General features: G+C 43.6%; 9 protein-coding genes and 3 long non-coding RNA genes across 27 annotated transcripts; 4 read left to right on the top strand and 8 right to left on the bottom strand.

The window, feature by feature from the left end:
- Positions 1-9,738: 9,738 nt before the first annotated feature.
- LOC141928195 (uncharacterized) lies at positions 9,739-28,096 on the bottom strand. The gene is made up of 3 exons (XR_012624688.1): positions 27,988-28,096; positions 16,149-16,357; positions 9,739-9,807 (listed from the first exon to the last, which is right to left on the bottom strand). It is a non-coding gene; the product is annotated as an uncharacterized LOC141928195 (long non-coding RNA).
- FAM3D (FAM3 metabolism regulating signaling molecule D) lies at positions 23,715-28,209 on the top strand. The gene is made up of 9 exons (XM_074835984.1): positions 23,715-23,727; positions 24,488-24,595; positions 24,915-24,935; positions 25,589-25,712; positions 25,972-26,030; positions 26,402-26,452; positions 27,555-27,639; positions 27,783-27,909; positions 28,120-28,209. Exons 1-9 carry the CDS (start codon positions 23,715-23,717, stop codon positions 28,207-28,209), a joined length of 678 nt encoding a protein of 225 aa, XP_074692085.1.
- A 17,172-nt stretch (positions 28,210-45,381) lies between these two features.
- On the top strand, positions 45,382-62,707 carry FAM107A (family with sequence similarity 107 member A). The gene is made up of 4 exons (XM_074835849.1): positions 45,382-45,572; positions 54,080-54,254; positions 58,005-58,161; positions 59,334-62,707. Exons 1-4 carry the CDS (start codon positions 45,509-45,511, stop codon positions 59,439-59,441), a joined length of 504 nt encoding a protein of 167 aa, XP_074691950.1. The 5' UTR covers positions 45,382-45,508; the 3' UTR covers positions 59,442-62,707.
- A 1,527-nt stretch (positions 62,708-64,234) lies between these two features.
- ACOX2 (acyl-CoA oxidase 2) lies at positions 64,235-82,961 on the top strand. Of its 3 annotated transcripts, XM_074836107.1 has the most exons (15): positions 64,248-64,354; positions 65,155-65,443; positions 66,606-66,768; positions 69,127-69,278; positions 69,773-69,880; positions 70,621-70,740; positions 71,204-71,319; positions 71,730-71,902; positions 73,015-73,177; positions 73,851-74,041; positions 75,187-75,348; positions 76,333-76,438; positions 79,235-79,452; positions 81,168-81,300; positions 82,246-82,961. In XM_074836107.1, exons 2-15 carry the CDS (start codon positions 65,284-65,286, stop codon positions 82,306-82,308), a joined length of 2,028 nt encoding a protein of 675 aa, XP_074692208.1. In that variant the 5' UTR covers positions 64,248-64,354; positions 65,155-65,283; the 3' UTR covers positions 82,309-82,961. The 3 variants fall into 3 exon arrangements, with proteins under 3 accessions (XP_074692207.1, XP_074692209.1, XP_074692208.1); XM_074836106.1 differs by having other exon boundaries at positions 64,235-65,443; XM_074836108.1 differs by lacking the exons at positions 66,606-66,768; positions 69,127-69,278; positions 69,773-69,880 and having other exon boundaries at positions 64,238-65,443.
- Positions 71,625-71,997, bottom strand: LOC141928234 (uncharacterized). The gene is made up of 2 exons (XR_012624703.1): positions 71,833-71,997; positions 71,625-71,746 (listed from the first exon to the last, which is right to left on the bottom strand). It is a non-coding gene; the product is annotated as an uncharacterized LOC141928234 (long non-coding RNA).
- A 1,052-nt stretch (positions 82,962-84,013) lies between the features above and the next one.
- Positions 84,014-92,320, bottom strand: KCTD6 (potassium channel tetramerization domain containing 6). 2 transcript variants are annotated; one of them, XM_074835784.1, is made up of 3 exons: positions 91,933-92,320; positions 86,645-86,753; positions 84,014-85,415 (listed from the first exon to the last, which is right to left on the bottom strand). In XM_074835784.1, the coding sequence occupies exons 2-3, from the start codon at positions 86,669-86,671 to the stop codon at positions 84,729-84,731; spliced, it is 714 nt and encodes a 237-aa protein (XP_074691885.1). In that variant the 5' UTR covers positions 86,672-86,753; positions 91,933-92,320; the 3' UTR covers positions 84,014-84,728. The 2 variants fall into 2 exon arrangements, with proteins under 2 accessions (XP_074691885.1, XP_074691886.1); XM_074835785.1 differs by lacking the exon at positions 91,933-92,320 and having other exon boundaries at positions 86,645-91,445.
- A 107-nt stretch (positions 92,321-92,427) lies between these two features.
- PDHB (pyruvate dehydrogenase E1 subunit beta) lies at positions 92,428-97,598 on the top strand. Its single transcript, XM_074835783.1, has 9 exons — positions 92,428-92,614; positions 92,803-92,910; positions 92,981-93,043; positions 93,128-93,163; positions 93,262-93,547; positions 94,255-94,365; positions 95,010-95,101; positions 95,599-95,740; positions 96,116-97,598. The coding sequence occupies exons 1-9, from the start codon at positions 92,483-92,485 to the stop codon at positions 96,259-96,261; spliced, it is 1,116 nt and encodes a 371-aa protein (XP_074691884.1). The 5' UTR covers positions 92,428-92,482; the 3' UTR covers positions 96,262-97,598.
- On the bottom strand, positions 93,413-95,727 carry LOC141928113 (uncharacterized). Its single transcript, XR_012624665.1, has 3 exons — positions 95,616-95,727; positions 95,395-95,441; positions 93,413-93,613 (listed from the first exon to the last, which is right to left on the bottom strand). It is a non-coding gene; the product is annotated as an uncharacterized LOC141928113 (long non-coding RNA).
- PXK (PX domain containing serine/threonine kinase like) lies at positions 97,404-134,499 on the bottom strand. Of its 13 annotated transcripts, none has more exons than XR_012624663.1 (20): positions 134,269-134,499; positions 123,716-123,766; positions 122,995-123,042; positions 118,181-118,367; positions 116,118-116,195; positions 115,875-115,948; positions 114,901-114,975; positions 113,544-113,648; positions 113,270-113,371; positions 112,496-112,657; positions 111,097-111,214; positions 110,567-110,645; positions 108,319-108,367; positions 107,466-107,543; positions 106,963-107,049; positions 106,273-106,342; positions 105,249-105,311; positions 101,882-101,916; positions 101,528-101,610; positions 98,326-98,491 (listed from the first exon to the last, which is right to left on the bottom strand). XR_012624663.1 is itself a non-coding variant. In XM_074835778.1 (19 exons), the coding sequence occupies exons 1-18, from the start codon at positions 134,368-134,370 to the stop codon at positions 101,900-101,902; spliced, it is 1,545 nt and encodes a 514-aa protein (XP_074691879.1). In that variant the 5' UTR covers positions 134,371-134,499; the 3' UTR covers positions 98,245-98,491; positions 101,882-101,899. The 13 variants fall into 13 exon arrangements, 11 of the variants coding, with proteins under 11 accessions (XP_074691872.1, XP_074691873.1, XP_074691874.1 ...); XR_012624664.1 differs by having other exon boundaries at positions 105,249-105,308; XM_074835778.1 differs by lacking the exon at positions 101,528-101,610 and having other exon boundaries at positions 98,245-98,491.
- Positions 134,500-136,728: 2,229 nt separating this feature from the next.
- On the bottom strand, positions 136,729-137,279 carry HTD2 (hydroxyacyl-thioester dehydratase type 2). The gene has a single exon (XM_074835786.1). The coding sequence runs from the start codon at positions 137,277-137,279 to the stop codon at positions 136,764-136,766; it is 516 nt and encodes a 171-aa protein (XP_074691887.1). The 3' UTR covers positions 136,729-136,763.
- Positions 137,142-139,801, bottom strand: RPP14 (ribonuclease P/MRP subunit p14). Its single transcript, XM_074835787.1, has 5 exons — positions 139,644-139,801; positions 139,467-139,551; positions 138,652-138,728; positions 138,006-138,084; positions 137,142-137,379 (listed from the first exon to the last, which is right to left on the bottom strand). The coding sequence occupies exons 1-5, from the start codon at positions 139,727-139,729 to the stop codon at positions 137,323-137,325; spliced, it is 384 nt and encodes a 127-aa protein (XP_074691888.1). The 5' UTR covers positions 139,730-139,801; the 3' UTR covers positions 137,142-137,322.
- A 2,049-nt stretch (positions 139,802-141,850) lies between these two features.
- On the bottom strand, positions 141,851-210,298 carry PRKAR2A (protein kinase cAMP-dependent type II regulatory subunit alpha). The gene is made up of 11 exons (XM_074835808.1): positions 209,884-210,298; positions 184,843-184,878; positions 166,754-166,806; positions 165,086-165,169; positions 161,420-161,526; positions 155,901-156,054; positions 152,649-152,750; positions 150,761-150,835; positions 147,651-147,716; positions 146,825-146,963; positions 141,851-146,277 (listed from the first exon to the last, which is right to left on the bottom strand). The coding sequence occupies exons 1-11, from the start codon at positions 210,134-210,136 to the stop codon at positions 146,144-146,146; spliced, it is 1,203 nt and encodes a 400-aa protein (XP_074691909.1). The 5' UTR covers positions 210,137-210,298; the 3' UTR covers positions 141,851-146,143.
- Positions 210,299-234,408: the final 24,110 nt, after the last annotated feature.

Genomic DNA, 234,408 nt, shown 5'->3' with positions numbered 1-234,408 from the left:
GGTACGTCCTGCTTTTCAAAATCAGCAGTTTGGGATCCTTGCCCTTTATGTTCTAGTTAGCAGCTTTATGTCTTCAACATCGGTGGGGATTGATTGCTGTAATGCTGTGAACAACACCTGTGAGTTGAGTGGCACAAAAGGCTTATACAAGGACTGTAAGTTTTGCTCACAATGTTTTTCTTAATCATCATCCTGTGAACCTAGAACTAAAGCACTGCTGGCACGCAGCATGCTTTTTGTTTAGCCAATTTGTCAAAGCCAGCATTTATGGCAAGTGATGAAGAACACAGAGATTTCCTCCTAGCAGTCACGTGCAATGTTTTAGTCCATGAGAATCACATAGTTCTCACTAGAGCCCGCTTTCCAGTGGGTAAAAAGACCTGTGTCGGGGCATAAAATTTCAGGTTAATGAAACTGCAGGGATTTATTTCTACAGACCCAGCATCAGTTACGATTTTGGGGAACAGAAATTTTGAAATGTAGTAAATTTTAAGAAGGTTTCATTAATGTTGCTTGGATGTGCGTTGAAAATAGAGGAATTGGAATTAGCTTGGTAGAGCTGCTGGCGTCAGCAGTTCACAAGTCAATCAGTTGGTCTCTCAGGCCTTTCTATGTTCTTTACATATGTGAAGTGTGACAGACTGCTTTGTTTCCAGTTGTTAACACTGTCAACACAGCTTTCAGGTAGTTCAGGAGGAAGAAGAAATCTTTAAAACACTTCTTAGCCACAGCCCAGAGCAACGTGTTTCTCTGTCGTTGGAATGATTCTCCGTTTCTCTCATTCTTTTTGCCTTAGGTCTGTCTACTGAGGTTTTCTCCAAAGCCCAACCAAATAACCAGGTTTCAGCCTTTAGATCTCTGTGGGCTGCAGCAGCATTGAGCTGCAGCTCACAGACAACCTGGTACATGTGAGCACCAGCATGGACTCCTCCAAGCAGCTGCTAGGACTTTGTAATCTTTGATCTTGCAGTACTGTCACTTGTACCCAAGAGATGTCTGTATGTGTGAGCCTCATTATGCCAAACAAAGAACACACTCTGTCCTAAGGAGCTTACAGTAGGACATCAATATTGATTTTTTCCCCTCTGCTGCCATGGTTACTAGGTGAGAAAGCATGAAAAGTCATGCTTTATTATTCACATATCCTTCAGCCATAAAGCATTCTGTTGAGGGGCACATCCTCTAAACTTTGGGTCAAATGGCAAGCTTGTGCAGGCTGAAAAATTCTTGACAATAATTTTCCTTAATGCATTTCATATTCAAGTTATTTTTCCATGGTATTTCTTTATTTTAGAAAAGGGCTTATTTTTTTAAGCAGTGGGCTACATGTAAAATGCAAAGACAATCCAGTCTGTCTTTTCTATGTGGTATTGCTGATAATCACCACTTTTCTCATGGTTACTATAGTAACTTGGCATCCTTATCTGCCACCTTTTTTGGCACCTTGAAAAAAACTATTTAAATTCAGTTCCCTGATAAACTGAAAGCTTGGCTTCATGATACCCATGGGAGTATGTAAGTGTAACAACAATACTTGTCATTTTTTCTTATTCAGTGTTTAACTTGCTTGTTAGCAGCTGTACAGGCAGTTCTAACTGTGATGTTTGGGGATCCTGCTGCAGGCGTTAAAACCAGCACAAATGCAAACGCCTGGATGAAACCCCAGAAAAAAACGTGAGCTCCCAAGGGGTCACGTGCAGCAGGCCGTGATGGGAAGACCTGACCAGGGTTTTGCTCTTATCATGCCACTCTAAAAGCAGTTCTGTTTCCAAGCTTGGCAGTTTTCAAGAGGAAAAATATTCTGTGGACATTTAACTACATGGTAAGAATTATTATGAAGGTTCCTGTGGTAAATCAGTGGTGAATCAACAGATTTGTGATGCTTTTAATCCCTTTCCAAGTGTGTGCCATCCGGTCTGCATGGCAGATGAGACTGGACTCAGGCTGGGGATGCTGGAGAGCTGGGAGATGTTTCTGGAGGTGAGTTCAAGGCCAATGCGAACACCAGGTGTCCCAGCTGAGCACCGCTCCCCAGCAGTTCCACCTCTTTTTTTGCTCTAAGGGCACCAGGATGGTGCTTGTGATAAAGGTTGTTTTTCTAGTTCTGTCAAAATGTGGCCCAGATACGTCCCTCTGCTCACGTAGGGCCTGTGTGGGTGTCCTTAAACCTCTCTGCACAGATGTACCCTCATCACTGGAAGAGAAAAGGAGATGTCGACACCTGAACAGCTGGTGCTAGCTCCCGGCCATCGGGCACAACGGTCCGGCGTGTCTGCAGAGGGGCTGAACATTTTGCTGAAGCCAGAGCATTTGGTGATCCAGCCCTGCAGCTGTGGCCTCTTCAGAAAATCTCAAGGATTTTTCTTTGTTATTATGTTCTTTTGCCAGGGGTTTTGAAGAGCAGACAGGTCTGAAAGATATGCGGTTGCAAGACAACAGAGGAAAAAATGCTATCAAGAGACATTAAATAAAAGGCAATTTTACTTTTGCAGTGTGACTGGAGTGCTTCTGGGGACTGACAGCATGTCCTCGTCCCACTCCTCACAGACATCCCCTAGCCACTGCCAGAGAAGAGATACAGGCTATGCTGACAGCAGGTCCTCTGCGCTGACCAGGTACAGCCACAGTAAAATATAAAAAACTTATAAAGAAAACCAGCTAGGCTCCTAGTACAACTGTTACTACACCGGTAGTGCTAGTGTACCTCAAATGATGTTTACATTACACTGCTTAGGGTTTTTATCTATTAAAAAGTTTGTTATTGGATGATTGTGCATTTTATCTGCGTGGGAGACCAAAAAACCTTCGGTCACGGAAATTACAAACGTTGTTTTAGAGCACTGCATATTTATTAGGCCATCTGCTACTGCAGGGCTCAAGGCAAAAATCTTCATACAGGCAATCTATTCACAGCTACTGTTTTACCACCTGATGTGCAAAATATCAAAGCTCTGGATGCATTTATTATTGTGCTGAGTAATTTTCTAATGAATTCATAAAGCTCAGGAAATGTCCCATGCAAGAGTTTCCTTTACCTTAAGCTGCTGTTTTCTCACTGGGGCTTGAAAGGGGCCTCCGAGGAGGAATCCCATCATGTCAATAGGTCTGTTGTGCGAACACGCGACGGGGTGGCACTACATTTTGTCATTCCAACCTCGGCAAGATGGATTCTGGCTGGAGGGTCTGGCAGATACCTGTATGGCATTTCCCATGTATCCATTTGAAGCCCAAATTAAAATAGCTGCTGTTTTCCCAAGAAAAAAAAAAAAAAAAAGCAGATAGCTTTTCAGAAACAGACAGTTCCAAAGTAGCATTAATGCCTGGACAAGCTGCATGACGTTCACAAGAATACCTGAAGATGATCCAGCTTTTGGCTTTCCTTGTTGTCCTTTCTAGTAACCGGAGAGCCTCCCCGGTGTGTGCACATCCACAGTCCCGGTGCAGCCCACAGCCTGGGCACCGCTGCAGTCCTTAGTGGCCCGAGCATCTTTACCCAAACATATCCCCAAGCCTTCTGGGACCAAGCCAGGACCAGACCAATGGCTACAATAAAAGTCTGAGGTAAGTGCCTTGTGTTCAGAGACATGCAGGTCACAGCATAACAGCGAGAGAGGTTTGGCACTGCTTGCCCCCTCAGAAACACAGCACTACTTTTCCAGGTACCATCCAGCCATTTGTTCCATCCCATCTCAGAGTTTTCAGCCCTACTCTCCTACTTGCAACTGGGAGCAGGGAGACCCATCCTGTGCCTGGCCCGCATCCTGCAGCCCAGGGCCTCTCCACCCTACACTGTCAGAGTCCAACGGCACTTAATGTCACCAGGGCCAAACTGCTACTGCCACTTACACTTTTGCAATTAATTTGCAATACTCAGTGGTGAATGATGGAGGGTGACGCGAGAGGGCAGGTTCCTGCTCTGAGGTGTTAGTGTGGTAACATACTGCCATGCCATCTGTGTGCACACAGGTCCCCGCGCAGGGATGTCCATCCCCGGCGCACCGTGCTGCTGGGCCTGGGCAGAGGAAAACAGAGGTGTACAGGGGCCATGTGGAGAGCCTGGACACCCATTTGGGGTTCCTGCCATCTTCAGTGAGTTGCTGGTCGCCTGCAGTGTCACGTAGTTCCCCCCATGCATCAAGGGTCCTGGAATACCCAGCCCCAGAGCTGCCTTCTGTGGGGTGATACCGAAGGGGCCAGAGCTAAACATTTGCCCTGCTGTGAGGCTCCCAGACACGAGCCCAGGGCACTGTGTCCTGAGAAGCAATGACAGATGCTGTTCAGAAGGACGTGTTTCATAAGAGAGTCCTTACAGCAACAGATCCTTCCCCTGCTCTGTGCACACTTACAGCAAGGCTGGGACTCTACACTCAAGCCTGTGCAAATGATCAAGAATACTCCACCCCTGCACTGAAACAGCTTTGTCCTTCCCGTGGGTGTCTGCTGCAGCAGCGGAGCTGGAGGTGAGGGCCTGGCAGCTATTATGCCATTGATACATCACTTTACAGTGCCCTGATCTCTTGCAGTGCATTAAACCTTGTTTATTACAATCTATAAATCCTCACATGCCAATAGAAGGAAATGTCTGATTGGTCCATAAGGTGCTCAAAGGACACATCTTTTACTGACATCTTCTGTTAACTTCCAGCTTGTGAGCAAAGCCAACACACGCCAGGTGCTGAGACACCCGAGAGGAGCATGTCGGCTCGCATCGATCCATCACTCCATCTCCTGCTGCGACTTCCCCTCCAGAGCCACCTGCAAGCTACACGCACACAAACAGAAGGTATTTATCCCTTCCTCCAAGTGAAACATGGGGTTTGATATTACTTTGTGCACTGATCATGTTCAATGTAATCACGGCAACGCTTTGCCACTGTTACAAGTTAATGACACAATGGGAAAGATGATTATAGTCTAAATTATAGCTGAAGTTGTAACGCTGAACCCCAAGCACAGTGCTCGCGGTGCTGAGCCACAGCAGTCTTGCCATTGCTTGTGGCCAGGAAGCCACGCTCAGCCCCGGCAAGGCTGGTGGCCCAGGGGAGCTGCTGGCTCGGCCTCGCTCCCTGGGACATGCTGTCCTCCTCCTCGGGCTCTGCTGGCCCAGACCTGTGGTTCCCCCCCGCCAGCCATAACCCTGCTCAAGTGATAACCACCAGTGGCAGGAGTAATGGATACATCTGGTCATGTGGATTTGGGGGAGACAGCAAACATCACAATAGCCAAGGGCTAATATGAGCAATGCACCCACCAAACCACAGGGTTGGTCAGCGTCTGACTCAAGCCAAATTTGGAAGAAACTAATACCAGTAGTCAGTACAGAAATATGGCTATAAGTCAGTTATCTTACCCCATAAATAATGGACAGCCCAGGGCCCATTGAGCTTTCCTGCGTGGCAGTGGGATGCACACCAGGATTTTCACTTGAGGGACGCCTCTCAAGGTTACTCCCCAAGGTTGAGAGAATCCTTATCGAGTCAGATGCTTGGTAAGTAAGTTGGGAATAAGCACACTGAAACCTTGAAATCTTAACTAAGTGATATAAAGGATTGATGGTGCACATATAATCCTTTAGAGGTAAACCATTGACCAAGTCTGGGACTAAGTCTGGATCCAGCTGCACATAAACTCCCCTCTGAGAAGGAGTTTAGAATCCAGGGGGGTCCTTTCTGAACCTCGTGACTCAACAGGAGGGTCTCCCTGATAGTTTTGTCTAACTCTGTCTTCTGTGCAGTAAATAATCAAGTGTACCTTGCCGTCCAATCTTCTTAAACCACTGTCACATTTATTATCAAACTTTGTTAAATCACTGGTTTATATCAATAAACATATTGCTACTTCTCTCTCACGAGTGAAGTGCATCACTCCATCTGCACCATCCATGCACACCCCAGAAAGCCTCGGCCATGGGTGTTTGCAGGTTCCTGCACAAATGGCTCCGGTGCATCCAGAGCCACCCAGTGAAGTAAGAATAACAGTGCTAACTTAAGAATTGCTTTCCCTTGCCAGTCCTCTGATACCTCCAGCTCTGCAGTCCTCTCAGCTGTAAACTCAGTGCCATGAGATTAAAATGTACAACTATGTGACACCTTATAAACCACATAAATATGAACTGGCAAGGCCCCTTAACAATGAATGATTTTGCACAATATCTTCAGGCACTAATTCAATCTCAGGGCTCTCTTTCCATTGCAGTGGGTATGCACTGCCATTAGGAAACCTTGACTGAATTATAACCTTTTGTTCTTCTAAGGCATCTTTTTTTCTATCTGCAACAAGGTTTTATTTTGACCCAATCATGAGCATAAAAAGCATAAGAGATACAAATGCACTTAGTGATAGATTTGTTTTCTTTGGGAAAATGTGCTACATTGTGATGCTGGGAAAACAGCTATTAATTTGGGGGTTGTTTCAAAGCTAATGGGTAATTATTATTCTGTGGAATATTTTTTTCCAATGAAAAGTTTTGTTCGCTGAATGGTCCCTTTCTATTTGCAGCGCTGATGTTTCTCTTCCCCTGCATTAACATGTTGCCATTCAGAACGAATGGCTGTGCTTTTGGCTTGGAATTTTTCTTCCACATTTTTGACAATTGTTTTTTATGTCTTGTATAAATCACTGTAACACATGATAAAGTCAAGCACATTCAAAGCCTGTGAATAGTTAAGTTACTGTTTCTCCTTTGTGCAATAGTCCGTAACCATATTTTAAAGCAGTCACAGTCTTTTATCAAGCACATGTATTGGCATATTTTTGTAACTGGATTACTGAGCATACTCTAAGAACTCTTAGGCAGCTCTCACAGACTATCATGTAAATCCTTCTTAATTCACGGTTTATTGACCACAGTGGTTCTGGATGAGCATCTGATGCCAATTCCCTCCCATAGGCAGCATGCCACCTGCTACCATGTCACCATGGAATTTTCCAAAGTTCCTCTTGAAAAACCAATCTGTGTGTTGCAGACCATCACCACTTCCGTAGGAAAACCAAGCCAGAGAGGTCATGCTGTTTGTAGTGGGCTGATGAATGGAATAGCCCACAGCCAAGCAGACAGAAGCCCCTTAGTCCTACTGGCACCCCACAAGCTCGTGGGAAAAGCCTTGGTCTTGTGTGGGACAAGGGAGCAGGAGCACCCCACCCCCATGAGCAGGAGGGTCAGGTCCTGGGGAGACTGGAGGTGACACTCAGCATTCAGGGACATTTGTGGCTATAGCCATCCTGATGGCACCCATGTCTGCAAACCTCCTGGGTTCCCAAATCAGCATATAGCAACACCCTGGACACCATTTGTTCAGTGCAATCTGCAGTCAGTGTGGGTGGAAGGGGTTTATTTTGTTCATTTTATGGGCTGATTTATGGCTCGTTTACTTGGATGCCTCACCCACATTGCTAATGTTGTAATTAAACCTTGTTAAAGTCTTCACCCCCCCCTCAGGCAGGTGGTGGAACATTTTTTTCCCCCCTGAACAATGATTACTGTATAGGGGGAAGAAACTGTGTGGTGAGGAAGGGTGTCAGGCAGGCTTGGTTATAATAAATACATATTTAGCAGGCAGAGGATGTTTAGTGCTAAATCAAATTGTGTATTAAAAGTGGAAGTTGCTGAGATTGGTGTTTACCTGTGAAACCAAAATTGCTTCGTGAAGAAAATAATTATAGACATGGGCTCTCTAAAAAAACAGTTGTGAGTCTTTATTAAATAGTTAAAATCAAGATGCTGCTGTGAAGCACAGCATCAGCACATCAGGCGTGGGTCGGCTTGGAGGATCTCTGGGGCAGAAGCACACCGGTGGGCTGTGTGTGTACAGACCCCACAGAGCTCTACCTCACATTCTTCTGAGGTATTGCGATGCCTTCCAAGTTTAAGGTCTTCCAGGAGATAACAAACTGCATCAAGTCATATTCAGTCAGGCGAAACAGGGCACAAAGGAGGAATCTTATTACTGGAAAAGGTTGATGAGTTCAAGGAATTAGTGGAGAAAAATTAATATTATTTTAATAATACTTTATTACCTGTAAAGAGGCACCAAACACCCTAACGAGCGAGTACAGAAGCACAATGCTCACCCATGGCTGCAGCGCCTCTTTGGCAGAAGCTCTTCCCCTTATTTTAAAGCAGCTTCAGTTCAACTTAACTGGGTGCTGGATTTGCTCAGGGACGTCCCTTCCAAGGCAGACCCAGCAGTTACTGCCAGGAGAGAGTATCTACAAATCAGTGTCTCTATAGATACTTACAGAGCTAGGTGTGTGTGCGTGCCGGTGGGCCAGGCCAAGAGCCCGGGATGCTATGGGGGAGCTGCTTGGCAGCCCATGAAGCACCAGAGAGGAGGTGTTGGTGGCCGGGTGATGGCACTGATGACCCCACAGCAGCAGAAAGCCCCACTATGCCATGCAAAGGCATATTCAAGGCTCTCACAGGGCCAGGGAGCTACTCGCCATTGCCTAAACCTCCTGAAGTCCTGTGGACACAGAGCCAGGAGCAGGATGGCCCTTTCCTGTAATTCCTGTAACTCTCCTCCAGCACCACATTATGAGACAACTCTTCCAGGACTGGTCTCCTTGTACTCAAACTTTATGGCTGAGGCATAGTGGAAGTTCACCAACAACTGCTTGGATGTGGACTTTCTTTAGTCAACCCTGTCCAAAAGCAGAATCTTTCATGAAATAGCTGGTGTACCTCCTGGAAGAGTGGTTTAGAGCCAGGAGAGTCACTCAAAGGACAAAGATGTTGATAAGCCCCGGGGAAATGATTTGGTCTGAACCTGGCCCGCTGTGTGTTGATGTACCCGTGCAGTCACAGCCGGCAGCATCAGAGCAAACAGCGCTGCTCCTCGACTCATCATTAATGTGCTGGGACATCAGTTATTCACTGTCAGCTTGGCAGTGTCTTAAAAGTTATGTTATTTGGGAAAGAATTGTTGAGGTGTTAAAAACAGCAGCTCACCACAGTGCATGCACTGTAAGGGGCTCAGATTTCATGAGCTGAAAAAATAAGAGTGTCTTTAATCCAGATTAGCACTTTCACCTCCTGAGGATGACAGAGCTGTGGTGAGGGACCTCTGGCAGCCCGAAGGCCTTGACTCTGGCCCAGCAGGGACAGTTTGCCTCAGGATCTGCACAACTCCTGCATGCAGATCCTGGATGGATATTCAGTTACTGTGAGAGGTGGGAAGGGGAAAAAAAAAGCTGGATTTTTCTTGTGGAGCTGCATGAAAAAAATTTTTTTAGAGTTTTTCAGGCAATTAGCCAGCGGTACCAGATGGCACATGGAATCATTCCTAAAAATGAACTGGTCGTGGTGCTGCCCTACATAGAAGTTAATGGATATTAAAGCCACACAGTTTTCAAAGAAAAGCAGACAGAAGTGCAGGCAGTTTGCAACCTGCTTGGCGCAGTTATACATTGTGTGTGTGTGTGTATGTTCACTCATTAAGGAGAGCCATTAGCTTTGGCACCAGTTCTCTAGAGTCAAACACAGGAGACCAGCTGTAAGGAGAGCCCAGCAGTGAGCTTTTGGATGCTCTAAAAGTGCCATTTATTGATGGGAGAATAGCATCTTGCACTGCCTCAGTCATAAGGGAATTTCTTTAACATGTGTTACACAATGAGGGAATTTCTTTAACATGTGTTACGCAAGTGCCCCCATGTTTGGCCAATCTGGCCTGAAAACCTCTGGAGGAATTTGCACCTTTGCAAATTTTACCATTTCCTTTAGTAGAATCAGCCATTTCCTCTGGGATCAAACTGCTGCTGTGATGACTTTGAACTGCATTTCTGATGAACATTCTCTTGTGTGCAGCAAACCTATTGGGAAAACATAAACTATTGAAAGATAGAAGGCAGAAGAAAGACTTTTGACCTCCTAAGAACTGTTGGTGCATTTTCACTGTAAGGGATGCTGGGGCCATGGCTCCAGCACGGGGCTTCGTGCTCTCTCAGGCACCTCCTTTGGAAAGTGAGGAAGGCAACTCCAGCCTCTCACTCATCAAATCCCTCAGTGTACTTGTCTTAACCATGAGTAAAGGCTAAATAAACACATCTAAACAACTGAAAAGCACGTCAACACCCAACTTCAAAATAAAATGCAGTGAAGTGTGAAATTATACCTTTTATTCCATAAATCTCCAGCAACGGGCACAGTTCTATAACTTGTATTACGCTTTAATACTGGCAGAATTTAACACACCATGCAAACTCCATAAAGTAATTACATTTCATCTCAACAAAGAAACAAAATTCCAGCTCATTCAACCTACTCCATCTGAGGAAGGATTATAGACAATTTAGTGCATGTCGATTTTTCCTGGTGATAAATCCAAAGCAGTTCACCAATGAAATGGTAATGTGAGTTCCCAAGGCAGCTGATTTACAGGGAAAAATAGAGATGTTATTTGGTGTCCTTCAAGGCAGTGTCACCCTGCCTTCTGAAACCTCCTGATGCTTCTTAAAAGAAGCTTAAAAATTTAAAACTTACCTTGAACAGGCCATTTTGGCACTTGGCAATTGCCCCTGTGCAAGTTGGTTATGTGCTTCGCACCAGATTCCCAATCAGCTTTTAAAGAGTTATTTAATTTTGCAAGAAATTAGGTTATATGAGTGATGATGATGATAGAAAGCCATCAGAAGACACTTGCAGGTCCACATCTTGCAACACAGGCCACCAAGCCCCAGGGGTTCAGGTACTCCAGACCCATGGGTCAGGCTAGAAATATTTGTCATCAGAGCATGTGTGGGCTGCCCTCCTGCCAAACCAAGAGTATGTCTGTACACAACAAACCACAATTAATTTAACTAATTTATCTATTAACTGCCCTCAAAGCCTCCAAACTTTAATGAGACCACTGTGATTAAATGCAATTAAAACCCTTAAAGCAAGTTAAAAATGACTGCAGGCACTCTCATTTCTAAAGCCTGGCACAATGCTACAGACACATTCAGGAACAGGTAACTGAGAGGGATGGCAAAAGACATTTCTCCCTACCAGGCATAAAGCAACACAGCACCAAAGACTTTCTACCATCCCTGGCTCAGCCTCTGCAACAGGACAAGACCTTGGAAAGGAGACAGGACACAGCAGCCTCCTGAGGGATGGGGATGAGAGGCTTAAAAAGGGGAGAGGAATACGATTGCCTGCCATGGTCTGTGTTGGTGCATCAGCTCAAAACACAATCACACCCCTCAGCAGCACTGACAGCGATGGAGCTTGGTGATGGGACAGACATGAGGGAAACTTGCAAGTCCACAGGTTTTTTCCGTTATTCTTTTCAAACCACTGGGCATCAGTTTGCTTCTCCTATCATGTTTATTATTTGCATCTCAGCCCTAGCCTTGCTTCTTTGCTTCTGACCCAAGCAGACTCTACAATAAATGTTGCATAGTGATGGGAAACATGCTGTGGAAAAGCCATTGCAGCTTCCCAGAGCCTGGTGCTGTTGTGTGAAATTCAGGGCAGACAATGCAGAAATAACTTGCACAAGTGTTTCCATGCTTTTTCAGCTGATATGTTCACTCCAAGAAACAGAAGACTTGAAGTGGTGCACACAGCTGTATTGCCATAGTTGAGTCTTGTGCATGGAGAGGCAGGAGGGAAACCATCACGACTGCCAAGACAGAGAGAGCAGCACTGCGCAGTAGCAGCAGAGAGGATTAAATGATGCTAAGCATCACCTGAACACAGAGTGGGCTTGGTGGAAGACATAAAATTTGAATAGAAACTTTTGTATCAAAAAGTTCACAACCTTTTTAGAAGACTATGACCAGTGGAAGACCAAAATGAGGCAAAAACCTGCAAGGTGAGGGCTAGTCAAGTTGCACAGAGCAAAGAATTTGATAATATTATGATCGATTATGATGAAATAGGAAGACAAAACTAGAAAGGGCTCTGAGAATCCAGGAAATGTCATTGGGGCAGGGGGCAGCAAGGAGGTGAGCAGCAAGCAAGAAAAAAATCTGGTTTCTATATATAAACCCAAGCCAGGTCCTTCATTCCAACTCTGGTCATTTCTTTTGCCCTTTAGACTTTTCAAAAAGCTGACACTATGCTGTAACTTTAACAGCTCCAAATCATTCCTCCTAATGGCACCTGTATTCAGATTTATATTCTGTAGTGAGTTGGAGTAAAAGGAGAGTTGCAATAGGCACCCTGCGGCACACCGGCCACCGCAGGTCAGTGTGTGTACGGCACCGAGAAAAAACTCAGCAGGTGCAGAAGAGTTCCCCGAGTTATTTCCTATTCTCTGTCTGGCAATAAAGACACAGTTGCACCGGGTGGTAACTCTTAGCAGATGGTGACTTTTTAAAGTTGATTGCTGTACAAATGATACTTTCTGAGTTTGTTCCCTTTAATTCAGATTCTCGGTACTGTGTTCAAATGTCAGAGCGCATCATATTCCTATCTTTTATTTCCTTTGTGAGCAGAAATCTTCTTTAAGAAGTCCAGGAATTACAGCTTGGGAGAAAAGATAGGCTGTCTCAATAAAAGTGATCTACTTTACAAATGTTACAGAATACGATAAAAACAGTAGATGCAAAAAGCACCAATGATTTTGTTCTCAGTGGAGAGTTTTAATTTCTACTGCATTTTTTAAAGAGACATTTTGTCTGCACTGTAATGGTTTACTGGACTGGGGAGGTCCAGGAGCAGCCCAAAGGCAGGATTTCCTCTGCTGCAAGCACAGGAAGGTTGGGGGAGTGGGAGTGGAAGATATCTAATTAATCAGCTACTACTGAAGGCAAATAAAAATAACAGGACAGCTGAATAAGTACCTTATTTACTCCCCAGCTGCCTTGCAGCCCCAAGCCAGGGTAGTCGTGTGCCAGACCCCCACATCATGCGGGGTTTTGGGGGCTGCACATGACCTGGACTGGCAGCCACAGGCTTTAAGGCTGCGCTTTACCATAAATCAGATTCAGAGAGACCAGAGGCAATGCACTTTGGCACCAGCCACAAACCCAAGGCCTGTGCAGCAGCTCCTGAAGGCAAGAGGGCTGTTATATTGCTCCAAGCTACCTACCACCTACGGCCAGTGGGTTTACCTGCTTGTGCACACTTCTTTACTCATCTGAGCAAGGTGGCGATTCACCACAGTCCCAAAGAGCTGTACTTGTACCTGGACACAGCAACTAGAAGGCTTTTCTGGTTTTCTGCAAGGCATGTGTACATGTTGTCTTTTTAATAGTGTACAGCTGGAAAGCAGCTCCCCCACCTAACCAGGGGTGGTGTTCAAACCAGCATGGGCTGCTTACACAAAACTCACAAGGATGCAGTGCTCTCCCCCAAAGAGGAGTCCCTGCGAGGGCAATGGGTTGGCTCTGAGGGCTTCACTCCACATCATCCACCAAATCAGAAAAGATACATCTGCCAATAACTGCAATATATTTTACGGCAATTTGCTGCCGCCGCTGCCAGCACCAGGTGCCAGCAGCACCCACATAACCCCATCCCATACGTCAGACCTGGCCTTCATGAGCTTCTCCTGGGGGAGGAGTAAAGGAGCAAATGACCCCCCCTCGTCAAAGTCCCCTCTGAGAGCCGATCAGTGTGCTGGGGCACTCCACGTCTCCCCAGTGAGAGACCATGCGGGGCCGGGAGAGCAAACACGGGCCCAGACAGTGCCTGGCCCCCCGGAACCCTCCTGCGGACTCGCATGCTCGATGTCACTGCGTTTCTCACTGCTGTTCCCCACATGAGGCAGCCCGTAATGGCTCACTCTGCCTAATTACAGCAAATAGCAGGCAGTTTTGGAGCATTCAGATGATGCATCCCCATAGTCCTGCTCTGCCGTAACTGATAAGCAAATCTGGCCAGCCTGGTGCACAGGATTACTGTCTGCTCCTTCAAATACTGCTTTTCAATGACACAGACGTATCAGAACTGGCTGTAAATAAACTCACCCCACCAACCCAGCACCAAGGACCGTCACCTCCTGCCAACACATGAGTACTCTGGAAAAAATGGAGGTGAGAAATAGATGAAGCACCTGTGTGATTTGTACTACTGCGAACCCCTCACCACCACAGGACAGCCCTTGTGTCCCCAGCTTGCGGAAGCTGTACCAAAATCAGTGCCATCATGGCAAACCGGGGAGATTCAACGGGCTTTGGTGCAGCCACTAACTTGCCCTCTGCACTTCACCTCCCCTCAGAGTCGTGTGTTTTAGCCCATTTATTTATTTCACCTCATTGGCAAAAAAGGAAAGACATCCCCTGGCCAGAAGGAAATGTCCCAATTAAAAAGCAAACGATGCAGTAAACCAGCAGAGCATTCTTGAGAGCAGTGGTAAAAACGGCCACCTCTTGTCCTCAATTTATGCTGCTCCCATCACCCCAGGCATTATATTTGTGCTGACAAGGATCAGTTTAACCCCTGCCTGCAATCTAATAAAAAGATGGCGTGGTGGAGGCATGCATAATCCTTCTTCAGTGTCCTAGGAATGGGTGCAATAAAAAACTTCTGCTGCTGCTGATGGGTGGCTGCAGCCACTGCCTGGAATAAATAACTCCCTGCCCAATGCCAGCAGCGGGAAGTGCTTTGGACCAGAGGCTTCTCAGACCCTCATCCCTTTGCACTGCCACAACCCAGGGTGGGCAAATCATGTCAAAATGGATAAAAATGCCAGAATTGCCGTGTGGGTCAGACCAAAGCGTCTGCAATAACTCAGGAGCCTGTGACCTGTGGCGGGGAGCCAGCACACCCGTCCACTCCTCCTCCTCCTCCTCTCCCACAGCCGCAGGACATGCAGCCTAACACCCCAGAGCATCTGTGAGCACAGTGCGTGGCTGGTGGTGGTCACCCACCACCCCTCAGTATTTACTAGGGGCAAAGCAAAAGGGAAAGTCCCAAAGGCTCTGCCATCAGTAAATGACAGGATCTTTCCCCTTCTCATCATTAATTGACCGAATCACTGCTGCAGAGCTGGCATTATGCTCTGCTACGCTTTGTAATGAAATCACTGCCTGTGCGTAAGAAACAAATTTAATGATATGATATTAATAGGGTTAGAAATTTCCCATGCAAATATTAATAATTTATATCTACATTCATTTTTTTTAATACTGCTTGTAGTCTCTAACAAGAAAATACTGAGGTCTACCAGCCCCTCATAGATCTTGTCTGGGGAGGACACCGTCGTTACTGGGCTGGAGACAGAGGCCCCCAGCATGATTTCACAGGAGGCACAAATTAGCATTTGGAAATCAAGTCCTGGCCTGCGACCATGTTTCAAAAAAGAGGCAATGCTTAAAACAGAAGCCCTGCTTGCAACCAACTGGCAACAGGTGATGGACGGCGAGCTTTGGTGCTGCCCAGGCCCCTTCCCATGGGCATCCCTGCAACACCCGCAGCAGGAGCCAGGGCTGCTAATTGCCTCTGCAACGAGCCTGGGTGAAATGAGCTGTGGCCCAGGGGTTACAGATCACACCAGGCACTGATCTGTGCTTTGAGGTAGCTGGCAGCAAAAGGAGCGACCTTTGGGAGGTAGAACCAGAGGGATTTGGGGACTGGGGGGGAGCATTTTGTTGTAGAAGTAAGGAGAGATTTGCTGATGGTTGGACTTGGTGATCCCAAGGGTCTTTTCCAACCTGAATGATTCTGTGATTCTGTGTTAAATGTCCTCTTTTTCATCAGTAAAAAAGTATCTTAAAAGAAGGGCAGTGACTGGAGACCCTAGGGATTGAAAGAGATGGTAATTCCCTCGGACAGGCCTAATTGCTGCAACTCAGAATGCTAAAAATGTGAAATTAGGAATAATCAATGGCTGTTTATGATCTGTGAATTCAGCTAATACGGAGTAATTACACTCCACTAATTCCTGGTATTTGTCATCCTTTGGTTGCAGAGGAGTCCTGCAAAACAATAAAAACAGATTGGCTGCGCTGGGCCCACAGACTGGGGGCTTAGCACTGCACGAGCTAATTTCTCTTTTAATGGTAAAAGTGGTTATGATTTCCCTTCTTTCTTTTTCTCTCCTAGCAGCAAAGCCAGCATCAGTGGGCTGTGCTGCCAGGGCTGCAGCGGGCGTCGCGGATGCGCTACACAACAGCACCCCCAATAGCCAGCACCGCCGTGCTGCTGGGGGAGCCCCACCAGCACACCGAACCCCCCTTGCCAACCAAACACCACCCTTCTCGTGAAACTGCTTTTTCACCTTTTTGTCCAATAGCGTTGTATCAGTCCTCCTATCAACGTTTGTCCTCACGCGTTTCTTCTTCCAGCCCATCTGGCACAGGGTAACCCCGCCGGTGCTTCACACGGGCTGTGCTCGGTCACCAGGACGCTGGTGAAACCTACGGGATGTGTCATCAGTTTGCTGGCATGATTCACTCTTCGATCAATGAAATACTGCTGTTTATTAACCTGTGCAAAAGTGAGAGAGGAGAGGTGAGTACCGGAGCAGAGTGGGTGAATAATCCCCTGTGGCAGCGCAGGTGGGAAGGTGTGGACTGTGGGAGCAAGCCCTGCCGTCATCCACCTCATCCACCCCTCACATGTGGCCTGTAGGAAATGCAGGTGGTGTTTAAAACTAGATAAACAGGGAGGTAAAAGACTCTTTCCTTGTAAAGGTGCTACATTTAACATCTGCGGCACATGGCTTAGCCCGGCAGGAGCAATTTGAAACAGCCACAGCACTTTTCAGGACAAAGTTTGTGAAGTGGCTGTGGCCAAACCTTTCCTAAGAGAATCTGTCATGAATTTATCCCAGCAAGCACCTCCCCGCAAAGCAGCGTGTCCCTGTAGGCACTGCAGAGCCCTGTGAAGGGATCTTCAGGGAGTAGCCTCCCCCCTGGTGCTGAGCTCTCATAGGAGACAGCCCCTCAGAGGGACAGTCCTGCAGCCACTGAGATTTTTTGGCAGGAGCCATCAGCCCCCCAGTGCTCCCCACCACCCGCTGATGTCTCACATGGGGCCCATGCAGCCAGCGCTGGCACAAGGAGGGAGGAGGAGGAGGAGGAAGAGGAGGAGGAGAGCAGTTCCTCGTCCGCCAGCTCGCTCCTGCTGATCCTACCATGGTGTTCATCACAGTGCAGCGATTTTGCACCATAGATTATTCATTCCCCAGCCTGGCAGCTTTTTGATATCACATCTTTTTTTTTTTTTAGTTTCTCTTTGTCTGTATCATGCAGAAACCTCCCGGGGGGAGCCTGTAGATGAGCCTGATGTAATTCCATAGCACTGCACCAGTTAATTGTTTGCTGAATCGAGACCAAGCTGATGCCCTGTTCCCAGCACTTGATGTATTCACTAACATTATCTGTGATCTAAAAGCACCTCTCTGCTGTGTGCCACAGGGGATGGGCAAAACCTGGGCTACCACAGGACGTGGGGACAGGACTCGAGGGCTGCCCATGCCAGCACCAGTGTTTAGGCTGTGCTGCAGCCATGTCCCATGAGAAAAGCACACAGCTCCTCACCCTCTGTGTTTTCAGGAAAACATCTTGGTGACCAGCTGGTGAAATGTGCAGTTGCACAGAACAGAAACTGTTCACACAAGGTTTCCTTGTCAGGATGACGAGGCCCCTGGCCCCGCTGATGTTTTTTGCTCTTTTCTTCTGCAAGCGGCAGCAGCGTCTCCATCTCCACAGAGGACCTGGGGGGCCTCAGGTCCCTTGAAGCAGGAGGAGAAATTCATCTCGAAACAGGCCTCCCCCAGAGCGCTACAAGCCCTGTGCCTGGGCCAGCTCCTGCACGGGCGGGAAGCGGGGGACGGAGCAGAGCAGCGTGCTACAGCACGCCGGGACTTGGGGCGCTTCGTTATTGAGCTGAGCCAGTTATTGCCAGCAGCTAAACAAACTAATAGGAAGGATATTTCCCTGGAGAGGGAGGAGATTTCTGATTTAGACTGCGCTGTTTAAGCCCAGACGCTCACTGCAGCTAAAATTTCCTTCCGAGGGCAATAATTATCCCGATGCAAAGCCCAGGCCTGTATTTGCTTTTCTGCTCCCTGTCTGGAAGGTTTTGGTGTAGAGGCTTCTATTTCCTCTGGTGCACAGCCCAGCACCTGGGCTGCATCCTGCACCCCTTGCCCAGCACCAGGAACCAGAGCCAGGGGAAAGAGACAAAAAGCTCAGGGCATAGTTTTATGCAGAGAGCACCCTCGGGTATTAAACTAATTACCAGGGAGCAGCATTGGTCCTGCAGGGGCTCTGCTCCAGCCCACTGCAAGCTGCAGTCCCAAAGGCAGCACTGCTGCTGCCAGCCCAGCATCTCCTCCACTGGCTCCCGGATGAAAATTGCTTTAAAAGCTCCAAGAGAAGCCGTTTGCTTCGCATAAGTGATGGGAATGGAAAAGAAAAACGAAAAAGGAATGGGAACACTTTTGTTCTTGGCTGCCAGGTAAATGAGGTTCAGCTTTGGAAAATATATAGGGCCTCTAATGCTAACTGCAGTGCTGGAGTCTCCAAGGAGTGATTTCTTCCTTCAGAAACATAATAATAACAATAAATGATTAAAAAGAAGGCAGCCTAAATCTATATCTACAGTTAACTCAGGACTCCTTCGGAGTTCAGGACGGTTGCTGGATAAATAAATGCTATTTGAAAAGGGAACCTCCAGCCTCCTGCAAACAAGAGGCAAAAAAGCAGCACGCAGGGCCAGCCCACACACATGCAACACCGCTGGGGGGAAATCCCAACGGATAGGGTTATCCTGGATTTGTCCCACATGGGGAATGCCTGTCCTGGCTTCATGCCCACCCACTCCCATCACTGTACCCCCCACCAGCCATGCTGCCCATCAAACACAATGCACTGGCTTAGTGCAAGTGCATAGTCAGGCTGGTGTCCACCCTGGGAGAGGTTTTCCTCTTCTGATATGGCAAAAAACAAATGCCAAAGTGGAGAAAACCTCCAAATGAACCACAAGAGCTGGTGGCCACAGGAATGACTTTTTTTCCCCTCCTTCAGGATAGCTGCTCCCCAGCCACTGCGCCCCGTGGGGCTGCACACCGGGGTGCCCAGCCCTGTGCGGGGCAGTGAGATAAGGCTCAGGGAAGTGCTGTGAGTCACAGAGGGCTGGGCCAGGCTGGGCAGCTGCACCATCACGCTGCCGAGCACATGGTGCCCCAGCTCCCCGGGATGCCCCAGCACCGATGCAGCCTACGGAGAGGGACACTGAGCAGTATGTAGGCTTGTCCCATCCCTGACCATGGGAATGAGGCTTCTGAAATAATGTCTTTCTGCAGCACTTTTCTCTTGACTTCTTGGTAGGTTAGATGGCTGCCAGGGAAGGTTTTAGTTGTTCCTCCTTCTTGTAGCGTGGAGGTGAAGGGGAAACCCCACATGCTGGCATCATTCCTCGAGGTGCAGCTGTGCTGGTTTCATAGACAGCCTTAATGAACTACCTGTGTTAATGGCAAGGGTTAAATCCATGTTTCCACCCATTATGGGATATGTGGTGGAGTCAGCTGTATGATGTGTTGTCCAAGTCAAACCCCTTTATCCATCATGTCTTTGGATGAATTTGCAGGGTGTTCACTATGCAATGCTCCAGCGCACAACCCGGACACCTCCCAGGTGCCGACTGGGAGTCCTCGGGGTGCTGGCACCCAGGGCCTTGCTAGCTGCCAAAAACACATTTCAGATCCTCCCATAGGTGCAATTACCAAAAACCAGAGCCCTTCACCACAGCTGCCCAGTGAGTGCTGCATAGCCCACACTTACCCCTGCGCTTTCGGTCCCAAGAAGTGCCTCTTCCCAGCAAACAGCTTGCTGTCAGCCCTGAGCACCAACATTTGTGTCCCTCCTTTTGCCCTGGGGTTTTGGCACAGGCCACTTCAGTACAACCTGCAATCCACAGCACTGGGATCCCCGCCAAGCTGCCAGCCACCATTCCTGTGCTGGAGGGGATGCAATCGCTCCCCTCCATCTCTCATCGCTGCCACAGGTCTTGATTCACTGCTTGGGGAAACCTCACCGGAGAGGCGAGCTCATAGCGATTTAGCTTTGTGCTCAGTGACACATGCAGAGAACCGGAAAGCAGCTGTCAATGACAAAAGAACAAGAGGCAGAATCGGTAGCAGCCACGGATGGGTGATGCTCCTCTGGCAACAGCAGGCAGTGGGAGCAGGATGGGGCCATGCCTGCCCCGTAACAGGCAGCGATGCACCCACACCGGGCACCAAAATCAGCCTGTGCACTTTTCACCGGCCCCACAGCCCCGCTTCCCCAAGCAGCACCTCCAGTTCTGCTCCCAGATGGGGCTCAGCCACCGTGGCTGGCCCCAGCCCTGCCCACCACCATTGTGCATCCTGTTTGGCTTCTGTTTCAGGATCAGGGCCTCACCCTGGTTAGCTATTGACTTGTGCTGGGGGCAGTTTCCCTGCAAGATGCCCTCTCCAGCCATTTGACACATGCAGCAGCTGGCCAAGCATTTTTATGCGCTGAGGAATTTATAAGCCCTCTGGCAAACAGTGCTCTCCCATTGAGTAACTCAGCAAAGCTCCTTTTGAGACTAAAAATGTCATTGTAGCATTCTTCATTCTCCTGTGGTGGGACCAGCCCTGGACACACCGTGGACGTGTGCCCACCAGACACCAGCCCCTCTTCTGCACCCCTGTGTTCAGTTTTTCAGGAAAACCCTGACTTTTGGAGGGGTGACTCGCTGGGTGTGGGCACGTGTGACATCTGGCAGCCACCCTCTTTGGAGCTGCATCCCTGCCCTGCACCAAAATAATGCCTCATTCATGGTCAGAGACCTGCTGGGAGAGAGAGGGACATGTGGGGCTTAAAAGCAGAAAAAAAAAAAAAAAAAACCAAGCCAAAAGCAACAAAGGCAGAAGCTTCTGGGGAAGAAAAGTGAAGTTTTCCTGCAGCACTGGGAGGAAACAGGAACATTCACCCGCTGCATCCTAGAAAACCTCCCTGTGAGGGCAGGGATCTGCCTGGGTTTCTTCTTGGCAGCAATAACTCAGTACTGCCAAGCAGCAGTTCAGTCTTGAGCAGGCTCGGGGTGGAGCCTTTGCCTTGCAACACCACAGAGCTCTTTAGCAATATTTGTCTGAGAACTTCTTTGTTCCTGGAATGGTTTTTAAAGCAAATAGTTTCAGGTTTATTAGACAAATAACTCTGTTTATCACTCACTATAGTTCCTTCCTTTCTCTCTCTCTCGCAAGTCTCTCTGGCAGATGCCAGAGCACAGTCATCATTTTTTCCACCACAGTCTTAGCAAAAAAAAAAAATTAAAAAAAAAAATCTGAACAATTAAAAAATAATATAATAGAAATCCCAGGACAGGGCTACCCTCTTGTAATGTAATCTGGGTCCAGGAATTTCACCATCCAGGGACTTTGGCCAATAAATTTTACCTGGGATTAAGGTGAAGATAAATAGCCCGAATAAATAAATTACTTCCCTAAAGTGCTAGTTGGTTTATTTTTCCATTTCTCTTTCTCTGCAATAAAATCAATACATGCATAGAAAAAACCACAAATTTGGCAAACTGTGCAACAGGCCCTAGTGAAGCCGGTGTCCCCCACAGCAACAGGGACCAAATGGGGACTGTTTTGCAAACCCAGTGGAGTTTTACTCCACTCACTATGTCCAAGTCACAGCCCAGCTCCAAATCCTCACCAGCGCCACCCTCTCCTCACAGCATTGAGGGAGGGAACTCTACATGCTCCAAAAGCAAACCAATACCAATTTTGAAGATTTTGTGACTTGCTAAGGGGGATTTTAAGGACTGCTCTTCTGCCCCCATCACACCCATCACCAGGTCAGGCTCTGCGCTGGGGAGCCAGGCATGGGAGAGGCTCCCTGCATTTAAAAAGCAGAACTTCATGCTGAAAGGAGCAAAACAGCCTGGTGCTGTCCCCCCAGATCCAGCCACAGTCAGCATTTGTCCTCCAAAACCTTTAAACTGTCCATTTTCAGGTCTGTGGCTCTTCTACCAGCTCAGTGAAAATGGGCTTGTCAGGCCAGCTCCAATATGAGTTTAAAACCCATTTCAGGGATACCGTGTCGAGGGCTGGGAGCAGCTGGCATGAGGAAGGGCTGCAGATGTCAGGGATGCCTGTGCCCCCCCTCCTGCAGGGACAGATTCCTGCTCAGGGCCACCTTCCTCTGGGAGGAACAGCTGCAGGGAGAAGTGAGATGCTGCTGGGAAGAAAGTGTGCTTAGCTGATACGCTATCAAAAACACACTGCCGTGATATGCAAGAGTACACAAACACCTTTCAAGGCTTTCTTTAAAATGCAGATAAGCCATGAGGCCACTCTCCCATAGAAAGGAAAGCCGCTAGCTCCCTGTCCAAGTGGCTTCGGCAGCTCCTCCTTGCCGCAGCCACACGCAGACATGGGCACAGCGGAGAGGTCTCGTGGGGAGCGGTGCCAGGCTCAGACAGCTGAGGTGTCACTGCGGGACTGCCACCCTGGCCCCCTGCAAACTTCCTCTGGGGTGCCAGGCAAAGCAGGAAAGCAACAGCTTTCCTCCTGCAATGCAGGTTGTTCTCCTCTTCGTTTTTAAGACTGCCTAAAAGCCCTGTACAGGGAGCGATGCTGCAACCTACCCAAGGGTCAGGGGAAGCATCTCACCAAGGCTCTGAGGGGGGAAGCCGGGTGCATCCCACCCAGGGGCCAAGGGAGGATGCTGCACCATGGCCACAGTTAATTACATGGCCACAGACAATTTCCCTGAACCCAAGCCCTGAGAGGGAACCCAGAGCGGGGCTGGGTAGGAGGCAAAGCTCTTCTCTCCTTCCTCATGACGTAACAGCCTGAAATCAACTTTCAGCCCAGCCCTGCTACAACCTGTTGCTCCTTATTTACCCTTCAAACAGGAAAAGCAACTCTCAGCATAGCTCTTTTACAAATTTTTCTATGCCAAGCCTCACTAACGGGCTGCTTTAGTTAACATCAGGCTCTTTAACTCTGAGCACACGTCTCACAGGTGACAATCTGCCTTAGGACTCCGGAGTGGCTTCCAGGACAGACGTTCACCAGGCTGCAGCCCCGAATTTTTAAGGTAGGAGTGGGTCCCCAGCCCCTGGGAGCCCAGTGCATGGGGTGGCAGGTGCCCATCCCATCGCTTGGGGTGGCAACAGGAAAGAGGGGGGCAGATGGACTTGCTCGGGTAGGAAATAGTTCATGCTCCAAATTACCACCACTCCCCATTCACATGGCTGAAGATGCTGTAGGATCTGGGCAAGTGGAAAATATTTCTGTTCTTAAGTCAGGTGTCCCCAAATCTGGCCACTCCACCCCACTCAGTGGTGCTGCCCTTCTTCCCTTCCCTTTCTAGTTGTAAGGAGGACAAGCTTGTTCCCACAGATAATATTTGAAACCTGCCTTGCTCCATCCCAGAAGGAAATGCAGCAAAGCCATGATTGAAAATATGCTCCTTGAGAACATTGCTATCAGCAGAATAGAAAAGCTGAGAAAAGGACATGAAACAGGAGTGCACAGGGCAGCAGAGAGTCACAGTGAAGAGTTCAGGGGCTTAAAACCAAAGCAAGCTCAATCCATGCAGCCTGCTCCAATGTACAGGAGCCAGCACTTCATCAGCAGGGTGGGACCGAGCACATGTGCCCGATAGGAATTTATACAACTTTAGTGACCTCTTAGTTATTGCAAATATGTCTAAACATAGCAATTATTTTTTCATCTAATATCTGCCTGACTTTGGTGGGCTACTGGTATGCTTTATGGTATTTTCTTCTTTTTCCTCAGGGTGACCTGTGACCGTTGGCCACCCCCTCAGTTGCGCTCTCTCTCCCCACCACCATGCGGGTGACAAGTAAGGAGGGAGACAGATATTTACTTTTCTCTGTCCATTTTTCTACAGTTCTTTATGCCTCCTTCTCATTTACATAACCCCTTCCCAAGCCCATCTACACTGACCTTCCCCTGCCAGGGACATGGAAAAGGGCGTTTGTATAAGTATCAGTTTTTTAAAAGATTTGTGTAGATTTCAGCTTGTTGTATTTTTCCCAATGAAACCCTCTGTGCCTGGGAAGAGATGGCTATTGAGACATTCCTGGTTCCATAAGAGCCATTCTGCCACAATATAAGTATATTTTTCTACTCTCTTTCCATGCAGGACTGGAACGTTTTGCTCCGATGAGTGCTGCTTTAAAGCCAAATGCCAATCACATTTGTATTAGCAGCTGCTCAGCTGTAGCTAGTGACTAATTGGGGATAGCAGCCTTCCCAGCACTGGGAATGTAAGAAATATTTGGATTTACATAGCTTTCTGACTAATTATCAGATTTACTTTAATGCAGAGAGAAATATGAATAGTGCCTCCCAGTAGAAGAGTAATGCCTATCTGAGCAGTGCCACATGCTCCAGAGATATTAATTAAGAGATCAGAGTCCTTTTAGAGGATGAAGGAAGGAGCGTTAGCTGCCTTCCCACACCACACAAGCACTGGCTGTCACCCTGTGCCTGGTAACCTGGGGACACACGGACCAAGTCCCTAAGAAGCCAGAGGGATGCTCCGGTCCCCAACCCATGCTGCTGCTGCTCTCACCTGGCTCCTCTCCCATCCCTGGCAGGCGTGATCCGGTACGTGGCACTGCTCATCACGCTGCTGGGCACATGGTTCATCGTGCAGATGTACTTCGATCAGAACTGGAAAGACATCAGCCTGCGAAGCTGGCTTGGTGAGGCACCAGTGGGTCTCCAGCCGGGTCCGGAGGGAGGGTGCAGGCAGCCCTGTTGTGAGTCAGACCCCAGAGCTGCATATAGTTGCCATGAACATTTGCACTTGGAGTCCCTGGCCAAGGCTGTAGCCACCAGCTCTGACCATCAGGGCAAGGAGGGGACAACACGGTGGGAAGCTGCACTGGGGCAGGTGACTCCAGGGGTGATTGCAGCCACAGGGAGCAGTTTTGGGGAGCTGATGTCTGAAGGGTTGCTTCTGGCTTGGGGAAGAGCCAGCAGCTCTCCAGAGTGTCTAACCCTCTTGCTTGGTACCCACAGGTGCCACGGACAAGCTCAGCAGTGAGTACTGCTCTCGACTTCATCTTCATCACACAACACCACTCCAGGGCTGAGGGTGATGGTGGAAGCGCGATAACTGCCCTGAAGCTGCCCTTTCCCAAGGCAAAAATCCCAGCCTCCCAAACACAGGGGATTTTAGTTATTGCACAGAGCAGCAGTGCCTTTGGCAGGCTCTGCATGCACATAAACCTTCACATCATCCCCCTGCCCCAACAGAAACACCCCAGGGCCAGAGGCTACAGCAGGAAGCAGGTCATGGCCCAGTCCAGGCAGCGTGGCACAGATCCCTGCCCTGGACAAGAATGGGGAAGCTCTGGGCAGAAAAGCCCTGAGGGGCTGGCCTTGAACGAGCACCAGCTCTGAATGCTCCCCAGCACACCCCCCTCTGCAACCCCCATGGCATCAGCTGTGCCATCCTGCTGCTCACACCCAGAGCAGCACCCGGCACCCTGGCCAGCAGCACCATAAAGCTCAAACAAGAAGCTGGTCCCACCCCAGGACAAGCCTCCTTTGTGCTAGAAGCTGGTCCAGGTGCTGCCTCCTTGGTGGGCCACTGTGCCCCAGTGCCAGCCCTGCTCAACCCCTCGGGGACATGGCCACTGTCCCCCCACGGGGCCAACACCATGCCTTGCAGCTCCGCTCCTCCCTCACAGGCAAGCAGCTGCCCCGGCACAAGTGTGGGAACCAGAAGAGCTGCCCCCAGAACTATTTTGCCTTCAGGATCATCAGCGGCGCCGCAAACGTGGTGGGACCCTCCATCTGCTTCAACGACATGGTGTAAGCAGCACACAGTGGAGACAAAGCAGCCATGGCTGGCCTGGGCTTGAATACGGAGAGTTTGGCCTCTGCTAAGCACATCAATGGCCATCTCAGTGCATTTGTGGTTAAAAAAAAAAAAATCAGAAGTAATTTTCTTTGTTACCACTTCTGTGGATATTTTGCTGCCTGCAACCACTTTGCTCCATCATAGTTTTACTAGCACCAGCATCTCCAGGGCATCCCTGCACTTACTGGTGCTCTCTGCTTTCCTTTCCAGCATCATGAGTAGCGTGAAAAACAACGTTGGCAGAGGCCTGAACATCGCACTGGTGAATGGTGAGTCAGGCAGGCACTAACCCCCCCCTTTCCCCACAGCCAGGGTCCCTTCCTGCCCCAGGAGGGAACAGGCCACCGGGGACCCCATCCCAGGCACCGTGGCTGAGCCAAAAGCACATCAGCCTGGTGCTGCATGGGGTGGACAGCCACAGTTATGGTTGCAAGCACTGCCTGGGAAATGGGAACAAACCCATCTCTGTCGTGCACGATGGCTCCACGAACTCCACCAAGCACCACAGTTACCATCGCAGCAAATATGACACACCAAGGGAAGAATTTTGAAGCAGGAACCCCAAGCTGGTGGCCAGGCAAAGCCTAGAGCCACCCCAGTGCAAACTCACTGTGCTCTGTTTTGAATTTGAACCTTTCAGGAACAAGCGGGCAGCTCCTGAAAGCTGACACATTCGACATGTACTCTGGAGGTAAGCACGGTCATTTCGCTGCTTGGCGGCTCCCACCAGTGCTGATGGCTATTTAGGCTGCTCCTCTATCTTGCAAGAGAGGCTACTTTCTGAGATAGAGCTAGCGATACTAATCCTGAGATTTTGCAACTTTCAACTCAGTTTTTGAATGCTGGTGGTAGCTGAGCAGCAGTTTGTTTCCCTGCCTTTCGCAGGAGGATACATACTCAGGGCATGGCAGTCGAGATGTGGCCCCCAGCCCCAGCAAGGCTGTTGGAGCAGAGTCTGGTGGCAGCAAAGACCATGACCCTGCTCCTGCCAGCTTCAAACAATCTTCCTAACAGCAAGATGCCCTGAGCCAGGGCAGCACCCACTCGCAGCCCATCTGGCACTGACTTGCAGGATGCTGTAAATCCCACCACTGTGGCAAAGCTGTTACCAAACGTCTCCAGAGTTTTGGCAGGACTCCTCAAAAATCACATGCTAAAACCACCCCTACAGCGCTTTTGATTTACCCTTTGTTGTTTGAGCCTTCCCCAGGGATCAATCACCCTTTCTGCTTTTTGGTTTTGCAACCTATTCTTGGTAGCTCTGGACTTTTAAGGAGAAACACCAATATCACAAGATTTCTGGCTGAGTTTGCAAGCGAGACGCGTGGTGGAAGAGGCGCTGGGAAGGAGAAGGCAGTCAGCCTCTGTGCCACTAGATGGGGCGTTAGATTCGAGCATCCCAAGATGCGGGATGAGGAATAATTCCCACAATACAGCCGAAGGCATGATCCCAGGGCAGGCAGCTCTGCGGCCAAGCGGGTTCATTTCTTGTGTTGGGAAGTAAATTCACGTAACTAGATTTCACAGTTTAGCGAGCAAAGTTTAGGAGCAAATTCCTCCCTGTAGCTGTACCGGCAGGAGGAAAGCACGAGCCCTGGGCTCTGCAGGAGGGAATACAAGATGAAAAATGCAGCATCTGGGAGCCTGTCCTTTCCCAAGACCATGACACCAAATCCTGGCTAGCACCAGCACAGTCAGGACATTTCCCACTGGCCCAGAGAAGGTTCCACCAGCTACCATGCAGCAGTCCCTGCTAAATCCCTTTTTCTTTCCTTAATGCTCTTCTCTTCCAGACATTAACAAACTGGATACCTTCCTCCAAGAGATCCAGCGCGGCACGATTGTGCTGACGGCCAGCTACGATGATGCTGCCACAAAGTGAGTCTGGCCCTGGGAGCAACACCTGGCTCCCCCAAACCCCACATTTGGGGGGAGCTGGAGGTGCTTATGCCAGCAGCAGAGAGGGGACAGTAGGGGACACCCACCTGGCACCACACTAACACCTTCTTACCCTCTTTCAGGATGAACGACAAAGTACGGGCACATTTCGTGGAGCTGGGCAGCAGCCACGTGAGCAAGCTGGGCTTCCGGGACAACTGGGTCTTCTTAGGAGCAAAAGGGCTGAAGAACAAGAGCCCCTTTGAAGAGGTACGTGGCCGTTCCCTGCCACCAGCTCTGGAGGCTCCCATCCTCTTCGTTGCACCTCCTGAGCTACATCTCACTCACCTGTCTGCAGAAGACGTGGACCAGTAGTGTTATCCCCCACGTCGAGCCAAGCTGCAATTTTGCCACGTTGCAAACTTGCACTGTGCCGCCAACGTCCTCATTCATTTTCTCTCTCTCCTTTTTTCCCTGCAGCACATCAAAAATGATATGAAGACAAATAAATACGATGGCTGGCCTGAGCTGCTGGAGATGGAGGGCTGTGCCCCCAGGAAGATGGATTAACATCAAGCCCCAGCCTGTCACGGAGGCAAGACCAGTCTCACAAGGATACCAGCCCCATCACACTGACCCCAGCCCCCCCACCGCCCTGTCACACAGCCCAGCAGCAGCTGCCTGCTCCCAGGGACCAGCTGTTTCATAGCAGAGACTGTGCAGGGCTTGGAGAAGAGCTGTACAAGTGCCTGCAGAGCCTGAGCAAATGCCCAGCCAGGTTTCAGCTGAGCTGTCCTCATCCATGGGTCAATCTGGGGTATTTTATTTTTCTGTCTTTAAACCAAAAACTTTGTAGAAGGTTCTTCAGATTTCTTACATAAGATATCTAATTACAAACCTCTACCATTCTCACTTCCGTTTTCAAGCATAATCCATGCTTTTCCCTGCAGGCACAGCATGCCATGTCCTCTGCCACCACCAGCTCACCATCACCCATCCCTTGGCACTGCGGATGGGTGCTCCCCCTCCCCACATGGCACAGGGCAAAGCCATCCCTCCGGATGCTCAGGCCTTGGTGGCTTCCCCCTGGAGCTCCCACCAACCTCCCCGCTGGCCCCTACAGCCACAGTAAGGCCAGAAGGCCACAGGGGTGACTTGCAGCAATGTAGGTTAATATTGGCAGACCAAAGGATTAAACATTTCCCGTACCCGGTTGCATTTCTCCTGGGTTAAATCCAAGCTAAATTCTCTGTGGCACGTCCCTATCAAAGGTTAGAGTAACACCAGGGATGTGCCAACCCAACTTTACCCTCAAGGAAGGAGAGATGGATGTGCAAGTTTCTCAGGCAGCTGAAGTTGTGCAGCATAACCAATAGGTGGGAGCCTTTTACCAGGAGAGCTGGAGCCAGCATCAGTCTGGAGAGACAACACACACAGACTGGCACCCCTCTGCAGGCACCCACACACCCACTTTGCTCTGGGAGCTGTACCCCGACCCAGGGCCGGCTGACACCTCCAGGAGAGGAGATCCCTGCCCAAAGGCAGGCTGGCAAAGCCCCGCAGACCTCCTCCCAGAGTGGTTCCCATGCTGCTGCCCAACACCGAGGAGGTCCTGGGGGAGCATCTGCCCCCTATTCGTGTCCAGATGCAATCACCCAAGCACCATCTGTACCCAAAACCTCCCTGAGCACAAGCACTGTTGAGATCAGATAAGCTGCGTGGGTGATGGCACAGACTTATCCATCATCATGGACAGGGACAAATTTGCATCATATACAGACTTTAATTTCCTATGATTGTATCTGGGTTTTCCCCATTCTTTAAAGCAGACCAGCAGTTTTGCAGAACATGAGGGAGGAGCATTTCTGCTGGAGCACTTGGAGGTGTGCGGGGTTAACAGGCTATCCTGCACAGCCTTTTCTGCCTCTGACAGCAGGGTTTGCCCCAGCACAGCTTCTGACAGGCAGTTCCCATCATATCTGAGCCCTCAGGTCACCCCAGGGGACCAGAAGGGAGGCACATTGGCAGGATGAGACCAAGGCCAGGAAGAGACACAGCCTGTCTTGCACTGGCAGCCTTAGGGCTGAAACCCTGGATCCAAAAGCCAGCACCACCATCCAAAACCAGCGAGGCAACCAGTTTTCACTAAACAAGGAAAGACCTTGAAATAAATTGTGTAACACCTATAAGAACTTCCAAGGGCAAAACTGAAATAAAACCCCAAAATTGCCGTCACAGAGGAATCCCCCAATAGCTGTAGTATCCCATCTTATCCTCCTGCATTCTTAACGTGCACCTGATCATACCAAGGAAAGCCTCCGCCACAAATCGATCCCTAAATCTGCTGCAACAGCAGCAGTTAATCCCAAGCACTGAATCATCCCTACCCGTGGCAGCAGTGAGAAATAACACAACGCAACAGACACAACAGCCCTCACATCACACAGCCCTGCCGCACTGCCAGCATAAATATGCCAACTATTTTAAGCCCCCTCAAAGGATCTAGATTCACTCATAAGCCAAACTGAAAACAGCCTAAGAGCTGTAGAGGCTGCTGCATGGGGTAAACCAGCACACAGCATCAGCTACAGCCCAGGAAACAGCCAGCCCCTTTCAGCCACAGGAAACTCTTCCTATCCCTTTGCAATGCACATTAGAAATCTGGTTTAAAGCCAAAAGAAAGGAAATTTATGTTTTGGCACACTACCTACAGTTAAAACTAGCTCTGAATCCATCAGAGAACAGTTACTAAGGTACATCACTATTTTCAATGAATAGGGAGAGCTAAAAGTGCAGCTCCTGTGCAGGAACCTAATCAGCAGCCAGTGGTTTGAAGAGCCATTCCTGCCAAAGTCACTGTGTTCCGATAAATAACTTGGAGTTTTTCTGGAAGTCCAGAATCCAGGAGGCAGGGGTATAAATATGGCTGCAGGAGTCAAATTTAACTTGCTCATTTTTTTTAAAAGACCTGAAAAATGTGGTGGGTGAAGGGACAGCAATCCCCAAATGAGGTTTTTTTATTGCCTTGGCATTTTGAAAGCTGTATTACTGCAGAGACAGGCACCTACCTGGCTGGTTTAAACCATGCCACATCCCCCAGACATTCAGCAAACACAAGCCCACACCTGCCCAGCCTCCCAGGACACCACTTCTGGCCTCACCTGGGGGCACGGTGGGCTCCAGAGCTGCAGCAGCAGACAGGCAGCCTGGGGCATTTGCAGGAGCAAAGTTTGCAAAATCAAGTGCTGCAACAGGAGCCAAGAGCCGGGATGCAGACGGGTAGCAGAGAAATAATCCTTCTTTATTTTAAGGGTACAGATTTATGTCAGCAAAGCACCAAAGGAGCAGCTAGGAAGAATGCTACAGGCAAGGACCGACGGGTGCCGGGGCCCCGCAGCTGGGCGAATCTGCGTCCTGTGACATCTTGCCCTGTCAAGTGCAATTACTGTAATCTTCCACAGCCTCTCAAAATACGGATCCCAGCTTAGAAACCGGGCATCCGCAGCATGAAAGCTGCCTTTGTGCCTGGGCAGAGCCTGGGCGCAAGCCAGCCGTTAGGTGCATGAAGAAAATGAGTTCTCCACGTGCTGGGAGAAGGGAGGAAAAACAAGCTTTCCCGCCCGACCCCACTGCAGACAGGCTGGATTTCACCCACATCTCCCTGCAGCAGCTGCCAAGGGCCCAGGAACTGCACGACCACACATCCCCCCAGGAGTAAGGGGGCCGGTGACCACAGAGAACCAGCTGGTCCCACACCCCGGGTGAGCAGAGAACAGCCAACACGTCGGACCATGGGGGCAGCTCACGGGAAAAAGGTAACGGGACAGTTTTATTCAGGGCTGCTGAAGCGGTGGCGGGATGATGGAGGAAGCACCATCTGCTCACGTGGTGCTTGTTTTGCCCCACACACACTAAGGCAGCTGATGGCAGAAGGGATTAGAGGGAAGGGACCTGCTCCCGGGAGGGTGCAGGTGTCACTCATCAGGGCCAGATTAAGTAATTCCACCTGATGGGCTCAGCATCAGGGCCTGCCACGGCCTTCAGGACAGCAAGGAGGGGATGAAAGCATTGCATTAGGACAGGCAAAGTTTGCTTTCTGGGGAGAAACATCAGGCTTGCTCTGAGCACAGCCCACAGGCTGTGGGCTGTCTCCTACAGAAGCTGTGCAGAGCAAGCTCCAGTATTTCTTGGCCTGTGAATTGCTGCCAGCTTCCTCCCAGGACAGGGAGGAGCCGTGCCAGGTCCCACAGCACCCATGCACATCTCCCTCTTCTCCAAATCCCCCGGAGAGCACCATCAAACAAGGACTTTACAGAAAATGGGACTTTACAGAGTCAAAGCCATGTGGAGGCAGCTAGAGATGGTTGGGCTGAGGATGCTGTTAGATGTCATTTTGTTTTCATATCTGATGACATCAGTGCCTAGAGACGCATCATCGCTATTCAGTAGTGATGCCCTGATCCAGTATTAGACTTCTGTAGCTTGTCTCCCAGCTCTAAAAGAAATGTATTCATGCACCACACTAGGTCAGTAACTTCTATTGCAATGGAGACAGAGCAACCCTTTGCCCCAGGAGGGACCCTGCATGCTCAGCTGAGCATGGTTTGTGCCTTCAGATGCGTGGGCACATCCAAACCAGGTGCCTTTCAGAAGTTTGCAAACCTGCTGGGTTTTCTTCCAAAACCAGAGCTAGACACTGTTGCAGGGGAAACATGCATAAAAGCAACCCACTGGCCGGTGTTACCAACACCCAGAAGGAAAATCAGAGCTGATGTGGGACTAGTAAACATTTATCTATTTTCCTGGACCTCAGAGAAGTGCCAGGTACAGGAGGTGCTGCTCCCAGCCAGCCCCCTGCTTCTCCAACACCCATCTGAGGTGCCGATGCCGTGGTGGCTCCGGCACACAGGGGAGTCACGGTCATTCCCAGGGTTCAGGGCTACGACAGCACGCTCAGGAGGAGCCGTGCTGTGCCCACAGCTAATCCCCCGACCTTTGCTCGCCTGGCAGTGACCTTCAGGCCTCAGCACATTCGTACGGGCATTACTGAAAGCAGGGAAATAAGCTAGTTAGGTCAGGCTTGGCTCAGTGCCACCCAGTTCAGCCCTGCTGCATTCAAAGCCATCTACACCAGCCTCCCGACCCCCAGACCGGACAGCTTTTGGACAGCTTTCCCCATTGCTCCCTCTTCCGAAACACCACGATCCCACCGCAGCTTGGCACTGAATGGCCTGGCTTTGGAACGCTCCTCGGAGCTCAGGCTCTCCCATCACGCCAGCTTGCTGGCAGCCCCAAAAAGCTCTGAGACAGTTTTACTTTCACAGGCACCAAAAGGTCAGAGATTCCACTCCTGCTTCAGCCTCCCAAATGTTGTCCAGGTTGACAAAAGCCCGTGCCACCACATGGCTGGCACCAAGCAGTGATGTCTGTGGCAGATCCTGGGTCAGTGCTTTACCCTTAGGCTGAAGTTGATGGGGGATGGAGATGAGACAGCTCCTTCTGCTGCGTTTCCAGGGTGGGCATGAACAGTGGGCTCCAGCCAGGTTGGGTCCAGGTGGCAGACAGGAAACCTCTCCTTTCCCCACAGCTCAGGGACCTGCCAGGCACGACCTCTCCACCAGCTACAGCCCAGAAAGGACCCGCCTGGAGCAGGAGGGAGGCTCAGCACCCCTCGCCAGCACTGCCTGCATTAGCAGTCTCAGCTACACCCCTTTTAAGTTTAGACCAGAGCAGCACTCCAGGGGGATTACAGTAGTGGATTGTGGAGTGCAAGGCAATCCCGGGCTCCACAACAAAAGGGACCAGAAAGGCTGCCAGCAGGGCTTCAAGGACATTTCTACTTTCAAAGGCTGCAGCTGCTCCCAAAAAACCTGTTCTGGTATCACCACTGTCCCGTGAGTCCAAGCTGACAGCAGGGCTCCAGCAAGACACAGTCCTGTGCCGGGGTGCCCTTCGCTTCAAGGCAAGGACTTTGGCAGGGGTCAGTTCAGGGGTGCTGCTGAGCTGGTGCCAATTTCCCAACTGGTTCCTCTGCTCTGCAGAGCACCAGCCCCTCTGGGTGCAGGAATGCAGCTAACATCCCTCTAATCACAGCAAACCACCTTCAAATAACTCTGCAAGCACAGCCTCCCCAGCAGCAGCTCCTCAGAGTGCCCAGGCAGATGCTCCCAGACCCCCAGGCAGCAGACAGGGTTGTTTCCAGGCTCCTGCACCTCTCTGCTGGTTTTCTTCCTGGTTTCTCAGGGCACGGTTTGCATAGCAGCTGTTTCCCCAGGGAAAGTTTTCTGTCCCCAAATTCCCAAGAGTGTCAGTTTACACTAATGTCAGATGAGCTGAGATTAGCCTCGATGCTGAGCGGGGAGCTTTGCTCTGCGGCTGGTTTAAAACAACAAGAGGCAGCATGCCAGTGCCAGGGAGAGAGGCTCTAACTTGTTCAGGAAAACCACAGTACCTGGCTGCCCATACTGAAAACTGGGGCTTTGAGAGCATCCTTTAAAACTCCTCCATCTGAGTGTTGCAGAAGGACAGGACCACAATTTCTGGGAGCTGCTGGTGGGATTTCCCCACGAACACATCCCACCCCACAGGTAAGGGTATCCCCACAGTCTGGCCAGAGAAGTGCTTTCACCTGTGTCCCAGCTCACACAGGATATACCCTCTGGTCATTCATCCACCCTCCTCTTCAGGGCAAAAGGGAGGTGGCCCAGGACACACACCATGTCCTCCAGCCACCCCAGCACAGCTGACCCAGAGCAGACCCCATTTCAGACCAACTTTGGCTTCTACCAAGCCGCTCCACTAACACACTTAACTTCATGAAGAGCAGTTTTCTCACTAGAGATCACACATGTTATTCACACAATAAGGGAGGCAAAGGCTACAAAAACCAACACTTCAGCCCCAGAATAAAAAGCAAGTCCTAAAAAAATTCCTCTGCAAAAGGAGTGGGAGGAAGAATAATTCTTTTACTCTGCCCCTCATTAGCAGGAGAAGGCTCTCAAACAGGTAAGTGCCACTGCCCTTCCAGCAGCTCTGCTGTAGGTAATAGAGGGGTCGTGTTCCTACTAAGCCTCTGTGTAGAAGTCAGTCATCTTGCCTGTCAGAAGAATGGTCTGTCTTTAAAAAGGCATCTCTCTGCTGCTGTCACAGAGCAGGGAGAGAATAAGAGATAAAAGTTGTGATTTTCAGGGTTTTCCACCCACCCTGAAGGAGGCAGGAAGCAGCGAGCTGTATTTTCCCAGCATCGCTTAATGCTGGGCAAGGGACTCCCTTCTCCAGACCCCCCACATAGGTGAACACCCAAAAGCAGACATCCCTCCCTGGGGCTAACCCTGACAGTTGAGCTCTGCACACACATATCCTGCTTGGCATCCCCCCAGCGCCAGGTCCACACATGCAGGGCAACCCCAGCTACAGCAGCACCCACTGTGCTCAGCACTGTCACTTTTCTTGACTAGCACCAACTGCAAAAACCATGATCCAACAGGGAGCAGAGCTCCAAAATGTCACAATAACATTTCAGCAAAATTTTTAAAAGCCTATGTTATTAAATGAAATATCTAGATTGACCAAAAAGCTGGTTTGCACCGTTCAAGAGCTTTGAAACTCTTACCCCAACTATAAAAACCCTGGGCCCTTGTTTTGGAAAGCACAGGAGCGAGTAAGGCAAACAAGAGGAGCTGTGTCTCAGGCTGGCAGAGCAGAGGTTTATAATGAGAAAGAAAAGGGCTGTTTCATGCCGGTGCAGCAGAGCACAGGGAAGAAACTGCCACAAAGGGGCCAGCACGGTGGCTGTCCTGGTACAGGGACACAGATCACACAAGGCCAAAGGAGGCAGCCCCAGCTCCTTCCCTTCCCTCCAACTACCAGCAAAAGCAGCATCTGCAATTGAAACTGCTTCAAAAAACAAGATGAGGAACAAGGCTCAAATCACTCCCAGAGGGGATGGAAGAGCTCAACCACAGAAAGACAAAGATCATGAAACACAGCAGCTTGTGACACCCAGAGAGGCGCCATGAGAGGGGACATTACAGGGACAGAGCCCTCCAAGGCAGGGGGATGGGACACTGCTGCCCCATCGTGCTCGCCACACTGGCAAGCACAGCGGAATTTTCCTAGCTCTCTCTGACAGCCATTTCAGAAGGCCGGTAGCTGGTGTCCGTGCCAGCTCTTTCAAAGCATCCCTGTGCCCGGGCAGCACGAGAGCCCTGCCTGCCTGCTCTGCCACTGGGACAGCAGCTGTCCCACCTCGCTGGCCAGGGCTGCTGCTCCGCTTTCAGCAAGAGGGGCTGCGGGTGCCAAGGCCCATGAGCAGAACAAGTCCCACCGACAGTCATTGAATGCCACCAGTTGTCTGGTGGCACTGGCCCCAGGAGCAAATCCAAAAATCAGATGGCTACTGGGAACTACAGGATTTCAGTGGAGTAGTGCACTGCTGAGGGAGAAGGGTTTGCCGTGTGCTGCCTGCAACTAAGCCTTGGTTCAGAGGAACAAGAGCTGATGACTTTGCACATCAGAAAAATCCTCAAGAGACTGGGGAGATCATTGATGAAAAGTCCATTTCCGGTCAAAAATAACATATACCCTGAAAGTAACAGCTCAGGCTCACGAGACAGCAAACACTTATAAGTCCGCTCATCTGCTGACACAGCACAGCCTAGCATGGAAAGCAGGACCAGGGCTGGTCCCAAAATCTCCTCAGAAGCCCTCTCAGGTGACTTTATCCTGCCTCTTCTTGCCTTCCTTTTCTTCAACCCTTTAAAGACCCACAGGTGGTGACATCTGGGGACTCTGATTAAGCAGAGACTCCAGGCTTTTGTAGCTTTCAAAGAAAGTAAAATAAAATGCTGCAGCATCCCAGCCCTCAGAAGCCAAACTCATCACAGTGGGTTGCTCTGGCTCCTTGAAAGAGATCACAGCTTTATTTCTTACCTCTTCATCCCAAGTACAGAGACAGCACAGACACACCAGCTCTAACACCAACATAACCCACTCCCCACCCCCAGAAAGACTAACATTTTGGTCCTGACAGGGTTTTATATGGGCTCAGTGCAGGCAGGAAACTAATTGGACACAGCTGCCCCAGTTTAAGGCTCTGACTTCCCCCACCTGTACTGTTGCTTCTGCAGCTGTGCAGGATCAGCAGTCCATGTTCTGCATCCTTCATCACGGTGCAAGAACAGCTGCCATGATATCCAGACCGACTCTTTAGACAGCTGAATTTGCCCTGAAATAGGGGTGCACACACAAGTGCAGGACATGCAGCTCCTTGACCAGTAAGGCAACTGATCACATCTCACCAGTCCATGCATGAGAAGCTGCGATCCATGGTTGAAGGTGCTGGGCAGGACACAGAGGAGTGTGTTGCCAGCCCCTCCAGAGGAAGGGCAGATGCTGGCTGGCACTGGCCAATGCTGCCTGCAGCATCGGGGCTGCAAGGGAGCCATGGAAGAGGGCTCAGGCTGAAGGGAGGTGCACAATACACTCGTGGGGAGACCAGGAAGATCACTGCATGGGAAATGCAGCAGCTGCCATGTCTGGGATGGCTCAGCAGTCCTCAAATAAAAATGGATTAAAGCAATTAAAGGCTTCACTGCTTCGCTGCTTTGCTCTGCTCCTGGGGGGCTTGTTCAAGTGGTGCCTGCTGCCTCCTCATGAACCCTGCAATAACAGGGATGCTTCATCTCTTCCTCTGCTTCCTCCTCTACTTGCAGCCCGCGGTGGCAGGCAGCCTGGCAGCTGGCATCCCATCCCAGATAACAGCCAAACCCCCTCTCTTTTGGCCCCTTCCCTTTGGGGTCCCCCCGCTGGCACATGCTGCCCACAGGGAACAGGCCACCCCGCTCTGCCTTGCCAGCCTGCTACCAGCAGTGCCTGGGGCTGCTGGGGCATTTCTGCCAGTATTTTTCACAAAAACCCATTTTTCCAAGCTAAGGACCAATTCTAGTGATCCTGGCCAGGTGAAGAGCACAACAAGGTGGTGTCAGAAGAGCAGATTTCTGATGCCAGCTATCCTTGGCCCCTAACATATAGTCCCTAGTTATGAAATGGAGTAATGATGCCACTGCAGCCTGAGGACTCTAGGACAGCATGGCACGGTGCCAGAAATAAATATTGTTCCTATTATTCATGTGGCATAAGCCTCTGTTTTTGCAAAATGCCATTCTTCAAGGCACTTTAGAGTGTCTTAATGGTCCCTCTGCAGCATGACAGCAATTCGCTCCAAAACTGCTGGAGCCCTTTTGTGCCAGTGACTGATGCTTTTCTCATGCAGTCAGCAGCATCCCCAGAAATAGCAGAGCAGTCTTTCACATCACCAGTGGTATCACAACTCCAGCACAGGGCAAAAAAATAAGCTCCTGAGACAGGTTAAATAATGGTTTATCCATAGCAACAGCTTAATTGCTGCTAACAATATTGAGGTGAGCAATGTAGGTATTGCCAACAGATAGAAGGGCGAGAATTTGGCTTTGTCCTGCCATGCAGCGGCATTATGTGCCCCACACGTTGCAAAGGACCAGATTAAAAAGCACTGAACTGCAGGCGAGGATTTCCTTAGGACCAAGGGAGAACAGCAGGTCCATCAGCACCCTGCCGATGGATAGATGCACTGCTCCAATTTGTGCTGGGGAGCTGCCGAGACCCTCCTCATGCCCTTCGCAGCGGGATGTCGGGCTTTGTAGTCAACCTGAATGCTGACAAATGAGCCTTGTGCACTGGCTGCAGCAGGGCTGAACCCTGTCACTGATTGCTCTCATTAATCTGCAGGAAATTTTCGGCTGAGGTCTGGTGCGTCACACTCCATCCCCCCAGCCATGGGGCCCCGTGCAGTCAGGGAGCAGCATTTGCTCAGCTTCAGTGGGGAGTTCAGCAGGGTCCCTGCCCCGGGGTTGGCAGCTCCAGCAAGCTCCCCTTCCCATGCTGCTGCTTCCCTGCTTCAGCTTTTTTTGCACTTTTTTCTGGTCAGTCTGTGAAATCAGACTTGATTTGCCAGCTTTCATGGCTGCAGGAGGGCTGTACTTGCCTTCAGGGGCCAGCCCCACCACAAGGATTTGGGAGGACAAAGACAGGCAGAGGTCAGCACAGCACTCATCTGTGTCAAATTGTGTTTTCTTTATGAATAAAATAACACCAAGTGCTATTTGAAGCATTTGCAATTTTCCACTCAACTAGGCAGCAAAGTGGCCACCTGGCTGGTGCTCCCTAAGAGCCGCACGGGAGCTGCAGTAACGTGAGCCTGGCTTCGCATCCAGAACGAGAGCTCAGCCTCCTTCTGCAAGCCTAAATTTACAAATTGCTGTTGTCAAAAAATCCCCCAGGCTCATGAGAGTGGCCACAAGCATCCACCCCCAGCTCCACTTTAGCCCAAGAAATGCTGCAGACTTGTAGAGGTCAAAAGACCGGTAATGAAACATTACACCAATAACTTGATATTTCTTAGAGTCCTTTGCAATATGATAGTGAAATCAGCTATGGTTGTGGCCAGGGACCAGGAGTAATATAAGCTCACAGCTTCACTTGAAAAACCTGCTCACCCCTGGGCAGGTGTGTGTGGAGGGCTGGACAAGGGCGGCAGAGCAGCGGGTAGCCTGGCACAGGGAGCGACGGGGCTGGGCGCTGGGCTGGAGCAAGCCCTGGATGCATGGTGGTTCAGGGACCCTGCTGAGACCCCTTCCCATGACAAGGGCAGTGCCACGGCAGCAGATTACATAGCTGCTGGCTCAGGAGCGCCGGGATGTGCCTAGACATCGACTCCTGGGTGCCTGCCAGTCCCAATTGCAAAACCTGCCAAAATAACACTGTCCCATAATGAGCTGGGAGCAGAGGAATGTGCACGGTCAAGCTCCCTGAGGGGGAGTAACTCTCCCAAACCCAGCATTGCTCTGCCCCTGCAAGAGACAGGAACTCAAGTTTCTCACAACAGCCTGATAGCAGCTATATCATGACCTCCATCGGGAAGTCAGAGCCCTGTCTGCCAGCTCCGGAGGGAGTGGGTGTTATACTGCCTTTCCTAGCCCTCAAGAAATTTTAGAAATTCACCCAAACTGCAGCCTATCCTCTGGCCAAGGCCAGCAGGCAGTTAACAGCAATATTAGGCATTGGGGCATGCTGCTGATTTGCTCTGGTTTTCTCCTTAACAAGAAAATGGTATCATCTCGGCAAACATGTGCACCAGCTTGCTGAATCAAATAAGCCTCAACGCCTCACATGGCAAGACTTTGCAGCAAAACAATCGAGCTGACAGATTTTTGTGCATTGACATCACAGATGGGAAAAAGTCTTACTAATCCTCAAAAGTTTCTTCCAGTGGGTGATTTCACTGAGGTCTCTGGAATCAGTCCCAGCTGCTGTAAATGAGCACAGATAGACCAGAATTCAGCAATAACACAAGAGATTTGGGCAACAGCTTAGACAGTATCTCAGCATCCGGAAGCATGTAAGAGACATTTCATACAGAACACCTGGAGCAGCAAGAGGGTATTCGGGGCTAATTGAAAGCAGTAGTAGAGTACAATTTGGCTAACCTCTAAATCACGTGGTTTGTGGCTTCATCACACACAGAAATGCTGGCTTTGATCTGCCAACCACCAATGCCTTGTTCCAGGTCATGACAACTTCTTTCAAAGCCCATGGGTTAAGGACTAAGACTATTTTAATCAATGGATGCGTTCATTCATTGAACACCGATGTCAGCAGCTGCTACAGCACCTTATGGACAAAGTACCCTTCTCTGAGCCCATCTTCTCCCAAATAGGTTGGGGAACTTCCAACCCTGCTAATGGTACCTCCCTCCCAAAACCAGGTTTGCAGGAGATTCACATCAGTTCTCAGCCTGGGTGGCATTTTGCCCACTAATACCTCTTTATCACCATGATCTGATTACAGCAATTTCTTGCCTAATTTATGAGCTCAGACTTTGGCTGTAGTGCAATATAGAGGCTATGATACTGCACCTTAATGGCACCTGTATTGATGTGAACCTGTCTGAAGCCATCCTCCTCACCCTTTCCGTGGCTCACGCTCTGACCACGCTGACGGCTCATTTCCTAATCGTTTTCATCAAAGCACAAACACGGTCCAAAATTACCAGCTATCAATTTTGCTGCAAGTAAATATTAGAGCACCCACGTGTAGCACGAGTAACCCTGATGAATGGTTTATACAGGGAGGCTGGCTTTAAGCTGCAGTAGGAGCACAGCACACCCCAAGAGGGGAGTCATGGAGGAGGATGCCTGCTTAGAGCTGGTGGTTCAAAGCAGCCTACACCTGCAAAACTGCCTCCAGATATGTGCTGCAGGAGCACTTTGCTGAGCATCAGAGTCAGGGCCAGAAGGGTCATGCTGGGATATAATAATGCCCAGGATGTTTGGGAGTAACATAGAACAGTAAAAGTACAATGTGAGACTACTTACTATTTATACTTTATGTTGCTTTGTTGCGTTTAACCCCACTTAATAGCCAGGCTAATTCCAGCTAAATTGGTAGGTGTCCTCACTGACATGGTCCAAGCAGGCTGGGGATCCCAGACAAGAGCTGGCCTGCAGGTTCCTGCTCCCAGTGTCTCCAAGATCCTCCTTTTCTTGCTGGAGAAATTCCTTGGCTGGGGCCACTGCAGGCTGGTTGCTGCTGCCGCTGATGGAAGCACCAGGCAGGCTAGGGGCAGCTCCTCCTTCATCTGCCTGGCACACTGGCATCTGTCCTGCTCACCTGCAGAGGGGCATAGTGTTACCGTCCGATGCCAGATTCTATTACTACTTCTTACCCCTGGCAAGAGGCAGTTGCACTGCACACAGAAGTGATTTTCACAGGGAAACAGGAGGTTTTGGGAAATAGCAGGCATTTTCCGCCCATTTACTGTAATACACCCTCCCCATCTGAGCCCTCACTGTGACAAATGAAGCCCTCTGACTCCTATAGTAGCCATCCCTCTGCCCAGCTGGGTCAGGGACAGCGTCCCGTCCCCTGCTTCTCCCATGGGGAACAGGCAAAATTCTCTATCACCTGGGCAATCATTAACTCCCAGCTGTGAGCTGGGGAGGTGCAAGAAGCCGCCCTGCTCTGCAAACACACTAATGGCTCGAGTGGAGATTAGCAGGAGTGCATTTCCAGCCACCCCGTGCCACAGAGGTGACGGGGTATCGGGGACCAGGCAGAGCTCTGACCAGCCTACACTTCCCCTGCCCTTGGCTTTGCCACTGCCAAGGTCACTGCCAAGGTCACTGCCACAGTGCAACCAGCATGACTTCTGTCAGGTGCTGGAGGCTGGGGCACACGGAGCAGAGGTCCGGGCTGCTCAGCTGGTCCCCGCCATCGCAGGCAGCACCTCAGCCAATGTCTAGCATTAACCCAGCGGAGGAAATGTTTAACCAGCCTCCAAGACCTCCCTGCAGCGGGAGGTGAAAAGCTGTCTGCCTTCAAGTCCCAGCCCCGGGTGACTTCAGCAGGGCCAGAATTTTGTCTGCAGATCGGGAGCCTGGGCACGACTGGCAGCGATGCTGCACTCCCAAGCCCGTGCTGAAAGTGGAGATTTAATAAAGATACAGGCAGGCATGGCCAGGCAGAGCTGTCTGCTCTGTAATTCACAGCTTGCATCGAGGCTCCTCAGCGCTGTGGCCAGGCAGACAGCAAGCCCATCTCGGCAGCACTGTTATCTCACTGTCATTGCATAAACGTCGGCTGGATGCATTACACAACTGTGGAAAAGCCAGTATCTGTGTTGAGTACTCACTTGACATGTCTGGAGTTTTTTAATACACAGGAGACGTGTCCACACAAGAAAGCTCCTGGTGCCGCAGCAATTGGCTAGAGAAATGACAGCCAGCAGCCAACATCACTAGCAAAGTAACTCAGCAGCTAAAAGTCCATCTAACGTACAGCCCCAGTAATGAGGACCCGGCTGTGGGCTCCCCCAGAGCCATCCTCCTCTTCACAGCATTCATTAATTAACCATACAGCCACCCATCAGTGACACTCCGCGTGCACAGCGTTATTTTCTCTTTACGTGCATGTTGAATGAAAAAAACACATCACTTTATCAGCAGGGCAAAGTCCAGTTCCCAAGAAATGAGCCTTCTGTGGCCACATATGAAGAAGGGCTGTGCCAAAACTGTGCCAGAACCGTGCCAGAGTTGCCCAGCTCTTCTACCAGCTCCGGGCACTGGGACCCCCCTGAGCTCACTCCTCGGGGGGTGACACCTCCAAACAAAACCCCCCGCAGCACTCACAGCAACATGGAACCTTGCAAGGCACAGAAGCCACAATGAGCGATGCTGGGGTGAGCTCCCCGTGTCACCTTCTCCTGGGACATGGAGCCACTTCTTAAGAAACACGGGGGCAGTTGGTGAATGACGCAACCCCATGTCTGCAGGAGCAACTCCAGATAAATATCACCCAGCAATCAACCACCTTCACACAACCTTCAGGGAGCTACAGGGGGAATACAAAGGCTTTTTGTTAATCCCAAAGACTCAGGAGCACAGGGTGAGATTGCTTACTAATTTAGATAGCAAGGAGAATTGTTGTGCAAGGAGCTTCTAGAAAAACAGCTTTGCCATGAAAAGTCTTTCGGTTCAGGACAGTAGGTCCTAAGCACCTCACAAACCCAGTTCCCTGCAGAGAGGAGCCCAGATGTGCAGCTGGTCAGGCACTAGGTTGTATCACTCAGAAACATGTCCAGAAAATTTAGCTTGCCTTTTTCCAAATTGTTTTACTCAGTCAAAAGCAGGTGTTGATGGATCACAGCCCTTTTCCAGTCCCGCATCTGACAGCCATAACCACACTTATACAGGAGCGCAAAGAGGGTTTAAATTGATGCTTTTTTCCCCCCCTTTGACACATCTCCAATAAACTCACAGACCCAAAGCCCAAAAACAGGTGTTGAGCTTTAGCCTACTCAAAGGCAACCCAAGCGGAGTAATACAGATGTCCATCCATTTCGTTTTTCAGTTCGAAATTGAGACAAACTTTTTTTGGAGTGTGCAATGAGCAGCCAGGCTACAGGGCGATGGGCAATGTGAGGGGAATCTACACAGCCACAAAAAGCTCATGGGGCACACGTGGGCTGTGAGGCAGGTTGCAGTTTGATCAGACAAACTGCACAACCTCCTCGCTTAAAACCCTCTCCTCTACCACAGTCTTGTTCTAGGAGCAAAAGCTCTGTAGGATCTTCAAAATCCTGCCCGTGCCTAACCCACGGCTGGTCGGGTCAGGCTGACCATGCTCACGCCAGCACATGTACACCACACGCAAGGGAATGCAGACCAGCCTGCCTCCTATCTCCTGCTTCTGATGCTTCATGTCAATTAGATTTAACAGCTCCTGGTCAGGAGGTTAATAATAATAATTATTTCTAAGTTTCTAGTAGCAAATGACCGGCATCTCCTGTAACAGAGAAATACCTGTACAGTCCTTTCCCATTTCTCTCTTGTCTTTTCTTCCAGAAAGAATATTCCCTTCAGTCCAAGTGTCCAAATGGAAGCAGGAACCCTGGGAGTGGTGGCTCGGGTGAGTGTCAGCAGCCGGCGCTGCCCCATGGAGGGCTTTGCGAGGCGAGCTGGGGGCACTGCTGAGCCCTTGGCTGGAAAACACAACTGGGGTGGGAGAAAATGCTGGGATGTGGAGAGGAGCAAAATGCGGAGACGTGAAAATAAGTGATTAAGCACCCCCATGCCCATGGCAGCCTGGCCTCTTTCTCCAGTCCTTCACGGGGCTGGGAGCATCAGGCCAGGATAGTGTGTGCACCCATGGGTGTCACGGCGTGTGACTGTGGCTGGGCACCACAGCAGTGCTCCCCAGCTTCCCCTATACCCTTCCTCTTGGTGGAAATGGTTTCACCCCATCGCTGCCCACCTCCTGGGACCAAAACATTGGGCATCTGCAGGCGGGCACGAGGCAACCTGGGCAGAGCTGGACTGCAGCAGCCATCTAAGAGCCAGAAGGAGCTGCTGGGGTGGTTTAAATCCTTTTCCTCTCCCACCTTTGCAGTTTCTGGTTTCCCAGGCCATGGCAATTCAGGGATGGCCAACACGGCACCTCCAGCCACAGTGAGGATGGGGACGAGGTGCCCAATCCGGGCAGGTGCTGCATCTCAGCAAAATGAGACCCGGGGCAGCAGGGGCCCAGGCCAGCCATGTAGCAGCATCCCACAGCCCTGATGCCATGAGGCTGCCCGTGGCTCCCATGCAGGGGCTGCTTCTCTCTCCCATGGGGTGCAGCAGCTGCTCCCCCTGGGCCGTGCAGCAGTTGGTAGATGACGGGGTGTTGCAACACGCCAAGGAATAATCACGATAACTCGAGCGGTTGCCCTGGTGCCGGGCTTGGCTGTTGCAGTGGTTGCTAAAGAGAGTGGGCGTGCGGCTTCCTCTGGGGCGATCTGATTTCTCCAGGAGCGTGGCTGAGGCACACTTAGGAGAAATCGTCCTCTGTGGAGCAGGGACACAACCTCTCCACTGGCAGCAGCGGCTGTGCTGAGCAGGCTGCTCGGGCGCCTGGGCACACACGGAGCTGTTTGCTTTAGGGGGGGGAAATACGATTAGCTTGTTCATCCGTCCTGGGAAAACATCATCCAGCAACGAGCAGCAAAGAGAGCAAGTTTTCAGGGTGGCAGAGAGACCTTTGGGACTGGCACTGAGGAGCGGGCAAGGCCACCGGCTGCTACTAGCCAAGCTCCAGCCCTCGGTGGGGTCCCCGTGGGGTGGCAAGAGCAGCGGGGAGGGAGCACCAGTGCAGCAGCCACCTCCACGTGACCCTCCATCCCTGCTCCCACCGGAGAGACCTGGCAGGAGCCCGGCAGCTTCGTCGGACCTGGCCAAAAGTCACGCAGGCACGAGCATAGCCGGGCAGAAGCAGCAGCCTCAGCCCCCGCAGCCCCATGTCGTGGGGTGCGGGGCAGCACCTGCCCCCTGGGCTCCCCAGGGCCACGCTGCGGAAATCAGGTAAGCCCAGGGCCCCCTGAGCCGCTCCGGGGGGTCCCCGCTTCTCTGCCAGCTTCCCCCTGCAGGGACGCGCTGCTGAGCCCCCGTGGGATCAGTCTGCACTGCATACATGTTTATGCACAGGTGACTTCAGACCCTGTTTTAAATTTTCTTAGAGATATCATGTTACTTTAATACTTCAGTAGCTGGTTGAGATGCTGCCCTTCTGCTTCTGCTTTTCAAAACAGACCCGTATCCCACAAGAAATTCTCCAAGCAAACCCACACTGCGATTCAAACCTTCTTCTTGGAGAGGCATTGGGTCGGACAGGGGGCACTTGCTAATACAATCCCTGCAAATCAACAGGGGAGGATTTTTTTCTCTGTGTTGAACAAAATACCTTTGATCTACCTTAAAACATCAATTAATGATTGATAGGCATCTCTATCATAGGCAGGCAAATGCACAGAGCAAATATTTGATGTGATATTAAAAGTAAGTTTGTGATTGAGAAATGCTGCTAAGCATCTGTCACTGCTTAACAAAACTAAACAAGCTGCTCCACATGCCACTTGCAAAAGGCACGGGGCTGACGTCCCTTGGTGATTGCTAACAGAGTGGGATTCCAGCCTTGTTATCTTTGCTTATCACAGCCCAAGGTAATTAAATGAAATGATTAACCAGCACACCCAATCCTGCCTGCCTGCAGGCAGAGGGGATCTTGCTGCTGCCTGACTGTACAAGCATTTCCAGCGTTAGCCAACACAAAACAGGGGACCAGTAACTTCTACACACCAGACAGCTCAGCCAGCTCCAAACCTGCCGGGATTTCTCTCTTCCAAATACATGTGCATGAGTGCAAAGCCCAGCAGGTGACCGTGGTGACACTCGGGGTCCTTTACACTTGAGGTGATCGCAGCTGGTGGGGTGTGAGCAGCCCGAGCTGAGCCAGTGCCTGCTCTGTGCCCCCCCTTACGCAGCTGCAGCGCTGGTGTAAATGGGGGACCCCAGCCCCGCAGACTGCAGTGCTGGCATGGCACTCAGCAAGGGTGGGCAGGACTGGGGGCACTGGCTGGACTGGGGAGACTAGCTATACTGGTGGGAGAATACTGCCTGTACTGGTGGGGAGCAATGGCTGTACTGGTGAGAAGCACAGGCTGTACTAGTGGGGGAACACTGGCTATACTGGTGCGCAGCACTGGCTGTACTGGTGGGGAGTCCCATCCCCAACATGTACTCAGCAGAGAGGCAGAGGCGGGAACAGGGGTGACATGTGGCAGCAGTGCTGGGAGCTGCAGGGCCGTGTCCCCCTGCCCTGTTTTACAGTTCCATTAGGGTTTTATTTCCTTTCCAACCCCGCAACCTCATGGGGTTTATTCCTGAACATCAGGGCTGAGCAAAGGTGAGAGGACCCAGGGCATGCACGCCTGCTCCCCTGAGGCAGCCACATCGAGTTACATTCACCTTATTGCATTATAAATACCAGAATTAGCCTTGCTTAATTATTTAAAACTATAGATTAAAAGCAGACAAAGGCTCTTTGCCTCCTTTCCAGAGCACGCGTATCATTTATCGGTGATACGGTCACCTGGTGACAAGCAAGGGGGAGCATGCCAGGTCCCTCAGTATGCTCCGGAGCTGCCAGCACAGCAGGAACCAGAGGAGAGGAAAATCACAGTGAGGATGGGAACTGGTACCATCTCATCCAGGGAGGGTAACAATTAGCATCTGCCAATCTTTGGGCTTGTATTATTATTATTGTTGTTGTTGTTGTTGTTGTTGTTGTAATTACTGTTACTACTACTATTATCATCATCAATATTAACATCATCATTATTAAAAACATCATCATCATCCATCACCAGGGCAGTAAGCCACAGCAGTCGTTGAACTAATGTGAAGGAACGACAGGTATTTTGTTCTGAACAGCGACCTGGGATTAGTCGGGGCGTTAAGGTGCATTTTTGTGGGCTCAGCCACAGGGACTCACCAGCCAAAGAGCTTCCAGGCACCGTGAGCCTCCCCGCCGGGTAGCACCCACATCGCCCCACTAAAGTTGGCACCTGGGGGCCTCGCTCTGCCCTGAACCTACCAACCATGCAGAAAGCGGCTTTGGAAAGCAAGTGCCCAGCTTTGAGGTCAAAGCATTTGTCCTCCCAGCAGCAAATCCTCCGCAACCCAGTTGCACACCCAAAAGCTGCTCTCACTGCACAAAGTTTTGGGGCTAATGGAGACCGACATGCAATTGTTTCCCTGCCCCACGATGCCAACCCCAGCTATTCTGTGCTTCTAAAATACAATTAATTAATGTTAGGAAAATCACGCAAAGTAGCAAATGCCATCAACTCAAGAATCCAAAGTGAAAGACAAACTTTCAGCTTCTTTCTTTGTAGGACTTACCATACAGCATGACCTTTTCTGCCACTGCACTCTCATGGGTAAAGCTGTAGGGCCAAACTCCAGCTCCACTTCAGACAGTGGAAATGCATTGACTGAAAGTTCATGCTCTAAAATGAAAAAATAATGTTAGCTTCTGGTTAACAGGTAGAATTGTACGTGTACCAGTGCTTAAAAGAAACCAAGGCTAGTTTAAAGATTCCATGCACATGCACGTGTAAACCCTTGCAGGGTGGGGTGTGAGGACAGGCTCGCCCCTCTCAGCCTTCCCAAGGAGGAGGGGTGTGAGGGATGGTGCCCTCAACCTGGGGAAAGGAGGGCTCCTGGGGAGCAGATGCCATCAGGAGCCATAGCCCAGAAAAGAGAAAGTTCCCCCCATAACTGCGGTTAAATGTGTCAGAAACTCACGTTATTTCCCTGGCTCAGGTTACTTGTGTAAATAGCTTTAAACTGGCTCTGCTGACCCATATTAAGTGTGTTGGTTTTGCAGTCACCTTACTTGTGGGATGTGTATGACCAGCTTCTTTCAGCAGCCCTTCGTTAATCTGCTGGTTCTTTAAAAAAGACACATTAATGAATAAATCCCAGGCATCCAGAAAACCAGAGGTTCTTGTCTGTAGCCACAGTTTTTAGTGCTCATTTCTACCCAGGAAAAAGTCCCTTGGGTCAGTAGTGTCACAAACCCAGATCTAGGTCTCTGACCTGGGGCGACCTGAGGTTTTTGCCCAGTCTCATCCTTTCTACCAAGTAACAGGGTTTCATAGATTTACAAATAGCAATTTCATCTGGGCTTTGATCCCATTCCCATAATAATGCCTTCTGCCTATTTTTACATGGATGGCATTTCACAGAGGCCCACTCTCTACCCAGAAAGGGATGTCCATACAATATTATTAACAAGAGCAGTTTGGTCATCTTCTGCCCCTATTGACCAACCTCTTCTGAGATGCTCTAGTTGGAAAATCAGTTCTCAAATGACACAGACAGCAGAAATAAAAGACGGCAAACTATGTTTGCTTTATAGATTTCGGCTAAAGGTAACACTGACCTGTACTGCAGAAGACACCATCAACAGCTTTGCAAGTTAAGGATGCTGAGAAGCAAGAGGGCAGCACTGCATGGGGCAGGGCACGCTGCGGAGCAGGGCTGCCTATGGTGCTGAAGGAATTGAAACTCGGTTTGCAGGTGGCATGGAAAAGGGCCATGAGATGCACAGGGGAAGGGCAAGAGGGTCACAGAGGGGCAGGACATCGAGGAGAGTTTGGCAAAACAAAAGTCATGGAGGAGGAGGCATTTCACATGAAAACCCGCAAAAAGCAGTTGGTGTCCTGCTGCACCCTCCCTTCTCCCACACAGCTGCAAGTTGAGAGGTGCTGGGGAGGAGTCCAGACCTCCACCCTACAGCTTTCTAAACCCAACAGCTATGGATTAATTTTCTTTTTAGTTTCTTTTGGTTTTCCCCTTGTGAAGAACGGCTGGAGCCATGCACGCAGCCATAAGCAGAGCTGGACCCCTCAGGTTACCTGCCCTTTCCAGGGCCATTAATCCCCTTAACATTCCTGGGGATTATTTCCATCCCGACAGGACGGTGCAGCAGGCTGCCAGCAGCAGCGCAGGGAGCAGCACACACACGTGGTCCCGACACAGAGGGGCTCACAGGGCAACCCACCACGGAGAGACAAGTCGCTTAATCTTAAATAAATACTCTGTGAAGGGCATCTCCTCCGAGTGAAGGAAACCAAAACGCAGCGGCAGCAAAGGGGAGTGTAGATCAGCTCCGGCCGCAGCCAAGCCCCCGTGTCTGATGCCTGTCCCTGGGCATGAGCCAGCCCTCCTCCTCCTCTCCAGGAGCCCACTAAAACCTTTCTCCTTCCTCTGGGCTGCACAAAAGCCACTCAGCACCCCAAGTGGCACACTGTGTTCTACGCTCCTATTTAATGTATTATTTGCAACATTCAGGTTTTCAAATGCATTTAATACTGCATCAAAACTGCCTGATATCCTGTTCCCCAAAAGACTGGGGCTAAGCATAATCAGAAGTGGAAACAATTTGCCCAAGGATTGCAGACTGAGGATTTTATCGCAAGTCTCCCGGGAATTGGGGGATTTATAAGCATTTCCAGGTGGTCTGAGCAGGAATTTGGGCTTTGCTTTAGGTCAGAACAGACCAAAATATTAAAATGTTTTCTCCTCCAGCCAGTGCCACACCCTGGGGCAGGAGGGTGGTTGGTCTCTGGGCCATCTCCAAGATGCTGAATATTCCCTGTGAGGTCTCCTAGAAAACTAATCAAGACTGGGAGCTCTTTTCACAGCTACAGTTGGGAGAGGAGATAATGCCACGCATGAAGTCCAAGTATCTGCCAGTGGCCGTGGCCCTGGCCTCGTCATCCAGGCAGTCTTGCTTTTTACTTACAGAAAAGTTGCTTGGAAATGTACATTTCCTAGAAAGCCTCAGGCTTCTAGAAATGACGAAAGGGAAAATATTTAAAAGCAAGCAAAAGACTGAGTATGTCAAAGCAAACACAGCTACTTTTTATAAGCAGCACTCCAAAGCAGATCTATTTAAAAGGTCATGCTGTCTTTCTGAGTACAGCAGAGGGTATTAAAATGCACATGTATTTTTTTGTTTATATCTTGCCAAGAACAATATAAAAATGTCTAACACCTTCTGCTGATTTATGATGGTGGCCAAGGAGGTGCCAGAGCAGAGCCTTGTTCATTGATCTACGGCTGAATCATGCAAAAACAGACATCCTGCTGTAAATCCACTGCAGAGACCTGGCTTGATTTATACCTCCAGCACTATAAATAATGACAAAAAGCAGCCTGATAGCAGTCTGTCTCCCCTTACATGGACATGAATTACATTAGGTCTTGAAGATGATAGATCTACTCCACAAGAAACATTTTGCACTGGGTCCCTATCTGCCAACCTGCAGGAGAAAGGATGCCCCGTCCTTACTCCCAGCATAACCCCAAGCTGTGTTTCAGGAGCACCAATATTTTTATATTCTCATTTTTCTTTTTCTGCTCAATGCAGATGAAGGCATTCCTTGAATTGTTTCAGATTGAAGTCTTCTGAAGGTTTAAAGTGCTATTTTTGTAAGTGAGGTTCAAGGCTCCTTCCAGTCCTGGCCAGGGACAAGCTTGGGGCTTTGACTTTGTCCCCCAGGCAGGCAGCAGCACTGACACCCACTGGAAGCCAAACCCTCGAGGTCAGTGTCTGCACACCCCCAGGCACAGCTGGCACAGTGAAAACCAAGCTCAGAGCTACCTGCTGTGTCCTGGCCCCCACAGTATTGTTCAAGCAAACTGCACTCATTGTGAGGACTTTTGCATGCTGATTTAACAGCCGCCTGGCCAGAAATGCTTCCAGTTGGTTTCAGTTCCTCCCACTCCTTCCTTCCCAGTATTTTCTTCATTTCTACTAATTTCAGGGAAAAGTTCCCCATCTGCCTCCAGTAAATAAGTTGATAAATTGCTGCTTCTTTGTAAGCCGCAGCCATGCAACGTTAGATTGCTGCAGTCTGGAAATAACTACATTAGCCAAGCCAAAACCTTCAGGCTCGCCACGGTGCTCCCCCAAAATACTGCAGAAGCAGAGGGTCCCCCAAGGCAGGGAGGGGCCCTTCCCTGATCATCCTGGGTGTCTGGGGGTCGGAAACACCACAAGACCAAGCTGAAGGGCTGGATGACACCTTGCAATAGCGTTGTACGCTGCTGGGCGTTAGCCCTATGTGGATGTGGGGACAGCCTACCCTGAGCGAATCTCCCAAGATCTGAGTCTTGGAGATAGGGAAGAAGGGACTCCCACCCACTCCTGAGTTGCAAAAGAAAGCCCATACATCATGGAGGCATGGGGAAAACAGTACTTTATAAGTAACAGTGCTGCACCAGTGCCCCAAGAGCTAGTACAGCTTAGCGGCAGGGCCTGAGAACTACTTGATATAGAAAAAAAATACCAAAGTCACTAGAGTTACAGCCTTTTACAGCATCCAGGTTGATCCTTCAGGCTTGGTTGGTCATGTAATCCTTCCACGCTCGCTGCCCGCTGCATTATCCCCTAACTGAGCACAACAGGTGGATTTAAGGTGGACAAATTCAAAATTGACAGCCCCAGCCCTTCTCCTGCTGTGCAGCAGGATTTGATACCCAGCACACAAGCAAGCACGGGCATCTCTGTCACTGGAGACAGCTCTGGTCTAAACGATGGCACACGAACAGTGGGAAAAGGGCAACAGGATGACAGAGTGACACTGACACTAGTCTGTTAGTAGAGCTGCCCAAAACCAGTGTTTCCATTAAAAACACCTGCCATTTTATTAAAGTTACTCCATGGAGAGACTTTTTGTTTGAAGAATGAAGACATTGCTTTGCCATTTGAAATGGGAGCTCATCCATTTCATTCATGCCAAAACAAACCTTTGCTTTTGTACCTTCCTTCCTTGTCTTTTGTCTGCCGCTTCTCCTGTGAAAAAAAGACCGGAGAGGAAGTAGAAGAAAAAAAACAAAGCAATTTTACCCCAGTCAAAACGTTTTCTCATTGTTCAAAAGCTGGCTTTCACCTAACAAAAATTAGCCATAAATTGTGCTGCCTTAAACCTTGACTGTTCTTCAGTCTCTGGAAGGCAACGCTAAGCCCCCAGTTTCAGCCTGCGGTGTTGGCCCCGCAGGGGTTTGAGTCAGCCTGGCACTTGCCATCAAACATCAAACCACACCACCTTCCCTTCTGCCAGCAGTGATGTATGATCCTAGAGGAAAATAATTTCATACAAGAAATCACCGGTTTCAGCTTCCAAGCGCCCTTTAAATACGTACCAAACTATTCACCCCAATTACACTCATGTAATGGGCTCTGATTTGTTTCTCTTTGTTCCCAAAGCAGTAGGGCACTGGCCACATTAACATTCAATAAAAAGTTGTTTGATATTGAATCATTTCTTCAGCAGTATTATTCCTTACACAATTCTGTTTGATTGCAATCCACTTCACATTTGATAAGTACTTACTGACTAAGAAAGAATGACCTAGCCTGCTTTCTCTTGCCTTTTTTTATTGATTTCTCTTTTAAAAGGGTTTTATTCCTTTTATACATGAGATTGCAATAAGAGCAAGAGGCAACATTACTGAACAACTGTTTTCCTTGCTGCTCTACCAACCCATATAGCTTCACACTAGGCCCCCAAAAATACTGTAATAATGAGACACTTACAGACATGGAGCTGCCTACACCCTTTTCCTGGGACTTTTTATTCTTACTGGTAACCTTCCAAATTGTTCAAATGAATAGCCAGGAATAAATTGCTCTTTCTGAGTCCCTGATTAGACCGTACACTGAATAATTGTAGGCAGCCCCACTGTGCTCTGCATTTAAAGACACAGCCCACCACATGCAGTTTGTCTTATAACTTGTGCTTTGCACTCACTTTGTGTAGGGTTTTTTGTAAAGAAGAAACGTAGAGCACTTGGAAAATACCAACAGTGAACGTGCCCTGTGGTTTGCCTGAAATCCAAGCTGCCATCGCTTCCAAAACAGTGGGTTCTTGTTCTTACATCCAGAACATACAAATTATCACAGTACAATTACATACTGCATGGGCGAATGATGCTTTTCTTGGCATTGGGCTCGATCCTGATTATTAGGCCTGCAGGATATCAGCAAAATCTTTCCTTGACAAGAGGCTTCAGATACAGCAGCACTTCCTTGGACCCCTCAAACCCCACAGCATCCCCCTGTGCTAAGGGACTGACAGCCTCAGCCAGGATGACCAAAGCAGCAGCTCAGCATAGTCCACATCCATGGCTGTTTCTAGTTTTAGTTAGACCTATCTTGCATTAATTAATCCTTGGCACTAAATGCTGCAGCCACTGAAGCAAGCGGCTGACAAGTAGTTTAAGTCATCTAATTAATATGTGTCTTATCAAAAAAAAAAGTGAATATTTTTTACAACATCTAAAAAGCCCACACCAGCACATGGAGGCACGTGCAGACAGACACTGACACGGGTGCTGAGCAGCTGGGCAGGCACCATCTCTTCTCCTCTGTCTTGCCCAGGGGAGGAGAGCTCCAGCACGTTCCCACAACACAGCAGGGTAAGACTTCTCATGCAAACACCTCTCTTTTCTTCCAGCGTCGATGTACACTGAAATACAGCGGGAGCAACCAGACAGTGGGAATATCCTGAATCAGCCAGACTACATAGATGGAAACCCAGACCTCATAAAACCTAAAAAGCTCCTAAATCCTGTAAAAGCCTCGAAGAGCCACCAAGAGCTGCACAGAGAGCTGCTGATGAACCACAAAAGGTAAGAGGAGGTTGCAGCCTGCCACTGGAGTGGTCTGAGAGGTGCTGAGCTGTCAGAGCTCAGCAGCCAAGGCTCAAACACTAGCGAGAGCCTGCAAGTTGGAAGGGCACAATAAATCCCTTCACTTGCAAACAAACACAGTGTAAAACTTGCTGTAGCCCTTTCCTCTTTTCTCTGATGTGACAGTTTCTTTTAAAACAAAAGCAGAACGCAAAGCCCCCTGCTCTGCCACCCTGAAGCATCAGCTAGCACTTCTTGGAGCTGCTTGATATTCCCACCCACCTCAAGCCACAGGCACCGGAAGATGAGAAGCATCCCTACAGCCCCTTTCTTGGTGTCCCACACATATTTTCTTCCTGGTCCTTGTTTTTGTATATCTCCATCACTGACTTGCCAAGTCCCCAGCAATGTACAGCATTCCTGTGTGCTTTAAGGTCAACCCAGAGGCAGGAAGAGGTGCAGGCTGGATGGAGCCATTGAAAGCTGGGAGAGCACCAGAGTGAGATCATCTGTACAAGGAGAAGGATAAACACTCTCCCTAAAAATCAAACAGATAAAGATAGTCTAGAATTCACATTCCTGACGTCCTACCCCATCACCCCAATTTAACTCTTTGGGGGTACAGATGCAACATCAGGAAAATTACACCAGTGCCTGGGAACCTATAACCACATCATTCCTTTGCGGCAACTGTCTGAACGTCAGCGCAATAAAAGCATACTCAGTTCAGAGGCTTTTTAGCACAGCAAGAAATCTGCTGGCTTTATATTGACATTTTCTGAACACCCTGAAATATTCTGACACGATAGCACTTTGGCCGTCTAATTAAAAGGAGCACAGCCTCTGTTCAAAAGGACTACAGTCATCACAAGAACCAGACACATATATTAATTCAGCAAACAATCAAGCCTGCCAGCAGGGTGCATTAATCAATACTGGCACTGGCTAGGCTTGGGTTTGATTTGATTTTCCCAGAATCAGAAGAATTACAGGGACCATACCCAGGCCATTCTCTGGCATCAAGGCAGAGGTAACTATACCAGGCAGATATTTTTAAAACTCTCTGGCTTGAGAGTGACCATATCCTGCCTAGTCATACTGCTCAGTTTAAAGGCTTGCCACCAGCATTGGCTTTGATCTCAGAGAACATTATTCCAGCCTAGCCACGATGGAACAAAGAATCAAGAAATCCCTGCAACGGAGGTGGCAGAGCCGAATGGTGGCAGACAGGGTACAGACCCCACAGCATCAGACTGAGCTGAACATCAAACTGGCAAACAAAAAGTACATCATCACTTTGTATTCTAGTTCTATGTCTGACACCATGTTACATCCATATGTGCCATCAGATACTGGCAGGAGGCAGCTCCACTGCAGCCATCCTGCATCTCCTGACCCCTCTCCTTATAGTCCTGTATGTCTCAGGCATCAGTTTAAACCTGCTTTGGTTCTGGCCTCCCAAATATTTTTCAGCAAATATGTGAAACAAACCCTACTGCAAACAATAATCCATCATTGCTGGTTTCTTCTCACTCTCAAATCCACCAGTTTTGCTTCCTGCCACGTTACTATAGAGGGAGAGAGGGAAGAAGGGGAGAGAGAAGGATCTATGACTTGCTCCTGTTTCTGCTTTGCTGTTGGTTTTCCCCCTTAAGCAGCAGGGAGAAGCAACTCAAATCAGCAGCTTGTGCAACAAAACCCTTATCTTAGTCAACACCTCTGGATACTAACAACACAGGCTGATTAAATCAAAGAGTAGTAACAAATCCACAGGCACCATTGCAAGCTGTGTCTCCAGCAAGCCAAGGCAGGTTTGCCTTCTCTCAAGTCTTGGGAAAAGCATTTCTGCAGCATCCAAGTTCTTCTTGCCTTGAAAAACCATCATGAAAGCTTGAGGCCAACACTATAGCTACCTTCACTGATGTTGCCATGAACTTTGTCCTGTCATAAAGCAAAACAATAAATTACAATAGGAAGCATCGTTAAACTTGGCACTGGAAAGATGCAAGCACTGGTCCGCAGCCATGTTGTGACAGCACAGAGGTTTTGCTGCATCTAGAGAGCATTTCCCTCTCCTGCCTGCCAGTTCAGTTTCTCATGATGCGAGATATCACCTCAGCGCCTGCCACCTTGCCAAGAAAGCTCCGTAATTCACAGGGTTTGATGTCTCTGCTTTCAAACGACCTTAGCAGAAACCAGCCAGCCTTTGGTCAACAGAAACCTCCCACTGCTGGGAAGCAGATTGCATTAACAGTGCACACCAACCCACCGTGCCCTGGGCAAGCCCTTAGCACAGACATGGGGAGTTCCCCTCCTCACCTCAAAACAGACCTTCACCCACAGGAACACCAAACACCCCACATTTTACAATGCAACTTGTAAATACTCTCAGCCAATCGATTTAAATGAGTGTTAAACCCAGCTCATGAAAGCAGTCAGGCCCCACTCCTTCCCTGCGTGTGGCAGCTATGAGGTCTTCAACTCCTTCTCCTCAAAAATACAACTTCAGTCAACTACTTCTAGTCCTGTATTTTCTTTCAAGATTACTTACATTCCAGCTGCTATTGCAGAAGATAACCTGCATAAACCAGCCTTGACCACTTCTTAATAACCTGTTCTTCAGTGACCAAAATTCTGTGCAGGTGCAATAAAGTCTCCCCTAAATTCAGCAAATGTTTGACTTCCCAGCAGCTTCGGGTTTTGCCTCTCTCTGGGTAGGGCTCAGCAGGGCAAAGAGTCACTGCTTTTAGTGATTTAAGCCAGGAAGCTGATGGACTTTACAAAGGCAGATTCCTTTTGGCACAAAGGACATGAGTTGGTCAAACCACCATCCTGGAGGGCAGGAACCGTCCTATGACCATGCAGGAGCACATCTGGACTTGTTCCACATTCACCCATAGCCCTACACATCCATAACTACTCCCATGCTTCCAGGGGTGCAGAAGTTGGTGGAAAGGTGCCCAGGGTCAGCTGCAGGAGGTAAATCTCAGTGTCTAAATTCAGGCATGGCAATATTCAAAGTGTTAGGTTTCTGAAATTTGTTTGCAGAACTTCTTTCATCTCTTTACCACATATTTCTGCCTTGCCTGCATGTCCTTGCCATTATCCTGTGATGCCACCCCTCACAGAGCAGGGCTTGGAGCAGCCCCGCTTCATCTGAGATGCTTCGGGTGGCCGAAGGGGAGCCAGGCACTGTGCCATCGGCACTCGGGCTTCCAGGAGAAAAGGACATTTCATTTTGGCCTCTTGACCCAAACTCTCCATGTCAACAGAGGGATCGCAAGCCCTCAGCTCTGAAGCAAAGCTGGGATGCAACGGGGAGGGAAGGAACTGCCAGGACAATTATTGCAGATCAATGACTACCCCTGCTGGTGGAAAAAAAATCGTCATTATTTAAAATGCCCTCAACGCAGCTGAATCCGTCACTGACATAATTAAAACTAGCAACAGCAGGAGCCAACAGAAGGTCCCATTTCCACACCTGACCCAGAAAGCTGTGCCACCTCAATGTAATGGGATTAACAAAAACTTCCAGCACCACAAGCCCCATCACGAACAGCAAACACAGTGCCCGCCCAAGGCAGCCCAAGGCACCATCCCAGCAGTAAGGGACGGCGGGATGGGTTTGTAGACCAGGTCTCCCATGTTTCCATTTAGGACCAAAAAGAGTTTTGGCGTTGCTGGACTGGCAGTAGTTACACTCCAGGGTGTAAGTGCTCTGGCCCTGATTTATCTGCTTTTCATCCACAGAGGTTTGAGCATGGAGAGCAAGCCAGAGCTGCAGCGGGTCCTTGAGCACCGACGGCGAAACCAGCTCATCAGACAGAAGAAGGAAGAGGAAGAGGCAAAGAAATTGCAGTCTCCTTTTGAAAAAGAGCTATTAAAGAGGCACCAGAGACTGGATCAGGTAGAACTGAGTTTTCAGCCATCCCCAGGTTATCCTAAACACCCTGCAGGAGGCACAGACCACAGGGGAGATGGGTGAACTGAGGCTCAACCCGAGGTATAACATTGTTACTCCTCCGTAAAACAGAAGCCACAGTATGTCCTTCACTGCTGCCCCACGCAGCTGCAGCACCCTCATCCTCACAGTGGGACCCACCTCGTTTGCACCACCTTGCCCAGAACCATCACCACACACCACTGGCCCTGAGGCTCCTCCAGGTCCCATGTGGTGTCCTTGGGGTGTGTTTTCCAGTTGAAAGCACCCCAAATAGCACAGAGGGCTGTTCCAGCACCTACCACAGGGGTGCTCAGGACCCTGGGGTGAGGGGTGAGAGGCTGTGGAAGTGCTGGAAGGTGCAAGCCCTGCTGCAATCACACCCTGCTTTTGGGAGCAGTTCCTGGCATGTACCCTGGCCAAAAATATTTCTGGGGAAAGCAATATTCAGGAGCACAGCCATGCCCTGGGTGCTCTGCACCTGTCCTCTTACCCAAACCCATGCAAGGAGCAAGCAGACTTGTTGCCACTGAAAATAAAGCCATTCCCTGTCCTACATGCCCGTATTTGCACTGCAAATGGATGAAAGTAGTTTATTTAATTAACGGCACAATAGTTCCTTTGCAATAATATCAGCAAAGCCAGGATCACTTGAAAATCAAAGCCCAGGACTCTCAGAGAAGAACCAGGAATATGAAACAAGGTGGTTTAGGGATAGATCCATAAAGACTTTGCATGTAAAAGTGAGTCAGTACACCTTACACCCCCCCTTAGACAATAATCTAATGCTGAGAGCTTTTCCCAGGCTCACAGGCCTCTTTTGCTGGGAAGGATTCAAACCTCCTCCTCCCTCCTAGGTCTGAAGTGAAGCACTCCCCTGCTTTTCTGTTGCAGATGTTCCTCCTTGGAGAAAAAAAAAATAATAATGTTTCAATGAGACACAAAAGAGACTAAGGATAAACATGGCTCTGGTGTAATGGTTTGGAAAAAGAGAGCGCTGACATGTGCACTACACACTCATTAAACTTTGGGCAATAATAACTGGACACCCAGCAATAATGAAACCTACCACCTTAATGTAGCTAATGCACTTTTGTCCTTTAGTATGCACAGATAATGGTGACTCTTCTTTCTTACAGCTGGAGAAAGAGCAGCAGAAGCAGGAAGACCATGCACCAGAATTCATTAAAGTCAAGGAAAACCTGAGAAGAACATCGACGGTGACTGGGATCGAGAAAGCAGCATAGCTTCTGCCAAAACTCAACGGGGATCCTACCAAGGCCGACGCTAACACATACACGCTGACATCTCTGTACATGCTGGACATTCACAGCCGCGTCGTTGGGGCTACTTACGGCTATTAACACTTGCTCCAGTAGAAGGCACAAAAAATGGTATTCCCAGCCCAGGAAGGTATCACTGGGGAAAAGGTGCAGTATTCACGGAAGAAGTACTCACATGAGGAGACGCAGAGAGAAATGATGTTATTTTCCCCCCCAGATTGTGGGTGCACGATAACCTCCAGCTAACTCTTGGTTAACCCTTGAGACACTGTGACCATTTAAGCCAGGAAATGGTGGATGGATGGTGTGGGGGACTCATGCTTCTTCATGGAGGCAGGCTCACCAGGCATGGGGTGACAGAAGGGCAGCTGCAGCTCTGGAGAACCTCCTGGAAACCTGGCATGGTAACTAAAATGGACAATCTACATATTACTGAGAACAGCCCAGGTGACTGTAATGGCTTTCCCAAGGGTCAACTGGTATTGCACCAGTGTGCAAGCCAAGCCTGGCTGAGGCTGTGTGTCCCAGCAGCACACCCATACTATTAGCAAAATCAACCTCTGTGTGCCCATACCAATGCAGCACAGGCAGGTGCAACTGTTCTTCACAAGCACCTTTAAACTGCATTTCAAATCTGCTAGAAAATAGCTATTTAGGCATTTTCATGCTCAGGCAGACGTACGTTGGACTATACCATCAACGCTCCAAGTGGGAGGCAAATGCCCTCTGCAGAAAGCAAAAGCTGGGTGTTTTCAGCGTGGGTGTTCATGGAAGCGTGCAGTGAGCAGGCAGCAGATCCCTGTGCGTGTAGCAGACAGACAAACTGCTTCTTGCCTCTGGACTACTGAGCTTCAGCCCCTCACCCAGCAGCTGGACATGCGCTACCATAGGGACCCACAGAAAATATCCCGTGATTGAGAGTGGGTAAATAAAACAAATATCATACTGGTGTCAGGCCGCTGTCCTGTTAACCACCCTGCACACAGCTGGCATCTGTACGCACCAGGGGCTACAGGGCACGTAGGTACTGATGCAAACTATTTGTCCCTGCTTCTCATCCCCTTCTCCAGAGGTCAGAGCTGCCTCTTTTCAGTTGCCACCTTGCAAAGCTAAAAATCTTCTTGCTGCTGGTATAGCAGAGCTGAGATAGATGGTGCATTTGCATCAGGTGTGGCCAGAGCCTATCATATTTATGGGGCACCCATGCCATGTTCACATCTAGAGCTAAAATTGCACCTTCAGGAAGATCTCAGCTGCTTGCTTCTCACATCAGTCCTGCTACAAAGCCTAAACAGCATAACTCACCCACTGCCTTTGAACACTGGCTCTTGAATGGCAAGCCTCAATGGACCTAGTCAGCTGGGAAGGTAATACCTGGTTAAACAATGTCTGCTATCCACATCTTCAGTGGATCCATATGTAAATTAAAGGAAACTGGGCGTTTATCACATATTTATTAAAAAGTTACCAATCCATTCCCTAGTCTCCCTGGTCCAGTGGGGTGTTTTGTTTCAGAGAACTGTTGCTCAGCCTGGCAGCTTGAGTAAAACATCTGAGCCACATCACCTGTCAAGAGCAGTGATACAGGTATGGGTTCACATGGCAGATTGGACCATAAAGGCCCTTAATTCAGTTTCAGTCCTTGAGAGCCCCATCTCATGGCACTGTCTCTGCAGTAGTTTTTAAGCCCCTTGCTTATCATGCTTATTCTAAACAAGATTTTGTTTCAGAAATCCAGTGCATGTGGTCACTATGGTCAAACAAGATCTGAAAGGATCTATTATGGCCTTTCCAACAGTGAAGCTTTTTATATAGGTTATGGTTAAAACCATGAGGAAGAAGCAGCATCAGTCAGTTTTTCAGGGGGTAAAACAAGCCAAATTTCTTCAAGAAAAAAAGGTGTTGCTAAGGATGCTTGTACACAGCTGTAAAGAATGCTGTGTGATACTCCACAGATAACATCGGTTTAAATAACAAGCCAGAATTACTGTGCTGGAGTTTTGTGAAGGGTTATGGCACAGATTAAGTAACCTTGATCAAAGAGCTCAGAAAAATTCAGCAAATTAATTTGTAATTTTGCCACAGATGGGAATGCACTTCAGGAGAGGCAATCTGTTCTTCCATATGCACCAGTGAAATCAGTGTTATCAGCTCACCTGGGCTGGGACCGGGGTATTTATGCAAGTCCTTGGGTGGGAGCCATCCAGTAAGCTCTGGGTAAGCTGCACGCTCAGCTCAGCAATGAAAAGGTTGAAAAGATTTTGCTGTGGTCTTCCTGAGTAGGCAAATATTATCTGAAAAAATAAAATAAAATCAAGGTGTCTCCCTTTGATGTGTTCACCAAGCACAGAGTGGGGCTGCACACCAACAGCCTGTGATTGCTAAGGGGTGCCTGGGTCATTTTCAGTGGGTGTCCAGAAGGGAAAGGGAGGGCCTGGTCATACTCTTCTGACTCAGGCTGAGCTAATAGAGCCACAAGAAATCCTTCCAGTGGTGGTAGAGATAGCAGAAAGCCCTGACCTGGCTCCCCCCTGGGATCCCAGGGGCTCTGAGCTGCACGGAACCACCAAACCAGCCACAAGCAGCCGGCACTGGTGGCTCCTGCGGAGCCGCGACAGGCTGTAGCAGCCCCATGACACACAGTGGGGCACATGGCTCCAGCCCTCCGTGACAGCACGTGGGAAATGATGCTTTTAATGTTCAAGCGTTGGCTTAAAAATCAGTTTTCCAACACAGCTCTTCTTACCCCTGCAAACTGATAACTGCCTGCCCAGCTGGGCCCAGACCTGGAGCCTGTACAACCTTCACCAATACTCTTGTGCTTCATGGCACCCAAAAAAACATCAGTGTAGGCATCACCAGGAAGATTTTTGGGGTATCTTTGTGTCTCTTTTAAATTAATTCCTCCCTATGCCCCTAAAACACATTCCTGAATAAATGTGGTGTATACAGAAGATACAGATTATCAGAGTATTGATGAAAGACAATTTTTTGCACTGTGTGTGTTGCCTATGTGGTATATAGTCTATATTTTGTGTTTGTGTTTATACATTTACATAAAAATATGTCATGCAACTCTACTTAATTAACTCACACTATTTAATCTGGACGCTTCTGAAGAAATAAACTAAATGATAATTGTATATTTTGTTCTTTTCCACAAGGAACTGAAAAAGCTCCGAGGATACAAGCAGACAATAGCCAAATAAACTCAAAGAACATAAAAATCAGTGAAGTCTGACAGCAACTCCTTTGTTAGTGCTGTGTTAACTTACTCATCAATGAGCTTTTTTTCATCATCCCCACCCAGTGCTGCATCCATTGCTTATCCCTACACGTCATCATAATTTGCTGAAAGTTTAAGGGCACAAAAAGTGTGGAATCAGGCTTTGTGCACTGAAACTTCCCATGTTTGATTTCTAAGTGGCCACAGATGCCCACCTGCCTGGCAGGGTAAGACCCACAAAGCCAAGGAAACACGTTGCCCTTTGATTTAATTTAAAAACTCAGTTTTGAACTGAAAGGTAATCCTTGCACTAGCGAGCTCACGTCATGATTTTTAAACATTTTTAAAGTGTTTAGCAGCAACCAAAGACCAGAGATTAAATAGATAAGAAAAAGAGGATGCTTCATACATGTGGGTCACACACACGATGCTCCCGGAGAGCCAGGACTAAAACTGAATGCAGCAAAGCAAATGAAAAGGACTTCTCTGTCTCATTAGCAGTATCCTTAATGGCAGAGACACCAACTTCCCGCTCAGAACAAGGCAGAGGTGGTACTTGGATGCATTTCTCTGACTCCAGATACCTGCTGGGGTTGCCACACTGGGAGCTACACAGCTTTCCGACCCTCCACACCCTGCAGCAGTGGTGTGGGCAGTTAGCTCATCGTTAGGGATGAGGGCTCATTGACTAAACCTGTTCTTCAGGTCAGGTTTCCAAAACATCTTCCCACCTTGTTGCTGCTTATAATAATAATAATACCTCACTTGTTATCCTGCCATGGTGGGTTGTGTACTTCATTTCCTGGCACAAGCAACGCAAACATAAGCGTCTCCACTGAAGAGCGTGGCCTTTGGTGGAACACAAGACCAGAAGACTCAGGCAGGCCTTTGTAAAATGCTTTATCAACCTTTCACAGCTCCAGCCAGGGATGTTTTGATGGGCTCTGCCCCAAGACTGCTTACACTAATCACACACTTCCTTTCACACACAGATGCCAAAGGCAGTCGTTCATATTATGACAGTTCCTCACATGGAACACAGTGGGACAGACTCAAGATTGCTGGAGATGAAGGCAGCACACACCCCGTGGCAACCTCCCTCTGCCTCCCGGCATGACCCAGCCTGCGAGGCACATCCCTGGTCTCCTGGCTTGCACCCCAAACTGCAGCAAGGGCTGAGGGAAGGGCCATAACTGATCTGGGAAAACCTTGAGCAAGTCAAATCCACAGGAGAGGAGCAGCGAGAGCCCAAGGGGTGCTCTCCTCCCTTCTGAGCAGATTACAAAAAAAAAAAAAAAAATTAAAAACATTGGGAGAAGAGCAATGTGTCACTTTGGTGACAGAGCAGGAAGTGCAGCCTCCAACACACAAACAGCTTGAAGTGAAATCAGAAAAATGGCATATTTTTTTTAAACGCAGAGGCTCCAGCCCTTTCGGCACTGGGAACTGTGGGATTTTACGCCTAGCAGGAGCACAGGCCGCTGCCTGCAGAGGTCAGCTCCGGCACGCCGCCGCCGCGCACACGCAGAAACATCCACGGGACGGGTTGACCTCCGTTGGCCCTGGGGACAAAGTCCCTACAGTGGGGACGCCAGGAGCCACGGCCCAGGCAGGTAGGCAGCACGGCTCCCCGAAGGACGCGTGAGACAAGGTACGTGGGGTTTTTGCGTTTGCACGTAGCGGACGGACACACAGATTTTTCTTACGCAGCTTCACGGAAGAGGCAGCTGGCGGCTGAGCCGTCCCGGTGCTCCAGCGCCAAACCCAGTGCTGCCTGGGACGGCTGAGGTCTGGGTTACTCCAGTCTTGTGTACTTAGCACGCTGCTTTCAGGCTTTTCTCCCTCCCAGGACAATAAGACACCTTGAATTAAAGGTCTGAATATCAGAAAAGCAGGGATTAAGAACATATTAGTAAGAGTTTCCAGACTTTCAATGTCTTATAAAACAGTTCAGAAAGGCAGGCAGCCTCTTCAAGAGAAAATCTGCTTTATTTTCCACACCCCACGCTTTTTTTTTTTTTTTAATTAGTATCCTGTGACAAATCCTGCTAACACAGGAATTACAAGGTTAGGAGTTAATGTAAAGCTGAGCCCCATGGGAAGCAGGACGGAGGCAGCGCAGGCAGAGCTGCCAGCGCCTGCCAGCTCAGATCCGGCAGCCTCGGAGCAGGCACCTGTGGGCTGGGCAGCAGCGGCAGCACCCACCATCAGGGTGGGGAACAGGCCAGGGCCAGAAACTTTCTTAAGCATTAACACATAGTTGTGGGATATTGCAGCAGTAACTTCTCATAAAATATTGGGGACAGACTGGTGAAAGAAAAAGATTTTATGTTTAAAAAAGTATCATAAACCCTGCATTTTGAGCTCTTAAACATGCCCTAAATTCTCATTGTCCATGTCATTGCAATGAGGACAAGACAGTGCCTAAATATCCATGCAACCCCTGTGCAGGTACAATATCTTGGCCAACCTACTGAAACCTCTCCTCTCTGCACCCAACACCTTCATATCAACCACCCACTGAAGGGGTGCCAGTCCCCAACAAGCCCCATCCCTTCCCAGAGGAGCTCAGCTTCCAGGATGGCTCTGCCTGAGCCCAGCAAGTACTCGCAGGGCTCAGTCCTTGGCAGCGTGAATCCTGACCTCGCCAGTGAGAGGCAAACAGCCTCCTTCAGCGTGGAAAAACTCACAGTCTGGCTGGATGGCGGCGAGGAGCACACTCAGAGACGGCGGGCAGTGGGTGAGTGGGAGGCCCCTGGCTGCGGGTGGGTACAGAGCATGCCTACATCCCTGCTGTTTCTGCCTCTCCTTTGCAGCACGGTGGGTTTTGTACTCCTGGGTATTTGCTTATTGCCAGTCTCTTAAAAAAGTGGGAGCATGGAGATTGAGTCCCCTGTGACTGTAAATCAACACGACTCCTCTGCAGTCCCCTCCCGCTGTCTGAAAGCTTTTCCCCTTTCCTGCTCCCATCCCTGGTATCTCTGGCAAGACCGGTTAAACTGGAATAAAAGGTCTGAGGGTCACACAGGTGAGCATCTCTGTGCGAGGGGGATGCACTGCTGCGCAGTGATGCACGCCACGCGTGAACCACAGTCCCAGTGACCCTCCTCGGCACATCAGGCTCATCCAGGTGGTGAATTCCTTGCGTGGGTTGGCTCAGCCAGGGCTGAGCTGCTCTCACTCCTGATGGGTGTGCCATGACTGTGTGCTCAGAAGGAACAGAGAAAAAAAAAATAAATCTTTTTTTGTCTCTGTAACTACATCCATATTATACCCTTGTCAGATGAAAACAGCACAGGCCACTGGGATCACATGCTTCACAGTGCAGCTGGAGTTCAGTACAACCTTAAACGTGAATGGACTCAAGGTTTCAAGGCAAAAAGGGAGCAGCGAGAGTGTTCAGGCTGACACAGAAAGAGTGAGCCCAAGAGTTGCTCCCCAACGCTGCGAAGGGCTGGTGTCAAGCAGGACACCCAGCAGCTCCAGCCGTTAGTCACCCCTCTGGGCAAAATCCGGCTAAGCACAGCTCTTGCTGCCATCACATGTGGGAACAGCAATTAGAGACACTGGGATCCATAGCATTTTCTGCCTGAGGCACAAAGTCACCTCCAACACCCTGACCAGGACAGTGCCTTACCCAGCAGGGTCACTATTTCCATTCAACTGACGCCTCTCAGACCTGCTCGGTTCCCCTGCCCTCCTCCTTCCCCAAACCCCCTGCTCTTCAGAGTTAGGTGTGACAGCCATCAGAGCTAACACTGGCAAAATAAAAGGTGCCTGCAGTCACCCTAAAAAGTCACAACATCAGTATCCATGACCCCTGCTCCTCCCAAGCAGGGCTTGAGGCGCTGCCCACACCTCCCCAGTCCCAGGAGAACCAACTCTTCTGTGTTGCTTTGCAGTCGAAGCTATCGAACGCGACCCTGTATTTAGCAGAGAAAATCAGTATTTCCAGAGCCAGAATGAGAGGTACGAAGCAGCAGTCAGAAAAGCTGTTCACCTCCAGAAAAAGATGCACGAGATGGGATGGACTGAGAGTGGACCTGAATTTAAGTACATTTACAGGTGATTTTTATTTATTTTTGTAAATGTACAACTAATTTTTTGTTAAAAGTTTTGTATGCCAACAAGAATCGGCTTTAGCAAAGGCTGGGAGAGGCCAACAGTTGACAGATAAGGTTTTGATACAAACGTGCCACCGGTTTTTACTTTAGCAGCATGCTCGGGAAAAGGGAAAATGATGATGGACGGCAGGGAGCTTCTCAAAGAGTAGCACATGGGTACAGTGTGATAGATCACAGCAGTTCACATCCTTGATGCGATATATCCACTTCAGCAAGCTCCTTACCTGTGCTACAGCTTGCATACCACTCCTCAGTCATTTTTAAACATAGAGCCAGAATTTGAAGTGGTGCTGTTTCAATTACATTACTGACTTCCAGATAAATTAAAGATGACATTTTGTCTATCTAGAAAAAACATATTGTATTAAAAAAAAAAAACCAAAACACCACACCAAAAAACTCACAACCTTAGTTTGTAGGTAAATGGAATAAAATATTTCTCACAATTCTTTCCTTAAAAGCATTTTCTTAACACTGCATGGCATTGAGCTCCACATTTTAATTGCTTGTGGTGTGCTGTTGCCCGGCGCACACTGTCGATTTGGTGGGGTTACATACCCAGTAAGAAGGTGCAAGTTCAAAAGTGGCATTCAAAAGGGCAATGCCTGCACTTTACAAACCACCGCTGATGCTCAAAGTCACTTTCCCATATTTCATCATGTGAAAGATTATAGTTTTTTATGCTAAGCTCTTCACCACCTACAGTGAGTGGGACGGATCAAGGGGGAAATCCTCCATCAAGAGCTCTTGGACCTGAATATTATATTCCCAATAAAAAGCAGGTCTCCACTCCTCCCTCGGAAGAAAAAAATAATCCTGAAGATTTTAAAAACCTGATAAAACTCAACCATCTCTCCCACCTGGGCTTGCTTTTTATCAAGCTCCCTGACACCAAGGGCTTCGGCAGGGCCAGCCCTGTGCTAGCCCATTTTGCGGGATGAAGAGCACCGTCTGCCTCACAGGACAGCTCTCCTCTGATCAAACACCAAGTGAGCGCCAAGCTCTTACTGACAAAGTCCTGGTGCCTCCTGGTGCCAGCCACACTGAATCCCTTGCACACATTTAAAAGCCAGCTTTCCTAAACTGCAGTTAAAGTAATATTATTTCTGGATGGGCTGCCAAGGGTTCATTAAGTCTTTTCCTGTTAATCAAAGCAATTTCCCTTTTGCTTCTTTGCTCATATTTTTCCCCCCACTTTTTCAGCTTGACTGATTCTCTCTCAGGGCCAGTATAAAAGAAAGGTCGTAGTCATTTGTTAACAATAAAAGGTATCTAGAATGAGATGCTCACTAGAGCACTGCAGTAAAGCAATATGCTAACAGCCATACAAGCTACTGAGAACAGCAGAGCCACTTATTTTTACATGTGAGAGCACATGTACTTTTATCCATGAGGTGATTCAACCGTATTCTGAGGAATCCCAGGAAGGGGGACTATCTTCCTCATATTTTCTCAGGATTTCTCACACACAGAAAAAACTTAAAACCAAATGAGTTCCTGATTTGTAAAAAACAAATGAATTCCTGATTTGTACCACAAATATTACTGTACCCAAGTTCCCATACAGAGCTACTGGAATAGTGTTTTTTGGGATGTATGCAGCCCTATCAGCTGGTTATGGCAAAGGACCTGATCAGACAATAAACCAGCTGTTACAAGGATGTATTTGAATTTTGCCACAAGAAAAATAATCTCAAGTCAGGCCAAATCTCCATGCACCCCAGTATTGTTCACTGACAGTGACTGACAGCAAACACTCAGGGAATAGTACAGAAACAAACCCAACATGCCGAGAATGGGAATGGGAATGTTCAAGAAATCCAGGTCTCAGATGCCTACATATGTAATTCAGTCTAACGTGAAGTGCCAGGGTTTTGGGGTAGGGTGGTGGGGTTTTTTTAGCTCAGCCTTAAAATGTGACTTAAAAAAATCCTATGAAGTAAAATAAAGATACAAAGGGCTCACAAGCTGTCAGAGTCACAGGAGCCTTGGAGCCGGGCTGGGTATTTTGGCGCTCAGAATGTGCTACTCAGAACAGATAATTCCTCCAAGAGCAAGTGAAATAATGAGCTAACAATACTTAGGCAAACTACGTTATGAAAGAAGTAACAAAAGCAGCTTGGAAGAGCACCCTTCCTGCAATACTGTGTTGATACTGGACGTTGGGTAAGGTATGACAACACAGCAATCAAAAGGCAGCAGGTGGTACTGTCTGGTGAGCAACACAGTGTCACTGCCTCATTCATCACAGTCCTGGAACTTCATCTGTGTAAAAATACCCCTTGTGCCATCTCTGCAGGGCAGTGTCAGGAGACATCGCATTTCTCCTTCACCGCATCTTCATAAGAAGTATTTCGGTGCTGGGCTCCGACAAACAGATTGCCAAATGGATTCCTCTTGCCACCCAGCATAAGCTTATTGGAAGCTACGCCCAGACTGAACTGGGGCACGGTAAGGCTGCAAAGAAAATGCCTCCAGAGGACAAAAGGCTCTGGCCCAGAGTCTCATGGCAATTTGAGTTCAAGCTGTCCATGCTTCACTGGGGCAGGGCTGGCTGTGGGGCAAAATGTCACCTGTGTGTTAGAGGTTGATGTCCACAGTGTTCCTCTGCAAGCTGGAGATGCGCTGGCTTTTCGTTTGCCAATGTGGAAAAAATAACAGGAGCGAAGGTGAAAGCTCATGGTTAGAAAGTCGGCAGTCACCATCTGTGGAAGAAATCAGCCAGGCAGCTTGTCCAAGCTGATGGCTGTCACCATAAACCAGGCTCAAAAGATCTTTGCAGGACATGGTGTGGGGTCACTGGGAGCATCGTCCCATGAGTCTTGTGAGGAGGGTAAACCACAAAACCCTGGTGATACCTACACCAGCCTCCAGGGATCCTCTGCTTTCTCCATCCTTGCAATATACCTGGAGATATAAATTTCTTTTTTTTTTTTTTTAAAAAGGAACTTATCTTCAGGGTTTGGAAACAACAGCAGTCTTTGATATCACTACACAGGAGTTTATACTGAACACACCGAAGATTTCTGCCATGAAGTGGTGGCCTGGAGACAGTAAGTACCACACGAAATACTTTGGTTTTCCTCACTTGCCTCCTTCAGTTATTCTGTCTGCCCTGCACAAGCTCAGGGTTTGAGGGCCCAGGTGCTAGAAGAGGACTTCAGTAAGAGATGCACATACCGAGAGGCAAGTAAGAGACCAAAGGGTTTTGTACAAGTTCAAAGGCCAGAGGAGGGCCACCATCATCTATCAAAAGCTCTTGGGTGGCAGGGCTGGAGAACTTCACTCAGGGAAACTCCTGCCTCTGCAGGAATCAATCTTCTCTTCTTTGTAAATAATACTCAGGTGACCAAAACCTGCAGGGAGGTCATCAGCATAAAGGATTCAAGTTATCAGCCAGTCTCAGCATAAAGGATTCAAGTATGAAATTCATGACTCCCTTCAGGAAGGTATTTCACAGAAAATAACTGGAGTTACTCTAACAGTCACAGCACTTCCCACTCCCTCAGCACTGCATGAACTTTAACTACTTATTTTTTCTCATCTGCTGATGCAAACTGTTCATCCAAGCCTCATGGGCAGCGACAGAGGCAGAAAGATAACGCAACTTGTGAGAGGCAAGAGCAGGCTCAGAGCACAGATTTAGGCAATCCCCAGCTTCCAGGATCTGTGGATCACACCTGCGCTGACCTATATGTTAGCGAGACCTAACACACCATCAGCACTGACTGCTGGTAACTGTGGAAGTGTTTGTACTGTACCTTGTCTTAAGGGAAGGTTTTTCTTCTCGCAGTGGGAAGGTCAGCGACCCACACAGTGGTCTTTGCTCAGCTGTACATCAACGGGAAGTGCTACGGCGTGCATCCCTTCATCGTGCAGATACGCAGCCTTCGGGACCATTCGCTCTGCCCAGGTAAACGACCCCACACGTGGCAGCACTTGTGCAGGTGCTCTGCCTATTTTTTCCTTAAATGTTTTCTAAAACATTGGGCCCAGGGAGAGTTACAATTGCCAAAACCAAACTAAGACAGATGCCCAAGACATAGTTATCATTAACCCCAACCTTTTTATTTAAAGGAAGATTTAATGTATCCTCAGGCATATCCAGACCAAGCCTTTTCTTAACCAGAAGCCTGGGCTGCTCTGACCACCCCTGCATTAACAACTCAATTCTGACCCTGGTCAATACAGGTAACAGATCAAACAAACTACCACAAGGCATTCGAATGCCTGTCTCATCCCTCAGGCAAGAACACCCATGCTGGGGAAGAAGCAGAGCTGATCATGCGTTTCCTTTGAGATCTCCAGCCTGACACAAAATTGGGAGGAAAAAAGTTCAAGTGGAAGTAAGCAGGCTATGTTTTCTCTCACTGCAGGCATAACTGCAGGAGACATTGGTCCCAAAATGAATTTTGAGAATGTTGACAATGGCTACCTCATGCTGCAGAACGTGCGTGTCCCCAGAGAGAACATGCTGAACAAGTTTTGCGAGGTATGTATGGACTCACACCACAGACTCGCCCATCAGACTCTCACTGCATAGCCAGAGAGATGACGGGGACCTGCCCAAATTTAGGACAAAAACCTTCCTTTGAGGTGTCTGCTAGTCTGTGTGGTTTTATCAAGGGCAGAAGTTACCTGAATCCTAAATGAAACTTGGCGTCAGCAATTCCACATTCAGAGGTTGGGGATCACGGGGCAGGCAGAACCTATCTGAGCCAGAAGCAGTAAGAGTTTGTCTCTTCAAATGGATAAGTTTCATCCATCATACATAAAAATATTTAGTTTTGCATTCAGTGGAGGATTTCGATGGCCATTTTGTTCTATGCATAGAGATTACACAACCATCCTAGTACTGAAGTATTGAAGAAGGTGGCATCTAACATCCTCTCTCTGCTCCAGGTTCAACCAGATGGCACCTACGTAAGACAGGGATCACAGAAGATTAATTATTTCACAATGACTACAGTGCGCATTTCCCTCATTTCAGATGAAGTTATAATACCTCTAATGAAAGCTTGCACCATTGCCATCCGATACTCTGTGGTTCGCCGGCAGTCCAAGTTAAAGCCTGGGTAATGCCACACAAGTCCGCAGGGGTGGGAAGGGGACCGTACACCATGTTCCCCTGCACCAGTCTGGATTTCTACTTTTCATCTTATCTTTCAGCACATCACTGGCTTATTTCCTGGCCCAGATAGGGAATTACAAACATGCTTCCCCGTTATTTACATTAACGAGCTTCAGTCAAAGTACAAGAGAATGTTTACAGTTCTTTCCAAGATAAGTTTCAAAGTTTGAATAGCTCAGCAGTTCACACAGGCAACTTATTTTTCTTATAACTGGCCTTCCCCTGTAATCCCATAACTCAGCGGAATCCAGACAAAGCAGACAAGTTGCTGGTTCTTATTCCATAGCATCCTACTAGTGGGCACAACATTAAAACACCTTCCAACATCCACAATTCCAATATCACACTTCACAAGACTGAATGTTATTAGTCTGGTGAGAATCCCTGTAATTTTTAAACAGATCTTTTCATTTGAATGGATTTCAACAGTTCCCACTTCGATCTCCTTTCAAAAGCAAGAAGATTCTAATGAGAACGTGGTTTGGTTCAAACGCAAACCGAACACAAGAGCACAGCATGCTGAACTATTGTAATAACCAGTTCCATCATGTGAAGTCCTAAGTGTACTAACCACAGCAAAAGCGGTAAAGAGCACCCAAAAAAAAAAAAAAAAGCTCAGAAAGCTTAAAATAATTTAGACTCAAATATTTTCAGAGAAACCTATCTACACCCAGGGCCACAAAAATCCATTTTTTCAGGGTACAGTGCCACCACCTCCCCTATAACATCTAACAACTTGCTGTTCTTGAAGGCTTCATCCTCATCCTCTCCCGCAGCCCCTGTCCCCCATCCGTACAGACCGATCACCCAGAGCCTTTTCTACTCTGTTAGGCTGGTTCACCAACACAGCAGAAAAATCATTTTTTTCCTTATCGGGCTTGTTTTTCTAACAGCTTAGCAAGCTGGGCTGCTTTGCTGTCATGACATCAGCTCCGTCCTGTTCACATACTGCTTCTTGGTCATGAAAAATGCCATTCTCCATTATGCAATAGGTAAACTAACAGTAGCTATGCCCGTGTCTGCACTTTCCCTGCTTCATCAGTTGTCTTCCAACAGGGAACAAGAAGCAAAAATCCTTGACTACCAGACTCAGCAAGAGAAATTGCTGCCCCAGTTGGCAACAGCCTATGCCTTTCATTTCATCAACGACTACCTGCAGGAGCTATTCAACAGGGTGTACGGAGAGATCCGGAAGAAGAACTTCAACACGCTGCCGGAGGTGAGTTGCAGCAGGATTAGCTTGTATAGCACTTCTCATCTCTAAATATCAAAGTATTTTAGCAAATGGAACAAGCATTCCTCTCACTTCTAGATAACTGGAGAAAGAGGAAGCACTAAGAGATCAGATGGCATGTCCTAGGTCCACAACCAGTCAGCAACAGCATTTACTTTACCGCCCCAAATTTTTTGTTTTGGGAACTATTGCAGAGTGAAAAGTCCTTGAAAAGCACGTCTGTTTGATAAAAAACTCGTTCCAGGTAGCTGGTGGCACAAATTGTTATTTCACAAGTTCATCTACAAATGCACATGCAAATATTCACTTCTGAGCCAAAATTAAAAACATGACTTTTTTAGATAGAACATAAGATTTTGCAACTAGGAGCCCAAAATGAAAACACACTCTGAACAAGGGTGGCCAAAGCCACTGCTGGTTGAGAGAAACCCAAAGATGCATAAACTGACCACAGCGTGCCCAGAACGAGGGTGTGCAGCGTCCCAGGCAGGAACCAAAGGCCAAGCTCAGGGAGCTGGGTGCTACACCAGCATGCAAAGGAGGATCTGACAGGGACTGCATGCCCAGAAACTGCACAAAATTTAAAAAGTTATTCTGACGATTGCTTTAGAACACTTTGACCATTAATCCAGCTTGCCTTTTTTTTTTTTTAAAACAGCTCCATGCATTTTCTTCAGGCTTTAAAGCCATGGTTACTCAGTACAGCACTTCAGCAGTGCAGATCTGCCTCCAGGCATGTGGGGGACATGGTTACTCCTCGCTGAGTGGACTCCCTTCCTTGTATACTAGAATAATTGCCTCTTGTATTTATGAAGGGGAAAACACCATTTTGCTCCTGCAAACTGCCAGGTAACAATTCAAATCTGTTCATCTAAAAGCCTGCCCCCTCATTTATTCAACCTCTACCACTTCTTCTCCAAAACCAGTAAAACCAGCTACTCCTTTCTCACAGCACCTTCTAAAAATACAGCTCAGGATATAAACTATTCACGTCTTCTGTCTAACAGGCATGGAGGTGTGTGGGAATTGGATTATCTCTTCTATTTTTGGTTTTGGGACATATGCAGGTGCTGTTCTGCATAACCTCATTTTCCTCTTTGTCTAGTAGCGCAGCAAAGGCATCACTATACAAGTTTTGGCATTTATTTTTCAAGCAGCCAATGTAACACTATATCGGTAAAGTGAGGTTGATTGAGAAGGCAGTTGTTGGATACTGAAAGCAGATGAGTCATGCTCCAAGAACACCACTTTCCTCTGAACACGCAGACTGATGATTATCCAGAGTAGATGAAATACAGCAGAAAGAAACCACAGCTGCTTGAAGTTTTAATAACATGTGTTTTTACTAGAAGGAGAAAACCAGTACACTTCCCAGGGACAGAGTTGCTACCACATAGCTCTGTGCTTGCAAGCAGACACTTCTGCATTCATTACTGCCTCTTCTTGCAAGATCAATAGCAAGGTCAAGAGAAATGCTGTAGCCTTTTACTTCCAGACCTAGTCAGTCTAGGTCATAGCAGAGATGCCAGAAAAATAAGGGAGTGGGGAATTCTCCTCGGACACATGTTTAGCTCCAAGGGTCTCATGTTTGTTAACAATGTGACACTGTGTTGGGGATCACAGAGGGTAAGACCAAACCACCATTAAGACTCCCAGAGCATTAAGACTCAGGCTGCAAAGTTGATAATGTATCTAATCACCACGCTGCTGAGACTGCTAATGGCCACAGCAAGTTTCTTCCAAAAAATTCATCACTACAGATCACTGTAGTATTAAATATGGTAGAGAGGCAACCCCTGAGACTCAACATAATCAGGTTATTACAAATAACATGCAAAACAAAAGGTCATTACTTGAACAAGTCCATTCCAGACCACTGATGGGATGGGTCACACCTTGCTGCTCCTCACCCAAGCCCACTTTACTTTTCGCATGACCGTTTGCTACGTAGGGATCACAACCATACCCTGCTCTGACTGTTACCCTCTTCCCAGGTTCCTGATTAAGTGCTTCAGGGCAGCCAGTGCTGGCCAGACTGTTCCACCATCTGTCACCTATCTGGCTGCAGTGAAACCTGGGAAGTGTCCAGCCAAGAACAAGTTGGAGTTTCTCAGTCCCGATATTTACACTGAGGCCTATCAACACATGGCAGCCAGGTCAGTACAGAGGATGGGAAATGGGGTTTCTCTTTGACATCAGAAATGTGTTAAGAGCTCAGCTTCTTCCTTGCTTTAAAGGGAGGTAAAATAACATAAATTACACAAGAATTGACACCATCTGCTCCTGAAAGAGAAAAGGAAATCTCACACAGGATTAACAGCCACGTCAAATGTTCAATATGAAGCTTTCACATTCAGAACATCAGAAGTCTTTAAGCCACGTGCTACCTAACAACTATATTCCGTAGAGTTGATTCTATGCCGAGCTGATGGCACTATTTAAGTAAATCCCAAACCACATCACTGAGTTGCCATCCAATAAATCCCTGGGCAACTGGACCCTGTGTAATTCTGTACAGAAGATTAAAATTTCACATACTGTGAAACTGATGTTTGTTTTCAGTTAACACCACAGCAAATAGAGCCTCTCAGCTACATATTCAACTACTCAACAGAAATAAAAATGGTATCATGAGTGGTCTCAATATTACGTGCATGGTTACGGGCCATACAGGCATCATCTCCAAAAACCAGGTAAATAGACAGACAACCCTGCTGTCATTCAAATCAGTGTAAAAACAGAGCCATTCTCCTGAAAGCTTTGGTGTCAATGGGAGCAGGATTTGGATCCCTGTGTAGAAAAGTTGAAACATAATGTAACATCAATCCAATATAATCACAGCTTTAATTTGTTTTGCAAACTCTTCTTACACATGCACAACCCAAGAAAAACTCAGCAGACCCCCTGGTAAACTACCCTGGGAGCTGAGAAGGCAGAAACCCTTCAGTACTGGGGTGGTCTGGGTACTCCTCCCAGTTTGTACTTGGATTTTGCATAATCTAAGTTTGCTCATACTGAGTGTAGATAACTACAAATGTCAGCAATGCCATTTTGCTATACGATCACACACGAGTCTGAGTATGAAATGAGTGCATGTGGGCTGCCCTATTCATATACAATATGCTTTTTCAATTTTCCAGACTTGTAAGCAGCACAGCAGCTAAACTACAGGACTTGATTCAGTCTGGAGTCAAAAAGCATGACGCATGGAACCAGTGCACAGTGCAGCTGGCACAGGCTGCAAAGGTTAGCAAAATTTATCTGCTTATTTGACATTTGTCTTTATGACACGATATGCAACAGGAACGGCATGATTAGCTTAAAGTCTCGGCGCTGTTTACTGTTTTCTGTTAGCATCCAAGGGATACCACAAAGATCAGGGCACCACTGTGGTCTGCATGGTGGAAAAATTGTAGTAAGAAGCAAATCCCCATCTGAAGAATTTGCCACCTGAAAAGACCAGGTAGAAAAAGACTAGAGGGAGCAGAAACGAAAGCAAGGGGAAAAAAAAATAAAATACACTCACAGTTATACTGCCACTACTAGCAGAATCAGACCTCCCATATCCTGCAGCAAGAACCCACCATCTCCAGCTAACACTCATCTTTCTATAAGAATCCAGCGTTTCTGGCTCCCAGAAAGCCTCCTCAAAGCCACCCTTCTGAAAGCTGGTGGAGTCAACAGCAAGGGTGAAATATGTCTGGTATTTCTTACATCTACCGCTCACACAAGGCAAGATAACTGCAGGGAAAACAATGAAAAGCAGTGATAAGTGCAATGTTAATTACTACTGAAAGAAAAAAAATCAAATCGAAGTCAAATTAATAAGAGATTCAAATCCAGCTCCCAGTTCACATGGATTAGACAGGCAACCAGCATGCCTTCAGCTGAAGTAGGGCTAGGACAGCACCATTTTTTCCCCAGAACAGGGATTAAGGCAGAACTAAGCAGAAAAGAAAGCAAGAGGGGAGAAAAGCCCTAAATTTAAAAGAAAACAAAAAACAATGATACTTCAGTGTCTCCAAAAAACAAAATTCTTTTTTTGATATGCAATTCCTCTACAATTATGGTGAAGGTCTTCCTTCCTTCCTAAGCTGAGGAAAGGAAGATTTTGAAACAGATTCATGGCTTATTCAATTTTTAATGAAAAATAACTTGCTGTAATCTACTGTTTGGCCTGAGCAAACCCAAATTGAAATGGACTCAGCAAGAAGCCCCCAACAGGGAAAAAGGAAGCCTACACATACCAAACTGTGTGATACTATATTGGTGATTTCATAGTAGGGAACAGCCTCCCTGTAGTCAGTCAATTAGTTGAAGTCCTTGATGAGTCAAACTCCTTCTCAGCAACAGCCGAGAACTTTTCAAAGCCATCAGAAGTGTTGATCAGCTCATACCAGTAAGCACAGTTATAACCCTTCAAAACAAGAACTCGCTGAGTAAGGGAGCAAAGACTTGATCTCAGCAGCAGCATTTTTTGTGGTCACCTGTTTGCCGTGCATCACTCCCCATTTTCAACTACACAGACTCAGTGGAAGCAGCAAGTATGAAATGCTGTAAGCTTGAAAAAGAGCAGAAAAACTGTGTAATTGCCTCAGAAATAAAGGAGACCTCCTATAAACAGAGCGACTTTTTAAAATTACTTTCCCAGTAATTGTTTAAATGTAAGTATCTTTTTAGTGAAATAAAACTGAAGTTTATTTGAGATTACCTCTTGAAAAGGCTCTAACCAGCACTCCCCACACAAAACCCTGAACAAGCCATTCCCTCCTGCACCCACTCAAACAGGGGGCCGAGCTCTCCGGACTGAAGAGCAGGGGAGACTGTGTGTCAGAGGAGGAGCTGGAATCCTCTGAGAAGCAAGGAGGAGAACTCAAACACAGGACTAGTCAGAAATAAACTATTTCTGAAGAGCCTAACATATGCAGAGAGCTGGCTGTGGTAGTGTCAGTGGTGACTGTGCTGCTATACTCTTCAGAAAATGGGATCTGGGCCCCCAGAGTTTCTTAGATACTTCAGGGAGAGGAAGAGTCACTCAAACCCCTTGAGTTTCTCCCATAACTTTAAATCTTTGACGGCTTGCTGCCTTCTTGGGGCACTTCTGTATTTACTTCTTATTCCACACCTTCCCCCATGTGACCACACAGCAGCTCTATGAACTGACACCTGCCAGTTCTCAGCCAAGTGGATCAGACACCGGGTACAGCTTTGCTGCAGACTCCACACAGGTGATTTGCTTGAGTAGATACGCAGCTTCTCGGGCAGGTTCTGAAGTCCACACTGGCCTCTACACTGCTTGACGGTGGCAGCATGAAGAGCTGCAGTGCAGGTGTGCTGTGCCTACACCCAGAGCTGGGAGGAGAACTGGACAGCAAGGGAGCGAACCCACGCAGATACCAACACCACCAACCAGTGCAGTAATGTCAGCGTAACAACAGTCACCCCCACAAACAATTAGCCTGCTTCATTTGCTCTGGACCTCAGTTAATACTTCTGTAACTTGAGTGTTAGACACTGGTGTCTGTCCCAGAAATTATCAATTTACTTAAAACCACAAAAGCAAGAGGTAAGTTTGGTTGCTGTTCTCTGACAGATGTTTTCAGAGCTGAAGTCCTACAGACATTGAGCCCCACGTACCACAAGTCCAAGGTCTTCAACAAAAGAGTTTTCTCCTGTTGATGTATAACCAAGATTCACTTGCTAGGGGTCAACACAAGCACATTCCAATGTGTTTCCATCACACAAACTTTTGGGGGTATTCATCAGAAATATTTAGATTAAGTACTGCCATGATTTCCGAAGTGGTTTTCTAGAGTTTGCAAATACCACAGTGCTGACTGTTTACACCCCCAATTCTCTCCTCTACTGTCGCTGTAAGACATGAACGCAAAAAGGCCTGGTCAACCAGCAAACAAAGAATACAGATGGGAAAAGTGCCAGGGAAATGAAAAGGTTTTATATTCTTTGTGAGAACGTTTGAGTCACTTGGCCTACTAAAAGTGTTTTGAGGTGCATTCACTGTTGATTGCAATTATTTTCCAGGCTCACTGCCACTACATCACAGTGAAAAACTTTGCAGAAACTGTGGAAAAACTCAAGACCGAGGCTGGCATCCAGAAGATTATGAAACATCTTTGTGACCTCTTTGCACTGCACGGGATCTTCTCGAATGCAGGAGTTTTCTTGCATGACGGATACGTTTCTGGAGCTCAAATGGACATGATCACAGCATCATACCTGGACCTCCTGGCTGTCATTCGGTGAGCTGCTCTAGCATGAGAGGAGACACACAGATACTCAGTTTGTCCCTGTGATAGATATAAAATGGTGCTGCTGTACCTATAGCAACATCTCCAAAGTCAATTCACCTCACTTGGTTTTTATTTTCATTGCCTGGCAGCACTAGAAATCAACTGAAACATCTACACAGAGCTCATTTTCACAGCAAAACAGACCTAAGTGTCCAGCTCCTCTGCAATCTCTAAATTAGAGTTCTCTAACATGAAATCTTAAATAATAAATTGAGAAATCCTGAACGCTTTCTACCCTTTGCAGTAGAGCGAAAGCAGGAAGGTACATAGTCAGAGCAGCACTGGCAGGAGGCAGCCACAGCAACCGATCATACACCACAAAATCTGCTTAAGCCACAGCTAATACAGCCTACTCTGTTGCCATGGCTGAGTTGCAACCGGTACCCAAACAATCCTGCCTACAGCTAGTTCAGATGCAACTGCTCGACACCACTTATTACTAACTAGGTGAATTCTGAGATATGCTAAGGTTTAAACTTACCACAGCACTCAGGCTTTTTGACAAAAGGTTCATCTTTCACTACTCAGTGCTGTTTATGGTGCAGAGAAGCGAGTTGCTACTGTATGTAAAATTCTGCTTAAGCCACCTGAAGAGAAACAAGAATACATCGTAACCAAGAGCTGAAGAGGACTGATCCAAACAACAAGCCTTTTCAGAACTGATGGCAGAATTCAAGTTAAGCGATAAGCTTCACATAACCAAAAGCCTAACACGTGGTCATCTCCAGAATTCATTACAACTTCTCTGTGTTAGTCCATGCCTTGTTAACAGGATTCAAGAATGGAGTGGGTATTTACCTGGGTAATTAGAGTCAGCTATTTACCATTAGTAGAAAGCATACAAATCCTTCCCAGGCTGTAGCAAAACCCAGCCTTTCCCAAACCCCCAAACAGCCCTTCCCCAAAAGGAACTGGTAGATGCAAATGCCAACATTTGAGCAAACTGCACTGCATCCCCATGCCTCAGGCGTGGGGTACAGTCAGCATGACTTCTGACACCCAGGACTAGGGGAGGGTGAGGAAAAAGAAACCATCTCTGGCTTAGGAGAAGATGCTGTCATTACATACTTGTCCTTACACTGTAGCTCTCTGTTGCTGACTGCTGTCAGATTGGCCCCTGGGTACGGTTCAGGGTTGCTTTGTTCTTACAGACACAAAGAGAGTAGAAGACCTTGACACCCCATGATGAGGTAATAGAAATACTTAAGAGAAGATGAAGGTTGAAGATCAGCAAAGCACATCAACCAAGTAGCAACCTTCTTCCATTTTGTAAGACAAACACATACAGCATAAGAAAACCAAACCAAAACAAACAAACAAAAAAAAAAAAGAGAAAAAACAAAAGCAAGAACTGGCAGAGCCTGCTGAGAAAACACCTGACATGAGATTGAGTCTTAAATTAGGGACAGACCCCAGGCGATTACAAAACCCTGCAAGTACCCATTCAACAATACAGACTGCTCAGGGTGTTAGTAGAACATGCCTCTGAGGAATCAAAACAAGCAGGACTTTCCCCAGTGTAGACAAGGGGAAAAAAACTGGCACACGTGTTTTAGACTGAGGAACTTGGACAACTGACTTACAACTTTAGCTTTGACTTATTTATCTCCCTTACAAAGCAATACCTGCTTCAGTGATATGAATGTCGTTCATCTACTCCTTAGGAAGGATGCTGTTCCACTAGTGGATGCTTTTGACTTCACAGATAAGAGCCTGAACTCTGCGCTTGGCAGTTACGACGGGCAGGTTTACCAACGGCTGTACGAGTGGGCTCAGAAGTCACCAACCAACAAGCAGGTACGGATGCTGGATTACATCCAGGCAACCCTCTGCATTAGCCAGAGCACAAGGTGTTTGCTTTTCTTTTAATAAAAGCAATACAGATAAAAGTAAGTGGAATAAGAGCTTTTAATTCTTAGTATCGCACTGTGAACCTGTGATACTCCAGTTATGCCACCTATAGTCTTAGCTCAGACATTTAAACCTAATGATGAATTACAGCCCCGGAGTACTAGAGCTTGTACCAGGGAGCTGGACTGTCACGTGCCACCAATGTGGTTTGGGTATTTAAACTTCTATCACTGAGGTAACGTTGTACAAAATAAGCTAAAACAAGTCTGTTTATATAGTTTATATATTATGGAAAAACACTAGATGGCTGCAAAAGCCACTAAGCACAGGATATTTTCCCTATGCTGGTACTTTTACTAGTGCAACACTTGCTTTTTTTAATGATATGTTTAACCAGAAAGAGTATAAATGTTAAATAAGGCAATTTCATCCTTCATGGTCTTCAGCACTTTACTTTCACTTCTTAATTCATCCATATTGTGGAGTAATGTAAAATTCTGCATGATGTAAATAGCTATTGCTCTGTTTGAAAACTCATTTTGCCGTAAGTGTGATTTTTACTGTGGTAATCGGCAGCCCTTTGAAATTCTACAGCTGAACACAAAATATGCCTTCAGCAAACATTCAAGTCCAAGCATATTTTTTGAAGTTAAATAGTATGCTGTCCCATTGGGGATGAGTATTGTGTACTGGTTATGAAGGACAGCACATACTGTAGGGAAAAAGATCTTGCACATAGCTGAAATAGCTGGAGGTTTGGTTTTGGGTTGGTTTTTTTTTTAAAGTAGTCTAGATTTCTGTATTTCAGAGATCATTCTTAAGAAAAAAATTATAGCCTTTGCCTTCTTCTTAATTACCATTAATTCCCTTCCACATCCTCTTTCTGCACAGATGAGCCCAGCCTACGAGAGGTATTTGAAGCCACTTCTTCACAACACACAATCGAAATTATGAAGACCATGATCTAAGGCCACACATTTCCTCCTGTTCTTTGTACAGCACTACATTTTATGAAGCATCAGTAATGACTAATCAGAATTAATAATCAGTTGCAGCAAGTATGAAATAAGATTCTTAGCCATTTGCATTTAATCAGACAGAAGCCAAACAATGCTGAGTGGTACCCACTGCTATGAGGCAATCTAGTCAGAAATAGTCTAGGGTTCACCCTTTTCTAACTTGAAGTGTCCTGACAGCATCAAAACTACGTCATGGGCTTTCTTATTCTTTTTCAAAACCCACTATATGATGATTAAAGAAAATAAAGCACACATTATGAGCTCCCCCTCAGTGTGTTATAACTTTACAGTGCCTTCAAAAAAAAAAACAAACCAAAACCAAAAAAACTTTACTGAAAAAATCCAAGGAAGGCAAAATTATGGTCCTTCGTTTCTAAGAACAACTCGTTCTCTTAGATCAAGAAGTGTATTAGAAAGTACATCTGTTTGGACAATTAAAATAGCTCTTAACTTGCTCAGCAGTGGCTAATGAAAATTCAGACAAAGCGGATGCCAACTCCAGTCTGCAGAATTTACTTTCCCATTAATAGAGCCACTCATACTGTCTTTCCATAAATCTTGCGCTCCAATAAAGTGTATTATTTGGAATACTGCTTCTCTAATTATTATACTTCATAATTATGGAAAGGGCAGGCTGATCCAGACCGGTCATTAATTTGCCAGTAAATGAACTGTTGCAAGAACATCTTGTGATTATAATTCAATGCCAGTTAACACAGATATTTCTTACCACATGTTGCAGGAAAGAAACAACCACTTTTCCTGAGCTTCATCAGTTCAGCTTTTCTTTCCCCCCCCCTTATAGAAAGAATAAACTTCTTACTGTGTCTTATTACAAAAGTCAAAAACCCTGCAATATATGAAGAGAGGGAGACAAAATATGATGGAGAAATACACCCCTGAGACAGGCCTTTTGAGTGAGAGATGGGATGGAAAGCTCCTGCCTTCAAGAACCAGCAACTACCATAGAAATCCAGACCCCCTCTTACATCCCCAAAGAGCTGTGGTCCGCACAGCCCGGAGAGCAAAGCAGTCGTGGTAAGGAACCCTTGTGACAAGAACTTCATGGGAGAACATGACCCATTCATCAAAACAGCTATCAACTCTCTTACTCCCAACACCATTCAAGTTTTGTAACCAGAAATTCTGTTAATAACTATGATAAAGTGCCCAAAATAAGCAGAAACGGCTATACAAAATTGAGTGAAAACACAGAACTCGAGTGCCTTGACTTGAACATCATCACAAACGGCATTCTACAGTTAAAATTATATATGTAAGGCACTAGATAAATCGCTGACAAACCAGATAACCCTACTTAGCGGCTACAAGTATTTAGGCTCTGTGTTCCCTCCACTCCTAACCCTTTAGCCAGTACAAATACTTGTCGTCTTTCTGTTGGTCATAATGCAGTTTCCAAAACAGAAGCTTTTTCTATGATGAAGACAGATGAATCAACTGATTAACATAAAAAGGAACAAAGTACATCAGTAATGAAGGAGAACAGAGTGCTACCAGAGCATCTGAACTACTCTGCAGCATGGAAAAAAAAACAGGGTTTGGGTTGGTTTTCTTAGTTGGTTAGGTTGGGTTTTTTAAGCATTAGAGTTCTAGAAGACAAAAAGAAAACACAAATAGTATTCTGTGTTTCACATTTTTATTAGCTTCTTGCTGGCAGGCATTACACTTGGGAATAATATTGCACCAGGCATTAAAAATATGAATTCTACCACAGGGACATTTTGCATTTAGAATCCAATATAAATATTTCTAATTATATTTCCATGGCTACAGATAATATTTGGTTGCTTTGATTTATATGCATAGAAAGAAACAGTTGTCATAACTGTAAGAAACTGTACTTATCAAGTACTTTTAAAGGGTGGGATTTGTTGTCCTAGAATATTACAATACTGTTTATTGATTTAGAAACTATATTAGTCTACGTGATAGCAGCTTTTCCCCAACTGCATCTTAAATTCTTTTTGTTTCTTGCTCCCAGTGTCATAGCATTAGATGGATTAGAAACCGTTTAAACGGAGGTAACTTTAGCACTTTAATTTGCGTCAGAGAATTGTGTTAATGACACAAAATACCCTATCATACTAATTCTTCGGTCTCCCTCTTTCAAACAAAAAGGTGTCTTGACTGAACAGGCACATGCATGGTTTTTTTCTGAACAGGACAAAAGGACAGAGCTGCTAGAGAACAAAACTCCTCCAGCCCTTACTGATAAACAATAAATAGTCGTATAAAAAAAAGCCCACATTGTTGCTTTAGTCCAAATCCAGACTCTCTTGGGTTTACTGTCCAATTAAGTTGCTAATCGCTGAAGTGGCTCCTGCGGAGTCAGAATCAGTCATCTGTTTTCCGTGCCAGTCTACAGAAAGTCCAGTTGTGCTCCACTGTGTTTTCATTGGCACGCTCGCTCATATGATGAACTCTGGTGTTCCTGATCGTGAAGCCTTGCTTTGTGATGTACTCCATCAGATGGACTCTGAGCGACACTTCCTGGTGGTGATCGCATGGCCCAAAAGTGAAGGAAACCTGGCAGTCCCTGGTGTCCATCATATGCTTATTCCACTTGGTGAAGTGGTTTGAAATGCCTTCCAGTAACGAATGGACTTTCGTCGTGATAGTGAGCTGCGTGATGATTACAGCCACCGGGTTGGAGTACTTGGAAAGCTTCCGGGTGCTGGACAGCTCCACCACCTCCTCAAAGGTATCCACGGGATACAGCGGCTTGGGGTCATTAAGACACTGAATTAGCGGTTCAATCTGATAGAAGTCCGCTTCCTTCCGGAGTAGGTCGAACTCCTTGAAGTCCAGTGGCAAAGTGAGCTCTGAGGTCCTTAAAAAGTTAAGAACATAACGGAAAAGTGGTCCATCTCTGTCAATAAAGTAATTGCCCTGAGAGTCCCTGGCAGTGGGGAAGTCTCCCCTGAACATGGCCCCAAGCATCGAGTCAGGATATCTCGTTAGAGTTGTGAGGGATGTCGTATACATGTGTCCACCCACATTTAGCGTGACTGGATCAGTCATCTAGAAAAAGAGAAATTGCAGAGTTTATCAAGCCACCACAAGAAGATTCGATCACCTCACTGACACACAAGACAAATACTCTGAAAACTGCAGGCTCTGGAGAGAATCACGCTTCTCCCGTTCAAAGCCTTTAAGCGGTGTTTAGAACCCAACAAATCCAAGCCACCTAGCAACAAAGCACAGCTGGCAACTAGACAGGATGATACTTAACATTCAGAATGCACATTTCCAGAACGCTTTAGAAATCTTAACAACTGAGCTACTGTCACAGAAGCAAGTTTTGCATTTGGGCAACAAGTTTTTTTCCTATTCTACAGATGGGGAAATGAGAACAGAGAGATTTCCTGAAGAACAAGTTAGTCTGAATGAGGCCCATCAGTGTTCCCTACTTTCACAATCTGTCTCTCAGTCTAGAACAAAAAAAAAAAGAAAAGAAAAGAAAGAAAGAAAGAAAAATCAGCTGAACAAGTCTTAAGCCTCTTTCTCTCCCTCAAAAAAGAGGATGACAGTGCAAGTTTAAACACAGGACCAAGAGCTCACAACCAAAATAATCCACACTCTGGTTAAGAGGCAGCATCAAAACAAGCAAACAAAAAAGAACTTTCAGCTTTTAACTCTAAAAAGAAGTACTTATTAGCAAATTAGCAGGCTGCATAGAAGATGGGGGCAGAGCACAAACTGGTCTGCACCAACTTCCAGACAGCACATGAGGAAGCAAGAGAGAAAGGAACATAAATCCCATCTGGCCACCAACCCTAACAACCAGGACTGAGGCCAGCCAGAGAAAAGAGACATATGCATGGCAGCAGAATGTTTAGAGAAAGAAAAGAGGAGAAAAATAAGATGCATTTGTCTAGTTTGAGACAGGGTTTTACACAGAAAAACATTTTTCTTTATAAATAAAATGACATGGTCCTTAAAATTATACGGAGAAAGCACAAACTATTTTCAGCTTTTGTGTGTTAGGAAAATGGTAACAGTGAGCTTGAGGCGTCAGTTAAGTACTCACTGATTGTACCTAGGAAATATGAATCTGAGCTCTCCCCACAAATAGCACGCGAGGTGAAGCACTCCAGAGAATGTAAGTAAGCTGTTGTAACATGCACAGTTTTTCTTCTCACATTACTGAAGCTCTGGATCTACACAAGACAGATCTGGAAGGATTCTGACTGCAAGATCTTGAAAGCCCAGTTGTACCGCAGAGCGCACACTTACACAGGCTCACTTACCATATATCCCCAGTCTCCATTATCCATCTGTTCAGTTGCTTGAACTGTGGTATTCCAAGTTTAACAGAAGGCCGCTGAAAGGATACACGATTCACCTCCTATTATCTCCCTACAGGAAAAAGCACACACAAAAACACAAAACAAAGAACAAAACATGGCAGACCATCAGTACCTACAAGAAGAACCGAGGGGAATGCTTTCTAATCAAAGGCAGGCGCTCTGCCAGGAGAGCATTCAGCTACAAAGCCACATTAGCAGAAGAATCTACAAACGAGCTTTTCCCTCCTTCTCCCTTCATGCTACCCACAGAACTGCCTCCAGAGCACACAAGTAATCACTCCACCGGCTGCCTGACCATCCTAGCTTTGTTAAATAACAAGCAATGTGCCTCTGATACATTCACAAACAGACTACGTTTCACCTGGGAAACTGCGAGTCCTTTGAAAGACAGATGTTCTTTTCCCAATTAAAAAAAAGGTTATTTAGCCACCATTGACATCATACATGTAATCAGTTAATATCAGTCAAAATTCCCATGCTCCCATTTAAACTGCACAGAAGAATCAATCGAGCCTGAAAGTCAATGAACAGTAAGAAGAAAAAAATCTCACTGCGGAATTAATAATTCATTAGTGGACAACTGCAATTAATGGCAAGAACATTAATCTACAAAGAGTATGAATGGACTTCACAAACACATACACAGTCTCAAAAGAAATCTCTTTAGGGACAAGCCAGAGGACATCAAACATTTTCAACAACACTCCAACAAAAGCAATCTGAGAACTCGTGCGGGCCGTAACTTCCCCAAAGATGCTGAACTGCTGACTTGCATAACAAGGGGACTCTCCACAGGAGTACAACAGGGGAAATCCACAGCACGGGTTGTGCAACTCGAGGAGGGGAGGAAGTGAATGACCCCAGACACCAGTGGAGATTTCCCAAAGGTGGCCTGTCAACCATGTCAAGCGATGCACGGACAGGGAAGCTAGTCATCAGTAAGCCTTTATCCCTACCCAGAGCCTGCCTTTCTGCTAGAATTGCTGAAAATTTAGGTCAGTCCGTTTTAAGCAGGGTACAGCTTCTCAGCTTTGTTTATTTTTACATCTTAAAGACCGCACAGTTACCAAGACTCCTGTTCCCATCTTCTTTACTAGCAAACTTCAACACACAGTAACCCAGCTAAAAGCAGCACAAAGATTTAGCCGAGCCAGAGACCCACACTCCAAAACAACTGACAGATCAGTTAATTTCCAGCCAAAAAGATTACTTGCCCTTCTCATTCCTAGCAAACAAGGTTTGTCTCGTTCACCACAGACCAAGGCAGCACATCCCACCTCTTTGGGCTCTGCTACCCTGCCCAAACCCACCACCTGGGCACAACAGTGTCCAGCAGGTCAGGCCTTCAGGGGCCAGCAGCACAAGCACAGCCTCAGCTGCATCCCAGATGTATTAAAGAGTAAAAAAACCAAAATCAGTGTATGAAAATCCTGAGGTCAGACAACAGAAGACTAAGAAATACTAAGATACAGAACTAGTCATACCAGGATCTTATTTTTACAAATTAGAGACAGAGTATGCCTCAAGAAAGTATATTAAAGCACACCCACCCCCCCAACAGCAGATAAACCTGGAATGCCAGCTCTTCTGCCAACCTCTGTAATTATTTTTTTTAACTGCTCACAAATCAAGAAGTGAATTCATTCAGGTTTTATTTGGAACTGTCACTCAAGTACAGCTCATTAACTTTTATCAATAGCCCAGACCTTTTAAATTCCAGCACTCATAGGTGTTACCCTGGTCAAGTACATCACCAGTATAACATGCAGATGCATTAAAACCATAGGAGAGACTGGTACAGGTTTCTGATATTCAGGGAGAACATTCACCTGAAAGTGAAATGATGCAGCCAGCCAGAAACTTCACTAGTAATCATGATAGAAGAGATCTGCGGTCTTAATAAAATTAATTGGAATTATACATTCAGAATATTTCAAAGACAGACAGATGTCCATCAGTTATTTAAACTGGTGGACAGATACTATGTTATTTTGGTCAACATCTAAGTCCATGCTACAGATGAATCAAGACTTTCTTTATCAGGGAAAAAAACAGATAATACCGCCTGTCTGTACGAGGGCATGAATTAATCTTTGATCACAGCACTGCTACGTAATACCGGAGTGAATAATTTACGTCAGCAATTAGCTAAAACAGACCCAGACCTCAACACGTAAGTGGCATTGAGAAGTCTCACTGACCTTTGTGTAAGGACCCAGGATCACCAGGCACACACAAACCTCCCTGGCAAAGCGAGTGAGAGGCACAGCACGAAGGGCTGATACCGAGAGGCCATCCTAAAATGCCTGAGTGTGATCACAACTACCTGCTGCTCCCCTCACCAGCCTGCAAGCTCTGAACTTCTAGACAACTTCCCAGGCAAAAATTGCTGTTTGGATACAACCTGAGATAAGGCCTAGCAAACCACATCACAACAAGGGTGGGGACGTACACCCTTTCAACGATGCTTTAAATTCTTCCTGAATGAAATAACAGTGATGCATCAGTGGGGGTGGGCAGACACTCACTCCATCCATACCCCACGATGGGCAGCCTCATGCCAGCTCTTGTCCCTGTGTCACACAACAACATACTGCACCCCAGGACAGCCTCGCTAACGTGGCCACTCACATCCAGACAGCAGAGAACAGAGAACATGCAGCTGTATCCCAAGACAGCCTGTCAGTAATAACCGTAAGAAATACTCATTTAAGATGAAATTCAGCCAAACTGCTGACACCACTTAAGCCAAACATTCTCTGGTGAGAGCAGAAGTGCACTGACTGTGTCAAACCACAATCCTGCTTCTGCAAGCGGGGAGAAGACAGACAGCATCCACACGGTCGTCACAGCTGCTGCCATAGCCCAGCACCAAGCACATCCAAAACTAGAAAGGCACAACGAGAAGCGAGTACCTTTGAAGAAAAGCACTCAAGTCATCATTTTATACTTAATACACCAAACTGGATACCTGCATTTATAAAACGCTCACTCTTATTTCATATATTATGACTCAGAGGATTACTAGGCTATTTACCAGCAACACTACTGCAACAAGTAGTCCCATTAACTTCAGCAGGGCTTCTCCCAGAACAGAGCTGCTAACGTGCAACCATTTTGTAAGCTGAAATTCAGAGAAAGCAAATGAGAACCAGCTGAATGTCTGCATCTGTGAACATACACACAGAGGCTTGGGACAGACCAGGGGATGCCAGCAGCACTGCCAAGCATTTGCACTGCTGGGACTACATGCACTGCATCTGGTCAAGGCCACAAGCTACACACTGCACCTGGACAAAACCACTCCAGAAGGAGAAATACACCTAACAGTTACAGGTCAAGAGGCATCCACCACCTGATTTGCTCTAAATGTTTTTCATCTCATTTTTCCAACAAAAGAATTAAAGGATTTACTTATGGCACTGTTCTTTAATTGACAGTTTGGTATCAATATTACAACATAAGCTGTTTAACCTCCACACAAACTGTTTAACCTCAATAGCCTACCTTCGATTTCTAGGTCAACATAGAGCTGACAGGAATTCTACCAATGGCAACTTAAAAAGAGCAAAGCTAGAACTCTACTTACACAGATAAATATACTTGGTATTTCAACTTACTTGCCACTTCATGAGCTCCCTGCCTCTCACATCTAGATCTCCAAAGACGAGAAAAAGAAACTCCATCCCCCAGCATAACTATGCTGTGCATGGACCACCTCTCTATTCCCCAGCCCGTCATAACATTTGAAAGGCACATTTTTATTGTAAATCGTTATCGGTGACTCACTTGAACTGACAAAAGCTAAGCTAGCGCCAGTGATGACTGTACTCCACCAACTGTACAGCGAGTCCATCGTCTGCAGAGCAAACCCATGAGGCTCCAGCACCGTGCTACCCTAACCAAGGGAGCAAGGAGGAGGCAAGCTCTTAAAACAACCAGTTACCAAATCTTCTAGGAATTCAGAAGATCAGCTTCACTAAAGAAAGCATCCATCACCTTCTACACGTGTCAAGTTTATAATGACTAACCTAGTTCCTGATTTTCTTTAGTTGCTTTTTACTAATACTTAGTCTTCACCACAGGCAGCAGAGAAAAATGCTCAGGCCAGCCACTCAGCATTTTCACTCCTTTATGTCTAATTGCTTCACTATAAATTCCAAGCTCCTGAAGTTTCCTTCCCTCCCCTGAGGAGCTTTGTGACATCCTGGTTTAAGTCCAGGTTCCAAACTTTTATTTTAATTACTATTTGTCTGAAGAGCCCACATCACGCTATCTCACGAGAGCGAAAGGAAGACGCTTGTATGTAACCTGGTCCTGCTGGCCCTGTGCTGCTGAAGCAACCCAAGGCACCCAGGCTTTCAGCACCCATGACAATGGTTGGGTTTTACCCATTTTGCTTCTGTGAAACTAACCAGTAGTTGTCTGTGTGTGGAAATGTGTCTCCAAACAGTTTGTGTCAGAAACACTAAGCCTGCCTGCACACACCAACGGGGCTCAGCATGTGCACAGACCAAGGAGCGACAGCAAGACAGGGGCAGAAATCCTGCCCCTGCGAGCCCAGGCCAGAGAGGGGCCCAGGCCTGCAGCAGGAGCTGGGAAGTGCCGTTTTCCATCACAGAGGAGCCAGAGAGCTCATGGTGGAAGAACTCTCCCCAGGATCACAATGATTCAGCAAACATGCTGGAAATGAACCCAAACATTTTGCATCCAACATCTGCAAGTGACCCAAGAGCCCACACCCTCACCCCTACCCCAAACCAGTGTCCCAGCTCTGCCTCCTCTCCCCAGTGGGGCAGGAGGACCCACTCCCCTCTCAGTACAGAGTAGGGCCCACATATCCCTGACCCTCCCTGCCAGAGATGACCGCCAGGCACCCCGGCTCCCACCCCAGCATCCTCCCTGCTCCCTCCCCCAGCCCAACCGGGAACAAGACCCAGTCACCAGCTGTCCCATCCCCACCCTAACACCAGCGCCCCAACATCCTGCCCCGTAGCGCTCCCCCAGTACCGAAAAGGCCCCAGGGAGCCCAACACCGAGCCCTGTCCTCACCCCAACGCGGGACGCGGCCGTCCCGCCTTAGCACGCTCCCCCACAGAGGGTACAGGCACCTCGCCCCACCCGGGCCTCGGGCGCCCGGCCCCTCACTGCTCCCCCGAACCAGGGCAGACCCCGGGCGCTCAGCCCCGCATCCCCCCCGCCCCGAGGCGGCCCAGCCCGGCACTCACGGGCGCAGCTCCCGACGCGGAGGCAGAACCCAACAGGGACGACTGAGCGCGAACCCGGAGTTGAGCCGCAGGCGGGGACGGAGCGGGGGGGTGTTTCCTAAACAAGTCACGCCCCCAAGCCACACCCCCCACGGCCGGGGGAGGGGAGGGGCGGGCACCGCCCCCGTTCACCTCAGGGCCGCTAGCCGAGTGCCTGCGCTCGGCGCCCGCCTCAGCCCTGTGCCCGGCCGCGACGTCACCAAGGGGAGTGGGAGGGGCCCGGCCCGGGCAGCCCCGTCGCCAAAAGGCGAAGCCGTGGCCGCGGGCGGGGCGCTTGAACCCGAGCCATCCGCCTTCCCCTCAACGCGGGGCTGACACACGCTTGTCCCTCGGAGAACCGGCCGCTGCCGCCGCGGCGAACCGGAAGTGACGTCTAAAGGCCGCGCCGCCGCCAGTTCTCGCGAGCGCGCGGGGCGAGGCCCGCGGGCAGCGCGCGCGCGAGGGGCGGGACCTGGTCGTCAACAGCGGCGCGCGGCGCCCCGCTTCCTCCGCGCTAGAGGACACGGCCAAGATGGCGGCGGCTGCGGCGGCACTGCGGCACCTGGCACCGCTGGGCGCCCGCCTCCCGCCGCAGGGCCGCGCCGCCGGGCGGCTGCTCCAACACCGCAGGGGGATCCGCCTCTCCGCGCCCGCCGCCATACAGGTAGCGGGGCCGCCGCGGGGAGGGGTGCCCCGAAAGAGGGGTTGGGCGAAAGGGGGCTCGTCCCTCTCAGGGGACGTGTCCGGCCCCGGGGCGGGTGGGCGCTGAGGTGAGGTGACTCCCCGCGTCCCTGGCATGTGGGGAGCCCGACGGCTCTGCCCCCGTCCTGCCCAGCTGCTGGTGTCTCGCAGGTGACGGTGCGGGACGCGCTGAACCAGGCGCTGGATGAGGAGCTGGAGCGGGACGAGCGCGTCTTCCTGCTGGGCGAGGAGGTGGCTCAGTACGATGGGGCCTACAAGGTATGGGATGTCGTTACCGGGCCGGGAAGGGGCTTCAGGCGGGCCCTGACTCCTCTCTCCTGCCCTGCAGATCTCCAGGGGACTCTGGAAGAAGTATGGGGACAAGAGGGTGATCGACACCCCGATATCAGAGGTAAGGCTGCCCACTCTCCTACCCTGGCAATCCCTTCAGCAGCCGCTCCCCTGGTCCTTATCTCTTGGTATCCTTCTCTTTTAGATGGGCTTCACAGGAATCGCTGTCGGTGCTGCTATGGTTTGTAAATTTGCATTCCTTTACTTCTGATTTAAAAATATAAAATAAACTGGTTTTAGGTAAAAACATACTAATATGTATTTTAATATATTTAATAGGCGGGGTTGAGGCCGGTGTGTGAATTCATGACGTTCAACTTCTCCATGCAAGCAATCGATCAGGTTATAAACTCCGCTGCCAAGACCTGCTACATGTCTGCAGGATCAATCGCTGTTCCCATCGTCTTCCGGGGCCCCAACGGGGCCTCGGCTGGCGTCGCCGCTCAGCACTCGCAGTGCTTCGCAGCCTGGTACGGGCACTGCCCAGGACTGAAAGTGGTTAGTCCTTGGAGCTCAGAAGATGCTAAAGGTCTGCTGAAAGCATCAATCCGGGACGATAATCCAGGTGAACGCAGGCGGATCGTGGCAGTACCTAGCACTCCATCCTGAAAAGAATGTCTGTTCTCCCCTCCTGCCCCATTTAAAAAAAAAATTGTTAAACCCTTTTTACTTAAGGTTGCTTTACTGCAGCTTTAAGGTACTTACAAGGGCACAGAAGTATTCTTTTCCGAACAGTCACTTGCCTTGCTAGCAGCAGGCTACTTTTGTGCTGTTACCAGCTATGTATCTTTGGTGCTAGTTTGGTGCCAATCAGGAAACTTAGAAGCATTTACGAATCTACAGTAAATCTACAGTGTTAAAAAGGGTGAAGGTGAGTCAGGAGCAGTTCCTGCATGTATAGTATCTGCATAACTCATTTTTACAAATCATGAAATTCAGATGATAAATTCAGAATTAATTAAAAGCAGGGCAGCCTTTGTCTTAATTTTTCACAAACATGCAAAATCTAAGACCTTTCTAAAACTAGCAATTCTACTGTCATGTACCAAAAGTTTACCTGGTTTTATTTAAAATTAATTGTAGACAATTTTTTAAATAATTGAGCATTGAAGTAAAGATTGTGAGGGTTTGGCTTTTTTAACTGCTTCCACAAACATAGTCAAGTCCTTGTTGCCTGGATGGGCTTAGTACCTTGAGCTAGCGTGCTGCAGTACCGTTAATCATTCCTGTGCCTGCAGATGTACACGTTAATGCAAGTATGTTTTCTTCTAGTTGTGATGCTGGAAAATGAATTACTGTATGGTGTTCCCTTTGAAATGTCTGAACAGGCACAGTCAAAGGATTTCATTGTTCCAATTGGAAAAGCTAAAATAGAAAGGCAAGGTAAGCTGAGAGTACAGTTTGTTTCCTTATTAACTGAACTGCTTAGGGACTTTTTTTAAGTTCTTAGCTATTCGGAACACTGCTGTCATGGGGCACAGAAAAGTATTTCAAATGTTAAAATGTTATTTTTATCCAGTAGTATACTTTATTGTTCTGTTGCCCATGTAAGGAAAGATCACCTGATTCTGTACTCATCTAAAACTATACCCTTCTAAAGGATTTGTTCTGTAGTACAGAAATAGAGTAGGTGATGGCTAAAAAATTTTTTTCCTCACCTTAGTATGTAATTTTTGTCAAAAATGCAGAAAGAGGTCACTGTAGTATTTCAGCCCATTTGTTCATAATTTGAGTGAATTATATGTTAGAATGTATATAAATGTTTGAAAAGGATAATCTGAAAACTATATGAAATACCTCTTCAGTGCCCTGAATTAAAGAATAAAGTTCTTCACTTAGCACAGTCCTTCCGCTACCACTTTTCATGCTGCATATGGGCACAGAATACTCAGCATTTCAGATAAATGTAAGGAACTTAAATTTACAACAGAATCCTAACATTACCTTGAAAGGAGCCTGGTATCTAGAAAAAAGCTTTAAATCTTGAGGGGTTTTTTTTCTTTTTTTAACAATTGTTTCTCTTCTAGGAACTCATGTTACGTTAGTGTCACACTCAAGACCTGTCGGGCACTGTTTGGAAGCAGCTGCTGTACTTGCCAAAGAAGGTGTAGAGTGTGAGGTGGGTGGGGTTCATGTTGCTTTTCTCTTTCCCTGAAGTGGGGGAAAAAAAGCAGAGGGTCTTCTCAGTCTTGTTCTGCAAAACTTCAGTGTATTAACTACAAGCTTCTTACATCTGTAAATGCCTTGACAGCATGTGCATTTCATGTTTCTGCATTTCATGTTTCTACATTTGACCTCTTCATCACAAAATTAAGATAGAACTGCTAATGATTTTCAGATTGACCCAGCTGTATAGTGAGCACAATGACAGCATGTATTAGTATGGTTGTATCTCAATACAGCCAGACTCACCTATCTGGGATTTTCCAGGAGCCACCAGAAACTGTTCCGCACAGTCTCTGCCAGAATAAAAAGTTAGAAATTTTATTAACTTTGTAGTCTTGTCTTTGAAGTCAGAATAGATGAAAGTGCTAAAAGCCAAACAGTGGTAACTGACAGGCTTAGATCATAGCAAAACTCACGCAGCGCACCCCCCCCGCCCTTTTTTTTCCCTAGGTTATAAACCTGCGTACCATTCGCCCAATGGATGTTGAAACAGTGGAAGCCAGCGTTGTAAAGACAAACCATCTCGTCACCGTAGAAGGAGGTTGGCCGCAGTTTGGAGTAGGAGCTGAAATCTGTGCCAGGATCATGGAAGGTACCAAGTTTTGCAAATACGTGTTAATCTCACCCCCTAGTCTAAATCCTGACAACTTCTTGATAAAGCCAGATGAAAGCAAAGTTAGGGTTTTATATCTGAGCAGCTTGAGCCTAGCTGTCTTGCTCTAGAGATTTTCACAGGATGGATCCAGTTTGTCTCCAATTGCGACTAATTCTTATCCCAGGAACTTGACTGTGTGAGAAGCAGGATGGAGGCTTTTAGTCTAAACCATAGCACATGAAGATAAACGAGCAGGAACAGCGCTCTCTGGAATATCAGAGCTGCGGGAACAAAATTGTTTAAATAGATTCAGAAATTGAATTGAGAGAAAACCATACTGCATGGCAACCTGACAGCTGTCTTTTGTTTCAGGATCTGCCTTTAACTACTTGGATGCTCCAGCTGTGCGTGTTACCGGTGCAGATGTTCCTATGCCTTATGCAAAAATTTTAGAAGATAACTGCATACCTCAGGTGAAGGATATAATATTTGCAGTGAAGAAAGCTTTGAATGTCTAAGTTGTAAATACATGTTTTGAAGTTCTTTACAAAGTATTAATGGTGTTGGGCAAGTTGTACACATAACTTTTGTTGTATAGCTACATGAACTTTTTGTACAGTGGGGAAAGTATCGTGACCTCCCAGGATATTTATATGGGGTTACCCTCTAAGCCACATTTCATAGAAGCAACAGTGTGGTAATGCTTGTTTGTTTAACAGTACAGGTGGGAGAAATCCTATTCTAAATTCAAAGTGAGGAAAAAATCCTCCATTTCTGCTTGGCTTGTAATTACCAGGCTAGCTGTGGCAGTGGTAGTTGAGGAAAGAACTGCAGTGAGCAAGAGGAGGTCTGGAGTCTGACTTCGGAGTGCTGCAGGGCTCTCCAGGAGCTCATGGTCATAAGGCTTATTAAAGGTGAATGGTCAAACTGGAGTGAGTGGAGCCATGCTTTTCAGTTCACTGAAGTGCAACCGTCTGCACAAGGTGGCTGTGGAAGCCTGCAGTATGGGTTAACAGATGGGAACATATTTAGTTTGAAGAGCACTCTGCTCATACGGGAAAGCTTCTGCACAAGAGCTTAAATAAAGATCCTGATCCTCTTCAGTACGTAACAGGAAACACTACCTAATTTTTCTTTACTAGCTGCCACAGTGATTAAAAAAAAATACTTGCCCAGATGCTTTGCTTTTATGTTTTGGGGGTTTTTGTAAACTCATCACATGGGCTTGCTCAAACTATAGTTCTTACAGTGCAAAATAAGTTATTTTATTCAAATGCACCTAGCCTGGGTCTGAAGCAGCAGTTGTGTAGATTGTGTTTGAAGAGCTGGGAGACCGTTGCAGCAGCCTTTTGGCAGATGAGCACGTCCCAGGGTTTAGCTGAGGAGTGCTTGGGGCTTTGGTCAGCAGCTTCGGGTACAGAGTGAAAGGTGCCTGTAGGAGCCTGTGCTGTACCCTGGGTAGGGTGCCTCTCCCCTCAGCTGTTGAAGAGGGGATACTTACCACGAAAGCAGACAGAAGAGCTCGGGTCCTCTTTCAGTCAAGGGCCAGGAATACCTTTTGGGGTATTTCCTTTAGCAGAAGTGCTGTTAAGTTCTTGGGAAGTCTGGCTTGCAGGTGCAATCCTAGCTGAATATACCCACCACCATGCTGCTGAAGGAATTCCATTAACATTTTAATAAAAATGACTGAATATCACAGGTTACATGAAACTTTGTACAGACATTCTCTGCATAGTAACAAACACTGATGTACTTGAATTTAAAAAATGGATTATCTATAATCCTTTAAAGTGCAATTTGTTTAAGGTTTTAAATCAAAAAGGATGTTTCAATAAAGTTTAAACTGTAGAATTAACTTGAAGTAACTTTGCATTTAACTAAATCAAGAATAATATCCCAGTGCCCTATTAACTCCCATTTCAACTCTTTCCTGATTTAAAACACTTTTCCTTAGAGTTACAGGTAGGATGTCCATTTAAACAAGTTTAATGAGACAGCATTTTCACTCCACCAGCAAATACAGTGGGAATAAGATTTAATTCTCCAGTTCCCTCACCTGTGCAGTATGTTTTAAGGGTTGGGGGAGTTGGGTTCTCTAAAACAAAACCTGCTGATTCAATGCAGCAAGAATGAAGATGAGTTACAAGTGCATGAGAAGAGCTGAAAAACTGAGCAGACTAAAACTACGTTCCTGTAATTTGAAAAAAAAAAAAAGGGGGGTGGAATAGAGCTAGGAAAAAAATGCATTAATTCACCATGATCATGGTCATTCCTATTTTGAGATTTTTATTCAGCTATATAGAAGTTGCTGTACCCCTGAAACTGTAGCTAGAGAATAAAGTTCTTGAAACCAAGTAAAGAATGGAGTACTTATCACAGCATGGCAACGCAATTCAGGCAGGGCAGTGCTGCTACTCGAGGAAAGCTGAAACGGGGTAAATTGGCCGCTCTACGCTGGTGGATCAGTCGCCAGTCAGGAGGGTCCTGTTCCTAACAGCACAGGAGGGGGAGAGGGAATTCAATCCTGCTGTGACCAGTGGCCTCAGCTGATCCGGGGAGCGCTGTAGTCGCAGGTCTGTGTTTTCTTCAGAGTTCCTTTCTGAAAGTTTTGAATGGAGCTGAGTAAGGCTCCTCGGCTTGCACTGACGTCGGGCTGCGGGCTCGGCTGCGTTGGCACCTCTGTACTCAGAGGAGGAGCTGCTGGTGGCAGGGGCGGCGGTGGCGGTGCTGGGGGTATCGACGACGCTCCTGTTGAGTTGAGGAGAGAAGATGTAGTTTGATTATGCCAAGGAGGTCCTGCCACAGAGGACTGCAGCTGCTCAGCTGGACTTGGTCAGTCCTGCACTAGTCACGTCATTCCTTGAATGCCAGTGGAGTGTGAAGAACAGAACAGATGAAAAATGCCAAAGTGATCAAATCCCTCTATCTGCAGGTGAGTCGTGTCATCTGAGACACCTCTGATATGAAGCCTGAAGTGCCTCAGTGCTCGGGGATGCAAAACATGACTTGTGTGTGATCTTGCACTGAGGGAAATGGAGATCCCTTAACAGGACTTCCCAGCTTCAGCTTCTCTTGTTTGTCCCCAGTGAAGCAGTTTGCTCTTTGGTCATGAACAGTAACAAAGACTGGAAGCAAATCTTACTACTTGTTCTTATTTACATGACTAGCTTTATGTTCTTACAAAGGACCGCATCCCCGTAGTATTTGTGATGACTGCTTGGTCAGATTATACTCCATTTTTAAAGTACTAGCTGCAGATAGAGTTTTCCAGAAGTGTTTTACACTTCACATCACTGTCAGACTTTCTCCAAACACGTCGTAACAAATGCTTGTTTCACAGGCTGAATGAATTGCAACAATCCGCCCCTCGTGTCCCCCCCAGTCACCTTTGCACTCTGGCCCTTGCTTTCTATCCCAGTCACACCCATCTCGTGCTTCTCATCATGCCTCAGCCTCCACCTCCTGACTCCTGGGGAAGCCAGAGCCCGCAGCAGGCGCCTGCATGGAGCTGCTTCCTGGCAGCTCGAAGCCAGACCTGTGGCCCTATTTGCCCCAAGCAGCTCTCCCAGACACCCCGATCTTGTGCTGCTGCCCATTGCACCACCATTTCTACACGAGTACAATCAAAGATCCGGGCAGGAGTAAGAGTAAAGGGCTTCAGAGGTGACTGCTTGCCCTTCCACAAGACATCCACAGGAAGGTGGCATTTGCAGCGCATCACCAGCTATGTGGGGAACGATGGGCCTGTCTTGTCTCAGGTTCTGGAATAAGCAGGGGAATAGTGATGAATATCTTGGAACTATTCAACAGTGAATTTGAACTCCATCATTTAGATCATGAGTTATTCTGTAGTAAGACTAGAGAGACAAATAGCACCTATAAAGACTTGCTTCCAGTAGCCTAACCTACTAAGGAACATCAGTGACAAGAACTATGATACTAAAGGACAACAAAGCAAAACAACATGAGGCCAGCCAAGAGACTATGGTTACTGACATAGCACTGCTTGCTATGAAGTAAAGAAAATACCAAGCAGCTGAAGGACATGATGCCACACAGACTCAAGAGGTATTCAATGAAGGATAAAGCTCAGCTACAGGAAAAAAAAAAAAAAAGCAAAGTTATCTATCTGTGCTCTGTTTCTCACTAACAGTTGCTCTCAGACTAACAAGTAATAGTAAAAACATAACTGCTGTAATTAAAAAAAGCAGTTATACTAGATGGGAGCTGTAACTCAAAGCTCCCTCATTTTCTATTTGTACCAGTGTTTGAAGAGAGACTTTTCCCACACGGGAGCAAGCTCAAAATGCAGAGTATTCACACAAAGCATCCGATTTTGCCAGTGTACGTTAATACATGCTGTGAGTGTAGCCCTTCCAAATCTTCAGGAGAAATTCTCATTGGCATGAAAACCTTCTGTGACAACAAAACATGGAAGTACATATTGGACTCATCTTCACTTTCCTCCCTTCCAGAGGAAATACTCAAGTCCTAGCAGAAATATCGGAGATCAAATGAAACAATTTAACATGCCTGTTGCATGTGGATCAACTGCTCTCTCAAGTAATCAAAACATTACACAATGTTAGCACAAACTGAAATAAATTGCATATTGATGCCTTGGGGCCATCTAACTTACCCAAATTCTCTTTTACACTAGCCAAATATGTAAGCCAATTTATTATTAGAAATACTGGAAAACCATCCCCTAGGTTAGAGTCCTGTTTCTCATGCGTGTACAGACTGACAGCAAAGCAAAAACTTGACATTTTGCCAAAGGAAGAACAAGACCAAGAACAGTTCAGGTAACCACTTTTGTGGTTAAAGTGGTCAGAGCAGAACACTGCAGGACTCACATACCAACGCTATCACCAAACTGATCAGATGAACTACTGTAAGAGACCCAAGACCAGCTAATCATAAATGAAATGGCTTGAAAGAGGTGGAAGAATTGCAGAGAACAAAGACAAGATTTTTGGTTAGAATTGCAAGGTGAGGTTGAAGAGGTTATGCAAGTAGTTTTACAAAATGCAATAGGGAATGACCATGAAAACGGGGGCCAGAACTCTGTATGGAATAACAAATACAGGGGTAACACATGCAGTGAAAGAAGGTACGCGGTTTGACAGAAATGGAACAAAAAAAGCCACAAAATGCTTGGATCACTAAGTATTATTAGGCCAAGATTCCATGTGTTATCTTCAAATTTTGGCCTAGTTATTTTACAAGGGGGGTACAAAAGACAGGGAAGTAGGGGGAGAGGCCACCTTCCTTCCTGTAAAATTGTTAAATTCCTCAGGACTCGCTATTGAAATTGAGCTGCCGGCAATATACGGTTAAACTCTTGGGAGACTGATTACAGACAATGATACTCTTACACCTGAGCTCTGCCTTAAAATGTAAATACACACAGGTTTTAGAATGGTATCTGACTAGCTATGAGCATTACATATTGAATCTATTAATTAAGAGCATGATACTAAAAATCTTCAAATTTATTCATTTCAGTCAATCAAAACCAAGCTGTCCTTCCCTTCTTGACACGAGTGGTGCAAAGGAAATCTTAGTTCACATTTGTGTACTTGTATGCAGTTACATCTACAGATTAAGTGGTTCTGCCCAACAGTGTAGTATTTTCCTGTATTTACTAGAAAAAAAAATTTGCGACAAGTGCTCAGTTATCATTTGACCTTTCCAATACATATGTTGGAAGAAGTTGCCTGAAAACACACATTTTATTCATTCATGCAGTTGTAAGAATAAAACACTCAAACAGGAACTTACCAAGGGTTTTTTACAGGGACATTTTTGTTAAAAGAGTGTGTTAAAAGGAATAGGAAGTAAATCAGATGCTGTAAACTTGATGCCTGAATTGAAACAAAAACTTAATTATGAATTTAAAGTGACAGTAATTGTGCAAACAGCATTAAAAACTTGGCTGAGAATGGGATGCAAACAAAGAAAATCATTTTAGTGATAGAGTTTTTAAAGATGCTGTATTTCATTAAAATAATCCATAGGAATGTTCCGATCTTTTTCTTCTATTCCCTCCCAATACTAAGCAAGTTCAAGATTTGCATTCAACTTTCCCATAGAGAAACAGAGCATCTTTAAAGAGATAAATCAGCATTAGCTTACTTTTCCGAAAATTCACGTTCAAAATGATGCATGCTCTATTGAAGACAGCAGAGAAAGAGAGAGGACACAAGTTAATCATCTGGTTCTCACGTCAAAGTAAGAAAAACAGATACTGTTAGCTGAAAAGTTAGTACAAAAATCAATACATTCTTATTCACTGACAAGTATGAGGATAGCAGATTGACTATTTCATATTATATATACAATACTTTGATTCTGAATAACGAACCACGACTTGGCATGCTATAAGCATTGTTATACCCGATGAACAAATACAACATACATGCCTTCCGTTGCACATGCCATAATTCAAGCTTTACAGGATTAAAGTGCATTTAGAGAGCTTTAACAAGAAATCTGCAGGATGATTATCCATGGAAGACAAAATCCATTCTGTTCAAGGAACACTTCCTGTCATATTAACACCTGTATTTACACTTATGCTGCATGGGTCAGAGACACTCAAGAAAAGCACTTACTAAAGCATTCAAATTATCTTACAGAAAGGTGAAGGGCAGAAAAGATGCACCATATGGGTGTGTATGACACATATGTTGTACTGAAGGATTCAGAACAACCAGCACAGAAAGAGACAGCTAAAGTTAAGGACAACTCTCTCACTTTATTCCCACAGGGAAGCAAAAATGGCACCCTCCAAACTTTTCTCTATTGTAAGAGAGCTCACTGGTATTTTATGGGTTTATTGGATTTGGAGAAGATGCAGTGAAGTTTTAAATAACCTATACCACAGTGTTCTGCATCCTTTCTGATCCTAGCCATAGCTTATAGCCACAAAGAAAACAGATTTTCAAGGAAGTAAAGAACTGTGCAAGTGGAGAAAAAAGAATCAGACATTCAAAGGAAAATGTCAGAAACACGGGAAGTTACATTGGAATCACTTGCCACAATCTAAACAATGCATTTCAAAGATGTTATTTAGCTGAATATCTGCAACAAAACCAGCCCAAAACATTTTAGTCAATGAGAAAAGCCCGTGAGAGCCTACATTTCTAGCAGCCGCCTTTCCCCTCGAAGCAGGTCATGCATTCAATCCTACAGCTGTCATTACGAAGACAGCTGAAGCCAGCAATCATTTTATTTCTTAGTATATTTTGCATTGACTATACCAAGCACCCTGCTGCAAGCTAAGTCTCACAAGGCCTTTGTTCAGAGACAAAGCACCTCCCAACACATGAGAAACCCCCTGAACAAGCTTCCTTCCCCAGGGCATGTCAGCCTGGAGCCTGTTCCCCTTTGGTCAGTGTCTCTGGCTCTGCACATACCCACACACTGCATTGATTTGGTTGGTTACAGGCCAGGACAAGGGCAAGAGCTTCTGTTGGGGACACTTTTCCATGTCGGCCTTCGTTTTGCCATGGCGTCATATCAGCAAGATGCTTTGAGATGCCATGAGTCTAAAACAACCATGACCAAACCACAAAGACAGACTGAAAGCCTCGTTCCCCTTTTGAGAGTCATCTCACCACACTGATACCCACAAGCAATTTTAGTTTAGAGGTAAATATCCTTAGTAAGTACAAGAAAACTGGAAGAGAGATATATAAGCTGCACATGCATCACTTGTCACAAAGAAAGTCCTATCACGGGGCCAGTGAGTCCTTCATTGAGTCAGTAATAGCATACTTGCTTAGAATGCTAAAGCTACAACAATGCTGGTGAAAAAAAAATGAGGAGTGCTAGCTTTCCCTTAGAACTAATAACTGAAGTTTCTTCTATGAATTCTACTCAGAAAAGCATTCCTGAAATGGTGACACTTGCCTTTACACCTGATGAAAAGGATCAAAGCCATTGGCACTCTAAAGCACTTTCCAATCTGAATGTGGGTAGGGCCACATGCACCATGTCAAAAGGGGCTGATCACCACAAGTCACCATGAGCCCACTGGCAGCAGGATGACCAACACACTGTGACAATGTGGTCTGAACAACAGAGCCAAATTTTTAGCTCAAACTTGAGCCATTTTTAGCCATTTGAGCCATGTCTACACATAAACCTACATGACATGGCCAAAACTTTAAAAAGCTTTCAACCAAGTTTCAAGAGGTTCAAGTAAAAATGGAAGTAAAAGATAGTTTTATTGCAGGAAAAAAAAAGTTTTCTAAACATCTGTCTGTTTTGGAGGCATAAGGATTTCTTTTGCCTTTTCAGCTACTTCCTTATTAACACATACAGAACTTGAAATAAACCCTCCAGCTTAGAGTCAGTACATCCAACAGTGTAACACAGTAATTATCTTGTTTAGACTAACTGGGAGAAGTTAGTTCATAAAATATACACTTCAGCATACCCTCAACTTGACAAAGAAATGACTAATTTGAATTTCAGCATGACTGATTTGAATTACATTACACAGACTGCAGTGTCCTTTGAAAGACCATCCACAGCAAACAAATTTGATTGCATGGCCTCAGTTAACGAGTTGTGCTGCGTAGAAAGTTCCTGGGACTAGAAATCATATGGCATGAGTCATCATAACAAACGGCAATGCTATGGACTGCTTCCCTTCTAGAAATGTATTCCATTAACACCTTTTGCTGTTAATGTTTGCCAGCACTCCTCTTCTAGCCTTTCAGACTGAAGCACATCCACTATCACTCAAAATTCAGATTTGTAATCCTGTAAAAACTTTCACGAGCATTTCTATTGCCCACTCAAGCAGATTCTTCACCACTTCCTACCACCTGCCCTAAACATTAGCAAAACTGTTTGCACAGCTACACAGCAAACTGGAAGACAGAACTGGGCAAAAATAATAAAGATATTATTTTTAACTCAAATCAATCTCTAACTTGTTTCTACCAGTTCTACCAGTGTTATCAATGGGCTGTAGCAGAACTGGGGAGATTTATGCAGCTTAAGCCATTGAATTTCTCACACCCAAAGTTCCTGAAACTACATCACAGCAGTACAGGTGTAAAGAGACAATACACAGAAACAAGGGATCAACAAACAGTATTTCAGAGTCAGCTGACCATTAACATCAGAACAAATGCATACTGCAACATGAGACCCAGAAAGTGTCTGGAAAGTAGCAATGTCGGTAGGAATGGAGTAACAGAGACTTTGAAGCAAGCACTTATACTCTATGGGTAAATTATAGAATGTATATCTCAAGAAAGGTTATTAAATGAAAAAGTACAGTATTAAAAAGTTCTCTGTGGCCCTCAAAAGAGAGCACATGCCCACATTCAGGCTGACACAAGACAAAGTGTCTGTGTTCCATCCTTGAAAACCACCATCCCTTAACCATCCTTGGGAATAACACCCACAGTTGAGGGGCGGGGAGGGGGGAATGAAAAAAAACCACAAAGAAGATGACAAACACTGTAATGACTCTTGAACTTACCTGCTGTAGAGGGCGGAGTGGGGGATGATGGAGATGTTAATGGGGAACTCGCCCCAGAGCCTGCTAAATAAAACAACAGTCTAGTAACTAAAGCTGTGACATTAAAATTCAACACAGTCAGACAAGACAGATTGTTGGAAAGAGGCCAACTTTATTGACTGAAGATCCAATCCTGCTTCCACTGAAATCTTGGGAAAGATTCCCATTCATGGGAACAGTGTCACTCAGACCCGATCTGAACAGAGAGGCTTTACAGTACACAGTACCAGAGGAGGTCCAAACACATAAGAAGCTCACTCAACAGTATTCCTCAATGGGAAACACTTCTTTTCTGTTGCTTAGGCTGTTGGATTTCAGCGTCCAAATTCTGTTCTCCTTAAGAGTTGTGCCACTGCATGGATGGCACCCCATTTCTCCTTCTAAGAGATGATTTTCAATCAGTTGCTGTACTCCACAAGTTACTCTGATATCTGACTCTTCCACAATAGGCTGCTTTTGGACACATTTTAGCCAAGCAAGTCAACTCTGAAATTGTTCGGTAGTACCGACCATTCCTTTTAACTAACTAAAGACCTGAAAAGGCTCTGTTGTTTTAGAATTTGGTTTTGAAGCTGCAATTGAACAGATAATTTTCTCATTCATCTTAACACCTTACTATGGAATACAGATCACCACTGAGTTTCTCCCTAAAGGCTGCATTATTAAATGGCCCAAATAATGGATGTTGTTATTATTCTGCTCAAATACCAAACAGAATGAAGAGACTGATGTTTTTGAGGAATGGGGCACAGAAGACAGGACACATTGCTTTAAATTAGGCAGCTGAAAAATCTACCACTGACAATATTTTTAAGCCCTTGATTTATCTGTTATTGAATACCCATAGCAGTGGTACTAGGCTTTGGTAATCCAATATTAATGTGTAAACTGATGGTGACCCTGGATCTTTTAAGCCAGAAAACAACAGCAACAACAAAAACATTGACATAGCTGTGTAGAAGCAAGCTCTTCTCACTGTAGTTACCTGAGTTATTTGAGTTGCTGTATTTTGCTGAGTGTTCTTCCCCACTTTCATAGGCAGAGCGCTTTGACTTCTTTAAAATGGAACAAAAGAAACAGAAGATGGAAGGCGATTATTCATTCCCATGATAAGGATTGAACTGACACACAGATTTGTAACAGCCATCCACTGTATCACACAAGGTTTATCAACGCCCAACATCCCTCTCCCCACACCCAACACGTGCTTGCTGTGATGACAACAGCAGCAAGGCTGTTCTGCGCTCAAATATTTCCAGGCAAGCAACCAGAGCAACTCCAGCACCCTCTGACCACAAGGGAAAGGCAGAAAACTGACCCACCAAAAAGGTAGAGAAACGCAGAAGTGTGCTGCAGGAGCAGACCAAAAAAAGTTCTAATCCCCTCACTGGGCAGCAGGAAGCAGCACAGGTTGTCATCTGTGTGTGAGGTGTTAACTAGGACTGTTTTCATACAGCAACCTCAAACAGGTTAAACCATACACAAATCAGCTACCATTCTAACCTTAAACTTCTCAAAATATCTATTCCTTAGCTACAGAAGTAAAAACAATGAGGAAATAGTACAGAAAAACACAGGACAGAATAGAGCAGCGTACCTGAGCTTGTGCATGCTAAACATTCAGAAAAGATAGAGGTCTTTTTCTGTGTGAGAAACCCATTTAAAGATTGCTTACTTTTCGTGCTAAGATCTTCCTTTTCTTTTTTTCTTCTTCAGAGCCATGATGAGATTGAGCTCTTGTCAGCCTTCTGTGCTGGTGAATCTTCAAAATTAAGGGAAAACCAGAAAAAGAGCACATTAAGATCTTAAATATTCTCAAACAAGGCATATGTTTGGGGTGCAAGAAAACACACTATAGTCACTTCGCATATTTAGTTTTTTCATTTTTAGTTTTTATCTTTACTGTTGCTGGTAGAGGATGGAGCCTCATGCTGCAGTTAAAATGATCCTTTAACTTAGGAGCCACTGCCTATGAAGCTGCCTCACTTAGAACAGTGAAATGCCACACAACAGCTGCTCTGCACCTCCTCATACTGCATTTTTGTGAAAGCAAATCTGTTGATGAAAGCCTTTATTACTCAAAATCTCTTTTGAGTAAAAACTCCCTTTCCCCATGTGAAAGCAATAAGATGAAATGGAACGTCTGTAGGAAATACAGTAAAGAAATGCAGACATTACCAATTTCTGTTCTTCTGTTAATCGCTTTTCCGTGCATTCCTTGGAGGTTTTCAATGCCTCTTTTAGCTTTGTAGGAATCTAACACAGAACGGGGGGGAGAAATCATAGCACAAAATGTGATAAAGGAAAACACAACTTCACCACTCAAAACTCACCGTTCATCTGTTCACGTTGCTCATCTAAAACCCCAATTTCTGACACTATTCCCTTAGTGAAGGAGAAAAGAAGACTCTAGATGCATGTTTGCCACTCCAAACCTAGCTACAGATCTAACAGCAGGGACAAAGAAACACCAAATAATGGAAGGGATACCCTAATGGCAGGGACAGCTAACTGGTTTGATTCTCCAGTCACATCCCCAAACTGCCCTGTGCCTTGTGACAACACAAGACACACAGCACATGCCCTCCAGAAGTGCTCTGGGGAGCTCCCCAATGGGAGCAGATGTGGCTCCCCAGAAATCCCAGCACTGCAGCACTGGAGCTGGCAACAATGTGCTGATGGTCTCACCCAGCAAAATGAGTTTCCACAGGTCTTAGCAACTCATTTGCTTTCACTGTAAGGGACCCACATTACTTAGCAGCCTCTGCTCAGATAAAGCACCATCATTAGTCACACAAATGAGCTCCAGGACAGGAACTGCACTTGAACACTCATGGGTCACACCATGCCCCCCCTTCTAAGGGGTGATATAACATTCTTGGGTACAGTTCAGTAAAGGAATTCAAATACTGATGACAATCACCATAAAGCCAAATAAAGCCAGGTCTTCTCTACTCTATCTGTCAATCATGTGTAGCTACCCACAGACTGGCACTTCTACAAACATCAGCAAATCGATGTTCAACTCTACCTTAAACTGTGGTTTCTCGGAGTTTGTTAGCAGGACGTCACTGAATAATCTGTGAGCAGATGAAAAAAAGAAAAAAAAATATTATTCCCAAGAGATAGAACCACAGTGAGAATACTACTTTTCCTTCTCTGTTCTCCTCCCTCAGCCACTGTTTGGGTTTTTTCCACAGGTTTTTAGGTACTGCTTTTTATTTTCCAAGCACTGCTGTAAAATGAGCAGCACCCAACCCTCAGAATGTAGCCACTACTGATGGCAGAGTAAGCAAGACTGTGTGAAGTATTTTGAAAGCTGATAGAACAGGTACAATTATCAAAGGGATTGAAGGTTCCCCCAAAACAGAACGCCTTTTCCTTAAAAGTATATGGATTCTTTAATGACAAAAGATTACCAGGGACTTTATTTTAAATTTCACCTAAACAAAATCATTGCTCTTTTTAAGAAAACTCTCTTAGCACGAGTATTGTTTTAGCACTAACAAGAACCGTATAAAAGATCAATGAGTGAACTTAACATTTGAAGATATCTGGGTTCTTGTCTGTACTTTGGCAAAGGCAACTAAAGAAAGTACTCTAATATTTTTGCTCTCCCCTCTATAGTATCAGCAGCAACAGCATAAATGATGAATCCTTTTCCATCCAAAACAAAGACACTAGAGGGCAATGGTAGTCTGAAAATAAACTGGTTAGTCCATTTCAAGATACTTTGTTCTGGAGAACATACTAGAAAACTGTCCCAAAAGAGATCTCAAGCCTGGCTCTGAGATAAATATTTCAGAAGTCTTTTGCTGCTGTTCACTACAGAAAATTATCACAGACCTGTACTAGAGAAAACAAATTCACATCTAGAATCAAGTCTATAAGAAGAACATTCCATGAAAAAAAATCAGAAATAAAGCAAATTTTAAAAGACTTGTAAAAAAACCCATGAAGGTTCATCCTTGTTTACAGAGAATTTTTCTGAACCTTTCTGATTACATGTCCTTGCAAAATTAAGCAAACTCATAGTTTATATGGGTATAATAAATAAAAAAGGTTAATAAATATTTACATTACATTAATTGCTTTAAATTACATTAATTACATTGCACATCTACATAGAACACATTCATGAAGAGTATTGGTATGAAGGGAATGTAGTGTAACATCCTACATATCAGACAGAGTAGGGCACGGATTGTTCAACATGTTTTAAGACCGGTATATTCCTGTATTCACAGAGTTTTATAGTATTTCTTCCCTGCTTACATTCTTCTCTCTACCTCCCACCTCCTTTAAGAGCAGAGGAAAGGAAGAGTAGAAGGAATTGAAGGCTGACACAAGCCTGCAGTGACTCTTCCAAACCAGGAAATACAAATCTTGGAGTGTGCTCTAAGTGTACTGCAATCTGTATACTGTGAGATCAGACCCAGATTTAGGTATGGGCAATCTGTCATTTATGAGGCTGTGAATCTGGCGCCTCGTGTTAAGAAAAAATAAAAGAACCCCCCACCAGGAACTGTGGTTCTACACTCAGCATGCTGGTGACATGTCGCAGCAGTGACAGCAGACAATTTCCCTGGTAATATTGTCTCCTAATGGCAGGCAGGATGGCACTGCAGACAGGTATGATCTCCAGCTCAGTCATGCACTGACATTGCTCCCTTTCTGCATCCTAGTCTTGCCCCATGCCTGCCCTTACCACTTCACTGCATCACTGGGAGGACAGCCTGTAAGAAAATTCATTCTGTCTATGCTTCAGAGAATCCCTAAGCCAGCCCTGCAAGAAACCAGCCAGAACTTCTACACAACATTTCATACCCAGACTCAGTCTAAGTGTCACTGCTGAGCAGAGCAAGAGATCTACTTTGCTACTCATAAGCAAACTTTTAGCAAAATCTACTGAAGTAGGTCTAAAGGAGACAGGCAAAAAAGACTCCTTATTCTAAATGCTTTAAAACAATCTGTATATTACCTTAATCATGCTTGCGCTACTTTAATAGCTGGATCAATTTAAACCATAGCACCATGCTAAATAAAATGCATGCAATAACAGCTTCAACACACCATGAGACAAAGAAATGTTAAATGACCATCTATTATATTCACAAGGGGTAAGTTCTATAAAGCCTATCAATTTTAAAGCTTCATTTGGGATACACTATACATCCCTTAGAATAAGAAGCAAATCTTTCCAAAAAGGAACAAGAGCAAAAACGTTCTTCCTCCTAATATAATTAAAAACATCGCTATGAATATAAAACAAGACTTACGGCATCTGTAAGAGCCGTGAAACAGTTGGCATGCCATTCTTCATAGCTTCACAGGTCAGAATGGATTCCAACACAGACACTACCAAAGAAAGAATAAGAATGAACACATTTTTGCACGGCGGGATAGCAAATGATTTAGAATGAACGTCTGGCACTGCTGTGTGATGTTCCCCTAAGTATTGCATCAACTAAGCAGTCATGAAGCTCTGTGGCATGTGGTTTTTATTATAATGTTATATTACACATACAAACTTTTCAAGAATGTTAGACATGAGGCGAGGGAATCCAGGCATCTCATTACTTACTACACACTGCTTTATCACTCAGTTAATAATTAAAACAAAAGTTTTACTTATATGCTACATATACTTCAGGAAGAACACATTTTCTGTTTTTACAAATTACTAACTAATTCTTTCCAGTCACAGGCTGCAAAGATCTTAGGCTGCTATTTCACAGCACTTCAGTTTAGGTAAAAAGTAAGAGTACCCAGGAAGCTGAGACTGGTATTTTTTCATTTGCATACTAACCAACAAACACTGATGGTGCAGGAGGGAAACTGTCTACTGGAATCGTATCTGGGGGTCTTCCGTACGTCATTTCATACAGTAAGTGTCCAAAGCAATGTACATCAACACCTTCTAAAGTCTGTGGAGGAACAAAAAAATAAAAACACAGCTTGCTAGAACTAATCGCTTTTTCACAACTGGTTTGAAAACACAATAACCCGTTAAAAATGGACTTGCATTTGAAGATAGAAAAGAAAAACCATAAAGACAGTTCCTAACCACAATCACTTCCCCACACAACTTTAGCTCAAAGGAAATCTTCATGCCTCAAGCTAAAGAAGCTACTGCTGTCTTTCTGTATGTGTTGATACAAATGGGATAGCAGTATAGTCATAAAAACACGTAAAGTAGTAAACTTTTTCCGTACAGAGTTTAGAGCGCCATACATTGATACAAATCACAACCAAGCACATTTTCCTAGCTAAGTCAAACAGCAAAGAATGAGATTCATAATATGCCCAACTGTCACTTTGCAGAGAGGTAGATAAAAAGCAAAAATGCATACCAAAAAACTTAGGACTCTCACTCCTCCTTAGGTTTGTACAAGCTGTATATACATGCTAAGCTCCCAGACAGCATATTTACAAGATTTTTGAATCATATTTAAACAGAAATGGCTCCTCATATTGGAAGAGGCTTAGAGCTTTGATGGCACTAAGAGAGCTGGACTAACCATGAACTTTGGAGTTTCTTTGACAACACAGTAGAACTCGTTTAGCAAGGTTGGTAAGCAGCTGTCTCGTGATGCTGTATGGAATTTATAACAATGAGTAACTTAAAGGCAGGACAAGATGCTGGCTAGAAGACTCTATTGCTGCAACAGGGCAAGTTTTGTTTTCATATTTTTGTAAGAAGATAATATTTTGCTTTGCAAGCCTTCAGTTAAGAGACACCCTTCAAACAAATAAAAACCAGTTTTTAATAGCTAGACATCTGCAAGCATCTAACCAATTTCCACACTGTCCTCCAAAGACAAGGCTAATTACTAGTCCCACCTAAGCTGCACTCATTGTACAGACATACAAGTGAAAAAGTGTGGTAGACAATATGCACATTCCTATGAAATACAAGACCAGGGTGGAAAAAGATCTTAAAACCAACTGCAGTTTGCCTAAACACTCACCTGCAGTCCCCTTCTACCTGCTTACCTTTGGCCTCAGCCTCACTCCAGTGTGCTGCAACAAAACTTCTTTGCAGCCAGACAGTGATTTGGAGGAAGCAGAAAAGGGATTGGATGGAGAAAAGTATTAAAGAAAAGGGGTTCAGAGAGGTTTTTTTCATTCTAGTCAGTCCTCCACAAACAGAAGTTGAGGATAAAGGAATGCATAAGAGTCAGTTGAATTAATTGTCTGAGTCTTACATTAATTTTCCGAAACTGTGAAAAGTATGATCGATAAAATGATGGAAGTCCCAACAAGGAATTTTCTAGATCCAGTAACTTGCAGGTGTCCCCATCCAACATCACATTGGCAGAGTGAAGATGGCCATAAGGAAATCCTTTCTCATGCAAGAATTTTAATACCTGAAAAAAATCCAATACAGAAGCACTGTCACAAGATGCTCTGATGATCTCAAGATCTTAAATGCTCCAATACCAAAGCAGATACATAATGAGGCCCCTATTTGGATTGCTTGCTCAACTTGATCTTCTACCTACATCATCTTTGGCTGACTATTCATTTCCATTTCATGGGTAACATTTCTCGCAAAACAAACATTTGATGCTGATCCCCAAAGCAGGCTTACAGACACCTCCCAAAGAGATCTTGAAACTAAAATTCAAAATTCTACTCAATATTATAGTTTGAATAAAAATTTTAAAAAAACACATTAATGACAATGAATTACTTCTTTCCCTTTTTCCATGAGGAAAAAACTCCATTATTGCCTCTCTCCCACTTAAGCTCCACACGTACCAACTGCCTTTTTTTTTTTTTGGTCAGAAATGGACTTACACATACATATCTACATTCAACTCCCAGCAGTTAATCTCAATTTACATTTAGCTTTGAAGTCTGCTGTTGAAATAAAGCTTGTATGTTCAAAAGTTTGTCTACTTTTTCTAGTTAAACCAGTTGGCAACCAAAAAAGAGATCATAAAGGCTGGTAAATAAAGCAAAAAAAAAAATACTACCTCTAATATTTGTCTTCCATATGTTTTTATTTGCTGAAGTTCAAGACCTTGAATTTTTTTAGGATTGCAATACTTCTTCAGGAATGGATCTTTTGGCTTTGCCTTCAAAAGAAACATACATATCAAGTATCATGCCCAGAAAAGCTAGTAATTGTCTTAGTTTGTTTAGCAATAGATGGTAAACAGTTTTATAAAAGACATACTATGGTCAATCCAGCAAGCGTTCTACCATTTGACTTTGGGGGGGGGGGGGTGGGGGGGGTGGAGATCTTACCTTATAAATAAGGTCTTTTAGTGTCCCTTTTTCACTGAATGGTCTAATAACCAGCGCTGAAGATTCATTGGCAGTGGCAAAAGTGATTTTGTAAATATAGGGATGCTGCCAAAAGAAGAAACTGTAGGTAAGTGTTAGATGACAGATTCTGTAATTCAGTTTTGCTTGATTCACAAGTAAGAAAAGCTCTGCCTGAATTATATATTTAAGGTAATAAATTGGATTCTGTCAGTGACATTTGCTCAAGTTATTCAGTCTTAACCAGGAGTAAACGCAAAGAAAACTTCACAAGGACATTGTTCAATTTCCACATAAATTTAAAAAAAAAGGAAAAAAAAATCACTATTTTTAACAAAACAGATTGGCCGTTTAGACAAATGAAGAATCCAGCACCATTAGCACTTATACATGAGCAGCTTTACTGCAGGTTTAAGTCATGCTAAACCAATAAATTCATTCACGGTTTTATACAACTATGTCACATAAGGAAACTTGGCATTAATAGCTGTCATAACACTTTTATGTCTTCAGAAATTATTATAACAACTTCCTGCAACTTTGTGAAACCAAATGAGACAGCACAGCTGGAAGTAAATTACACATGCGACACATATACTAATTGAAATAGCTAGTTAAGAAAAGACCCCTTGTTCATGTCTTATTTTAATCCATCAGTTTCAATCAGGTTTGGGGGTTGAGAAGCCTAGTTTTCAGCCTCTTCTGTTGTGCATATCTGCTGGGTTCCAGGACTGCACAGAGGTTTACCAGTTTAAATACCATCCTTTTCAGCCAGTCTCCCACATGCTTAACGTCCTTAAAGAGAAACTCCTTTTGGAGTTTTTCAGACAGAGATGCCTATTGGATTTATAATGTGACATTGCACAGAGCTTTAAAATTGTACAGCCTCCACTGTACTTCTACTAAAATGCTCCTGTCTTAAGTTCAAAGAACTGAAAGAATAACAACACTCATTCCACTGCCTTATCCACTACTGCCTGAGACAATCCCCAGCCCACGGGTTAGCAATTACACCTAGACAGCACTATCCTAACAGCCTGGACGTGTTGAGGAGCTGAAATAAAAGCTCGTGATCTCATAGTACTGCACAAGAAGAAAAAAATACAATTAACCACAACGCTGAATCTCCTGCAATAATTCTGCAGGATTATTATTTGTGCTGAGAACATGTTACTTCATATTGTGTGGGAAACGTAATTAAAAGGCTCGCACATCTTTAAATGAAAGCAACTCTAAAATTACAAACTATGTCTACCAGGCTACATGTGCTTTTGCAAGGTCAGTCCTTGACAAGCACTTTTGTGCTGGCACAATTTAAAAGTCTTCAAGTAATACTCACAGAACAGGAAGAAAGAAGTTTCACAGCATACTGTAAGTCTTTGTCAGACAAGTATTTATCAGGGCCAAGATCAGCCTGAAAATAAATAGGAAAAGAATGGCATCATAATAGATGTTGCATTCCATAAGGAAAACGTGATCTATATTCTGCTCTCACAATTTAAGACAGCTGCTTGAAGATATATTTGAAGAGCAAGCAAGGAAATTCCACATACAGAATGAAACTTGAAGAGGCTGAATAAGGCCACAGCTTTACAATACAAAGCGTCTGACCATAAGTAAGTATTATTGCCTCCTTCCTCCCCCATATCTGACGTGCATTACCACCACTGAATGAACTCTGCCAACCCCAAACTGGGGTCTGTGTGCATTGTGAACTGATAAGGCTTAAACCTCCACCTTCTTCCTCTCCAGCAAAAAAAAACTTCCCTCCGACTGCAGGCTTTAGCGATATCCGCTCTCCAGTGAAGTCTCACAAACAGCTATGCTCATATAATTAAGAGGCCAGCATGTTTCAGCACAGGAGCATAAGCAAGTGTCTAGTAACAACAAACTGTTTGGTGTCAATACATGTCTACCTTAAAGGAGCAATTCATGCCTCTCTCACCTATTAGTTTGCCAGTACAACTGAGGAACCAAGGAAGAAAACCCACCACTTCAAAAAGGATCACCTTACTATTTTCAGCAAGAAAATTTATACTATGGTAAATAGCTGCATCATTACAACTACAGAAACCTGAGGGGCAGGAATGGGAATAAATTACCAGGCACAGAAACTTGCAAACTGGATTTGCCACCAGAGGAAAGAAACACAAGAAGTTCCCACACCACACATCCACCTAAGGACTTCCAAGGCTCATTCAAAGCCTGAGCTCCTAAGTCTATCTCACTGTCACTCACGTATGGTAGTCAATATAAATGAAATAAGCCAGGTTCATTAAGAAAGACTTGAGTATGAAATGAAAGCATATATACCCAGCTTAACATTAGCCGTTCCTTTGGTTGATTCTTAATCTTCATTAAGAAATATTTCTTACGTATACGCCAACCTACAAAAAGAAGAGTCATCAGCAGCTTTAATTAAACACTACTAAATCACAAAGCTTACAGGCAGGACAAGGTCTGTAAGCAAAGATACTACGGCAATCTTAGGACAACTTGTATAGCTGGAAAAAAAAAAAAATCAGACAAGTCTTCACACATACGTGCTCTTCTTACCTATATCTTTTAATGGTTCCACCACTTCCCACTTTGGTTCTGATCGGAAGAACATTGAAACATGCTGTAAGGCAATTTCTGGAAAGAAAAAGGAGAAGAAGAAGAAGAAAGAGAGAAAAAAAAAAAAAGATAACATTTTTTTAAGATACTATATAATGTTATTATCCACATATTAGGTAAGGTTCAATGCCAGAAGAAAGCCTGCAGGAATTCAGACTGAAAGTCAGCAAAATCACTTTGAAAGGAAATCAGATAAAAAACACAGTTAAAGGCCATTTGCATTTTTAACCTGATAACTCAAATCCAGAGAGAAAACAAAGCAAGCACTGCCTTTGGAAAACTTAGCTTACCAGTCTGCATTCTATCTGTACTAGATCTACATTTCCAAGTCTAAATCCAAGGCTCACAGCTAAGATTTCCCACACTAGGTGTACATTACATTAGATCAGTAAATGTTTCTGCTGTACCTGTAAAAGAGCTTTTACATCTCTTTAACGTGCATCTACATCACTATTACTACATGTAAACTATGTAAACTAATCAGTTCTGTCTCACTATGTGTTATTCTGCCCTTTTCTGTGCAGGCAAAGGTATTTTGTTATATATCCACACATTTCACAGGGCGGGGGGCAGACACCCTTCTGGTTACTGAGTTCTCCCAGAGCTGGGAACACAACCAGTTTATTCATGAAGGAATCTGAGGGGAAATCTCAGTGAGAAGCCGTGACAGCAGGGGGAAAAAGGGAATCATGCCAACAAGGAGTTTTCTCTAACATGGCTTATCTTGGCATAGAAACACAGCAAAAAGGTATGGATATGCTGATCTTTCTGCACTGCATCTTCTCTCTCTAAAAATACGCTAGGAAAAAGAGAGAGAACAGCGCAGTAAATATCAGCTCACTGCTCCAGTAGCTAAGAAATGACAAACGGATGGTGTCTCCAAAGACCATAGGCAATGACTTGATTGCAACTAACTTCCCAGCAACTTGCTGAAAAAAACTTGATGAAAGAGCTCAGAGCTAACACAGAAGTCACAGTGTCTCCTAGAGGATTTAAATTGCTTTCTCAGCATTAGCCAGACAAACTGTATCCTTAAAGAGTTACTAATAATTTACAACTCCTCCACAGCTTATCATAAACATCCGGGAAATGTTCTTTGCACTTTGAAGCTGAAGACACAAGAACGTTACATAAAGGGGGAGCAAAAAGACAAGTGAAAAGGAAGCAGTAAGTTCCTGCTTCAGTAGGCTCTGCTTTTATGAAAACAAGCTTTGCATTTTGCAAGAGTCAGTATGCCCACAGACTAAATCTGTGGAGTGGGTTTCACCACTAACAGGAAGTTTTTTTCAGTCTATAAGACAAATATTTAACAATTTCCAATGGCTGAAGTCAGACAAATTCAAAGGAACACTTAATAACGAAGAGAACTGATCACCGGGATATCATTTTAGGGATGCAGTGATTTTTCTAATATTTGTAGGGAGAGGGGGTGTGACTTATTCAAGCCTTGAAAAAGTACTCAACCTAGCTCAAATAATTAGCTCTAGTAAGTCTCACAACCCAAAGTGATAGTGGCAGCTAGACGAGATGACCACAATTGTTCCTGTTGAGTTGAAAAACCTCAGAACCATGACGAACGCCAAGATTCAGTGTTCAGAAGATCTGCTGTTTTAACAGAATACAGAGCTGACAAACTTAACTCCACCTTGCACTTGGTAGACAAATAATTTCCAACCACCAACCCTCCCCATTTATCACAAACTGTGAAAAAGTAGATGTCACTCTCACCAACCCTCCTCCCTCAAGTTCTGCTTATATAGATCTTGACCCTCACCTCTCCTCTGTAAAATAATTCAAATATTTTCTTGACAATTGCAGCATGATTCATGCACAGAGCTGGAGAAACGTTATCATATATAATCACGGGCACAGTACGATGGTTTTGAAGGTTGTTCCCCACATCCACCCCCCACATTTCAGTGTAAATGCTTGCCAGCATTCATGGAAGATACACACACATGCTAAAGGGAAACTGTAATGCAGTTTTGCAATTTCTTACTTACCAGTGTAGTTTACAGAATAGCTGTTTGGGTCCAAGAATTTTTTTACCAGTTCACAGTTAGACAGTATGTGATGGGTAGTAATTACATCGAGATAGGCCTGGAGTCCCTTCTGTCTTTCAGCTATGAATTCACGTTCCATATTTCCAATCAATTTTTTTGGAGGAAGAGGTAGACTTAGAGTTGAGATCTTAAAAAGAGAGGAAGAATTACTAACCTTGCTCTCAAAATGGCTCAGGGATATAAACTAGCAACCTAGAAAGACTCTCAGCAGCAAGCTAACTACTGGATAACTCTTTTTGTACTGTGTATACACAAGCTTCTATGTTTTTTCTAAGTACTGTTATCAGGGTGAGCTAGTGAGACAACAGCTCGCGTCCCACTGTGAAGAGATTAGTAAGTGGAACAACACTGAAAATGTGAAGAGATACATTTTTGCTAGTGAGTCATGCATTTAAAATCACTACACAAAACTTTCAGATACTAAATGGCTACAATTTTCAGCCAAATTCTTTCTATCACACACCTCTGCCACAGCACAAAACCAATTCACACCTTACCATTTTCTCTGGATAAGATTTATGCTTTCTTACTTCATGAAGTGCAGATTAATTACTTTCCTTTGCGTCTACTGCCTTTACAGGTAATTTAAAGTCCTTACTGTCAGTATTTTAAATCTGTCATTTCAAATATGGTGCAACTTTTCCATTTTCTCTTCTGAATTTTTTGCTGTACAGTTTTTAAACAGCCATACATCTTTCAACCCAGAAATAGCTGCAATCTACCAGTGGATGTACAGTAGTTGTTTTATGTTGACATAAGTGATCCAAAACTTCAGATAAAACCAGAGAAATACTTCAAAATAGGACAATGAAAAAATGTTGCAGAAACTCAAAGCCTTATGTAAGTCAGATCAAAGTGATCATCTTCAGTGTTTATATTCAATTACGTCATGTGAATTGCCAGAATAAATTTTTCATGTTGTTAACACGTCGTTGTCCTGCAGATCAAAGCACCTGCCTTGGGTATGCTGGAATCTCCATGGGAGTTATCTTCAAGAAATATGTAATGCAGGATCAATTACACCAGATGCAATAACCTCATTTCTAAAGCAAACAGTTCACCAGGGAGAAGACAGGGACTTTTGGTGTTTGACCAACTTTCATTTTAACTAGTGGAAAAAAGTAAAGGATTAGTTCAAACTGGGGCAGAAGTAGCAATCCCTTTCCATTTTTACCTCCTCTTGAACACAGGAGTTGTCCTCTCACTAACCTTAGCACTTCTACTTCCCCAGTTTTTGACTGCAAATCACTGGCTGAAAAAGAACTATAACTACGCCTGAATTACAGAAGATGTTAATAAAAATCATCCTATCCACTGACAGTTTTTTAATGTTCTTTTACACCCAAGGGGAAAACAAAATAAAAATATTCAGGAATAAACCCTAAACCAACAATATACCACTTACAGCCAGTAATTCACCAATTAGTTTTAACACCAAAGGCACACAGAACTTTCATCTGGCAGACCACTCTTACTTCAATTCTAAAACAAGTTTCTAAACAAAAACTAAATCCATTTCTGGTATTACTCACTTGAAAAGCATGTCAAATTATAATCACCTTTACCTTCTTGACCTGACAGCTTGCTACCATCAGAGAGAAAAGGACTCTAGTTCAGATGTTTTCAAACCACTATTATTTGTTCAAAACTTACTTCAATAAACCACACATCTGCTATTTTCCAGCAGAAAGTAACATTCACCCCCAGGTTTTTGTAGCAACCTGCCAAAACACACAGCACAGTGAGAACACTCTACCACAGAAGACGACCTCACTGAGGTCCTGACCTAGCAAAGACCCTGCATGCTTTCAAACACCAGCAGTACTTCTCAGTGGCCCCTGCTCAGCACTGGAGTTAGGATGGGCTTTGCCACAGAAGAACCTGGGAATTAACGTTCTTATCTTCAAACCACAGGCTGCTCAGGAATGTCTGTTCAAAAGCTGCAATAAAATGCTTCACAAAAGCCAGATAGCTTGCTGCGAATACTGTACCAGTAGTTCACTTGACAAAACAGAAGAGTAGCCAATGATCTCCACACATCTCTGACAAACAAGTGAAGAGGAAGAAATGCAGGGCAGTCTAGAAGGAGCTTTTCAATCCAGTACATAGTTGAGCATTCAGAGAATCTGGTTTGAAACTTCCTGATGCAGATCAGGGCCACAGGTATATACTTCTCGTTGTTTTCCAAGGTGTTTGGTAGGACTGCATCCCCTAGCCTAGACAGCTTTGAAATTCTCAATCCTTGCTACTATTATATAGGTAGCACCAGATTAACATCAGAAAAGTTGCATTCCAACTCAACTGCAGCTATGTGTTCAAACACAACCACCCAAACCTACAGAGAGGTCAAGTATGCTACAAGAACTGGAAGAACTTGGGGCTTTACACCTGAAAGAAGCTCCAGCAGTTTTTCCAGCAACATTTTAGTTTTGAAGGAAGGAGACTGGGGTTTGGTGTTTTCTTATTGTTCATTGCTTTATACTGGGGTGTGTGTGTGGGTGTGCGTGTGTGCGCTTTGTTTTGCTTGGAGTTCTGTTTGTTTAATTTCAATATACACTAGACTAGAATTTAAACAGTTTAAAAACATGCCACGGGACTTGAATATTGGGATGAAATATTGTTGCTTAGAGTTCTGGGCGGAAAGAACCGAGGAGTGTTGCATAACTTAATGGATCAGAAAACTTCAGCTCCAGCATCACAAAGAGCAATTCTTTAAAAACTCCAAAACAGTGGGAGAAAAGAACAATTTTAACATGCCTCTCACCAGCTACTGTCTGCTGTCTCTCAAGCCTTGGCATATAGAACTAGGCTGGAGGAGCAGTGGTGTTTGTCAAAAGCAGAGCTGTGCATTTTTGATAAAGGCTTAAAACTCTCTTCCTGCCCTTCTGCTGGGCACATAATGAAGAATTACACCTTTTAGGGCCGCTCTCTGTACTAGCCAGGAAAGGCTGTCTCCAAGCAGAGATACATCTTCACCTTTCCAGACTGTGGAAAGCAGAAATGGGAGTCTGAACAAAGGGTGAGCAGTAGTTTTCATTGAAGGAGACCAAGTGCTAAAGAACACGACCTGTTAATTTAGCCACCTTCTGCACATCCTTCTAGCCCAGTCAGAGGTATGTCTTCATGGTTCTGTTTTGATCTTTTCTAGCCATCCAAGCAGCTGACATTCTTGTCCCAGATCTTGGTATCTTATATCTGCAAAAACCTCTCTCTCATTTCAAATTCTTCCTTGTCCCACTATGCGAGTTGCTGTCAAATAATCTCCTGAACCCTCCACTTTCATCATTTGCCTCTGTCTCAGATACAAAGGCCTTTTCCTTCCACACTACATCACACATAACCTACTTACCTTCACTTTCTAGACCTTCCACCTAGGCCTAACTTTTCAGTACCTGTCATTTCTGAATTTTAAGTCTTAAAGGTCCATTGCCTTTTCTACTAAAGCTGCCTCATTTGAAAGTTAAATGAGAATGCAACAAAGCTTTTTCATGCCTTAACACATTCTATTCCCCATGGTTAAGAGGAGCTTGTTATAGGTGGCTGCAAAAGTGAACTCTTTCTTCTTTTTAAAACTTGCTCAAAATTCTCTCTCTGTGATTTTTATCAAAACTTGACTATGGTTAAGACCACAATGACCACTATGTACCGTGACAACTAGTACTATCTCATTTCTTTGTGTTCCCACGGGTGCTTATCTAATCTTAAATCTTTGATTTCTCTGGAGCAGGAGACATCTTTGCATTGCATATATTCAGCACATCACACAAAAGGTTTCTAGGTCATGATAAAAGTTCCTACGTGCTACTGCACATTAAATAAAATAATTCCACAAGGCAACCGTGTTGCATCTGTTGAATTATGACTAATTTGCCCTCCCATCCACCTTCTAGCATAGAAATCAGTTATAGGAGACTATCAGAGCGCACAATTCAACATCCTTACATGTTTCTGCTCACTGAGGTTCTTCATGCAAATAGCTGATTTGATTGGGGGGGGGACGGAGGAAGAGGAAGTGGAAGCAGGATTAAGTTCTTGAATTCACATAACATTTAACAAGGAAAAAAATTTCAAAGTCACAAAAACCTATCCTCAAATAGCACAAGCATTCTCTTTATCTTATTTGTCTAGTACTATGGAAGTCTCAAGTAACAGGTTTCACTCCTGTAGATGCTAATCACTGCTGCTTCCCCCCTTCTCCCAAACACACTCATATACCCTGCTTTTTCCCACACAAACTAAAAAGAAATGCTTTTTAGGACAGCAAAAGAAAACACACAGTAAGTCCAGTGTTTAACTAAGGAACACTTTGCAGTGATACAGAAAACCATCACATGATAAGCAGCATCTGGTAGTGCTTTTAGATGAATATAAATAATGAGACACGTAGCACTTCAATGCTGAATTTATAAGGTTGGTATGTGCCTTGGCTTTCTTCAAATCAAAGGAGGAACAAATAATAACACATAAAACCGGAACAAGTCACAGTACTGAAGGGAAAGATTCAGTATCTGCCAATTTCCTCCATTTCTACATAAATTGATCCCGTTGATGCTAAAATTAAAATTTTACAAGAGAAAACATAAGAGTGAAAAAAGTATACATTCAAGTTATATTTGAAGTCACAGTTTCTCTTTACAGCTACGTGAATTTGTATTTTTTCTTCACTGCAATATATATATAAAAATATCACAAGCCATTTTAAATATATCCTTCTAAATGACATTTTATATTTATGTATCAAGGGTGAAAGTTACCTGCAAGCTATTATTAAGCAAGTCAAAGTCACTGTATCGCCTCACAATCTGCAAAATATAAAGACAAAGTTCAGGAAACATATTACTTTTCCCATTAGCATTTTACTCTTCAAAATCCCATCAAAGAAAAATAATTCCCATTCATAATCTTCTTCTTTTAACCATTTTTGTACAAATGCATAACTGCTGGATTTATGTCACGTTGCCAGGGAGCAAAGAAGAGTTTTTAATCACATCTCAACCAGAATGAAAATGCATTTCTAAACATTATCTTAGAACAGCTTAAAAAAATATTTGCGAGCAAAGTTGTCTGCACACATAGCATTTTTGCCATATTAGATGCAACAATTTTTCACAGTCATCCTCATTACTACTTCTAGGTTTCATTGGTCATGTATCAGCAAGGCTGTGATTTTAGCACTAAGGCAGGCAAACCAGCATTTGAGATTTAAAAACGATGGTTGTAGCAACACACAGCAGTAACACGACAGGCAATTTTCCTGGAATATTCACAACAGCAGCAGACAACGTGCCTTCTGCAGCTGGCAGCAAGACTGTTTTTCTCTTAGTTTTTGACCAAAAGTATTCAAGCACTTCATGTTCTCAATTCCAAACAAACATTTCCCTCCCCAGCTCAAATTTAAAAAGCTGGGAAGAGACAATTTTCAAACTCTTCCTAAAAAGGCATCCTGGTTACATGAACCGCAGTTTAAGAAATTACCTGCCAACTGTTTTCTGCTGAAACTCCTCTCTGAACACGGATTATATATTCCTAATAAAAGGAAAAAAGTTATTAGAAACGAGAACTAACGAGCTGAAGAAAGTTATTAGGTACTTCTCCAAATATGACCACTATCCAACTAGGAAACATTCAGAACCAGATTTTAAGTACCAAGGTGAAGGTCAGAGCTGGGTTTGCTCAGACCCATCACTAGCAGCTGTCTCTCTGCTTTACAGAGTAGAAGACAGAGAGGTCCAAGAGTTTGCAGACCTGTGAAGCACTTGAACAGTTTCGTTTAGTGAAGGAAAAAGATAGCAAGAGCATACTCACCACACATCTCTGCCAACCACAGCTGAAGAAACCTCTCCTCACCTCCAACATCTAACAAGTAGCCCCCAGGAATTACTGCCACCATCATAACAGAATAAATGCCAGTAAATATCTACAGCTGCCCAACCTCTAATTATTTTTGTACAAGAAAGGTTACTGCAAAAGCTTTGGAGTGTGCTTGAGTAACTAGAACATATCAGTTTCTCATGGTGATAATTCTTCATTTATAATGCATGCTTAATGTTAATGATTTATATATTAACGATGCAGATATATCTAAATCTCAGTGAACCACTTCTAAGTTTCAGGAATTAATAATTCTCCCACCACAGTTACATTCATAAAGCACAATTATTTTCCATCTCTTCATTTCAAGTTCCACTGCACCTTTTGTAGACTAATACCTGGTCAATACAGCAATATCGTTAGTTAAGATTTATCTAATTATGTCAAGAATAGATGCCAAGTATTTTGTACACCTAATCAGACATAATTCAAGGAAGCCGTGATTTTGTTTACCCCTACTCTAACTTTGAAAACAGCTCTTAAAACACTTTTGACATTTCAAAGTTCAGAAACAAGGCAAGTCCTTTTCCTAGAAAGTCTGTAACCTCTATTTTAGATATTGTTTAATTAGCAAAGAAATAAAATTAACGTGGGCTAAGTGTAGTAACAGAGACTTCCTTTACCACTTGCATATACTATGCTCTATAAATGCAGCTCTTTTTAAAGTCTTATTACACAGATAATCCCACAGCCACATAATTTACATTGAAAAATATGAAAATGTAAAGCCAAAAAGTAAGGAGCTGTCTGAGAAAACACAGCTCCCAACACTGAAGAAAGCTGGAGAGTACCCAGAGTCAGAAGAGGGGGAAGAAGCCACACAGATACCTATGTTTTCACACTTTCCTTCCCATTGTACCAGTCTGACATTGTCAGAGAGGCCTATGTCCCCAGCACCTTTTAAGCACATTCATCTTTTCTGCTGTGCTTGGCCAGGGGTGGCAGGACCCACCACCGGTGCTCAAAGTACCACTAAATCCTTCAGGCTTCCTCACTGAACACGCTCGGTCGCACTGCACACCTGCAGCTACAAAATTCAAAGAGAGAACTAGACATTCTAAACCAAATACAAATTCAAGCCACGGCTCACAGCATTTCTAAGCTGGAACATGCAAAAAAGCATTTTGCATTTGTGCCAAGCGACGCGTGAGTACCCACCTAGTTATTGCCTGCAGTGCAGCAAGCATCACATGATAAATCATTTGTTATTCAGCTCAGATGACTTCATTCACCCTGGTACAAACTTTCAAATGTATTTTATGTAAAGTGCTGAACAATTTTTCGATTTCAAATGCCACCTAATTTTGTTGAACTGCTTACATCAATAGGAGTCTTACACAAACAAAAAGGACAGATCAGAGCATTATGCACAATTTTTTCAGGTACTAAAATTAATGCTGCATTCCAAATTATCATGAATAGACAATAACGAAATAACAACAAATAAACAAAGGCATTTCCAGCATCTTGAGTTTATATACCAAATTTGTCCATTCTGTAACAATAACTACCTGGCATGTACCTGCATACCACCTAGGTAATTCAATTGAGTGTTTGATCCATGAAGTATTATAAATTCAGCTTCACAGTTAAAAATCCACTACAGGCATTTATTAACCACTTTTTTCAGGTACTGTGAAGCGCCTTCTGGTTTTGGAAGTTGCCTTCAGAACCACACAGAACTAACTCTCAAATGAAATGAAATTAAAAGCTTGTACACTGAAAAACATGAATACACCACTGGATGCAAACAAAGTGGGACACATCAGAGAATCCCTATGTAGAATTAAATTCTCATTTAACATTAACCACCATGAAAAGTAGTGTAAATCAAGAATTACGACTATTCCAGACAAGAGGCAAAGGCAACACTTACCAGATGGCATTACCTTGTGTGTTGACCCTTAACTAATCCAGAATTTATTTACTGAAGTTTCCTTCCAAAGCACAGTGCTGCTCAGGCAAAAATGCTACTCCATTTTCTAAAATTCACTTAAAATATCCTTTATCGACAGCTCATCAATATCTGTAGCAATTTTGAACCATCTAGCCTTGAGAACAAATTCAAGACTAGTAAGCATGAAAACCAAAGTGATTTAAAATACTTCATGTCCTAGCAGCTTGGTTGGAAATGACAGAAATCCAAGATGTCGCAAACCAAAACACATAACTATTATACTGGAATTAAAGCGTCTATTTTCAGAAAGTCAGTCTGACACGGTCTCTCCATGTTCTCTTCTCTTACCCATTCAAAATTATAATTAAGATATTTTCATGCAAAACAAGAAGCCCAAATCCTCATAAATACTAACAAAAATCCCCAGAGCTGACTGCAATTCAACCAGTGTAATTATGTTTGGAAACTGTGCAACAGAAACCAATCAAAGGGACACCTGGATACCCAGATTCACCACTAATGTGGCTTTTCCTGTTTTGTGATCACTGCTGCGTTTTGGGAAGTAGGAAGAGGCCAAAAAATTGCACCAACTGCTTATTCAGCAAGTCTCAAAGGAACATTGGCTGTTTCTCTGAAAAACCACGTCAGTGATGATTCACCAGGTTCAGTCATTCATCTTTTCTAGGATTTTGAAAGAAATTTGAGTTATTGCTCAATCCCTTGTAGCACTTACTCTTTATCCAGCAATTAACCTTTTCTATTGCATCCCAAGAAAATGCTCCTGGACAGGCAGAACACAAAAATTCATTAGACAACTGTGAAAGCACCTTATTGCATACAAACACTCTGATCCATAAGACAATTGTCTCTTCTGGAGAGCCTAGTGATAAACAACTCGGGGCCCAGAGCTCATTCTCACAGTAAGATTATATTAAAAAACAGATTTAGGTCACAACTATTTTTTCCACACATACTCAAGCATTTTCCCATCTAGTTCTGCTTTGGCACCCTGAAGTACTAATCAAGTCCCCGCTTTATGTCATGGGGTTCGCAATCTGAAGGAAGGAAGCATCACTCTTCAGACATGGTCTTTAGTTCTACCTGGATGGAAAAGTCCCCACCACGCTCACTCCATCACTCCATTACGAAGAGTTGGCCACCTCAGCACTACCTTGTCAATACAACTAATGAAAAAGCCTAAATGGTCTTCTGAGTGGTTTTTTTTTTTACCAAAGTTGATAATGAGATTGAAAGTCAAAGAATAGCTACAGTAGAAAAGCCACGATAAGAAATACAATCCCATTTCCAATATCTGCCATGGCTGCACATAATCAGCAGACCCCAGTATGCTGAGTTTTAGCAACAAGTTGATACTTCCTACTGCCTCCGCACGGCAACAAGCTTGTCTTGGGATTATAATTAGCACCATTGATATATGCTTCCCATAGGACCAAAGAAGAGCTTTCAACTCTGCAAGCAAAAAGCCTAAATGCACAAAAGCCTTTATTACTCTGCCAAATTCTGGTTTGTTTAGGAAAAAAATCTGAATTACGACAATTTTCTTCTGAGACAGCCTGATTTGGGACTGAGACTGTGCCCATAGGAAATAAACAAAAGCGTAAGGAACACAGATAGGCACACTCAGAATCATTTCTGTTTAGCTGCATCACCTAACACAGGAAAATATGATGGAAAAGGCTTCAGAAAGGGCTAGTAATTACCAGAGTTCACTCCTGCCGACAATTTTAAGGATCAGTGACCAGGCTCAGCGAGGTCTAGGTTGGCTACGGACATGCAGAAATTCCCATGGCATTGTTCACTCCTACATGAATGGCTCAAAATCTTTCCTATGACTCAGTTTACCAAAGAACAGCCCTAACAGCTGCTAGTTGGCAAAGAAAGGTCTCAGCTTACAGAAGAGAGACAACCTTCTGCTACTGATTTTGCCCGTGGGCAGCAAGTTCACTGGCAGCAACTATATAGGGGCCACCACCAAGACAGGCCAGAAAACCATTCCCCAAGACAACCTCCCTGAGTCCCTCCAGACTCCCACACAGGTGAGGTTTGTACGTCCGCTGCTCTTCCTACCAGTACTGCCACAACCTTGATATTCCACCAGCGGTTCAATATACATTTTTAAAGATGCCAAGCAAAGCAGTTTTACCTATGGGATCATTTCCTGGCTGCTCCGATTAGTCAAGAAAGCGGAAACCGGTGCTGGGAGGAGGAGGTCGGGAGTAGGGAAAGCTCTATGACCCTAGCTGCACACTGTCATTTCCTAAAATCTTCTTCCTATCACTACAGATAGAGTTTCTGAAAAAGAGTACTTTCCAAACATCCACATGGATCAGTGACAACCACGCTGAATTTCTCCAGTCCTTTGCCAATACCAGTTTCACAATCACTGCCTCAGATTAATGTTTTGCTGAACTTACCCATTTTCATGCAGAGCCAACATTTAGGTGGATTTTCCCCCCAAATTCACCAAGATTAGTCCCTGGTATTCCAGCACTTGTTAAAACATCAACAGCTCAGAGCTGCCCAGATAATTTTGTTAACATTCCTAGGTGAAAGTTACACAGCAAAGCATGTCCAAATGTTTAACAATTGCTGTTTATCATCTTTCCTAGTTTTTGAAACAGAAAGCAAAGAGGAAAGAAAGGTTTTTGAGGAGACAAAATAGGAAAGAACAAGTGACAAATTTAGAGATTCATATAATAAAACAGAGAATCTTGCCAATATTGAGTAATATATTCTGTTTTCCCAAGAAAATAGTCTCTAAATTTCTGGCTGAGGATAGCCAGTCTATTTTTCCACAGATTTCTGCTGTACATCTGTTTAATCCAACAGGCTTGAAAAGCCAACCATTATAAAGATCCAGGTCACCTTCAGGTCACATCAACTAGAAGTTTGAAAGGGCTTTATTTCATAAGCATTAAAGAGAGGAAAGCCTAATTAAGCATGAATACAAGCCCTGCTTAAGTAGGCTGGATTGGAACAATTTCTTGTAAGAAGCTCTTTTAAATGTTTATTTAGAAAACCTCCCACGTGAAAAGTAGCAACAAAATTAGGAAAGTTGCTCAGACTCGGGGACCTCTTCCCTACAGGGCATAGTATTTATCTGCCATCGTACAACCTGCCATTAAGCCCATCTGAGGTACGAGCAGCAACAGCCGTGTTTACCTGCATTTTAAACAATGCCTGTGTTTGTCCAGGGACATTATACAGTTCCACACACACTGTATCGCTGGTGTAGTAACGAGTAAGCCATTCAATAAGTGAAAGCTATGAAGTAGGCCAACTGCAGAAAAAAAATAGGACACATATTTACATGTAATGAAACTTACTGAACAAGAAAAGCTCTGGAGAGAAACAAGAGAAACAACAGCTTTTCAGTACCCTGCATCACCACGGGCTTCACCAGAAAAACAAAATACTCAGTATTTTGCAGGAAATAATCAGTAGCCAATAAAAATATTCTAATTACGCCGCAAGATCTCTAAGGCAATGGATTTACCAAGGTATGATACAGCAACTATTATTTTGACTGTGATCCTTGCAGGAGCTACAAACACAATACTGATTTAGTAAGTTCACTAGCGGAAACCATAAGGTTGGGATATCTAAAATGAGGTGTGATGAAACAGCTATCTTTTCTGAGCTCAAGCTGGGGGGCAGGTGGGAAGTGGTCAAGCTTACTTACTAAGTCCAGTGGAGGAACTGCATTTCCAAAACCTTGAACAAGTGAACTCTAATAGTTCCCTGTCTAGAGCCACCTCTAAAAGTAACTTCTCTTTTTTTTTTTTTCCCAAAGTGAAAGCAACCTTGCAGAGATTGAATCTGTTATAAAGCAGATGTGCAAAGTCCTTTACAAGCTTTTAAAATAAATACTACAGTTCTACAAACATATGGCTCCATTTTTGTATCACAGAACAATATAGGGAAAATATAAATGCTTTTTCAACATTTTTCTAATCTAAAAGCTATGAGTGTCAACATTCATCATTGCCTAAGGAAAACTAAAAACTCTAAAGTACATTACAAGAGCGATTTATTTCAGCTGTTCATTTAAAAATGCCTTTAAGACAACAACGTACTGCAGCAAAACTGGTTGTTTCACTACTTCAATTTCAACACGAAATGCATGAAAAGGGAAAATCACTTCAGAAAAGAATTAAGGCATGTTCAGAAGTATATGTATAACTTGCTAGTGGTTTTATTGCTGTAAAGTGCTCTAAAACTTGTATATACAGATGTGCAGATCTTATTAAGGAATATGTCCAGATTACTGTGGAAGAAAACAGCATCCTATTTCAAGGCCTAGAAAGAAAGCCACTTTTAAATAGTGAATATACAGATTAAATATTACAATATGAAGCAAGTTCAATAGCCAAAATTTATTAAAGCTTTAGTGCTGAAAACACCTCTGTTGTCAGAACACAACATTTAGCATTAAGATGAGACACTTGCAAATGGATTAATATACGGGATGTAATTCCACTCCTACTGAAGGAGTGCATTCAAGGAATGCAATGGCAGCAAAACAATCGTCTGCAAAACAGTGGGTTCACAAGCGTGGTAGGTATGTGTAAAGGTGCCCAACACACTCCTGGAAGTTACAGTTACTCTTTTTATGCAGTGCTAGTGATTAAAGCGTATAGCAGGAGACAAAATGAAGCTGACATGGTTTGCTCGTGTAATTTCAAATTATTCAGTGAGGTACCATTGGAACGTGCCTGCAAATATACATTTATTTGGCTTTCAAAATGAAAAGGACTCCATAAACACTGCACTACAGAACTACTTGTACATAAGGGCACATTGCAATAAAACTCAGATTGCTTGTAACACACTTAACTGGGGAAACAACTTCTGTAAAAAAGAAAAGGCATCATTTTCATCTTCAATTGTCATTGGAAATAAATATGCAGAAAGAAAACCTCAGCTGACAATTTCTTTGTTGCAACACAAAAGCATGGAGATTATGTACCAGCTGGGATGTACTAACTCAAGTAAGAATTTCTGAGCTCTCCTGACTTGAAAGAAACATGAAGAGCTTGTGAGCATATCAGAAAATTTTGCAGTTGATTTCCTAAAAATCTAAAACCCACAGTTACTAGGGGAGTGATGTGCTCTTACTAAGCAAAAAGCGCAAGCCCTCAAAAGTACATTTTAAATACTAGTTTTGTGCCTTCTTAAGTTTTCCAGAGAATTCAAGTGAGTATGTAGTAGTTTTGGGTTTTGTTTTCAGTTTCGTTTTTTTAGTTTCACCTTCACCTTCAGGAAACAGAAACTCAGCCTCTGCCAAGTACAGCCCTTGATTCAATGCTATTAAGTTTACACTTACCCAGTCTGTTGTATTAAATTTAAATTAACAGAAGCTGCTTAGAACAATAGACAAGCAAACTACTAGTTTGACACAAGCTTTGGTCTTCTGCATGGTTTTTCACCATGTCTACAGAGCTTTTCCTGAAATTCTTCACCTTTTCCTTAGCTGGTTATTCAGAAGGCTGGCTATTTTCAGCACCCATAGAAGGTTTACATTATTACTGGTTCAGTTGCCATGTTAAAGCTGCACCTAATCTGAGCCTAAATCATCTTCATACGAGTGCTTTTATAAGCAATTATCTACAGGAAAAAAAAATTATAAATGCAAGTTTAAAGCAATTCTTGCAACGCTAAGCATTATAAAAGCATTATAAAATCTTAATACATGCTGCTGACAAAAGAATAGAAAATGTATTCATTGTATTTCAGCTTTAGAATAAGTCTAGCACGTGAAGACCTAGTTCTCCAAACATTAGTTTGGGATGAAGAATTGTACAGATCTACATCTTTTGAAGATACCGCTTTGAGGTGGGATGAGGAACAAACTCAAAAAGCATTCAGTTAATGACAACCTACTTCCTTATGTCTATAACAAAGTAAAATACAGCCTTAACAACCCACAAAAGCACTTCAAACCTTATTTTTTAGAGGAGCTTCATTTACACACCTCTTCAAACACAAGGATCTATTTGTGTGGCTTACTTAAACCACGAAAGTTCAAATCAGGGACAGCATCACCCACCAATAAACAAATTATTCAGATACCAGGGACATAAGATGAAGCGTCCAAAATGACAAAATAGTCAACTTACATCAAATGAGAAACGAAGTCTCTGTTATGGCTTCCTGTATTTTGTTATCCACACTGCCTCTATATAAACCATCTGTGCTACACACACTTCAAGCCATCTTTCAACTATCAACAAGGCTTCTGCAGTAAAACAAACAATTACTAATAGATGTATCTTAGAGACAGATTTTAAATCAAAAGGCACAGTGCTCCAGCACTCTGTTATTAACAAAAGATCAGAACAAATCAGTAGAGATTTTTTTCTGAACATCCGTTAGTAACAGAATACGGAGATGAAAGACCAAGAGGGGAGAAGCAACATTTGCTATCACACTCACCCATGCAAGAAAACACACACAGAGTCTGGATTGAAAAACTACTTCCAAGTGCTCATTCTAAAAGAATTTTGTGACTTTTTTTTCCTAACCAGAATCATGCAAACCAAAGGAAATAACACAAAAAGCTATTGTCATTTCCACCAGCAAAAAAGTGTAATAAGGCACGATGGAAGCAAGTTAACAATGAAACTGTGATCTGGACTGCTAACTGGGGAGTATTAGAAGTTACACAACTTCTCATAGGATTTGGTACATGCACCCCTCAGCTATTGAACAGGTAAAAAGTATCAGGCTTGTCAGAAAAATAAACCTTAGTAGTTTTATTTATAAGAGGAGTTGCCACAACTGAGAGCCATAGCCTGCTAGATTCACAAGATCTTCTGGACAACTTCTACGTAACTTCTGTTCAGAGAAAGACTGGAACATTAGTTAGCGTGAGTTCCTCACACAAAAAACACTTCTTAAGTGTAGATTACTGATAGGAAGAGTATTTAATAAGACAGTCTACAGATTAGTTGTATAGCCTGTGGTGAACCTACAATTATGGTCATTCAGGTTAAGAGTGTTCACCAGATGCAAGGAACAGGAAGAGAGATCAACAACGCAGGAAGGGGAGCTGTGTAAGGGGCAGGGGGAACAACCCTCTCTCCATTCAGAACACACTCCCTGCCAGCGTACCTGCTGCTGAAGTACCTCTGGCCTCCTTTTTAGCCCAGCATCCCCTCTCTGCTAAAGCAGGAATTGGAAACAACAGCCAGTTCTTTCTCTGATTCACAGTACTGCCTGGTCATACCCTAAGTGAACCTAGTTTTTAAAGTGGAAATTAATTGCAAACAGGAGATTGTGAAATTTGGGCTATTATTGCATGCTCAAAGCCAGCACAGTTCCTATGGAGGTGGTGTGCATGTGGACTAGACGTCCCAGAAGGATTAATCTGTGACATAAAAGTCACAGCGGGGCTCATTCTGCTGAGTGTCATCACTCCCCACAACAAAGACAGTGGGGCTGTACCCTCGGTTCCGTCTCTGCAGCTTTACAGCCTTCACTACGGTCGCACAGTGGGACCCGGAGGCAAACGTAGCCCGTTCAAATGTAACTTCACAGCTACTGAAACGAGGCAACCAGAACCCGCCTCTGCTCCAAACGCTGCAACAGACCCCGAGAAAAACAGAAATTACAACTTAAATGGAGCCAGAAGGCACAAGGCCTCCCTCGGAGCGGACGCGAGCCCGCGAGCACCCGAAGCCCACGCACAGCCTGCGCCCCGCCAGCCCCCGGTGGTACCGGCCCCGGGAGCCGTGGCAGGCTGCCGACGGAAAACCCGCCGAGCAGAGAGAGGAGGAGGAGGACGACGAGGAGGAGGAGGAGGAAAAGGAGCCGAACAACTCCCGGCTCGCTGCAGGCAACGGCGGCACCGCCACATCCCATCGGAGGGAGCTCCCCGGGCTGCCCGGGAGGTGGAACCCGCGCTCCGGGGGTCTCGGCCCCGCTGCCTCCCTCACCGCTTCACCCTCCCCCCCTCACGGCAGCTGCCCCAGGCCCCCGCACGGTCCCGGCCCACCCCACACCCCCCCCCCCGCGCTGCCCCGGGCCCTGCCCCAGCGCCCCCCCCGCCTCCCGCTCCCCTCGGCCTCGCTCCCGCCGGGCTGAGCCGCAGGCCCCGGGCCGGCCCCGCGTACCCCAGACACCGCCCCGGGTATCCCCCCCACCCCGTTCCCTTATCTCGCTCCCCCCGCCTTTCCCGGCACCGGCCGCTCCCGCCGCCCCCCGCGGCCCGGCCTGCCCGCCGGCCGGCGCCGCTCACCGTGTGGGAGTGCAGGCTCTGGCTCGCCTCGATCTGCGCTGTCAGCGGCACCGTATCGTCCAGCAACACCTTACCGGCCGGCGGCTTCTCCATGAAGGCCATACCGGGGCGGGGGGAGCGGGAACCCGGCACCCGCCAACCTGCTTCCCGGGGGCAGCTCCCGGCGCGGCCGCCGCTGTCAACACGGCAGCGCCGCGCCGCCGCCGCCGGGCCTTAGCGCCGGCCGGCCGAGCCAGGCACCGACCGCCAGGGGGCGCCGGGGGGGGGCGCGGCCTCGCGAGGGGGCGGCGGGGCCCGGGGCGACCGGTCCCCCGGGATTAATTAACGGGGGGGGGGGGGCTGAGCGTATTCCGCGCCGGTAGCTTCAGGGGATTCACCCCAAAACACGCCGGGTCCTCGCAGAGAAGCTTCAAAGGGCGGGCGCACCCGCCGCTCTTCACCTTCTGTTTTGGGTGGGTTTTTTTGTAGTTAAAAGATCCTTAAAAAAATCAAACAGCATCCAATATCTTCTACTCAATCCGTAGATTTTGGGTTTGGGGGGTTTGTTTGTAAAACACAGTTTTAAAGTTGTTAAATTGAAGTCCACAACCTGACTTTCTCCGTAGCAGCGTCAAAAACTCTTTCAGTGCTACTTAGCGCTTCCCAACCTCCTGCCCCGCGAACGCTTGTCTGCGTTTCCTTTCGTCTTGTTACGCCATACACAGGAATTCATCTCGCTGTAAGGCTGCACAGCTCGAGTCTGTCGTACACCTCTAAAAGGTTCGTAAACAGCCTCGTCTCGCAGCTCCACGCTGACAGGAAAGTGGGCCGAGCGCTGTGGTTAAGCAGCTAAATCTCGGGCTGGAACAGCGATCGTTCCCATCTAATCCTTCTACACTTACCCTGGGGGTCAGACGCAATTTAATTGCCCTAACCCCTCACCCACCGTCTCACCCTTGCATTCGATTTATTTTAACAGGCATCAACCTGACGACTTCCCATCTAGAGAGGCAGGTGAACAAGGGAAGGAGTGCGCCTGCTGTGAGAAACAAAAGCAAAAAGCCCGTGATCAGGCAGTGACCCCGGGCAGAAGAAACGGAAAGAATGAAGCATCTCCTACAGACAAGAGATAAGGAAAGCTCTCCGAAGTACCACTAAGCACCGGTTCGGTGTTTCCAACAAGCCAAACCCATGCTTTGAAAATAGAGGGCACAGTGAAGTTAAACAGTTTAAAGTTACCCCTCCCTCTGATCCAGCTAAACTTAACACCTGGGGTTTGTTGTTTCAGTGCCCAGGCGTTTAAGAACAAAACATCACACCCAGACAGCGTAAGGGCTTTACCAGTAGCTTTCATCACCGTTTGAGGACAAACTTTTAGTAGCAAACTACTTTTGAGGTTAACTGCAGCCAAGGAAATTTATGGATGCATTTCTGCTCCAGAGAAGGTGGGGGGTAACAGATTATTTTGCCAGAAAATTATGAGCCACTGATTGAAGACAGCCTGTACTTTTAGTCCTGATGGTCCCCATCATTCCTGAAAAAAGTTTCTTAGTGTATGATAATCTTATGTCAGTACTAAAATAATTTAACCTGGATGATTTACTAATGAACTTACCAAATGCCTACTTTACCAGCAACCAAGGTCCTTTCAGTGGGCAAAGGGGAGCATGTTCCCACAGCAAAGTGAGCAGAAAGAAGCCAGTTAGTACTCAACCCATTTGCCCCTGCTTGTCTTGCCCCCAGGAGCACAAGCAGTGACACTACAGCTTTTTAAAAGCCTCCTTCACTCTGCTTCCGGGAGGCAAGTTTCAGAGGCATTTATCTTTAAAGATAACTTCTTTGTGTGTTTATAATCAGGTTTTGTAAGGCATCTAAAGACTTTGGAAGTATTGAGAGCACCACATTTCCAACTAAACCAGGCAAATTATATTTTGTTTATGTGAAGGCTGACTACTACTTATCTGCAGAGCTAAGGAAGGCTTTACTAGCCAGAAAATGCAGACGAGCACACTGCACCACCATCCGCGAGAGCTGCCGTGGAGATTACAACAGATCTTGCACTACACGTGTGTCAATGCCTCCACGTCTGCTCTGCTTGTTAAACACACAGCACTGTCCCCTCCCTCCGGTGCTTGTTCGCAATACAACTACTTTGTAAAGAGGGAACGACTTTTAACTGAGTTTAGCTAGCGTGGACTGCGATTTTGCTGAGAACAGCCTCAATGTAAGGTCTGCTACTGCAGGCTTCCCACTGTAGCAGAGCAAAGGCTTGTCTGAACGTGGCACTTTTGTCACAGTAAGCGCCCAGTTCTGTGGGTTTCATCTTGGCAGTACACAGGGAAAAATGAAAAGCTCTAACTTTAATGCAGTTCTGTCAAGATTAAGTTCATGCACTGTCTTTGACACATTTTGAAGGGTTTTTTGTTGCAAATGTACTGGATTAAGTAATGTCATGTAAAAAGACGGAGTCGAAACCAAGCGTACGTTTCTGGCCTTTATAGTAAAGCAGTGCAGGATCAACAGCTCTCGCTGTCTGACACCATGACTTTCACTGACCCTTCCATAACAGTCTTTCCACTTTCTCTGACTTTACACGATACCGAAATGTGTGCAATAGAACCCATCAGGCGTTTAACTTCCGCTGAAGCTACGGCTTCTTCGCCAGTATACAAAGGAGCTGGAAATCGGATCTCCTGAGAAAGAAATACACAACCTTGACCAGGCATTTTAGTACCCAGAACTGCAGAAATAAGTCCATTGATCAAAACTCCATGTACAATAGTTCTCCCAAATCTAGATTTCTTCGCAAAATCTTCATTTAAATGCAAAGGATTTGTGTCACCTGTTAAATCAGAAAAAGTAACAACATCATTCTGCGTAAAAGCTTTGGTAAGTTCGGCTTTGTCTCCAACTTTTATGTGTAAACTCTGAGGTACAGGACGTCCAAGCAGTGAGCTGATAACTGGTAGCTTTGTCAAGGGTCTTTGTCGGAAATCCCCTCCAGAAATTCCACACCTGAAGGACTGCAACATCTCAAGCAACTTCTGCTTCGTACAACCAAACCAACAACTGCATTCAGTCCAAGACTAGTTCTCTGCTGTTGCCAGATAACGCAAGAAGAAATGGAGATGTCTAGTGGGGGGGAAGAAAAAAAAAAAGCAAGAAACAAACTAAAGAATTAAAAAAAAAAACATCAAATGCACTCAACATTGAAAATACTTAAATTTCCCTTTTACACAGAAAATTAAAAACTTAAAGCTATACCCAAGCAGATTTTCATTTAGCCATGGCTTCAGAGACAAAGAATTCTTCAAACTCATATTATTAAGCAGCATCCTCTGGGAACAAAATAAGCTCTGGAAGTGCATGTTCATGCATGAATTTTTAAACGAGGTCAGTCAACAATGACTGAAGAAATGGGGTAGAGGAAATAAAAAATTGGACAAAGATGTGGGCCAAGAACAAAACTTTCCAGAAATTATTTTCTTACAGATGTATTAGTGAGATCAGGACTTCTCACTGGAATAAAACCATAAAGTAATGAGACAGCTGCTACCGTCACATTTTACGAGGTTCATTATGAGAATTGCTTAAATGCAGGTCTACACCCCTGCACTGAAAAGCATTTCACTCCCAAAGCAAGCCATTTTTGCATCTAGACCACCCTTCTATGAAGAGACAGTGCGCTCGGCTAGCCAGAGCACCTCAGAGCGAGAAGTGGCACGTGGGGGAAGCCATCCAGCCCCACAGGGCTTTACCTGCAGCACTCGAAAGGCACACCTCCTGTTCTGGTAGAAGCCCAGCAGTGTTAGAGCACTCCACAGCTTGACAAGGCCACTAAGTAAAAAGAAAATTAAATATATTAATAAAATTTCTTTTTCCCAATTTTCCTGCTGCATAAACATCTTAAAAAAAACTCCATGTTACATAAAAAGTAATGAAACCTCAACTGTAACTGAAATTACAGCAGGTAATTTCACCTATGAGTTCTAGTAGTAACACTGAAGGGTTATTGCAATGACTGCGGTATGTACCGTAACTTTTTCAAGTTCATTTTACTGGCCCCGTTCTTGTTCTCTCTGTCCCTTTAAGCTAAATCACCTGCAGTCGTCTTCACCATTTAAATAGAGTAACCATTCTCATCTTTACTACTGAGATTTAAAGCCACGTATGTCAATGGTGCTTAGCTCCTGTCAGACCATTCTGTTTTAAAGCAGGAATAGCATACTGATACATGTAGGTTACCAAATCTTAGTGATTTTTTATTTATTTTCTGCATGCTCTATGCAGACATCTGTAAGTTAGGCTTAATTCTTCAAAGACTATTCTTAGCTTAAGAGTTATGTTTTCTTATGAAAAATATTTTCATGGGAGTATCTGAAGTGCATACCTACTGTACCTTACCTGCTAATAACTCTTAATATGGCAGACAGAGATTTTTCCTCATATGTTAAGACATCAACAGGCAAAGCTGCTCCAACCTATGAAAAAATACATTAAATAAGTACCATCCTATGCTCTTATAGTGGTTTAAAAGCAAGTGAATTCGCTACCAGCACATGACATCATTAAAGGTGCTACAGTTACGCTCAAATCTCAGGTGAGCATTTCAGCTACACCACCACTAGATTTAACACAGCACCTTTCCTCTCAGAGCTCTTCAGATAGAAACTACTTTTAGTTCCACATGACAGCTGGAGAAACAGGGACTCAGCAGTGATGTGACTTGTTTAAAGGCACCCAGCAATACCGTAAACAGAGCAAGAACACTACTGTGGACTTGCCCATCCACAAAGCTGTTCCTTTCCCATAGTTCTCCTTTTATAAACCTCATTACAGTGAAAGCATCAATAGCCCAGATCCTAAAAGCTAAGTATGCTGCAGCCACTTGACTATTGACACTAAGACAAAACGTACAGCCCCAGCTTCATTGGGAGCAAGTTACAACATGAGCTGGAGAGCAGGTAACAGATTAACGGAGAGGCAAACTGGAGACACTGCTGCCTCCTCACGCCCTCAGCCCGACCCCCCTCCCCTCCCCTCCCCTCCCCTCCCCTCCCCTCCCCGACACTGCCCCCCCGCCAGACGGGCTGATCTGGGGGGCAGAGCCGACAGAGAACCGCCCGCGGAAGCCAGGGGCCCACTGGCCGCTCCCGCCAGGCTCTCCCGGGCCCAGCCACAAGCCGCCAGCCGAGGGAAGGCTCCCGCTCCCGGCCCACCTCTCCGTGCAGCTCCCTCAGCGCCGACACCACCAGCTGCTTGAACTGCGCCACGCTCGGCCGGGCCCCGCCGTCCGGCAGCTCCCTGCGGGGAAGCAGAGCAGAGGGCAGGCTGGGGGGGGGCTCCCCGGCGGCGGGGGGTCACCCCCCCACCCCACACGTACCCCCCTCACTCACAGGCGGACCCGCAGGTAGTGGTGCTCCGCCGCGCTCCGCAGCACCCGCCGCTCGAAGGTGGCGGCCGGCGGCTCGGCCCGCGCCATCCGCTCTCCCGGCCGGAGCCAATGGCGGCGCGGAACCGCCCGCCCTCCTACGGCGGCCCCGCGGGGTCAGCCCCCGCGCGCCCCGCTTCGGCGTCGCCATGGCGACCGGGCGGGAGGCGCTCACGGAGAGCGGCGGCGCCTCAGGCCCGACCCGACGTCCTCAGCCGCCGCCTGCCCCGAGGCCTGTCCGTTACGCCGGGCCCGAGGGACGGCCTGGGAGCGCCGCCGGCCTCGGGCACGGCAGCGCGGTGCCTGCCCTCAGTGACTGCTCGCTGCCGGGCAGGGGAAAGGGCCAGTTCCCGGTTATACCGGCGAGGAGAGCAGTTATGTCGGTCAGCGCTTGACCCCGCAGTGTTACACCCTCACTGCAAGGCCTGTGCCCAGAGCCCCTAAACCCGCCCTGGAGGAAAACCTGAGCTTGGCCTTTTCAGATTGAGGATGGCAACAAGCAGTCTTTAGGTCTGAAATTAATCTCGGGGAAGCTGTGGGAGCAGATGGTGTTTCCGAGTGCTACAGGCTAGCTTTTAGCTTCAGAAGGACAAACACTGAACGCTCCACAATAAACATGCTCTTGGAGAGGGGCTGAGATGTTCCTTTGCTTCCCCTTTAAACAAACTATGTTGGTCCTGATGCAGTTCCTGGTGGAGGATATTGTCCAGCACCGTAACAGGTTACAAACAGCGAGGGCATTGTGTTATCATAGCCTCTGTTTTGCAGTACACAGACCTGAAACAGATTTGAAAAGTACACAGAGGGAGGTTGGCAGCTTGTCTTTGCACCTCACTGGTCAACGGAGAGTTGAGGTTCAATAACACAATTGCAGCACCAGCATGAATCCGTGTAGCTCAGCTGAAGATTGGTGTGAAATACATCCCTTGGAGAGAAACAGCAGAAAGGATAGAAGTGTCTTTGCCAAAATGATGAAATATCATCCTCAGCATAAGAACTTTATAGAATCTTACATCTTTTTTTTTTTTTTTTTTTGAAAAAGTTTATCCAGGAATTAATACTGACCGCAGCAGGGTAACACTGCAATAGATTAACACCCATCTGACATGATCGCATTGAGGCTCAACTCACAAGACACCATGTGCAAAGGAACTTACTTCTAAGTTCACAATGTTTTCTCTATTTGGATTTGTAGTTTCCTCTCTGTCCTGCGGGGAGCCCAGGCTCCTCTGTCCCAGGGGCCTGGTGAGCTTTGGGGACCCAAGTCCTAGCCCACTGACTACTTGCACGTCAGGGTGTAAAGGGCATGTGTCCCTGTCTTTTACACGCACTCAGCTGTGTTCATCTTCCTACTGCTGATGTGGCACAAAGCCTGGAGACATCGTATTTGTGTCAGCTAAAGCCCTTGGTGATTCTGAAGACAAATTCATAAGAAAACAGCTATATATCTCAGAAAAGCCTCCCCAAGAGATTATCTAACCCACCCTTGCCTCAGACAGATACTGTAACCATTCAACAGAGCTAGTTTACAACCGTTTGGAAAGAAAAAAAAAATAGTGCTGGAAAATTTCATGCTGCCCCAGGTATCCTAGCTCTTTCAGACAGATCTTTTCAATGCTTAATCAACAGCTTCCCTGCTGTAGCTTAGGCCCTGTATTAACAGGCCTGTCCTAATCAATATGGGATCATCCCTCCTTATTCCCTTTCCCCCAGTCCTTCTTTCCCTTAGAAAACAGCCCAGATTTTCCTTATCCTTCTGTAAAATGTAACATCTTCTAGATAATTGTTATGCTTCTGCTCTCTGCCCCCTTTTCCTCAAGTTAAAGTGCCCACAGCTAAAGTACTGTATTCTAGCACAGGCCTTCTCATGTTTAGCACCACAATCCCTCTGAACTGCTCTCCCAGACTAATTTAAAAACTGTATGTAAAATGCTAAATGTTTAGAAATAAAACTTCAGCAAAAGCAAATATTGAGTATTTGAGCAGGCAAACTCACATGTATCAAAGCAATTTTTTTTTTCAACTTGTTAGGTTAAAAAAAGACAGCTACTGAATTTTATGTGGCAAGCTGCAAGTGTAGGTCAACAAAAGGGCTTCAGGAATATTGTGTTTCTCCTAGGAACCAAGGACCGGTTAGCAGAGTGCTGAAACAATAAATCAGTTCTACAATACTTTGGCAGACACATCAGAGCAGCCAGTTTTATTGGGAGCAATAATATCTACAGAAACTGGTATTATTTTTAAGATATTAGTAAAATTTTAAATCACCAAACAGCAAAACTTGGTGGTCAGGTAATGTATAAATCCCTTTTGGTTATTGCAATAGGGCGAGTGCTCTTCTCCATAAGGCTCTGATAACACAAGCAACAGTAACTCAGGCACTCGAGTAAATCTCCTTAGCTGCTGTAAAGTCCACTCCTGATGTAAGCACTGGGGGGGTTGTGTCAGCTGCAGTAAGTCAATAAAGAGCACACACAAGATTGTACAAGGAAGGCTGGACACAACATGTCAGTTTTTTATTAACCAAAAGTGAAGCTGAACCCCAGAGTGGTTTAACTTGTTAAAACCATGTTTATATGGCAGATATTTTTCTTTCATGTTCAACACTATAGTGCAAGAACCAAACTTTGCAGCTGTTCATCCTTTGAGAATCAAGTACTAAATGTAAAATGAGTTAAAATAAGGGTCCCTCAATGAATCAATTAAAAAAACATTTAACTCAAAAGAACAGACCAATTTTAAGAACTGTCTTATTAAATTCTCCCAAGTGAAAGACCTTTAAAAGCACTTGGAGCCTTGAGGTAGCAACTTTATGCAGAATTTAATTCCCCTCCTGCCCTGCAGAGCAGAGGAAAATTAGTAGCGCATTGTTAGCTCCAGCCAGCTAAGCGGAGTTGAGCGTTCTCCTGTGAGGTTAGTGACTTTCTCTTGCATCTTGAAATAGCAGTGTAGTGCTGCAGACCGTCAGGAGGAAATCCACAAGGAAGGCCTCTTGAAATAAAATAATATGGTTTGGAAAAAATGAAAATAATCAGCAATAACCATAACAACAAAATTATCTGGAGTGAAAAAGAGACAAAGTGTTTGTATTTTGGCAAGACTAGTTTACAAATACATGTCAAGAACAAGAGTCTGCTTTCAGCCAACGGAAAAGAAAGAATGGAAGTGACATTCAAAGGGGTTTTGTTTTTTTGCCCTCTGTGCAAAATTGCACTTTGTTTTTAAAATGTTCTTCTAAAGTTTTAAGTTTTGCACTTTTGTTTTTAAAAAGAGACCACTTTTGCCCTTTTTTGTTGTTTTACATTGCGAAACCTGTGCTGTGACATTAAACAGAAATATTTGACCACTGAAAGCTCCTCTCACTGACTTCACAACAATCACAAGCAGGGAATCACGAACAAGAGACTCTTCTTCCTCTAAGTTTCGAAGACACTATCCTTTTTGCCCACTTTGCTGCTGAGTTTTTATTAAAAACTAGATCTCTCTCTACTGCCAATTTCAGAGACTCCACAGCAGATTTACTGAACACTGAGCAGTAACAACGAAAAACCTTGTTCTCCACGACAATTGCGATGAACGGCCATGGCGAAAAGGAATGAGCTGAGATACAGTGATGCGGGCAGATCTTTACAAACGGGCGCCTCGCTTCACTCCCTGGTCTCGGTATCGCCACTCACACGCTTTCCGACTCTGCTCGTTACTGGTGCTCTAACCAGATACCTGGCAATGTTGAGTATCTTACTACAAGCTTCTCTCACTATCTTCATGCTCCTAAATTGTACAGAACAGGTTGGTTAAACCAGACCAAACTGATCAGGCACGTTGCAAGTTACAGCTTTTAAATGGATGAGCCTTCTTAGAGGCTCATTCTCTTTCAGCTCACGGTCAGGCTGCCTCTCTGCACCGCAGAATGACATCACAGGGATCCTGGATGCAGGATGGCATTGCCCAGTACGCAGTCTAGAGAAAGGGAAAACTTCAAAAGCTTCTTCTCGCTCGCATGGGACCCCAATCTTTTATGTTCTCATTTTTCCTTTGACTTCTAGAAGCCATCAAATCCTCCCTTCCAGGCAGAATTACCTGAAGATTCCAACATCAGCCTTGCCTAGTTTTTTGGTTAAGCTTCAGAACAATTGCCAATGTTTGCATATGCTGAGGTATACAGTCCTATCCTGCAGAGAACCAAAGGCTGTCAGAATCAGAATTCTACCTGTAAGGCAGCCCAACCTGCCAGGCTCCTCTGGGTCAAGGAGAGGACATTCTGCCTGGGAGCAACAAAGGCCAGCTGGTGATTATTCACAGCAAGTTTCTCTTTAGTTCACATGACAGTTTAGGCAGCACAGAAACTCACACAGATTTGGAGACCAGTTTACATCTGGTTCGCAGGACAGTCACAAGCTGGCTTCAGAAAGACTCTTGCCTTGGAGCCCAAAGTATCTTAAAGTTTTATCTGTTATCAATGCAAGGACCTGATGAGCAGGGTTTAAATTTTTTCTTGTTTTTTGTTTGTTGGTTTGTTTTTTAATTCTGTAATCAAAAGAATGATTTTTGTCTTTGGTGTTAAACCTTGGAAGCATGAATGAGAAGTACCTGCTGCTTCTTTGGCTGTAATTTACAACAAAAAACAGCCCAGTAAAGCAAAGGAAATTCACTGTTCTAAAATACATGCAGTTAGAACAGCCACTAGACATCACAACCAGGACTTTAATAATATGGAAACACCTAGTTCAGTGGTGTCCATTACAAATCATTTGCATTATATAAAAATAGGACTCCAATTACAGTAACTGGACAACAGCCATTCAAACTTATCAAGTTTCCATCTTACTCATCATATTGCAGGAACTGGGAGGAGCTCATCCATTTAGGGAAAAAAATTGTCCAGAAATCAACTTAAGAGTTGCAGCTAAGCATCTTGTGCCTTAGAGAAACGTCCACTGTGATAACTAGAAGCAGGAATTCAACATTAGCATCCTTCTATTTTTGCTCACATGGCCATGAATAGAAAGAGCAGGTTCTGTTAAACTAGCATCCACAATTAAAATTTTATAACCCCATAAAACACCAGTAAGTTTTGCATGAGCTGCAGAAGAATGCAAATTCAAAGGGTCACTAGATTTACTACCTACAAATTCAATGTCTTAATATAAATATTCTGTTTGTACACCATAAAAATGTCCTTCTTATGGTCTCATTCTTATTTAGATAATACTCTGATAAAATCTCAGCAGTATGCCAATTAAGGTCATTAAAGCTATAGAAATAGAATCTACCTAATAAATGCTGCAAATTTAACAGATATTTTAGATAAAGATCATTAGCTTAGTTATCACCTAAACCAAAAAGACTCCTCAAACACACCAACTGCGTAGCTAGCAAAGACATTTGCTTTACAAAGTCAAATGTTGCCAACTTTTGAAAAGTTTAGCAAATCAACATGGTATTTGGAAGCATTCAAGTGTCTAATGAAGTTAGAATACTGTGAAATGTTAGGACTGGGGGGAGCTCCTGTAAACAAGTACAGAAGAAGTCTTCATTTAAATTACAAAACATTCACCTCCTTAAAAAGCTTTAAAACTGACCCAGTCAACAACTGTGCCCTGGGAAATCTAGCAGTATAAAGGATCTCTGTAAGCAAGAGAAGGTCATATATTGTGATCTCACCACAATAAAATGTACTCAGTGTCAGGAACAAGGAGCAAATCTGGGGAGATAACAATTATGACACCTTCAGGCCATCTGATCTGAACCACTGCACTTTTTTTGGGCAGCATAGAGTAAAACAATTTTCTTTGCTGCTCAGAAAAACACTTGAAATATAGTAATGCTTCATTTTCTGCATTTTGTTGCTAAGCTCTCTCCCATGTCCCCAGCTCAGTTTACTTGGTTTAAAGAGCTATAGTACCTGCTGCTTTCAGCAGGCGGAAGAAAACTTCAGTGCCACCTTATTAATTGGCTCCATTGATATTTTAACTTCAAACCCAGATGCTACAATTAAAAGCAAATTTGACATTGTGTAAGGAAAGCATCAGATGAAGGTAATAAGCCTGGTAAAAGGCTCGTATTCCACAGGTTGCCTCTGCAGAACAGGCAACCTCCCACTACAGAATCTGATCTGAAAATTTATCCCAACAGTATCACCAGAAGGAAGGAGGCTTCTGTATCTTGCACCCTTTGGGTTTCATATCAGGCACTTGAACTGTTGGACAGATGCCATTCTGAACCAAGTAAGTGAACATAGGGTTAGAATCATCTTTAATCTAGGTCTAATAATGAAGTATCAGCAGCAAAGTGGAGGCAGGGAGTGAGCAATCCATCTGTGCTGAGACTTGTTTATGGTTTCTAAAATGCCCAAGAAGACAGCAGCAGTAACTGTTCCGTAGTGTCCATTTTCCTTGTGAGTTGTGTTGCTGATAGGAGGCTTTTCTGTGTCTTGAACTAAGAAGGCATTGAGGTACCCTGTGCCTAATTCCCTGGATCCAACAGGTCCATGCTAGAGCCAAACATTGCCACCAGCTGCTCCTCATAATGTGTTATATTCCTCTTCATAATGTCCATGCAGGGTCCAAGCAACCTCTCAAATGCTTGCACATCCATGACTGAAAAGGAACAGAAGTGAAAACAAGATCGTTTGTCAAAAAGGATGCTATACACCAATCTTTTTTGAACGTAGAACACAGACCTCCAGTCCAACCCATTCAGGTTTGAGGCTTCTATAGAAGGCACAGAAACAGAAATCTTATTTCTGATTTCCCTCTGTGCTGTCATTTGGAGAAACAAGATTAATGCAATACACATCTGACCTCAAGGATAAATACAGAAGCCAAATACACACCACACTGGCGTTAAAAGATCACCTGAAAGCTGTGTGTAACAAACAAGCTGCAGACAAGAAGCTGATGCTACTTACCCCTTCTAAGGGTACAGACAACATAAGCAGAACAAACAGAATCTGCTGGAAGGAAGCAGCGGTGCTTCACAAACCTCAGCGTGGAGATCCGCTCCAGCCCATGGTTCTACCTTCTCCTGTCTGACCATTAGTTACCAAGAGGCTGCTAGGTTTTGAATAGGTGCTCACTCAGGCATGGTCCACAAAACAAGCAAACACCAGAAAAGGGTAACGAGAAACACAGAACGTTGGCTTACCTAAACATTTGACCTCCCCAACAGCGTAGGCAGAGGCTGCTCTGGGTTTGTTGGTAACGAGTGCAAGCTCTCCAAAATACTGCCCTCTGTGACACCGGGCAATCTCCACTTCTTGGTTAGCTTCTTTACTTGTCATAGTCTGTTAAACAGTACGTTTTCATTATTTGCATACAATTCAATCTTTGACAAGGCTGCAGTTAATCCCAGCTATTTTACAGGTGTGCAACAGCTCATTGGTTTAGGGTTTTGAAGCTACCAATTCCCAAGTCATGCTCTGTACTGGTAGAACAGCTTAACAGCACATTCAGTTAGAAGTTTGATAAGAAAAGTGTATGCCAGCCCACAAGTTTAGAGCTTGGCAGATATTTACTGTTACAGCTTTGGAAACTGCGATTACATTAGCCTAACATACATTTTACCATGCACAACACGTCGTTCCCTAAGGCTGCTCCAGGCTGTATGAAGATCTGTTCAAATGCCAATGTCTAGTATGTCACTAGAGATAACAGACCTCAAGTTTTGTAAATTGCAGTTTTCTATAATCCTAGAAGAAAAGTTTCATCTCCACCCTTAAAGTCAGGGAGAGTGTATCAGGTTAGTTTGCAGAGGAGCAGATACAAGCAAAAGACTTTCCAACTTTACTAAAGTGACTTCTGGCTACTTCAGAACAGGTATGAGGATTTACAACCTACATCACCTGAGTGACGATGATAAATATCATAAAATAATATCTTAAAATAAGCCAGGGTAGGCTTTTTCACACCACTTGCATTAATCACTCAAATCAGAGACTGACCTAAAGCCTAATCATCCCATTTCAACTCACCTTGCTTTTAATCAAGATTTTTACTTCACCAGATTCTACAATGTAAAAACAATCTGCTTTATCACCCTGTGAAGAGGAAAAGGTAAAACAAATTATTTTTTTGTCTACTGTAAAAGTATGTATAAATGGTATTAAAGCATTCACTCTGAACTAGGTCTTGTGCAGAAATCTGCTAGAATTGACAAACACTCACATTCTTAACGTTAAAAGGTAACTGTTTAGGTAACATACCAGAGGAACCCACAGGGGAAGGAACTATTAGTACACATCATTCAGTGAGAGGGCAGGTGGAAAGGAAAAAGCAAAGGAGATTGACAACATACAACAAAATCACTTAAGTGCAATTCTGATCCTAATGGGAGTATCCAATAGTTAGTGAAACTAAGCAGGGTTTAGGATTTCCAGAAGCAAGTTTTGATAAAACACAAATTTAGCGACCACATTTCTAGATGTCAGTAGGAAGAAGAATCCATTAAACTAAGTATGAGCTCCGTCAATCCAGGGTAAAATAGTGGGAGATCAGCAGAACCCAGAATAGCTGTATTTGAGAAACATGAGCGTAGAAAGTAAGAAGAGGATAGTTTACAGAAAACCAAGTCCACATTGCACGCAATCTACATGAGGAACGATGCAATCAATGGCTGTGTAAAGGTAGTGAGAACGCTAAGGAGTAAGGCACTCACTAGCATCATGCCATTAAAGGAAAATAAGTCATTTAGGGCAAGTAGAAAATAAAAATTGATAGTCATTTTATATAAAGTTTTAGAAAAATAACACAACATGTTGTTGAATAACTGAGCGTGAAATAAAGAGATTTGGTTTAGTCAAATTCAGCTGTTTCTATGAAAAAGTCACTGTGAAGGTGACCAAGCACTGGCACAGGTTGCCTAGTTCTGAAGTCTCCACCCTTTGGGAGATTCAAAAGCCGTCTGGACCTGGTCCTGGGCAACTGGCTCTCGGTGGCCCTGCTTGAGAGGGGAAGGGGTGGAGGGCGCTGGACAAGATGACCTCCAGAGGTGCCTTCCAACCTCAACCATTCTGTGAGGCTCTCTAGAAGCTTCTTCACATCTGTCTAATCCTCATCGTGTTGCAGACTGTCAACAGATCGTAGTTAACTGCTCTGGAGACCTTCGCCAGGACTTTTTTATTTTGTAGGTTTTAGCTGTGACAGAGAGGACTTTCCCTCTCTATACCTGTGGGCTTGGTATAGGACTGGAAGTCAGAGTGGAGAGCTGGCATGTACCTGCTGCTACAAATCAGAAGCAAAGGGACTAGAGGCTTCAGGGAAACAGGCTGGATAAGGAACCACTAAAGGAATGGGAGCGGCTCAGAAAAAAAAACCCATTAAACAATGTGAGGAGAGAGATAAATCTGACATGAAGTCAAATGGGCAATAAGACTATGAATGTGATGGGAAGCATGAAGAAAGATGATTACAACTTGAGTACGAAACATGGGCTGGGAGAAGATGATGCAAGATTTAAACATGGGGTTACAGAAGAAGTGAGGCCCTCAGCTAAGCTTCCTGGAGATGATCATAAACCATTCAGCACAAAACTTTTCACTCACTGTTGCCAGCTATCACAACATGAACTAACACAGCACACTTCTGAAAGAGCACTATTTTTTTAAAAAGAATGTAAACAAACTGAGTGTGAGACATCCTTGTAACATCAGCAGGCACTAACAATTTTCAAGTGCTTTAAAGCATGCTGCACTTAACTGAAGGGTCAAATTCCAGTAAGGTAATTAAAATGTAAGATTATCCATAACAGAAAAGGGGTTCATGGTATTGATGCTACTGCTGTAATGCAAGAGCTATCACATCTTTTCCAAGCATAAAATTTCATCATCTTTAGCAGCGTATTACCATCACCCAGTCCTATCCGGACTATTAATCCTCCTTTTAAGGGTAATTACATCCTTATCCTTAATTCAGTTATTACAAAACATTAAAACCAACTGCGTAATTGGATCACTGATTGCGTGGGTTCCCAGTTTTGAGACTGATTTATAAGCTTTAATTTTGCTGAGAGTTCAGTTTTCTTAGGGTCTTAAGTAACAAAGTAAGATTTTCAACTTACAAAATTGAGGGTATTTTTGGAGAGAAGTAATTTGGCAGTATTTGGTTATCAGCAAATTAAGGTTTCCTGCATTCAGAGTTATCTGACATTCAAGGTAATTAAGATTAATTATTCAAGACATTATTTATAAGACATTGTTTATAAAACAAGATGAAGGCTGTGATCAAAAGCTTGCAATTTCAGGTAAGCCAAGGACTTTCTTGCATTAACTTCTACTTGAAGTAGAGCACTTTTACAACAAACAAAGCAACGCTGAGCTAAACTTGGTGCAAAATCCCTGTGTTCCATCAGTAACAGTGTTCCAAAAAGTTATCTGTGTCACAGCCAAAAAAATCCCACGGCTTTAGCTTGAGTTTGTCCAGCTTCATGTTCCACCACTCTGGCCTTGATCTATTACAGCAGACAAAACATACACCAACAACCAAAGGCTGCCAAGTGAAGCTAGACTACTCCACCACTGAAATACTCTTAAGAGCATCAGAAAAAACAGTGGTTTTAATTAACCCTGGTAGTTTCTAGTTTCTTATAATAGTTAACTGAGTTGGGTCCAACCAGTGAAATATTCCCTATGACTTCATTTACTTTCATCCAAATCACACTCCTGTTGAACTGTTTGGTTTTGTTGTTTAGTCAGACCTAGGAATTAGAGATGCCTTTACTACATGTTTCTGACTCCTTGTTTAAATCTGGTCATGGGTGCCTTTAAAAAGTCTATCTGGGGGCTTTCAAGGAAAATTACATAGACATTTATTTTCAGCTTCTGAAGACATACTCCTCTTGTAACCTTGCAAAGACTATTTATAAAAAACGAGAGAAGAAAAACCCAGAAGCTAAAGTAATAGAATAAATTTGTGGCAAAAGATGCACTGGCCATTCCCCAAATGCTCAAGAAGTGGTTAAATAAATTGGAAGTATTAAAAGAATAAGTGCCAAGTTGGTCCAAGTAATAGGATTCTGTAAGTCAATTCCAAACGGGAAAGAAGCAGAGAAAGGAGAATAATAAAGAGAAATTTAGACTTCAAGTACCTGAGAAATGATACGTTCCCCATCTTGATACACTTTCTCCCCTATAACGTCCACTATCTTCATTCGCTCTGATGCCTGGAACAAAGAGGAAAATCAAACATAATCATCTATTATAGTATGTCTCTGGTAAATTTTGTAGCCCTGAAATGAAGAGGCATTTCCTAGACACACAAACATGCAGTATCTGGGTACTGAAAAATACAGCCCCTACAATGACACTGTCATACTGCACCACAGCTTTCAAGACTACCATAATCAATAGGAAAGAAAATTGCTTAGTGTCCCATCCGTGTGCTTTTCCTACCCCCAAAGTTAACCAATAACTCATTTGGCTGGTTTAGAGCAAAAGGGAAAAAAATCACTCCCTCATCTTAGACGAGTTGAAATTTGAAGAAAACACTCAGAAAAGTGTCATAAACTTCCAAAGAACAAACTTCAATGAGAAACACCAGTAACACATTTTCAAAATATTTTAATCACTATATACTTGAATACGTGGGGGTTTTTTTGTGTCCCAGAATTCATTCCTAGAGTGGAGAGAGGAAGGGGATATGAAAAGGATACCGGCTCTAAACTGTAAGCAGGCGCTGCAACAGGATGCCCAGCAGCAAGGGCAAGAGGTACTAATCTGACAGGCAAGGAAGCATGCCTGAGTCTTCATAAACAGGAAGAGAACAGTTAAATTTATCTCCAATGTTTTCCACTGCGCACCTAGAATGCCACAAAGTAATTTTATTGCTTCAGAGCAGTGTAAAAAACATATTAAGAAAGGAAGAAAATCCTACCATTAAAATGAGTATCTCAACAGATGATTCAGCTGTAATCGATTCATTCCACGAATGCACCTTAATCTAGCCCATGGTTGAGAAACTAAATTCTGATCCACCCATGATTCAACTGCAGCGTGTCATGCAAAAAGCCATGCAGTGCTAATAAGTTATTTTTCTATATCTTTAAATATTTATGAGTCACTTTTGCGCTCAGAAAAGTCACATTGATGGAACTAGTTTGAGCCAGGCACTGAGAGAGATGATGTGCAATTTATCCCTTCCACAGCTACCAACGTAAATCCAAAATAATATATGTTAGAGGTTGCTATTCACACCTAATGATACTTTGCAATTTTGTAATCTTCTCTCAGAGGGATTACAAGCTCTTCTCAAATACTAAAGATTAATGCTGAAAAATATTCTTATGATGAGAAAACCAAGAAAAGCTAAATGGTGTAAGGCAAAGACAGACACATAGTAACTCCAAAGCAGTTTGGTGTGGCTCCAAAAGCCCTCTAAAGATAGAGGCTGAGCTTAGAAGTGACAATTTATACATTGTTTCTAAAGTCGTGCACCACACACATTGACATGGCATCTGTCATTTTGTTCCCAGGTAGCAGTGCTTCCCTTTAGCATATTCTTAGTTTCCCTCCTGAATATCGGTTAAGGTTAAAGCAAGACCTACTACGGCCCACATCTTTGTCTCAAATTTAAAATCATTCATGCTGATAAAGGCCAAATATCCCAGTGATTGTATCATTACTTCAATATCACACCCTCAAAGGAAATCACAGCCCTGAGTTTGACTTTTCACTTTAATACCTGTTCTCTGACATATTTATAGATGGTTTTTGGTTTGTGGTTTTGTGTGATTTGAAAAAAAAAAAAATCTTTACACAGAGATAAAAAAATCAGCAAATCACTTTCCGTGAAGAAAGGATATGAGAAAAAACAGTGTACCATTTCAACAACACAAATTAAGTTGTACAGTAAACGTGATACCAAAGAAGCTCTTAAAATTTTGTTCTAAGCAGAAATGACACAGATTTCTGATGGAGCTGAAACCCTGACTGCAGAGCTAATGCAAGAATCTGATGCAGATGTCTGAGAGGTTTTACCTCCAAGGATTTAAGGAGGGGCACAGACTCAATAAATAATTCGTATGTCTTCCTCTTCTTTGCATTGTTTTTCAATATAATTCTTCTGAATGTCACTCGATCCTGCAAGAAACAGCACAGAGAAACACATTATTCCTCTTCACTGAGTTTGAAGAACCAAACATGAACTAGTACTTGCAACTGGGTTTGAGAAGCCAGCTGTTAAAATGATACCATATCCATCACAACGGTGATCATAACAGCTCTTGTGAGAGTACCTGTCGCAACAACAAATTGAAAACCAGGAAGCTGTAAGGCCCAGCCCTTCTCAGATAAGCATTTAAGAATTCCATTTTTAGTCTATCTTGTACTGTTTTTCAGGGCTGACTTTTTGGGGTTTGTTTGGCTGTTTGTTAATATATCTTTCATGTTTCCTCATACAATGGAGAAGTTATACTCTTCTTGCTAAAGCCATTGGAAATTGGAATTTCCAATAGTTATTTGTTAAGGCAACTGTAGGACTAAGGGTGAATTGGATTCTTCTCTACTTGAGTCACAAATTTCAAAAGTTGGAGATTTCTACTGGTCTCAAATAGATCAGGAACAGCATATCAAATAACAGGCTTGATTCACTCCTCCACCTTATAGGATCCAAGAGCCAGCTTTTTGCAACTTCCTAATTGCCAGCTGTCCCTGTGTACCATAAGCACCTTCCTGGTGGAAAAATTGTTTGGTTTGTTTTTGAAGCCCAAATATTGGGCAAGATTCCCACCCACCCCCTGCCACCCCTCCTGCTCTGATCTGTTCCCCAGGCAGCGGCTAGTGATGTGCAGGCTTCGTGGCCACTGGGCGGCACTATGTGCCCGAGTGAAGGCAAGCTTGCCCAGTTAACCACAGCTCCTGTCTCGGTACCTGCAACGGCAGACATATTTGAGAGTTTATTGTCAGAGAGCTTAACGAAATGCTTTTTATTTTCACGTAGAAAAGGCAGGGCTCAAGTACTGTCAAACACCGATGAGAAAGGTCACAAGAGAGCTGGAACTACACAGCACGTCCAGGCTAAGGGGAAGGGCACTTGCCCACCAGGTATTTTTGTTAGTGTTTGCATGACGATAATGCCCACGGTCCCTGTTAGAATCAGCACTAAATTACGAACAGAGCGAGAGTTGCAGAGTTTACTTTACACAGGATGAGGCCATGAGTGTAAAAAATCAAAAAGCCAGAGGAAAGGAGCAGAAATTTGGTTAGGAAAATGGTACAAGAAAAAAAAAAAATCTTTCAAGTTTACATATACCCCAACCAGCAGAAACATCCAAAGTCCTGAGAGCCATTCCTCTGGATCTCATTTTCTGAAAACATCAACTGATACCTTAGCAGAGACATTTTGAGGTGACGAGGTATTTTCAAGCAAGAGAACAGTTTCACAGGATGCAGGCTGCAAATACTTGAAACAATGACTGATACAGGTGACAGCAGTGGGATACAAAAGTTGAAGGAGGTGAAAGATGAAGGGAAGAATGGTATTACTGTTATCTAAAGGAGAACAAGAGATTATAAAGCATGAGGGACTGTTATTTTTTTAAATAAATTCTTCAGTGGTAGAAGTCTCTTTAAACGTACATATTTGGAGAAGGAGAAAGGTGCAGAAATGGACAGGGGACTTGCAAAAGCATAAAAAACTCAGAATTCATTTGTTTGAGAGTATCTGTGAGGGAGGAGAAGCAGCAGTATTTGAACAAAAAAGGCAGAGCAGTTAAGAAAGTGTGTGTGATCGTGAGGTTTTCCCCAGGCATGTTCAGTAGCAAAGGCTGAGGACATTTCTCTGCTCCAGAACAGACCCACATTTGATAACTGCTTTGTGCCTGAGCCTTCCCGGCTTTTGTTGGCCTAAGGCTGCAGTGCAGCAGCAGCAACCCACATTACCTACGTGGCAGATAACCCATGAGCTTTAGCAATTACTTCTGTAGACTAATAAAAATATGTTTAAATTACATTGGGTACAAAATAGTACAACAGAACATGGCAATGACAGAATAGCTGGATGAAATAACCAAAGCTTTAGGCAGGAAAATGCAGCCTTAGTTAATAAATATCCACAGGACAGATGACTAGCAAGAGGTTCCCCTTCAGCTACACCTTGCTAATTAAGTGACTGTAATCACAGAAAAAACAAAACCAAAATGAGCCCAATTTGTGCAATTCTTTTCAAAGGCAAACTGGAACAAAGAATCATCTTCTCACGTTGTTCCTTTCACGACGGAGCTCAGTTTGTAGATAGCTGCTTTGTTCTGTCTTGGTCAAGAAATTAGATTCTGACATTACTCCCCGGTTGATTTACCAAAAATCTTTTCTTTCTGCTCACAAAGGGAAGTCAGAAGTCAGTGCTCTCAGCAAGTGCAGAGATTGCATAAGCACGTGGTGTGTAGCTGCTTATCAGTCCTATAATCAAGGTCACATCACATGGTCAACCCCCAGCGATAGTTGCCGAGGAGCCCAGCGCACACATAACACATACACCACTTCTGGCTTCAAAGGCTTCGTTGATCACACAATCCGCTTATTATGTGAGTCCTCACAGATGAGTACGAGAGCACTGTGAAAATAACCCTATCCAAACAGTACAGAGAAAAGAACTAAAAAAGGAAACTAATGTCTACAGCTTCACATTCAACACTTCTGGGCTAGAGACAAAGCAACGCCATCATTTAGCTTGGTATCTCATAGGTCATGCTGACCTGAGAACCTCTTCCAGGGTAACACAAAGGGACCAGAAACATCATGACAGTTTATTTTGAAGGAAAACAAAAGCTTTGGGCAGTTTTCCTAGCTCTTCAAGTTACTGACATCCTCAAGAAAATATTTAACACCTTCCCATTCCACTTAAAGCGGACAAAATGCTAGGAAGGGGAGGTGAAATAAAGAACATCATTTAGATATTGTTTCCCCCTCACATAAAATACGTGCATTAATGCCTCCACTGTCCTCCGCAGGATGAAAACAAAACCAGGGTTTTTTTTCACCTAACAAAAGCCAGAATTACAGCAAAAACAAAATAATAAAAGTACAGATAAAATTAGTGATACAGTTTTTACAGACAAGTTGTTCTAGAAAGATGGCCAAAAATATTTGCACAATTGATCTCTTATGTCAAGAAGTGAGATAACAGATCACGATAGAGTCACTATTATCACAAGGAGCCATACCAAGAGAAGCACTGGACACAGTGAGTTAGTGTTTAAATATTATACGTAGAGAGAAACTTCCTTTCCTTACCAGTCCCCAAAGGGCTCCTTCTGTTGTGGCAACAATGGTGGCAGCTCTAGGAGTGTTGTACATCAACGCCAGTTCCCCAAAACTGCCGTGATTATCATAGCGGCCCACACAGCGTGACTGGTTGTCTTTTGCTACAACAATATCATACAATCCCCTGGAAAACAATGGAATAGACACTTCTTATTAGACAACATTCCAGTACAAATCATAAAAACAGCTTTTTGCTGTTACACAAATAGTCCTCTTATTGCTGGGTGAGATAGAACATGCTTTATTGAGCTTTCCAATTGTCTGATACTAAGCTGCTTCTATCTACACTGTTTTCACAGTAATTCTCTCTTAATAAAGCATTTCACTGCTGATAGATCTGGGCAGGATCTACTTGGTTTCCTCTGCACAGTATTCTGACGTTGCTATTATAAGCGTTCCGGCCAGGGTAATAGGTAGTTTCATCGTCTTTAACAGTATTTGCCTTTTCACAGCATATCTGTTATCCAGTGAGGCCTCTTTACACAGAATCACAGAATCATCTGGGTTGGAAAAGCCCTTGAAGATCCTCCAGTCCAACCATTAACCTCACACTGACCGTTCCCAACTCCACCAGATCCCTCAGCGCTGAGTCAACCCGACTCTTCAACCCCTCCAGGGATGGGGACTCCCCCCCTGCCCTGGGCAGCCCATTCCAACACCCAACAACCCCGTCTTGAAAGAAATACTTCCTCATAGCCAGTCTTTAGAGTGACTTGGATCCATCCGTACCCTCTGTCTCAGTGACAGCATTGCTGCAGTACCTTTGGGATACGCTCAATCCAACTGCTCACCTGCTCCTATGGTTTTGCCTCAACTCCAGCTTACGGGTAAGTCTCTGTCATAACACCAAGATGAAATTGTAGCTTGTATCTGCATATGCCCATGCTAGATTCAAACTATCCAGCTCTTGTACGGACAACAGTGAAGCACAAAATCACAGAAAGGGCCTTTCTTTACATACCTAAGACACTGAGTGAGTTTTGCAGTGCAAACCTACCAATCTTATTATGAGCAGCACATACTAATTCTCAAGCTGGAGGATTTAAAGCTAGTTCAGGAATATTATACATGCCACATCTTTACACTCTGGCACAGAGATCTCCAGAGACAACCATTTCTCAACTGGTATTTGTCCAATAGCTCCCTTACGACCAAAACTTTTATCACTCAGTTCAACTTCACACCATGCTGCAACTCCAGGCACACTGACAGCTGAACCAACCAATTTTATCACCATTTTCATGGAGGTGTGGCTACTGAAGAATGCAGGTTACAGCATACTTGAAGAGCATCTGTTCGACTCTCACAAAGCTCTGTGTGCTGAAGTGACACTGTAGGATGCACCACCTTAGGAAGCATGGGTAAGTAACTTCCAGCAGTTTTGCAGAACATTACAAGTTCCATTCTAGTCACCTTGGCTTCAAATTAAAGCAGCTGAGCTAAGAGATTTTTAATTACTTTTTTTTTTTTGTTACAGCTCACTTCTAGAAACAGGAAAGCTGACATCTAGCCAGGATCTCTTAACAGATCAAGAGAAAAGTGTTCAAGTACCAGAAGCCTCCTTGTGCTCTGTTCACAGGGACCTGTAATCTGTGTAAGTTGGAAACGGCTCCTCACCCTGTTCTCCAGGAGGCACATTTCCTACATTATGACAACATTAAAGTAACAGTATCCCAGAATTTACTGAGAATCAAAATACTACAATGAAGATGCAGGTACAAGTCCAGCAAGTCAAAGCTCAAGACAAATCTGGATCACACCACAGCAACTGTATATGAAGAAAGAGGCTGTGCACACAAAGGTAGCCCTTTAAAAAAAGTCAAACAAGTGTCTGTAACATCCTCAGGGCTGTCTTATGCTTGGGGCTTTAAAAAAAATAATTTTAAAATATAGCTTGACTAGGCTTGATTAGTTCTTGGCTACGGCACCAGAGATCATTCAGGGCCTAGCCACTGGCCTAAGAGACTTTACAGAATATATCACACCTGGGACAAAAGCAGGTAGGGAACACCTTCCTGGCTTTAAGCAACTTTACACGCATATAATTTTTCCCAGGAGTTTAGATCTTTGTCAGAAGGTATTATCTCCCAGAATATCATTTGACACGTAAAAAAAAAAAAAAAAAAGAACCACCAGAAACGGCAGTAGGTGAAACTTCTCATGGCAAACAAGTATTGGAACAGACTCATTGGTGAGACCTGCCTAGTATTAACAGCAGAGGGTCTTTCAGGATTGCTGATGGACAGCCCTGGGTTTGTTAGTTATCTTCAAACACTGCTGTATCTGAAAAAAAAAAAAAAAATACTACAGGACAGCTTTATGCCAGCTTCATTTGTAGGAGATTCCACAAAGTGGACATTACATGCCCCAAACAAACAATTAAAATACATCAAAGCGAGGAAGCTTTGCACAATGACTTGAAGGTGTACTGTATTAAAGCCTTTCAGACCAGGGAAAAGTTTGGCTACTGGATCAATAGTAGATGGGACAGATTCAGACATGTCAGAAGATCCAAGAAATTTAGTCTCTGTCACCCAGAAAGCTAAAGGAGGAAGCTAGGTGCACAAAGACTGCCTAGTATCCTTACCAGACACTTTTTACACTCCACTGCTTACTCACACTTAGGAGACAGAGAAACAAACCAACAGCATGCTAACAGTAAACTAAATAGGGATTAGTGTTGATGGAAAGTTTCACTAATTCTTGTAATGTCCAATACCTATTTAATGATTCTCTGAGAGGCACCAGAGGCAACAATCTTCAGAGGTTTTTTTGATCTAGAAGAGACTCTGTGAGCACCTTAAGCAAACGCAACAACTTCTTCTCATCCCTCAGCCTAAAAGTCACTTACTAGTGCCATTTATTTCTGAATAACTACAGCCACGTAACCTACAGCCAAGCATTCAGCTGTCTGTGGCCCAAGGACTACACACTGGTGAAGCACCACTGGGTGACCTTGGCTCAGCTTTACTGAGAAAACTGTTGCTGAGCTGTAAGGCAGTCCATGAGCTAAAGCCCTGCAAGATAAGAAGAATAAAAACACAGACTGAAGTGTAATAGTGGAGATGGTAATCGTTAGGAGCTCAAGGACTCAAAAGAAAAATACTGACAGGAAAAAATATAAAACCCCAAGGGGAAAAAAAAAAAAAAAGGCAAAAAAAAGCAGAAAAGCAGAAGAGGGCAACTCAGCAAGATTGTGGATCAGTCTGTTCCAAGAGGCAACCGAGGCTAACGCTGCCCCTGCTGACTGCTCAATCAGCAGAGACTCATCAGGTGCCTCAGCAGCGCTGAGCATACTAACGTTTAGCCACACAACACATTCATCCTAGCTCTCCCTTCCCGGCAGTGAGCACTAAATAGCTGCTGCACTGTCAAGCTGCATCTGTCCTGCCTGCTGTCCTTCAGCACATGGTGAAAGACCTCAGACAAAAGTGATCTGGTGAGAAATGTTACAAACAGAAGACTTTAGAAAAAAAGAGGCCTGTGCCAGAAAGCCTATATTTCTACGCAGACAAGAAGCTGAAGAGTTACATCTGCAACACAAAGTCACTGTTCATTCAGACAGGAAGAAACCAATCCTCAGGGATATTTACGCATTAATGACTTGACTTAAGAGTAACAAGACATGCCTACTGATGCCTTGAAAGAGCCAGAGTCCTCTGAATTTGCACTTGCAGGCAAGTAGAAATATTGTAGCTTTTCATAAGCACCAGTATCCTGCTATCCTTTTGCATGAAAAAAAATTAGGAGGTGGAAGGTTGAGGAGGACTGACAGGGAGGACTGGAAAGGGAGAGAGGGACACAGAAAATTTGTAACTGTAGAATTCTAGTAAGCGAATAGCCAACATAGGAGTTGCAGCTGAGCTGGTGTTTACAGCAAAGGCTGGTATGCTCTATTGTTAGAAAACACCAAGTTTCATTTCCTTCATTGTACAGGCTTTCTGCCACATACTTTTGGCAACATATTTATGTTACTAGTGTATTATACCTTGAGAGTAAAATAAAACAAAAACTTAAAAACCTGAAATCTTCCAACCCAGCTATCTTGATAGAAAAAGACATTGTGGAATAGCATTACATCTGTAGAACAGAAACCATAAAAACATTTACCTGAATATCAAGGATAAGGTTCCATTTCACTACTTTATTTGTCTGACTTCATTTCACTGATGTCCTCAGTGAACATGGCAAGAGAAGGAACTTGTCCCATCTAGCCAAAGACATGGGATTGGTCTGAGACTGAGCGGCTGAGGGAGATAACTGAGTGTAGAAATGGAGCACTGGTTTAGGTTAATGGGATGGTAGAGGACGGCGGAACAGGCATGTGGTCAGAATATATTTGAGGTAGCCTTATGTTCTGTAATTCCAACTAATCAGAAAGGGGAATGTCCTTAAAATGAACAAGGATCATTTAAAATGAAGAATTTCTAACCTAGAAATTCTTTTGCAAATTCCTTAAACACAGCATAGATGACAATTGAAAAGGCAGTATGTTGTCTTGAAGAGCTGCTTTGAAAGCATTTAACACAAAATTAATGGTGCCATTATTTCCGTGATAAAGAAGACAACAGTGCATCAAAAAAGTAGTTTGCTAAGATTGTGTTTCAACAGACATTTATAATTCATTCAGTAATATTCTGTTTACTAGTACAGTTTTACAGGAGGAAATAAATCTGTGTCCTTAATTATTCTTCAGATACGGTGATTAAAAGTAACATTAGCTAGAATTTCTTCCAAAAGGGTAAAAGATACTCAAAATGTGCATGCACACACATATCTATTGTATGCCTGTTGCACATATATATGATCCACAAAACTACCATGTGAATTTGCTCGATGCAAGAAATTGCAAAATGGCACCTTAAACTCTGCAAATACAAATCACATGACCAACAAAAGCAATGTAACTACAAGTTTCTCTGAAGTCAGTGATCAAAACTGGTTGGACAAAGTCCAAGTTGTTTCATGGCAGCCATTACGATGGATTTTTTCTTCCCCCCGCCCCCCATATTCTTCTTCCCCAAAATAATCTCCTATCCCTTCCCTTACCATATGGTTTCTTTTGCTGCTTTTCCCCCTCCCTTTCTTCAGAATAAAACACATCCTCATCTGGAGACAGCATGTAACATGGTAGGTTTCAAACTACGCATGTGCTAATAAGCACAAAAGCTAAACTGAACAAATGACAGGCAAGCTCAAGCTGTGACCCTTCCCTCAGAGAAAGCAGTATTTGAGTTTTTACACAGTCACACAGAATGTGTTAACACCCAGCAGGTTTGAAATGTCCACCTCTGTCAAATTTGATTACCCCTGGGCAAATGATCCAAAGTCAGTGGGAGCCTACAGGGGAAAATGAAAAAATCAAAGGAAGAGGCAATGACTGCAGAAAGTAAGTTTCCTTCAGAAATTGTCCTGCAGTAAGCATTCCATGTCATTTCTAAGAAACTGAAAAGAAACATACTCTACATTTCAAAGGCACAGCTGCTTACCGCTCAATAACATAGAAGTTGTCTCCATCATCACCTTGGTCAATCACATGTTCCTGAGGTTTCACCTTCCTCTCAAACATGGCATCAAGGACCTGAGACAGCTGCTCCTATAAAACAAACAGGAGGGGGGGGGGAAAAAAAAAAGAAAAATCAATAAAACTCTCAGAAAATACCCCTTAGCATTACTGCTGGACAAGGGCAAGTTCATTTGACTTGTTCTGGACAGTGAAGTGCAACATGCGTTGCATTATTTTTACTGTATGCAAATACCAGTAATGTTGATAGTAAATATTGACTTCCACTAGCACCTCACTTGTTTCCATCTTATATTAATCTAAGTTCAATAATGCAAACATACACAAATACTTCCATTACAGAAGTGCTATTATCTCAAATTCATGTCGAAATGGCTTAACTTATGCATACCAAAGCACACATGTACAGCAATAATCTGTCACAGCTTCACTGCAATGGATACATATTGATTTATGTCAACAGTATCTATATTTCATTATATGTATGTATGTATGTCTAGAAACTGCACCATGATTTATTAGTAACTTCTTTGTACTGTCCTCATCTAGGAGCCCCAGTCATGATCAGGACTGTACTGAACAAAACTCCACACAGAGTTATTTCCCGAGATAGTCTGTGTCTTACAGAACCTGCAATTCCAGCATAAGACTAGATCAGAGAGATACAGATGGGGAGCACATACAGAACGTGGGATAATGCTGGTCTGCACAGCAGACTCGAGCTAGGTTTCTCTGATGAGCCATGACTAAATTTTTTTTCTAGGAAGCACAGCCAGGGAAGCTGCGAAAGCCAAGAGAGATGATGCCACATAAAGGCCTTGCCTCAATGCTGACCTGCTTTACCATTTTTGTTATTCCGAAGTCCATTAACAATAGACTTTCATTGCATTTTCAATGACCAGATGCTCAAAGTTGAAGATGTAGATCACAGCTGAGTTTCTAAAAATATATTGCACAAACACACGAAGTAGTCTTTATGCTGCTAGATACACTTGAAATATTTACTGTGCTCCTTAAGTTGGGAATAATTGCAGCGTCTGTAGGCACCACTAAATTGAAAATATCACCTATCTTTTCACTAGAATCCTATTTTCTTGTCTTTAAAAACTCTCCTGATATTTAAACTAAGCAAAAAATCATTGTATGAAAGCCATTTATTTTAACCACATATTTCACAGCATGCATTTAAGTAAGAGTTGTCAGGAAATAAGCAATACAGATTTTATAAAGCTTTTTAAAAATAGTCTAGCTCGATAATGCTTTACATGGAGGATAAACAGGCAAAGACTTATCATTTCAAGTAAATAAAACACTGGGCTCTTCTGTCAATAAAAGGACAAGCTTCATCAGATTTCTGAACTGTAAAAAATCCTCTTGGTTTAAATATGGGTACTGAGCATGCTCAGGGGCCTTGCTGGTAAGGATAACAGTCATTGCTCTCACCCAGTACAAAATTCAGTTGTAACCAGGATTCTACAAAGTCATTTATAAGACACTGTGGAGCCTACGCATGATACATCATAGAGAGCTTTTAACAGGAGAGAAGTTATCTACTCCCCCAGCACCTTACATTGAAACATAAATGAGGTTTATCATTGGGGATGCTCAAAATCTCAGGGTTAAACTCTGTGACAATCTGAATTGATTTTAGTCCAAAGCTCAACATGAACCTTGCTAGAAGTGATCCACTGGACACTGGCTCCCTTGTGTTTGATACCAAGTATTCCAGCAACTAGTCATGCAAGTGCAGACATTTAAAAGGGCTGTTGAGTCACTGGGCCTAAATTCAGCACAGTTCACCTAAATGGAACCAGTGGAAAAGGGATGAATTTGGCCAGGACATTTCAGTCACACAATCATTTACCCCTAAAGGGGTTTTATGCAGTTTTGTTGTTGTTGAGTTTGTTTGCTTTTACTTAACAGTTTTACATGACACTCTTTAGAAGTTAAGAAGCAAAAGAATGTATTTTAAGCCTTAATTTGAAAGCGTTCCTCACAATTATGAAAGGACAATATACGTGGAGCAAAAGCAGCAGCCATGCATTCTGCCTTTCAGTGGGTATTCTACAGCCAACCTTCCAAACCAGCCACATAATACAGAGGAAGTTAAAAAGAAATTACTGAGGAGAGGCGAAAGGATGCAAGTTCCATACTCCCTTTATACCTATTACTAGGAAAGCTCTCCCCTCCCTGCTAAGTGCCCTTTATCATACTCTAATCAATGTATGGATTGCAGTCATCTTTTGCAGCCTGAGTCTTTAACAGTTGCAGTTAAGATCATTTCCCTTACTTCTCTCCTCAGCTGCTCAGAATGCTTTTCCCAGGAAGCAGTATTTTTCCAAGCCCACTTTCTCAGCTCAAATTTGTTTTTCAAAGGCATCTTTGAATATAAACTGGTTATTAATGTTTTGCTTCTGTATGATTTTGTAGGAAGCTAAAAGATTGGCCTGCTCAATTCAAATGGTGATCACATTTTGTACATACTCCTTGAGCTGCTGAATATTCTTAAATATGTTTCATTTTTTACTGCATATAATCAGGTTACTTGCAAAAGGAACCTTTAGAAAGTCTTAAGTAAATAGGCTTAATGACAACAGGAATTCCAGAATAGAGAAAGGACAGTCTTGGAAAAGACAGCTTTCAAGGAAACTTTATGACAGAATGTCAAATCCTCAAGCCTGCCACAATCAAAAGCTTTCAACAATTATTTTGAGAATGCAGTTCAGTGACTCTTGGAGTTCGTACAGCAACCGAGAACTGGAAGAACTTCTTGGTTTTCAAGCAAGCTGAACAGTATTTCTGGAACCATAAGCTATCACATCCATTGAAGTTCAATGATTCAAACCAGGAAGCTGCAGGGACCATCACTGGTGTTACAGCTTTCATTCTTCCCCAACCCAGAGTAGAGATGTCAGTTCTGTTTTCATGGAAGCACCAGACCAGAGATGAGATGCATTTATTCTATGGCCTCTCAGAGGCTGGATTAGAGGATCTCCAAAGGCCTCTTCTTAAGATCCTCATTAAAAAAATTCATACCAATTAAGATTACTAAGTGCAAGCAATGGAGACACATAATTAAAACTCAATGCTGAGGCAACGACTAATTAATAACCAACTTCAGCAATAAAAATAAGGCAAGTAAGAACAAGAACAAGCTGAAAAGATTACATTCATTTACAGAAAAATTTACTGACATATTGACATTTAAGAAAAAGATGCAGCAATCTGAAATCATCCAAATGTGGATAGTGTTCAATATCACAATTGTGTAAGTAATTTCCTTTTTAAATTACCCATAAAATTATGAACTGTTTCCCAGGGAAATCAGGCGCAATGGTACCCAACAGCAAATATTGAAACATATGCAAAAGAATAAAAAAACACTAAATTTTTCTCTAACAGAAAAAAAAAAAAGAATTTGCAGGGAGAAGGATCTGAAAATCACGGTAACTGACAATTTGACATGTTTGTTTATATTGTTCATGGATTGTTGCTCTCCAAACACACCTGCATATAATTAATAATTTATGAACTATCACAATGCAAACAAGTGTCTGGACTGTTAGATCATGCTATTACCTGTACGTACAAACAATCAACTCCAGTTAAGATTTTCTTAAAATGGTATTACCTGATCTAGGTTTTTGAAAAGCAGAATATCTTTACATGCTTCCTGCAGTCTGCATCGCTGTTCATCAGTTTTTGGATGAACTACCTTTAAAACAAAGTAAACCAAAACTGTCATGACAACAAAGAAGTAGGATTACAGACTGAACCTTCACTTCAGAGTGAAAAAACAGAACACAAGAGTGTCAAAGTATATAGTTCTTCTTTGTTGTTTGCATAAACAGTATTTATATATAAACACACAATGCAAGACAGAATAGAAGAAAGAGACTTAAGAAATACATTATGCTGACAATTAACACAGGCAAAATAACAGTCAAGAAAGACAAGAAAGAAGAGGATGCCTTTTCCTTTCCCTTCCCTCCTAACCCAGCCACAGCTACAGTCAAGGCTCGAGCATTTGGAACAGAGAAAAAAAGTCAAGAGTTTTCTTTCTAAACTCTGGCTGTATCGGTCCCAATATATTATTGTTGGCATACAGGTATAAGATTTATGATACATATGTATCTCAGCCCATGTAATAACAGAAGTTAAGAAGCACATATTTTTTCAGCAAAATTACTTAAAAGCTTTGCTGTTCGAGAGATTTTTTTTGTTACTTCTTTCCAATTATAAACATCTCATCAGGTTAAAGGAACCAACACTCACTGTGTCATAAAACTGTTTATATATGTGCTTTTGGGGGGCTAATTATGAAAACATATATAAAAATATTAATTACCTCACATTCACCACATTAGCTGTATTTCTGGAATAACAAGGATTCCAAAAAACAGTTACATCAGTAGGCATTTCTAAAAATTCATTGTCCAAAGTTGAACAGATGTCAGATCCTTGTTTTAAAAGAAAACTGAGTATTTTATCAGCAGTCAGGAAAATTAAGAATTTTGATGGAATAAATGTATCTGGGTTTATAAACATTTGAATGATCAGACACGCTCAGAGTCTTTTTTTTTCTTTTTATAGCATCTTATTTATGCAGTATCTTCTTTTTTAAGAGAAATTACATTAGACTTAGAGTTTCATTGCAGAAATGTAAGCACCCTTGAGATGGAACCTGGAAATGGAACACTACAAGTCCAGAGAGAAAACACTGACCCTCACCAGCCAGGATTTGCTCACATAAAAGCATCTCAAAAGAAATACAATTACAGTATCTGGACTTGCAATTCCTAGAAATTCCCAGCTTTCAAAACCAATAGAACAACAGGTGGCCACAATCTCAAAATATTTCAACAAAGTATTTCTTCTATCCAGGCAGAACTGCTTTGACAAGAAAGGCAGTAAAAAGCACGTGAGGAATTTTAAGCACCCGTGAAGAAACAGCTGTGGTAAAGCTTAACTAATTCTTCATAACAGCATCAATGCTCTAGGAACTGCCTCAACAAGCCTTTAAGATAATTAAGAAAGGAAAATATCCAAAATTTTAAGGATGGTAGACTTAAGCACAGCTCTCGAGTCCTTTGAAGCAAATGGTATTAAAGCCATAGTGAATAAAAAAGTGCAGGAGACAAAGTGGTCCTAAATTTCAGACCAATGTCACCCTGTCAATGTCAGCATACCACACAGCCTCTCGGAACGAAATGCTCGAGTGGTAGGGAAACGGTGATGTACAGACATCTGCCTGTCAAACTGTAGAGAACCACGAGTGATGCAATTCACTCCTCCTTACCCTTTGTTCTGTGTCTTCTTCCTCTTCATCTGGATTGAAAGCTTCAGCACAAACTTGAAAGAAAGAGAGAGGAAATTAGTAAAAAGAAGCAATTATACAAGAACACCAAACAAATCAAGTTTAAATTCCTTTCTTCTACATTTTATTTTCCTACAGGAGGAAAAAAAAAAAAAGCGATTTTGTTTTATGTTGTTATTGTGTCAGCAGCTTAAACCCTATCTATTCTCCGAGCAGGCACAGCATGGCTGCTCTCAAACTCTCATGTAAAAAGTCTGTAACTTACAATAGAAAATAATCTTGCCTAGCAAGTGCTCCAAAGCATGCACACAGATTTCCTTTCAATTCTTATCAAAGCATAACAATCTGCATTTAGATTCATTTACAAACATCTCTAAAATGCAGGGGAAAAATACTGCAGCTACATTTCTTTGTTCTTTGTAGTGCAATGTATATAGCAAAACACACTAAAAAAAAACAGTACAAGGAGGCATGTGGCACTTGCTCCTCAAGTCAGATTTGCAAGCGAGTACCTATATTTTGGGGTTTTTTCAATACAGAAATCACGTTTACACAGAAATTAACTGGGAAATGCACAATCAGCTTGACCATAGTATATTATATAACAAAAAAATGTTTAGTCCCCCTCACCCATATGCTCCTGTATCTTACTACATTTGAATGAAATGAATGTCAAGTTGCGATATAAAAATAACTTTAAAAAATACATAAAGTAATTTTTTAAAAATGGATGAGAACATTTGTGGAAAACATACACCGTAGCGCATAGGAACAAGGCTCTGCCAAACATGTCATTATAACTACAGGATCAATTGTAAGAGGCAATGATAATGGTGAGCTTCTAAAATTTCAAACCACTTTTGTTCTGGTTTAATACTTCAGAAAAGGCTTATCTTCGCTTATCTTAACAGTTAACGCTCTTACACAATTTTACAATATTAAACACAGACACCTTTGGCTGCCAAAAGCCTACAGCTCTAGCTCAGACTTCCTTATTAATTTGTGAACATTTGCATTTCTTACATGTCAAAGCGAACTCTGCATTCTAACTAGCTGTACAGATAGAGAAAGTGAGAGTCAGTCCTGTTTTCATCTAGTTCTGCTCTTACTTTAATAACGGTGGTCTTACTTCTGAGACTATACACTACTTGTAAAATTTCACAAAGAAACACAGACAAGCATTTTTCTTTGTATTTTATCCAGCATCCTGACAATACTGAAGACTTGGCAGAATGCCCAGAAGCTCACTGCAGTGACATCTAACAGCTGAATGGACTTAGAAAGTATAAATAAAAATAAGCCGATTTAAAAAAAAAAAAGCTACCATAAAAAAAAAAAAAACACAGAACCACCAAAACTAGAAAGCCTAGCATTCAGCAACTTGCAAATAATTTTAAAATGCATACAGGACTATCGACCTTGTCATCAATGCACAAGTCCAGCATAACTTGCTAGGAAAGACTTGCTTTTTTTTTTTTCCCCTGCCTAAAGGTACAGGTCTTTCCTAGCAAATTAGACTTTAATTCCTCTTTTTCCTGGAGGGGTTGAAGAGACTAGAATACAACGCAAGCGTTCCATTTATCAAACCACAATGTAAAAACCCAATCATGTAATCATTACGCATTTAAAGAGTAGTAGTTGCTCATACAATAAACCCAGTGTCACACTGCCTCTTCTGTTTGCACCATTTAAGAATATAGAAACGGTGGATTAACAGTGCACCTACAACACACACATGCTTTTAGTTTAACAGAGTGGTCCACCCACATTTAGGGCAGATACTTTACAAAGGATAAACAGCATTCTTCCCCAGCTGAAAAAAAGTCTAGTCCACCCCACGGTCCAAAGATGACTGTATTATGGGAAGGTAGATACCTACAAAGCTGCAGAACTTGGACTGATAGGCAAAGATCCACTTAATATGCAATACAAAGGCACTAACAAAGAGAACGTTATTAGCATTTCGGTGTGAAAGCTTTCCTCCTCCTTTCATTTTACAGTAAGGATCAAAGTCTATTGTGAAAGCTTTGGATTTTCTAATAAGGAACATTTTCTAATAAGGAACATTTTCTTAGAAGAAAAGCTCCTTGGTTTAAACAGTATGGTGAAACTAGAGATAAAAAGTATCCTCATTCTTTACAACCAGTATATCTTACCAGTAACTAGAGTTCAATTATGCACTATAGTATGTACTATAAATGCACTTCCGCAGGTTTCTGAAAGTACCTGGCATGTAAGCACATTCAAGACATGTATCTATGAATTCAGAGATCACTGTACTTCACTATCTCATTCCATCATTTAAATTCTCAATATTAAGCCGCAAATAAGATTTTGTTCCTGCCTCAACTGCAGGGAAGCTATTGCTAAGAATATGCTTTGGAATTGAGGAAATTCTCTTCAAGATTTCCTTGGGAAAACAAGTTTAATTACCACAGCTAAGACTACAGCATTAGAGCAAAACCTTCTCTTAAAACATGCAGCAATCAAAACAACACAGTTCTCTACAACTTTAGTATCAAACGGCTTTGGTTGGGATTTGTCTGCCCTATTTCATCTTACCCAGTAAGGGCGAAAACAGTTTCATAAAGCCTGCTAAGGATACAGACTAGGACTTAATGCCCTCCTCTTACATATGGAAATCACTCCTGAGTGCCCATGAATGGGCACCACAGAAATACAAGAGCAATGTGGCAAAAATACTACTTCTTCCCATGCTGTTACATAGAAAGACTTCCCATTATAATTTTCGTTCTTCAACCTCCTGCTGAGATTTCTTTTTTCACATAGAAGCAGTAGGGCAGACATTTTGGACTTCGACTGACAGCTTGGATTGACAGGACTTTATTTACTTGCAAGCAGAGCTGTAGCACTTAATGTAACATATCTGTTGTGGGATGGTTAAAAAAAAAGGGACAGAGACAAAAATGATTAATTCTGACCTCAAGCTTAAATTAATATTGTGATATGCTGGAAAGCCACAGAAAGCTTTTCAGCCTACTCATAACAACCAACAGCATTTTCCAAATATTTTAAAACATGACTAATGCAAAGAAAAGTCAAACATTACATCAACACCATCCTGTGGTTTACATCGCAATACAACTAATTTTTCTTTCCACTATTTTTAATTGGTAATTTACTTGTGGAAGTCTGTACTGGTGAACTTATCACCTGTCAAGATCTGTGTGTCAGTCTTACCTTCAATACGTTTCACGTTACCTGTGCTCAAACAGTGTTGCTTCTCTATTCTTTTGACTGAAAAGAACCCCTGTAACTACCCTAAACTCTGCCAACCCCCTCTCAGAAATCTATGGAAGTTAATTTCAGGACTCCTGAAGGTTAGGCATTTGTGGGTTATAATACAGCCAGTCCCAACGAAAAACCATCTTATCTTTCATCTTGGCAGAGTGAAAACATACTTGCCCCACTATTTTATACATGACTGAATTCACATATTAACTATTTCAGTGTCCCAATAAAACAGGTACTCCAAGGCAAGCTTATTCTCACAAGATTATCCTGAAGAAATGTGTTGGCAGCATCTTTTCAGACTCACTGAAACAGCAGTTGAAGGGATCTCTCTCTGAAGGCCACCCAGTCCAACCTACCCCTTAAAGGGGAGCTATTTGCAATGTGAGATTGGGGCTGACCTGGAAACCTCCCTGGGCAAAGACTGCACATCTCTGGCTAACCTGCTGCACCACCCTCCTGGGGAAGATCTTTTTCTGCATGTGCAACCTAAAGCTCACAATTATAATGTGAAGTGACTTCTGAAATCACACCTTTCCTATGTGAGATTTTCAGCACAACTCTGCCCCTGAGCAAACGCTACACATGAATGCACCAGTGAAAGTTATGTACATGTGTGACACACACCCCAATTACGTATTTCCAATACTAGTTATATCAGCATAGATCATGCAGACCAAGCTTCCTTCCAAATCTACCCACATAGTTCAAATAGCTTTGGAACATAAAAAACAGTCTTCAATTTTAAGAAGCTTTAAGATAAAAAGAAATTCAGGCTTTTATCCTACCATCTACATTTAGTCTCTCTTAGCTTCTGCAGCTTCTACAGCTAGTTTAGCTTTCTCCTCATACAGCACCTTCTTTGGCTTTCAAGAACAAGCACATCTGTTAACACTTCTGAAGGCTCAGAAATGACACAACTCAATCGCTGCTTTGTTATGCAGGTGACAGCATCTGAAAGCAACAACGATCTTTCTAGTTGCAGCAATGACATAAGCAGTGGATGGGTGAGGGGAAGCAAGGGGTGGGGAGAGAATGAGAAGTAGCAAGAAAAGTTTGCCAGTACAAACACCACCTTTGTTTATGCAAGTTGTAATGGTTCCCAAGATAATATTGTTCTGCAAAATATGTGTTTTGTCAAGATCAAACGCCTTGCAATCTATGCAAATCTGCATAATAATTCAGCATTTAGCTCCCATAAGCAAATAAGCCTTTGTGAGAAATGCATACCAACCCGGTAGTTGAGAGATCACTGTTAGTTTTTTTCAAAAGAGCACCAACAGGATGAGGCCTGAAGACCTTCAGACACACAAGAGCAGGAAAAATTTTCACATTGGACATGAAAATTCTACATTTTATGTAAGGTGAGTGCATTGTTAATATTTCAGTTGTTACTGGAAGAAGTAGCAAAGATATATTCTGTCATATTCTCTTTGCAATTTTGGATAGCACCTTCTGTACTTCGGAGTGAAATCCTAGTCACTCGTCTTTACTTACAAGGATGCATTACCTCCAACTGATCCTATGAGCACCATTAATGAAGATCCACCCAGAGCAGTACATGCAGAACAACCCTTTCAGTTATTTATTCAGATCAGTAACCTTGCACTATGTTTAAGGTGACATTCTTTGCATTTGAATTTGTCAAATCTTCAAACATTTTCTAAGTCCGTCTCTCAAGGCACAGATGTATAGCCTCTTCTGGGAGCACTATGCCAGCTGGAAAGGTGACCACTTCCAGTGGCTTGTCACTGCCTCTTCGACAGCTGCGTTGCTAAAGCAGACACTTCCAAAAGGATGTAGTCGAGATGAACTCAGGAGGTTTAAACAGAGCCTATACATAGGTCTTTGCTGGCACAGCTCAGTGTGATTTTCTGCATTTGGGAAACAACTTCAAGTTTCCTCTCACTTCTGTTGCTGGATAGCTCAGAACTTTTTGGTTTAGAAATTGCACTTTGTTTCCTGAGTTAAAGATCTCACCATGTCAAAGCAGACGACAGATTCATACCTCGATCCAGCAAGTGGAAAACAGAACCTGCACCCATTTGCACTACCTGAACAATTTTCACATTTATGACAGTTAGAATGAAAAGCAACACTGAAACCTGAAAAACAGTTAAGCCATCTGCAGGAAAATCAGCTGTTTCAGCCTTCACTAATGAGAATTGACTGAAATCAAGTGTAAATTTTTATTTTAAAAGAGTGTCATTGCACCAGCCCAAAACTCAGATCTCCGGTCTTAAAAGACCAGTCTTTCTCTTTTACTTTATGTGCCATATGAAAATCCCCAGATGCAGGAGCACCCACAGCAGTATCACCTCCTGACTTCATTCTTAATTCTCAAGGAGGCATAACTGAGACACGACTTACAATGACTGGGACTTGAGCAAGCAACGCCCCCTCAAATCTTTGTCAAATACTAACACCGAATATTCAAACACACAACCAATTGCATAGCCATATATGTCAAATCAAATGTAAGATTTTTTTTCAGCTGAAAAATAGTTAGAAATCATGAATTTAAGTGGCAAAGGAAAAGAATGGATTTTCAGTTCTGGAAACGGCTACAGACCATTAAAGTTGAAAGGAAATTACAAGAAAAGCAACTCTGTTCTTCACATGCAGAGTTATTCTGCGTTACAGATTAACTACGAAGATACAAAGTCACTCAGGTGGCTGTGCCAAACCAGCTCAGTCCAGCAAGGATTACAGGTTCAGGTGCAGCTCCGCACATGGTCCCAAAGCCTGCTCAGGTTGGAAAGCTGCACAGATCATTCTGTCAGGCAAAGCAGCCTATGAGACACCGATAAGCCTGTAAAACCCTAGAATCCTGCACTGTTTCACCCAGCTCTGCGGAAAGCCAGCATTGCCTCTCTGTACATACACGGTTAAGAGGTAAAAATGTTCATCTGGCTTACCCAAAGCTTTGCTTATACCCCTAATTCAACTTGAAAATGCCCATCTCTGATGGGGATGTTACTGATATTTCTCTAAGCCCACTACGTTAATAGAGTAGTAAAACTGAGATCACAGGCAGAGCATGAAAGGACCCACTCTAGCTCAAAGCTACCCCAAGGCATGATTTTGGATAGAAGCTGATGCCCAGGGAGGTTGGAGCATCTAAGAGAACTGGATGATGTACTGCAGTGCTCACTATCTTTGCCTTTAGAAACCTTTGCTAACCATTCCCTCAGTACGATTACCTACTTTCCTGTGGTATTATCTAAATCAGACTTCTCCACCTTGTTTTCTTTCCATCAAGACAGAAATGCAACAGTTCCCGTGACAATGGCTTGTGATAAAACTGTGATGCCAGTGTCACACACCCCCATTGCATACAACATTTCAATCATAAGTTCAGAACAGACTGCATAATCAATTATAAATGCCACCTTTTACGATACTGTGGGTTTCTTCTTTGCAGGAAATCCAACTCTACACAGACATCTTTTCTAAGATACATAAGTACAGGCAATATAATAAGCCCTTTAAAATTATGACAGTTGGTTGACAACTACTTCCATATGTACATTTGTGTTCAAATACCTTTACTAAATTCATATAGATTAATAAAAATCTGGTTTTAAAGGCCTTATGATCAGATATACCAACTTAGACAATGCATTACAGCAGAACAGCCACTAAAATGATACAGCCACAAATTAAATTTTTTTTTTCCACTACGGGAATATTTGGCAAACTATTTAAAATTACATTTCCCTAGGGGCAAACGATAACTTTCATGATGAAAGACCTAGAATAATAAACGGAAAGTAAACAATCACAGTCTTTTAGATTTATATCTTTCCTTACTACGTATAAGGAAAGCATTACATGTAGACAATACTGCTTCAAATAGATTTTTAAGGCAAACATAAAGCACTTTAACTTATAATACAATGCATTCCAACTTAATTATTATTTCTAGTTAGGCTTTGTTCAGCGTTTGGTTTTTTGTTTTGTTTTGCTTAACTCCTTCTGCAACATACAGTATCTAGCATGGAAAGCACAGCAAGTCACCTGACAGGCCTTGCATTGCCACAGCCATCCCACATGTGGCAGGGACATACAGCACTAGACAAATAATAGACCAAGGGCTCCTCAGCACACTTGAGGACCTGATCCTGGGATCTACTATGGAAAGACATTTCCTGTCAAACTAAGAGGCAAATCGGGGCAGGGGACAGGGGGGTGGGGGGAAGGCATCCTACTGAACTGCAAGAAAACTGGAGGACAATCCTCAGCCTGGATAATTTTATTTAAATCCTCTTCCTACTCAGGAGCAATTAAAACAAAAAACTTGTGTCAATGCAGGACTGGGGATAGAACCGTCTTAGGCTCTTCTACCTCTTTGGTATAACCAGATGAGTATGCCATTTGCCTTTTTCTTTTTTCCCTTTTTTTTATTCCCAATTAAACCAACGGCTGTTTATCACTATTTGCTTTATGTAGTTGCCTGTTTAATTATATTGAGGCACAACTTTTACTTAATGCATTTGTGTACGAGTTATGCAAAGTACTTTAGCTTATCCTCCCACTTTACCTGTTCACAAGTGGTTAGAGGGTCACACCCTCCCTCTTCACAGAAGTCAAATGCTGGGGCATAATAATAAAGTCATGAAGCTAATTTGTTTCACAGAATAAAACACTGGCAAAAATAACTGAATAAAGTGCCTCTAGATTGTCTAAATACACATTTGTGCATACACTCCAATAATTCTACATAATTCCTAGACTGTAATTTTTATTAATTTGAAATTCTACAATCTACAGAGGACTTAATCACAAAAGCACTCTGTAGATAAAATATAGCACTCTGCATGTAGCCTCTCTCCTGTACAGCTGGAGAAGCCAAAGGACAAGATTACCTGATTTCACAGGAATCATCAGCTAACTAAGCCACAACTAAGGCTCCTGCACTTCTGGCTTCCATGTCTCTATTCGTAACAGTAGAGCCCAGTATCCAATCAGACACTAGGGTGCTGTGGACCTTGCAGAGGTGAGTCTGCATTAAAAAAAACACAAAAAGCTTTCCATCATGGTGGAGGACTACTTGAAAATCAGAAAGCTTTCCATGTGGCAGTATCAAAGGAGTTCACAGCTCTGACATGGTAACAACCAAACCCAAAATATTGCCACTTCCATCTTAAACAGTAATTTACAATTTGCTATTTTTGTTTCCAACTCCCTTTACTACATTTAAACAAATATCTTACAATGGCAGCAGGGCATTTAAGAGTTAGACATTATTCTGTGTGGTGCAACCAGAGAAATTCAAACGAAGCAAGCTTTATTCTTGCAAGTTAAGAAATCAGAAGACTGAAATGGATAAACATGCTGCTGACCTTGTTCAAGCCTTTAAGAGAGCCTTACCGATGAGATAGTCATCCATAAAAAAGGTCTCCTGGAAAACATGATGCTACTACTATTTCAGAGCACCCAGATTCACAATTGTAGAAGTAAGCCTTCTGCTTTAATGAGCTTCTGTTTTAACCCATCACATAAATCTTACCACATTTCTAAATGGTTACATAAGCAAGGCAGATAAAACCAGAAATTAAGCACCAATAATGTTTACATGCCTGGTAAAAACAGTGATACTTTATCTCAGTTAAAAACAGCATGAAGAATGTTCATTTTACATTCAGTTTACATCAAAACACGGCAAGTTCCAAGAAATGGCTCAAATATATACCTTGCAAAAAAAAAAAAAAAAAAGAGGCATGTATGTTACAGGCTTTTAGTTGCAAACAGTAGATAGAAAAGATAATCTAGCTGAGGACTAAAACAGAAAAGGTGTTTTTACAGTCTAGAAATAAGAAATTCACTTTCAGTTTGCAGATCAAGGCATTTTTTGGTTTTTATACTTTCAATTCTGGTATGTGAATGCTAAACCTGCAATAAGGCACATAATATTTTAAAAGAACCACCAGCACCTTGGGAAAAGTGCAGTGAAGTGCTTGTGTGTTAGAGCAGAGCAGATATTTAGCAATGAAAATTACCCATATCTTTCTGACATCTGTCGTGACAGAGAATTGCAGGATGTCAAAGTGTTAGAAGGAAATTTCATTTCTGAAATTAATGGGTCAGCAACTTAGATACGATTTTTAAAGATTTCTAGAGAATGTCCAAATAGATTAAAAATCACATTACCCCTAATGGAACAAGTAATGCCTATTTACCTGTAGTGACAGGAAACAATATAAAACTAGCATGGCTTTGACACAAAAGGATTGTTTGCAGAGCAGTGACATGGAAGCCCCCAGGTCCCTGGTGCTTTAACTCCTGGCGCACAGGCCCATGCAGGAAATGTGGAAACCTACCATCTAATCCCTTGAATAAAAACCCAGCAGCTACTCCCATTTCTGTGCAGCTACTGACCAACTTGGATGCCCTGGTGATTGCTAGTAATGGGGAAGGTGTAACTATTTGACTTGATGTAACTCATCTTCAGGATGAGTCAGCTCTCGACTTTAGTGGCTCACTGAATAAAAAGATTCATTTACAGGAAATACACAGCTGAAGTAGTCTGGCAAAAGACTAATATTAGGCGGAACTTCATCCGTTAGAACTTGTATGCTTTATTCATAACCACTTAGTTCTGTGTTTTTCCGTTACAGAAGATAAATGAGTTTAAGAAGGTTACACTCCTTCCTATCACAAATTTTGGAGACGTGGGAAAAACATACATTCAGACACACTAATCCAAACCAGGTTAGTGCTTCAGGCAGCCAAATACCCATGCAGAAGTCATCTCCCAAAGTCAAGTTTCAATTTAAGTCTTTCTTTAAATGAGAGCACTGTAAAAGTGTTCACAGCAATCCCTAACTGAGGTTGCTTTAAACCCATTATATTCCCTGTAGCTAGTTTTTAGCATGCTGACTAAATCTTTGCATTATTTGGAATACACACAGTCCCATCAAGGTGTCCTGGTGTTAAAAATAAGTGAAGTTTCTGAAAATACATGGGATATCCTTTCATATTTAAACCAGGTATGCTTATTTTCTGTTCTACATGGACTATTCAATCCATTTCACATTTAATCTGAAGTTACAGAAACCTAAACTTGCCATGACTGTATTAACCAGTATAAGAGCATAACATCCATGACTTTGTCTAAAACTCTATATTAAAAAAGGGATAAAGTGCTGCCTTGCTTATTCACAAGAAAAACGCAAATCACATCTAACTCCTGAGGTCGCTCCACATACACATCACCATATTTGCACTAAGCATAAAACTGCCTTTTTAGCTTGTATCGTGACATGCATTTTGAGATTTCCTGCAGTGTGTTTGCTTTCAGTTTCTTGTGCACAACAAACCATGTGGGAATATTTTCGTTTGAGCTTGAATTCATTCACATGTTAAAAAACAGCTTGGGTTCAAAACAAAAGGTGGGAGCAGGGAGGAAGCAATTCTCCTCTTTTCCATCTCACCTCAAAAAAAGAAAATTAAATTCCAACCCATCAACAAGTGAGAATGAAATTTTATTTTTAAAAAACATCAGCCAAAGGCTAATGTTTTCAAAAGTATTTATGTATCTAAAGATATGGAGTAACATTTATGTAGGCTTTTTAAAGATCTTTCATGTAAAAGAATTAATGAAAATTAATCACCTATACCTTTTGCCATCTGAACATTTTTGGAAAAATGGTCATCACTGCATTAATTGCTTAATAAATGTACATAGCTATACCTTATTTTCCCAATTAATAGGACTAATTTGAGTTAAAATATTTGACTTTAGATTAACAACTTCTAATCATTATGTAACACTATAAGTACGAACAATTATTTAGAAAGACTAAATAAAAAAAAAAAAGAGGAAAACTGAATGAATTCTACTCCACAATAGCACTTATATTCCCTTATATTTGCACTGAGTAGATTGGATCAGATTTCATTTGACCAGGTATTGCATTGACCTAAGTTTTAAATAAGGATGCTCACCGCGTGTTGTATTCCTCTATGTCATTAAAAACTCTAGCAATTACAAGCAGAATTATTCACAACAGTGTGAAATCCAAGTAAAGGTGAAGTCACGACTGTTAATTTCCAAAAATAAACTTTTCATTATTCACTGAACACCAATTACGTGCCAAGAATTTTTAAATAAGTCCCAATATTGCAAACAGAGAAAACAAGCTTTTTTTTTTGTTTAACGAATAATGATTCAGACACATTCTTACAGGAGAGCACCCACACAATTTATCACCACTTTCATCTGTCATCCCACACACTTGGCTTTTGCTCATATCAACATTTTTCAAAATGAATTATTTTCATTCTAGTTATGATATCAGTTTTGCAATCATTAGGGATAGCAAAAAATGATATAAGCATCAGGTTGGTGAAATAGGAAAGCTGTTGGTGCCATTTGTAAAAATGTGAATTTTTAAACTCAAAAGTCTCTTACAATTTATCATCTGCCTGAAAACCTTTCAGCAGAAGTTATTATGCCATCAGTTTTATAAGATGGTGAATAATCAATATAGAAATTCATTAAATAGCTGCAAGAGAAGAAACCAGATCGTGATTTTCAAGTCATCCTCTGATAATCAGAAAGTAAGTAAAAAGTAAAGAGACACAGAGAAAGTTAGTCACTCAGTCTTCCTCCCTTGATGATTTGAACTGATGAGATTTTATCACTGAAGTAGCAGATAGTATCCTGCAAGAGAAAATACTCAAAACAGCTTCCCCAAAAAAGTGTTGCTTCTTGCTTCATTGCTACTATTTAGACGTCTTAATTTAACAGGATCTCAAAACTATATTCTTTACCAAATACCAACATGCTGCATGGCAATAATTAATATAAAAGCTTTCTTTGAAGATTATTTTTTAAAGCTGTCATTTTAAAAAGCTAAAAGCTACTAAAAAGGTTTTACTATGCATAATATTATCATATCCTGACATCTCAACTTGCCAGGGTGTGAAGAAAATGCTACATCTCACTAGAAAGCCCAGAGATATCAGACTTTAACAACATATCTACTTTGTGAGATGACTGCTCATCTTTGGTAGGAGCCAGAAGAATGAAGAGCTCAACATAAAGAGTCCCCCATTGTCAAAATGGAGAAGAACCAGGGAGTCTGAAGAACCAACAGTCATACAGGTCTCTTATGGAAGTTCATCTTACGAGGAAAGGAGCAGCCAGAAACTGTCAGGGGACATCGATTTAAACATTATTCAAATACAAAATTCTATACCTACACCCTCTAAAAATAGCATGTTAAAGTGTTGCATGAAAATGGATGGGAAAAAAAAAAAACCAACAAAAAACAACAAACCTAAACCAAAAAACAACCATGCTGTCATATCAGATTGCTAGAGAGAAGTAAAAGAGAAACATTGCTGGGTTTGGAATCAGTATTTTCAATGTTAATATTTGCTATACACAGGAAAACAGGATTCAGTAACATTTAAGCAAAATTCTCCTCTACATATGTAAACATTTATTCAGCAATCGTATCTTAGGAGAGGGCTTAGCACCTGATTCCAGGGACAGCAGATTTGATCCCGCTCACTTCACCGAGTCTCTGCTGAAAGCTGCCCTACCAAAGGGACTAACTGAAGCAAGTCTTGTTCATTTGATTACTTTTTATATTAACATAGAAATTGTCACAGATCCTGACAGCCATGTTACTTTGCTGGTATAAAAATATCAGGGAAATAACTATCATATATTGCTTCCCTAGATTATATAATTCAATTATTCTGCTCATATAGTTATTGAATGTGAAAACTGTAATCTCATTCCTATCCCACAAAGGCCAAAAGAAGACTGAGGAGGGAGTACAGGAACATGCAAAAGAGATAAATTATACCAGGTCACTCAGATAAACAGAAATAATTGGAGAAAACAGATTAAAACCTTCTGTCACATGTATGGTATGGGTGTCATACTTTGTCAGATTTTTTCTATCCCACAAAGAAGTAAGCAAGTCTGCTGGAGAGTGGGTGTTCTGTGGAATGAATCAAAGGTGTCTAGAAATGGCAATATAAAAATCTAGCAAAAAACTTTACTTTTCTGAAACATGCTAAAACTAAAAGAGTAGAAACTATGCCCAAGTGAGACTGTAGTAGGCGTCACACACTTCATTCCAAAACCACAATTAACTTTCATTCATATACTGCCAAGAGCAAAATCCTCTTCAATGTTACATATCAATTGTTAGAGTGGGACAAACTATCAGTGCACTCTTTCCTCTAGTTTTGAAATAGCTTTGATATTATTACTTGAAAAAGGAGGTATCACTGCTTTCTCCTACCTCCCTGCACCCCGTAGTCACTAACCAAGGGCTGACATGCCCACTGGTATTCTCTGCAGCCTCTCTCACTACAGAAAAGGAAGTGACTAACAAAATAAAGCTTTTCAGGAGCCCCTATGCTTGGAGGAAGATCAAGAAACGTAATCAGGCAAGTATGAATTTCAACACAGTCCAACTCTTGGGAGGAAGGAATATGTATGGTTTTCAGGCCATCCAAACCAAGCCTGGGCAGACTGAGTCAGTCAGCAGGCCGTGTAACATGAGTTACTCACGCTAGCAGGAGGCTCAGACATTGCCAATTCACTTAAAGCAGCAGCAAGACGACTGTTCCACTGGGTAATTAGCACTGAAACTGCCCATGGCACCACAATCTATGGCATTCTATAAGCTAGGGGATTTTAAAATTAGTGGGTTGGGTTTGTTTTTTTTTTTAGTTTCTACATATGCATAGCTTATGATTTTGCAAACAGAGGATTATTTTAATCAAGCCAGTCACCACCTTGTATACAAATAAGAACTGATCGACACAATGCCTGGGGTTTGTGCACATGCCATAGAACCTCAACATGTTACATGGCCAAATATGCTATACACAAATCATCTATTCATTAGACAAATTTCTAGGGGATCATCAAGCTCTCATTTCTCTCTCTCCCTCAGCATTTCCTGGAATAGGCAGTTTCTCTTCATGGGAACACTCCTTTACCACTCTACACTTCTATAAATAATTCTGTGAACATGATTAGATAAGTCCCCCTTTTCCAGGATGACCCTCCTGCAGTCTCTGGAGTTTCTCACTATCCCACCCACAGACCCCTGCTTTGCTGGCTCAATCTCTGACCAGCACACAAAGCCACGTTTCTCTGGTCAAGAAGCAAATGGGATTCCCTGCAGAGTCTTTCTAGCTGTCGAACTGTTTAATGCCAAGCAAGCCAACACTATCTCTCCCCCTCAGGGAACACATCAACCTAGGAGATGAATAAGTAGCAAGCGTTGCAGAAATGGGGAGCATAACTGAGCAGAATGAATCCCCACGTTCTCAGTACTACAGGGTGAGAAAGATGTAGTATGTGAGAATGTGCTACTACCACTTATGGGATATGAAAGCAGTATCATCACATTTGGTCAACAATTTGAGAATTGTAGAAATAGAATTCATTCCTCTTCTGGACAAAAAAGAATATAAAAAAAGATACATTTAAATGTATAAGGTCAGCTTGACCTTTCTAATTGATTACTATTTGTCAATCAGTTTTCTTAAATCCCGATGTCTTGACATATTTTACTGAGGTACTGCATAAGCTAGAAGTAAACCAATTTGCTCAAAGTTTTCAAAAAGCACAAAAATAAACTTTCTGACCAATTCTTGCCATGTGTCAGAAAACTCATAGTTTGAGTAAGTCTTAAAGAATGACAGCTAAATACTTACAATCGTTATAAAAAAATATTTGCCAGTATGGTCAAGAGCCCCAGGTTTAGATGTTTCATAACTAAAAATAAACACCGAAATGAGAATTCAGTAATCATTACAAGAGGTTTTTTCTATGGGTTTATGTATTCTTAGAATTTGCACTAGTGTACCAAGGGAATCATGATCATCCTGTTATCTTCAGGCAGCTAATCACAACTGATCAAGAATAAACACTCCAAATTTAATATTGAGGACATTAATAAAACAGTTTAAAACAGATTCTGTAACTGCTATGTGTAAGAGAGAGTCATAAATAACTGTTAGTCTCCAAGAACATGTATCTAGTTGAATCGTTTACCAGAATGATTATTAGCCTGTCCTAAACTATATGTATAATGCAGACAATTACTTTATTTTCTTTTCCTTTAATTGGAAATATATTTTTTCTAACTTTCATTCTTGACCTACTGAACAATGAGACCCATGCCATAATGCCCCAGACAGCCAAATGCTTAAATGAAAAGAAATATTCCTGCTTGAGTTTTAAGTCAAGTCTTCAATGTGTCCAACATCAGTTTTTAAATTTTTCGCTTATTTTGTTCTTCCAGAGTACTGTAAATCTACAATTCTGTTTGCTGGTATCAAGATTTACCTGCACAATTTAGCTCTGCTCTTTATTCCCCTTACAAATGTACACCGCACTGGAAACATGACAATAGCTGATAGGACTGATAAGGTTCAACATGGACTAGCAGAAAGTTCTTCTGAACAGAAGACCAGAAAAGACTACACTAAATGCTATTACCAAAATAAAAAAAAAAAGAAAATGTGTGTCAGCATTTCTTCTCCATGATTTGTTCTGCTTTACTTAATTAGTTAAAACAGATACATTTAGATACTACCCTGAGTAATCCATAATGCAATGTTAGTTTGTTATTTGTTGGTTTATAAAGAAATAAGAAATCTTATAAAAAATGCCAAATGAAAAGTCTCCTAAAACCTAACACATCTAACAAGGAAATCAAATCAAATTCAGAGCACCAAAACCAACAAATCAGTCATTCATTTTATGCAAGGGATGATAGAATGTGGTTGCCTATAATAGCAGGGGCTGAGTTCAATAACCTAGGAGAACCCTGCTGGTCTCGTTCCTGTCTGGGTAACTTCTTGACAGACACAGCAGGTATGAAGTGCAAAAAAACCCAACCAACCAACTCCCCGCCACCCCAAACCAGTAAGTTTCTGTACTTTTTTCTGCCAAGAAAAGGAAAATGGGGTCTCCTTGTATATGCCTGGATGCTCTTTGCATCTTTTTTGCATTTTAACAAATCCCACACTGATCATGACCTTTACAGTGCATATATAGAAAGTGGAGAAAAAATATTTTTTTAAATTGTGAAAAGTATTTAACACACAGTAGTAAAATATACATATTCTAGTAATGTTCGTCTCCATGAGAATTCTAACATGTACTGTAAACTCTGAATTATTCTAGCTCTTCTTGGAGCAGCAGTGTTATTAAGCATCTAAACAGTCCTCCTTAATCTAATTGCATAAATTAGCAATTCAATTTTACATTTGCTGTTTAGTCATTCACATTAACCTTTAGACCTCTTCAATGAAGGAACTTGCTTTTTAACTAAGAGTAGCTTAATACCAATATTACATTTCAGTATTGAAGATTCAAAAAGATTACAACTAACCTCTGATTAAGGCTCCACTTTTTAACTTCGGGAATAATTCAGCCTTTATTTACATTTAAATGCGAGATGTATTCATGTCTCATTTTTAAGATTTTACTTCATCAGCAGGTTCCAGGGTGGATTAGTTTAATTAGCAGAGAAATTAAAATGTCTTGGGACTCTCCAGATTAAGATACTCTACAATGTATGACTTCCAATATTTACTGTCAGACTATCAAACTCCATCATTCAAGATACAGTTTTTCTTGCCTAAATTTCTCATGTAATAATATACCAAGACTACCAGCACTGTCAATTTTTAAGAGTTATGAAGTTCTCTTTATACTCACAATTACTTATATGTAGTGGCATAAATACACAGTCATACCCTTAATCATACCCAAGCAATGGAACTGCATGGGTATAAGGATATTGAAATTAAGGATACATGAAATTAAACATGTATATACATGATAAGGATACATGAAATTAAACATGTATTTATCTCATATTTTTACATATCATATATACATAATCAACAATGCCCCATCACACAGACCAAAGAACGTGTCAGATCATATACACAAGTTGCAAACTGAGTAGACTTGAACTGAAAACTAGAGAGAAAACGCTGAACACACTGGCATTTTTATAAAGACATTTTTCAAATCAGAACCATAAGGACTTTCTAGACCAGCTAAATGTTACAACTAAATATCTGAAGTAAAAAAAAAAGTAACATATGCAAAACAACCCACACTGCACCTTGAATGAAAAAAAAATATAGTACCTTCTCATCTACACATAACATTTTGTTCACGTGATAACTGTTTAAGAACAACTTCAGAAATAATGTGTGGGGAATAACAGCTATGCACTAAAGCATTTGATATTGGTTAAGATAGAAAACAAGCAAACAAGAAAGTATAATCTGCATCTCCAGAACAAGTGAACAACTACAAATCCAACCACTTCAAGATCAGTTGCACAAACAAGGGGCTAAAACAACATAAAGTGGAGATACCTCCCACCCACCACATTTCTGTATTCTAACAAGAGATAAAATTCTTAGCAACACAGAAAATTAGGAAGTGTGTTCCAGCAGAAAGAAGCTGCCACTTTTTCAATTCACTGCAAAGCAAGCCTTTGCCATAATTATCATGTTACATAAAAGTTCTGGGAAGTTTTGCTGGACAGAATCATTCCTACTGCTGAAGTTGCTTCAATAGTTTGTAATCACCCATAGAACTGTTTTCTAAACTATTCTCAGTGTGTTGTCCATTGGTTTCTAAAGTGAATTAAGAAAAAAATTTTCATTATTTCAAATAAAAATACTGCAAGAAGTATGAGAAATAAGGTAGTGATGAAGAGTATGGTCATTTTTAATGTAAGCCCTTTAGCCAAATACACATTTCAAAACATTTTCAGAAACATGAAATTCTTAAAAGGAAATCATACCTGATACTCTTCTGTTGTATCGATTAACAACTGGAGCTGCAAAACAAACAAACCAAAATTACAAATGCTATTTATTACTACAAACACAAAGTCATCATCTTGAATAACCGTGATATATTTTCACTACACAAATTCCATACAAATCTTTTAAAAAAAACAAAGCTTCAATATAATGCTTTCACCCACCTACTTGCCAGTCAATAAGTGTTTATTCAAAGTTAAAGTTTTATATTCCAAAAGGCCATCAGATGCTAAGATGGAGGGTAAGCAGTTTGGGGTTTTTTTTTTTTACCCAATTCTGAAAAAAATATACCTCTACAGGGGTTACCCAATCTTAACTTATCATCAATTCCCAGCCCACTTTACTTAGCATTATTACAAAACATTCAAGCACTTTAAGTTAGCTATACCTACTTAACACAGATCAAGAGCTGATAGAACTTAGTAGCTAAACCATTCTATATCCTACACAACACAAGCCACATAACTGTTCAGAGAGTGCTCCCGTGCTAACTCCAGTCATCTATCCTTGACCAAGGCGATCTTCCATCAGGGCACACATTTAAATTGAAAAATTCTGAGATGAAGGATCCATTGTTCCATTGCTGCTTTGTTCATGCTGTTAGATATACAAGGTATTTAAACTTTATCTCTAATTTGGGATTAAATTCCTGACTTTCACTATTCACATACATTTTGACATTAAGCGAAGCTTACTAAACAGTATTCTTTCCCCCCTTCATTGTATCCAAATTACTGTCTTTGTGAGTTGCTTCAGTCTCAACACAAAAAACAATTAAGCTGCAAAACAAAACCAAAACACTACGCTCCCCTTCACCACTAACAACCCAAGTAATTGTATTCCGAACACTTCACGCTTTCCCATTCCTCTTCCCTTCAACCGATAATTGTATTTTTTGTGACACAACCAGTGACCTTTCTATCCCATTCTTTAGACGTTTAAGAATTAGATGAGCCTTTATACCACTAACCATGTGCAGAGGCAGATTTATTAAGCACATGCTACCAAAATCTTAACGATCCCATAATTTCTTAGAAGTTAGAAATCTGTCTCAGCACCACTAGAATATGAAGAACGATGCAATCTTAGCAAATACACAAGAACTCATCTTCTTTTGTGCATTTACAACCACCCTGTGTCTATATTAAAACACATAACTGAGAATAATGCCAGAAAAACAAGCTCAAAATTATTATTGTGTATTCTTTTGTAATGATAAAGGAAGTCAGAAGAAAGAAGAGGTTGGGGAGAAAAATAATCAGGCTAACTCCATAGAGTTTTCAGCCAAATCTATCAACAAGACGACAATGCTCAGCTTAACAAGCAGCTAAGGATTCAAAGCAAGATTATTTTGAATTTTATAATTTAGATCAAGACCTAAGCTTCTATAACATGACATAATCCTTATAAAAATAACCTTGACACAATGTTTCATACATCAAGCCTGAATAGGTTCAAAACCACTGAATGGTGAACCTGAGAATTCAAGAAACTTTATTTTCAAACCTTTAACCAATTTTTGACAGCAGCAACCCTTCCTGCATATAGGGGCAGCATATATTTCACCTGTCAAAGGACACCACAGATGCAAGAAGTTTGTATCACCTTAAGTGGAGACAAGCATTTGGAACAGATATCCATTCTGGTTTATTAAACAAACTCATGCAACTCCCTGAACTGAAAGTGTTCATACATTTTGCCCTGTTCTTAACTCTTCCACCAGGGGCCTGCCCTGTGGCCACCAGTGGTGACAGCATAGTGCTCTAGACATTAATTTGCCCTGCAACAATACATTCATTCTTATCTCTAGTTTATTAAGCTAGTTTAACTGAGTAACTACTCAAAGTTGGCAAGTAAATTTGGACCTTAAGAAACAAGGAAACTCACTACTACTTATCTAGAGACACAGACAAATGCCTACCAGTTCCAAGATACTGAAGAACAAGAGGACCAAAATCAATTATTTCAGTGCCTGCTACAAAGTGATTTATTACAAGAGAAATACTGTATTCAAAACATAATTTGCTAAGTTTGGAGTAAAAGCACCTCATCTAGGTCATAACAGTTTCAATTAAATGTTTAACTAATCTCATATATGGATTCAAATACTTTTAATCAACACTGTTATTAAGTAAATACATTATTTCAGGCACTGGTCTTGCACATGCAGACTTGCTTCTCCACCTTTTGACTACTACACCGATTTCTTACTCATGTTTAAGAATAATATTTTAACATCTTTGAACAGAATTGATATACTACAGAAAACTGACACACTTTGGGTACCATAGAAAAAAATCCACTTTTCAAAGACTATGGCTTCTTTTAGAATCTTGATTATTTTATCCCATAGCAGGGTTCAGTGTCATCAAAACAGCATCAAGTTTTCCACAGTATTAAAAACAAGAAAAAAAAAACATAACCTTTTAAGGACAGTTAAGAGAGCACTATTATTCTGCCTCCACAAAGCTTTTAAGATTAAAATGATAGTTTGCTTTTCTTACACCAGTGACAGTTTTAACATGTATAAAATTTCAGGTTCACTTTATATGTTGTCAGAAGATGACTATTTTTATGCTAAAGAGATAAAATCTGACATTTCCTACTACAGAAGAGTAGCATTTTCTTTTGTTCTGTCTTACCAATGAAAAGCTCTCTTTGTTTATGACTATTTTCAGTATTGCAGAGACAGTATAGCCACTCCTATGGCATCCTTGTGTTTTGTCACTAGAAGTACATGGAGACAAGCCTGGCATCAAGGACTGCTGAGAGAACAACTCCTGAAGGTCCCACATACACCCAGATAAGTCTGTGGACAGATTCCAAAAAATTAGGGGCGGAAAGGAATAATACATTTACAGTTAACCCAGCCTGTTTCCTAGACTGAACACTGATGGGCGTCTAATTTAAAGCACTAATGATAGACTAACAGCAACCTCTTACACCAGCACAGACATTAGAGCACACCTCTGCCTACGCTGTAACGAGAACACAGTGAATCCAGCACACCAACCTGGTACCACTCAGTAGAGCTGGTATCTTCAACAAAAAAAATTGCTGCTCTGAAACAGGAATTCATTCTTCTTTTTTGCACCTACATTTAGAATTTCCCTCCTGCACACTAATGAGACATGTCTCAGGTCAGTTCTACATCAATTGCAGAAACTATAATGAGATTAAAAGATTTTGCTGTGAGATGATTGCATTGCAAACTCTCCATTATGTCAAAACCTCAGGTGCAGCAATATGCAAGTTCAAAATGTCTCATACCTTTGGCACAGTCCCTGCTTTTACTTGGCTCATGAGAGCCAAGAGTCAGTAATTGGGTAAACACAACAAAAACTGAGGTAAATTAAACCATTGTACCAGGAGAGACCAAAACAGTCCAATTTCCTCCCTGGCAGCCAAAGGCAAATGACACCAGCAGTGGAAAGGCAGATCAAGTTGTACATTCCACAGTTTTGCCAGAAGTGACTCAGAACTGCAATCCTACTCCACTGTTCAAGAAAAATCAGAAATGTCTGCTGAACATATGCATATTTTCCATACTGTCCTGAGGCACAGACTGAGTTAAGCACTAAATAGGAACACTTAACAGGGGCTGTTTCACACTGAAAAAAAAATTACAAGTTTCTGGCTGTAGGATTAGTTTTTATTTACACTTGCAATTTCTAGAACCAGTCAGTTTTCTAGTTTAAATCAAATACTTATTTAATAAGTAGTTATCAACTTTACGTGAGTACCACTTAACCTCACTCGTCATTCTCCTTTTCCTGCACTGGGGAAAAAGGAAAAAACCAACAGCAAAAAAACCGAACAAACAAAAAAACCCACAACAAAACCAAAATAGTGGGTGTTCATTTATACATATATGAATGCCACATACATATCATAAACAATCAAAGAAACAATACTGTAAAGGTGCTCAGCTTCCCAATTTCAAAAACATTTTATACTACCTTTAATCATCTAACTTCGCAAAAATTAGTCATGTACAGATTTGCCTAATAAGACTGCACAGCCTTTCTTCCTCAAAGTAGAGGTATGTCATCCCATTTAATAAAAAATATTTGAATCACGTGCATAAATAAATCAGTACTATACATTCCATTAATTAAATTCACAAATGTACCTTATATCAAACATCAAACAGCACAACTGCCATGCAGCTACAGTACCAGCTGTTAGTGGCTCCATTCAATTTGGTTTCCTCACTTGAAAAATTGGGGATATAAATTTCAGAAACAGAGACTGGTATATGGTAATGATGGAAATCACTGACCTCAAACACAGATTCTATTATTATTTTTTAAATACTTTCCAAAAGTGAAAAAACAGGAATTTCTCCAATATTCTTCAGTTTGCTTTCGTATCCAGATTTTCTTTGAAATACCTAATGCTGGATTTTGGCTCACCCTGCTTAACTTACAAGAGTTCAGACTATGGTTACAGGCAGATGTTAAAAACTCAGCCCCATAGGTGAAAAAGTATATAAAAGAAAACAGACACAGATATTAACTTTTTTTACTCCTGCTTTCAAAACCAAACCAACAATTAAAAGTATTTAAGCCAAACAAGTGACAGTGAAATCATTCTCCAACTTTACAAATCGGATCTAAAAGAATGTTCTTCCTACAGTGCGTGAGATCCCTTCTTTGTCAGACTACTAGAAGTGACTGGTAAAAAACACCAGCAAGCTTTTTAAAAGTTACACTACTACCATAATAGTGTAAGTTAGTTCTCTATAGTACTCATAAGCATTGTACAGTTACAGAAGATGCTAAAGCTTGAAATGAACAGAAAAATTACAACAATCATTCTCCCAGCTATTGGTATCCTCTTCTTACATGTATTAAGAACATTAAACTCTTACAGACATGATAAATGAAAGTCAAAAGATCAGTTCAGGGTCACAGGAAAAAAAACTCAGGGAGAAACAACGAACTGGCATTCCAGGCACAACATTAGAGTACTAGATGTTACCACTCTGTACTGGAAACTTTTTCTCTCCCTTGACAAGCATTTTGCTTTTTACTAGGACCTGTGAGTGAGGTAAAAAAATCCCCACATGCTGATTGTTTCTGATACTGGATACAATTTATAGCAGCAGACTAAGTTAAGCTATTGTGCACACAAAAATTTAATACAGGTCTTTTGTGTAAAACTCTAATCAACTCAATTTTTTGAAGGTTTCCTGATGACATATGGAGCAAAGTTTATAGTAGGTTGCATAAATTCAGTGGTACTGTACTCAGAATTCAATGCACACAGGCATAAAATACCAGCTGTATTAAAACAAATTAGCAGAAATCAGTGATTTCCAGACTACGTTCCCACCGAATCATGGCACAAAATCATCCTATGTGAACACACAAAAAGAGAAACAGAATGTAAACTGTTCTTATTTAACAAGTCAATTAAGATTATCCAAACATGTGAGCTCACACTATAAACCACTAAAGCTGAAATACCAGAAGCAGAGTGGAGTATAAATCTGAGGTGTGACTGTCTCTATGGAATGCTGTATCAAGTTACGATAAGGAAGTGCTAGACTACAGCTGTCAAACTGTTTTTCTACACACCAAGATGTTAATGGACTTACATGAATATGAACCATCACAACTGTGAGAAAATGTAAAGATTCAAGTATCAACCTTTTAGGATTTCTAGTAATTAAAAAGTAATGCTATAGCAGAAACAAGACTTTCATCATCAGATATGTAAGCATACTTTAATAAACACAAAAATGAGCTTTTTTTCAACAAGTAAAATAATGGGGTTCCCTGTGACTATTACTAACATAACAGTCACATATCCATGACTTCCTTCAGGATGTCCCTGCTGGACAGTGGCAAATTCCACTTATCTCCTTCCACATCTCTGCTTGATACGGTGGGAAGCATGAGTGGAGCTACAAACTACTACAATCTTTTCAGAGGCAGTTCTGGAACCTAACAGTCCACATGTCAGTGTTTCTTTCAGAAAAGCAAAACAGACAGAAATGGACAAGAGTGTTACAGGTACAAGTATTTTTTTTCCTTCTACTCCCCCTACCCCAGAAGAAAATGGAAATTCAGAATCTAGTTAGAGACAGGCAGGAGACATTCTGATGGTGTCAGCTGAAGCATGCCAGATATTTGGAGGAAGACAAAAGATCAGGGAACACTAGGGAGAAAGTGAGGATGAACAGAGGGAGCATGGAACATAAAAAAAAAAAAGTCAGAAAAAACAGAAACCATGGTCCAGGATTGTCTGTGTACACACACACACACACTCTTTACTTTTCTGTAAGGGAGTTTTACATCTATTAAGTTTGAAAACAATAACAAAAAATACTTTAATATTAAACACTGTTTTCCTCTCTGCTGCAGGAGAAGTAATAGAGGCACAGATACCTTTTCATTCCCAGTATTGAAAAATAGCTCTCATCAGTAGCAAGAGATAATACAAAAACAAAAGTAGCAATGCATCCTGGTCTCCAATTTAACAGATCTTTTTATTTGGATTTTAAAATTACTGACACAACATGGGAAAACATTGTCTGAAAGGCTCATCTTAAAGGAGTCCCTGATCCTTGCTTTCAGAGTATTTTAGAACCCCTCTGACAGAATGTAATAACTACTTTTGAAGGAATAAGTTGAGTCAACAAGCAAGGCGTCTACGTCAGTTAAAAAAAGATGTTTTACAAAGTTATTAAAGCTGTTGTGCTATTTTGGGCTGGCTCTTTTCTGTTTTTTAAAGACAGAAGAAAAAATAATATGCACTTTGGAATGGACAGACTTTAAACAGCTGATAAATTCAAGAAAGATAGATCTTTACTTGACTGAAAAAAATTTGGATGAACCTCTGGTTATAATAGCACTTCTTGACTAAGAGGTTAAGAGTTTTGTTTGTTTGTTTTTAAATTAAAGACACTTTAGAAAAAACGTATCACACTTTCACTATTCTCATTCCACAACTGAATTTGAACAGTCATGCATGGTACTATTTTAATTATGTTTCTCAGCAGATATTAATTCAACACAAAAAAGGACCACAACCCTGTTTTGCAATGAACCCTGCTCTTCGAATTCAGGAGTTAACACAGCCTGACTGAGGCCTAGGCACAGGAGAATGAATACCTATCAAGCAGCACTCAGTATTATGACACTGCAATGGCATGACCCACACAGCCCGCTCCTATTTCCTGCTGACATGTCTCAGAGATCTAGCCAAACACAGCACTTTTTTTTGGCATTGATCTTTTATGAGAGTAATCTATATTATGAAGATCAAAGAGACAGCAATAAGGTATGCACTTGCTTTACAGACATTAAATTAGACAAATTCCCAGTGCTAAGGTACAATCTCTGCTGAAAGACACATTTCACAGTGATTAAAGATATAAGTGTATGCTGATACATCAACGGAGACTGTCAGGGACTGAAATGAAATACTTGGGAATTTTTTCAAGCATTAGAAAAAATTATACACTGCACAGAAAAGGAAGGATGCTGCAAAGAACTAGGAGAGTTAAGCAACTGATACATCTTCAAAGTATTGTCAGAAGAGGCAAGACACTGGAGGGTACAGCAGAGCAAGACAGTAAACGAAGGAGGGAAATTTGCTTGAGCTTTAGGAGCAAGCTTAGAGGAAGGCATTTCAGAGATACGGAAGCAAAGGAGACACAATAGTAGCATCACAAAAGTTTTTAGAGCAAGATTGACATTAGGCTTACAAACCCAATATCAAGTAGAAAAAAGTAAAGTAAAATAAAAAGTAAGGATCCTGAACACATTTGGAAGTGACTTTCATAGGGATTCTCTGACAGTGAAAAAGCCAGAAAGGGTCAAAGATGAACATGAGACTACACAGCAACAGAAACATCACATCAAGCAGAAACAACTGCAAGTTTCCTTAAAATAAGTGCTTCATACAGGAAAAAATAGTTGCATCTTATCTAGGGAACCATGAGGCACTTCCCAATCAGTCAGAAACATAAGCAACTCACCCTCATGTCTAGGTGCAGTGGCAAAAGGAGGACAGCCTCTTCCTTGATTCTTCCTTTCTATCTTACCAGTCCAGCTTTCAAACTTCACTTCTATTTACCAGACTCCTGTCCCACCAGAAATCACAGATATATTGGGGGGGATTAATAATACTTCAGGGTATTTAAGATCTTTGAAATGTAATGAAGACAAATTTTGTCTGAAACCTTTTTGATAGAAACTTCAGAAGTGCTGTTTAAAGCAATGTTTGACCCTGACAAGTACAGTTCTTTTAAAGCAGCACTTTCACATTTCAACTGATTTTTTGACTACGGCTTTGATTTCTAAGACACTGAGAAGACTTAACTTCACATCTTCATATCTTTTAAAACATCAAACCATAAAGACTTTTGGCCGGATTTTTATCCTTTGATTGGTTATAAGGTACAGAGTCATTGCTCTATGCTACACTTAAACCTTTTTTGGGTTATTTGGAAAGCTGAGTTTCAACAAACATACTGGGAAATCCCAGAGATAATTTCTAAATTAGTCACAAAAAACGTCATTTAACTATGTCTAGTAAGCTACTCCATTTTTATTATTTTCAAGTGTACCTCTTGCATAAATCTCTTTCACAGATTAATGAACTGTATACAGGTGAATGCAATGTGAATAAAGCTAAAACAAACAAAACCCACATAAACCTGAGACAAAGTTTTATACATTTCACTATTATTAAATTTGCATTCTAACACAGCAGTCACTGCAAAGTATAAGGTACCTAAGTCAGGACCCCAAAGAGCACAGTTGCAGTTACTCCTCCTAACCTGCCACTGAAATCAGTCAAGATGACTTGTTTTTCTATTTCAGAAGTCTAATTAAAAGTCCCACTATTATCCTGAACAACTGAATGCATTAAACATTATTACAAAAACTTTAATGAGAGCAACAACACACTGAAGGCCTCTCATGACAGGTAAGTCGGATTCACTAGGCAATTTCTACACTCCTTCCTAAGGGAAACAGCCCCCACACCTGTGGTCTAGAACATCATCAAAACCAGCTTGAGTGAGGTCCAGACACAGCTCTTCCTCACTCTGACAGTACCCGGTGACCGTCTCCCAGACCTCATGGGCAATTCTGCTCTCAGTCTCACTGTGGTCTATATTTTATAAACACACTTACCAAATGAGTATTATCCTCAGGAATAGCACACAGCCAACTTCCCTGAAAGTATGTATATATCACTTAAGTACTCTTGCTGAAGTCAGGAACCTCTTCTTTACAGCTAGGCCAGTAACTTTGAGAAAAATATTAGCCAGGCAATATAACTACAATAGCCAAACAGAATCCAAAATGTAGATCTGGGGGAAAATCTTGATTGAAGTTAATATGGATGAAGTGGAAAACGCTATCCCTGGCTTTAGTGTTTACACAGCCTCAGGTATAAGGTACTGTAAAATTAAGTATGAAAAAGGTGGGAGACAAGGATGTCACAGCTATGGAAATAACACTAGTGAGTTCAGCAGTGTACTGGATTTACATATTTTGCACCTCCTGTCACGTCACTGCCTTTTCTACAACCTCTTCCTCCTGTACACAACTGCTCACTCCCTTCTCACTCACCTGCATTCTGCCTGAGAGGGTAAGATGACTGCAGTAGCAAAGAGGGAAGTTACAATTCCCACTCACATAAAAACCCTTCTACTTTCTGTTTCAATACCACACTTATCCTGTTCTTTCTAAGATTTTAATATATTCCTACTATGAAGGCTTTACTCCATATCTCAAGGACTGCTATAGAAGTATTGTAAATACTTATGTTATCCACACACTTTCACAGCTGGGTTGCTGCTGGTTTCCGACACGTTACATTGCAGTGCACCACTGATGTTCTTGTCACTCTCTTCATATCCCAGTTTTACACTATCCCTCCTATCCAGGATGAACTTTTCCTAATACACCTCACATTACATCTTCAAATCCCAATTAAATACACACACCTATATATAATTTTGCACAGCCTTTCTCAATAAACAACTCCTCACATAACTCATGGACATCCTACATTTCAACTACTGTCTATTGCCTCATATCTGTCCTTTAGGCAGAGGTATATTTTAAGGCACAGCAAATGTTGCATGCATTTCTAATATTTTTCTAGGTACATCTGGCATTTAAGACAACTTCAGTAAAACATAATGCCATATTTTTATTTGGATCCATGACGAAGAGTTGGTTTTCTTCTATATGTAAAAAAAGATGATGACGATACACAGATATTCTTGTGGTTTAGCAATGAAAAACAAAGAAAAAAATTTTGACTGCCTCTCAGCTTCCACCAGAAAACCAACCTTAATTTTACATTCACTGCATTGTATTTTAAAAGAGATTCCATCTGCTCTGTCTGTAGTACACATTAATATTCAGAAGACATCTGCAGTGTGCAGACCAAGCTTTTAATTGGAATCATGTCACAGCTACCGTCACACAACACTGAATGTAAATGTTGGCTATCTGCACTTGGCAGCTGCTTGGCAGGCTTATTATAAAGTCCTACTGAGACTGATAGTGTCTTCAAATAATGCAGTATCAGGACATAAAAAGTATCTTGAAAAATCAAATATTTACTATTATGAAACAGTTTTACAATGCCATCCATACCCAATATAGTTTACTAGCACCTTAAACTACTTATAAGCAAAATATTGTTTATATTCAGCCATAATTTTCAAAGAGAGCCAACAAACTGATACAAGTGAACACTCACATCTTTCATTATGATAGATATTTAAACAAATCTAACCTGTGTACAAAAAAGGACAAAGAAAACTGAACTTCAGTGCAACTGAAATTGTGTAGTGAAGCTCAAAGCATTTATAAAAAACGAAAACTCAAGCATTGCTAAGCATGTAGGAGCACCTGAATAAAAGAATTCAATTAACAGGTGTGATCAGTGATTTAAGACACTTCCCTACGTCAGAGTAATTATTCTAGAATGAACAAAATAGCTAACTTTTTTAAAGAAAAAAACAACACTGAGTGAATAGTATCATTATTTGCTTCAAATCCTTGCCAAACCATGGTAACATAAAATTATATTTTCACAATCATCTATGTATTGTCAGCTTCTACTCTTCTGTAAAGGGGGCAGTGATCAGCAATCTATATACAGAGAAGTGTGTGCGTGTGTGTATACATACATACAAACTGAAGTTATCTGTCCAATACAAACAACTACTTGTTACACCGCCAAACTGATCTTATACAGGTTGCAAGTTATTTAAATCATAACAGTAGGTAAAAGCAACATAGGAACTCGAAGAACAGCAACACATGCTTTTCATGAGATACACATTTTCTTGGGGAATTTGGCTTCCACTATCTTTGCCACAGTATCATAACAAACACTTTTTCATAAATCTAACAAAACTTCAAGACCACAGCTTGTTAAGATATAGATATGTTGCCACAAAAATAATTACAGAAGTAGAGGCAACATCAGAACAGAAAGTCATCGTGATCCAACCGCTCTAACTCTAGTGCCCTTCTTTGACAGAATAATTGGCTTAACAGATACTGCTTAGCTTCAGCACAGCTTCCAACACGCAGAAGGGGAAAACACAATTGTTTGTGCTCAGGGCAGACATACATGGTCAGCCTCAAGCCTGCACTTGCACGTCCACCACCATTTTAGAACACATTATGGTGGAAGTACAACAAAGAAAAAAAAACAGAGAACAGAGCAAGGTTTCAGTCCCAAACGTGAGCACACAACGAGCCGATCGATGACCACTGACTGTAGCAGAACTTCCAATCTCTTTCAGTGCAAAGGAAAAAAGGGCTGGTCTTAGCTTTTTCATCAGTGATATACAGCTGGTCTGCTCAAGTGTGCACTAGAACAGAAAGGATGAATAAACGTGGGCAGTTACGGATGAGATGCAGTATAAGAAGCTTTTCCTTTTGCCTCAGCTATTTACAGTCTCAGATAAAACAGATTGGAGTCACTCGCACAGTCAGGTACTATATCTCATGTGACAGACAGTAAGAAACAACTATAACTGAAGTAGCTCTACAGAAGCGAGCAATTTAGAAGAAAAATATGGAAGAGAAGATTTGAAGCTCAGCAGAAACAACCAGCAACACTGACAGGGCATGGTGTTTCACACACCCAGCACAGGTGTTACACAGCTATACTTGCCAGGTCAACCTGAGCTCACGATTGTATAATTAAAGGTACCTAGGTGGGATTTAAAAATAGCATCCTACTGCTAAAACAGGAGGCACATAAAAGCCCATAGTTCTTTGGTTGGGTCACTTCTAATTTCATTACCAATTCCTACTGTCATTACTGATTTGAATGATGAAACATAGTGTGTTTTTACATGAGACAAAGCTGGAATGGGTTGTGCTGTCATCTGATTTGATCTGTATAAAAGAGCAAGTGGAATTTCAATTAGAAACACCAGCATCAAGCGTCACTTCAAGCTGATTCAGAGCCTAATCTCACACATCCACATTTACATCGGGGCATAAGTACACTTGTATATGCTAGGCAAGACACACTAGTTTCACAGTATCCTGGGCTGCATTAGGAGCAGCCTTGCCAGGTCGAGGGAAGTGGTCCTTCCCTTCTCCTCTGCCCTGTTAAGGTCACACCTGGACAAGTACTGTGTCCAGTTCCAGGCTCCCTAGTACAAGAGGGACATGGACATGCTCAAGAGAGTCCAGCAAAGGACCACGAAGATGAAGAAGGGACTGGAACATCTTTTGTATGAGGACAGGCTGAAAGAGGTGAGACTGTTAGGCTACAGAAGATAAGACTCAAGGGAGCTCTTAAAAGACTTGAAGGGAGGGTGCAAAGAGGATGGAGCCAGGCTCTTTTCAGTGGTGCCCAGTGACAGGACAAGAGCCAATGGGCACAAACTGAAACACAGAAGGGTCCACCTGAACATGATGAAACACCTTTTTATTGTGAGGGTGACCAAACACTGGCACAGGTTGCCCAGAGAGGTTCTGGCATCTCCATCCTTTGGGATACTTAAAAGCCATTTGGACATGATCCTGGGCAACCACTCTAAGCAGCCCTGCTTAACCAGGGGGGTTGGACAAGATGACTTCCTGAGGTCCCTTCCAACCTCAACCACTCTGTGATTCCATAAAGATAAACCTCAACCACTCTGTGATTCCATAAAGATAATCTAACAGCTCATTAAAACTCATACTCTGCCTCCAGTTTAAGTTCTAGTGGCAAGAAGGTAAATAGAAGTAACCTTCATTTATAGATAGATGCTCTGGTTTCAGACATACTTTTTCCAGGTAGGTAACTATAAATTTTAATAGAGCTACTGTACAGGTTTTGGGCTGTTGGGGTTTAATTTGTTTGGCTGGTTTTTTAAAGAGGGGAGGGGAGAAAAGGGGGAAGAGGCTGAGAAATAGCCTCAGCTTCTACAATTTCTTACCAGGGGCACATTCTCCATATTTGCAAACTGAGCACTTTCTTGGGCATTTTAAAAAGTTTTCAGTGATGACCCTACTGCAATATATTAAACAAGTTCTTATTCTATTACTGCCACATAAAAGCCAACAAGCATCCACACCCTGGACAAACTTCAACACATGTATCAGCCTTCTTAGCCAGTGTCACAAAAGGCGTCCTATTATCAGTTTATCATCCATGATAACATCTGCATCCTTCCCCTCCTCACTGTTTTTGAGGATTTAGCACTCCATCCTGCGTACATAATCATCACTGAAGACTCACTCTTGCCTGAACAGTTTGTGAATAACCTTTCTCAAACCAGTACTTCTCAAAATATCAACAATTTAAAGAGCTGGTTCAATTCTTCTTGAAGTCTGACTTCGACAGGTTTTTTAATTAGGTGCTTAAAAAAAGATCAAAGATGTGTTGTTGATTTGTGAAATTAAAAAAGTGTATTCAAAGAACAAGCGTCCCCATATGTGATATGTTAAAAAAAAATAGTTGAAGAAAAAATTGTATCATGCATTATATCACATTTTTTAATAACCAAAGTCAGAAAACGTTGGTCAGTTGTTTATTAAAAGTTCTAGATATACTTATAACTGAAGTTATTGGTTTTCCAGTTTAAAAAAAAGGGCAAAACAAAAACACACACACAAAACACCCCCCACCAACCCACAACCTGTATCCTATATACAGATTTATCTACAGTAGTGATAGAAGAGGTGCACAGGATTTACAGGATTTTATCCTGTAGTGGTAGCTTCAGAATCACTGTGCTGGACACCACGTTTTCTGCCTTGCTTCCCCTCATCTCCAGGGTAGAAGCACAACTGACTACAATTCACATTAATTTTCTTTGGTGCTTTACTAGGGAGACAACAAAACATCAATCACACCCAGCCCTTCCACACCACCAGAGCAGGTAGCACAGCTTCAGCTCTGAGGAGGATGACAGCCAGCGGGCTGAGGGGTGGCACAAAGTGATGAGATAGAAGGTACAGAAGCATATCGTGGATTCTACGGAAGTAGAACATCTGTAACATCTCTGGCAATTCTATGATTCTACATGAATACAACTTGAAGTACTACTTCATTACCAGTACAGTTATATTCATCAATAATTCACAAGTGGATCTTGTTCCATTCAGATATAATTTGGTAACAGTTTATTCGAGTAAATAACATATAAATAAATTTGAGTAGATTCTAAATATATATGTTTTAAAATTTTAAAAAATTAAAACTTCTAATCTCGGCAACCTTCAGCTTGTGATATACAACCAAGTTATGAGCAACACTAACTTCTCTACCACCTCTCAAAAGAATGTATTTCATAGCTTTTCTTCCTTCCGATTTACACTTCTAAAAATATTACGTCAACAGTCAGGAAAGCTTACTTAAAACATATAGCTGTAAAAAGAATAATCTCCATATAAAGAAGTATTTTGGTGGACAACCCCCCCACACTCACACTTGCAGTACTTGCATCCTGTGCACTTTCACAGGAAGAGGGTTTTGGGGAAAGAGGAAGGGTAAAGACGGACAGATTTGTCCTGTTTCCTAAGAAAGGATAATAGTAAAAATTAGTGTGTTCTCCCCAGACCAGGGAAAATCCTCTTTTATAGAATCATAGAATCATTTAGGTTGGAAAAGACCTAGGTTGGAGTCCAACCGTAAACCTAACATTGCCAAGTCCACCACTAAACCACGTCCCTAAGCACCACGCCTACAATGCTCCTGAATGTCTGAAGTGCAAGAGGGCCCAAGTTTGCATTCATTCTAACATAAATAGGCCAGTAACAATAAGAAATTCCTGACCAAAGTGAGCTGCAGCAGGTGGCAAGTACTACACGCTTTAGCTTCCAGATGAACTGATTTCTCATAGCAGAACTTCCATTATAAAGCTCCCCACAGTCACTGTCACACACTACTTCAAAACAATTGGTATACATTGCAAATCTGTTAGCTATGAAAAGTTAACAGTACCTGCATGTAACAGCTATGAAAAGCTAGACAAAAAACCAACTAGCAAAACCAGTACACATCATACAAAGTTACATTGTTTCATAGTGCTATGAAAAAATTACACAAGGCACAACACTTAATTGTTTCAGCAGCAAGAAATTAAAATTACTTCACAGGGATACAAGAAATACAGACTACAAGAGAAACTAAAACCCATCTTATGTCTGTTTATCATAAAGCTACACAATCTCAAGATTAGAATCAAAACCATTATACAAATTATATCCAGTGATGTTTAATTTCTGTACACTTCAGAAACTGGCGTATTTAAAGTAACATCACCGCTCTGAATAGTATTAAGTTTGAGCATTTTAGAACAAGAATACTTGTGGAATCTTTCTCCCACCCTTCCCCAAAGGTGTCAAAGACAGAAGACTGAATGTTAATCTATTTTAATGAGCCATCTTTCATAACTAGTCCCAGAGAAAGCTTTGAGTGTTACAAATACTTATGAATTTTAATCAGAAACATTGATAACGTTAAACACTAAAAAGCTGTTTCAGAATAATTACTTTCAAAGAAAAAAGAAAAAAAAAGAGGTAACTCCATCTTTGAATTTTCATTCCAGGGCTGTCCATGAGACATCTTCCATAGAGAGGTACTCCCCATATCCATGACAACCTGAGACTGACCAGTTCCTTCCACTACAGCATGTCCTTGAGGAAGCAATTCTTCCTGAATGATCAGGATTAGCACAAGTGTTGCCACAGAAATGGCAGTGTTTACTGGAGCCCCAACAGGAAAAACACAGACAAATATTTGTATTTTTTTTTCTTAAAATCTCTTCTATGGAATATATTTTTCCCAATAGGAAGTAGAAAACAATATGCTATCCCAAGGGAGGAAGAACCAAAATGGAAATGAAGGGCCATTGTGACATCCTGCTTTATAACAGGCTGTCAATATATAATCACCAAGAACAAGGAACTTGGCACTACAGTTTATTAAAAAATACATAGGAAAACTACAGAGTAGTTTCTCAACCCTCATCTAAAAAACACGCAGTTTACTCCCCACACCAACTCCATACATGTTTTTAGAATGCTCTGCAACACAAGCAGCAGTACTTCAAGCTTTGCAATCCTTCACTGCATACCACTTGGATTCAGAGGTCAGAAACAGTTACTGATGGAAGAACATCTTTTTACCAAAACCACCACTTCATCTCCAACTTGCAATCCTAATCCCTCTTCACACAACAGTTCAGAGAGGAATTTTGTGACAATTTGCTCAATTTTGCTGGTAAGGCCCCTAGTCATGGACCATCTTGGTTTGGACTTCACCAACACCCAAAAAGGAGTGCAAGGTTCCAGACTTTCATAAGATGACCTCAGAATGAAACCTGACATCATGCCACTTGGCAACTGAGTTCCTGCAGGCTGAGGAGAAGCAAAGCTGTACAAGCCACCCTCAGAAAGTTAACAGGAAATAGAAGGATGGAACAGAGAGTGGCTTAAATTTTTTTTAAAAAATAAAAAGCAAGTTTGGTTGTTGCTGTTGTTTTTAAATTATCATAAAAGCAATGTTACAGAAGGAATACCTGTAATCCCATCCACATGCCTTGAAGATAGGCTGTTCTTAGAGACATCTGTCCCCCTACAGAGAAAATTTCCAAGTCTATACTCAGAATCGCCACTACTCATCATTTGCAATTTCTACACAGAGAAGAAATGCCGCAGTATGGAAAGGGCTAGTAGTAAAACTGCTACTAATACAATGCTGGGCTTTATTATATATGACTTACTGTATATTTATGAAAGAGGCCAAATCCTAGCAGTATGATAACTGCAATACAGGCTTGCTTTCTTCTAAATCTCCTCTCTCTTCTAAGTATCCTACCCACTAAAGCACACAGAGAACACAGCCATGATCACCACAATTTTCACCACCTCACAGACAAAACACCAATGACCACAAAGCAGCTGCTTGTTCTGTGTAACAGATTTCTGGAGTTTCCACCTCATAGTCCCTCTTTCAGACCCGTACTTTTAAAAGAAAAGGATCCCTCTGCATTAAAGGATGTCATAAGCACACACCCTTTAGTAGAATTAGCATCTTGGTACAAGAGTCTTTTATACATCAGTTTCGCACGCACTCAAATTTCTCAAATTCCCCACTAGTTACTTTTCTAACCAATGTTCTTATGATTTACCTTGTCTGTTTCACATTCCAGTAATGCATAAAGATACTAAAAATGCAGAGTGCAGAAGAGTACACATCATTTGCTGTGGGAACTGATGGTACCTCAGGAAAAATATTAAACCAACGTGAATCAAAGAATCTTGATATATTAAAAAACACCGCACAGTTGTTACATACCAAAGACATACTGATGCAAAGCCAGGCACAGAACACAAAGATGTAAATGTAGTAGCATATCTAAAGGACCATTACAGTGGCAAGAATAACATCCCTCTAAAAGAGGAACCAGTATGTTTGTTAGTTATATTTGTCATTGTCTCCCTCTTTTTTCACAAAAAAATATGAATGATCATTCATGAAGTTGAAAATGTTACTAAAGCCAGTGAGAAACATTCATAGCTCATCTTGGCTACACTTCCAGTCTTCATTTGAATAATGAGCAACTGCTCTTTGTTAAACATTAATGCTTTTTAATGACTGACTGGTGAATAATTTGAAGTGAGCTTGTTCTCTGTTGTCTCCTCCTCTTCCCCGAGATCTCCATTGTTCTATTTTAGGTAAAAGGGTACAACTAAACTTCAGTATTAGCAGAAGGAGAAGATGGCACTCTGCAACACTGACAGAATTGTCTCAGCACTCCAATATTAGTTTATTAAATGACAAAATAGCACAGTTAAAAAGCAGATAGTATTCAGTACAATATCTAGTATTCTCATACAGTGATTTCCTTTAGCTTGATTTTAGAACCAGCTAGAAGAATACAATTTTAGAAATTTCATACAATTTTTTTTAGAATAAACTTTTTCAGCATGGAAACACACACTTTTAAGAATTTGGCAATTATTTACAAAGGCTAGTTATCCACTTCCTTTATAGCTAGTTACACTCTTTTTACAGGCTAGTACACAGAGTAATGCAGTTTCTATTTGCCCAAAGTAACAGCAGGATACTAAAAGAGCAGAAATTGAGCCTAGAATTTAATTTATTTACACAGTTATAGCTAGTGTCAAAAGCCCTTTCAGGAAATATCAAGCTTAACAGTGAAGTGAAAAGTTACCAGCATGCAACAGACCACAACTATGAATTTAAAAGAAATTTTAAATTAAAAAAAAAAGTACTGCTTGCTTCCTCACATTTTAGGATTTACAGATCGCTTCAAGAAAGCAGAATGATTGTGCCAAGCCACTAAGAGCAAATGGAGTAAGAGGATATCTTTCCTGAGAGATTATGAGGACTCTCTAACAGATGCTGTAGGAATAATAACAGTGCTGATATCAGGATGTTATGAGTAACTCTTCAAGTATACTATGTCTAAATCGGAAGAACCTTGTCTTTTAACATTAACATAGAAATTTCTCCTTCCTGATGTAAATCAATATACATTTAGCAATATCGTGATATCTGTGAACTTCAGTCAACTCATCTACAACTCTGTTTCTCAGCCAGACAGCAGATTTTATCCCTTCACTTCATACTTTCAGTTCTTTTACTATCTCAGGTAAGAACAACATATTACACCTGTATTTTAATTACATTTTCATTTGTACTGAAGATTACTGATGAAAGCTTCCTTCAGGCTCCATTGAGATACAAATGGTGACTTCCTTAGAACTACATCACTTAGAAAAAGTCCTGGTCTAATCTTGTAATAGAGTAAGTACAATCTTAAGAACAAATGCTGAAAAGCATTTTATGATAAGCAAATACAGAAACAAAAAGACGTCCAGAAAAAAGCTTTAGATATTTTGTCCCAGTAACTAAGGAGAAGTGAAATCAGTCTTCCTTAATACTTTATCTTCAAAGTTCCCCTGTGCGAACATGATAAATATAGGGAATGAAGTTCCATTAGTACTAACAGCAGTTACTCTATTTAATCCTTCAGATTTAAGCCAGTGAGAACTGTCTCTGCAAAAGCAAAGACATGTGCAAGTATAGCAGCTGCACAATGGTAGTCTTTCACTTAGTATTTTTTATGTTAAACACGTTCAAGATATTATGCTGCCAACACCTATTAAAATTAGAAAATTAAATGTAGAAATATATGCCTCTGAAAACATGGATGCATCGCATACTCTGCTTTATAACTGACGGAGATCAAAGAATAAATAAAACTCTAAAAAGCTCCTTCTACACCTTCAGGTTGCGAGGCTTGCTTATACATACACCCTTTTAAAACATATTATAAAGAAAGCATGTGTATGTTTTCCTTTGTATACTGAACTCAAAGGCTTCATACAGTTAGATCATAACCTAGACCTTCTGCCTCCATCTCCCTAAAAATCTAAGAGACTACTTAAGTAGAGCACAACACACCTTTGTTATAACTACTATTAAGCCATGAGTCAGTCGAACAAATTTCAAAGAAAAAAAAAAAGATATGCACTAGTGACTATCAGATTATGAAAGTGCCCACTGCGCTACCTAGATTTTAAGTAAAGTAGCTATTCTTTGGACTGAATTTGCATCATACAATGCAGTAACACTGTAAAAAAGATGTTCTGCAAAGAAAGGCTCTTTTAATGTTAAGGACAAAAAAAACAAAACAGAGTGAGGAGAGAGCTACAGTGCTTTGTTCCCAGTAAATTAACAATTACGGAGGAAGTAGGTATGTGAAAGTACTACTAAAAAGTTAAAAGTACTTTCATTTTAAAGGTGATAGTATCACACATGAACACTTGCAATAACCCATGAATCCGAATGACATCTGAAAACTTGAACAGTATGCTTCAGAAGGACCACTATTCTCCTTATGCTATCCTTCAAAAGTCTTTACACCATCTGACTTCTATCATGCAATAAATTTCCTTGAATTAGTTCAGGAAAACAGCAAGGAGTTATGCCTGACCTGTAAACTGATGTAGGCAGAGCATAAATGCTTTGTGATTGATATAACACAGTAACTCCTGATGAATTCCACAGGACGCATCAGCCATGTACAGAATAAGAAAGCATAAGCAAATGATGCTTAAGAACAAGAAGAGAAGTAATCTGGAACAGGTTTAACTTAATATTAAGCACTTCTATTAACAATTAAAAAGATAAATATTTCAGAGATGGACTGAACTCTTATTCTGTATCACGTTCAATATCTAATGATGTAAAAGTACATTTCCCTACTCCCTTCTGAACCCCTTCTGCTCAGATATCCTATTGACATTTTAAAGATGACATTTAGCAAATCCTTGAATTTCAGTTGAGGAGCTCAGTGCAGAACTAAACAGGATCTTTTCACCTGTTCATCCAGATTTATATGGACCATTTTCCTTCATAACAATAGAGCATACTGAAGAGGATTATTTCAAAAGCAATATATTAAGAAGTGTTCTTTTTTGCTCAGGGAGCAGCTGAAAAGAACACAATCTTTTCTTCAATATAAAGGTGAAACCCTGGGAAGGAAAAAATTCTATTTGCACTGAAATACTTGTCATTAGTTAAAACATCTGAGTTGCTCAAGTTAGTATATAACCCCAAAAATATTTTAGTTCCACTGTTAGTTATATTTACTATCTCCAAGAAACAGGTGTTTCTTTAATTACAAACAAAGAGACATAAAACGGAAAGTTAATGGCGCAGCACCTTGCACCTTTGTGCAACTGCATCCACTGACAGGGAAGGAAAGCTGCCAGCCTTCCTTCAGATGTGCAAAGCCATGACTCAGACTCAAAAAGTGGACAGTCCACTTCTGTGGCTTTAATTTCACAGCCTTAAGACATCCATTCAGAGCTTCATTGTTAAAGTGCCATGGTCAAGGACACATTTTAAGAATACAGAGCCATCCTTGGTTACATCCTCAGCCCGATTTTTGAAGCTGTCACTTTGCATCTTCTATCAACTTGTCAATTTTGCAGTTACACCAATCAAATAAAAGCTCTGAGGAAAGCTTCACAGGTATATATTCACTGCCACAGCCCACCGGATAAATGTTTCTGGAGGTTCTCCCCCAATATAATTTTCTTTCCACACATTCCTTACACTCCACTCTCTGCTGAACAGCCACATCCTGACACCCTTTGATCACATATACAAAAACAATTAAAACGAAGGATGAAAGTCCAGGGGGTTCAGAGAATGAACTTAAACCTGGAAGTAATTTCTTTAGAGTCACAAGAGAATAGAAGCCTTTTTTATAGTCTGGTTAGTTTCAGTGATTTTTTTACCACACTGATGGAGTGCCGTTATGGCAGAAAAGGAACCACTGGTGTCACTACGACTACAGGAAGACATTTACACCAAAGGCCAAGAGTTCATTCTGATTTTAAGTTACTTCTCCCTTCTATTACCATATGCACTCAAAGCATACAAAAAGACAGATAACTTATCTGAAGCATTCTCTAACTCACAGTACACAGATGCAGCCTAGTGAGATACACAAATTTAATGTTGTGCCAGAAGTGGAAACATGAAGACAACCACATTATTTGTGCAGACATCTTTCATACACCAAACATATACAACCCAGTTAACTATTTAAACTAGCTTTAAATTTTCTTAACATAATACTTTACAAAACTACCACTGCTCAATTTCATCTTTATATTTACAAACAGCCATGGAAACATTTTTAAAACATCTGTTTGACCTGTCTTTGCAACTTGCAGGTAACAAAGTGTTAACCTAGGAAAACACGGTGAAATTAATTTAAGTCTTTCCTAAGTTGCCCAAGATGAAAAAATGCAATCTTAATCAACAGCACTAGGGTCTACCTAATGAGGTTATCTGAGACTCCTCATTTTGTGTGATTTTTCTCCATCTTTAAGTGTTCTTTAAATGCTAAGCAGTCTATAAGCACACAGGATCTGTTCTTCCACAACAAGGCAAAAGTATTGTCCTATCTGTAATATCCATAGAAGGCAGAGATATCAGAATCTCTGACTTCACATTTTCTCACTAATAAAGCCTTCTATGACAACAGAAATCTAAAAAACATATAGCCATGATTGACTGCCATCCACACTGTTAAACAACATAAGGAAGAATAGTTTCCCTGACCCTACAGAGAGATCCTCACCTGCTGTTAAATAGAACACAGCATTCTTCCTCCCCTGTGTCTTTAAAACTGTAAGGAGGGAATAGCATGAGTTTTCAGATAAGAAGCAAGACAGCATTACTGACAGTGCCACTTGCCTGAAGGGCTGACTACAAGTGACACTGATCAGCCTTGTTAATTTAATTTTCTCTCTGACTAAGATAGAAAGATGATGACCAGAAACTTGAAGCAAAGGAACCACCCTTCTGCTTTGGACAGCCTCACCACACAAAGCTGTATTTGAAAAGTAGTTTGCCACCATCAAGTTTTTAGATTTTTATCTGAAAGCATTTCACTTCAGAGGATCCTTTCAGCTGCAGCTGCCAACATTCACCAGGAAAACTACACTTGCTTCACTGGAGAAGGTTTTGCAAACCCTAAACCAAGATAAACTGATCAAGAAATACAAAAGTTGCTTTCAACAACACTGAAAGCTCTGGTGGGGGGTGTGTGTGTGTGTGTTTGGTTTTTGTTAGTTTGGTCAGGGTTTTTGGTTTTTTTTTTTTTAAGGAAAACACTATATACCAAAATTTTGTACATTTTTAAAAATATCCAGCTATTTAGTGCAATTTTCCAAACGAGAACTTTATTTTAAAGTAATACATTTTACAATTTCTTGTATATTTAGAAATGCCTGAAAATATTGCTGACTCGGGTTGCAGGACAAACAAAATCACTTTTATTTATTGTCATAAATCCGTGTTCACACTCGCACATCCCCGTAACGTCAATCCAGTCACTACCAGTCTCCACCTCTTTACCCTTCACCTTTCATCTTTTCTTCCTCATGCCCTAAACAAAACCTTTCTCTCGTTAGAAAAAAATAACCATTCAAATCTAGACAGTAATTGCAAATTGCTTTTTAATTCATTCTGACTGCACATTTGATTCTTGGCCTCTTGCATATTTCATGTCCTGTTTAGGTTGTATATTTTCAATAGCAGAAGCTGTGTTTTACTTTGTAAAGTTCCCAGCCTAAAAGGGCTGCAAAAATAGCTGGTCTCTCAATGCTTCCTTAATAAAAACAATTATTTGTTCCACAGTTTAATTTCTTCTTGTTTCTTTAAAACTGTTAACCAGAGAACAGATGTAAGAACACACTGCATCCACAAGGTGACACACAGTAATTGGTCTAAAAGAGGATCCTCTATCAATAAAAGTCAGAAACCTTTACTCACGTTATAGGTCAAGGGCACAAGACCTCCAAATGAGGGCACTGAAAGTTTGGGGAAAGCACACCTTTTCTCACTTCCCCTCTCCCCTTAAATTACCTTCTAATAAGGAGAGAGCATTCAGCAATTTCAGGTCCAAAATTATGGGTGTGACAAGTAGTGCCATTCACAAACATTTTAAATAACTTTTTGCATTGAAGCTCAAATTATAAACACTGAGTATTGCACAACACACACAGTATGTTTTGACAGAATAAAAATGGAAGTATCACAAGTGGCATTTCATTGCCTAGGTCAGGTAAGGATCTTTTCTATCTTAGAGAGCTTCAGTATAAACAGGAGTATACAGGTGGTGTTGAATTTTTGCTATTTAGCAACATATTAAATAAGTTATTTCAGCGCTTTACAACAACCACTTTAAACACACGACAGTGGCAAGCTTCAGTGAAAAACACACTTGTCCACAATGATTTAAAGACAGAAACGTAAAGATAAGTACAGAAGGGATTGCACAATAACACATGATCTTCCATATCACATGCTTGGCAGTATGCTCAATTCACTCTGATAACTCTGCTCAGACCCCAGGCGCAATTTTGGCCGTTACACGGCAGCTCTGTAGCTCTGCTTTCTGACACCCCACCCAGGGAAAGAGCCTCTTACTGGAGTCTACGGGCCTAATGTCAGCGAGGGCTCCCCCCGAGAGGACACCTCTGCAAGCGCGCAGCTTCCCCACGGCACAGCTGACACCCTGCAGAGCCACCGAGGGAAGGAAGGAAGGAAGGATCCCGCTGCCGGCGAGCGGCAGCACCGGCCACGGTGCCGCAAGAGGTGGCAGCCGGAGCCTCTCCCCCATTCAGTCCATCCCGCCCGCTCTCGCCCTGCAGCCCCCAGCAGCCGCGGCCGGGGCAGCGGCACCGAGGACGGGGTGGCGGAGGGGCCCGACCGGCCTTCCGAGCTGCTCCCTCCCCCGGAGGCAGGACCCCGCTGCTCCCGGCCCTGCCTCGCCGCCACGAGCAGCCCCCCGCCGCCGCCACCGCCCCTCAGCGCCAGGGGCAGCCCCTCACAGCCTCCTCCCGCCGCCGCCCCTCAGCGCCAGGGGCAGCCCCTCACAGCCTGCCCCCGCCGCCCCCCAGCTCCAGGGGCAGCCCCCAGCCCCTCACAGCCTCCCCCCGCCGCCGCCCCTCAGCGCCGGCACTCACGCTCGAAGTCGGAGTCGGAGTCCTCGTCGCCGCGGTCGGGCTCCTCTTCGCCGTTGGACTCGGTCTGCATGGGCTCCCCGTCGAAGCTGACCACCCTGCGGCCGCCGCCGGCCGCCTCCTGGTCGCGGGCATCTCGTAGGCGGGCGAAGTAGTCGGCGGCGAAGCCCAGCAGGTCGGACGGCCGGTGCCGCAGCACCTCCACCGTGTAGCCCTGCAGCAGCTCGGTGAGGCCCGGCGGGATCTCGATGCTCATGGTGCCGGCGACCGAGGAGGCCACCGCCTCCTCTCCCTCTCCCCCCCTCCCCTCCCCTCCGCGGCCGGCTGTGGCGGTAGCGGGCTCGGGGCCTCCCTCCGCGGGCGCTGACTGACTCCCGCCGCTCCGGTCACACGAGCCGCGCCGGAGGGGAGGGGAGGGGAGGGGGGGAAGGAGGGAGATGGGGGGGGGGGGGGAACGGCCCCGAGTGCGCAGGCGCGGGAGCGGGCGCGGGGCCAATGGGTGCGCAGGCGCCGGGCGGCGGGGCGCGTGCGTCACTGTGAGGCGCGGCGCGAGCGCGGGAGCCGGGCACGAGGGCGGCGGCGGCGGCGGCGGCGCGCGGGCGCGCGCGCGCGGGGCGGAGGCGCGGCGGGAAGGGTCAGAGGGCGGGGACACACCGGGAGCGGCGGGGGGGGACACCGGAGCGGAGCCGTAGGAGGCCCGGCAGGAGACGGGAGCCGGGGAAGCGGCTGCGGGGAGATGTGTGTGCGGATGGTTTCAATCTCGTGGGCAAAAGTGACGGCGGGGCCTGCGCCGCCGGGCGGGCAGAGCGGGCTGGACCCTGCAACTGGCGGAGACGCGGAACGGGTTTGTGGGGGATTTGCAAACCTCTGGAGCAAACCTGGGCGGGGCGGTGTGGGGAGGGGCAAAGGTCAACCGTGGGCACGGCAAACCCTTGTCTCTGTCCAGCAGAGATGTGCGCGGCAGGCAGAAGGCTGTTCCTGCCGCTTTTTTTTTTTTTTTCTTTTATTTCACATCAGTGCCCCCATATGCTAATGTCTTCTCTTTCCTCACGCTGTCAATGAGGGTGTTTCAAAGCTCCCCCAGGAGTGGGAGAACGAGGTTTTCTTTGATCTTTGTTGGATCTAATCTAAATCTTGATCTAATTCGTGGTTGGAATTAGGTTTAAGACCTCTGACCCCTCTGATTTCTTGTCAGAATTAAGTCATTAAAGGAATATTCTTAAAACCAGTGAGCGCAAGAGAAGCAGCATGCAGGGCTTCACACCTTTTGGTAAAAGCTGAATAAAGCTATAATGTCATCATGTGTGAAATAGTGGCAATAGTATCAGTCTGCTTAATGCTGAATGCCTGAGAGCATTAAAGATGAAAAATTCCAGAAAAGTGAAACATCTCATTAATTGCTTATATGAGCTTTGGAAACACCTATTTGTATGTTGTTACATGTGCTTTATTCAGTTTTTTGCTTGCATTCTTTGTACAAAACCTGTTGTCTGTGTACAAGGGAGGTTTGGCAGATGCCCGGGGACAGGTGACAGGCTGCTGGTGTGGAGCCATCGGCCCTTGAGGTTTGACGTTGCTGGAAAACTCATCTTTGAAGAAAATGGGCCCGTGCAAACATTAGTGGAGGGGAATAGAGACGTTGGCTTAGTGACGCCACTGCATGTTGTCAGTGTAAATATTTTTAATTAATTCTTCTTTTGTTTCAACAATAAAAGGGCAGAAATCGACTTGTACTCAAAATACAAAATTTCACTTAGAAGCCCAAACTGGCTGAGGCAATTTACTGTGGTTTGTTTGCTCATGTGCCTAAGGGTCCCCTCGCTTATCCAGGTGGTTCTCACCACACTCCCATACAAAGGTGGTCTGGTGGTCACCATTGCACCAAGGGCACAACAGCCGATCCTAGAACACCCCATTCAGTGCTTTTACTGATTTATTCTCAGCGAGGGAGGCCAGCTGGAAACCTCATGGCACTTACTACAGCACCCAGCCTCTCTCGTAAAAGGTTTTCTCTGTTATACAGTTCCCATTTTTTATACAGAGTAAGATCACATCTTCTATCCATACAAAATGAACAAATTATAAACAAGCACGAGGGGTAGATTTGCCACATCTCATCAGTTTATCTGGAGATTTCATATGAAGCCATTTCTCTTCATTTTTATTCTTTTCTACAGGAGGCACAACAATTGCTGTATCCCTTTTCTTGAAAAATAATTGATACTAATTTTTCATTTACCACTCCTACCATATTATCTTTCTGATGGTTTCAAACAATACAAGAGCACATTTCACTGCTTGGTGTATATACTTTAATTACTGATAGAACTAGTACAGGGAGATGGTTCTGATCAACGAGAAAGCCATGTTTGGTTAGTCCCCCACAATATTAATATTTCTGATGAGATCTTTCCTTTGCCAGTTGGGTACTGAAGATACTACTGGTGGTAAAAATGAAATTTTTTAAATGCCACAAAAATGAAAAAACAAAATGCTAATAAAAAGCATTGGCTGTTAGGGTCAGAGGAAGAAAAATAAAGTCTAATTCCAAGGGAATACACTTATTTTTCTTTCCTACTCTCTTGCACAACAGCCAGCCACCCGATAATTGCCTGCTTTTGGCATTAGTCAGCTCTTGTATTAGCTTTTAACGTTTGTTGATAATTTTTTCTCATTTGTGCCTGTGGATATAAATCTGGTTATTTATATGAAAAAATGTGTTACCAGTAAATATTGTTAAGTCTCTGAAGAGCTACATTGTGTTAGCCTTCTGATATTTATATGTCCACACATAACTAATCAGCTTCAGAGGAAAGTAAACAGCAGAGGTCTGCTTAGCCTCTTTCTGAAGGTCAACGCACAAAATAAAAGCATCCAAGGTCACATGAAGCACATTTTCTAGCTTTTCACCACAGCTTATCCCAGTTCTTTATATACCTTTTTATTTTGTGAGCATCAGAATTGATGGCACATATATGCAAGGGACCTGTCTGTGATCAAGTTAATTGTAATACTGCCTGCTGTGCATACATATAGCTCATCATGCAGTTTCTTTCACCCTGAATTTGCATAACTTTTTTTAATTATTACTATAATAAGCATCCACATTAAAAGAATGGTAGAAAATAAATTAGGAAATGCACTTGCAGCCTTAATTTGATCCCCTTTATAATAGCATTTTTAATTCATGCAGCATGACCAATGCAATTTCTTTCTGCTGGCTTCATGGCGTATTCAGCACCCGGTATGGAATTAGATAAGACTTGTGAACCTGGTCCCCACAATATTCCTATTAAATTTTTTTTATTATCATATTTTCTCCTAATAATTTCTTAGTATCTGAAAGCTTTTCCCATATTTACCATGTGTCTGTGCTCCCAAATGTTGAGGTCTCTTCCCTTCACTCTGCCGGTCCTACCCAGTCCTAATATGACACTGATGCACCCTTAGTGAAACTATGACGGAGTTTCAGTGCTTGTCCTACTAGCAGGAGCAGCAAAGTCACAAGCAAAAAGCAAAATAGCCTGTGTAGCCTTGCACTGGGGAAACATAATCAGATTAAACCTCCAGACTGGCTCCTTAAAAAGTAAAATAAATCCTTTTGTAACAAGTAATAATTTACTTCTCATAAACCTGTCAGCACCAACCAGAGCTCAGACGCTATATAAACATATGTACATCTTGGATTAATTACACTTGCCTTCAAATTCACTGCAAGTAATTCAGTACAGGGATAATGCAAGAAAACACTAAATGTTCTGATGGTTGGTATTAGAAAACGCAATCTCTTGTTTAAGGGAAGTTAGATTAATTACCACGAGTATAGCATTTGCGTGTTGTTGCAGGTGACACACTAGCAAGCCCCCTCAAGGCAAGCATGTCCCAGAGCAGTCCTCCCTGGTTCAGGGCCTTCTGCAAACAAAAGTGAAACCCTGTCCTTGCCCTGATGAGTTGTGGAGTTCAGTGGTGTCGATGCTTTTGGCACAAAAATTGTGAACTGTTGAGGGCTAGATTCAGCAGTGGCTTTGAAATTCAGTGGTTGCTTTGGTTTTGAGTTATTGGTTAGTTCCAGCCATTTTCCTGTTTTTCCTGCCTGCTTCACTGCAGATTTTTAAAGCCCTTCTTCATCCAACGTCATGGAGCCGTAGAGTTGAGGACAAACAGAACTGTTTGACAATCTTACGCAAACCGTTGTAAACCTCAGGACCTCATGTTTTCCGCATCCCCCTGTGTGCTGAAGCCAGTGATCAGAGTTTGTCCCTGTCTCAGAAGGAGATTCTGCAGGGGGAGGGCACATGAGCCTGGCTGCTGTCTGCAGCCTGGTCCCCTCGTAGTCCTCTAGCATCTCCAGTTGTTCTGTTAGGGATGTCAGAGAGTACATCCTGGGCTATTTCCTTCTGTTTCCAGTTTGAGGACTGCTGTTTATGACTCCCTCATCTTGTTTTGAACCTGCAAGTGCAGTGCGCTTCCATGGTGTCTCATGGCAGCAAGTTCCAGAAGTTAAATACGTGTCAGATAAAGCAGCACTTCTCTTTCCTCAGTTGTGAAATACTCTTCCCAGATTTACCAAATGTCCCTTACTCCTGGTATTGCAGGATTTGGTGAATGATGGTTCTGCATGTGTTCTATTTGCTACTTTGTGATTTTGTAAACCTTGATCTTATCTTGCTTCCACCTTCCCAAAATTAAGGCCTCATGGTCTTACCAGTCTCTCCTCCAAAGGCAGCTGCTTCATCCCCAGGATCTTGTTAAATGCGTTTTTCTGTATCTGCCCAACTTTACTGTGCCTTTTATGAGCACTCCGGTCTCTGCATCTCAAAATGTGGGCTCACCGCGCTTTTACACAGCAGAAAAATGATGCTGTCTCTTTTGTTGTCTAAGACATTTTCTTGGAGCTTTTTGGCTGCCACATCATAATGAACTGAAGGTATTCAGTCTTCATTTTAAGATATAAAAAGATGAAAAAATTCCCACTTCCCTTGGTCTGTTTCTCCAGTGGCTGACCACCCTCATTATAAAAACCATGCTGTTTCATGTTTTAAATTTTCTATGTTTAACATTCAAACTTTGCTTTTCTGCCTACTGTTTGCTCCTGTTGCTGCAAACGTGCATACACATCATATAACTTTGTGCATAATGTATACAAAATTTCTGAGTTTTCATTTCAGCAGGGGAAGCAATGCTAACACAACAGAGTGATACTGGGCTTAGCTACCAGGATGCAGAGATCCTTCAACACCGTGCGCAAGATAAAACTGCTTCTCCTGCCTCAGTTTGGTTTTCTTCTTCAGAAGGTACTAAAGCTCAGAAACCAAAGCTTTGGTACTCTGACGAGCCAGTTTGCTTGTGGCAGCAAGCAAGATTCAGTATATATTTTTCTTGTTAGCTTGAGTACCGTGTATTTGAGTACTAGTTAGAGTGAGTAGCTTGAGTACTGTGTATTTAAATAGATGGTATGGGACTGTCTATTACTAGTACAAAGACAGGAGAAAAAAATCAGCCTTTTGAATAAATATATATAAATACTGGTGTCAGCTGAAATATGTTACTTTGCCACTTGGACCTTTAGTCCGTCAAACATTTTTCAGATAATTCTTGGGAAGATACTTTGCTGCATTTGTTGATAACTCTCAAAGTATCAAGTTAGGAGAAACATCTCTATAAATGTCTAGATTTTCATTGGCATCGTTTAGGTTATGAACACAGAAAACACTGATTCTGTTGGTAACAATTACACTTTTTCAGGCAGTAGAAAACATCCATTTAAAAATGTGTTTAAAAATTTTTAAAAATGTTTGTAAAACATTTGTCCTAGACGTTACCTAGATGTAAAAAGAAATATCTCTGAATGTCAGTCGTGTCATACTTCTGACATAAAACAGCACGTGTATGAATCTAGATACAAGTAGTCTCTGCGACGTGAGATGTGTGGGATGACCATGTTGTTCAAACTACCCTGAGCAACGCTGCATAGCAGATGTAAAGTTTATGGTTTCCACGTCAGAGAAGCCCTAAGCAACAGCACTCCGGTGTGTAAGCGGGGGATATTCAAATAAGAACTTTGCTAATAATTTGGTTCTCTTGATTACAAAGTGAAAACCATACCTGCTTTGTTTATACTTCAGTGTCTGTCCCCAGCACTAAAAGAATTACATGAAGAATTTCTCCACTGGGGTTGGTGTGAATTCTGAGCAGAGGGAGCTGGTGGGAATAGACCTTTGTGCATGTCCCATGGTAGCCAGTCACTCATCAGATAGCCCTGACCCTGCTGGAATGGCTATGTCCGGGTTAGAGTACACAGGCATTGCTACTAAATAAAGGTAGAAAGTTTGTAGATTGTTTTGTTTTAAGAGAAGACAGAAAATTAACCTGCCTGTGTGTTGTTCAAAGACTAATCTGAATGCGAAGTATCAATTTCTATCTGTATTTTCCAGCAGAACCTGTTCAAACAAAAGTTTGTTGAAGTTAAGGGGTGTGTCGCACAAAGAGCTCTGAAATTAATCTCTTCCTTGAGCCTTTGCTTGCAGATCTGGGATTGTCTTTTACTGTGTGTACATAGTTGTCCCTTCCCTCCCTATCTTCTCACGTTTCCACCTGACGCAGTTCAGGTTATCAGCATTTCCATAGTGCCGTCCTGACCTGCCACTACCCGTCCCCTGGAGCACCTCAGACACATTTCACTATCGCTATTGCTACAGCTCCTGTTCTCACAACTTCTGTTGTCACCTTTGTCCTTTGAGTGTTATTAACCATTTCTCACACCTTGGCATTTTCCCATTTGTCATATATCTTCACTAGCTTCTTGTCAAATAACCATTGCCATTCCCAAAACTTCACCTCTGAGGTAAATCCATTGTCTATCCCTTGCCCCATCTTGCTTATCTCCCCCGGTGGGGCACCTTCAGCTTCCTTCCAGACTGAGCCTGTCTCTCTCCCTCCTCTTGCAGTCCTTGATCCCTTGCTGAGTCAGCAGTCACGGCATCTTTGCTCTTTAGCCTCGTTTTATGGTAACTGCAAGAAGCGAGCCATTAACACATTTCACTGTTCCCAGTGTTTATGTCCCTGCCCTTTGGTGCCCACAGATCCACCCCATGCAAAGAAGTGCCGTATGTGAACACGGGCAGTACTACGGTGGATGCTACGTGAGAGGTACATTTACCAGTCCTTCCAGCTCAGCAGCGTGTTGACTAATTCCCAGTACTAAAATTGCAGTATTAAATGTAAATTACAACAGTAATAAATGAACTTTATCCACCAAATCCCCAACATTTTATATTTTACTCTGAAAACCCTTTTATGAGCTCTATTACAGCTGTTAGCACTTGTTTTAATTAAACTTACAGCACAGCATGCAGCTTAGTTAACCAGTTTTCAGTTTTCAGAGGAAAGCAGTAAGCAGTTCTAATTACATTTTTCTGTCATTCTTCGCATGCCGTGCTTTAGCATACATTATAAAAATATTGATAGAGGATTATATATCTCAGGGGAGGATAATGGGGATGTGAAACTTCTTACTTCTAGGCTATTTTTTCCAACTTACGTAGTTTAGGTTATTAAATTTTGTAAAAGTATTTGGTGTTTGTCTGCAGCTTGCATTTCTGCATTAAAGGAAACAGGTAGTCTCAGCATCCAGGACAGAGGATTATAAGGCCACCTCACCATGGTTAGATCCTTCATTGTCAGTCTTAGCAAAAACCTAATTGGTTTGTAGGAGTGAAAAATGCTCGCTGCCTTCAACTGCGACTTAAATCATGTCTGTATCAGAAACTAATTGGATGAGTGTTCTGTGTACAGTACCTCTCCTGAGGTTTTTTGTGACTTTAATTCCCAAGGCTATCAGCCAAAAAGAGTTGTATTAGAAAAGAAGAGTCTGGTTTTAGAGAATGAGCCACAATCTTTTGTTGCACATGTTTTGAAGTGTCTCTCCATTGACATCTAGTGTCCATACAGAAAGATCTTTAGATTCCTCATACCCATGCTGGCAATATTTATCTCTAAATCTTTAAAGATTTTTTCCATGCGTAGTTATTAAGATCTCTTATTGATAATACTAGATCAGCCAGTGGGCAAGACTGATGGTGAAAACACACATAACACTTTGTGATATGCAATGACATCCACAGATATCTGTGTTCTAAATGGCTCTGGAAACCCTTTCGATGTCTTGCAGTTCAAAAATATTCTCCTTTTTTAAGTTATCCTGTGAATACCTGCAAAATACTCTCAATCTCTATTCTTTTTCCTCAGAGCATACAGGCAACTGTGAACCAATAAATATTCAACACAGATTTTATGAAGTATTGTACCTCTGTAGTCAGGCATTATTCTAATTTTCTTTAATTAAGCAAGTGTCTCTTTCAATGATTGAAACCTATTTATTACACTCCATTATATCAGTAAAAGCTATTTAATAAAATACTGTCTTTGTTTTTACAATAATGACGAGTTATTTTCATATTGATTTATTTATGTTGTAGAAACTCCAAGTTTTTACAGAAGGGCTTGCTTTTGCAAAATCTTGAATGGTGGCAGTGAGCAATTAATCCTGTCGTTAGTGTACACTTTGCTCCACAGGCAACATCTTTGCAGTACTTCCTCCTGCTCCTTCATTCAACCTTGGGTGCTTGTGTCGGGGTAGCGCACCCAGGAGCTACACTAGAATCATGGCCCCACCATGCTTGGTCCTAGACTGGTGTGGAAGAGTCCTTCCCTACTCAGAAAACTTTCTGTAGGTTCATATTTTGAGCATTTCTGTTAGAATCTGTTTTCAAAGGCATTTATTTCAAATAAATTATGTTATGAAAGCTTAACAAGATTTGTTGCCCCTAATATTTGTGTAAATGTTACCGCCTCAGGAGAAGAGTAGGACAGGTCTGATGATGCACACTGAGCATAGCTCCTGTCCATGACTCTGGGGCTCCAAGGGGCTCATGGACTCTGTCGTTTCTTAGGTGGTGTTTTATGATCGATCCCTTTCCAGCTTTTCCTCAATATCTCATAAGCTTTAGAAGAACTCTCTCATGGTTTGGTAATATCTGGCATAGCAGGGTCCTGTCCTTGCTAGCTAGTGGAAACTACTGATGTGCAAATAATAGATCATTGCCTTGGAACAATAGGAAACTTCTGCTGAAAAGGAGTAAGAACAGCCTTGAATTTTTTCTGTGAAGGTCAGAGGAGGGAGATACAGTATTTCCTACAATTTCTGGAAAAGTAGCTGTCATCAGTTTTTATAGATGGTCAAATATTTTCCCTCTTTCTCCTTTCACTGTTCTGTTATTTAAAAATACTCGTTACGTTAGCCCAACTGTCAGAGAGTCTGTATTGAAATAACCTGCTGAATCAATACATCCAGAATAGGAGTGAAGCATCATTAAAATATATCCTGCTTAGATTATTCATAATTTAACTATAACGCAAAACATGTGATCATGAGCAATGAAGGAATGTGGCATAAATAATTTCATTCAGAGCAGTGCATGAGTGCGGGCATTGGCAAAGCTGCGCAGCCAGAGCCTTTAATATGAAACTGCTTTACAGTCAGAGCTACAAATATGCATTAGCATCCGTCCTTGCCATGATCCTTCGGCCTCCCTGACTTTTCATCCCTGGTAGGACTCGGTGCTTCCAGCACCCCCAGATTCTCCCTCCGTGGTGTCAATGGAAGGAGGCAGTGCCTGCAGCCGAGAGCATCGCGTTGCTACAGCAACACATCCCACTTCCCCAGGGGACCGCGTTGCCTCGGTGACATCGAGCAGGCAGACCCAGGTAGATCAAATGGTCTCAAAGCAGCTGCCCCCCCAAAAGGCAGGGCAGCCCTGGCCTTCGGGCAAGATGAATGAGCTGATGAGTGTAGGACGATGCATTCACAGCCCGGGTCTGGATTAGGAGAGGGTGACCGGTATGTGGGGTTCTTTGCAGGTAGTGAGACAAGGTCACTGCCAAAAGGAGCTTACCGGTTAGGGTGTTAAAGTGAGACAGCAGGAAAAACAATGTCGGCAGGAGGGGATTAGCTGAAGGGAGCAAGTGCTGAGGCCACTGTTCTTGGTTTGTATAAACAGGACCTGCAAACCTACCGCAACATCAGAAATAATTGTCTCCTGCTCCATGCCTATGAATGGAAGACATCTTGTATGCTCATTTTAGGATAGTCCAGTGCTTCATTATGCTGTGTCACAGTCGGTACACAGCGTCGTGTAGGCAGAGGATTAAAGATCAATTTACATAGGCAAATGCCTGTGTTAATACTGTGAGGCACAGAGCTCCCATTTGTGTGCCTGCAGGCTGTCCGGCAACCAGACCCAGCCCGTGGGAAAACACTGACAAGTTCTCAAGAGCCCGTAGACCTGTTACCACAACCATGTTCAAGGAGATCTGCACCAAACGCGTTCTGTGGACTTCACTAGAGCCATCTGTGTAACTGCTAGTAAGAGGAAGGGGTTCGAAGTTTGATTCATGGACATCAGTTACCCACAGCACTTGAAGAGCAATTTGAGAAGCAGGAAGGTGGTAAAGGACAGAAGAATTTACACAAGATGACAGGTAATTTCCTTGCCATTTGTCTGTTCTTGTTGTAGGAATCTTTTCTCCCTTTACACTGTTAGATTAAAAAGCCTCTTGCCTACTGTCATTAGCCCTTGAATAAATAGCACCTCTTGAACACAAGCCTGTGTGTCCTGGTTTTGTGTGCTAGCGGTGCTTTACTTTTTTCCAAGCCTTGCACTGATTCTTGCAGAAGAGCAGAGCCTGCTTCAGGGGGTCTAATGTTACTTTTCACCTCTGGAGACATTACCATATGCTGCAAATGTCTCCATGATGTTAACATATCTGATTTTAAGTAAATGTTGCCTGGACTTACAGCTACAGCCGTACTACTTGATTTATTCTTGTGTTTCTGACATTGGCCTTACACTCTCTGAGCCATTCTTTGTACATGTTCCGCAAGACATTAGCTGTCTTTCTTCTCACAAACAAAACTATGGTTCATTGTGTTTACAAAGGATTCCTGAACTGTGAGAAATGTTTCTCAGAGTGTGTGGTTTTGCATCATTTAGCCTTGAAAGGATGCTGCTTTCCCTGACCTCTGGATGTTTTTTCTCAGTGACTCTGGTAATTGCATCAGTAGCCTTGGGAGTCACATTTTCCTTTCACGTCTAGGAAATATCCAGCCTTTCCTTACCCTCTTCCAGCTGAATCACATGTCCAGTCCCTCCTTTATTCTGTGGCTCAACCACACCAGCACTTTCTCTGGCTTCTGTGGATGCAATATTGTTTCATTCTTGTCCGGAATAAATTCTGCCACTTTCCTGGCTCATCACTTCCACCATTCTACTTTTCTATGAACTTCTCAGTCTTCCTTCTCCTCCCCTGCATTAAACACTTTTCTTATCTTCTCCATCAACATCCTTTACAACCCGTTTTCAATTGAGTCTGTCAGCCATCATTAGCGTTGTCCCCTGTCACCGTTTTAGACCTGTCAGTGGTTCCCCACCACAGCTGGGCAGTGCTCTGCAGAAACATCTGCAAAGGGGGCCTGGGGCACAGAGACCAGAGTGGCACCGCGTGCCCCTTCCTGTTGCAGGGATTCATCTGCCGTGTTTCATCTTATACTTAAATTCAGACTGCCTTGGGAAAGGCCTTTTGTTTGCTCCAGCATGCTGAGAAACCAAAAAACGACAGCCAGGAATGCATCCCAAACCCACACATTTCAGATTCTGATGTCACCTCAAAACCGCTCGGTCCCCACACTGGTGCTCTGCGTTATCTGCAGTTGTGTGGGGGGGTTCCCTTTCAAATGTGATGTCAGTTCCTTGAGGTTTAATTTGCAGTCAGTGAGAAACTAGAGGCAACATGCAGAAAAAAACCTGTTTCCTCTCTTTCTTCACACCCCTTCAAAGGTGACTGTTTTTTCTGAGTCACAGCTAACACAAACCTGTTGAAAAAGATTCAGCCTAGATTTATATTACAGCTTAGAGGAACATAAAAGACCATTTAGAGTTCAAAGTGTTATTTTGAATTATTAATCAAGCCCCCTGTTTGGCTGAGGTCAGTCAGGTCCTTCAGATTTTGTGGAGTTTATTTCTCTTGTCATCCTGAGCAGTCTTTAATGTGCAGAACATAGATTTGCCGATGAAACGGGAAGATTGCTGGCAAAGTTTGGCTCTGTCTGTGCATTTGCAGGAGGATCTCGGTGCAGGGGATATGCATTGCAGTTGTTCCTTTGTTCATATTTAATCATATGAGAAAGAAGAATGTAATTACGGCCTGTCTCCATCAGTCTCCTCCCTGCCGCTGAGTATTTGAACTCTTTGAGATGAAGACAAATGGGAATGTAGCTCTTTCTGACAGCAGAGTGCATCCCAGAGCAGATCAGAAGTGATTCTGCCCCGATCACTCTGCAGTTTCCATTTGACAACACTTTCCCCGCTGTCTCCTGTGCGAAGGAACACGGCCATTACAAACAGCATTGCAAGTACCAAAACCTGATCAAAGCTAGAACCACAGTGTTTCCTCTGGGTTTTCTTTGTATGTCTGACAGCCCAGTCAGACTGTGCTTGCTTTGCTTTTCCCCTCAACAGCTGGCTGATTTATTCTTATCTGAGAACACCGTTATGTAGTTATTAGATTTGAGGATGCAGCATCAAAATGGGGCTTGGCTCAGAAATAGACTTTTTTTTTTTTTCCTATTTAGTTATTTTAGCAAAGTAAATTCACTTCATTTACACTCCCAGCCTATCAACTCCTTTAAAACTCAGCACAGGGTTATGAAAGATTTGCTGCCAAAGAATTCTGAAAATTGAAAATGTCTCATTGAAAAGGGTGTTTCAAGCTTGCAATTTTGCTTGGCCTCGGGCTGAAATGAAACTGTAACAGCAAAGACAAGAAAGGACTGGAAGGGGCAAAGAAGGATGAGTCAACCCAGCCGACTCCCAGGACAAGGGCTCAGGCAGGCAGCGTGGGGAGGCAGCTCAGGATGCTGATGGTGAGGGATGGTGTTCAACCAGACCAAGGAGAAACCTCCTGAGCCTGAGCAGTGTGGCAGTGCTGGAGAGCTACAGAAAACCAGTCAATGAGGAGACACTTGATTGATGAAATTGCCTGAAATGAGGAAGAAGGGAAAAGGATGTAATATGTAAACACTTTAATTACAAAGCTGTTTAATCTGAGCTGTCCTAGGAGCTGACAGGGGAAGTGTTATTGCTGCTTCCTAGGCTACGTAACAGGCATAGAGACTGATGAGGAAATTTTCCACTTAGTGGCAGGGATATTAAATTATAAAAAAGATAAGAGTTTATCTCAAAAGCAATGAGCTGCTATTTTCTCAAGACCTTGCTGCCAACCTTTAAAAGAAATACTGTGGAAATCAAAGCAGTGCTCAAAAGGAGAGAAATGTGTTACAGAAAGAATGCTGATTTAAATCTTTCTGTTTGCAAATTGTTTTTACCTACAGAGAAGCTTTAAACAAGGGGAAAATGTACTCCAGTTGCTTGGGATTAAAATCCAAGTCTCAGACACACAGAAGAATAGTCCAGAGAGAGAAGCCAATAATTAGCTGCTGAAAAAAAAGCCATGGCAAATGAGAAATTCAGTAAAGGTGGAAAGTGAAGGGGGAAAAAGGACAAAAGATTGGAAAATGTTCTTGCAATAGCTAAAGTGCAGCTAAAACAGAGGATTTGAATATGTGCAGAGTAACAAAAAGCTTATATGGGAGGATTTCTTGGGAGTTAATGAGTATGAAGGTTGCAGAGTGATAGTGCTGGTGCTTAGGAGGAAAGATTGGTTTAACTGGGAAGAGCCTATTCCCCTTGCAGTGAAATACAGAGATGATGAGCTTGGGAAAGAGGTTAAATAAAGCAGAAAGGATCCTCCTGAAGGGCTTCAGTGATGAGCAAAATAGGGGCTGGGGCTTGGTGCCCTCAGTGGGAGTGCATCTGGGCGCTGCAAGGGCCGGAGGTTTCTCTGGGGAAGGGGAGCTGGGAGCTGCTGGGGATGGCAGCTGGCACAAGCGGAGAGCCTGGCCGTGGCTGGGGTCCGGCCTGGGATCGGCAGGGCCCACGGGCAGGGGCAGCGGGGATGCAGAGGGAGCTGGACCAGGCTCTGCTGCTCAGCATCCCACAGCTCCCACCGTTCTCCTCGGCTGCTGCGGTCCTGCTTGACCCCCCTCCCCGGGGATGGGGCAGTCCCTTGCCTCGCAGGGATTGTCTCCGTCAGAAGCAGCACATCTGAAGCTTTTAAAAAAAAGAAAAAAAAAATATATTAGTTGCCTTTAAACTGAGTTGTTTGAAGATCAAAGAACTAAACAATGAAGGCAAAAATGACAAAACTAAAAACAACCCACTGCTGTTATCTTACTTCAGCAAAGTAATTGATCAAGTGCTAGACGTGAAAGATCTGCTCCAGCAGCTGTGTTCTGCAGCTCGAGCAGAGGGGAAGCTGTGCACCCTTTATCAGTGCCTTTTCAGGCTGAAGCTGTATATAAGAATAAGGAGTGATGGTATCTCGTGTTAAAGGACACAGTTGCTTGCCCAGTCATCCCTATCACAGAGTTCAGCTTCTGCCCATGCTCAAAACCAAATAGTTTAAAATGCACTTTAAAATAGGCCAGTACTTTGGGAAAGGCTGAATTCTTGTTGGAATTTTGACCGATATATATTTTTACAGGAAAAGACCCAATAAAGAAGACATCCCAAAGAAAAATAAGAAAAATAAAAAGCAAACGTGAAACCTAGCAAGAGCACAAGAGATTATGCCTTCCCAGCTGGATTCTACCAAGTATTTAAAATTCTTTGAGAGGCACTTGGGTTTGCATCCTTTGTGCAACAAGCTTACATATGAAAATGAGTCTTTTTTCCCCTCGTTCTCTTGTAGCCCATTATGGTGTCTTAGAAAGCACCATGTTCTGCCAGAGCCAGATATCGCTGCTGAATCCCGAGGTGTTCACATCTCTGCCCACACAAGCTGTACTCTGACAGCTGGCTTTAACCAAGGTGAGACCAGACTGGCTTTGCAGAGGCTGGGCAGATGGCAGGTAATACCCATGAAGGACTTGCAGCTGCTCATGGTTTCTGTTGTCATTTGACACAGAAAAGGCCCTGAAGGGCTGGGGCAGAACTTGTGGGCAGAGTCACCTCCAGGTGAACCTTCCTCCTTGTCCCCTCCGTCATTAAATGATGCAAGCAGGGTTTAGGCAAAGCTGTCCTGGGGATCACTGGGTGACAACTCTTCAGCCTTATGTTCTGCAGATCTATGAGTTTACGAATCTCAGTTATTCTTGATGTCCAGTTGAAAGCAGCTGTGTACATAATGAAGTTGGATTTCCCGTTTTGTTCACCGCAGTCACCCTGGTGAGGTTGGCGCTGCAGTTACCCCTCACATTCCTGAATACAAACATCCCAGGAAACCAGTGATTTGGGGAAGATCCTCCCCTTTGAAGTTGAATTGTGGCACACTTCAGAAGTGACATGCAGTTGCCAAAAATCTTCCTTCAGAAAATACTTCTGAGCAAACATTTAACAGATTTCAAGTTTCCTAGCAATCGCATTTCAGAGACTCTAGAACAGCCATATGACTAATATGATAAGCAGCTCCTTTCGCAAGTAAAACTAACCATAAAAATCAAGATGAGCATCTTCCATGGACACCTCACTTCAAGATCTTACCACTAGGCTGAGCAAAGCTTTAGCAGGTGAGCTGAAGTGTGAATAAAAAAGACATGAAGTAGGAAGAAGACTCACCAAACGCATTGGGCATTGTCAATATTACCATTACTAGCAACAGTCAGGATGAAGACAGAGCTGGGCAGTCTTTTGCTCAGAAAAACAGTACTTGATTATTGATGGTGTAAATGTTGCTAGGCTACGTGGATTAAATTAAAAACACCATCCTTTCCCAATGTGTACACCACCTTCAGCAAAGAATGCTCTGTGAATTTAGTAAGTTGGGGATTTTTTCCCGGATAATTCAAATTTACCGGAAATGATGGACCAGAGGGTTTTAATTGTAGAAGAACCTATAGAAGACAGAGTATTAGCCAAATACTCAATAAAGAAACTTTTCAACATATTTAGAAATCAATACCAATTTTAATTAACCAACTGTGCCAGTGCCCAGAGGAAAACAATAAAGAAGGACTGTATAAAAACTGTTATATTTTCATTAATGGTATGTAGAACTAGAAGAAATATGAAAAAGGGAGAAAGGAGGATTGTGGCTTTGTACAAGGAGAGGTTAAATAAGACATCAGCTTGGAAAAGGACCAAAAGGAGAAGGGCCCAGAAAGCCACGAATTATTTCAGAGAAGATGAAGAGGAAACAATTTGTTATTATTTCTTGCAAGACAAGATTTAAGCAACATCAGTGAAATCTAAAACAAAGCAGCATGTAATTAAACAGTGCCACTCACTGACATCAGGTATTGTAGAGGCCAAAATCAAGAAGGTGTCCAAAAGGTGATTATATTGAAAAATGAGTCTAGAGCTTTAGGGGCAGATAGTCTCCAGCCCAGTAAATCCCAGTGCGTGGCTGTGGGTGGCAGAGCCAGAGGCAGCACCCTGGGGAGGTACAGCTGGGTGCTTTGTGCCTCCTGTTCTCACTGGGGGCAGAGCTTTGGGCTGAGAGATCCTTGATCTGGGTGAGGCAGTTCTTAGTGACACAGCATGCTTTTCTCTTTTCCAGAAAGAGTAACCTCAGGTGTGATAAATCCTAGCTGCTGTTTGAGGGAGCGAGGTGGAGGAGCTGTGCTTCACAATCCCATTCCCATTGGGACATTTCTGTGCAGAGCTCCTCTACCCGTCCCTTTGCCTGGAGCTGGGGCACAGGACAAGGCTGGGGGACAGGGTGGCACAGATATGTCCCCGGGATGGGCTGCTCTCCCGTAGCAGCAAACAGCTCTGGCATCTCTAAACATGCCTGCACTGGAGAGTGGGACAGCTGCATGGCTTTGTTTTGTGAGTGGTAACGAGAGAAATGCCAGGAGTCATCTTCATCCCCATAGCTGGACCCATAGGGAAGAAAATGGGGAAACCCCCAACAATTTATTATTGGCACATGAGAGAACTCATCCGTATCACAAGGAATTGCTCATCTCAGGAGAGACAGACATTTCACACAGTGCCATGTCACCATGCCTCATCCATGACAGCCCTGGCAGGAGCAGAACCACCTCCAGGCACTTCCCCGGCCCAGGAGAAATTGAATTTTGCCGTCCCGATGCAGCTTTTGCTGAATGGAGGCAGGGGGGACCTGGGACAGCCCAGCTTCCCCCACCTGGAGCTGCTGGGGTGGTGGGCAAGGACAGAGACAGGGAGGGCTACCCAGGGCTCTCTGTCCACGCACCTTCTCCATCTCAGTGGCGGCAGATGCCAGTCTGTTCCCCAGGAGGAAACCCTGCTCCGACCTGCTGCCCAGTGCACCTTCAGGCTCCGTTCCAAGAGAAGCCTCTGCTGTTAGAGCCAGGGTTCAACCACCCTGCAGAAGCTCCCCATGCCTTGCGGCTAAGCGTGCCTGCCGCTGCTGGGAAGTGGGTGGCCAGGCTGGGAGAACAGCGAGTTCCCTCCACCAAGTGATCTCCTGCCATCGACTGCCAGTTCCTGAACTTTGGCTCTGGCCAGGAGGCAGTAAACGAAGCAGATAATTGCCTGGCAGTGATTGATAGGGAGTCAAGGGTGAGCGGGGAGGGAGGAGCGGGGGATGAGCAGGGGGATTATGTTTCAGAGGGAAGTATTTTTTTAGTATTTGTCTCTGCAGGCAGTCAGGAGCTTTTCTGAATCACATGGGCTTAGCCTGAGCTGGAGGACTCGCTGTAATTTTACACCTTTTCAGTATTTCAGCTGGTTCTGCTGAAATCTGCATAGGGATTGAAGATGGGAAGGGATAGAGAATTTATTTCCCTGCCTTTAGTCTACTGGGACAAATACTCAAAGCTAAATCACAGTTTAGAATTTTTTGATGGTATGGGTGGAGAGAGGAAGGAGCACGCAGCTGCCAGCAATAAATAACTATTAGGAAACAGTATTAGGAAATAGTACCAAGAAGAAATGTTGCTGCTGGGATATGCTTTCAGCCTTGGGGAATCCATAACTGGGCAGCTCAAAATTTATTTGGTATCCAGAGCTTGTGTGCAAGTTCTCTCAGGCCCAGAGCAGCAGCCGTGCTTGGGTCTCCAATGAAGAAGGGAAGTCAGCTCACTGCACGGATAATCATCGCAGGCTTCCACTCAGCAGCGCCGAGGGTTAACGATGGCATCGTGTACTTCACCAAATGTTCATTCAAACTGTCACCTGCAAAGGGAAGTGAAGCTTATCTGTAGCCTATTGCTGTGACTTTGATACTGATCTTTATAGCCGGGCTTCTGGTAAGCCTAGGGAGAACCTCTGCATTGTAAACTGCTTAAACTGAACTGTCTGAGCTTCAACTGAAGTGTCTGAATTCAGAGACATATGTTAGTGAAAATCCTGTGCAATCTCTGCTTAAGGTTTACATTTTTACCAAGTTTGAGATACGCTTGCAGAACTATTCTAACACATTGAGGTAATGGAAAATGTTCTCGGTTTTATACACAGATCTCCCTAAATTAGAAATAGTTTTCCATTTCAAGCATCCAGCATCAGGCAGCCTGTTCCCTCTCCTTCACTGTGTGGCTTTCTCAGGGCAGGGTCTGTTGGGCAAAAAGACAAAGTATGGTGTAAAACAGGGTCAGACAGAGCCACATCCACGACTGCTGAGCCGGCGGCCAGCCCGCTGCTGTGAATGAGCACAGCCGCACGCGGTCAGATCACCCAAAATCCATCCGGAGAGCAGGGAAGAGGCAGGAATCCCAGCAATCCCTACAGCCCTCCACCCCGGGAAGCCCCTGGCCGCAAGGCAGACGTCTCCCTGCTGTCCTCTGGGTCAGGAGCAAAAGTCCTCAGCAAACAGCTGCCAGGGCAGCTGGGCCTATTTTCAAACGAACAGTTGAGCAGTGCTGTTGAAGCCCTTCTGTGCAGAGCACACCCGATGGCACCAGCGCAGTGCCACAGCATAGTTGGCTTCGTGCCACTGACTCAGCAGGCATTTTTGTCCGTGGCCTGTACAAGCAAGCAGCACAGTCATGCGTTACGGTTGGAAGCAAGACGTCATGAGGAGAACCATCCCACGCTGCACATGTGAGGTGAATTCCTGCCCAGGGTCTGCGAGCCGCCAGAAGGGACTGTTCTGGTCACGGTGAAAGATCACTTGCTCAAAGACAGCTCCAAAATGCCAGACACAGGTTTACTGAGGTATTTCATCTACAGCTGCCTCAGCAATCCCAGGCCCCTGAGACCAGCAGGAGAGTCATCGATGGTGATGACCGGCTCAGCAGATGAGGGCAGAGCAGTGGGGGTTGTTTGTCTTTGATTTGGCAAGGCTTTCAGTGCTGCTCCCCCAGCAACATCCCCCTGGATTAATTGATCAAGTACAAATCAGGTTAGTGGACTTAAAAGTGTCTGAGCTGCCAGGATCCGAGGGTTGGGATCAGCCGCGTGAATTCCAGGTGACTAGTGATGAGGCCAGTTACTAGTGGTGTACCCCAGGGAGAGAACTGGGGCCACTACTGTGTAACATCTTCATTAATGACCTGAAGGATGGGACGGAACTCACCCTCAGCAAGTTTGCAGATGATACCAAGCCAGGAGGAGTGGTTGGTACCCCGGTGAGTGGTGCCACCATTCAGAGTCCTCAACAGACTAGAGAGCTGGACCAACAGGAATCATGTTTCTCAAAGGGAAGTACAAAATCCTGCTCCTGGGGGGGACTAACCCAATGCACCAGTGCATGCTGGAGGGGCCGACCAGCTGGGAAGCAGCTTTGCAGCAAAGACCATGAGGGTCCTGGTGGACAAAAGGTTGAACATGGTCCACCAATATGCCCCTGTGGCAGAGAAGGCCACCAGCCTGCTGGGCTGCTTTAGGAAGAGCATTGCCAGCAGGCCAGGGGAGATGATCCTTCCCTCCAGTCAGCCCTGGTGAGGCCACACCTGGAGTGCTGTGTCCAGTTCTGGGCTCCCCAGTACAAGAGAGACATTGACATACTGGAGCAGTCCAGTGAAGCATCACAAAGATGATGAAGGGACTGGAGCGTTTGCAATACAGAATCACAGAATCACAGAATCATCTGGTTGGAAAAGCCCTTGAAGATCCTCCAGTCCAACCATGAACCTCACACTGACCGTTCCCAACTCCACCAGATCCCTCAGTGCTGGGTCAGCCCGACTCTTCAACCCCTCCAGGGATGGGGACTCCCCCCCTGCCCTGGGCAGCCCATTCCAACGCCCAACAACCCCTTCTGCAAAGAAATCCTTCCTAAGAGCCAGTCTGACCCTGCCCTGGCGCAGCTTGAGGCCATTCCCTCTTGTCCTGGTGCTTGTTCCTTGGGTCAAGAGACTCATCCCCCCTCTCTGCACCCTCCTTTCAGGGAGTTCTAGAGGGCGATGAGGTCTCCCCTCAGTCTCCTCTTCTCCAGACTATACAAGGAGGCCAAGAGAGCTGTAATTGTTCAGCCTGGAGAAAGCTCCAGGAGGATCTTACCAGTGTTAATGGACACCTGACAGGAGGGAGATTAGGAGGAGATGGAGCCAGACTCTTCTCAGTGGAGTCTAGTGACAGGACACAAATTGAAATACAAGAAATTCCACTTAAACATAAGAGAGAACTTGTTTTCCTGTGAAGGTGATTGCACATTGGAACAGGTTGCTGCAAGAGGCTGTGGAGTTTCTGTCCTTGGAGATATTAAAAACCCAACTGGACATGGCCCTGGGCAACCTGCTGTAGTGGACACTACTTTGAGCAGGAGGGCGGGACTGGACCTTCTCCAGAGATACCTCCCAACCTCAACTCCTCTGTCATTCTGTGAGCTGTGTAGTGGTAAAAGCCACTTTCCTCAGGCTGTGAACAAGGCTGGTCCCTCACCTGCATAAACAGGCTATTGGTATAGGAGTCCTCTCACATAAGAGGCAGCAGATAGTAAGAACAATGTAAAAATGGGAAACTGAACTGTTAGAGACCCATTCGGCACATGCATTCGGCACGTGGCCAGCCTATCCTCCTATCTGCAGACCCCACAGAACTACACAGAGTTTTGCCCATCATATCATAAGAAGAACACCAGCCAAACTATCAAAGATCAGATCGTAGGTCTGTCTCTTCTGCCTGACAGTGGCCAGCAACAAATACTTACGGAAAGAACACAAGAAATAAAGCACTAAATGTGACTTCCCTAGCACACTCTCCCAGTTCCTATCAAGCTGCAATTCAGGAACTTCTCATGCAAAGCTTTGTAGCCATATCAGTTTTCAGTAGTTCTTGATGAACTGTTCTTCCATGAGTTTTTTTAAAGCACTTTGCATTCTGTTGCAACAACCTATATAGCTTAATTGTACACAATATATAAGAAGTATTTTTATTTTAAATATTGCTTGATATCCTCACTGAACACACTGTATGTCTTATACTGTGAGAAATAGGAGTAAATGCACCCTCTGCACATTACTTGCCATTTGTAAGATCTACCATGCAATGTCCTTTCCAAACTGGAGACTCTAGTAATCCTCCCACAGGCAGCTTCCTTTAGTTAGTCAAATTTGATCAAGACTGACTTGTCAGGGGTATTCCAAGGACCTTTCTGTCAATAGCAATGCTGAGTGTACACAAAAGCCACTTGCACACAATGGGCAGAGAAATGCAAGCATGGAAGATTTGAAATGCAAGTGTGGAAGATTTATGTATCGTGGACGACTTCTGGAATACTTCCAGGCACCTTGAATCACCACTGGAAACATCACTCACATCAAAGAAGGATGGGCCAGGAAGATGTGCAGCACAACGGTTTTGTGGAACTCCACACTGATTTTGATATAGAAAAAACATATTTTATCAGCACAAGGAGTGTAAAGACAAATGTCATCGGTATCCTTTGCTGATGTGGAGACCCAGTTTACCAGATGCTGCTGTGTACCATTAACCTGTATACATGCTGCCTTGATGCCCACAAGAAGCTGGGGAATTAGAAAATAACATTTAAATGCAAATCCGGGCTTCTGAAAGCAAGAGAGTCCTCAGTGTGCAGGAAACTCTACCTGTGTTAAAATCCCTCATTCTGTGGCTGCACACACCAGGGGGTAAGGATTTGGCAAATTTTGTATGGCAGAATCTTGAGACACATGAGCAGCTTTTTAAACATTTCCAGGGTGCCTGGGTTTCAGTTTTTGAACAAACAAGCAGATGTGTCTGATCAGCCTTCCCTAAGCTCCTCTCCTCCCACTGCTGCTGTTGGAAAGCAGCCCCTCATTCCTGATTGCTGCCTTCCATATTTTACTTCTCTAAAAGAACCAAATGAAATCAAGCATGTTAAACAGCCAGAATTTTATCATGCAAAATACAAAGCTCTGCAAAAACTTCAGACTGGGGAGAATATAATTAGGGTAATTGAAACTGGAAAAAGGATCTGAAATGCTTTTTTAAACAGTATTAAAAGGGATATTTTGGCAGGAGAAAGATAGTTTACAGTTACTAGTAACAACTGAAGTGTTAGTGTAGGGAATAGTGCTGCTTAAGGGCACAGACAGGCGAGCCTGAGCTGGTGACAGCACAGCCAAGGTAGGTGTGGGAGCACCAAGCAAGAGGCCAACACACAGACTAAGAGAAGGCTCCTCGGTGCCCAAATGGAGAAGCTGTGCTCTTAATCCCAGCAACTGAATCCAGTGCGTTGCTAGTCCCTGATTTGTTTTCCATGAATTAAATGTTTTTCATAGTCTGCAACGCTCCAGACTAATAGGACTGGGATGGGAGGGAGTACTAACCACAACGCACAGCCTGGAGGATCACAGTCTTCCTCAGCAGGACAGATCTGGAGAAGAGGCTCCTGCTTTCCAGCTGTCTCTGTCCTGAATCAGACATAAAACTCTTGTAGCCCAACTCGGAAAGTTGCAGCTGCCACGAAGGGACACAGTAGCCTGCCAGCAGCAGCTGGTGTGCTGGCTCCCTTGCCTCTGACCTTGCCTTTGGTCCTGCAGGTTTTGTCCATCTTGCTGACAGCCCCAGACAGCCATCTGCTGGGCAACTGCGTCCTAAACCAACCGAGAACCGCACTTGCAACCGGATGATTATGCTTCAATTCTCCCCAGTTTCCTGTGAGATTAGGAGCTCAACAGGATGCGTTTGACAGGACAGCTGGAATAGGCAGCGTTAAGCACCAGCATCTGGAATTTTTAAGGGAAGAGGTGCAGAGTCTGTACGCATCTGCCCTCCCAAGAAGTGTCAGTATTTCTGGAACACATAAGTAAAACAGGAGGAGAAAATCCAGCTTTATAACACTTCATAAAGCTGGAAGTTGCTTCTAGGCATCACAGCCCCAGGACTGAAGTCAGAAAGGTGGCCAGAGCAGCCAGGGAACCAAAGCAGGACAGGATAGCATTTGGTGGTTAGGCAGCACAGAGCCATAAAAGCAGTCCTGGTCCTCTTGAAACTAGTTCGGATTTAGCTTCAGTAAACCTAAAACCATTTGAGAGGTTAATGTGCTTTAATCACCACTTCTCTGAACCAGTATTAACTCAGTGTTTATGCTTGAAGTATTTCATTCGTCTATAGCTGCAGCGACTTGCAGCAGCAGCAGCTTGCTAAGCAGCGAGGAGCGCGGAAGGTCCGCGGTGGGTAAGGCAGGAGCAAGAATGTGGAGGCAGCTCCAAGTGACTGAGATTTTCCCAGGCCAGGGGCTACCCCATTGCTTTCACACCCTCACCCTGTAAAACACAAGAGGCAGGCTCTGGGGAAGGCAGGTTCCCTTCTGGTCCTTCCACTGAATTGGGAAGGAAAGTGGAATTCAAGGTTTCTGCAGCAGCACTGGGTGGAAAGTTCTCAGGGCCGACCCTGCCGAGGTGACAACTGTGTCCTTATAGTACAGGCCAACACACCACGCCAGACCAAGGACAAACTCTCAGCCTCCTTTCCTGTGGGCCATCAGGACAAACGCTTTCCCTAAGCTCTGATCTATCTGCATCCAGGCATCTCCCTGGAAAACGTAAAATACTTTCCACGAGCAATATGTGTTATTTAGCGTCTGGCTTTATAGCTAAAAAGTTGTCCACAACACAGCACCTAACAGCACTTGAATGACAAACAGGTAAAGTGCAGAACATTAATTTCCACAGTTCATGTCAGAAATCCAAAAGCTAAACAGCAAGAGGTTAACAATCAAAGACAGCATGGCACAACTTGCTTCCCAATCACATCTCAGAATTAAGAACTGGAAAGCTTTTGCAAAACCAACATGCAAGATCATGCAAAAAGTAAATGAACAGAAGCACACGTTCTAGCCAAGCAGCATCCAGCTTTATTGAGTTCCAACAACACTGCATCAGAACCAGAAGAAATTAAAGTTGCTTTTTGCTTCTTAGCATTAGTCATTTCTCAAATGAAAATGTGATTATGTTTAATAATATTAAGAGAAAACCAAGGAACGGAGCAAGAATAAAGTTAGACAAGACTGCAGAGCCAGTGTCCCCTTCATGTATCCCCCTCA

This window comes from Strix aluco, chromosome 11 (genome assembly GCF_031877795.1).
Source record: "Strix aluco isolate bStrAlu1 chromosome 11, bStrAlu1.hap1, whole genome shotgun sequence".
NCBI lineage: Eukaryota > Metazoa > Chordata > Aves > Strigiformes > Strigidae > Strix > Strix aluco.
This window is presented reverse-complemented; position numbering and strand designations above follow the sequence as displayed.

What these genes read in the sequence shown, in the direction of transcription:
- FAM3D (XM_074835984.1), top strand. An exon ending in TGCCACGGACAAGCTCAGCA is followed by an intron (nt 24,936 to 25,588) that starts GTGAGTACTGCT and finishes CCTCCCTCACAG; the next exon opens with GCAAGCAGCTGCCCCGGCAC. An exon ending in GAACATCGCACTGGTGAATG is followed by an intron (nt 26,031 to 26,401) that starts GTGAGTCAGGCA and finishes TGAACCTTTCAG; the next exon opens with GAACAAGCGGGCAGCTCCTG.
- FAM107A (XM_074835849.1), top strand. Translation starts at nt 45,509, where the DNA reads ATGTCGTGGGGTGCGGGGCAGCACCTGCCCCCTGGGCTCCCCAGGGCC. An exon ending in GGCCACGCTGCGGAAATCAG is followed by an intron (nt 45,573 to 54,079) that starts GTAAGCCCAGGG and finishes CTTTTCTTCCAG; the next exon opens with CGTCGATGTACACTGAAATA. An exon ending in CTGCTGATGAACCACAAAAG is followed by an intron (nt 54,255 to 58,004) that starts GTAAGAGGAGGT and finishes TTTCATCCACAG; the next exon opens with AGGTTTGAGCATGGAGAGCA.
- ACOX2 (XM_074836106.1), top strand. Translation starts at nt 65,110, where the DNA reads ATGAGGACAAGACAGTGCCTAAATATCCATGCAACCCCTGTGCAGGTA. An exon ending in GAAGTGGTGGCCTGGAGACA is followed by an intron (nt 69,881 to 70,620) that starts GTAAGTACCACA and finishes TTCTTCTCGCAG; the next exon opens with TGGGAAGGTCAGCGACCCAC. An exon ending in AGCTGGCACAGGCTGCAAAG is followed by an intron (nt 76,439 to 79,234) that starts GTTAGCAAAATT and finishes ATTATTTTCCAG; the next exon opens with GCTCACTGCCACTACATCAC.
- KCTD6 (XM_074835784.1), bottom strand. Translation starts at nt 86,671, where the DNA reads ATGGATAATGGAGACTGGGGATATATG. An exon ending in ATGGAGACTGGGGATATATG is followed by an intron (nt 85,416 to 86,644) that starts GTAAGTGAGCCT and finishes CTCTTTTTCTAG; the next exon opens with ATGACTGATCCAGTCACGCT.
- PDHB (XM_074835783.1), top strand. Translation starts at nt 92,483, where the DNA reads ATGGCGGCGGCTGCGGCGGCACTGCGGCACCTGGCACCGCTGGGCGCC. An exon ending in AATCCGGGACGATAATCCAG is followed by an intron (nt 93,548 to 94,254) that starts GTGAACGCAGGC and finishes GTTTTCTTCTAG; the next exon opens with TTGTGATGCTGGAAAATGAA. An exon ending in AGCTAAAATAGAAAGGCAAG is followed by an intron (nt 94,366 to 95,009) that starts GTAAGCTGAGAG and finishes TTTCTCTTCTAG; the next exon opens with GAACTCATGTTACGTTAGTG.
- PXK (XM_074835771.1), bottom strand. Translation starts at nt 134,370, where the DNA reads ATGGCCTTCATGGAGAAGCCGCCGGCCGGTAAGGTGTTGCTGGACGAT. An exon ending in CCGAGAAACCACAGTTTAAG is followed by an intron (nt 107,544 to 108,318) that starts GTAGAGTTGAAC and finishes GTTCTGTGTTAG; the next exon opens with ATTCCTACAAAGCTAAAAGA. An exon ending in CAGCAACTCAAATAACTCAG is followed by an intron (nt 105,312 to 106,272) that starts GTAACTACAGTG and finishes TGTTTTATTTAG; the next exon opens with CAGGCTCTGGGGCGAGTTCC.
- HTD2 (XM_074835786.1), bottom strand. Translation starts at nt 137,279, where the DNA reads ATGTTGCAGTCCTTCAGGTGTGGAATTTCTGGAGGGGATTTCCGACAA.
- RPP14 (XM_074835787.1), bottom strand. Translation starts at nt 139,729, where the DNA reads ATGGCGCGGGCCGAGCCGCCGGCCGCCACCTTCGAGCGGCGGGTGCTG. An exon ending in CACTACCTGCGGGTCCGCCT is followed by an intron (nt 139,552 to 139,643) that starts GTGAGTGAGGGG and finishes GCTTCCCCGCAG; the next exon opens with GGAGCTGCCGGACGGCGGGG. An exon ending in TGAGGGAGCTGCACGGAGAG is followed by an intron (nt 138,729 to 139,466) that starts GTGGGCCGGGAG and finishes ATTTTTTCATAG; the next exon opens with GTTGGAGCAGCTTTGCCTGT.
- PRKAR2A (XM_074835808.1), bottom strand. Translation starts at nt 210,136, where the DNA reads ATGAGCATCGAGATCCCGCCGGGCCTCACCGAGCTGCTGCAGGGCTAC. An exon ending in TTTTCAAAAACCTAGATCAG is followed by an intron (nt 161,527 to 165,085) that starts GTAATACCATTT and finishes TTTGTTTTATAG; the next exon opens with GAGCAGCTGTCTCAGGTCCT. An exon ending in GGGAACGTATCATTTCTCAG is followed by an intron (nt 147,717 to 150,760) that starts GTACTTGAAGTC and finishes TCCTCTTCACAG; the next exon opens with GGTGATAAAGCAGATTGTTT.